This window comes from Pomacea canaliculata, linkage group LG4 (genome assembly GCF_003073045.1).
Source record: "Pomacea canaliculata isolate SZHN2017 linkage group LG4, ASM307304v1, whole genome shotgun sequence".
Classification (NCBI taxonomy): Eukaryota; Metazoa; Mollusca; class Gastropoda; order Architaenioglossa; family Ampullariidae; genus Pomacea; species Pomacea canaliculata.
This window is the reverse complement of record NC_037593.1, coordinates 20,397,388-20,637,495: the sequence shown is the minus strand read 5'-3', so window position 1 is coordinate 20,637,495 and position 240,108 is coordinate 20,397,388. Positions and strand designations below refer to the sequence as shown.

The window sequence follows — 240,108 nt, the reverse complement described above, 5'->3', positions numbered from 1 at the left end:
GCAGCCTTCAAAATAACAATCCTTATTTAACTTCAGTCTTACTCACATCCAGCATTCATCCCCATTTTTGCAGCTGATGTTACAGACAGCTGTCAAAGTTAATATTACAGACAGCTGTCAAAGTTAATGTCCCAGACAGCTGCAAAGGAAAGGAGGGATGGTCCTGGCGAAATCCCTTTACAGTATTTTCCTTCACGATTGTTCTCTTCTGGTCTTCCAGCCACATCTATTTTGGTTTTCCCCCCTAGAAACTGTAATCGAAGATTCGACCCAGTTGTTGAGAAATTTGAGTTCAACATTTGTTGCAAGCGTACAAAAAAAGACAAACCCAGAATAGCGTGAATAGTTAGGTCGCTTATTCACACTCGTTCGTGCAAAATTAGCGCGAGAATCCGCGAGGCTCGTGGTTCAAACGCGCTCACCCCCGCGGCTACGGGATGGATAAAATTTGCGGTCTTCCCTTTTTTTTTTTTTTTTAAAGCTCAAGTTCAATGCTACCAAAGTTGAAACAGCGCTGGACGAACACACCGGCTATATTTCGAGGTACAGATTGAATGAGAGCTCTTCTGTTCTGGAAACATCGATTTTCACTTCAACCTTCGTGATGCGCATGCTCGATCAATCCCGGGCGCTAGCTGGTAGCAGACGACACTTGGCTGAATACTAGCGCGCGCTCGAGTACGAGTCGTCTGCTGGCGCGCACGGCCTCGCTGTGCAACTTGGATGAAAGCTTGAAACACTCGCTGGGGCTGTAGAGTGGAAAGAGAGACTGGCCCTTTGAAAGGCTACAGACCGTCCCTGCTTTTTATATCTGAAGTTTCGGAATTGCTTAGACGGACAGATGATTATTTGTGGCACTTTTTTTTTTTGGTCCCAGCACGTCGCAAGGTGAAAGGTAAAAGTCTTTTTATTTGACATCTTCTCTGAAAATAGTCCCCTGTAAATATCTGTACAGTCGACAAAACCATAAATTATTGTACTAATTGTATTTTCTGTATTGTACTAATTGTATTATTGTACTAATTGTATTTTTCTGGTGTTTACTTGAATGATTAAGCGAATAAATTAGTGAGAAATAATCTCCGTTACATGAAGTTTTGATGACTGATATTGTCTGAAGTTTAGTTTCAAGAAAAATAATTCTCTCACAGTTTGACATTCGCTGACGATTGCCTATGTCCACGCACGCACGCACACAGATGTGAGTGAATGAAAACCCTTTGTTGAGAATAGCTATGCTCAAATTATGATTAACGGAAGGTAAACATGATCCTCTGGTCGGATCCTGCTCTTCATGAACTCTTATTACGGTTACATAATCGACTGAAGCTTCAGGGCTGCCAGAGAGCTGTATAATTTATTTTCTTTGCCTCTAGAGCCTCTAATCCACCCTTCTATACCCGCCCACCCGGCGGCTAGTCCCACTAGCTCTCTCGCTCATTATCGCTCCCGAGTGTCTACGTTTAGATGAACCAACGAAGGGTAACATTACAACATCGGCAACAAAATAATCACAATGCTTGTAACAATTGATAAAAGATAACATGTACAATTACTGTACACGCGAGCATGAGTGTTTGTGTGCGTGTGTGTTTAATTATTGGCTAAAAATACACTTTAGTAATTCTAGTGAATAAACTACTTCTAGAGTCTGCTGCTGCACGATACAGCTGTTTATGGGTATGATGAACGATTTGACTAATAGGCTTAAAGCAATTTTTGACTAATTATAATGACTAAAATAAACCACTAGCCATGCTTATATCTTTTGATATAATTCGAGAAATTTTGAAACTTAATTTACACATTTCCATATGTAATTACTAAAATATTCCAGTTCATTTCGTTTGCTTTACTTGAAAGCAAATGTTGCAAGCATTCATTTCTTTTATCAGTTTATAATATTGAATTCCGTTTGCTGTTATCTCAGACAAGCTTTTTTTTCAAATTACCCTGGTTAGGTGACATTTAGAAACCAAAGAAAACTTTCGATTGGTTTACGGTAAATAAGAAACTGTCTCTCTTAACGGCTATTGTTCTGCGAGAAGGTCACCGTAGGCCAAGCGAGCAGAAGATATACTGACGTCAGCGACGATAAACAGATTAAACGGATTCTGTCCGAGTCTCGCCGAGACAACACAAGCTGTTATTTTGTATAATTTTGATACCTATACTTTGTCCTCGAGCACAACACAACCCCCAGAGACTCTATTTCACATGAAATTATTTTCTTTTCTTGTCTTGCTGTGTGTTATCGACATTTTGACCACCTCAAGATTTACAAGACAGTTTAGACATCGCTGTTGTTCTTAGTGTTGTGGGGGCCATAATGATAGCCTTGTGAACAAGTCCCCTTAGTGCGGCTGTCTTAGTTGCCCATAATTTAGCCAATATTAATTACTAAAAAATAAATGTAATGGTCTGTTAGTCCAGACTCGACATGAGATACAGACTAAATCTCAGCTCAAGGCCCCGTCAACATTGCTATTTTCTCATTTTCGGGAAAGGGGACGTGGGTTCAGTTTTCAATTAAAATGCAAAATATACGTGCGGCCATTAATTTGCATGAATGCATTTTAAAGAGAGGCTAAACTGTTACTGAACGCTATCACCTACTAATTGCCGATACATTATTCCAGCTGTGTTCTTTCTTTCCTTCATTCATGTTATCCTTTTTTATTTCCGTTTTGATTTTGCTTTCATTCTTTCGGTGGTTAATATATTCACTTCTCTTCTGTCTATATTATCATTTCTTATTTATCTTTGTTTACCGTTCGAGATTGATCCGTCATATTTCCAAGCATTCGTTCACGTTAGAGATAGATCCATCCAATTTCCCATCATTCTCTTCTGACGAGAATTTTATGACATCAACAAAAAGTGGTGCACGAGACACCGGGTGTTGATAAAGGAACATACTACTATCATTTATTGCTTTTTTAATCGTAATTACAAGATTGATCGCCGTTGTACTGGTTCCTTCATTTATTTGTATTTTACTTGAAACACGTCCTCTTCAGATCTTCGCATCTCCTTTACAAATAGACGGTTACTTGAATGTTTACATCCAAGTAAAATATTGTTATGAAGCATTCTGCTTCTATTCAAGCTGTCTGTCAGATTATCTGAGGACTTATCTCTCTTTCAGTTCATCTATATCATCTTAGTGTTACTTACCAAATAAACTAATAATTGTCATTTTGCCCTGTTCCTTGATTAGAATCAGGAGACGAGCAATTCTCCTGGTGCAGTCCCTAAATAATAAAAATGATCAAAATTTCTGTCTTTTCATACATGTGTCTCAAAATAAACCCCTTTGTTGTCCTGGCTGATCACACTCCAATCAGACCACTTATCTTTTATACGACCATCGACGTTTGCCGGGAATAATGGCATGCAAAATGTCACGTCTGGTGCTTGATGCTGACTGGACACCGCACGTGCATTGCGTCCGGCCTGCTGTCTGTACACCACACAGCTGTTATGTTAGTCTGTATTGTAGTCTATGCATCACACAGCTGTTACCTTAGTCTGTATTGTAGTCTATACACCACACAGCTGTTACGTTAGTTCATCTTTATCTATACATCACATGGCCATTGTGTTAGTCTTGCAGTCTATACACCACACAGCTGTTACATTAGTCCGTCTTGATGTCTACACACCACACAGCTATTTCTTTGGTTCATCTTTGTCTATACACCATAAAACTGTTGCATTAGTCTGTCTTGCTGTTTACTCATCACAAAGACGCTACGTAAGTTTATTTTTCTGTCTATACACCACACAGCTGTTACGTTAGTTTGTCTTTGTCTATACACCACACAACTGTTACGTTAGCTCATCTAGCTGTCTATACATCATACAGCCTTTATGTTAGTCCGTCTTCCTGTCTGTACATAGCACATGCATTTCGTTAGCACATGTTTCACCTACGTTAACCAGCTTAAGTACAATGCTTTGCGTCCTGAACTATCCTTTCATGATCCTTGGATTACCTGACGAAGCCAAAGCCGCGTCCTCGGATATACAGCTGATGGTGTGCTGCTAATATATATGTGTGTCTTCACTTCTACTCACCATCACTTTCAACTAATACAGGTTTTCCTCACAAACAGTAAAGTCTTTCTGTCTTTGAGTAAGGAGCTCTTTGTAGAAGGAGATGAGATAAGATAAGATAAGACAAAATAAGATAAGATAAGACTTTATTTATCCCAGAGGGCAATACACCGACGTTGTAGTATATTTCACAGAATAAGCCCTTGCAGCATGTAGGAAGCATCCTTGGAAAATCATTCTGGGGAAAGTTGCTTCCCTTGTTGCTTATTGTACCCTTCAGCTGATTGGCTCCTGATAGGAAAATAATTTGACGTTTACATTTACATCATACACTGACTTTTCCCGACATGAACAAGAATCTTTTGAAGTCAAAGAGCTTCTAGGTCTCATTCTTTACAGATGGCCGTATTTTCCTAGACCCTAATTACACCCTCTCTCTGCTTTAGAAGTTCTCTTGCTTCAGCTGTTCCTCTCACGGCTAAACAAACAGGTCCTCCAACCACCCCAGTACTCTCCCTTAGGGCAAAAGAAAGTGCCCAAGGCCATCTTCCTGGTTGATTAAGAAATAAAGCAAACAGTATTGGCGGGGAATGGCGCTAGACAGGCAAGACTTTTTGGAACCCAAAGGGCCTGGAAATAAAGTTAAATATTTTGCAACATCGGGAAAATCGTTAGTCAGCGACGTCAGAGAGGGTGAGAGGAGAGGCGTTGCACAGATCCGAGTTAAATAGCCTTGTTACCCAGCAGAGGAGTTGTTGAAGGTGGGGAGGGTAGCCTTTTGTAACCGGGTAGGTTCAAAGGATGGAAGTCCAGAGTACCGCTAGTGAGCACACGGTCATGAAGCTGGAAGGGGAAGTGCTGTTCTGACGACATTGCTGTGATCAGTTGTTTCCCTGAAACTGTACTATTCTCGTTCATCGTCAGCAGACTTTAGGGTCCAGTGGCCTAGAGGCCATAATGAAAGGAAGTTGGCTCACATTGTCTCCCGCAGACCTTGCTAAGACTTCAGTGTGAGTATTTGACCCCATCAAGCCTCATGGTGATTACCAGACTTGAACTACTGGTGGAAAGCAGGAGCCATGACGTCATAGTGAACTTTTTTGAAAGTGAGATCATTGTGACGCCATAATCAAATTGTCAAAGTGATATCACTCTGACGTCATAATAAAATGAGGTCATTGTGACGTCTTTTCCATCGATGGCGAAGCGAGTTGTCTGTCCCTTGCCTGCGCAGCCATGAGGAAAGCATGGCGAACAAATAAGCACATTCCCTAAATTGTTCCGCGGATATAATTTGTTCGTAGTCTGTAGCTGGACACCAAAGGAATCGTTTTTGCGGTAATAAATGTGATATTGTTGTGTTTAGCGTGGGCACTTAGGGCCGTTCTACTGATAAGATTGCGGGAGAATAGGAAACTTCTATTTGTATTACCGTCAGACCATAACTGAATGCAAACCTTTAGAGTCCGCACTGTCAACATGCATTACAGTGACATCAATAAGAGAATTTAGACCTTCGCCAGTCTCTTCATGCCTCAGTACAGTACCAGCCATACAAAATGAATCCAACACTGACGAAATTACATCTACTCTGTCGCTAATAGAAATATGCTTGAAAGTTATGAAATGACAGATGGCGGAGTGTTTTTTTAGCGGAAGTAGTACTGCCATGACAACGAACCAGCTAAAGTCACAGTCTGTTTTAAAGTTTGACTGGCTGCTGTGTGGATGTTACAACCAGTTTCAAAGGTTGACCGAGTGTTCTAGTTTGCCAGGAGACTGGAGACTGTAAATACCTACACGTGTGTTTTCCCTGTTGATGACTGACTGTCCGGTGAGCTGGACTGCTCTGTGAAGCCGCCATCTGTATTCAGTTTCAATTACAGCTACGACAACAAGGCCTCACGTCCAGATAAGCATACAAATGCCGGGAATTAATTTGTATTTATACAACACAAAGCGAGGGTGTTCGAAAACCTCGTTAGCACCGATGTGGCGGTAGTCAGGACAACGCTGTGTATTCATGCGACGTTGATGAGAGGCTCACCGGTCCCAGTCTTCATTAGATACCAGTGTCCTTGTGACTAGCACCATCCCCGCCTCCGGTATGGATCCTCAAGCGAAACTAATTTGATGCTATATTTATGGCATACACATGTTCTAGCGACAAATTTGAGTTTTTTGTTGTTTTTGTTTATTTGTTTATATTTTACACATTTTTCAATACATTCAGTACGCAACTCAATTTGAATATTTGTTCTTTGACATGCTTTCAAGGGCTTATTCGCTCAATCACCTATTCAAACCTGCTTCATCGTTTAGTTATATTTCTCAGACGCCATGTATAACTATCAAGCTGCTCCATGTTTTTCTTCATACAGTTGTCTTCTAATTATCCACTTTTATTCCGGGAGATGAACGTTTTGTTTGGCACATAACAAAGAAGGAAAGGGTGGAAATCCAGAGGAAATTTCCCTCGGCGGCTTTCCTGAGCACTACGTGTTGTGATCTGCCATCACCAAGCAAGCAAGGCCAGGGAGGAGACGGAGGAAGGGGTGTAGAAGTCTGGCAAGAAAGGTTATGAGTGAGGGCGAGTGTGAAGAGGACGAGAACTGTTTGTTCTCTGGTAACCGTTGGCCCTGCCCCAGCCAGACATCCTGAAATTTGATGACTGAAGAAAATAGCCCACGTAGGCTGACCATGCTGAGCGAATGAAGGCGCACAACACAACACAAACATATTGCCTGGCGACTCTATGGCAAGAGCACTCCGCATCTAGGGTGTTCTTACTTCCTTATTTCATTTTTAAATAGAAAATTTACAGTTGTTTCAGGGTAGGTCGTTGACTTCTGAACACTTCTTTGTTATGTTACACACTCATCCATATAGAGCTGACTGGCGACTGTGCATGTATTAAGTCTACAGGGACTTAGAGCTGTCCCCCTAGTCCCCCCTTCCCCGAGAAAACCGTGGGCAGGGATGATTCCATCAAAGACTAAACATACACGCTACACAAGAGACAACAGTTACCTCAGTGTCGACGGTGATGCCTGGAAAGCTGACGTCACTCTGTTATACAACGTAAGACAACGGTTTGGAATGTCTTTGTCTTACGAGCCAAGAGCCCAGGATCCAGTCAGGAAGCTCGCCTTCTGCAAGCACAGAAGAAGTCGGTAAACGGCTTCAACGACTTCTGACGCCATTCATCAAAGATTACGGAGACAAACAAGAAACAGAGGGGCCGGGTATTGATTATTTGTAAACATGCGCACGCACACGAACATAGGTATACGCACAGGGTATGTCCGCACATCAAATAATAAGAACAAGAAGAAGAAACATGAAAAAGATGCGCATTTACAGAGCGCCTTTCTCCAGTACTAGCAGGGCTTAAAACAGTTTACATAGACACTATAAACAGGTGTTACATCCAGACACACGTGTGTGGTACCCGAGATACGAACCCATCATACATTAAATCCTTGTCTGAACGCTTGTGTGTGAGAGATTAAACATATATATATTATACAATCTTTATTCACATACCCATTGACTGCGAACGTACAATCTCTTCCCTCTTTCCCCCATCACACACACACTTACATGTCCATGTCATTAACCGCTTTGGGATTTGTTGATGTTGACGTGTCAGTGCAGAAAGGTCAGATAAGAAAACGGGAATTAACTGTTGTCAGACGGACAACTCGCTGGTCGTAACCCGTGCTGCTCATAAAACTAGTGCAATGCAGACAAATGTAATACGAGTACTGGGTTGCAGTCCCATGAAAAGCGACTGCTACAAACTATTTCAACTCAGCTATAAACTAAAATAACGGCTATTCCTTTTTCAGGTTTTCTGTGAACTGTTGGACCACGTGCCAGTACATTAGTGGCATTTGTTGTTTTGTTTGTGAGCCGAAACAGAGTTATATTAATTTATGTTTGTCTCTAGTGTTTTGTTGCTCCTGCTTGTAGGTATATTTTGGCGAAGCCCGATATTGTAGATGTTATGATAAAGAGCAGGAAACAATGTCTGTGACAGTCGGACTGATGTGAACAGCAGGGTAACGATGGACTGTGATCTTTATCTACTTTATCTTGTGATCTTCAAAGCTATTCTTTATTACATCGTATTATGTCACTAATTTATTTCTGTTTGCTGAACAAACAGCCTCATTAATGTCAGGGTGTCTGTTACTTGAACATTAGGTATTTTATGTAAAAAAGAGGGTTTGTTAGGCAATGTGGACGTTGCTTTGGTATCACAGATCATGAAGAGACGAGACAGAAGAAATAAATTGTGTTAATTGTGTTATTAACTAAAGAACACTTTTGGAACAAAACATAATAACAACAATCAAAAATCAATTTACTGTCTGTATGAGCCCAAAGAGTATAAATTATTTAATTTTTTTTTTAAATCTTAGAGGTTTATCGCATGTAACAGGGACTAAAATGGGTAGACGCTGAATATTGTTATGCTGTTTATTCCGATGATAATCCTATTTTAATAAATTATTACAAAATAGCATTTCCCTTATGCATCGAATAAGCTTCATTTGATCATTTTAGAGGTGAACAAATATGTTGTTTGTGAGGAATTCTGTTGCTATTTGTATACTGTGTTCCATCCCTCAAACCAAATGCTTACATGAGACACGATTTTGCTGAATTTATGAAAACCAGATGTTTTTGTTTCCAGCTGACACTTGCTTGTGGGGATGCTTGAAAATTTAAGCTTAATAATACGTTTTTATAATTACAGTTCAGTGTCAGGGCGGAAAATAATAATGAACAGAGTAAAATAAACTCATGCGTTACGTCACGCCCATCCATTACTGCAGTGACATGCAGCCATGAGAAATGCTGGTCCAGGAGCTGTTGTTACACATGGGGTTGCTACATGTCGGGTCAGTGTTGAGCTACAGGTGTCGAATAACAGTCGTTGTTCAGTATTACCATTGACGCAAACTCCAAACCTGAAGAATGAACGAACAGAAGTAAACACATGGCAGACGCACAGTGTTTCCTTGCTTCCCCTTCACACGGCCAAGATGCTCGGAGCGCTCGTTTTTAATTTCCAGAAGTCTTTTCAAGCTAGGGAAATGTTATTTTCGATCGCATTCTAAGCCTTGTTATCTTCAACTTCTCATCTTTTCTAGAAATCAAATCGAAGGGGTGAACGCTCGTGCAAGGTGGTCGCCAGTCTTTGCGTCAACTCAACAAGTCCGTTGGACAGTGGAATGGGAAGGGAGGAGAGAAGTAAAGGTACAGCAGAAACAGCGTTAACAAGATAGCAAGGGCAGATAATCCAACCTGCAGCTAGATTCCAAGGGCCGACAAACGGCTGACATCACTTGCTACACATGCGCGCCGGTCTATTTATAGCACACTTGCCTTATTCGATTTGTAGTGCGTGCGGATGTGCACGTTCGTTATGCACGCGCAAGCCTCCTAACGATACGACATGGCGCTAATGACTTCCCTCACGAGCATTTCCCAGAGTGCAGCCCTCGCGGACCTGGAGGCCTCGTGCCATGGGACAAGCCACACTGACTCATCTCTAGTCTGTAATCACGGGAGAGAGAGAAAACTGGAAGAGCAGACAGGTGTTAGACCAACTCAGACATTTTTCCTTTATTATGCAACGGTATAAGTGTTGTCCTGGTATGCTGTGTATTTGTGGATGATTCCTCTGTTATTCAATGTTCACAATAGCTATGAGTGGTTGTAATATTTTTCAGTACTGGTTAGATGTTCACTGATTTGTTAATTAATATGAGTGTAATAAAACCTACATTTTATTTTTTAAAAATGATTTCTTTTATCTTTCAGTTACTCTTGTGATATTTAGCAGAAAACAAGGACAGGACATGAACTGTCCTCTTCGACACTGCTGAAACCAAAATACGGTGAGAAATACAAAAACCACAGTCCGGGTACTTGGTTCCAAAATGCCAGCTTTTCCAACAGGCCATGCAAGTAAGCACAGCATGGGAGTAATGTGGTTAGATAATTGCCGCGGCGAATTTTCCTGTCGCCTAAATGGATTTCGTTTGTGTCAAGAATTGTGTCAGCTGTGATATCGACATCAGTTGTGTAAGACCGACACTTTCTGGGTGGCGCAAATGGTGAGAGGATTGTGTTCCTGATACCCGATACCAACTGTGTAAATACCCGATAACGGGGTTTGTGTGTGTGACTGCCCTCTACCCACTGTTTGAATACCGATACCAAGTGTGTCAGCACCCTATACAGCTGTGTAAATAACGATACCGACTGTGTAATTACCCATACCAGCTGTTTGAGTAGAGATACGGACTACGTAAATTCCGGATGCCAGCTGTTTGAATATGAATGTCAGTTACGTGAATACCAGTGCCAACGGTGAGCCAGCTGTGTGAATAAAGTTATCTCACATGCGAGGGTGAGTAGTGTGAGGCGAGGCGTCATCTGTCTTGATGGCGAGACTTGGCGACAGAGTGGTTCATCTGTCCAACCGTACTTGGTGCGCGGCGCGGAGGACCACCTACGCGGCTGTGACGTCATGTCCACCTTGCGCGCCCTGTCGGAGTCACGTAACGACGAGGATTTCTTCGGTAATGGATGGATCGCTCCTCGGACTCGCGTCCTCGGCAGGAAGATCTTAATGGATGGACGGCTGCGTCAGTGAAGTGAGTGGGATGTTCCAAACGCCGGCATAAATCACCGTTCCCTTCTGAGCTCCGAAAGAGCAGAAATGGAGTAGGCTTGACGGGAAAATCGCGTTAAGACCACTGCGGCCGGCCGTAGAAAAGTGAGGTGATGCTTTGCTCACGACGAGAAACCCGCTCTCCTGAAATTTTTTTGTAGGCGGTAGGAGGAGGGAAAGGAAGGACGCTTGTCTCCGACAAGCTGAAGAAGCAGAAAAGCTCGGCAGCTGTAGCGTCTAAAGACCGAACTCCGCTCACTCTGCCGGAATTTGATAAGAGCAGCAGAAAATGACAGCCTCTTCTCAGGTCTGCAAGGGGCCGGGCCGGAGGGGCAGTGGTGCGGCAGGCTCCAACCCTCGCCTGTCTCGCTCGGCCTCTCCACTCACCGACTCGCCCGCACGACACCACGACCAGCGCCAGCCACCCTCCCGCAGCCATCCGCTCCACAACGACGACGCCAACGAGAGCGACAACGACTGCAGCAACGGCGCGGCCCAGGATGGGTTGGTGCCTCCCGCTTCCTTGACATTCGACTCCTGCAAAACACCTGACCACACACTCGCCCCGCTGGGGGACGATGACCAGGTCTCTGCGGGCGAGGGCGGCGACACGGAGGATCCCGGCGGCAGCGATTCCGATGCATCCCCGCCGACCAGCCCCTCCAGAGCCGAGCGACGGCCGCTGAAAGTCGAGTTCTCCATCATGGAGGAAGGCGGTGTGGGGATGCGGCGCAAGAAGGTGGACGTGGAGTGGCAGGGGTCGCTGCAGTCGCAGGTAAGGCGCGACCTGGACAGTATCACCAAGAGCGGCTCGTCCACGGCCCGCTTTCGGCAGGCGCGCCTGTCGCTGCTGGGGAAACCGCTGAGCTACAAGGCTCACAAGCGGGACGTGAGGTACCGGAGGATGCAGGCCAGGATCTACAACTTCCTGGAGCGTCCCAAACTGTGGAAGGCTTGGATTTATCATTTCTTCGTGTGAGTATGTTTGTCATCTTAATGTTAATTGTCGAGGGTGTCGACCTGTGTGTTGTATCGTCGTGGTTGTGTGTGACGTGTCGTATTTTGTACCAAGGTGTCATGTGGTGTTAATTTGGTGTGAACTGTGTGGGTTAAGCCCTCGACAGTACATGTCAGCATGGTGCTTACATGATGTACGTCACGAATGACATGGGTAAGAGGTCGTTACCGTTCCATACGCCCAAGTGCACATGCTGTAGTCGCGTGCCTGCACGTGCATGGATTCCGTTTCCGAGGGCTTGTTCCTTATGTACGCACCATACACACCAGAGCTAGCCACTGGAAGCATGTGGCCTCCGGGACCAACTATCTTGAAATAATCCAGCATGTCTCCGCCGAGCATCTGGAATCTTTTAAAGCCCGCTTCACACTGTACGACTTCACTCCATGAAGCAGGCGGTCGGCGTTTCCTTTAGCACTTTCCTGCCACAGTGATAAGAGTTACAGTTACAGTTACAGGTTACAGTTTGTTACACACTTCATACCAGGTCTTTGCTGCTTGTTTCATCTATCAGTCGAGCTGTGAAACAATCTTCCTACAGACACCACTGCCCGGATTCTGATTTGTGTGAAAGCTTCATGGCAGTACACATTCATCTTACTGTCTCCTCGATGACACACCGCTCCGACAATCATAACTGATTCGATAACCAGTTGTATCTTTCGAATTTATGTTTAGTACATCTAACCACACAGTTATTAAAAATCGTTTTTATCTCGCGGCCATTATCGTAACCTGACCCCGTGCGAATGTAAAGCATTAGTGGCTGTTGAGAAACAGCAAAGATCCTTCACACTCTGGCACGTGTTCTTGTTATAACAGAATCCCTCTAATTCACGATGGTCGATATTTCAATCTTACCAGACGGCATCAGAACTACACAGTTTAAACAAACTGCGAAACTAGACGAGAGGACAGCGGCTAGCGAATCATAAAATATTTTTAAGACGATCTCAAAATAATAGCTTTCCTCGGCGATCAGACCTCGGGGAGATGGCTCTTTCCTGGACACCTAGACAAGTAAGAGGGTCCAGCAATCAAGAAAACATTACAGCTGTGTTCAGACTCCACTGCAGACTTTTTGCGACACAGTCGGAAATGGATTGTTTTCTGCACTCTTTTTTTTTCTCTCCGGCTCCCTGATGTTCACTCACTGCAGCCATCTTGTCGCGGTCAACAGACATCAGAAATATATTTTGAAATCTGTGATTGCAAACTTTCTGCTCCCTCTCTCTTCTTCCTCCCTGAGTCCTTTGATGTAGATGTACATTTTATCCTAAATTCAATCCACGTTTTTTTTTTCTCGTTTAGCATTGCTTTCAATGAAGAAAGAAAGCGAATCTTTACATTTCCTTTCATTTTTGACTAATTTCTGCCTCGTCTATTTACCTCCTAGTCTTGTCAGTGTGTCAACAAGGGAACGACTAGGACTTATTCATTAGTTTCCCTGGGCGACCGAAGTGTCTGACAAAAGCAATGACAAAGCGATTCCTGTGGTCTCCGGACAATCATGTGATCAGTTAATTGAGTCCCTAGCAGCTCCCCATGGGGTCGCGAGGTCAGCTGAATCTGAACTCGGCACAGAGTCGATTGGTGCACCTAAAGTGCGAGACCACACACAATAAAGTTAGTGACTATACATGACAAAGTGCCAAACTCATGAGAAATAAATTTGTTCCCAACCTAATTTCTCCCTGTTCCCATGATATTTATGGTAGTCTCTTACAAACCTCATCCTAAAGTAATTCCATGGTCTCTGATGAGATCGTCATCACTAACCGCTTTGGCAAGGCTTGATCCTATGTTCTGAATGGTTTTATGTTGTAAAAACTTTTATGTTGTGATTTATGATTTGCTTCTTTTACTCTGTTTTTATTCGTGATCTTGCGAACCAGACTGGTTGTGTCTCTCTTTCACTTGGAATCGATTATTGTATTCCATTTTGTTGCGATTACTGTGGGTCCGAAAACATTAAATAAAGAATCTTGATACCTCCAACCATCTGCTGCGTCTAGACAGACCCGGATGGAGGGTTGTCAGCTGTCTTATCTCTCTTGTCCTCTCCACCAACACAAAGGTTAAGGTCCTGAACTAAATTAAAAAGTGTAGTCCACTTTGTTTCGATTGCTGTCGTTAGCTTTGAGATGACTGGATTCAGGTTTACTGTGGTTCATGTGTCCCTCTCTGACTAGTGTCTTCAGTTTCTGTGGGGTTAACTGAATTTAATTTTGCACTTACCCAAAGTACTTTCACTGTAATGACAGGCACACTAACAATCCTTCCACTTATTAGTGATCAATCTATCTGAACATCATTCATAACGCATTTCCCTTGAGTAAACTTCAACGATGTTCATTAAGCTTTCATCGATCATCGACCTCTAACCTTTAAACCGTTCTAGTGGTGAACACTCCAGGTGTTTCATAAATTGTCAAGGCGCAGCGATATTATAGGCATTTAGTTTAAAAATATTGTTTCCTGCTCTCAGCTCTGGAGATCCTCACTGGAATAATCTCACAATAACAAAAACGAGTGGTGATTATTTTGAGTGATGATAATTGCCCTGTAGGATAACAAGCATGAGGAGACATGAGGCCTCATCCACGACCTGAGGCCAGACTACTCCAACATCCAGCTCCGTTACCCTGTATATGTGCTCCAGGGTTGTTTTTATACAGTAATTATTTTATACTAAACGTGTAGTGAAATCAGCTTTTCTGAGAAATGCAGGGATGTTTGGATATCTTGGGAAATGTCCTCTGAATGTCATGGTCATGTTTCTGGTATAAAGTGGTTCGGCGTGTAGGTTCCTGTAAATTCTCAACCTTTGTTTACTGGTTGACATTTAAGCCACATATGATGAATTTAATCCACAGAGTACATCACTGGAATTACCAACAGTTTAAATAACCTACAGTTGTCTTGGATTTTGATCCTACAAAACATTTACACCTCAGCTTTAACTGGCTTCACGACAAGATTATCAAAGTGATCAGTATATTTACCTGTTTTTTCGAAATAAATAGATAATAAATAATTTATTATAGAATATGTAACTAGGTTAAGGTTACACATATTTTTACTTGCGAAAATACTATAGTTTTACTACAGGGCCAGACAGTATTATTTTAGAACATCTAACAACCTGTACAACAGGGTCTATAGAATAATGTGCCAAGTAATGGACGAGTATGTACAAAATACACTGGAGATGGAGATTATTATATTTTGTACATCATTTTTCATATCAGAATGTTGAGGATGGTTACATTTTGTGAACAAATAAAATATTTAATTCATACATGTATCTGGTAGTTTTTTAGAGAAATAAAATGGAATAAAATTTAGTTTCGCCAAAATCCCTGATGGTGTGGAAAGTACATTTCAGCTTGCGAGTAGTTTCAGCAAAGACACTCCACACTCAACTTTTGCGAGGCCAGGACCTCTGCAGGTTTTCAACCTAATTGGAAAAGAATTAATCTGTCTTGTACCTGATACGCAGACGATAGAAAATCCCGACGATCAGTAAACAAAGGAAGGGTGGAAAAAGAAAGGACTGGAGACCACCCACGCACAGTGAAATGACAAGAGAAAAACACAGAGATCACCCACACACTCTGCCAGTCCACCGCCATTCTCGCGAGTCCACGAATGCATGCAACTATTTTATTCAATCATCTAATACAGTCGTGTTCAGGAAAAAAAGTGTCATTGACCTCTGAAAATTACGGCCGTGAAAAATGCATTTCCCTCTTCCTCCGTTTTTTTCCACATTTTAGTAATTGCCTTTGCTCTCTCTTTCTCTCTCGCGCACACACACAAGAACTCACGTGCGCGCCCACGCACACAGCAGCACGCGCAACTTCTTGTCTTTCTCTTCCATCTCCTCTTTGCTTCCTTTCTCTCTCAGCTGTGCAGCTGTACATGATGACTGCAGCTGTACATGAAAACTGTGGCTGGTGTAGTAGCCAAGGACGGAGAACTGGCGTCCTGATTACCGTGTGTAAAGTAGTCTCCCTTTGCCAGGGGTCTGTCTGAGCCTGTGTGTTCAAGAACTCTCTATTTACTTGGGACAAGCTGAGGGGCGTAATGACCTGATGACTTTCTGCTGTTATCTTATTGTTTGTGTCCTGACCCCACTTGCCCGTCTTGTCTGTTTTATGTGACTTCTGGACATACATAAATACATATTCCTGTATACAACACTTACATAAGCATTCCATCACACATCGAAAACACAGATCGGGAAGGGGCAGTTAGACATAGGAAGATGGACAAAGAGACAGCAGACGAATGTCAAAGATGGTAGACTTCTCGCAGGGAGACAGACCAGCGTCCGTCTATTGACTGCTCAGACACTGAACACTGTCCAGAACACTGACCGTAAACACACCGAGCAAGAAGTGTGCGAGATATCGACTGTCATCAGTCAGCTTCCATACACCGGTCATTTCCCTGCAAAACAAACTCTTGCAGTTGAGTACAGACCATATTATTACTTCGCCTTGTTCGTCTGCGGAAACGTTCTTCGGAGGACGTGTTGGTTCCCGACAGCAAGACGCACGCGGCCTCCTCCTCCTCCAAACTGCACGAGAGGGAGGTAATTTTCTGAAGTGTGATTCACATCAGCCTGTGCGACTGCAAATTAACTTTCCTGCTTCTTCACCAACGTGGGCTGTGGTGGAGGATGCCGGCCGCCTGCCCCGAGAATTACGTTTTGATTTCCAAAGACGTCACAGCTCGCAGTCCCCCACGTGTAACCGTCATTACGGGGTCGAGAGCGAGCTTGCGCAGCTGACGTAAGCAGTCGGTTGGTTGGGCGCGAGGTCGGTCACTGCTGAAATCGTCTTTTTTTTTTTTTGAAGGGACATGTGGCCAACGAAGACGACCTTTGTGACCTTATCTCCGACCTTCAGCCCCGGCTGGCGCTGTCGGCTGGCTCTGATAATTGCGCGTGTTGCCTGGCGTCCCGTTTATAGGCCGCCATTGCCTTGCTGAGTCCGCAGCCAAATGTGGGCGACTCGGGCTGCCTACTGACTGCCACAAAATTTAATTAACGCAAAGAACCCGGGGGGATAGATCAATGACATCTTCCTCCATTCGTCAACAAGTTCTGTCATCAGAAAAATTCACAGATATCTTTAGTCAGCGAGTGTATCAATAGTGTAGAGTTCATAGTAAATGACTTATTTCATAGTAAAAGACCTTAATTTGGAAAATAACCCATAGTTTCGAGGAAATCAACTGTTACTACATTATGGAAATGTTTCCTGTAGGCAAAGTGATGGTTACAAGCATCGTTATGATTTATGCATGCACTTTTTTGTTTCTGTGTGAGCCTCATAATAAAAATATTCCTCCGAGTATCGCCCGTCACTAACATTTTTTCCGTTCGTGCTAAAAACCAAAAAAATGAAATTCAACACAATTATTAAAGGTGACATGGTCCCGGGACTGGAAGCACGCACAAAGTGTTCTGGACAACAGCAGTTCAATCAGGCGAAACGAGAAGCTTGCGTGACGTACTCACCACAAGCCGTTGCACCTCGCGTGTCGTCACGTAACGGGTGTACGAAATGCACAATGAATAGCAACATCGGCAGTCCGCGGAATAAATTATTTAAATTAGCTCGTCTCCGCCTCGAAATGCTGCTCTAAGCATGTAGGTCTGGACATAGTTTTTTTTAAATAATTTTATTGTGCTGTTGTATATGTTTTTATTCTAAAGACTGTCATCATCCTCTGCTCACTACTGTGACAAGATGTTGCAGAAGTACATAACGCAAAACAGGAGAAAGACATGGAGGAAACCAGGAGGACTAATTTGTCCAAGAAGTTTTCAGCATTCCATGTGTTGTTTGAGTAAAGAAGATACGATGGTCAACTCGTTATGTGTTGTTTGAGTAAAGAAGATACGATCTTCAGCTTTGTGTTTGCCCTTACCCTGACGGGAGGCAGATCAATGCTGAGGAAGGAGGGGCTAACCTGTCCTAAAAATAGGTCGATGTCGGTGTGTCCGCGTGTGTGCAAGCTCGGGTCCTAGAATGTTCTCAGGACATCACCGCCACAGACATCAGGTCCTTGATTTCGACCTCGGTTAGCGCCAGCCCGCCAGACCTGTGCTTGCCTCGGACAAATGCTGACCACGAAAAGTCCTCAACTGTCGCGTCTGATGACGCACAAGCGTCAAAGATGGCGGTTTTGGTTTCCACCAATCAGATTCTAGCTTATTTTTGGAAAGTTTCAAAGCCACATCAAAATAACTGTCCCGTCTCCTTATTTATCATGTGTCAGAGTGTGACACCTTGTTTAATCATGTTCATAACGAGAAATAGTATATTCATAAGATAATCTATGTCTGAGGTAACATATATTGCAATTTCTCTGAGAAGAAGTTCGATTTTCTCTTGGGTTTTGGTACGTTCTCTCGTTTCTGTACGATACGATCAGTAACCATGGTAGAACTTAAGTGCATCGATAAATTTGTTATCTCCCTTCACCGCTGTTCCTAATGACTGACAGTTCTTTGTCCTTGTTTCCACCTTTATCTGCTCTTCTTACTTCTGTGGAACAAGAGTTACTTTTGTCTGCAATCTGAGATTCCTTTATGTGGAACCTGAGGTACCTTTGTACTGGTTCTTAATTGGCAATGGCAAATAAACATGCCAAACCTAAGAAACCCAAGAAATGTCATCACAAAAGTTTTAGCCAAGTTTGAAATGATAGCTGTAGAACCCTTAGATTTTTTAAAAACCCCTTTGTTTATTCATTCCCTCTTTTTTCGTTCTTTCTTTCTTTTGGTTAGTCGATGACGACTTGAAGGCGCCCTTATCAGATATTGAAAGCTTGTAGAATATCTAGTAAAGATATATTTCAAGGTGGTTGGTATGACATGTACTAGAAAGTGTTAGAACAGTTAATCACTATAAAAGTTGTTGTAACGGATACACCCAGCGTGACGTCACCATTTGCTGCACTCATAGCTCTTACTCTCTTTAACTCATATATCCGTCTCTCTCTCTCTTTCTCTGATTTATTTTTCTTCTTTGTTTTCATCTCCCCTTTTACCCTTTTTCCTACATGTTTGGTTTTCCTAGACCGATTTGTGAACAGCTTGTGTGATTGAACTATTTTCTGTCAACACCCTCGCTCTTTTTTCCTTTCTCTCTCTCAAACACACACACACTACTTAGACTTTTTTTTTAATTGAAGAACTAGATAACCAAAACTTGCATAGAAGTAAAAAAAAATCGTATTTTTAATGTTTTATAAAGCTATTTTCTGATTGTGTAATACTATGAAAAAACGAAAGATGTGCGCACGGCGGCTCGGGACTGAATGAAACTTTACACTTTTGTTCGATCCTTGATGCTAGTCTTCTCCCTTTCCTGTTTTCTTCTTAGACTTCTGGGATTAGCCATTGTTTAAAAGGCGCTAATGGAATGAAATCCGTGCACAGTTAAAACACACCTGCATGCATTTGCTTAGATTGGAAGCTGATGCTCGTGCAGCCTCAAATATTCATTGGAGACTAAGAGCTAGTCCGGCTGAACTGTAGTCTTCTGAATATGGAGCGGAAATTACCGTAAAGGGGAGATAATGGTGCCTACAATAAAATAGATGTATACCAATGAGCAAGTAATCCTTAAATAAAATGTAAGACAAATCAGTGGTTCAAAAATAACTTCACTTGCATGATATAAGTTTATAGGCATTTTAATAAATAAGGTTTGGTAAAATAATTAAATAAACCAAATAAGAATGGGTATCGACTGCTTTGTTATCGTTGCCATCTCTTTCAACGGGATTTTCTGAAATACCTTTTCTGATCATCTTTCTCTTTCCTCTTTATAAGTTTTTGAGTTAAGAAGCATACGGGTTTTTTTTTTATTAAATTATTGATGAAATGCGCCTCATAATTGTATTGGACATCTATGAACTAAAGCCATCCATGCAAAAGGTTTTTGTTCAGAGTAAGATCCACCTCCATTTGCGAAGTACAGGGTTCTTCAGAGAAGAGAGTATAACAGACGTGGGCGCTCTGCTAATAAGAGGTTAAAGGTTGATTTCTCTCCAAGTCCTGAGTTTGTGTGCCTCAGTTTTACAGAGATAGCAATGTAGATGTAAAAGATGTTGGCCTGCTGGGTGATGTCATGCTTGAGATGATTGCCAGCCTCCGACAGCCCTGTAGGCACAGTTCGATACACTATCGATCCCCCACACCGATCTTTGAGGCTGAACTATTGCTATCATCTCTGAGACCGAAATATTTTTATGATTCCAAAGATCTCCAAGACTAGACTATGGTTATGAACTTTTAAACTGAATGTTTGATATCTTTTATTCTGACATGACCTATGGTGAAGTCGAAACTTCTGCACAGAGTTGTCCCAAAGCTTGAAAACTTTCAGCATCTTTTATCTATAGTAAATGTGGAGATACTAGTTATTTGTTATATGTTTTTGTAAAACTAAACACTTTGAAACTGTAGAAACATTTCTAGGAAACCATATAAAAGTTAACAACCATCATGTTATAGTTGTTTAAATGATGACTCACTGGACGCTAGAAGTCACATAATAATAATAATAATAATAATAATAATAATAATAATAATAATAATAATAATAATAATAATAATAATAATAATAATAATAATAATAATAATAATAATAATAATAATAATAATAATAATAATGATGATAATAATGATGATGATGATGATGATGATGATGATGATGATGATGATGATGATGATGATGATGATAATAATAATAATAATAATGAAGAGCTCTTCTCAGTGTAGATGTGGACACAATACACTGCACACTAAAGACTACAAACAAACCAACAGTCAACCCTACAAGAAACACAAGCATCAGCAAACAGATAACACAAAGATGAAAAGTGCATGGATACAGAATTGATTAGTGGACACAACAGCTCTCTTGATTCTGCAAGATAATTCTTAAAGCGATGATAAGGCTAAACTTGAAGGCTTTAAATGCAGACAACGTGTGAAGAGAAAGGGAACCACAGAGGTGCCTGCGAAGGAGAAGGAGCCTGTGACAAAATGTCTCCCGTCAGAGAGGAGGGCAACACAAGCAGACCAAAGAGATTGACTTTGGTGGTAAGTCAGTAGCTCGGACAGGTATGTTGGGCAAGGCTGGGAAGACCATGTCATCACGAGGTGACAACTCTATAACAATATATGTTAACAACCTCGTGAAGTATCAATAACACTGCCCACAGGCGACTCAGTCTTAATCAGGTTGACATGCTCAACAGGAAGTCACAGCTGACATATTCATCAGCAACTCACAGGCTGATAAACTCGATCATGAAGTCACAGCCTGACATAACCCACCAGGCAGTCATAGTCACACCCAACCCACCAGGCAGTCATAGTCACACCCAACCCACCAGGCAGTCATAGTCACACCCAACCCACCAGGCAGTCATAGTCACACCCAACCCACCAGGCAGTCATAGTCACACCCAACCCACCAGGCAGTCATAGTCACACCCAACCCACCAGGCAGTCATAGTCACACCCAACCCACCAGGCAGTCATAGTCACACCCAACCCACCAGGCAGTCATCGTCACCCCCAGCCCCCCAGGAAGTCACTCAGTACAGTTCGTCCATCCTGAAGTCCCTCTTTGCTCTCTCTCTCAGATGCTTTTAGCGCGAGTCAAGGACGCTTCTTCATTTATAAGCGAACGAAAACGTTTTTCTGGGAAAACTCTATTTTCCACTGAAATTTTACTGACATTTTCGCAATATTTCGCTTGTTTCCTTACTTTTTATTTCAAGATGTCCACCGACAAGCGGACAAAATTTAGTTTTGAGAAATCAAAAATGCGAAGAGACATTCCAAATGCCACTTATCGCAAAATTACTTTTGTTCATTGCTTGATGTTCAGCTGAACATGCAAATTAAAGATTTGAATAATCAGCCCTGTACATTCCAGTCATGGCAAGGAACCTGAAGCTGATGGGTGCAGCAAGATTTAGGGCGGCAAACAGGAGTGCATTAGGGATGTAAATTGTGCAGCAAACAAGATGCACCATGGGTAACCAAATAATAAACCCCAATCATAAAAAAGCGGTGGTGAAATTATTACTATGATGTGTTTGATATTAAAGCACTCACGCTTACCCACCGTGCCCCACAATATTACAAGAATCCTTTAAACAGCTAGAAACGTGACCATTGGCAGGGAGTTAAACGAGTACTTCAGTCATGATCTGGATCCTCCAACATGAACCCAGTCATACTACAAGACTGGCCAAAACACATCTACACTGCTTCAATATTTTTACTCATAGTTGAATAAAACTGTCAGGAGACAATATAGAACATGTGAAATAATACAAACGAGAATAGAACAAATTACAATAGTAATTTTCTTGAAATTCTCGGAAAACTACAAACAGTTTGTGAATCCTAACTTGTATATGTCCAGCAACTCGCCGCACAGAAGAAATAGTCTACGATATTTCTTGTTGTGGGTAAAGAGATGTAGAGTGGGGTCAAGGCCATGGTGCTTCCCACACTATGCCAGGCTCTGTATCCCAGTCTGCAGCCAGAGTCCTTAGTGAGAAGAAAGACCTCTAACATCCATGACAGGACCAAGCTAATCTTTACCAAGCTGTCTCCTATTTCTGCTTCTCATACTTATTGATGTTCTAAAATTATTTACTCTTGTGTATAGGGTAGAGTCTTCTGGAATAAATGTTATTTGCTCATATGTCTCGGGCTTAGTTATTTGGCATAAATATATTATTGCAGGAATGGTGGTGTACCGTACCGATGTATTGGAAGTATAATTATTGTTTCCCCATGCGCTAGCGCGGATCAAGGTGTGGCTGGCCAGGTGTCGATGGCCAGGACCAACAGTCCAACACACTGCTTCCTTCCCAGAGAAACCTCGGCCCTGGCAGTGACATAGTGATACAACGAAAGCAAATAAGTTTCCCCTGAAGATCCCCACATCATCCTCCGTGGTTGTGTGAAAGAGTGTGACAGAGATTCCTCGGATGTTCTACTGCTCTACTGCACGTGTGCCGGAGAAAACACTTCACACGCTAACTGGCAAACAGGACAGACAGACAGACAGACAGAAGGATGAATTTCAGTTTAAAATCTCTACCGTACTTCTTTCTTCAATACAGATTCTTGTCTTTCTGCTATTTTAAAATTCTTACAAACTCTTTTCACGGTGACAGCGTTGATTAAACATGGCTGTCGGGTAGGGAATGATCACTGTTGACTTTCTGTAAAGGCTTGCTGGCGAATTCTCACGTTGGCTAATGCAGATTACAATTTATTTTTGTGTAAAGACCCTTCATCTTGTCGCCACCAACAGCTTTAATTTTTCTGCTACAGCGTTCAATCAAACATATCCAGATTCCAGTACATAGAAAACCCTTGTTCCGAGCTCGATCATTAGGACAGAGGGAGGCAAATACAAAAGACAAGATGCAATTGTCAGCGAGGAAGCATGTGGAGAACAGCTTTCTTGTCGTTGAGGTTGTGTTGGATGGAAGCTGTTCTGGACTAGAGCAAGCGCTGACACTATATCCGGGAACCTGAGATACCCTGCGGCTGGTCGTCAAGAGAGAGAGATTCTGTAAGATAAAAAAAAAATTTAGGGGTCGAACTCTCCTGAAGATGCTGGAATAAATCTTTCTTGAGTGAGCTGGAATTAACCCCTGGTACAAAATATACATCTTTACATTTACTGTAAAACTTTTCCCTCTTGTCTAAGCGTGTAACTAGTTGATGTGAACAGCATCCTAACTCAGAAGTGTGTGTGAAGTGATTGTAGAGAAGTGTAGAAAATAAAAATGTTTTAGTCAAATGATGTGTACGAGACAGGACTTACCTGGTCTACAGAGGGGAGGTGAAAGACCTGGAACAGAGCACAAAGCTCACCTGCTTCGTTTAAAATTAAATTTCTATATTTCCTTTTCTTTGCTTCCTTTAGACTTGCGTGATAGTCATTTGTTCTTCTCTTGAACACTTCCAAATTATCATCAGAGTGCGATGATGACCAAAATTCATTCATTGTGGTATGAAAGCAACTCTGATTTCTCAGACTTTACTTTGAAGGAGATCCATGGTCTTATCTCAGGCTTCTAGCAATGCAAAAATACAATTTATTTACGGTTGACTGAGTTTGGAACAGAGCATCAAGAGTCGTGAAAGCCCTCCCCCGAAGATGGACAGATAGATCGATGGATAGATAGAAAGATCAGGCACTCACTCTTTCCTGTGAATAACGAATTGAAAAGGCCCACTATACAGTAAACAGTGTACTAATACAACCCACTCCCAATGCCACCTACTCAGATTTTGGTTACAGCTCACAACGAAAGCAGATTCTAACTCCAATTTTTTTCTTAACCCGAATAAATAATGCAAGCGTGTCAGATTATATATATTATGTATAATATACGGGGGTAGGGAAGGGGAAGGGGGGGGGTTGATGTGTGACGTTTGAGACAAAAAGAGACAAGATAGTGAGTCCTGCTCACAACCAACTGAATATTTATTGGCGGGAACAGTTTGAAATATATAACAGCGAGTTTGTAATAAGGCCACAGTGCACCACGTAGACTAACATATGTTTATTTTTCTTCTCAAAGACTTCAGACCGAGTGAAAGACTGGCAGCATGGTATGTGTATGAGTGCTACATGCAGTACATCAACCAGCAGTACACACATTGTGTTGGTTGCCGCATGGCGGCGCTGTATTGTAAACACACGGCACGAGATGCATTCCTCCTGCAGCTCCTCCTGGTGTCTGCGGGAGGAACACCAAGCCAGGAACAGGCAGCCTGTCTAACGACCATCTCTTGATCCTCGATTGATGAAATTAGGACATTTGCCACCGAACTTGCACTTTGACGATCGATATGCCCCGGGAGGACGCCGCCCCTGGTAACGGGGTAGCCTGGCTACAGCTGCTGGACTCTACATCCTGGGTGCATGCTACAGATGGTCAGGTCCTTACCCTCCAACACCCTAACTTCTACCTCTGCTGGCCATGTCCTTGCAAATAAGTGACTAATCGCTCTGTATTTTTTTAACGGGTGAAGATTTCGCAAAAGAAAGAAAAAAATAGGGATTTGGCTATTAATAGAAGGTCTCTAGCACTCTGCGCTTGTTGATGCTGACTCTTGTAGAAGGTAGCTATATATATATCTTGTGCGCCGTCCAAACACTGAACTCAAAAGACAACTCTGCGCAGGACAGCAGGGAGAAATTGATTCTTGAGAGCAGTGGCTGCTCCAGCTTCTCTCCTCCGTCCTTCCTCCACACTGCTGGTGTGTGTGTGCAATGGTGTGTGCAACAGTCCATGCCTGGCTTGAGTGGGGTGTTAAAAAAAATATCAGTCTACCTATTTAGAAAGGTGAGTTGTTGCCCCCTGGGTGAAATCATTAATGACGGCGCTACAGCTTTTCTTGCATGTCTTCTACGTCCACCCGACTGTCAATCTCTCCCTCACTACTTGGGGTTTTCACCGTGCCCTCTAACCTTCCTTGCTATGTTAGCTCCTCTAACCTTTATTGCTATGTTAATTCATCTAATCCTCATTACCATGCTAGTTCATCTAATCCTCATTACCATGCTAGGTCACCTAACCCTCATTACCATGCTAGTATTTCGCCCCTCACAATTAATCACCTCCTCCACAATCAACGTTCAAATCCCAACTAGCTGCAGACGTTACTTTAACAAGTTAACATCATGTTAGCTCCTTGCACAGGCCAAGCAAATTACTTTAGCTCCAGACCAATTTGCAGCTAATGGCCGAAAAGCAATAACAGTTTTTTTGCAAAAAAAGAGAGGCTGTGGACTTTATTTTGGTCCATTTCTCTTTCGGGGAATAGCGTGCACTTCAACATTGTTTGCCACCTTCTACTTTCACTGAATCCAATTATTGCCTCGCAAAGCAGACACGTGGCTTAGAAACTGTTACCTTGCGGTCACGTCACGTGACCCTGTGAGTGCGCGCGGCGCCTCTTTTTTTTTTTTTTTCTCCGCGCCGTCTATTGGCTGACGACGTCATGTGACCCGTGTAATGGTATCAAAGTGTTTAATGGGCTTTCTCGTCCTCCATGACAGCAACTGTCACCACGGTGTGTCTGCAGGTGTCTCTCACTGTCAAGGAGTCTTTGTGCTGCGGGGTGTGCATCCCTCCCTCGCGGCAATCCACGATATTTAGTTTTGATTAATTTATTTATGATTTCTTGACCGTTTGAAAATAAAGTGTGTTTCGGATGCTGTTCGTCTAGTTTTCTGTCAGAAAAATATAAACATTATGCGTTTTATCATTTTAGACAAGAACTCTGGGACGGGTTTGTTGGCATGGATGAATGCGTTTATATGTTTAGATATCCCCAGTGATGTATAGCTTCATTTTACATACTAGAAACAACTTCTACCCCGGGTGTCTGTGTATTTCACGTTTGTGTACGTGTTCAGGGTAAGGAAAGGGTAGACTGAGAAGGGATATGTCAATGGTGTGTGCATCCAGACCTTATAATGGCAGGAAACTACCAGTCACCTGCTATGCCGGGTTACATGGGAAGTCGGACTTCATGTCGAGCCCAAGTTTTTCAACTTGCAAAACTCACCGATGGCTAGTGACCATGTGAGGTCTTGAAATGAGTCTTAAGTCAAAGGTCTCAAGTGGAAATTTGACTTTCAGACCAAACTTAGCAAAGTTGAATTACACTTGAGACTGACGATTTCAAACTTCACAGTCAACCCTGTTCTAGACTTTATTTTACAAATGGAATGTGAGGGAGGGGGGAGAGGGAGAGCTAAGCGAATGTCTGTGGAGGATAGACAGTGGAGTGAGGGAGACAACAGTGAATGATTGATCACGCCAGGAGCAGTTAACTCCAGTAAAAGGTTTGGTGGCGCCCTCTATTTCATCCATGAAAGGACTGCAAGTTGGGCGATATTTTTAAAATTCATTTTCCTGGGTGTGTTATGTGGAAATGGGTGTATGTTGTAGATATATGCTGGGTCTCCACTTTGTAGCGTGTTCTTGCCAGCTCGGTTTTACCACTGTACATGTAGCGAGAAGACAAGTCCTCCCAGCTGGTGGATTTTCTGTCTGCATACAAACAAAACAAAACATAATAAAGTACTGGGGTAAGAGATGGTGACAGGTTCGTTTCGCATCTGACTGATGTTGCTTGAGATTGTTTTTCTTACCCAACGAGCCGCCAGCCTCAGGTCTCTACTAACAGTCAGCTTGGTCACTCGTAATGCTTCTTCGCAGCCTCTTCCATTTTCTCTTTTTGATTTCTTACTTTTCCTCTTTGTGGACCCCCAACTCTCGTCCCTCCCCTTTGCTGCAACTGCTAAAACCTACGCTTGGTCATTGTACTTAATACAACCTGCTGCTAAATAACTAAATTATGATTGCATGCAAGGATATAGCACCATGCTACTTAATATAACCTGCACGATCAGTTCTTTCTCATGACCTGTGACATTATGTTGCACAGAAGGATCTTACAGTTCTTTATCCTCCACCTTCCGCTTTATCACCCGCCATCTCTCGCCTCCATGTAGGGGGCGCTGTGATCTCTGGTCCACGGAGCTGATTGGACGATTTAAAATATGTTTCTGGATGGCCAGGAAGCTCTTTGCCATTGTGCATGGATAAGCTTATGATCTGCAGAATTTTCCAGACCATGGATTCGTGCTATAGAGGTGCTGCTGTTCATGTAGAGAAATAAAGAATGAATCGACGAACTGAAAATCAAATTAAAGAAAATTAAGTCAGAGCGATTCAGCACATTTTAAACTACATTCGATAATAAAGTAACATGTTGTATAACATGAGATGAAGTGTCAACATGGTTGATGACACACGAAATACCAACACTTTATAACAGAAGAATTTCAGTAACACCTAATACTCGATGATTATAAATATTTTTCTACTTTTTTGGTCGATGGCTTTGTGTTTTGTTAGCATTCACAGAATAAACAAGGAGAATAAATGAGCACATCTGTCCGACTCTTTCTCGTTGTATGTACAACAGAGAGAAATCCTTTTGAGCAAGGATTGATGAGATTTCTTTGCCTATTTTAGAGACACCCATCAGTAGCTGAAAGTGTTAATGCTAAAAGATGTAATATGCCAAATTGCAACCATGTGAATAGGAAAACTAGTGACAAGTGTGGGGCAATGCTGATGGCTAAATCTTGACAAGTAAATAAAGAAAAATAGTTTTAAAAAACGCCGTGAGTGAAAGAAGAAGAAAATTTAACTTTCAAGAAAAATAAACTTGATTTTATTGAACGAATAATTTTTTTTTTGTTTCATCTTAAGATAACGCATTAGCTGTATGAAGTGAAGAGAGAAATAAAAAAGTGCAATCTGGGTAACAAAAATATGGCTGAGAGAAAAGTTGATTGTGACAAGCGACGGCAAAGTGACGGCTCAGCTGTTTTTGACTAGTTGTGGACACAAGGCAGCTGTTGGTGACAAGGACGGGTACAGCACAGCTGTGGGCGACAAGCCGTGTGTCCACAAAAAATACGAGTAGATGAGGCAGGAAGAGGTCAGCTGACGACAAAAAGATGACAGCTGTGTGGTCAGATGACAGCTGTGTGGTTAGATGACAGCTGTGTGGTCAGGTGACAGCTGTGTGGTCAGGTGACAGCTGTGTGGTCAGACAGCTGTGTGGTTAGAAGACTATCTCAGGAAACGATAATGAGCTAGGGTTGTCACTATTAGGGGAAAGGACTCACATGAGGGCGCTGTTGACTATCGGAAAGTCTATTTCCCATCAAAAAAAAACCCTCACCCGTTGATGTGAGTTGCGGTAGAGAGGTTACCGGCAGACCGACGTCTTCGACGATGTTGCTGATGTTGGTAATGGTTCTGCTCAATTAGCCCCCCGATGACAGACAGGTCGTCAATGATGGGGCTAATGGCGGCACTCTCACAAATAGAGACACGAACTGCATCACTTGGGAGTGATTGCTGACAATCAAAAGGGAGTCTTCATACAAGTTGTCGTGTCAGCTGTGATTACCTATTGTGGACAGACAAGATGGCGCAGACAGAGGGAATGGTAGACCAGAAAGAAAAAAATATTGAAGGTTATTTTAAACTTTTCTCGTTTGAAAAGATGTCGTCTTGCATTCTTAAGTACACTATGTCTTGCCCATGATGGCTCCAGCAAATACCGGAAGCTTCAGGGTGAGAAGCTGCTGCAAAACCATCGTAAGAACCAGAAAGATGTTGTGGGCTTCATCGAAGATAACTCAAATGGTCAGATGCAACAAAATAGTCAACAAACACGATCTATATGTCCATGCACTCTTGCCCTTAAAGTCTGGAACCTCAGCAGACACGCAGCTGTTGACCAACGAGTGTTGTCATGTCGGGTGAGAGTCTGGATTTGATAGAAGAGCTTCTAAAACTCCCTCAGATGTTTACACTCGACAAACACAAAAAAGTTTAACAATATTAACAAATACTGTAAACAAAAACGATGTAGTAAAATATATATTGACTGACACCTGATGATCGTGGACAGCATTCACTCTACATTGCCCAGCTATTAACTTTGAATGAGAAATAGTTGGTCGGCGGTTGTTCCACGAGTTTGGTGCCAGATTCACGACTGCACCATTGATGTCATTGTTCAGAATATTTTTTTCAGCGGACCATTACTGGATCCAGCTTTGACAATTGGTCATACAATAGTTTTTCATCCAAGATAATTGGTTCATCAACGAAATATTTTCCTTCTCCTGTTTGGTTGCTCGCGTTTGTTTCTAGCGTGGGATGTTGTTATTACTTCGCAATTCATCCTTTTAGTTCCATCTGTCAGAGCCCCAGTGATTTGAGCTTGCTGTTCCTCTTTTTGACTAGAATCCATGTCCAAAGAGTTCTCCCAGCCTCACCCCGCTCTCCTCCAGCCAACGAGTGGCCAGAGAGAATGAGGGAGTGCTGCAATTTCCTCCGCCCCGTTATACCGGGTATTGTTTGTGTTGGCAAATAATTATATGTGTATGAAGCAGAGCATATGGATCGCTAGAAACCAATAAAAATCGTTGTGATGAGAGTAAGCTTTAATTGCATGAACCCATCAAAGGGGTCTTCTGAACATGTAAGGGGCTCTCTGGGTGCACGGGTACAGCTGTCAGCAGTTCTTTAATTCAGGCATCGGGTGTTTGTAGCCTGCTCGCCTCTTAATAATACAACCAGGGGGAGCAAAACAAATCAGAGCAGGTAAACAAAAGGAAAACATAATTGCTAAAAAAATCAAACCATTGAAGGAAATAGAATATAAATTTATTGCTTGAAAGAAAAAGAGTTCAGGCGTATTGCTTGATTGAAGTAGAGTATGGATTATTGTGTGAGAATAATGTTGATCTTCTGTTTGAGGGATATGAAGGTCTTCAGACAGTTAACCTCGAGTGAATGTAAATATTTTTCATGACTGTGGGTTTCCTAATTGTATAAAGGGTTGATGAAATGATTGCTGTAAGGTAGTGCAGGCACTGATGGAGGACACAACAGAAGCTCCCACAAAACGAGTGTTTGTCATAAAAGAAATGGCGAGGACCAATAACACTCCTTACTGCCATCTGGTGGCGAGTGACAGAGATCATGTCATGTGACGTGAGTTGATGTCAGTCTACTGTCCACACGTGGACAGACAAGAAAATATTCTCCAAGAAAAACACTGAACACCGGTGAACAGCCATTGCAGTTCAAGCGCTTGTGGTAACAGTGGGGACTGGGGGGGGGGAGGGGTAGCCCAGACTAATCTCGACATCTAATTAGTCTCACATCAAAATCCGTCTCCCACGACCCATAAAAAATAGCTATTTTGAGAAAAACCTACTTAATCGCACGACAAAGCATGTCATCAATCAAACGAATGCTTTATCACTCACTCTCTCAGTTTACACGCACGCGCCGAAAAATCACGACTGGAGCGAGGAGGAGAGTAAAACTGGAGAGACAAAGATAGAGGAGGCGGGGAATAAACGGAGAGAGGAAGGGGATGGGGGATAGGAATGATGGGGGCGAGTAGGACAAGGGAAGACAACCCCTTGGTTTATTGTATAGCATACACCTTATTACAGTTTGTATACAGTCTAGGTGAGCATTGGGCTGACTATGACTCAAACTCTAAAACAGTTGTGATTATAACTATTAAAGCAATATAGGTAAGCAAAGTAGAGAAGATTCGACAAAAAGAGACAATTAAGAAAAATAATTAAGTTTTAATAATGTATTAATAAATAAGCTATCTCTTGTGAGTATGACAAGCATTTGCGGTGTATGGCACTAACCGTCACACCATAGGACTTCTACTCCAGTCCCTCCTGACACTGAATCCTAAAGTCCTTCCTCTAAATTAATCCTCCAATCCTTCCCGACACTCTTAATTAATCTTCTAGAACTTCTTCACACTCTCCCTGAATCCTTCAGGTCTTTTCTCTCACCTAATCCTGGTGTCCGTCCTTCCATTTCACTCTCCACTCCTTCCTCGCACCTTGACAAGAGCAAAAGAGAGGAGAAAGCAATGAAAGCTGTCAGTAGTAAATAGTTCATTAAAGTCTCAGTTTATCTTACAGGCATGGTGAAAGTGGAAGTGCTGTAGTTTCCTACAAGGTGAAAGATAAGTAAAGAACATGTGTGCTGTCTTCATGTCTTCTCTTTGTGCTCACCCTCGTCTAGAGAGAAGGTCCACGCGCTCAAGCCCTCGTCATCTTTCTCTGATGACTAACCTCGTTCTTGTTCTTCAATACCTCATTTCGTCTTTAATATTGTCTCTTTACACACCACGAATTATGAAACTTGAAAAAAAAGTATGCTTGCTATTGTGAAGATTTTAAGTTCATTCAAATCGCTTTTTATTAAGACTCACGAATTCCAACGAAGAGGACCTACTTAGAGCAGACCTACAACAAAACCAGAAAAAAACAATTTTGAGAAAGCAATTATTTCCCAGTTCGTAAAACTTTTACAAGCTTGGCGTTTACCCCGAGGGCAATTGCGTTCTAATTTTTCAGCCCCCGTGTAAGGAGATGGACTCTCGCAGTATGGCAGGCCATTCGTCTGGCGGGCCATTAGTACCCCCAGCTCTGTTTTTCTATCTCCTTCCCTTACTTTCCAATGCAGATGAAGTTCTCCCCTAACCGGTAGTTCTGGGCTAGACCCACGAGAGGAATGGGACGATGAAAAACGACTGTGGCACGGAGTGAAGTGGCTGGAAGATAAACCTCATTCGTCTGCAGGAAAGAGCGAATAAGAGACACAGAGTGTCGGGCGTCTTCTCTTCCTCTCGTCAGGAAATCTGTCTTCTAGAGTAGTTGCAACTCTCCTGTTAGACGAGTTTCAGTCATAATTTCTGTGGCATTCATGAGGCTGTTCATTGTTAGTGTTTACTTGACTAATAATTTCCATGGCATTTGTGAGGCTTTTCAAAGCTGTTTTCCTTCTCTTCGTTCTTTCTTGTCTCTTTCCTCCTTCCTTTGTTTTGTCCCTTGTTCACTTTTTCTGTTAGAAGCTGTTAGGCAGACCTCAAAAGAGTTATTCAACTACCAAAATTTTCTTCATCGGCATTCCCACTACTAAAATTTGCTTACAAGTTCCAGTGTTTTCCTTTTCCTGATTGTAGGTTGTATGTCTTCCTCTGTCTGCAATGTCCTTTTCTCCTCAACGATAACCTGGTCCCCTCCCTTGTTGTAAGAGCATTCTTCTCTGTTTCTACCCTCTTCTTTAGTTATCCCATGTAGTTCCCTTCCCTACCCTCCCTTTCCCTCCAAACCCCTAATTATTTATTTCTTCCCCAGTCGTGTGACTACTTCTTCTCTTGTATCCTCCCCCCTTCCTTCGTGCCAGTCATTTCTCAGTCTCCAGAGTCGTGATATCCGACTGCAGTGGACGACCTTTACAGTATTAAAAGTTTTTATCTGTTACCAGGGTACCCGGCTTTGGCTGGGTTGATTTCTACTGCTAACTCTCCCATCTGCGATCTTCTTGTCAACTTTCGATCCATCACTTCATTGGAGTGAAACTTATTCATGCGCGGCGCTGTACTGTGTCCTTTCTTTCTTGACAGGTTGACAGCAACGCTTGGAGTAAAGAAGAAAATACAAATTGCGGCAGTTCTTGTGGCTCTCTCATTCCCGCATCCCTCACTCTTTTTTGTCCTTCGATCGCTCACTTCCACTGCCTGTCTCTGTATTTGTCTCTCTCTCTCAATTCTATGTCGCAGTTTCTTGCGTGTGGTACTTTTCTGTTTACAGCCACCGGCAACATCGAACGCGAAAACATCAACACACTACGGGCAAGCATACACATATATGCGTCTGTAATATTCCTGAAAAATTTAGTGGGGATCAGACAAACGGCTACAGAGAGAGAGAATGCCTAACTGATAAGTTGTTTATAAGACATCTATTGTTATAGCAGGAGTCAAACAACCATGAGCCAAGACAGACGAGGGTGCCTGTAGAAACACGACAGTTTGTCCCACTGCCAGCGAAACCTCATGATTAGACTTGGCGCATTGTTTGAAACAAGCTCGCAGCCGGCGACCGATGTACATCCGTGACGTAGGAGGTGAAGAGACTGTCTCGAGGCTGTGTCGCTTTCTATTCCAGGAGAGTCCGAGATAACTAATCAGTCTCACTTCTGTGCCAAGAGCAAAAATTGCCTCAGGTATTTGAAAACATTATTAAGTCCTTTCTCTAGAAACCGGGGCTGGACCTAGATGAAATTGTGTGTGCTGGGTGCGTGTGTTTGTGCGTTCGTGTGTGTGTGTCTGTGTGTTTGTCGTTAATTGCCGCCAATAATTTCAATAATTAGTGAGCTCAATTAATTACTCACATACACTGGTACTTTAAAGCAAGATTGGGTGCTATGTATTCTGTGGGGTACGCGAGCAACCTCTCCTTTCTTCGACTGTAGGAGCGGTGACTAGACTTTCATCTTCACACACATCACACATCACACCAGTGGAGGGTGTGTGAGATGATTCCTCTTGTATTTGATTGATTGCTTTGTCTGGTGTAGTTTAGAAATGGAATAGCTATGTATCGGGTGTGCTAAATGGAAGGAGGCTAGTGGTGGCGATGTCTCCAGGCTATCAACACTATTTATCGCGAGAGTTGATGAAAGAAGCTTTCCGCGTGATCCCGGACACTCGGCGCATGCGCAGACATCACAAGGTTAGCACACGCGTTAGTCTATCTGACTGGATCCTATGTATAAACAAGACAACAAGAAAGAAAAATCTGCAGAAAAATTAGTCTAACAAGAAACAGATATCCATGGATGCTAAATGAAGTTTCTAGCGAGTCCCGAGAATGTAAACAGGTTTCCTCTAATCTTGTTTTAATTTCTCCCAGTCTACGGACTCGTTCTTTAATTTCCTTAAATTAAGGTTCCTATAAATCATTCTTTTCTAAACAAAAATGTGGTAAGTAATTCTTAATTGTTTCTTGTATTTAAGCGCATTGTGCTTGGATATACAAGCTGCCTTGCCGGGGTACAGCCTAATTAATTGCTGGCTCTCCCCACCCGTGTTTAGATGTAACTATTTCTGTTATTTAAGCTGGTATAGGATAATTGTTAAGATATTCTGTTGTTATTTATGTTTCGGTTTTGGATATGTTTATTTTTAAATTCTACAAGTATTAGTATGTCTAGCTATTTCCTATGTTTGGATATTTATTTTTACAAAGTAAGATCCGTCAGTGACCCTGGGTCCAAGAGTTGTCGGCACCAATGGCGGCCTGTCAGGTCAAAGGGTTTTGAGTTCTCTGGCTGGCAATAAACTCAGCTCCAGCATCTTTGCTGATTACGAACTTGTTGGTGGTTCTCGTAAATCTGGAACAGAAAACTTCCGCTCACTCTACAGCCTGCTAACTGCCAGACGATGACTGCGCACACGAGGAGCATGCAATGGGTGGGTAGAAGTCAGACAATTTATCGTCCATACTCACCTCTGGAGGTTCACTTTTCCACTGGGCCTACCAAACAGATTGACAAAGTCACGGCTGCTTTTAACCAGAGACCTTGTGACTGGTATTGTGTGGCGGCCATCCTGGAGGATGAAGGCCGCGCATTCACAGTCCGGACTGGTGTCACGTGACAGCAATGGACGCTGCACAGTCGAGAAGAAAGAATGGTATTTAGAAGCTTTGTCCAAGCGAAAAGTTTTAGCTGTTTGGTGTTGCCGACACTGTGTGCAGCTTATCAGTAGACAAAGAATGATTTTCCTGAGTCTTGGGACGAAAATGGAATCATCTGTGTAGGAGGCCATTATAGCTTCGCCGGAATTATGAACTCATGATTATTAGGTTACAATTTCTTGCCTGTGGCGACTGGCATGAAGGAGTTTTACTTGCTACAGCAGTGACATAGTGCAGGTTGTATTCCTTGAAATGAATCTCCATGCATGGTTTGTTTGTTCAACAATACAGCTCCCACAACAACCCCCAAAATAGACCAACAACAAAAGCAAGAGCGGAAGCTGAGAAGTCAAACATTTCTTTAATGTCAGGCTTCTGACAGAAGGGCTCGCCCCCAGTTTTGTTGTTGTTATTGACTAGTGGTTTGGGGATTTAAGTCAGCTACCCAGAGTCTGTTGGGTTTAGTTTTGTTCCCACCCACAGCAGTCTCTCTCTCTCTGTCTCACACTTTCTCTCTCTTAAACACATGCACTTACTCTTTCTTTTTCTCTCTCTCCCAGACCAGACATCTTTCGTCTTCCTCAGCCACATCTTGTCATCAGCTTGCTGTCTAATCTAGTGATTTAGCATTTCTTCCTTTTGACAAAGCACTTGTTTGTGCTTTTTTTCGCTTGAGTATGCCCATAGATGTTTGGGGTTTATTTTTTAATTTTTTTAAAAAATTTGTGTTGTTGCTAATGCAAACTTGAGAAATCCCATTTTCGAAGAGGTTTTCTTCAAATGTCACCCCTTTAGTATGCACTTAGAACATTTAAATAATAATTCTTTCGCTTGCTTTTAACGGATTTGGTTTAATCCAGCAGTTTGTAAAATTGAGAGCATCCGAAAGTTAACCTTTTTTGACTCGATCTTTAGCAGAGAGACAAGTTTAATGTTGCACTGTACACTCCACAGTTGTGCTCATCTAGCAGACAGCAGACGACAGACCAGGATGGAGGTCTCTGTCAGCTGTCTCATCTCTCATGCTCCCCTCACCCTCCATCTCAACGACCTGGTAGGTCAAAGGGACTAAACTCGAGTCCACAGTCTGAGCTTCCACGCGGCTTCAAGCTGGAGGGACGGACGGCCGGTCTGACGGACAGACGGATGTATAGGTCTAGTGACTGGGTGGAGCCCAGCTCGAGATACTTCTTCCCAAACTCTGTGTTAATACCTCTCTTCTGTTCTCGAGATACACGCTTACGAACATCGGCATGCGCAGAAAGAAGTCAAAATATTTCCCAGGTCCCCCCTTTGGCTCAGGCGTTCGTCTCGTAAAGGTTTCCACGTACAACCCTGACGTCAGAGTTGTTCCTGGAGATGTTTGTGGGCGGGTGGCTGGTGCACGACGGGTGTATTCGCCAGATTTCACAGCTTGTCTGTCACTTTTGATCCCCAAAGCGTAAAATTCAATTCCACATCGCAAAGCTGAGTAAGCATTTTTATTCGTTAGAGATTTCTCGAGCGAGCATGCACCCACGTTCCACGCTGACGGCTTGTGATGAGATTATCTCCCTTGGGAAGAGACTGTGTGAAATGTGTGTCCACAGCAAATCACACGCACCGCTGTTAACAACATGCATCAAAATAAACAAAGCACCGGAATAAACAACCTAATATAGACTAGTCCAAGTGAGGCGGTAAATTTTTCTACAAGGAATATTCTAGAAATATTTTTGCTGTCCTAGAATTTTTTTGTGGGAATGTTGTAACCCATGCTTTGTGTCGGGGTGCATGTGCACAGTGCGGGTAGACAGCAGCTGGGTTGGGCAGGCTTCCAGCTGCTCTGTACAGTCGAGAGAAGGAAGTGCCTCTAGAAACGAAGAGAAGATAGTAATCAAGAAATGGACGCCATGGTAAGAAAAAGTCTAAAAATTGATGAAATAGAGAGCGCGAAAAAGGGAGCCTCAATTAGGATATATCATGGCAAAAAAAAAAAGTTCCATACTTTGAAGGAATAAAAAAATCTACCCTTCTTTTTCCGCGTTAATGTCAAGATTTTTTTAAAAAAAGATGAATTTTCTTTCTTATGCTTAGGCTTTGTCAATCAAAGCGAATGGGGAGAAAAGGAAACCGAGAAAGTAAAAAGACAGGGAGGAGGAAAGATAAGGGAAAATAACCCGAAATAAGGGAGAGAATGACGTCAGCTAAGAAGGGTAGCCTCCCTTGACAACACTCTCCATGCCGACTGTGGCAGAAAGTGAGAAATGCCAGACTCATCTCCAGTCTCCTGGAAAATGGTTTGGGCGTCGTGGTGGAATGGTAGGACTCCTCCAGCTGAGGGCCGCGGTGAAGGAGGGTCTGGCGACGTCGACACCTGCTGATAGCAGAGCTTGGCCACTTGCCAGAGAGACACCCGACATGTGCGACACCCGCCCGACAGTGCTGTGCGCATGCGCCAGGGAGCACGTGATTGGAGCGAGAGCACCGAGGGACACGCGTCTACGAGGTGGTGGTTGTGGCTGTGGTGGAGGGAGGGGTAGTCGTCGGTCACTGAGGCAAACTGTCGCCATCCTGTCGATGCTACACATCTCAGTTTATTTACATGTATAAAATATTTCTGTAAGCAAACGAAAAATTTATATCCTGGGTTATGCTTGGTAAAGACAGTAAAGATTTACTGATTGATTGATTCTGTGACACGACAGCAAAGTCCCACGCACCCGTACACTTCACTCATACATGTACCCGTATGAGCATCACATTGCTGGCTGGTTATTGTCTCACATGGAGACTGCAGTGAATGATGTCGCATCCTTAGTCAAACCTACTGCGTAGGTTTTTCAACAATTATTTTACTGCTGGGCTACAGGACTGACCCATCTGTCAGCTTCCCACCCTGAAACCTGCACCCCTATCTCTAACACACACACACACCAGCACGGAGACAGGAGAAAGAGATGCGGAGAGGAGGATTAGTAGGAAGCAAAGACAAGTGACAAATAAAATCGAAAGAATTTAAGAGAAAAGATCGTGAAAAAAGATACTCGAGATGTTATTATCTCATACAAAACACCAACAATAAAATACACTGATGATGGTAGTGATGGCGGCAGTTGGGTCTGTGCCCCGAGCGTTCTGAATTTCTTGAGTTCGTCTTCCAGTGGTGGTTAGAACAGAAAAAGAGTTATCCTCCCACACCCCAAAAAAATCTCAAAAACAGAAAGAAACAAAGTCGCGGAAAGGATAAAAACATGCAGAAGGAGAAACATGGTATCAACTGGTTACGAGTGTAATTGTAAAAAACAAACCTTTGCGTGCGTCAGTGGGATTGATTTCACACCATCGAGAGTTCTCGCCCCTGATTTCACTTAGGACGCGCGGGTCATTAAGCCATCCTTCATCCCTCGCCCAAAGTTTCGATAAGGTCCAAGGCAAACGTCAGGCCATAGAAACCGTGTGGGATGATATTTCTCATCCTATCAAAAACCATCTGCAGGAGTTTGATAAATTGAACACTTCCTACACTCGCGTGCATCTGCCCGTCACGACAGACAGCGGCGCACGCAAACAAGTCCGGGACAGAGGAGGACACGAGACTGGGAGGGACTCATCTCTTCTCGACCCCGTTAGCACCATTGAGACAGACTTTGAAAGCACATTTCTTGAGCATCGAGATATAGAAATGAACTATCTTTTTTTTTTTCCTTACTTTGCTTTCGTGCTTCGTTTCTCTTTTTTGTTTTTTTTTTTTTTTTTTTTTTTTTTTTTTTTTTTTTTTGTGGCAAAAATTGAAGAAATGATATAATTATTTTCTGCTTTTTTTTAAAGACCTGTTCCACATCACTGATGCAGAAAACTTGGTTTTGTTTTGGTGAGGTGCTTAAGCCCTGCACCACCGTGGCACCGCCGTTCTCAGAGGGTGAGATCTGTTCACAGTGAGGCCAGATCCTTTCAAAGAAGGGCCAACTACTGTTCACAGTAGGGCCAGCTGCTATGTTCACAGAAAGGCCGATCCGTTCATAGAGAAACGGATCGGTTGACAAGAGTGACCATGTTTGCTGGCCCTTTCACACAAAAGCAGGTCTGTTCAGAAATGAAAATCTGTTCACAGTAAAGCAGGTCTGTTCAGAGAGAGCTCCGTTCACAAAGAGGCTAGATTGGTTGGACGTGTCAAGAGGGAAGACAAACCAAAAGTCCAATCAGGAAGGAGGACAGACAAAGGAAGGTGATCGACGAGTCGACCAAACAATGGACACAGCACTTGATCACGTGATCAGGGCCAGGAAGACAGGTCAACTAAAGGTGTTCACTTACAACTGCCATCAAAGCGAAGGCCAGAGGGCCGTCCACTGTCTCCACCAGAAGCTCAGGGACCTCGCGCAGTTCCAGGACTTCACTTTCATTGTGCAAATGTGTGCGCAGCCAGTCGTCGCCCTCAGTTTCTACTTTATAATTTGGATGTGGCTTTGTTTGTGTTTTTGTTTGGCAGTGTTGTTGTGAAGAAAATGTGGTTGAATGAAGGCCATGCCGTGCCGCTGCCGTTGAAAAGCAAGATGAGAAAGTCGTCAACGAACACTTTTGTAGTTTCTATCTTTGGCTTGAAAAACAGTAAAACACAAAACAACTCAACTTATTGAACTTCTCGACATTGCTGTCAAAACACAAATGAAATATTTATGAAGTACAGAGCATCTGAAGAATTTGAAGGAATCAAAATGCAATATAGACGATTTTTTAATGCTCAACATTTACCAAAACTTTAGAAGGTTATATTTCATTTCAACAGATACACAGATACACACACACACACATACGTACATATATCTGTATGAAAATTTTTGAAAATATATTTATATATGAGGAAGTAGAAATAGTAATAATATATTTTATAAATAAAGCGCATTTCCGTAACGAGGCAACCTCAGTGATGTCAGACTGTAAACAACTCCACAACAAAGAAACACAAGCAACAGCAAGCGAGTGACAACCGTGCAACCATGAAGTGTATGGACGAAGACGAACAAGTAAACAGTTCGCTGAATTATGAAAAACATTTCTTTACGAAAGATATTTTTGGGTTTCTACGCCGGACTTGTAAGGTTTGAACCTTGACATAGTTCAGAGAGCAAGGGCGCCAAGGAATTTGTGCAACCAGAGAAAGGGAAAGAGCATCTACCGAGTATGTCTCATCGGATACCCTTCTGTTATTTTTGTATATGTTTATGTAATTATATGCTTATATTACAATGCCCTGATTACTTATCCCGAACCATATACAACCTTCAGTTTACATGCATACGGAGTACCAGAGATCTTCTCAAAGATTATTTTTTTCCTGCATCAGTCTCGCGCTAATACGCCAAACATCTCGTGAAAATACGCGAAACTAGGAGTGATTATAGGGCCACTTCAGCAAGTTTATGACCGACCCCTTAGAGACTGCACAGGGAGGCAGAAAAAAATATTGCGAACTATAAAAATGCCCAGAGGTTAATTTCTTTGGCTTCACATGAAATGGCCAGGCATCAGGCCATGTCTGAAGCATGGAGAGAGAAACCTCGCATCTCTCGGGCATCTTCGCAACTGCTCACAACATGTCCATGTGTCTTGAATGCAATGATGTTGTATCCTCTCCCTTTAGTTTGAGGACGGATTCCTCAGTCGCTCACAGCAATGAAACAGAGGACAAAAACATTAATGAGAGAGACGATGTTTGACTACACGTACGAGGGACTCAGGCTCGTGGCAGGTGATTCTATGGAAGCAGCTAGAAATAGCAGCAATGGACGCTGATACATGTCTGTCGGCCTCTGGTGGCCGCACACACGGGTGGAGAAGAAGAAAAAGATAATTGTGTGATCGAACGGTGGCAATGAAGGTAGCGAGCACCAACGGAAATGAATTAATCGCCGTTGGATGAAGTCGACGTGAACGCGATCCGCGGCGCGAGTGAAGGAAGGACAACTGTTTCAGTGTCCACCACCGCGAGCCGCTACAACATGCAGACAGAAATCTTATTTCCCGTGTGGAATCAAACGATAATCCTCCTTTGTCTTCGCCATTTAGCTCAGCGAACACGGTTGTGTTCGGGTGCGAGTAAACAGTTAGGGGACTCGTCAGGGTGGTCCCACGAGGATCGGGTCCAGCCTGTGACGCACTGTTGGTGGCTGTGCGCACGGCCCTCGGGATAATTGACGATTGTAGCGCAGCCATGCTGCCTGTTGCCATGGATACTAATATAATGACCCGAAACGTTCGACAGCTTGTCGACATGGAAAATATGAAGACGGTCGTTGGCTGCGGGGAAGGAGTTTAGAAGCAGATCCTCACAACGGTTGGTGGGGAAGTGGGGAGGATGCCAGGCCAATGATGGAGGAACATCCAGCATCATGCTGCATGCTCAAGTGTGGCCGACTTCATATCCGCCCTCTGAATGGCGTTTATATGTCGGGGACGGGGCAGGGTTCGGGTGCAATACCATTCAGAATGGGAATTAATCCCATCGCTTGCTGTCGAGGTCCTGTAGAGCGAACCACCAGGGCTGCTGGCGGGACACATTATGTTCTCTCCATGTTTTGGTTGCAGTGTTCGAAATTATTTATCGGTCGCATGAAAGGACCAAAGAAATGTAGTTTATTTACTGGCCTCTGGCTGGCTCTGTTCCCTTTGTCGCTGAGTGAGGACTTGGTGGTCTCCGGAGACTTGTGGTCGACAGGGCACGTGACAGTCGCAGGCTGAATCTTTGCTTGTCAGCAGGGTTTGATGGATTTTCTTGTTTATTTCTAATTATATATCCACCACCTGTTTAAGAAGCTCACTTGTTATCCTAGGGTGCAACGGAAACACAATAATTGCTTTATCACCGTCGACAAAATTATTGAAAACACCGTGCAACAGCCTCTCCTTGTAATTCACTGACAATCGGTAACACGTGTGCAGACACGTGACAGTAATGGTAGTTACATCTCAGATTGTAGTATGTAGATAACAATAAGAGTAGATTATACATTAGATTGTAATATTTAGATAACAGTAAGAGTGTATTAACCGAGATTGTAGCATGAAGATGAAAACTCGTTATCCCTCAAATTACTTTTTGAGTAATTTTGTTTCCGTTGTAAAAGTTGTTATTTGGACTCCCCGGAACACACAGAAATGTTAGACAGTGGTTTTTTATTTGTGGGTTTGTAGACATAGCCTGTCCTCTAAATATGACACTGGTAAGATTTCAGATAAAGGATATAGCTGTCCTCTAAAAAGGACACTAGTAGATGACGGGTTATTAATATTAGGTTGTACCTGATACTGTAGCAGGCAGATAGCCCTTTATCCACCCCTCTTTCACGGGCATCTCTTTACTTCCATTTTTTGTTTGTTCATAATTAAGATGCTTCCACTGCGTAGTTCAACTGCCGCTCAGTGTGTCCACCACTTGCTTCAGGTTTCTCACAGACAAGGTTAACGGTAAACAACGCCGAGCTTCTCACGAGCGAGGTTCATGGTAAACAGACTCAGGCTTCTTTCACACAAAAAAATTCTTAGTAAGCAGCTTCAGACTCTTTACAAACAAGGTTCGTTGTAAACAAATGCAGGTTTCTTGTAAAAAAAAATTCGTTGTAAACTGTTTCAGCTTCTTACAACTAAGGTTTACTGTAAACAGATTCAGGATCCGCAAAACAAGATTCGCGGTAAACAAAGTTAGGATCTTCACATGGAGAATTTATTGTAAGCAGCTTCCGAGACTTCACAAACAAGACTAATGCTAAACATCTTCAGGTTGCTCAGAAACAAGGTTGAGAGTAAACCTGTCATCTGAGGACAGCCGGCGGCTTCCATTTTGTAGACTGTCTCCACGGACACCTGTCATCTCGCGGACACAGGGGAAGACGCGTCCACCCGACACTTGCTAATCCACTTTGTGCGGCATTTGCAGAAAGTATTTGAACATAATCTACTCCTGTCGTGCCACTTAAACAAACTACTTGAAGATGTTCTACTCTTCACGTATCATATAAACAAACTGTTTGGATCGTTACCTGTCGTGCCAGTGAAACTCCTTCAAATTCTTCTACCAGATTCAGACTCACCATGTTGTAGCCTGGGCAGTCGATTCCTGTTAATTCCTGTGAGAGATAGAGGTGTGTGTGTGTGTGAGAGAGAAAGAAGGATGTATGCGTGTGTGTGTGTGAGAGAGAGAGAAGGATGTGTGTGTGAGAGAGAGAGAAGGATGTGTGCGCGTGTGTGTGTGTGTGAGAGAGAGAGAAGGATGTGTGCGTGTGTGTGTGTGTGTGAGAGAGAGAGAGAGAAGGATGTGTGCGTGTGTGTGTGTGAGAGAGAGAGAGAAGGATGTGTGCGTGTGTGTGTGTGTGAGAGAGAGAAGGATGTATGCGTGTGTGTGTGTGAGAGAGAGAGGGATGTGTGTGTGTGTGAGAGAGAGAGATGTGTGTGCATGCTGCATTATTCATGTCCACACTTCCATCTCCATTCCCAGTGTTTCTCCGCCGTCCCACACCCGATGTCACAGCGCAGTCGTCAAATTACTTCCTTAATTCGATCGGAACTCACTTGCAGCTAAGTAACGGCTGTGAGACCTCAACTAACTGTCGCCCATCGTCGCCATCGTCACCAGGCCGCCGTTGATTAACACCTGTTAGGCTGACAGCCGGAGGGCATTAACCCTTAATACATACACACGATGGAGGCGCCTCGTGTCGGTCTTACAGCAACCTGGGGGAGACTTCAGGTTAACTAGGAATATCTTATAGCAGCCTGAGAAAAGCTTCAGGTTCACTGTGTCTGTCTTACAGCAACCCTTGTAAATGTTTTATACCAGGAGAGGGGGGCGAGTGAAAGAAACTTGGACCTGATAAGTCTTGATAATATTTGATAATATTTTATAAGACGATATTACTCGATAATACTCGATCATACTTGATAAGACGATGGAGGACGCATAGGAGTAGAAGAACGACGGAAATGAACTCTCCCAGACCCTCCTGCATCCCGCTGCATGGCACGTGACACCGGAAGGACTCCGGAGCGTTGGGGGAGGGAGAGGGAGGATACATCAGAGAGACTTTTTGCCAACAGCTGTGCGAACAGCCTTGTGTTTCCCATTATTCGGCAGCAGACGAGGCAAGCGGTGCAGTGTGCTGTGGTCCACATCTCTATTCCAGACTTCTTGTAGGGAGCGTGGCCACGTGGTCTACCTGTCGCCCTCACCTGTGCTTTACAGTAAACTGTGTCGTCCCACTCTCTGTGGCACCTGCAGGCAAAGCCGGGGATTCGTTGTCTGCTTATGTACATCATGTTGTTCTTCTCAACACGTCTGCAGCAGCCACTGATCATGGTGAAGATGAAAGTGAAGAAAAAGTTATGGCAGCTGCACTTTCAGTTGTCTATTTCTTAGGTTTTCGGTTTATAGGCAGAGGTCAAGAACCTGTCACTTATAAACAACACATTTAGAGGTCCAGGCCAACCTTGATGTGGTTTTCTCTTTATCGCGAAATTTCACTAGAAGCAGCAATCAACGAAGAATGTTCCAGACTCGCGAGTCCAATGGCGATGTGTGTTGTAGAGCTTGGCCTCATCCAACGATGTTTCCAGTTCCGTTGGCCTCTTCTGAGGTTGAACAGGTTCACATGAGTGCGAAACCACTTTGCTTTGCATAAGTACAAGATAATGTTACCTTAACTCTGAATAAATATTTTCACACCCACGTCCGTTGCCCAGATTCAAACTTGCAACCATGCGCAGAACAAAGTCAGCAACATGACGAACATCCGGGGTAGCGCCCTAATTAACGTCTGGCCCCGATTTTTCCTTTATTTTTTCCATTTATTACACTATACGCGCATACTCATGCATGTCTAATATAAAGGAATTTTTACCTTGATAAACCTTTCTCTGTGAAGAGAAATTTGTAAACCTGCATCTCTAATGGGGTAGATATTCATCCATATTTTGTGAAATACAAAATTTTACTCATCGAGTCATTTGGAAAAAAATGTGCTGCACACTTGTAGACCTGAAGACGAATTAAATATTGAAATAAGCTCGAAAGAGAAAGGTTTTATGAACGTTTTATTGATGCTGTTGCTCGTGAATAGTTTTGTCTAGCCTCTCTGTCTCGTCTTCAACTCTCAGAAGCCTCGTAGAATGGAAGACGAGCAGGAAGAATAAAAGTGAAAGTCTAGTCATATCGCCGCCCCGAGGCTTATCACGGAAACCACACGCATTTATACTCATTTATACTCGAAAAGTTCCTTTCTTTCTAAGAATGATTCTGGAACAAGGATGCTGGTAATGTGCTGACCTACTGGGAATAAACCTGTGAGTGAGTGAGTCAGCTCCCAGAGTGGAAACAACTGACGGAATACTACTGGAATTTCCAGCCAGTTTATCCTCACGATAAACTATCCCAGACGATGACTGTGTGTGTTGCTATGAAGGTTGTGAACTGCGACGACAGGCGTTGCTAAGCACTACTCACTCCGTGTCGGTACCTGGAGGTAGTGTCGCAGTCATCATGGCGGGCGGACACTACACCGAGGGCCATTTAACCCGAGATAGGTTTTGCTGGCGTGAAGCAGCTCCACACTCTAAATGTAAATGTTCTGCGCCAAATATCATTTACAACAGTTTTTCGATGGCTTTGTGCAAAGTGTTGAGGTTCTGATGTCTCGTGTCTGCTGGAGCTGGCGGTGATTGTATGGGGCTCCAGGGAGGGACAGGGACAGGCAGCATGGCGCCGTGTGCTTTCACGCTCGACGACCTCGGTGCTCGGACTCCTCACCTAAGTGTACATCATCTTGTCACGAATCATGCTTAATGAGCAGATCACATCTTCACAGAAAAGATTGTGTCCCACGAAACAAAGAGACTGCGGGAAGTTTTGTGACCATGTCTCGTGACGAGTGTATCACACATGGCGGCTCTCAGGTTGATGATGGACACTGGTGAACTCATCGAGCCTGGTGAGGTTATCATGAGGACTTTCATAAATGTTTGGAAGTTTTTACTCTTGTGGATTCCTCTCTTCATCAGTCGAAATTAATTGTGAGTTTTAACATCCTGGCTGCGCGAGACTTGAAATGGTCGTCACGGGGCTTCCGTTAGGAACTACGTCACGTGACCGGCAAGATGGCGTCATCCTGACAAAGCTCACCTTGCAGCAGGTGTCTGGAAACATGAGCGGCGGTGTGGACGGACATTACATCATCCGACTGAAACGTGACTGGTTGCTGTCCTATAATGTTTCCGTTACACCGCTGTCTTCTCTATCTCTCTTCTTTTGCCCTCTGCCTCCCTTCTTTCTCTCTTTCTCTTTTCCTTTCTGGTCCTCTCTCTTTGTATATTTACGTATTGATAAAAAAAACTAGGAAAGGCCACGAAACACGGCTGAGATATATATATATAGGCCATTACCTATAATAAGAAAAAAAAGACAATTTTAAAAGATTTGGGAAAGAATAATTTTCTTTTTAATTTTTATGGCAAGAAAAATCTTGAAACTGTCGAAACCAATCAGATATTGAAATCAAATGGGATGATGTGTAATTTCGAGGGAACAAATAATTCCACTGTCTCGTGGAACACGCTATTTCACCTTTGTCAGGAGGTGGACAGGAAGAAGAGGGAAGAGAGAAAGAAAGAAATGAGGGAAACAGGCACACATGCTAAACAGAGACATACATACAGACAAACAGAAACAGACGGATAAACAAACAGCTAAACACACATACATAGAAAAACACCCAGACAAAAACAGAGATAGACACAGAGACAAACAGCGACAGACATACAAAGAGTTACAGACAGGCATAGGCAAACACTCAGATAGACAGATAGACAGACAGACAGACAGACAAACAGACAGACAGACAGAGAAATACACACATGGGTAAACACACAAATGGAGACAGACACGAAAAGAAACAGAATGTAAAAACAGAGCTAGTCAGACAAATACACACGTAGAAAGACAGAATGAGAGAGAGAGAGATGGACAAAAGAGAAAGAGCTACAGAAACATATAATCATATCCATACACAGAGACAGACACACCGGCAAACAGAGAAATATTCATCAACCATAAGGAGACCATAAAGTTTTTACAGACAGAGTGTATTTGTTTTTAGAATGCATCGATTCATGTCTCCATTGAAGAGAGGGGTCAGTGTCTTTCAGGTCTCATCATGGCCTCTCTGACGTCAGAAATCTATAACGTTTATTTTCTCTCGATTAACGTTCGTGAGCGGTAAATAATAATAATGATAGCAATAATAATAATGTGACGCCTGTATCTGTAAATGATAGCGCTCGTCATTAGAAGAACCTGGGAGGAATTTTTTACATATTGAAAGCAGGGTGGTCAATCCTTAGTCCGAGGCGAGGAGAATCGTGAGGATATCGCTGACCCACTTAACGGTCGACAGCTCGCTGCCATCATTATCCAGTTGTCTGCTCCTCTCCCTCACCAACAGCTCTGACGTCACGAGCTGCTGGTGCTGCTGGCAGCCTTTCTGAAGAATTCTATCTGCCTGCACCCACCCATCCACCCCTTTATCTCCTCCAAGGATTTTGAGTTTCCTTTTGCAATTCCACACTGCAACTCCACACACACCCCAACCCCCACCCTCCCTGTCATACGGTAGCAGAGCGCTGACCTTTGACCTAGTAATTGTGACGTTTGGGACTTGCACCCACGTGCGCGGAATGGACCTGGTGGTGCGGCGATGACAAACCCACCGCTGAATTTCCTGAGGGATGTGAAGATTGCGGAGCACAGATGATATCGGGATAGCCTTTTATCGCATGATAGCAAGTGTTCATCGTGGCGAGCAGGCCCGTGATTTACCGCTGGCTTGTGTTTTAGTGGGGGGCCCCCCGTGGTGCTGCGCGGTGCTGCATGGTGCTGCATGCTGCAACCCTCCTTCAACAAGCCTTGACCATGCAATGCACTTGCTAGCATCCGCAAACAACTCACGAACCCAACAAATCAACCACAACAACTAACTGTCCAGGTGATGTCCAGCACCATCCACCTGCCTGTTAGAAGAACATCCTTGGCCTGTGTCCCTCAATCCACCCGTGAGTCACTCCTTCTGACGATACACGTAGCATGCTCTCGCCAAGTGTTTTCAGTGAAATCAGGTTTCTACAAAATATTATTCACCATTTAAATCGTTTACTTAATCACTTTGACATCAAACAACAACAACAAAAATCCTGGGGTTATCCGGGTACCACAGGAAACATTAATACAAGCAAAACAACTCGCGTGATGTGCTGACGGAGAAACTGTTTTCCCTCGGCTTCAGATAATAAAGAGAGTCTGTAAGGACTTTCCCAGACTGAAAGCAGAAAACCAGATTAAGTATATTTATAATTTCGCCTCTGTCTGGCTATTGCCGCTGTTCTTTTGTCTTTAATCGCGAAATAATATTTGCTTTGCCAGACGATGCGGACTGCCAGCCTCACAACAAGCCCTCGGCTCGGAGTGTGGGGCGAGAGATGTAAACAAGTGATGCTGGTCGTGTTGAGATTCACTTGACTATCAACTGCACTGTGTCAGGCAGGCGCTGGGGGGCATCTGGGGGCACCGGGCTCTAGAAGCTTCCACAGGCGCTGGAGTGGTGCACAACCGTCGTCTGGAGTCTGAAATATAATAACACTGCACAGCTCGGTGCTCTCCTCCAGATACCTTTTGCCTTGAACTACTTGCTGCACTCACACCAACTTACATTCTGCCAAAACAGGAATCTTGTTTATAATAGTTTGTCACACCTGCGCACGTGATGACTGCTTGTGCCAGGAGCGAACATCCATGGAAGTCTCGGTGTAAGGCCTTGATGGAAAGTTTGGTGCAGAAAAAAACTTGAAAATATTTGTTCACTATGAAGAAACCTACAAGAGAATTAATCGAATATAGAAGATGAATCGGAGTAGATACAGCACCACACCACACACAGCATCATACAATACTACACCACATACATCATCATACAGCACATCACACACGTCATCATACAGCATCGCCGTGAAATGATGAAAAGAACAAGAAAGATGTGGCAGCCCTCATTCCCATTTTCAATCTTCTCATTCTGTCAATCTTATTTTCTTTGTTTAATGCCCGAGTTCGCTTTGTGGCATCTTAAATGCACGGCGGTAGAAGTAATTCTAATTCTTTTCGCAATCCGAGCCCCTCCACGTCCAGGCTTAGTGGGGGCAGGCTTTTCATCTGAAGAAAGCTTCCATCGATTGGTGGCTTTCTTACGCATGCGCACGTTGACGGCCCTGGACGCCATGTTTTCTGTAGCTGACGACACCCGTCCGTGGACTTGTCGGACACGTCGGCACCGCGCACGTCAGCACCCACACCACAGCCTGCTGCAGCATCGAGCGGACTGAGACAGCAATCAACAAGTCTTTGGGGGTTTTGTTTGTTTGTTTTCTTGTTTGTTTGCTTGCTTGTTTGTTTGTTTGCTTGTTTGTTTGTTTGTTTGTTTGTTTTTGCTTGCTTTTTTGTTTGCTTGTTTGTTTGCTTGCTTGTTTGTTTGTTTGTTTGTTTGCTTGCTTATTTGTTTGTTTGCTTGTTTGTTTGCTTGTTTGTTTGCTTGCTTGTTTGTTTGTTTGTTTGCTTGCTTATTTGTTTGTTTGCTTGCTTTTTTGTTTGCTTGTTTGTTTGCTTGCTTGTTTGTTTGTTTGTTTGCTTGCTTATTTGTTTGTTTTCTTGTTTGCTTGCTTTTTTGTTTGTTTACTTGCTTGCTTGCTTGTTTGTTTGCTTCTTTGTTTGCTTGCTTGCTCGTTTGTTTGTTCGTTTGTTCGTTTGTTTGTTTGTTTGTTTGTTTGTTTGTTTATTTGTTTTAGCAAGAAAATAGCCAACCTCTCATTCCCACTGGTATATTTTTATGTGGGGTGTACAAGTCAGTATCTTAGTATTTGTGTCGCTAATCTTGAGTCAACAGCGGCACAGCATCATCATGCTGATGAACTCTCTGGTGTATGAGACTACTTGAATGGCGAATGTGTATATCTGTGTGTATGTGAATTCACCATGTGTCATTCTGTTTCTGTATCAGCACACAGAGCACACTATACTGTGTTGACATGTTCTCTGTACATGGCTGTTGTTACAGTTATTATCACAGGGGGAAATCATGAACAAAAATAATATGAAAGACTGTCTGGTTCTTGATTTGATACCCTTTCCCACCAACCGTCATACTGAATATATATTACAAATACAACTGAATGACATCACCAAAAGCCTACAAGTAGAAATGTTTATAGACATGGGCAGACAACTCAAACTGAGACTTGCGGCTTTGGGCTTTCTTCCCCACAAAACCTGACACCAAAGTTCAGATCTCGGTTCTTCTGGCACCACAGGGGGGAGGAGGTTTAGTAAATGAACAGCGACAGTCGCGGAAGTCTGAGATAATACGAAAAGTTGGAGTAAACATAATAGAAAGTAAACTTGGCTATGCGGGATAACTCTGTGTTACCGTAACGGTCTGTGGCTGTCAGAGAGAGACAGAACTAATACAAGTCTCAGACTGTGATTGTCTCAGTCGCTGCATCAGACTCGTGGCTATTCCAGACCTGGCACCGTCTGCAATACATGTTGCGCTCGTTGTGAGCAGACGTCTGCACCGAGGTCGTTGACGGACGACAAGGAGCTGGTGGTCACGTGACCCTGGCCAACAGAGCCCGCGTGCATGGCGTGTCGCTAGCGGTAGCTGGATGGTTAACGCCAACAGGCAGCGATATCCGGGTGCCTTGTACAATGTCACCACCACCCTGCTGTGCAGCTTGGTCCCACGAGGCGGTCGCCACAGATCGTCGCGCTGTCCAGCAAGACTGACAACGACAACACCGGGAACAGACGCAACGACCAAAAATGACGATAAAAATGGTGACGAAGACAACAACGAAGGCGACCTTTTTAGTGATGATGATGATGATGATGATGACGATGATGATGACAAAATTATGGGATTAAGAGGGAATAATCGGAATCTTACCTCTATTATGGTGACAGATTGCCAGGAGAATTGTTCTTGGGTTTTTGTTTTCTGTATTTACATGCTGCATGTATAAATAATGTGTGTTATGGATGTTTGACTGTGTGTCAAATAAAGGACAAAACACAAAAAGAGCGATGTCCTAAGGATGCTTTTAAAAATATGGAGGGTAACCCCTTTCTCGGGGTCTTAAGTGAGTTTCCTTATTTGTTTTACTATTATTTAGAGAACTAGACGCGCCTGCTAAAATCGACCCGAAAAATGTTCACCTTCCACAGGTTTACGATAGTCTTGCTAATTATAGCTTCCTTCTCACATGTCTGTGAGACTGAGACACACTTCTAGAAACATCTACAGCAATGCCCACATTTCACACAATAAGTATTAATGTCAGTCCTCCTCGTCCTGGACAGCTTCACGTGACGGCCTCACGACCCGGATGCGCTCCTCAAGACAAGCCGCCACGTGTGGCGTCACTGATACACGAGACATGATAGCAAGACAACAGACTCCACATTCCCCTCTTCCCCATGTGTGACGTAGTAATTGCTTGTGTTGGACACTTTGTGCAAGTTTGATGGACAAAGTCTCAGGCTGGGAGTTGTTTAACATCGTGGCTTCCTCCATGATTACCGTGCAGATAAAAGCCAGCTTTGCCACCGATGTTAGTGTCAGTGCCAGGCTCACAGCCATCTTAATATGACGTCACTGGGGGCTCCGGGTGTACCTGACACGTCACTGACGGGGAGAGTGGCCACGATTATTTTGTCATATAGTTGATGTTTCGTATGTTTGTGGTCTTTCATGTTCATCGCACCGCGTTCGCATGCACAGAGGAAAATGTATGATGATGATGATGGGGACGATGATGATGATTATGATTATGATTATTATTATTATTAAACCAATTGTTTATGTCGAAAGGGTGCAGAATATTCAGGTCACTTCATAACTCAATATTCTGCTGGAATTGAGAGAGAAACCTCGTTGACAAACCCGAAGAGCATCGTTATCACATGGAACAACAAAACAACCAAGAGAAAACATTCAAGGCCACTGCTCAGCAAAGCAAACGAACAAAATCTATTACCAAGAATATTTTTGGTGCCTACCACACAAACCTCCGTCCCTCGCTCGTACAGTGCCTCCCACCCACGCGCGTGACTGCTCGACATAAAAATAAAATAAATTGCACTTCACTTTAAAGGCTTTCAGGGTCATTGACCCCTAACAACCACTAATCAGTCCGAATCTTCATCTTCCAACGTCTAAATACAAACCACCAAAGCCATCAGCACTACAAAGCTGTCCTGTCGGTTGATGGTGTGCGTCACGCGATGTTGTTCCCGTCGTTGCATCTCACATCTGCATACCCGGGACATAAACGGGGCTGAGGGGACAGATATGCATTTCATTCTCCAAACAATGACTCTCGAGAGGGAGACAGAGATAGGGAACTCTGTCAAACTGACATTACAGTCATTATTACGATATCAGCTTCGTGTAATACACATCCTCGTGCATATACGTGCACGTACACACAGACTCACACGTACGTCACTGTGCGCGCGCACACATACACACACTGGAGGTCAGAGGTCGCTTTCTCGTGATTACGATGTCGTAACGCTCTTCAAGAAGCAAGCATGCATGCCGTAGCCAAGTGCACTGCAAGCGAACCGTGACGGGCTGCTGCTGACAAATCACTCAGCCTCACACTGCGCCTGTTCGCACGAAGTCGACAAGACAAAACCTCGAGACCCAAACCCACACGTGACTGTGGGCAACGGCGCAATAAACTTCAAAAAACTAATTGGCAGTGGCTGGGTGGATGGGGGTGGGATGGGGAGAGGGAGAAGTGGGGGAGAGGGCCAAAGTTGGATGCGAAATGAAAGCCAAGGCCGTGTCGTTGGCGTGTTTGCGGCTGGCGAAGTGACGTCAGCGCCCACTTGTGAGGCAATTTGAGGCCCTCGTCAAGATGGTCTGGCGCCACCACCGCTGCTTGAGGCTTGTCCCCCGGACCGCGTGCAAATCAGGGATTAGCGGCTGAAACACGTCGTCCTCCACAATGCAAATGATTTAAGAAAATGGCCCCCACATGTATCAACGAGCTTGAAGCCTGCACCAGTTCTTTTTTTGCTTCGGCTGCTGCTGCAAATCATGGTTGAACACGTGTCTAACTTGTTTCTTATCAGACAGTTTTATTCGGAAAACATCCGCCTTTCCAACAGGACACAGAGGTGGACAGGATGGCAGTCAAGGATCTCGACATTTGCAGGAGGGTTGTCATGATCAGCAAACTAGCACAGCTGACCTCCTTCAGCTACTCTTCTTCGGTACATGATGACAAGTCTTTGGAGTTATTTGTTTGTTTATTTGTTTGTTTGTGCTTGCTTTGCTTTGTTTGAGGGTTTTCAGCAACATGAGCATCGTGTTCGCGTGGTCTCTTATCTCCCTTCTGTGTCTCACGTGGAGTGTTATCTCCCATCTATGTTTCATATCGTCTCCCTCTCCTGTTTTCTTTTTTTCTTATCCAGCTTTCTCATTCTTTTCTAGCCTCAGAGAGAAATATATAGATAAGCTTAAGAACTTGTCTTACAGAACTAACTCACGCTTGACTCACGATCTCCCTGATATGTGATTAGTTCACACTCACACACACATACGGACACTTCACAACTTGGATCTCACATTTCGTTGCGCCTGCTGCCGTTAGTTCTCGTCTCTAGACACTCCCCACTTATGAACTGTTGATTAGCGTGACGTTTAGCACAAAGAGGTTGAAAGGCGACTCACCCAACCCTCCACAGTTGTAATTAAACTATTTTGTCTGCCTCAAACATCTGAGCAAATAGCTCGCGCGTGAAGATCTGACGTCACTGACTCACGGGATCCCCCAGGGCAGTTTGATGACGCCTGCGGCCTCCACCTCCTCTTTCTCTTCAAAAACATTTTTTGAGCCATTTTGTATTGCTGATGACTTTAACAGGCATGCGCAATAAGAGACTTCCACAAACTGCAGCCCTACATCCCCAGCCCTGTTGGTTGGAACTAAACATCTTGATTTCCACACGTGACAGTTTATAAAGAAACACCATATGCCTTATTTTGAAAACACATTGTGAAAAACAATTTAATTTTGTTGTTATTGATGATGATGTTTTCCTTTTTTTTTCACGCCAATATCGATCAAACAAACCAGTAATTACGAAAATGTCTTTTACCACCTTTTCTGCAGCAGTTTTTAAAATTGCTTCACATTTTTTTGGTTCATTTCTATGCCGCGATAATCATGCTGAGTCCCTGAGCCTTCTCTCAAACTGACAGACAGAGCATGTTGGCAGTTGATCCCGCTAACCTGTGGCCACCCGAGACGCCGGAAGTGACATGCGCTGATAAACTGGTGAGTGAGAGTAGAACCGTTCTCCTCCTCACGCGCATGTCGCCAGCCCTCCTCGTGGAACTGCTTCCAGACATGGACTTTCATCAAGATGATCAATACTTCAGCAGATCTCCATATTCCATGCAAATAAGATGCTGTGTGCATTTTGTTTTTGTTTTTGTTTTTTTTTAATCCCCTTTTCCGTCCCGTGCTTCACTCCATCCCTTTTGAACGCCAAGCTAATTTGATTAATTGCATTCCTTAGCGCTTCTAACAAGTAATAGACTCTAAGTCCCCTTAATGACCCAGCCCCCAGACCTGTTCTATTTTTTCTCCTTTACTTCAATCTCTCTCTCCCTCTCTCTTTCTCTTTGAACTCTCTTCCTCTTCTGTGAGGTTCCCCCCCCCCCCGTGCCTCATTCACCACCCCTCCACCACAACCACCGCCACTAACTCCCATCTCCTGACCTCCTCGCCCTTCTGTCAATGTTTGTTCGCATGTTACGGCGGCCTCGTGACGCGCAATATTCCCACCGTTACAGCGGAAACGTCATCGTCGCCATAAATGGGAGCCGATGACGTCATTTGAGTTTATTGGTAGCAGGCGCCCGAGGGATGTTGCGTCACAGATATGCGGGCGAATGCTGGGTGTGTGACGTGACTGAGATACACAGACGGTGAGGATCACTGACTGTTAGGTTGAGCCACTTAGGCGTGAGTAATGTGAGTGGAATCTTCGCAACAGTTCGTGTCGGCCAGAATGCAGAGAGGAGGAAAAAAAAAAACAGCGTCGGTGTTGCTCCTCCTTGAAAAGACCAGATAGGAAGCACGTCTGCCTCCATGGTGCATTCAAAATGTCAGCCAAACATTACTCCGTGGTGTATGTCAGGAGATTAGTCCTTGTCTACCAACACTTCTGCTCACCAAGTCCTCCTGTCGTCATTCATAAGACCCTGCAAGACCCTGTCACGGCCAAGAAAGACTCACCGGGGCAAGGCAGCTGTGCTTTTAGTTCTTTTCACGAAAAAAAAAACTCAAAGCCATTACTAATGTATACTTGGAAGATATTTGTTTCTTTAACCAGTAGGTTTTTTCCTAAGATGCAAAAATATATAAAAGTAAATATTTATAGGGGACAGTTATTTTTGGCGCTGTTAATTAATGATGTTTTCTTTCGCAAGCAGGTCCATTAGAGAAGCTGATAAAATACAGTAAATATCTTACTTTATCAGAGTGATCTTTCTTCATACGAGGAATTCTAATAAAGACAATACACATGTCAACGACGATAAATTTGAGATAAACTAACGATCCTCTTCAACTAATTCTTAAGTACAAGAAATGAAATTATTATTATTATTATTATTATTTTAATAAACTCAACGTAATTTACTTTTTACAAACCCTGTCCCTGAAGAGAAAGATTTTTTTTTTTTTTTTTTGTTGTAGTCACACTGTCACTTTTTTTCTTTTTATTTTGAAAGCATCATTTCTGTAACTGAATATTTTTATATTAAATCTTCAGTTAACAATACTGTTATCTAGCTGATAGGTATGACACCAAAGCCAATGTAAAAACGATGTAACTACATTACATTGGCAGATGATGCAGCTTCGAGAAAGTTTTCTTTTCTACATTTGGACTTCAGTCGGTTGGTGTGCACACAGCTTTCAAGTGTACCCAAGATTCCCCGCTTTTAAAAGTGCTCCTTTCTTTATTCTTTTATTTGGCTTTTTATTTGCTCAGTTTTTCTTTTCTTTAAATCATCAATAATTGCATTTTGCCATTCCGCAAGAAAGTGCGTCTGGAGTCTTTCTTCTTTACTGCCTTCCATTCTGAGGCGACAATCTCTATCAAGCTTCCCAATCTTTTTATCCAGGTCCCCGGCCTAGTCGGAACACAGCAATGTGAGTAGATTTTCTCTGCACTTTTGTCAATTCCTTTTTCATCCCAGCATTTGGCCTGGCTCATGCTGCTGGAGCATGGTCGTGCCCGCTGATCCAGCGGCGAGTTCGGGGGGAGAGAGATGCACCGCCGCACGGCGAGTACACTCCGCGGAGTGCCTTTGTGTGTGGTCATCCCCGCACATCAAAAGGACATCGTCACAGCTGAAAGGAAGGGCTTACACGGGAACAAACTAGTCTCACAGGAAATGACGTCAGAGCGAGAGAGAGAGAGAGCTACCCTCGGAGAGCCACACTAAACAGCCTGTTGCTTCTCGTTCCGCAAACAAGAAAGGCTGCGTGGAAAAAATGTTTAGGCCAGGGAGCCGCGAAAAATGCTTGGATCCTCGGGGCATGCAGGAAACCGCAGCGCGCATGCGCAAGAAAAGCGGGTGTGATGTCACCGCTGCGGCAACAGTTTGCTATTGAGAACTCGCGAGGTGTGATGTTACTGGAACACCATCCAGGCAGCGAGAACTCACGAGGGGGGACGTCACTGTAGCTGGGAGAACTCTCGAGGTGTGATGTCACTGCGGCATTAGCCTCGCTTTGAGAATTCCCGTGGTGTGATGTCACTGCGGTATTAGCCTCGCTTTGAGAGCTGGCAAGGGGCCGCTTTTACATGGGTTCTGGCGCTTGTCGAAGGAAGCAGTTTCGGGACGAGGGCGCTGGGCGTTGCTGTGGTCCGGAACTCCTGGACCTCGATGGCGGAGCTGCTGGCGAGGCTTTGAAGGCTTTGGCGGTTTGTTGCCGCCAGATACCGCGCACTTGGCCTCAATGCCAGACTAGGGGATCGTTACTAGCGGCCAAAGATTGCGGCAACCTTTCTTTCCCTCCAGCAGGGACTCGCTCTGCCGCTTGTGGGAGAAAAAGTGTAAACACGAGGAGTTGAAAGCCGCATCCTTCTGCTGGGCAAATCCGTGAAATATGTCGCCTCCAGTCGCCTCCAGTCGCACATAAATCGCCCTCAGACATCTTCGCTCGGGGCTGGCCACCGCGAGACCTTCACGCTTGACGAGATAGCACCTCGCCTGTTGATCATTCTAAACTAAGCGGTTTTAGAGGGGCCCGAGAGCTTTTTTCACACTATTTTCAGGCATTTTGGACATGGAATATGGAATGTTTGCTTTGGGTCTGGAACGTTCGTGCATTGGGAGGCAGGGGGAGAAAATCCCCTTTAAAAAAAAAAATGTAGGTATTACAAGGGACAGGAAATGGGTAGACTATATGTCAATACTCGTTCTCGTCAGGAAAAAATAGTATAAAGTAGTTTTATTATTAAGCGACTTTAATGAACTTTGCATATACAACATTAAATGTAATTACCATTATTAGGCAATTTTTAAATACATTTAATGTCTTTTAAAAAAAAATTGACCGCTTTTTCACCTCCTCGTGTTATAGTGCTTTGTCGTCACAAAATAAATAAATAATAAAATGGATTCATAAAAATGACGGGACTTTTTTTTTTCATTGCTTGTTGTTTTTCAAGCCTTTGTCAAAGTTCCTTTGTCAAAGTATTTCCATTATGTATGTTTTAGCTCTCGTGTAGCACCATTCCACAACCGGGTATCCTTCCTTCGTTTGTTGCTAGATGATCGCAGACTAAACACAATGTGTGTAATAATATTGACTTCCGGCCAAACACAAACAACACAAATATCATTGCGCTTGCTGGAGTCCATGTCTGCCAGACGACGAGAGAAGTTAAATGATGTAAATGCTGTTGACAGTTGCTGTAGCTGTCGCTCGATGGCCTTGTGAGTGAGGTGTGCTGTATCTCGCCCAGCATCTCAGCCCACCGACAATTAACATCTTCTCATTACCGGGCTGTTATCAGTCACATGCTGCGCTCCCCACACTCCCTAATACCCCGAGTGCAAACATTTGCACCTCCCTGCGCTCTGCAACTTCTCGGTGTCCAGCAACCAGCTGCAGTGTGCTTGAGGAGAAGGCTTTCGTCAAACTTTCTATTCAACATTTTTTTCATTTGGCCTTTTACATTTCCCCTCCTACTTTGTTTTCTTTTTTTAATTATAGTTTATTTTTGTACTTAGTAAGTTGTCGATAGTTGTCCAGTCAAGGTGTTACTCGAGATCCCAACAAGATGGACGACTGAGATGCTTAACAATTAGCTGACTGGCCACCCGCCTTTCTTCCAGAGACTCAGTAACCTAGATACTCGGCTAAACAAATCGTCATGGACATGAAGCTGAACTTAGATAGTGTCACGGGTATCTACCAGGACGTGTCTCGACAAAGTTTGTATTTTTTTTTTAAATGGTTTTATGGGGGCGGGGTGGGGTGAGAATGGGATGCACGTGGTTATCTCCTCCTGGCGCTTGCTGTGTATGTCTCTTCATCTTCCTCCTGTGGAAGTGCCTGAGGGTCCTGGCCCTCCTCCTGTTGCTTGTTCTGCTTGATGGGCAGTCGCCGCGTGTTATGTTTATCTCCCCTGAACTGTCAAACTCTTCAGTTTCACGGTAAACACCGGAGGGTTACTTCCCCCTAACGGCTCAGGTCTTGGATACACGAGCAGCTCAGTAACGGGTATCATTGACAGATCACGACCCTACAGTCTGCCCACATCCCGACACCCAGACATGGTCGGGAGTCACGTGACCACCTTGTAATCACCTCGACAGTTACTTCAGCTCACGTGGTTCTCTCGTCATTTCGAGATTCCACGAGAAAGCCATTTCTTCGTGCAATCGTGTCTCCTTGCAATAATCACGTCACCACGTGACTTCACCACGTGACTATGTCATTTCACGTTTTAAGGCTATACCTACAAATAATTTTCTACCTTCTAGCTTTTTCACACGTTTGTCAGGCTGCTCCCAGTGTCACCTTACTACCGCTGGCTGTTGAATCGCCAAGTCATCGGGTACGAGTGCAGATATTACCGGAAGCCGACAAAAACGGAATGTTTAGCCAGGATGATGTTATAGATAAACATGTGTAAGATGATAACTGTTATATTACAATGCAATATCCGCTGTTTCCATGCTCGCACTCTGTGTGTGTGTGTTGTCGCGTGCACTCGGCCGTGAAATGTGTCCGAGGCTCGACTCTCTGAACTGTGACAGAGTCGCCAGCGGACACGACAACCGCCAAAAGTGCATCGACGACTGAATCCACTGTCCAACAGCTCGGAGGCAGACGCCAAAGTAATTGCCAAGTGCGGAAATAACTGGGAATGATGAGCAGTGTGCTCGAGTGCTAGCCGATATTGGGGGCGCTGTCTGCAACATCCGTCAATGACAAGATAATCAAACAGCCGCAAGGCCGGCAACCCAGGCGTGCACGTGCCAGACCAGTGGACCACTCACCTGTAGCAACGGGAGTTTGGCCACCTGACACATTCCTCTGATGGATACACCCACTGTGGCTAAAGGTTACCGCTATGGAAACGATAGTAAAAACATTGCTTGAAAGCTTGAAAGTAAAAATAAAAACTTTATCTGTCCCGATTGGTCCAAGTAACTCTATATTTTATGGTCTCATCTTGAAATGGAGCTTTGTTATAACATCATTTTTTTAAAAAAAAACATGAGCTCTGTACTAGAAGCTACAAGGAACTCACGTTTGATGATGATAATAGTGGTTGGTAATATCTTGGAATGAAGACAGGATTGATTGACAGACATCGCCACGACCTGCATGACCCGTGACATCAGGTTGTCAATACAGGGGAGGACACTGCCATCCACTTGAAGGAGTTATTGTCAATATGCCAATGTTCAGAATAGCTTTGATGGTAATGTCCAGACATAATCTGACTTTAAGTCTTTGTCTTTGCCATCACATCACTTACCATTAGGGCGATGACTGTCGATGATTGTGATTGTAATGATGGCGGCTATAATTGTGACAGTTATATCTGACACGTTTTACCTCCACTTTGCTTTCTTTAGCACAGTATAACAGTCTGTTTGAAACTTCAGCAAAGAGTCTGATGGTGGGGGAAAATATTGGTTGTTACAGCTTACTGACATTTTTTTTGTTTTGTTTTGTTGAGGGGATTTTTTTATTTTGGTTACTTTTCTTCCTTCATACCTTCGTGTATCCTTTTCAGTTTTTGTCAATCCTTTAAGGGAACATTAGAAAAACCGATTAGTAACCTTTTCATTAACGCCTGGTGTTCACTCGCTCACTCAAGCAAGCACATATTCCTCATCTCATTCCTCCTTCTGTGGATCCTTACATTTCTAATCGTTTGCTTGTAAGCTAAAGTGTGTTTCGTGAGTAGCGCCACTTGTCTCTTCTTTGTTTCCTTTTGCTAAAAAGTTCGCCGGTCTTTTTGCTGCCACCAGCAGCCGAGAAATGACCCACCCTAACCCATACATGGACCCACACACACTCAAACACACACAAATACATGTACACACAGCTCGCACATTTATACACACACGTATGCACGCAGACATACACATACGCGCACACACACTAGCACGCAGGTAGACACTTGATATCTGCTTGTTCTTGTTGAAGTCACCGTTATTAACCTTGTTCCTGTGTGGAAAATTAGTTTTGCTTTCGGGGGAAGTCATCATTCTTATGCTATTGCCACAAACTTCACTCCTGTTCCCGTTTTCAGGCATTCTCCCTGCAGATTTTCCTGTCCTCAAGTTAGAGAGCGAGTGCTGAATCATTTTCTCCCTCTCTCTCTCTCTTAAACATGTTGATATATACACATGTATGTAAACAATCACACTCCCACAGCCACATACACATATGCACGCAAACATACACATATACACATTCTTCTTCCTTCCTCCACTCTCACTTCTCTCTCTCTGCCTACATCCCGTCTCCAAAGCTCGAACTGCTCTCTGAGGAGAAAAACTGGGTCATGTTGCACCAGATTATTCATGATGTCCCTTCAGTACATTGAAACGTGGCATCAGCTTGTGACAATGAAGTGATGGCGTGTGACTAACGCATACGAGCTTCAGTCCATCGAAACAGAGAGAACATCAAGTGATGTACCTGAACAGCTCGACAAAAACATTCTAGACAACAACAAATACACCGAGACAGCTGCATCAGACATTGCTGGTGATTGCAGTTGTGAACACTGTGCTGACAGCTACAACCGCCCAGCTTGACCTTTGGTCTCTGAAAACATGAGATCTCTGCCCGTCCTTCTCACCTTCTGCTTGTCTCACCTGTTTGGCCCTTGAAATGAGGTAGTGATGTCCATCACACACACACAGACACACAGAGACACACACAGACACACAGAGACATACATAGACACATACACATTCATGTGTTTGTCTGTTGACTCGTTTCTTTCTTCGTTTGTTCCTTCTGCCTCCCTTTTTCCTTCCATTTCTTGAAATCTTTTTTAGAGCAGAACTTACTGTTCTTCTTTTGATTTTTTTCTGCTGTCCTATCGTCGTCCATTTATCTTTGTATTTGTTGAGTATTTTTGTAAGGGAGGAGCTAATTGTATTCTTTACTTTTTTGTTTCTTTGTCTTTGTTTCCTTCTTTCCGGTTTTATTGTTAGTTTTATGTATGGTCTTTTTTCTTCTCTTTCCTTCTTGCTCTCTTTCGTCGAAATCTTCATTTCTGTTTTTTGCTGATGATGTAATACAGTTATCTTCTACTGCCACTGCCTTTTAACATCTACTATCCACAAGTAGCATGCTGACTACGATATTGGCTATGATACTGTTTTGTGTGTATATACTATATATACTACAGTCATGAGGCGCCATGTTATTGTACCAACTGTACTGATCACCTGAATGTTGAGGCCACGTGGGCTACATCAATAAACAAAAATTGTTCCTTCTCTCTCTCTCAATTCATTTCAAGGGAGGTATACAATCTCTGTCATTGTTAAGGTAAGTCATCAATAATGTATTTTATTCACCACTGCTAGCTACTGGACACCGTTACATATTTTATCTATGTCTATATGTTGCTCAGTCGCCGGCATCCAGCGGGAGGAAAACATTAGGCGACCTCCACAGGAGCCGCGGTGGCTCAGAGGGAATAATGCATGAAGTGACATTGTCCCGCCGCCGTCAGGTTGCGGTCGTCAGCAGCTGGTGCTTGCCGCACCTCGGTGCTGACGGCGACTTCCGGGGCCGCCAGTGTGCGTGTGCGCAGCCTTGCACGCTTGCATGCGCACGCAATCAGCGGCACCGCGAGTAGCGTACCCTGGCGTGCCAAGGGCAGCCACTCGCGAAATCCCTCCTACGCCCGCCGCATGTTTGTCGTCGTCAGGTCTTGTTGGCGTGCGGTCACGTGGCACAACTTTCCGCCTGGTCACCCTGGAGGCACCGCCACCAGCCCTGCCTGTCTGCCATTTTTAGTCTGGCCTCTTGGGACACCTGTGAGTGAGAGAGGGAGGGAGAGAGAGAGCGCGCTGTTACTGGGGGGTTAAAAACTGCCACAATGGCCAGGCCTGTCCAAAAGAATTATTCAACCACACTGCTTAAAAAAAATAGGAGTGAAAGGTAACACACTTCCAGTCTCTCGAGAGATTATTGTGTTTCGTTCACGTGGTCATGTCAGAAGTACTCCCCACGGAGTGCTGTGTCTGCCAATGAGGTCTTGTCGCAAGTACTCCCCACAGGCTGCCGTGTCTTCAACAGTTTTCACTGTCGTCGCAAACCACTCTCTTGTCTCTCGTGACCTGAAAAAAAAAAACCGACTGTATTGTTTGAATGTCTTCAAGAAATTGTCAACAACGCGCAGAGTCACTGATGCGTGCTCTTTCTTTCACCAAACTATTCCCGTCTGTATTCTAGCCCTTAAAAAACTGGCTTGGTGTTATTCTGACTGATGATTTTATTTCCTCTTTTTTATGTAAATTTGTTTATATTTTCTTTTTTTTTTCTAAGCCGAGTGGTTAGTGCTCCTCGTGAGAAGATTTTTGTTTGACCCGCTTGGTCAAAGAGTTGGTGATCGTCCAGGGAAGGTTTGAGGATTGGATTCTTTACTAAATTCCACCCTTCGTGTCCTTACACAGTAAACCACTTACAGTACACTATATCTAAAGCCAGCAGGCTATGTACCGTTTATCTTGACCTTACTGATAGTAGTACATTCTCAAGGCAAGTGTTTGAGCTGAATGTCATGTTTGACCCAGGTTCAGCGTCTTCAGAAGTCTGGCCTGCTAGCAGCCATCTTCAAATTTACACCAGCAACACGCATATTGATCGTCTTTCAGGGTTGAATGCAGGTCATTAGCTTCCAAAAAAGACCTTTATGAACTCCGAGAAAACAGAGATGCTCTGGTGAAATTGCTTTCACATTTCTGATTAGGTGAGACACAAATGAGACTTTTTGTCCAGTCACCCGAAAAAGCAATTAAAGCAAATCAGTTGTTAATTGCTGCGCAGCATCAAAGTAAACCGACACCGAGATCAGCAACAACAGAAGCAGAAAATGAACACGGAAATCTCAACTGTCAAGAACTTTCTTTAAAAAAAAAACCTGACAACGTGTTTTCTTAGCCGCCCTCCTGTTCTCGTGTGACGAGAAGAGAGATTAGGTGAGACGAGATCAGAGTGAAACTAATCGATAAACATTTTGCCGCCAACTACAGACTGAGCCACGACATGCTTCGTGCCGGTAATAAAGGCTGTCTTTCACGCCGCATATTTTCACATTTTTTCTCCATTATGATACCTCCTGCTTCTTTCTCACGTTGCTGAGTCGCGTGGCGTAATGCGCTCATAAAAAATCCCTGGAGGTCAATCTCTCTTTCTCTCTCTGCGCATGCGCGTGCGTGCGTGCGTGTGTGTTTTGAAGGATTCTACTGGATAGCCTTGTGCGAGCGTATTTAAGAATATTTATTACAAATCTTTCATTTTCATATTCATGCATACTTACTACAAGCTATGATTTCATGTTCAAGTAGACCTATCACAAGCCTTTGATTGCATTCTCATGCATATTATGTCTGAAGCTGTGAGTGTGGACGCCAGCGAAGACGACATTTTACACTCAGTGAATGGCGAACATGACAGCAGCAGGTGCACCTGTGTGACCTCTACACGATAGAGACGGATTCTCATTTCAACGATGCACTATTCCTTGTCCTGAAAATTGTTCGATTCCACCCTCTTGCCTTTTCTTGCCAGAAGAGAATGAAGTCCTAAGATGGCGGGTAGGACATTCGGTAACAAGAGGACACTCGAACAACAAGAAACAAAAAAAAACTTGCAACAAGTTCCCCAAATTTCCCGAAAGATCGATTTGCTGCTGTTCGATTTCTTCTGTCGCTTCTGGTGCTGGTGTTACACTTCTTTCTTTTCTTCCCCAAACGTTTGCAGATACTGCGAGTTGTAACTACTTCGCTGGCGCAACTCACGAGAACACTTTCAGTGTCAAGGAAAGGACCAATCAGGTCAGGTGCTTCATCAAATCGGCAGGACGGTCGTCTGGCGAGTCTCTGGGGCCAATGGCGGAGGCGGACTTCATCGTCGTCATTTGTCGTTAACGTTCTCTCGACACCTCGCATGATACATTCTCCTGACTGGCCAATTTTCGGTGTCTGCTCCTCAAATCCACTTGTCTTCAGGGACCTACTCATCTATTGAACGCTTTCTGTCTTGGCAGGTCCGAGAAATTTCCTGGCCATAAGGGACTGGAACCGAAATTGTTGTGATCTATACTTGCTGATTCCTTGCCAACACCACGACATCTTCGATGCACACATCTAACCACCGCTTTAGATATAGATTGATGGGTGGGTAGAAAGTCAGAGAGAGAGAGAGAGAAAGCCAATTCCAAGAAACGTTTTCCTGCTAATATTAAAACAACATTTATATAACTGTACCTTCATAACATATAACACAATGCCAAGCACGTAAAAAGATGAATGACACATGAGAGGCATAGTCATGGCTTCTGAAACTCTCATGTCACAATCCAGAACTCTTTAAAAGTCTTAAAATACCAACACAATTATGAAATGATAAGCTTACAAAGAAAAAGGTTGAATAATTTCATTCGTTAAGTCACTTATCTAACGGACAAGAGGCATTAGAATGGCGCACAACTAATATGGCGGACAACTAGACAGGATGGTGGACAATATGGCAGCAGGATGGCAAGCAGTTGACCAGCGTGGCGTGGCACTGACATGAAGGACAGGACAGTAGTCAGATGACAGAGAGACATGGCAATAAGACTACAGGCACCATGGCTGCCGAAGAAAACACTTTTTATCTTTGTCTCTTGCGACCTCTTAGAGTGCGCCTCGGGAAACAAAATGTCCACAAAAACTGCCACCATCCTCAGCTCACTCGCATTACTTGCCGTTAAACCGATCATAACTATCTTTGGCACATAAAAAAGTACACCGTGCAAAATGAGCGAACATTGAGCATCGTGTAATTTTGTCCCAGAATTCACTGGGAAGGAATTACAGAAATGGAGGCGTGCAGCAGGTGAGTGGTGGGAGGGGGTAGGGGGATCGAATTATGTCCTGGGTGGGGATGGGGGAGACGAATCATATGATCCCTCACGTGATCTCTCACCCGGCACAGATACTAATCTTGGGAAGCTGGGAGAGGAGAAGGGAAGGTGTTCTGTTTCGGTGGCGATAAACAATAGGTGAACGACTTTTCACATGCCATAACATGAAAGAGGAGTTCAGTGAAATAGTAACTGTCTCGCACAAGAGATACTCGGGTATCTTAGTACTCAGTCGCCTTCTGTTTTTGCTTTATATTTTTCTTCCGAGCGAAATGGTTTTTTTTAAATATTTTGCTTGTAAGAGGTGAATGGTTTTGCTTTGTATTTTTCGTCAAGGATATAATGTTTTTTTATGATTGTGAACGGGGTTGTTTTTGTTTTTTATTTTGTTTTTGGGGAAATGTTTTTGATTTTATTTTAATGAGAGTGGAGTTGAGTTTTTTAAAGCTCGGTAGGGGGTTGCTGATTTTGTTTCTGTTTGTTGGCTTGTCTGCTGTATGGCTCTCGGTTGTTTAGTTGCAAACATTCATACACAACTCTCAATCTAGGAGAAAACTTGTTCGTAGACATGAAAGACCGACATCGTCCTGAGCACTGAGATATGTTTGTGAGTCCGACACCGTGTGGGACAGAAGTCAGGGATCCCTGTCCGACATCATGAGTGAGTGGCGCAGACAGTCCACCAATCGGTCTGTGAGTTACTAGAGGAGTCCTACAAGTACAGCGGCTACAGCAACTACAGACCACTGTAAACACAACCACAACAACACTGGACTGTGGTTCACCGGACTGAGACTCACACAACCACAGCTGCTCGACTCTCCCTTCATTGTTGCTGTCGGCGATTTCGCCATCTGGCCATCTCTGTATGGTGAGGCTGAGAGGGTGGCTGGCCCTGTGGGTGATGGTTATTGATCAAATCCTTGCTGCACTCCGCCGGAAGTCCCCTGGCCCGCGAAGGAGGCCGTGCACAGTGGTGGCCGGACCTCTCAGACTGTGGTAACGCCGCGCCTGGACCCTCCTCCTCCTCCTCCTCTTGCTCTCTGCGCTAATCCAACCCCCAGCTGGACTTCACCAGCAGCTTTTCTTTATTTCCTTCCTTTTATTTTTGAGGCAAATCTGTAGAGGGAAGAAGGGTGAGTCTCTCAAATTTGCTTGCAGCTTGTCAGAGTTGTCTTTCCTATCTGAGCAGCACGGCGCTGGTAACGGCAACTTCAACGAGCAGGTCAACGTGTCTTCCTTCCATAACATTTGATGCTCAAAATTCTTCAGATCGACTACATCGACAACTTCCTCTCCCAAAGGCGAGATGCCTCATCGTCTGGGTCAAACTGAGCGATTTTGAAGGGACAGGTTCCAGTATGAAGAGCGAGGTCTGCTTTAGCTGTTTTTTTCCCCAAGAATTATTGGTCATTACACAGAGAGGTCGCCTGTGGTAATTTTAAGTGGGACAAGGAAATTTCACAATTAAAGTCTAGACTGAAATTGTCGATGTGTCCATGGAGAAAGACCACTTAAGTAATTAAAATGCCTTTGTCTCTAGGTTTAATACAGCCTGGTGGCCAAAGAGGACCAAACGTGAACAACGGGCTCCAGCGGACAGGTGCGAGTCGTCTGGACAGGTGGAAAACATTTGAGGACTTGTCAAACCTTGCTGGGGCACCTGGCAGTGAAGTGGTTACAACACTCGCTAGTAACAGCTTTCTTTCTTTACTGCAACCCCTCCACCCTAATTGCTAATTAGTGGTTCAGGCACAAGGGACGACGATTGTGGCAAAATGTTTCAGGAGAATATCAAATATAGAAAAACATTCACTCGATCGACGATGGGGCAGATTAGTGTCGCACGTGCACAAAGTGACAACGGATTCACCCAAACGTGTGCACGAGCTGGTCACGTGATATTCTGTAGAATGTCAAGAACCAGGACCTTTCCTGTTGATTTCATCAACGACCCCAATTTGAACCCCTAATTGGGGGTCACAATCCTGTCACCAACTGTTCTTCTAAACGCAACAATTGGAAGGAAGTGTAAAAGAAGGAGAAGCTGAATGAAGAACTCATTGCGATGCCGCAAAGAGGAGGTAGGACACGCCAGCTGGCTAGCCGAGACTGTCCTCGTGAGGAGCAGTTAGAACACGTCACTTGGCTAGCCGAGACCATTAATTTCACGCCTGGGTGACCGCAGCAGACGCGGGAAAGGGCAGATTATCTTCCTTGATCAGCGCTGGATTGATCCGCGCGCGAGTTACCCAAGTCCGCGGTCGATACCCGGCAGGCAAGTGACAAGAATTAAGTCCCAGGAACCGCTGTGACCTCTTCCACCCTGCGAGTGGGGTCAAAGGTCGCGTGACTCTGCTGGTTAGATGCCATTAACGTGAGGAAGAAAAGACGAGGCTGGCGTTTCTGTCGTCCTCTCAACCCTTTGGCAGGCGTCATAACTGCGAGCGTCCAGCCAGAAAACCCGTTTATGTCTAAGCTACATTCCATGATCTATGTCTGTCTGTCTTTCTTCTTCCTTCATTTTTTTTCTCTCTTTCTCAGTATGTGTACTTTGTAATGATCTCATGTGTACCAGCAAGATCGGAGTGGCACATAAAAAATTACATATATAATAATTATCTAATTACGACGCACGGTGTTCATTTTATGTTTACCTTATCCGGGTGGATTTTATTAACCAATAAAAATGACAAACAAGAAGAGAATGGATGGAATGTAAGGAGCACAACTTGACTTCCTGTGTCTAATATTAATAGACTGTAGGTTGCTGTCTACTTACCGACACGCCAGCCTCGTTTAATATTCTGAGGCTGTCGCATGGATGTTTTCTCTAGACGCCATTAGTCCAGAGCTGGATGCTGTCCTTCTTCCTGATGGTGAACCGGGATTGACCTGCTGCTGACCTCTGATCGAGGGCTGGAAGTAGGTGCGTGCGTGTAAACTTCAACTGTTAGTCTTATGTCACCAGATGCAATTTTTTTCTTTGTGACCTCAATATAAGTTTCTTCAAGTAAACAACGGATGGCAGCATCTCCGCCATTCAAGAGAGCTTTGAAAAAAGTCTTTTTTTATCACATTTCTGAGGTTTCGAAATGACCAGAGACATGCTACCTCCCTCTTAGCTTGCTTGACATGCGATCTGGACTGAAAGTCTCATATAGAGCCTTCTGGTGCCGGAGCAATGGAGCGTGAAGGTCTGTCGCTTGTGGAAACGAAAGCACGAGTGTATAAGATGTGCGTGGCGAGCGCGTGACGTGTGCGGGAAGATGCCCGACGCCGACAGAGTTACGTTTGAACGAGCTTGTACGTCATTCACAGACATTCTTGATGTCGTGTGCACACACAGCAGTTGACCCACGACACGTCACACAGTGACATGACACTACAAACAAAGAAAATAATATTGGACATGATGTTACATAGATAAGTATTATTCTTGTACTTGAATTTATATTATAGATGTTCCTTGTTCCAATGTTCCGGCAACACTTTCCCTCCATGAGCTATAAGCATCACGTAAACTGTCAACATAGCCACCATTCTAGTCACGTGATTTTCTAGCATAATGTTGACTTCATTTAGCTTTATGATGTCTGGAGTTCATGACTTCCGGTCGATACCAGCATGGCCGCTCCTCTCGCTGAACTCACTGCAGTAAATTACCGCCAAAGGTACTTCATGAAGAAATGTATGTCTGAGGGTCCCGGAGTGTGAGACGCACAATGCCGGCGACTCCCTGCGGCCCCAGCAGACAGCCATGAGAGACAAGGGCAGACAACTCCGCGGCCCTCCGTCCTGTCCAGGCTCGCCTTGTTTATTTGGCCAAAGCCACGAGCTGCAAACGTGAGAAAAAGTAGATTAATGTGTGGGTCAAACGTTATATCTCGACTCCAACGATTTACCATAAATTCTTGTACAAGGGAAGTGCACTTGGAGGGGCTGGGGTTTGGACCCTCCGAACGGTTGGCGAAAGACAGAGGAGCCGCACACATCCATCGTCATCATCTGACAGGCAGCTGAGGGACAACCGAGAGCTTCTGGTAAGCGACTGCCACGACCATCATCGCCTTCCTTCAGGGACTGACGTCGATGGCAAAGAGCCGTTAAGGAGAACTAGCTTACCTGCACTCGGGAGACAACCTCTCCTTAGAGACTGCAGGCGGTTGATAAACTTTGACGAAAGGAGACAGAGCAAACTTTATTTTTTGGCTTACTTTCCTGAGAAATGTGGCTGACGATGTTGAGGACGGGGGGCAATCTAAGACATGTCGTGACAGGAGCACACCCCTGTCCTTACCTCTCCTCTTCTGCCCGCAGAGAACTTTCTGTGCAGCTTTCTTTTTCTTCTTTTTGTTCCTTCCTACCTAATTTGTCGTTCTAGAAACAGAGAGGGAAGTTGTTTCCTTTTTCTTCTTTTTTTAATCGATGCTTGACCTTTCCTTCCTGCCGCTAGCTCTGGCTAAAGAAGAAGCGTACACAGCTCGCCCCGCAGGGGATGGATCTTACGCGACTTTCGAGATGGAAACCCTGAAAATTGAACTAGAAAAAAAATGGCTGTCGAGTGCAACCTTACTTTTTAAACTTTGCGCGCCAGCCCTCGTGCTAAGTCCAGAATCTTTGTGCCGAGGCTTCTCGGGTTGTCGTCACCCTGTGCCTTCCAGTGAAGCCGACATATGATCATTACATCTTTTTGAGAGAGAGGGAGGGGAGGGGAGGACCCCAGTCCTATAAAAATTCTTGTGATGTCTTTTTTTTTTTTTTGCTGTCGATGCAAGGTTTTGCTAAAAGCATTGTAAAACGCATTCGCCTTCCAAAATGGTTCTGATTTTCCTGTCCAAGACAACAGCTGCCTGGCAAAAAGTATCACGTGATCAGTAATGTTTCACTCTGAGGACAGCATTTCCTGCATCTCCGGTGTCTAAAGCCCCTATCACACTGCAGCCTGCAGGCCGTGTGTGGCGAAGCTTCCAAAGCATGCTTCGGGGTTATCTGTGTCAGATGGAGGTTTCAATTCTCGCTCTCGTTTATACCCAATGATTTCCGTCCAGCTGAAGAGTCTTCCACCTACATCGCCATAAACACGACTGGTGGCACATAAACAAGGGGTGCAGCCTGCAGGCAGTCACGTGTCTGAGGTCCCTCACTGGGCGGAGGTTCAAGTGCATGCTTCGAACGCGATGACTTCTCCAAGTTTCTCTTCTGGCCTCTGTCATTTAATAATCGAAAAAGCGAATTGCTCGTTTCAAATGATTTGACGAGAAAATTTGACCATTCAAGTGCTTGATTTATTTATTCAATAGTTCTAGTTCGTTTCAGAAAATTTTTTTTTAAAGTCAAATAGCAAACTATGCGTCCTGGCAAGAGATTTATAATTCAAACCTGAAATATTTGGCTTTTCGAAAAACAACGAATTTTTCCGGCTTTTTTTTTTTTTGGAGAGGGGAGTCAAAACCACCAAGTGCATTTGCTATACAAGTAATCTAGAGTCAGTTGGTGAGTCGGGCGAGTTGTTTTGTAAGCGCGTTGTTTTGAAGATGCAGATATGTGTGTGTGTGTGTGTGTGTGTGTGTGTGTGCATGTGATAATAATTTCTTCATTCAGATGTTGGAAGGCCATCTGACCCACCTCAATATCAAATACTGCTGGCTACATCCATATCAAAATTGTGTTCATGAAACATATTTCTATCATATTGAGGGTCGAAAGTATAATAAAACAAGATGCTTGCCTTCTACACTGTGCTTGCATGTGGAGCCATGTCTGTTTGTCTGTCTGTCTGTCTGTTTGCCTGTCTCTGTTTATCTGTTTGCCTGCGCGCGTCCAAATCCAGTCAACCAATGCCTTCTTCCTGTTATTTTTATAATTTCACCATGTCTTTAATACTTACTTGTTTGTGTACCTTATGATATATAATTCATAATTTCGAAGCATTAATGTTGCTTATTTGTAAAGCCTTATGATACACATTTATACCTCATTATCTCAAAGCGTCAGGGCGGCTTGTTTGTAAACCCTTATATAATTTAATTCATCATCTTGTTTGTAAACCCCTATGTGCATAATTAAATTCGTCTTCTTAACGTGTCACTACTGTCTAAAGACCCGGATGTAGGTATGGAGTGTTAAGATCATTACATCCATAAGCAGGCTGACGTTGGAAGAAAAAAAAAACCAGACTTTATTTTCCCTGTTACCAAACTCATCGAACCATCGAGAACAAACAGCTCTGCTCCTTTAATTATGCCACTTCCGGTTTTTTCCCGCAGGTTTTTCGTGGTCCTGGGCTGCCTGACCTTGGGAGTGCTGTCTTCCATTTCTGATTTTGAAAGTCTGCTGAGTGCCTATACCGTGTACATGGTAAACCTTCATTTAAAGCTTTATTGATGAGATGATGACAGAATGTGATGTTGGCTTGGTAGCTGCAGCATGGTTCTCTCTATGTTTACTTGCAGATGTCAAAACTAGCAATGAGTAATTGAACTTTAATTGTTCTGAAATGATCAGTGGCTAAAAGATTTATATCTTTAAAAACTAAAATGTTACCCAAGTCCTTCCCATGGACTGTTGTCTATCAAACACTTGTGGCAACATGTAGGACTGCACTGAGTTCCTGGTCTTGGTGGGTAACTATTGTGTCCTGTTGTTGTTGCAGTAGGTCCTGATGTCAGTATGAGTAATGAACGTGTGTTGCATTTTGCTGCAGGAGTTCGTGATGTTGGTGTGCTTGACACTAGAGTTCATTGTGAGCTTTGTTTCCAGAAATCGTGATCTTGGTGTGGGTCCCATTGAAGTTCATTGTCACTTTGTTGCAGGAAATCGTGATCTTGGTGTGGGTGACCCTAGAGTTCATCGTGCGGCTGTGGTCTGCAGGCTGCCGGTCCCGTTACCAAGGGCTGGCTGGACGCTTTAAGTTCCTGCAGCGCCCCCTGTGTATCATTGGTGAGTGCAGTGCAGGGAAGGATGGTATATACTGGCATGTTCACACCTGGAGAAAGACTGTTGTACTGAGCCAGCAACTGTTTGTTGCTATTCCCTCGCTAACACAAAACTGGACCCAAAACTTCTGGTGCCACAACCTTTTCTCTCAACAGAAATTATGTTTCACAACCTGTGCACTAAGGGTGCAGCCATTCTGTGACTGTTTACCTGCAAACTGAAAGCATTTATCTTTCTGTAGTCAACTGTCTAATGACAGAGTAAACTTCTTGTAGTTTCTTTAGCAGTTAATGGACTTTTTGTGTTTCCTACACAAATATTTCAGTATCTTTAGTTAATTCAGACCCATGCTATCTATACGTTATGTACTTGTACTGGATTTGAGAATAAAGAAAAGTATGTAAACATGGTAGATAAGAAATAATTTAAACATTAAGCTTATTTCCGGTACGTATTCCTCTTCCATAAACATAACAAACAAAATGCAGATCAAATCAGGAAATTGGAAATAACCATTAGATGTTATCAAATGCAATACTTCTAATGATTTATAAGCCCTCTAGCCGTTGCCAGTAAGTAGTTTTTAAGACGATTCTGGCGAGGGCTTTACACGCTGAGGTCGATGCCTCTCTCTCTCTCGCTCGCTCCTCATGTTAACATGCGCAGCATTTCAAATCTTGTTGTTGCTCCCTGCTATCAGCTTTTGAAGCTTTTAAACTCCTTATGTGGCTGGTTCGCTTATGACAGAATTTTCGAGCACCAAATTTAAGCTCGAAAGATGCTTTTACTTAAATTCTACCAAATTTCAGTTTCCATGTATGCATGCGTTTGTGTGTTTGTGTACAAGTTTGTACATGTGTATTTGCTTGTGTGTGTGTGTGTGTGTGTGTGTGTGTGTGTGTGTGTGTGTGTGTGTGTGTGTGTGTGTGTGTGTGTTCGTGTTCATTGAGATTGTAAATATTTACGTCTATGTTTATGTAAAATTTCTGCTTAAAAGTTACCGACGTAATTAGAGATACACTTTTAACTTCCACTCACAATGATATCAACTCGACTAACATTTGCCTCAATTCTTCTTCCTCAAATCCTCTTCATTGGAAAATATTGAATAATGGAATCTGAACACTAGGAATATGTCTTCTTTCTTTACATCTTTCTTATGTTTCGTCCTTGTTTAAAACTTAAATACTAGCCTCTATGCTGATTAATATGTGGCTTGTTACGTAGTGTCTAAACTGCTGCCATAAAATCAGAAACAACAGATATAACATGTAGTAGACATGTTTTGACGAGACTTGGCACTGCTGGTGTCTGTCCTGCAGACATGGTGCTCATCATGGCTGGCGTCACGACGCTGGTAGTAGGAAGCACGCAGGAGCACTTCGCGACCTCCGTCATCAGTGGCCTCCGCTTCTTCCAGATCCTGCGGATGGTGCGCATGGACAGACGGGGAGGCACGTGGAAGCTTCTCGGCTCCGTGGTCTGGGCTCACAGTCAAGTACGTATATAGAAGCGCGGACCCATCACGCGATCTACACAGCCTCCAATACACGTGACTGTGTCTCTACCGGCAGTTAGTTACACATCACATCAAACATTACCACAACTACAGATTTTATTTTATAAATATAAACCCAAGATTCATTTCTGACAATGGACTGAACACTTCTGGCAATAGGTGAGAAAATGGCGAGGTTTGGACCGAGAGTTCAGCTGATGGTGTCTCGAGTATGACGGCACGTGGTCGGTCCAAACACGCCAGCAGCACGTGCAACTCAAGCACGTAAACAGCGATCATCAAGGAACAACCTCCTGTCCAGACTGTCTGTAGTGATGGCGGCCTGGAGATGTTTCCTGCGGCAATGTGGGTGAGGTTAGCAGGGAGAAAGCGACTTAGCGCGGAGGACGCTGGGAAAGCGATCCTTCCAGCCCTGTTGATGGCGCCAGCATCCGGGCATCTGACGTAGCTAGGGTTTGTGTGCGGTGCTGAGACATGCCGACATGCCCGTGGACCAGCATGCCAGAGCCGGCCAACTCTCAAGGCCTTTCTGTTGTCCTAGATGAAACGGTATTTATGTAAATGTTTGCGCGTGCTGGCATCATTCGGTGCTTTATTGCCTCCATCCAGAAACATGATGATCCAAAATGGCTGAAGGTGAGGCTGGAGTTATGTTCGATGAACGTGACATGCCTGTAGCCATCTTCCCTTGCCCTGTAAGTGATCTCCACCTAAATGGTGCATTTACTTTCAGGAAAGTAAACTATTACTATCTTCTTGAAAATAGTTTATCTTTAAAAAGAATGTAGGAGCTGTTCTACTAAGTACAACCTCTTGAGAAGAGGACATTGTAGCCATCAATGTAATTACTTTCTGAGATTCCAGTCGTCGAGATGTTGTGTACCTTCCTCACCGGCGCATCAAGAGATGCAGAAAGCCATTCTTTTATCGCCCAGTGGGTGTAATGGTAAACAAAGTAAGAAAATAAGAAGACAAAATATTTTGTCATTGGTACCTGCCGCTTAGTCTCTCTACAAATGTCCTTTACAGCTCTGAGCTCATCTTGTTTGTTGTTTGTTTATATTATATATATATATAGAATTGTCACTTGGCTTATTTTTTTATTTGCTAATATTTTCATGTAGACATCTTTAAACGCTGCATCTTGCAAGCAACTTCATTTATTATTTTTATTTCGAACTTTTACTTTGTAAGTAGAGCATCTTCCCATGTTCAAATTGCTACTATGACAAATAAAGTTAGTCATTGTCAGTGTCATTGTTATCAAGAATAGTAGCATCACGTGACCACAGTGTAGCTATAAGTCCTCTACAGTTTTCTCACATGCACTATGATTATGTTTGTTGGCGAGCAGGAGCTGATAACCACGGTGTACATCGGGATGCTGGCCCTCGTCTTCTCCTCCTACTTCGTCTACCTCGCCGAGAAGGATGCCCCCGGCCCCACTCGCGAGGGGGAGAAGGCCGGCAGCCCACCCAAGTTCAGCAACTTCGCTGACTCCATATGGTGGGGAGTGGTATGCATCCTCATCTTGTGACTTTAGCACGCGCGGTGTGGACTGTGTGCTCGAGACCCCACCTCTAATTATTCTTTTAGTCCTCAGTGTATCTTTGAACCTTGAATTCAATTTTAAACGGGTATTTACAACTGAGGTGAATGTTGCCTATGCTCACAAACTTTATGTAGGATATATATATACTCAAAATCTTAAGCGGGTACTTTTCGGATGAGTTCTGTCTTGGAGGTTACATAGTCATGTTTCAAAAAATATATATATAAACCGTTGACAGGATAATCTCTGTCTGACAATTTTATGTTGTTTTTCATTCCCTTTTAACTTGTTGCTGTCAACACAACAGTCTCCTGTTTTCACCTTTCATGTGTGTCACCCAGGTCACGCTGTGCACGGTGGGATATGGCGATGTGGTGCCGACGACTTGGGGTGGAAAGGTCATCGCTTCATTCTCCGCCGTCCTGGGGATTTCTTTCTTCGCTCTTCCGGCAGTAAGTGACCCACAAGTTCGACTCGACTTCTTCATAAATATCTGAGCAGAGAAGGTCGTCTTCTTGCTTTTAGTAGCGATGTCTGAAGGAAATGACATTTGGTTGAAAGGTTTTTTTGTGAGTTAAGTAAGACGGAAAAGCATCTTTCTTCCTCCTCGTTGCCCGTAGAAACCTCGCTGGCAGTTGGTTTAGCGGCAATACAAGCCGTTAGCGTATTACGTAATCATATTCACAACTCAGCTCCATCCTCTCATCGGCGAACCACTCCCCTGAGGATCTATTTCAAGTAAACCTCTCTGTTTCTTTGCTCCCTACTTTTATCTTTTTCACATTTCCTTTTTTATTCTGCATTTCTTTCTTCCTGTTTTTTCCTTTTCCTCATATTACTTTCTTCCTACTCTTTGATGTCGTTTTTGAAGCTAGAGACTGTTTCCATTATTATTATAAATGCTAAGTTCAAAATGAATTGAAATTAGTTTTGCTATTCAAAGAATTGGTGCACCTATGGTCTTGCTAAAGCCGTTAATGTAGTCTCTCCTATGGTTAGAACCAAAAGTGTCATTAACAAACAATTATCGTTGTCAAATTATTCCTGCGCATGATGGGAAGGACAGAACGGTTCAATAAAGGATCCATCGAGAAGTTTCAGGAGATCGACAAACTGGAAATAAGAATCACTAAATATTCCCCAGAGTGTTGAGAGGCTTGTTTTCCAAACATCTGTGCACTGGAGACCACGTGACATGAAGTAGCTCATGTCACATCGCCCTGTGAAGATCATCTACATCCCCCACATCCGCCATGTCGTAAAACAAAGTCCTAAATGTCAGCTATTCATCCAACAGGACTGGTGTTTATGATCAGCCTGCTCTCATGCTAACCCTGAGGCCATCAAGCAATTGTAGGACAGTCTTCATCGTTACCGTGCCAAGGACCAAACAACATCAGTCGATGAGAGAGGTGATGTCGTGAGGAGACTGACCTTTGACCAACATCATTGCTGCAACCCCATCATTGGTTGGACTTGAATATGAGCTGAGGTCCTCATTATATCTGATAATCGCTGTGGGAAGAGCGACCCAGTAATTGATACTTGATAATAATCATTAACAGACATCGTGCTGAGTACAACTCACCACAACCACTCCAACAATGGACAAAAAAGAAAGAAAAGAAAGAGAGGATGGTGGCCAACGGAGCAAGGGGGTAGGGGAATAAATCGCTTGTTGCGAAGCTGAGAACAGACTTTTCAATACAAAATGTTGATATTGTTGTTGGCAAATACCCATCAGTGACAAGGTTCTTGACTTTTGATCGCCTGTCGCAGTAAATCCAGTTCCACCTCCACAAAGTTCTGCAGAAGTTTGCCACTTTGGTAATTCGGGAAGCCGTAGGTGTGCACCTATAAGACAGATTTGTTGGGAGGTCTGGGTAGACACGAGTGGGGATACAGCCGTACCCAGCAGTTGAGCAGCTTCTCCATTAGTTGTCGACTGGAGCTTTCATGCCAGCCAAGATTAAACTTTCTTCTCGTCACCGGCGCTGGAAGCTTCTCAAGAGTGCGGCGTCTGAGAGACGGTCCGTTAGCTGCAAACTGAAGCCAGGTTATTTTCTAATCATCCTGTGAAAAAAAACACCTCTACTCCTACACGAAAACACTGAATGTTAACTTCTACATGGTGGCAGAGCAGTCAGAAAATTAAGCAGAGTGAGCAGCGCTCATGCTCCTCGTTTGACCAACAATTACGGATCCGCGCCCCACACATTCACACTTGCCATAACTCTTGTGGTAACAATCGGTATTAACGGATTCAGGCGGAACAGGTAGACAATAATAAAACATACAAAGTGTCATTAACCTAGAAGTTGTAAGTGTGGTGAACAGTAAGTGGCTTGCCGTGTCTAGGACACAACGTATAGAAGAGAAAGCGTATCTCTACCCTTTCCCCTGAGAACTAGGTACCCGAATGTTGAATCAGTTCAGAAAGTTTTCTAGTCACAGGCCGACATTCAAAATGGAAGATATTAACTTCCAAGAGTTATGAGTTATAAACGGATTGGTGTGCACAGAATTGTTTGTTGATTATGTTTATACATTGTATTAAGATTGGCAAATGATTCTGGGTAACCATGAGCTGTGGGGGTGGTGCTGTATGGACTCCATTATTGAAATCTGTGGGTACTGTTTGTATGGATGAAGTTGTTGCTATCTGTGGGTACTGTATGGGACCTTCCTGCCGCAGGGTATCCTGGGTTCGGGTTTCGCCCTGAAGGTGCAGCAGCAGCAGCGGCAGAAGCACCTGAACCGCCGCCGCGTGCCTGCCGCCGAGCTCATCCAGTGTCTGTGGCGCTGCTACGCGGCGGACGAGCACTCAGTGTCTGTGGCGACCTGGAAGCCCCACCTCGTGCCCTGCCCCAGCCCCACGGCGTGAGTAGCACGTGACGTCACGCTTGTACTTGTTGCATCAAGGTTTCCAGGCTGTGATGTCACAGCGAGGTCGTTGGTGGATAGATAGCCGTGTAGCCGCTCCCTCACTTTACATTTGAGAACTACTTTTTTTTCTTTTTCTCTGTTCTCTTTGTCTTCTCTCTCTTTCTCTTCTCTCTTATCTCTCTTTCTTTCTCTTTCTCTCTGTCTGCTTACTTTTTAACAATACATGTGACGTGCTGGTAGCGTCGACAATAATTTCAAAATATCTGATGGATGGTAAGCTGTACAGATGAGTGTTTATGTGAGTGAAGGAAGGAAGGAGTGGGTGGGTATTTGTGTGTGTGTGTCAATATACCGTGTAAGTTTATTTAGTATATTTCTCTAAATATCTGGTCATAAATTTAATAAAGTATGTAAATATTGTTTCATTATGTCCACGTGATCTCATGATGGTTCTCCAGGGACCGCCCGTGGAAGAACAACACGTCGTTTGTCAGTCGCTTCTCCACCAGGCGGCGTGACCGCTCCAGCACCAACAACAACTCGAAGACAGACAGCAATGCCCAGTCACCCATGTCAGTCCGACACAGTGCCAGGCGGTCGGCGATCTCCACATCTGAGGAGGAAGTGCCCAATGTCTTAGATAGGTACTTTTATCAACCTTCTGTCAGGCGCGGGGGCGGGGGATGCCGAGTATATCACATGGATGCTTGTATCCACCTTCCTCCATTGGGGGACAGGAATGGGGCTTTGCTCATCTTCCTAACCTGCTCCTCGTCCGTTTCTAGATCGTTATTTCGATCATAAGCCGTTTTCCCCTCAGTGTCGGCAGAATGAACTGATGAGGACAATAAAGGTAACAGTCGAGACACGCGAGCCTCCCTTACCGCCCTCGTCTAGCTGATAATAGCAGGAGATAATAACAACAGATTTAAACAGCATACAATGACAAGAGATGACAGCAACAGATAATAACAACACTCTTTTTATCTTTTAATGAAAGCAGGCACAAAAATGTACAGACGATCATATTGTCAACCATCGATTTCCCATCAAACATTTTGATGATTTACATTCGCCCAAGCCAAGCTTGTCGGTTTTTAAATTATTGACTGTTGTAAAAGTTATTTTACCTCCGAATAATCACTAGCCCTTGTTAATGGCTGAATAAAGTGAATGATATTTGATGTATCATGAGAGGGGGGAGGTCCACTCACGGATACCACTGATGGTCAACAAGAGGTCAGTCCACCAAACGGTCCACATCTCGGTTTGCAGAACCGGTGTAACTTGCAGAATGAATTGAAAATGCAATAAAATGACTGAGGGATGCGACTGACCATGGGATGCTCACGGTCTAAAGAAGGGAATTATCTTTATCAATCATTTACCCTGAAAATGGCTTAAAATGAAGAAAAATACCATTTAGCCAGTTCACCAAACTCTTGACATGACAAAATGTTTCCTGAAATAACCGACAATTTCTAACCTCAACAGTTAGCGTTTGTGTAGGTTTTTGGCATGTCTGCACACGATTTGTTCACAAGTTTTCAATCTGCACAGCTATGCTAACTTGTGTGTCAAGTATTTTTCTTACTGCCATTGTCGTATTCATGTTTGTGACAAGCTACGTAGATTAAGTTTGTTCTTGTTGTTCCATTGGAGGAAGACTGTTTTTGCTGTGTATATTGTTCTTTGTCAACATTTCTAGACTCTTCTTGGGCTCGTACACAGATTGTGTGGTCAGTTAACGAAGAAAAATATTTTGTAGTTTGAAAACAGTCATCTCCCTCCTTTGTTCCGGGAGAAAAATGTCCAGACCTGTAGTCTCCACCAAGCGGCATAAACCGAGTCGCAATGTTGGTCCTCTGGATGTCAATGACCCGACACTTTGATAATTGTGTCCCGACATCCTTCTGTAAATTGTTGATAACATCCGGGCATTAAATTACAGCTTCTCTGGCAAATGTGAAGGTTAGCTTGCAGACTAACCAGACTAGTTACTCGGCCATCCCTAGGAGCGGCCCATTAATTATTTCATGACCGAGGAGAGGTTTGGCCATGGTCCACGTTTTACTGCTCTTCATCCTCTGACATCCCTTGGTGTGGGGCGAGTCGTGGTGTTGCTTTGTTCACACTGAAAGCTAAATTTGTGATTTTTATCTGCACTAAAGCTTGGCTTTCTTATCACAGAAAAAGTATTTTGAGTTCATTTGCAGCAAGAGAGAGAGAATCTGTTGCTGCAGTCCACTGTAGAATCGTCCATGATGCACACTATGCATGTTGAACTTGTCATGAGATGACTGTGCATGTTGCTGATCGTGTTGAATACTTGTATCTGCGTGTGTCTGTCTGTTTGGAATTGTGACCGCCCTTCACTCACCCGCCATCAACCCAGACACCAACACTAACACTCGGTCATTCTGTTTGTTTGTTTGTTTCTGTCACGCTCTGATCTGCCTGCTCTTCGCCCCTAGTCTCGTGAACAAAACGTGGTAAGTAGCGCATGCGTACTGCCACAGAAAATGGACTTAGGTGTTTTGATGGGTCGGTGGCTCCTGACGATGGGTAGATCCACCCTGCACGTGCTTCTCTCTGTCTTAGCTGCATGCTGCTCCTCCAGTCCTCACCACCTTCACTGTCGTTGTCATAGCATCAGCCGAGTCGATTATTTTTGTTTACTGCCCTGTTATCATTGTTATTGTTTCTCCACCAACAGGCTCTTTATCTTAAAAGCATTCACATTTCAACCACTATAGTGATCTTGTTTATATTTGTCTCCCCTCTCCGACTTCGCATGTTTGTAAACTTTAACGCTAACTTAAAATAGTTTTTATTTCGGCTTTTTTAGTTAAAATCTTTAAATGTGGGAGTGTGATAGATAGAATGTTCTTTTATTCCAAACATTCCGTTTTGCTAGGTATTCAAACTTTGAAGTATGAATTTTTTTAAATCCACGGACACACAAACATCAAACACGTTGGTGCGTTGTTGTGTTCACTGATTGGAGAGTGTATATAAATTTGAGAAGTTTACTTAAATTGGATAGACATCTTCATCCTGCATGTTTATCGTACAACAAATTTTGTTCACTCTTAGCGAAGACTAAAAACAGTTTCAACACCAGGATGCACAGACTTCCAGATATGAACGTGTGTTGGTGACGAAATAGAGAAATTGAATGAATCAGCCAGTCATCATTGGGGATGAATCATCTAGACATGGAAATGACTGATGATGAACCAAGTAGACAGTGTTGGCAGTTGTCAGGACTACATCACCTGACCCTGTGATTACACATCAGGGCGAATCCAGTCGAGCTGCAGGTGGAACGAGTTAAATTATTCAGTTTCCGTGAAGACACTCATTGATTGCAGTCTGTGACTGTCATGTCATGTCTGTGACTGTCTTGTCATGTCAGTGTCTCCATGGCAGTGTTTAGCTCCATGGACTGACAGCATTTCCAGCTTCCACTGCCGCCACTTGACACTGCCTTCTGGCTTTTTGTCCACAAAGCCTCTGAGTTAACCTCCTTGACACATTCACTGTCAGGGCATTCTGTCTCCAGAAAGCAAAAGGAAAAAAATCCTTTCTTCCTCTTTTTCGGTCATCGTTTGGCCATGGACCTCTAATGGAATCCATTTAGAAATCAGTTAGAAATCAGGTTTTTGATGGAAGTGTTAAATGGCTAGTAGAAATGCGGTATTACAGAATGCAGAAACAATAAGAAACCACGTGACGAAGATGTTAAACTTCACAGGGGGCAGGGGGAGGTGGTTGATGTTTGAGCAGGTTTTTGTATACTTATGTAGCATTTCAAGATTTATATCCACAGATAATTCGCTCATTCGGGCCAAAAGTCAAGGAAAAAAATCTCGGCTGTGTCAGTTTTAATAACTTAAATACTTTACCTTCGTGATATTCTTAACCTCGATCCTTGCTTCCAACCGTGCATTGATGTTATAGGAGTTCCTTCCCTCCATTCCCTTCCTTCCCCTCCCAATCCCTAGTCATCGCCTCTCTCCTGTATGAGATCATTGTATTTTGGTTTGTCACTAGGCCAGACCTGTCAATGTCGGTGTTTCACACCTGCATTAGGTGTCACTTCCTGTTGTCCCTGTAGCTTCAATATCGTCTTATTTTAAAAATATTGTCTTTAACAGATTTTGTTGTGGTATCACTTAGAGAATATGATAGTTTGGCTGCCAAAGTCCTGTAGCGGATTAGTATATATGGCAATAGCCCCAGTTTTATTCCCCAAACATGGCAAGAATTATATAATATTGCCTGCGACTTGTTTCTGTCGCTCGCATGAAGCTCGGCCCTAGGATCAGATGGTAACTGAACTGTCCACACCAGACACAGCTTGTGACAAGATATTTTCACTAGCCAGACTTAGCTCGTCCTTCTCGCCAACAGCCAGAAAGTATGAGCATGAACCTCTTCCCTTCCTTGTAGTCAAACACTGTAGACATCACTTGTGGGTTATCGTAGTTTGTTATGGCCATGTCTTTAAAACACAGTTCCTCCGTCCTCGCTAATGGGAGACTACTCAGAAGTTCTTTAATACTGACGATCGCATTTTTAAAATCAAAATGCTTGTGAATACTGACCTACAGAAGAGATAGCTCGTGGTCTGATGCACTGCCTGAGACACAGTCCAGACCCTCGTGGTGGGCTGTGGAGACTAGTCATTGGGGTTTGTCCGTTTGACCAGTTGGCCGCCTTGGACTGTCTCACTGTTAGCCGCCATTTCCACGTGCAGTCAGCGCCTAGTGACAGTCCGTGCACCCGGCCCCACACCCTGAGGGTAGCCATGACACCTGCCTTACTGTGCCGGTGACATTCAAAACAGCTCATAAAGGGGATCTGGAAAAACTACAACAACACTTAACTTTGATATGTTTCTAGAATATTGAGTCAGCATTGTATTCAAGACACTCGAAAATCCTTCGACATTTAAAAATCAGTCATTTATGTTTTTAAAATGATCGTTGTCAAGCTGACACCAAGTATGTCCACGGTGAAGGTTTGTACAGAGCATGCGAAGCTCTCGGCGTGTAAGACAAGAAGGCATATCTGCTTTGTCTTAAATTTTTAAACATGCTCTGCAGGCAACAACACTTCTTCGCTGTCAGTAAACACTCCATTCATTTGAAACTGCTTTTGCCGTTAATTCTGAAATGCAGAACAACATTTTTTCTCTTATATTTGTGGCATTCGTTTTCCCTCTATACGCAGGAGTCACCTCAGTCTCGCTACTGGCTTTGTGGAACCTCGACAAATGGAGTTACTTCCGGTAAAGAAAGAAAACTCAGCTGGATCCATTTGCAAAGATTCCGAAGGTATTTGAATTAATGATCCTGTTCAATAGGAGCAGGGAGAAAACCGGTATGGGGGCGGGAGAGAGAGAGAGAAAGAGAGCGAAGTGGGGAGAGAAACAGAAAGAGATGAGGTAGAAAAGAGAAATCTGGCCGGTGAATTATAGCTCAATCAGAAAAGAAAGCGAAACAGCAGCCAGTAGATTATTCTTTGGATTTAAGTTGCGAACACGCAAAACATTGAGACCCAAGGAGACCTTACAGGAAGTGATGTCATCAGACTGTCATGGCGGTACGAAAGAGCTGGCTGCTGGATTGCTTTTATTCCACACGTCACGTGGTACAAACCCAACACTTTTTTCCAGAAGAGCCTGAATTGTCTCCCCGCATCACACAGCTGACGGAGCAGGACAAGCGAGCCATTCGCGCACTACGCAAGATCCGCTACTTCGTGGCCAGGCGGAAGTTCCGCGAAGCACTCAGGCCCTATGACGTCAAGGACGTGATTGAACAGTACTCCGCTGGTCACATCGACATGCTCGCCAGGATCAAGAACCTCCAAGGACGGTTCGTAACTGAGCACCACTGCTGATCCCCTTCTCTCTTCTTTCTTTCTCTCTGTCCGAGGGCCTGCATGTGTGTGCGTGCGCACGCGCGTGTGTGAGTAAAGTATATTATAGTACAGTCGGACCTCGACAAGTCGAACTCAAAGGGACCCGAAAAAAAATTCAACTTACGGAGTTTTCGAGTTCGGGAAAATGGCGTAATAGGCCGGGAACTAACAATTAATTCGATATAGGGAGGTTTTCGACTTCAGGGAGGTCGACTTATCGAGGTCCGACTGTACTTTTGTTCTTCCATACAACTTCTACTGATCACTGCGCACTGCTCTTTTATTTCAATTTTTCTCCTTTCTCAACTTCGAATGAACGAACCTTTGTCAGATTTCTTCTTTCTTTAATCCTTCTTGGGTCCAACAGAAAAAAAATTAGAATAAAAAAAAAATCCCCGCCCACGCGCCCTTTACTTTGTCTCACACCGAGGCTCATTTTTAAGCGGATGTAGAATAGTCATCCAAAGGAAGCTTTTCTTGTTTTTTTGTTCTGAAAACAAGATATAGTCCATCAAAGTTTCTACCTAAATATTTGATGTGTGCATGACAAAGAAATGGCGGAGATACATGGACACACATCTATGGTCATGTCTTCTCCGAATAATTCTCTCCTCGTATCCCCACAGTCTGTACTGAGGGTATGACTTTCATCTACTATTCCAGGGTTGTTTTCTTCTTCGAGAACGATCTTCTAATCTACTCATTCGTCTATTCATTCATTTCACTTGTCTGATTACTCAGTCTGTAAATAGCATTCATGATGTCTGAGTTCACCAGCTCGCCGTGTGTAGTGTCGGTGGCTCAGGTTATCTCTCTCTCATTTCGGTTCAAGGAAAGTCTCGGTGCCAGACACATCCTTTCAGTTACGCTTTCACGCAAGAGAGTCGGTAATAATGGTTTGGTGGAAGCTTCTAGAAGTAATACAATCCACGCTGGCAGCTGTTTTTGGGGGAGACTGTTTGGATCAGATTTAAAGTAGACGTCTGCCTCTCTGTTGGAGAGCGCGGTACTCCCCGAAACCATGAGAGATAACATCCGGTGGAGAGGCCATCTGTTCGAGTTCGGGTATCGATCATTGTGTCCTTTAGCAAGCTGCAAGGAGGGTTTTACTGCCAATATGGCGCTTGCCAAGCAGGTGTCAGTCGGAAATCTGTTCTTCTATTTCTGTTTGTAGCCTCCCGCTCTTTTGTAGTCTGGTGATATTAGAACTATTCCTCCCGGTCTACTGCAGACATGGGGGAAGGACTAATATTGTCTAGTTTATTCCAAAACTTCATTTCATTGATCTTGAAGTTTCGCTATATATGGAATTTTAATTTGTGTTTTAAAGTATTGACAAATAATTTTAAGGACTTCATAGATGTGAGAGACATGGAAGCGTTAAAAAAAAATTAAGTATTTCTTATTTCTAAACCTGACCAAATGGCTCGACAGTCAGAGAAACAGAAAATGTAACTTAATCACTTGTTCTGAAATAGAATGAAATTTTATACACACGAAATTTTTCATTTTGGTGTCAAATTTCGCACACCTGGAGACTAACCAGGTGTCGAGCCGTCAGGTGCAATAAGAAACCACATCTTTCTCTTTGGAATCATTTGTTATCTCTTTTTTTCAGCCTGGACCAGATTCTTGGGAGACAGGGAAGCAAGAGCAAGGATGTGTACGACTCCAAGATCAGTCTTGCCTCCAGAGTGGTCAAGGTAGAGCGGCAGGTGAGTGTTGACAGGCCTGAAAAGGTGACACTGATGACGTCAGCCTTGGTCATGTCAGCCTTCTCCATTCTCCTTTGCTCCATTTATTCCTTCCTGACTTTTCTATTACCGAGATTACCGATTGCTGTCAGTTGCTGCTTATGTATGGCCACGTGTGAAATACGTACACTGTATTTATAATTAGTTTCTTTAGGAATATAATGTTTTCATAGATTATTCTGAATTATTATTCGTAGAAGAACAAGAGTCTTCGTTTCAGTATCAACTGCTCCATTGTTTCAGGTGGAGGACATTGAGTCTAAGGTTGACCTCCTGATCGACATGTACAAGGAAGACCGCAAGATCCTCCTCCAGCATCTCCAACTCCAGTACGGAACGCAGTCCCCGGGGCCGCCGCCCTCCCAGGTCAAGCCACGCCCCATCCTGGTTGACAAGCAGTTCACCAGTGAGCCGGCCACGCCCACCGGCGTGGGTCAGAACCCCAACCGCCCCATGCACCGCAACCTGTCGGACCTCAGTCAGAGGATCAAGAAGCGGGTGACGTACCGGTGCCTGTCCCTCCACGACCCGCCCAAGAAAAACCCGCCCACGAACTTGAAATCGTCCGGAAGTGTCTCCGCGCATGGCAGCAGCCCCCTGGCGGCCGCGGTTCGTAGCAACGAGGGTGGTGGGCGTGGTGATGGCGAGGGACATGAGTTGGAGGGCGTGGCTCTGAACCCTTCGCATCCTTCTTCATCCCACACTCTGCTGCCTCCCTCTCCCAGAGCCGCCCATCCTTTGTTTTCCTCGGCGGACTGCGGGGGGTCGTCCGGGGGTCAGAGTGAGGAAGCCCTCATCGACTTCACCAGCGCCCCCGACGAGTATCAAAGTGACACGTACCGTTTCGACGATCCTCACCTTCTCTACCCTTCGCCACACGCGTCACCAGTTCTGCCTCCAGTCAGTGCGCATCAGGTCTTCGCGCACGCGCAAGCGCCGCTTCCGGTTGTGACGTCGCACCTGACCTATTCCGTGCTTAGTACTCTCAGTGAACAGAAGAGCATAGAGTCGGACACAAACATTCCTTTCCTTGACGGACCTCTTTCTGAAGACTCTCGCGGCTCCAGGGCGCCGGATGACGTCACCGGAAATGGTGGTGGTGATGACTGTGATGATGACGAGAGTGGTGGTGCTGTCGGAGTCTGCTCCACTACCTGCTCCAAAACGGATCCCTCGGGAATACCTACTTTGGAAAGTCTCACTGATTTTCATGTCGACTGCGACTCAACAAGACTGACATACTCATGATTCTCTCTCTCTCTATCATGTTCCCTGCATCGTTCTTTTCTCCTCACACATGCACGCGCACAAACACACAAACACACAAACACACACACACTGCCGATAGCAGTGGACGTTTCTGTTTACAAACAATGGAATCCTTTGTGCTTCTTTGATCTTCTTGGCAATGGTCTGTTGAAGTTAAGTACAAAGCTTCGCAGGAAGTTCCTACCAATGTTGACAATTCAGCTTTTGCTCGGATATCAAATGTTTGTTGATGTTTGCATTGTTGACATAAGCGACAAACTGTCGTCAAATGTCATGTTTGTTACACGCGTTAATACAGGAGAACAGGGAGGTTTGTCCAGACCATATCTACTTGTATATTTGTTGGGTTTTGTCTTACCAGACAGTCTCAGCCGCAAAGAAAAGGGAGATTTTATTTCCAGGTGTCGTGTGGAGAAGACTTGTTGTTTAGAGATACAGCGATGTCTTACACTTAGTCGACATCGGCCATGGATATTCGCAAAGATATTTGTAGACATTTGTAATGAAGCATTAGCCAAAGAAAAGAATTATGCACATTATTATGCCAACATGACACCTGTTGGTCAAAGAGGAGGCAATGTAATTAATCCTACATGCTGGTCAGTAACTATGTCGGCATCTTCTGTGACAAGTTCGTGTTCTTCAGGTCGCCTGGGCTTCCTTCCCCGCCCATCTTATCAAGGGAGAGTAGTCTTTGCTGCTTGGTTGGTTAGTTGATTACCTGGTTACCTGGCAGGCTGGTTGGCTGGATGGTTGGTTGGAAAGTTCTTCCAGCTTGAGGAAAGTTCGGACTATGGGAGAGAGGGAAGAGGAGGAAACCGATATTCCCGTAGAAAACCCTTGACAGCCGGCTCTATGAGCAAACGTCACATACAGAGTGTCCCGAGAGGAAATATGAACCCAGGGCATCTGAAATGGTGACAAGCGAGTGTTTGAACCACCACCTGACCAGGCTCCATCTTGACCCTGCCATCGTCGTCCTTAGCAACACAGGTGGGCGGGAGGGGAGAAGGGCGGTAGGATTGAAGACACTGATTTCCGATGTCATAATTTTTGTTGACTACAGAATCAGGATACATTTTGTGTTTTTTTCGGGTGAATTATTTTTCTTCTTTTTAGTGCGTGGGGGGTAGAGCAAGTGTGCCTGTGCAGGACTGTTATCTTTTAGCACTCCAGGAAATAATTATGTCTCAGTACATCCCTCTGATATACGTATATTGTTATACCAAAGTTCACATTTTGTTGAAACATAACCGCGTCTTCCTGAGCCTCTGTCGAAAATACATGACAGTGACAAGCATGCACACGACTCTGTCAGCTGACAGTGTATAGGACTCTGTCATATGACAGTGTATAGGTCTCTGTCAAATGGCCATCCACACTTAGAACAGCATCCCCCACATGTACATTCCGTGCCTACGAGGGGGGAGGTGAGGAGGAGGAGGGACGAATCATCAGTAAAGGAGACATGTGGGCAATGGCCACACTCAGCTAATTAGCAGGCTGACATAATGAGGCCCACATCACACAACATGTTGTAACAAAGAGGCTTGTGTCTGCCTTTCTACAATCTTGTCCTAACACTCGTCAGTTTTCAGTAGAAAGTCTTTATACCATACAATCATTGGTCTAGTCGCCATCACTGACCTGCAGTCCATAGCCACCTTCATGGCAATCACATGACCCTCCTACCGCAACAAGCCCAGGTTCAAATCCTCTAGTGCTCTCTCTTGCCAGCCGCCTCATACACTGCGTAAAACAAACCTTACTAAACTGTTCATATATTACAATGCACGCTTTTTCATTTCATGAGTGCAGGCACGCACGCACACCTGCATACACACTTTAAAATTAAAAAACATTTGCTGATGAGGGGCAAAAGAAGCTTTCTAGAAACATCACATTACTCGGGGCAGCCTGGCACGCGACGCCATCGGTCTTACCTGCTGGACCTAATTTTAACTGATGCAAAAAAATAAATAAATAAAAAATAAATAAAAACTTAAATATCCCTCTCATCTGGTTCATTAAAGTAAGTTCATTAACGGCACACAACTGCACGCCCCACTCCCCTCGATTTAATCTGCTCAGCTCCACTCCCCTGTGTTCAATGAGATCGCACCGGAACCTCTGTTCAAGCATCTTAACATGGCGGAAGAACTTTGGTTAAGTCTCCTTTTTCATCGCTGGTGGAAGAAGAAAAATAATACTGTAACAGTTTGCATAGCATCCTGAGTATGACACTTTAGCATGTTTGTACACATGTTCACTACGGTACGAACACGCGTGAGTGTGTGGGTGTGTTGGTGTGTGTGGATGTGTGTGTGGGTGGGTGTTGCATCCACGACTGATAACCATTTGCAGGACAAGAGGAAGATAAAAGAAAATCCTCAGAATTCTGTTTCGCGCGCAGCACGCGATATCTAAAACAAATTTCACTGTTTCTATCTGAAACTAAAACAACCAGAATGAACACCACAGCTTCGATTTGCTGTCATCAGCACCTCGACTCCTCCGATTTAATGGGGCATGCCTTTCGTACGAGTGATCGATCTTGCCGCCAGGGGGAGTCAGTGGTGGACTGGCAGGCAGTGAGTTGCGCTCAGTGACAGGGCCACTCTAGGTGTCAACTCTCACAGCCCAGCCTCAGGAGAGCTTCCAATGAACACGAGGAAAATCTCGAAATAAATCGTTAAACTTTCTGCACTTCTCATCCTTTTCAGTCTCAGCAGACGTTCGTACCTGCACGAGCTGACGACTTTGTCTCAAGAATGGAACTCACTTTTTCATATCTCTATTCAAATTATAATTATTAAAATTAAGGGAAGGATTTTGGCATATTTCACTTCGTGTTCCTCACAACAATATCGTCCAGATATAGCCTTAGTTGCTGTTTTAAACTCAAATAACTAACTGAAAGCAGTGATCTGATTGCCACGGATTTTATCCAATGAGAGGCTTTTCTTGTTTAAACAAGAAGTTTAATTATGTTAAAAAATAAGTATAACTGTTTACATCGATGCCGTCTAACCTTTGTCAGTATTTCCCTAATAGAAATCGAAAACCCATTCAGTCCTGTGTATCCAGGGCAATGCAGGAGGACCGGCAGGCGGCTGTCTGGAACCCTGTCGAGGACAAACCAACATCAACAGACCCGGTGGCATACGTGCTCTTGTCATCTCGCTGCTCACCCGAGTGAAGTCCTCGCCTCTGGGAAGCTGACCCCCGACAAACCTCGTTGCACGGCCTTGTACACCTGCAACCAATTTATTATTGTCCCTTTAGGGTTCTGGGACTGGAGGCGCCTCCATCGCCGCACTCCATTGCTCGCTTTGATTGCTTTTCCCTGTCTAAATTTCTCCCGTGATGATGGCCGGTTACTGTCCCGATCACGGACGAGTTCGTGGTCCTGATAGTCCTGCCTGATCACAATAATTGAGAAATCTTATTAAATTTTTGCTTAATAATTTTCTTGAGTTAAAAATTGAGAGATTGAGCCATGTGGTGGTCTAAACAACTACATCTCTCATGGACTTCCGTACAGCCATCTTCGAAAGGCAATAGCTTTGCTAAATATCTGGCTTCACTAAGTCGCCGTTCTCTCTACCCCATGGACTGGAGGGACACAGCAACAATTTTGTGTGTTCTTTTAGTTCTCTTATTGCCTGCACCAGAGATGAAAGTTCTTGTGCAATATAGTGTCACCAAGCAGCTCGAAACATGTCCTCCTAACCTCATGTAATTTTCAACTGTCCTCTGACCTCCTCCCCTGTCATGTCTTCAAACAGACTGCAGCTGTGTCATTAGAACATGGTGTTTAGTCTCTTTTGTTATCCTAGTCAGGGTAATTGATTGTGGAAATTATCAACAACTGGAACATTTGAAACTTGAATGTGCGTTTACAGGAAAAAGAGAGACAGAGACAGAGCAGAACTGTAACTGTGGGTCGTCATCTAGAAACTTATCTTCGGTTCCGACTAAGAACTCAAACTCTTCACTCAATCCTCTTTTCTAATCTTTTCCTAAGCATCCATTCACTGCGCTCATCATATGTGCTGATAGCTTACATTAATAGTGGTTGGTCATGTGAACATTGGAAGAAGGTGAATATTGTAAACATGTTTTGATTGATAAGCTATGTTTCAACCAGACAACGCCACTTGTCAATATGGTCGTTGACATGGCTAGTCAAGAGGATTGTGATAATCTGGTATTATTCCTTTCTTGTTAAACATTGTTTTATATATGATTAATATTTACAACGTACAATAAATGCATTTAGTTAACAACAGATTTTTTTCGTATTGTGCCTGGTCATTGTCTATATTTCGCCTTCGTTTGGTTTATTAATACAAACATGAAAATATATTTTCATTAAAATAAATTGTACATATCGTGACTAATCTTATCCGGGGTGGACATCACAACGCAAGAAAGTAAGAGACACGTGTCGTGAGGAACAAGGCAACACCTCCCCTCCGGTCTTCTCCCCCATCCCATTCACAAAAACCATCTCATTCTGGGTCACGTGGGGAGGTGAGAATACCGCACAGGTAAATATTTTAGGTAACGGGTTGTGTCAAGTTCAAGGAGATCAGCTGTGTGCAGTTTACTGACATGTTTATCACATCATACGTGCCATCCACATGACAGGGTATAAAAAATATTAAATAAGAGAAGCAATGGTCCAAAAACGCTCGGTGACGATGAGTCGGCTTCTCTCCTGCCTCGCCTGACAGACGCCATGCAGGGCCTCGGTCGGCAACCCCATCCCAGCTGTCACCGCGTCAAACGTTAGTAGCAGAGAGGAAAGGTTGCCATCCTCATCACTTGACAACAACAGGCATTTCTCTCTCTCTCACACACACACACAGATAACTGTACTCCTGCACCCAGTGACGCATTTCCTCCACATGATTAGACTTTTTTAATTTTCCTCTTTATAATAGGACATGTTCGTTTTTTGGCATCGGCAGTGGCAGCTGGTCTGTGAGGGAAAATACCTCTACCCTTACCCCACCCACCCCATCTCGCTCGTGTTCTGAGCAGACCCTGGCACCCCTCTGGCTCCTGGCCATTTCCCGCCCTCTGACCCCAGTTTCTCTTCATTTCTTGGTGTTGACGGCGCTGTCAGTCCCACGGTTCCTCCATAGAAAGCGATGATTCTGTCATCATCAATATTTTGTCTCTCTCTTCACACCAATGTCCATTGTGACACGTTTTCCTGCTGTGACAGGTTCTGAATTGCAATGTCAGTTATATTTGGTTTTTTTTTTAATGACAGCTGTGTCATTTGTGTCAGTCTTTCCCTGTAATGACAGCTGTGTCAGTTATATTTACCTTTTCCTGTAATGACAGCTGTGTCAGTTATATTTACTTTTTCCTGAAGTGACAGCATTGTCAGTAGTGTCGAACTTCCCCTGCAGTGCGAGAAGAGTCAACTGCAGAATCAACATTTCCCTACAGTCTGCTTTTCCCTGTAATAATAGTCTTTTTGTTGTTGTTGTTGTTGTTGTTGTTGTTGTTGTTTTTGTTTTGTTTTTAGTAAAACCCGAGTCGAGAATGATGTCGTATAACTAATAAAAGCAAGATGGACAGAGAACAAAAGTATAGCCCCACTAACACCCAGCCACCCATTAAGGAGAGTCACGTCACTGTCGCCATCAGAGGGACAAAAACATCCACTCCCCCATCTTCGACACACCCCCCCGCCATCAGCAACTGCGGCACAAATCATAAACACTCGAGCATCTCCTCCTAAAAATAAGTGTGCGTGTGTGGAGAGGGGGGGGATCCAATAATCCTCACATCGCTGGACACGCTCGCCTAATAAAGCCTTTTCACGACCCGTTGAAGCCAGGTTTTTACAAGGTTCTGTCAGCCACACACCCCTTCAGCTCACCACCCACTTATCGTCATCATCACACATATTTCCACCTCCACTTTTTCTCTCTCTCTCTCTACTTGCTATTCCCAAACCTCTCGCAAACGAAGCACGTTATTTTCAGGGGTACAATCAGTTGAGTTATTCATCTTTCACACTATTTGCTGCCCTCACAGTAGACACAGACGAATGAAGGATAAAAAAAAAAAAAGTTTCAGATGAATAGATGCTAAAGAAAGTAGACTTCTCTCGCCAAAAGAAGACCCCTAGCCCTGCAATCGGATATTATTTCTTCTTGTTCCTTTCCATTTCTTGCCTCCTTCCTTGCGATGGCAGGGGGTTGTTCATGTCGTCGGGAGGTGCTGTCGATGGGGTTAAAACCATTATAAATAAACGCTGTCTCAGACGGCGGCAGCACCATGTCAGACCGTCTTTCCGTACCGTCTGCGTCTTTTAACTTCTCAGGTCAGTGAGGATGGACAATTTGTGTTGACAGCCTCATAAATGATAAATCGGGGTGATGGGGTGGGGTTGCCGGCTCCTTTGTTATTGTACTGCGCCTACATTTACTTCATCAGACTGCCTCCCGTAGTGTCTACTTTTATCTACATACGTATCCTACCCTTCTCTCTCTCTTTGTCTTTCTCACTCTTGGTAACTAATGTTTTCTTGTTAGTTCTCAGTAATTTTGTCCGTCAAATCTCAAACCAAGCTAGACCATGGAGTGGAGTCCTTCCCACCTAAAATAAAAAATAATAAACGCAAAAAACCTGTAATTCTAGTGTTCTCTACAGACCGCAAGACCCCCAACCTTGAGGGTTTAGTCATACATCATCGACTGCTAGAAACATGTAATAACAGAAAGAAAGCTGTTGTCAATAAATGAAGTGGCTGTCGCCCTTGACTAGGCAGGCTCTTCCACCATTTGTGTGTGTTGTGGAACGCCATCCAGTATGCTAGGGGGACAACAGTTTCCTTCCAACATTTTGTTTTATTTATGAGACCTCAGACACGCACATTTCACGTCAACTTTGTGTTGCACAGCCATGGGGCCTAGCGAGGTCTGGCGGAATGGTTTCCGACCAGAACAAGTGGAGAAATAGGAGATGGGGGCAGACGCCTAAAAAAGCATTCAGCATGACTATAAACCACGCATCCTTTGACTGCGGTCATACTGAAATCAGATGGGTTGCATCGGTCATGCAGAAATCGGAAGGAATAAAATGAAAACTAGAACGAAAAAAATGTATAATGGAGGGGGTTATGGAGATGATAAAACTGTGATGTCGGTATAGCCTCAAGCCCAAGGAAGAAAATGAAGGAGGGAGAACAAATATCAGAATGTCATCCAGAACGTAGCAGGTACCAGAAGGTTTACTCTAGTAAATAACAACGGTGTTTATTATGGCGGAAGGATCAAAGACAAAGTTGTGATTCTGAGGATAGTGATTTCATTGCTGAATAGAAGTCTCCAAATACAGACGAGGCCACAATGTGCACTTTCTGTTTTAGCCATGGTTTGATACAATAATAATGTCAGTCTAGTGCTGAATCTGGCAGGAATTCAGCAACGGTACTTAGTAAAGTACATAATAAAACACAGAGAAACATGCAGCTTGTGTGCTCTCGAAATACAACCTCCATCTTCCACCACGACGACGGCACACGTTGTGCTGCTCTCGTGCCGCTGGAGGGAAAGAGACTTCCACGATCGCCAAGGTCCTTCTTAATTGTCAAATAGCAGGGAAAAGTGGTTTTGGCAAATTCTTTCAAACGTATCCATACCTATCAGCCATGTATTATATGATTCTTTATTTTTTCCGCTAATCATGCCAAAAGACTTTTCTCTTCTATTTCACATTCTTTTTTACCAAAACGCATAATTCTGATTTCATAAGGACTTTCATTTCAGATAAGAGAAATATATATATATGGTAGTCAAGGTTGCTGGCAAGGACCTGTGCATAGGGTGTTAAATGAGTCAGAACACAATGTGTCTTGTTAACCGGACATTGAATATGTGACAAGTTTTCAAATGACCTCCAGGTAAACAATTTGTCAGACATAGTCACATACATCCCATATTAAATGACCAGATAAGAAGGCCATACACTAGGTGAATTCTAAAAAGAGAAATATTGACTGTGGCAACAGTAGTGACTTTCATTACTTTGTTTACTTATCACACATACTCGGATCTAAGATGCCAAGGCCAATTAAAGCGTTCTACTTTTTTTTCAGACAGCGAAATTATTATTTTTTTTATTAAATTCGCGTAGCTGTCCCAAAAGTCTTTGTAAATCTCTTAATCAGGCATTCTGCGAACTGTGAAAATATATTTTAACATTATAATAATGTATCGAAAATATCCGTAAAATGATTTATTCATTAAAAACATTTTCATTTGCATACTTAATTCCTGCAGGCAGAGAATAATGCTTCTCTTTGGGTACGTGCGTTCCCGACACCACAGGTGGTCTTTCATGGGCGTTTGAGCTTATTGCATATACATACTGATTTAATGTATTATTTTTCTTTGAGACTATCAAGTTACCATCACAATCATTTAGAGTCAGACCTGACCAGAGGGAGGTGCAGGGAGGGGTGGTGTAGCCAGAATCGCTGTCACTGCATTTAAACAGCAAGAGAAGGGACATGGCGGTGAACTGTAAAGGGAAAATACTCTACGTTTCTTGAAATTATGAGAGATGGGGATTCCCGCCCTTATATAACATGATCGTGCAAAAATTCGCTGGAATTTTTATTTATTATGAAATGTTGAAAATAAACATTTTACACTCATCCCATAAATGAAAGATCACATACTACCATTCTTGCATAAATAACTATATGTCTTTATTAAATGCTTCTCTCTATTGTCGTTTCTAAAGAAAACTTTTTAATAGCTCAGAAACCCGGATGACAATCCAATGTGTCAAGATGGCGAAAGGTAAGGGGTGGAAATATGCTAGCTGTTGTTTATTACCATTAGAGAAAACAATCTTCCACCCCTCTTCAAATTTGTAATGCTTTAATGACCTGCTTCAATTTAAATCCTTATGGATTTATTTATGTCTTTTCATTTAAATGCATAATTTCATTTATATATGAAAATGGGACAGTAAGCTGTAAGCAAAGCCGACCGGCAAGTGGCGAAGTGCCACGTGTGAAATACGCCGATTGTACCTTTTAAAAGTACATATCCGTAACTATAACTTGAAAAAAAAATACTTTCTGCTTTATGATAATAATCAGAAGACATATGGATACCAGATTTTGCATTAACGGAAAAGATGCACATATCTTTGGTTTTGGGAGGCGTCGTGCTGGCTAAAATCACTGAAAACTTAGCACTGTTGCACGCAGACTCAATAATTACTTAATGCATTGTACATTTTTACGTTTTTTTTTTAAATAAAAACTGCATAATAATTGCCGAAATAAAGGTTAATAACTTTTGATGACTTTTGTTTATATATTTTGATAGAAGATATGTGCATCCTTTGATGTTATTGCCCATCGGTCAACTACATTAATACTTATAAACTGATAGATGATTGTCTTTTGTGCAGTTTGCTCAGTTTTGGTACTGATGACGGTTGCTGTGGTTGGTAAAGCTTTAACACCCTCAACTTTCCTTACAACGGTTGACAAAGAACGACTGCGTGCAGTCTTTCAGGATGCAGCACCTTATCAAGATCTGCAGAGTGCTCATTATTCTCTTCAGGGTATCAAACTAATGGGTGGAACCCTTCCTGGAGTTCAGGTGCGTTGCCTTTAGAAACCCTTTAAAAGTTGTACTGTGTTCAGAATTCAAGAAATGAGATTGAACAGCCTCGTATGAGAAAGTGCTATGCATTCCAGTTTCCTATTGAGTTATTTCATGTGAATCATCAAAATATCTATGGCGGACAGCAATCTTCCAATCACTGTTACTGAAAGGGCAGTTAGGTGCTGCCACAACAATCATAATGATTAATTTCGTTGGGTGATGATTCTTGGACACTGAAGAAACAAAGAAGTGTGGGTTTACCCCACCCTTTCTACCTTAAATTTATACACTGAAGTAAAAGCACTTTTGACTTGATGATTGCAGACGACTGAGTCTTTGCTCTCCCAGTATAAAAAAAAATGTTGTAAGTGATACAATGTCAGAAAGATAGCGCCTTGGATCATCTAGCTATTCTGTAAAAATATTTTAAAAAGCAAATAGTAAATAGATTTTATTTAATATCCACTTGCAGAACAGAATGTGCAAAGAGTTCAATAACACACTAAAGACTAATTTTCAGTTTATTGCAACATCTTGACGTTCACAATATGGTCATTATAATAAACCTAGTTACTAATTTTAAGGACTAATTAGTGCAAGTTGATCAAAACCTGGATTAGGTTATTTAAAATAAGGTTAATTGACAGTTTGCTGAGTATCACTGTATGCCCTATATATATATATCGTGAAAATAGGGCAAGCTTAGGCTAGCTAATGTAAACTTATTGCGATTAAGATAGATTCACCTTTACCATTATAACAAACTAGTCAGAACCTCTGTAAACTACAAGCAACGTCAAGGCTATTTTCTCTTCAGTAAGGTTCACTGAAGATAGTGGAACTGATAAATATACCAATCCAAGAAAAAAAATGTCATTGGCAAAGCCACATCTATTTGTTGATGAGCATGACAGGGTGAAGGGCATCATGGATTATATGCTGACATACAGTATCATGTACATCCTTTGTGACAGTGATGACGTCAAAAATAGATGGGTATGTGCTGATTACCACCTTTAACTGTTCAAATGGACTTGCTATCCAGTGGCACTTCCATTGTTCAAAACAATTACCACACAAGAGCCAAACTAAGAGTGTTATGTAGACAAGCTCTATAGTTTTGCTTTCAACCTCACATTTTAAGGTGCTTTTGCATAGTATAAGTGGCTTGCTCATAAGTGCTCGTGTAGTAACTGCCGTGGAAGTGCAGATAGTGTTCCAGGAGAAAGAACACTAAATTCATTAGATGGATACAGGCTACTTGATCCAAGATTCAGGGGGTAAGAAAGTATACATAAGAATTGGAAAATCAAATACTACTACTATACCAGCATAAACTGAAGCACACATGTACATCATATTCAAAACATTGATTTGCTGTTTAGTTTCTTTACGGGCACTTCTCACCCTCCAGTTTTGTTCTCATCCCCAATATCTAGAGCTGGATGGGTAAGACAGCAACATCTGTGACCCTAACCTGTATACTTTTATGGGCTAGATACCTGTAGTTAGCAAAGACTGTGTGTAGTACTCAGTGCTGTGTGTCCTGCCTCCCCGACCTGGCTCTAATCCATTCTTTCCCACCAGGAGCAAAGAATACAGCCTGTAAACTCTATAAAAAGCCTCTTACACTAACAGAGTTCGTGTAAAATTAATTTCAAATATTCACTTGTCTTTCTTTGACAGTGACAGATTTTTTTTCTGTGTAGAAGAGATAGGTGATCAGACAGGTACCAATCTTACCTGTGCCTTGAGGTTTTTTGGTTTTGTTTTGTTGTTGTTGTTTTTTTTTAACTGGTCATGTGTTAAATCCTTGAATCAAGTTTTCTTTTAAAGGAAAAAACATGTGCATGTTGGCTTTCCTAAATCCCTGTTGCTTGTGCTTTTTGCCTTAGATGTTTAACTATTGGAAGGCATCAGTTAAACTTTTTATTACACATACAGGAAACTTACAGTTACACATTTCAACGACAGACATGTCCAGTGTCAAGCTATTAATGCCATTTCAAAGATTTGTAACTGAATGGGAGCCTCACTTACTTCAAAATTTATGTTTATGAATAAAAAATTTATACTATTAGAATAATGATGTCCAAAGCTTTGTCAACATTCCTAGTTGCTGAAATGCTAAAAATAACTTAATTAGATAGCTTGTATTCATCTCAATAATTGATTATTCAACATATTCAATAATTGTACCCATAAGTTCTTAATATACAGAACCAGAAGTGCTAACTGATAACTCTGTTTATGCTTAATAATAATAAATGCAAAATTTGTTAAGCGCATACTCACACTCCTAAGGAGCATGCTGTTAGTGCTTAAGAACAAAACATGGACAGCATACGAGGGACAGGAAAACAAACAAATAATATATAAACTATGAAAGAATAAACAACCGTACTAAACGAAGAATAAAATCAAATACAGAAAACACAAAGAGGAACCAAATAAGAGTTTCGAGTAACATGATGTTGCAAAAGGAAGGGTGTGCTAAAGGACTAGCATTATGGGAAAGGTTGTTAGGAGTAATATTTACGGAAGAGGTGTGTTTTCAGTGCACGTTTAAAGTATTCAATAGTGGGTAGGTGGCGGATATTGAAAGGGAGAGAGTTCCATTGTTTCGCTGCACAATAACCAAAAATCCTGTGGCCATATGTTGTTGTAAGGCAGGTAAACATATGGCAAGTAAAGAAAGAACGGAGATAAAAATAAAAGTAAAAGACACCTTAAACCAAAAGGGCAGATACTTGCAGATTCATTGTATTTTTAGTCGGTGCAACCCAGTTGGCGTATATAAAAAGGAAGCTATAATATTTAATATTTAATACGCTGGTGCGCAGTGCGGACGTGCGACCAGTATCGTAAACATTGGGTATCTCTTCCGTTTGTTACGTTTACTTCGTTGGTTTCAAGAAAAGTATTCTTTTTTTTTTTTTTTTTGAATCTTAAGAACTCTATTGAGAAGGGTGGAGTGAATGACGAAACTGTTGCCTAGCTGCAAGTAGCATCCGCCTTTGATGTCAGTCCCCCGTATGTTTGAACTTTCGACCTTGCCCACAGCCAATCAGTATGCACTTCCGCAGCTGTCAAATAGCCCGGTAGTTCACAGCAAAGGTCAGTGTGAAAGAAACGTCGCGAGCGAGGTCTAGTAAGAGAGCGTTGGAGGATGGCGTTCATTAAAAAACTCGTTCAAAAGACTTGTTCAAACACTGCGAATGTATCGTCTTGCATGCAAACGTGGTCGTGCAGGTATGGTCTCCTATAATGCAGATTATTAGACTTCAGCCACAGTTAGCTCTTGCCTAAAAAATCAGCTGCGGCGGACACTTGGTATGTCCACGTGGTTTCCACGTGCATTTCATGCACACAATTTTCGTCGATTTATGCGATCTTCCAGCAAATGGAAAGAAAGAATGAACATGCTTTACAACCGATAATGAAATTGCTCGTTTTGTATTAATATAATACTTGATCTCTTCCTTTTGATGTAATAGTTTTGCTGCATGTCAGTCTTTGATTTCCATTCCAGAAAACACGAGTTAGCCACGGCTCTCATGTCCTGCTATAATTTTTTTCTTTCTTTTTTTTACAGGATACTTGCAAATTTCTTCAGTCTAAAATTGACGATAGCAGCATTGCCTCCATTTATCATGCTTCTGAGGCGTCCAAGGCACTTGGAGGTTGCAAGGTGAGTGCTTTTACTTCATGAAGCTCTATCATTGGTACACCAGATTTTTTCGAGTCACCTTATCAGACCTGTCAGTAGTTTTTTTAAATGGAAAATATTTGCACTAATAAGCTTGTATCTAAGGTTGTTTTTTTTTTCGAATTGACGTTGCAGTTCGATGTTCCCAATGCACAACAGCTCCTCAGTGGCTCAATATCAGCTACATCACCTGTGCAAGATATTGCCTTTGCTTTTTTTGCCATGAGGAATCTTGGCCTGACAGGTAACAGTAATTCCTATCACGTTTGTAGTGTCTTGTTTAGCAAAGTAGTACACCTTACCAGATTTTTTTATGCTTGCTCTGGTTGGTGGATGGAATCTTTCTGATTTGCCATCCAAGTGTAAAGGTTAAAAGGGTATTAAAATTGTGACTTGCCAGCACATCCTAGCATGGAAATTTTAGATTTTTAAAATTGTAATGTCATTCCACCATTCATACGGTTAATTTAGGATTGGTACATCTTTGTCACTGGGTACAGTTCCCTTAAAGTGTTTTCCCCCTCATGCTTGGATTCATCAAAGTCACTTGCTAAGTTAACTGCAGTTTCATAGTTCCTGAAATATTCTGTAATTTATCTTCTGAGAGTTTGCTATTCCAAGATCAGGTGTAGACTTTGCAATTATGTAAAGCTTATCTATTTTCTTCAGCAAGATGCTTTTTTTTCTACTTTGGTTTTATGCAGCATACAAAAAGAAAGTTTACTAGCCAGTCACTAAGTGCATTTCTTGTTATCAAGGACATCAGTATTTCATTGAATAGTATCTGGATCAACGACTAAATTTGCAGGCAGATCTTGTGCTTTTTATCATTCAGACAAATAATTACAGAGGTTGAAAATAAAGACTCTCTGGTAAGATATCACATAATAGGGTTCTGACAGGGATGTACCAAAGAGCATTTGAATTTTCTCACATTCCTGCAAAAGACTGATTGCAAAACCCTAACCCTGATAAGGATTTCCATTTTTTAAAAAAAGTCAACCTGCTCAAACTTTCCAGGCTGTGTTTATTTTGTGGTGGCAGGTCACATTTGGTTTGCTGATAACATTTATGTTTAGTTACTAGTATAGTGGCTGAGTTGCCAATACTAGATGGCATAGTGAGCTGGCTTGTGCACAGTTCCTCTATGACTGTCTTTTGTGGCGAGTGGGAGCTGAATGCCTCTCATGAGGTTTGAGGTGTGGTCCCTTTCCACGGTGTTGGACACTAACCTTGTCCCCCGAGGCTCTCGTCGGGTGTGGACTGTCTTCTGCATATTCCATAGACTTCCCATAGCCATTTATTGGCCATGGTGGGGAGACAAACCATGCAGAAGACAGCTTAAAAGTTTTCTAAAGATAAATATTGGACTGTATGATTTTGTCTGATTGATTGTGGTATAATCCAATTTTTGTTTGAATGGTGGCAGTTGATGACAAAGCTGTGAGCTCTGCATTGCTGGAGGCTTTAAAAACAGACGACTCTCCACTCAGGTAAATTAGTTTTAGGTGTTATTATTTATTACTACTAAGAACAAATGCCTTTAAATAAATTGGATGTTTATTAATTTAAAATAAGCATTGGTCAATATTTGATCACTTACACAAATTTTCTGCTATATGTGATGCAACATTTTATTCCTATCCGCTTGGTGTCTTTACTAAAGAAAATCATTACTGTTTCATTATGTATGTTGCTTGTCACAGTCATGGATATTCCTTCATGGTGGCAGCAGAGCTAAAGGGAGACATCACCAAGTTTTTTGATAATATAGAGGATGTCATAGCACAGGCTGATGAAGTGGATGACATTTATGTACAGGTAAGAACAGGGCTATACATGTTGGTCCTTAAAATGCATGGGTCTTTGATTCCTGTAGAGAATTGGATGCCTGTCAGACATGTGAAAGAGCTAACTAGAATAGCTAACATTATGTGAACCAATGTGAGTTTACATATATATATTTAACTCTTTACCGTTCTGATTTTTTTTCTCTTTTAGTCTGTAAACATTTTTGTGGCTGTGAATAATCAGGGAAATTTCAAAGTTGTGTTTATTTTTTATTTTTTTTCCAGTTTGAAGGTGGACTTTATGTAACAGCTTTGGTGGTTGATGGTGCTTACAAACTTGCTGAGAAGGCCAAGAAAGCCCCAACTATTGCTGAGGTACATGTGATTCTGTCATTGTGATTCAAATGTTACTTTCATTCTTTGTCTAAAGAAAGTATTTCACACTTAAATACAGGGTTGCTTGGAAAGAAACATGTTTGGTTTGCTTAATAAATAGGTGTATGATAATTACTATATTTGATCTTATCTCTGCCTAAAAAAGGGTAGCATCCATAGCTTGTAATTTCTTTTTTATTGACATTGCAGGACAAAGTTGCAAAGCTGGCCAACTACTTTTTGAGTCGTAAACATGTGCACCAGTTGCGTGCAGCTTACCAGTTTGTTTCTGTGATCAAGACCCTGACTGCCAACAAGGTTAGCACCCTTAATGTAAAAGATATCTACGAGATGTGCTTTTCTATGCATCGTTTCATCATTGGCCAGAAATATGCATTTTGCATGAGCTAGATCAAAGGATGTTGGCTATGATTGATGAAGCTAGTGATAGTTGTTAGGAAAAGATATTTTATGGTGCATATATCTTTCAACACTTGGTGGCTGGATGTGTTTGCTGTAAGCAATCACGTCTGGCTGCCTTTGTGGCGAGTGGGAGCTGAATGCCTCTCATGAGGCTTGAGGTGTGGTCCCTTTCCACGGTGTTGGACACTAACTCTGTCCCCCGAGGCTCTCGTCGGGTGTGGACTGGCTTCTGCATATTCCATAGACTTCCCATAGCCATTTACTGGCTGTTGTGGGGAGACAAACCATGCAGATGACATGACCTTTTCCTAAAGGTATTGAACCTTTCATTTGGCACTATATTTTATAAAGGAGAGGACTACTTCAGCTTAGCATGGAATACATTTTAACTTTTTTTTACACAATATATTCCTTTTGTAAGTTTTTCTTTTTAAATGGTTTTTACTTTGTATTCTTTATCTATGTGAGAAGCTTTTATTACTGCATTTAAGAGATTTCGTGTCTGCTTTCATTTGCTTTACAGTTCCACATTCCTGTTGCTGTTTCTCTGGCTAGCTCCGTGGCTGTGTCACAAAGTGAGCCAGTTGTAAAGGTGTGACACTTTTTATTTCATTTCAGGGTGTAGATCTGTAAAATAGGGCTTACTGTCTAAAAGGCAGTTTGATATCATTAAAGGATTGGTGCTAATAAAACTTTGCTAATAAGTTGTTGCACCCCTTTGAAGAACTCTTCTTACATGAATCACTATGAGTTCACATGTAATGAAATATATCTAAAAACGGTTTTTAAAAATTTTTGTGTGTTCATCAATGACACAGACTATCAAGGTGCATCCGTTATGATGTGAATAAACATCTTCCGCTTTAACCAATTTGTTGACTCTACAAATACAGTGGTTGATGAGATTTTTAACACATTTTGCTTACATGGTCATATTCGTCTAAAGGTTCAAAGAGCTAGTACACCTTTAAATGAATATGTGTTTGTAATCTATTTTTCATCCTGGTTTGTTTTGCTGATAAGCATGAGGTGGTTGTGTGTTTTAGATCAGAGTGACTGACCTGATGGGTGGGAACCTGGGGCCAGTGACAGTAACAGCAGACAGTGCACGCCACCTAGGTGATGAGGCGATCATCATCAGTAAAAAGCAGTTCACTCCATCATCTTCAGATGTGTGAGTAGTCTGATTGTTTGGGTTTTTTTTTTTTTTTTACAAATTAACATCTACAATGTTTTTTAGACCTGCTTTGTCTGATATTTGGAATAGGGGTTATTTAAAGTAATACCCGTCAGCCATAACTCTATACTTACACATAAACGCGTATTTTGTTTCAGATCACTTTATGAGCTTAACTTTATGGAAGCAAAACCAGCAAGAGGATTCTACCGTTTGACTGTTAGTTTAACCCCTAAAAAGCCTGACAGTCGCCTGATCGGAACATCTGGAGCTGAGGTATTATTCCACTATTATCTTTGTAGTTAATTCAGTTGGTAGAAAATTTCTTCCCCTCTTATCAGGGGAGAGGAGTAATGGAAAGGGATTCTAAAATACTTGGTGAAAGCCCATGATAGCCAGCATTGTTATGTATACAAATGACAGAAATGCACTAGTGATTGCCTCATTATTTACTGAATTTTGGACAATAAACATGTAACTGCTGTTGAAAACCAATACTTGGTAGCTAAACGTGTTTGCTGTAAGCAATCACGTCTGGCTGCCTTTGTGGCGAGTGGGAGCTGAATGCCTCTCACGAGGCTTGAGGTGTGGTCCCTTTCCACGGTGTTGGACACTAACTCTGTCCCCCGAGGCTCTCGTCGGGTGTGGACTGGCCTCTGCATATTCCATAGACTTCCCATAGCCATTTACTGGCTGTTGTGGGGAGACAAACCATGCAGAGGATAGAAACTCATAGCAGGAGTTTTGTCGTTTAAAAATACTGTGACCTTAAGTAGTTGCCACTTGAGGTGGATTTTACACTAGTTTTGTAAGCAGATGTGGGTTAACAAGGTTTTATTGTTTAAAACGCATGACAAATTACTTTCTAGATCTGTTTCTTGCACAAGATTTAGTCTTTTTTGTGATTGCAGGTCGAGGTGAAGGTGACCACGAAAGTTTCCATTGAGAGTGTTGAAATTGGTGTGGCTGATAAAGATCAGACAGCAGCTGCCCGCACTACAAAGTGAGTAGACATTTTAACCTTGTTCTGTCTAAAACTAAGGAAGCAACTCAAGCATTAGTTATGTTGTGCGGTAACAGGTAGGAATTGGCTCATTAATTCCTTGTTACGCTTAAATTATTTTTTTTATTATTAGGCTTGTGCATCCCAACAAAGCTCAGGTACCATTGGAGGCAGACTATCACCAGAAAATCCTGATGCGCTTTGTTCTCAAGGACAAGCTTTCTAACCAGCTCATGGCTGCCCATCAGGTGGGGTTTGTGCACAAGACTGCTTGTTTCACTCTTGTTGCAAGTTAAATTCAGTCTTTTTAAACACTAAATGGATATTGCCTGCGACCACCTCTAACTATAGTGACTAATACATTAATTCTACTTAAAATACTTATGTTATTTGGGGACAAACCATACTATGGCAGGTTGCTTGCTTTTGTGAACTATACATTTAGCAAGCTTTGTTTCATATATGGTTGTTTTGTGCTTTTCAGACATTTGTGCGTCTGACAAACGTGAAGACAAAACAAGAGATCATCTTTGTCAGCGAGGCAGATGCAGCTCTTTTGAATAAGTTTGACCTGGTATGTAGCAACTGTTAATGTTGCATGCATGTAAGGCATCTAGTCTGCCTGTAAACAATTCATTTCTTTGGCAGTTTTATTTCATCGCAACATACCTTTGATTTCTACAGTTTTTTGTCACTGCACAAGACTTTGGCTGATATTCCTTGCTGTTACAGGATGTTGGCGCGAGTGCCAAAGATTTTGGTTATCAATCTGGCCGATACAGCCTTGAGCTTATTGTCGGGGATGCAATCATTGAAAATCCTTTTTCCTGGAATCTTGTGAGTTTCTATTTAAAGAACACTTTATATAATTATTGTAATTACTAATCGCTGAAACTAAGCTTGCGATTGTACAGAATTTAAAAGCCTAAAAATATTACGTTAAGTTTGCGGACGTCTGATGTCTTAAAATCATTCCATGCTTAGGAGCTCCACAGCTTGCGTATATTTTGTGTGTTTATTGGAGAGATTGAATTTGGCGAATGGGTGGTGCATACAATCTTGTGATCATTTGTTCGATGAAAGCAAGCTTCTCAGTGTGCTGAATTTAACACTCACAGGCAGATGTTGACTTGACCTTTCCTGAAAGTGCTGCTCCGGCCTCCAGCGTTCAGAATCAGTACACGAAGAAGCCTGAGATTCAGGTACTGTTCCCTTTGTCATTTGTCATCTTTTGGGATGGGATTTCGTCCTCCATTCAGTTATTCCACCTGTAAATCTGATACATGGGTTGCCCAACACTTGGTAGTTGAATGTGGTTGCTGTTGGCATCCACATTTGGCTGCCTTTGTGGCGAGTGGGAGCTGAATGCCTCTCATGAGGCTTGAGGTGTGGTCCCTTTCCACAGTGTTGGACACTAACTCTGTCCCCCGAGGCTCTCGTCGGGTGTGGACTGGCCTCTGCATATTCCATAGACTTCCCATAGCCATATACTGGCTGTTGTGGGAAGACAAACCATGCAGATGACATAAATGTTTTACATTGTGCTTTGTTACCTTAAGGTCATACTCTTTGTCATCAGCTGCTGTTTATTTCCAGCACATGTTCCGCGAACCTGAGAAAAGACCACCTGCACCTGTTTCTATGACTTTCACTGCCTTGGCACTGCTGCCTCTTGTTATATTGCTCCTTTTGGTAAGTCCCTTTTTTTTTAACATTACTATTTTTTCACTTTTGTTTTTGTCAGCGGTACTGCTGTCTTTAAAATGTATACTTGTTTTTAAAGCATTTGTTTTCACCAAAGTAGCAGAACTTGGTGGCATGAAAAATGTATGTATTTTTTTAATTTTTTTTTTCCAGTGGCTGAAGATTGGTGTTAATGTCTCAAACTTCCCAATGACAGTGAGTGCCATTGGATTTCATGCGTGCCTTGCAGGTGAGCCATTGTACTTCACTGGTAGAGCAAGTTGCAATTTTCAGTATATGGCATTGCTCAAGTTAGTAAAAAAGTGAACTTGGCTTAGAATTTGCATATACATCATTCCATGTACACTTCCTGTAGCAGCTTGAAATTAAAAGTTTTGACAGTTTTCATCTTGCATCTTTAAGTGACTAGCCTATAATTTTTGTTAAAGATGATCGCTGCTATTGTATTCTGTGCATGTGTACATCATCCAACACTTGGTGGCTAAATGTGTTTGCTGTAAGCAACCACGTCTGGCTGCCTTTGTGGCAAGTAGGAGCTGAATGCCTCTCACGGGGCTTGAGGTGTGGTCCTTTTCCACAGTGTTGGACACTAACTCTGTCCCCCGAAGCTCTCGTCGGGTGTGGACTGGCTTCTGCATATTCCATAGACTTCCCATAGTCATTTATTGGCTGTTGTGGGAAGACAAACCATGCAGATGACATTTTAAACTCTTGTATCTTACCTATTTCTCTCTTTTTTTTTTTTTGGTTATGGATCCATTTCTCTAAGGTGCATCTATGCTCTTTTTTTAAGATTAGTGTATTTACAGTTATCTCAAATATTTTTTTGCAGCAATATTTGGTCTATATTACTGCTACTGGACTCAACTAACCATGTTCCAAACACTTAGGTGGTTGGGAGTGTTGGCTGTTCCTACATTTCTCTTTGGCAACAGACTTCTCAGCAGCATAGCATCCAAAAGGTAAAGTTAACAGGTTGTTTTTCTGTCTGTGTGAAGCCGACACTTCCATGGTCACTGGGGGGATACCTATTGCCCAGCTGCCCTTCCATGGTGTTGGACATAAAATTACTGAAATGTGCAGCGTTCTTGGTATCTGTCCAATTATAGCTGCATGTTTCATTGACATCTCAAACTTTTGAAATTGCATTTGTGAAGGTTTTGTTGATACCTAGTGTCTTGAAACAATTTTTTTCTTCTGTATTTTTCAGGAAATCTGCATAGTCCTGTCCATAAGGATGGCTTCAACAGTTATAGAGAATGAATGTGTGTGTTGTGCTAATAAAAACTTTTGTTGGATTAAATGAGGGCTTTGCCCACAAGACTGTTATATTAAACTTTTGTTTTCAACTACCAATTCTCTTTGTTATTGACATGCACATTTGTAAACAGACCAAGTCTTTTATTGGCAGTATCAACATCAGTCATGCACAAGTCACAATAAATTCCATGAAACAAGAAATGTGGCAATGTTGTATCTGGAATGTCAAAAAGGATGTGCACCAAAAGGTGCTACTATTAAGAGCAAAACAGTTTGAACCCACGAGAAACAATGAGCAAAAAAAAAAAATGGTTGCAACCTTCAGGGATTTAGAAGCAGTTACATTTGACCACAAAATAAATTCCAAATTAAAGAGAAACCAAAACTTCAGAATTGCATCCCAGAATGTTAGAATTCTTTAAAGAAGCTGTGGTTTCATTTGAAAAGGAAGCTGCATGCTAGGCAGTCAATAGACAAGCAGGTACCTGTGTTGCATCGGCCAAGATGATGAGTAGCAAGTCTTTTGCTACCATTGAAAAATGCTTCCATAATCTGAGACATTGAATAAAAAGAAGTTATAAGGTGCATAATGTAAAATAAAATGCTGGCTATCTAACAAACTGGTTTGCTTTGTCATGATCTGAATTTAATTAGGTGTTTTATTTTCGTATGTTTATGTAAGGGGCTGCTCTTGCACTGCAATATTTTTACGGTCCGTACATGCAAACAAGATTTCACTTGCAATAGTTCTCATACAGCAAGGAAATTGGCTTGCAAGGTGATGGGTAGTTAGCAATATAGCAGACATTAATGATACTTTCAGTCACCACTGACTTAGCCATTACTTGAAGCACAAAGAAAAAAAAAAGAACATGGGGTGAGGGCTTGGTTGTAAACATGGGTAAGATTCTTCCAGACTGCATTTTCAGGCTACAATTTTGAGGTTCTCTGAGAATTGTGATTGGCTACAGCAATGTAGGTCATACCTTGCAAAATATAGAACCACCATCTATCCTTGCAAGCCATGCTAAAAGTGTGGAGGGCCTTCGTGCATAGCAAGCAATGTGAGAACCCTTCTTTATGGCATTTTACATCATTGGGTTTCTTAGTTCCAACTTATGTTAATTGATAGTTTTGTTTAATTAGATTTTGCTATCAATTCTTGGTGCACAAAAGTTACTCAAAGCACATTTTCTGAAGTTGTATCAACTAAAAGGTGCTTCAAATAACCTTGGCATGAGTACTGTGTAACTTGCAAGTTTGCTTAAGTTTCATTATTTGCAAGGAAATAACTGACACCCTTCTTGCATCTCAGGAATTACCACTGCTAGCTCAAAGGCCTTACTTTTACCAGCACAAAAGGATGGAGAGGGACGTGACAATGCTTGTTGAGGCTGATAAAATGGAACCAGAGCATCCAGCAGCATGTTCCTCACCTTCCCTCAGTTAAAACCATTCTTTCCCATCCTAACCAGTCTTTAACTCATCTGCACCAGGTTACACACCTGTTACATGCTGTCCAGTTACATAAGAAGCATTTACACCTTCAGTCTTGTTTTGAAAAGACTTTCAATTTATGAGACTTTTTGTCTCGAGAAAACTACTGCTATTATAAAATAGTTGTTTCACACAAGCAAGAATGCAAGACAGCCATGTAATTTTGGTTCTATATTAAGCATTGGATTCAACAAGCTAAATAATGCCCAGATGTTATGACTATGATTTTTTTTTTTAACCACAGTCAAATCTCTTTAAAGGTCTGTCATTACATCAGGTGCCCACAACGGCAAATCACAGCAACTATTAGAATTGAATACAAAGCTTTCTTAGTACCACTTACTGACTAGCTGAAATTGCACACGTGACCTTTCCTTTGCACTGAACCAGTTGCCCACACTTTATAGATATTTTAAAGACAAAGTTTAATTGCACAATGCTGGTCTGAAGTGTCTGTAATAAGCAAAACATTGCTGAAGGTGTCATGTCTCTCACATCCTGCCTTTCCAATCTTGGAGCAAGCAGATTTGAGGGGAAGGAGTACACAAACCAGCAGGTATGTATTAATACAAGTAGACTTAAGCAACAGGGAGGGCATGCATGTAGGTGGAAGCATAAAATCCTATTCTACACAGTGGAAATGTACACAAAGCAAATCACAGATTACAAATAATTCTGTGCATGGCTTAGCCTCCCATACAACCTCTTACATTGTCACACAGGAGAAACAAGGAGAAAATTATATATATATATCTCTGAAGTGCACAATCCCATATTGTTTCAAGTCTCATAGGCCTTGTAGGAAGCTTGACATTTTGGTCCAGTCTATGCCAGTATGTTAGCTTGATGCCCTTCACAGTGGGACATTGTCTTTTGGAGGGATGCTGCTGGGGTCTGCCTTATCATCAGGAGTACCTGCTTCACTACTGGGGCTTTCTGCAGCATCTTCGAAGGCTGCATCAATGTCATCGATTGACTTGCTACCTGTCACTTTGGACTGCAACAAACAGAAAAAAACGCAAGGACATCCTCTGCGATAAACATGTGGAGCAAGTCAAATGCTGAGCGCATAAGCATATGTGACAAACATCACTCAATTTTGGTCAAATAATTCACTAATTTTAAACAATAGCCAAAGTTGTTCAAGTCTGTGGTTTAAGACAACATCCATACTGCAAGGATTGCTCTATTGTTTTTTTTGTTTTTAAAGGATGCATTACAAGCAAGAACTCATGAAAATGTTAAGCAATAAGAATGTATTAGTCTGGTAATAGCTGTATGGTTACTGTTCCTACCACTTTGTGCACAGCTTTTCAGACTTTAGGTAGATGGAATTTTCAATGGTTAATGCAATATTTTAATGTCAAAATCTAAATGGTTAGCATAACTAAGCAAAAATGGCTACATGCCACAGTCACAAGTAACACAACTGCACTATGACAAACAACACAACTCTACAGTGACAAGCAACTACACTACTGGTGACCAAAAAGATGTATGGTATAGCAGTCTTCAAGTCTTAGCTTCATGCAAGATGGCTTGATCGACATCATTCATGCATACATTGAGAAAATAATCACAAAATAAAGACTAGCTAACATTTCTTTCACACCATCATTGTAACTCATCCCAATAATCTGTTATAATAATCAAGAGTGGACCCAGCATTTCTTTTCTTGTACATTCCTGAAATAATCTCTAGAAACTGTGACGACATCAGGTTCCTGTATCAGACTGTTTAGTGATTTCAGGAATAAGATTTGAAACATTTGGGGCAAACCTTTAAATTCATTGTCCTAAAACTTGATAATGACCCTTTCCACTGCATTGAAGGCCTACTATCTCTTGATAAACCTGAAAGGCCTTTCGCATCTTTTTAAAAGGAACAGTTGGCAAAACTGATAATTAAAGTGTAATGCTTACAAAAGAAATTCCAAAACATCTGCTTTGAAAACATGTTCTGACTCCATAATTGTTACAGAAAGCTCTCTAGTTTTAAAGATTATAAATACTATACAAACTTTTTAATAAGCACTTCGAGCCAGGATGGCCATTTTTTCATGACTGCTTCATGCATTACATGATATGAAGAACCTTGATCATCATTCTTTATGCAATATTTTAAAATGCAACATCATAAGAAAAGATGCAAAACAGCAACAGCATATAAGCTGAAAGTGGAATTTACATCAACATTTATCTAAACTGCATTAGGAGTACTGTGTAAATATTCTGATGGTGCATTATGAGTGGTTGTTTGTATCTATGAGTAGGTATCATGATCTGCATGCATACAGTGCCTGAGCCACTACTACACTTACACTCACCAGTCTATCCTTCAAACTTTCTATTGATCGTGAGGTCTAAGCAGCAAGAATGGAAAAGCAGTTATTATACATCAAGTCACAAGTATTTACTATCAATGTCCTTTGGACGATTGTTGACCTACATCATCTTCTGTTACTAAAACCATTTTTATAGTTCTCAACTATGTCATCTCAATTATTTTGAATCAGCACAATGTAACGTGCTGCTAAACAAGAATCTGCAACCTCTATTATTAACACATAAACTCATCTCAAAATAATGATTACAGAATATGTTGCAACTCTTAACTAGTTCAAATAAAATTGCTGACCAGAATCTGCTGTTCTAACCAAAAGTTTACAATTCTTCAGGCAATGGGAGGCAACTAAAGGCAAAACTTATTTTTCAGACTACAAAGTTGTAAGTACAGTTCAAAAAAAAAATTTTGGAACGAGTAACCACACCCAAAAACATGGTGGAGAGAGAAGAATCCTGCTATGTTTGAATAATCTGTAGCAAGTTCAGATCCGTTTAAATTCCATTGCCAATGGAACTCCACACCTTTCCATTGACAAGACAAATAGCTCATTTAGCAATAGAAATAGATTCACCACAATCACACAAACGCCACTAACATATGTAAACACCTGTCAAGTCTTACCTTCACACTTGCATATGCAGTCTCTACACGCTCTTCCATGGACTTGAATGTTTGGGAATTCCTACAAAATAATTGATTCAATATGTTTTTTTGATTACTGTAATTATCTACAGTCGTCAATAAAGGTGAATTTACCTAATCTGGTGATGCAGTAGTACCGATATCTGTACAAGCAAGTTAATGAATGCATAAAATCAGGCTGTTTAGCAGTGTTTGTTTATTAAAAGGCAATGCTGATGTATTTTCACAGGTACTTTTTTTTTTTAATTTAAAATCACTTGTGTCACCAATTTATTGGTCTGCAGACAAGATGATGGGTTTCTTTAGCTGCTCTTCTGTTCCTAAAAGCCAAACTGTCAGCATCCAGCAAGAAAGAATGGATTCAGTGGCAGAGGAAGGTGACCTACTTTTAAGGCAAATTATCCAATACAGCCTACTTAACCTGCAACAACTAAACCAATGATTACTTACTTGATATCACCAATCTTCTTGCTGACAACTGCACCAACAGTGGAGAGAGCAGATGAAGTTTTTTCTGATGCAGTTTTCACAACTGCACTGGTCTTCTGGAAGCTGCAACAAAGAATCAGCCAGTCTACAGACTGAGACCCATTTCAACCATCTGCCTGGCTTTAGCATACAGGTAATGACAGAGTATAGATCATTTCTTAATGCTCTCAAGAATTATACAAAGCAAGAAACAATTCAATCAAAATAATATTTGAGAAAAAAGTTGATAAGCTTGACTGCTATGTACTGTAAAAAGCTGTAAGCATTGTAAGAAATGTTACAAATGCTCTTTCACTAAACTGTTCTTGTAAATATACAAAACGAACATTCAACTGAAGGAAGTAAATATATTCAAAAACTAAGTAAACATTTTCATAAAAATAGTGTTTTTTCCCCTTTCAGTTACCATTGTCAAGAAATTCTTAGCAAAATACTGCAGTTGTTAACATAACCATATTTTAAGACAAGCTCTTGCTTCATTTGCTCAGCATTATGGCAGGATTATTGCATCACAACACGAAAATGGATTTTATTACTGTCTTTGCATTTACAGCAGCAACTTTGCCTTCTAATATTATTATCATAAAGAAGCGAAAACAAAAACAGCATACTAAACAGGTGTAGGTGTCTTAAAATTCCACAAACTTTGCTTTTCCTGCAAGTAGTTTTTTAACCAGGTGTTATTGCCAAAATTTAAGACTATAGGCACAGGCTGTACCATACTTTCCAAGGAGGCCCATTACATTTTAAGTTTTAAGCCTTTATAATTAACTAGTTAACTAACAACTATCATCAGCAATAAATGAACAATTTAGGTAATAGACTCATGACACACATAACACAGAAGTCTAAGCTCTTGGCTCATTAAGGATCATCTGGACATTCTAACAGCACTGTTGATAGTAATCAAACATGCACATGGAGCTGGTCAATGGCCATCTCATAGCCAGAGTAACCACTGCTATAAATTAGCATGACCACTATCAAGAGACATCAAGAAAATGTGTTAGATCATTCTCTGGCTCCTTGACAAACACTTTACCTGAAGAAGTCTTATTCATGTCCTTAAAGCATTTTGGCAAATTGCCAAAAAAGGTACAATAAATATGCACATAAAATATCTCCTTGTAGTTATAAGTATGCAAAGCTTGTGCGTGATTATTAAGTGAGGGTAGCAACTGTAAACAAGACAAGATTTTCCTTGCAAAGTAAAACATTAATTTTAAATACCAATGTCAACAAAAGTGATAAAAATATTAGACAAAAAGGCAGGAACCTCGTAATTTAAATAAAACCACAAGTTCCATTTGAACATAACTCTAAAAATAACAGACTTGAAAAATATTTATCACTAGGATACCAAGTAATAAGGTTTATCATTAATGTTCTGCTAACTGCAAAGTAACAAAATCAATGCAGGAATCAATGGGAAAACTAGGGTCTAATCTAAGGTCGAACTGTATTATAACAGTTAATAATTTTAACAGGATGAAGACAAGCCATTCAAGTGACAGCCACCTCTACAGTACACAACTTCCTACAACAGGGCTACTAAAATGGGTGTTTCAAATTACTATCATGATAAAACTTTAAAAACATTCAACACGAAAAGACAGCAGGTGATTCTGAAACAGTGAAACCGAAAAATAATAGGAAAATATGATTCAACACCTCAATACAATGTGCATAGTTTATATTTATCGGATCGGTGCTTTTCAAGAAGAGATGTTTGTACAGATGTTGATTTTGATACCTTCAATATATATACCGTCAGTATTCCAAATATACTGAGAATGGGATACATTGAATCACACAGGAAGAAGCATCTGGCTGCCTGATTATTCATGTGTTCCATCATCTGCAATGCATCCCTCTCAGTTGTTGGCAAATAAGGAAACAACTCTCCTACCAGCTCTACTGTAGGAGCAAATCTGAATGGACCATACCTCTAGTCTCCACTAAAGTATTATCTAGAACCATGTAATAATACTTTCAACTGATGCATCACAGAACACATTTTACAGCTAAAGAATAAAGTGGTTGCTAGCTTTAAGAACTTTTCTTGTCTTTAAGCAGTTATTATAAATTCTTTATCACAGGCCCACTTTTTCACAGATCAATAAAATCAACATTATGGAAACAATACTCACGGCCTTTCGCATTCTAAAATTTTACTGAAACTGTAAGACCATGTTAACTTTGCAATACCTGACATCTTTAGACCCATAAACATTAAAAAAAATACCTTGCAAAAGTATTCCCTCTCACTCCCAAAACAGAAAAATATAATGTTGGCACTTATTTCAATAGCTCAGCCTACATGAGTTCAGAGATAAAAATTATTAAAACAGCTACTGTACATCCACTCTTTGTGACACAAAACAAGACATCCAGGGTGCAGTTAATGATATACATCAATGTTCCAGATTTTTCCATATGTTAGACAGCTAGATAGCAAGCACTAATGTCAAGAGATACACAGTATAATATGTGCATCTGGACACCAGTTAAACACTGCAGGAAACACCATGCAATAAAGGAAGCAATAGGGAAAAAAACAGCCAAAAGGAATACTTCAAGAGTGCAAGACGAAGTGCACAACCTTTCTGCGGAAGAAGCATGCGGAAAGTAGTTTTAGCCAAGACAATCTTCTGATATTTAAGGCCTAGTCCAAACTTTCACAACAATGTACTTACGCCGAAGTGTGAGTGAGTTTTTCATTCCACTCATGAAGGGTCTCATTGGTCTTTTGGTACCTGAAACAAATCATCAGCTCAAGCTTCCCACTAGACAACAAGTCAGGTCTTTCCCACACACTTCATGGCTCCTTTATAGGATCTGCTGTTACTTGGAAGCTTGGATTACATCATGTGTGCCCTACAGGTCAGGCATCCTAAAAGCCAAGGATTTCAGTGCGGTCATTTTATATTTGATATTCTAATATTCTGAATTATGCCAAGCTTAGCAAATCTACTTCTTTGAAAAGGTTGTTAAATGTCTGCTGCACCTTTTGTGTAATTTCTTTTTGTTTTCGACCTTATGCTTCAAGTTAACAATATTTTTTCATGTGAAATTTTAATCTTACTAACGCAGTTCCATCTGGCACTGGAAAAGCTTCCAACTTGACACATATGGCTGTGAGTCTTACAAGCAGATTTCAAGCTTATCCCTGACCTCTAACCTCCCTCCCCACACACAAATACTGGATTTAAAGATCACAGTAGACATATTCAGTACAAGTTCTGAGAAAGTACATGGAAGCCACTTATAAACAGCTCTGATTACATCAGCGACAAACTTGAAACACTTGACTTTTACTACCTGACTCCTGTGTGCAAAGATTTACTAGTTTTTTCTTTTTTTAAATTTTCCCAATACAGTCATGGTGTCAGTCAAAGACACACAGGAAAAGATCAACAATCTGACCAAAACTGCATTTTAAAAAAAAAGGACTTAAATTAAACATAGGCAAAACAAATGAAATGAAACAGAATGCCAAGTCAACAGAAACCATCACAACTAATAAGAAGTAGAGAAAGTACAAGAATTTAAATACTCTGGTAGTCTAGTAACAACAGACAAAGATAAAGAAAAGGATGTAAAGAACAGACTCATTAAGCCTTTGTCATGCTAAAAGAAATTCGGAAGTCCAAAGTTCTAAGGAGGAACACAAAATTAAGAATCTTCAGAAGCAATGTCCTTTCGGTCTTACTCTATAGAAGTGAATGCTGGAAGTTATCAGCAAAAGTCAGGCAGACACTAGAGACCTTTCAAACCAAATGTCTAAGGAAATTTTCAAGATATTCTTGACTAATATAATTACTAAAAAGAGAAATCCTTACAATTGTCCTTGCACAAATATGACAACCATAATCCATAAAAGAATGGGTAGCTATTTTGCACAATCTTACGCATAAAAGGGAGGGGGTGGGTAGGCAAGTTAGAGTACCGATACACAAGGCTGGATGTGTGCACAACTACCAGTTTGTTGCCCATTAGGCACAGCGTACTTTCTTTCAGTTAACCCAGTGTTGAGCAGATACCACTAAACAATCCAACTATTAAACAAGCTAAATCTAATCAGATTTAAGTCCCCAGTAATCATTTAACACATCAAAATATCATGTCTCATTAACAAAGTCACTTCTGAACACTAATCCTAACATTCACATTGTCTTCAGTTGCTGAACATACAAATCTTTCACCAGTGAGGTCCTGGCCTGAGCATCCAGCAAACAATGTGCCGGATACATAACCCATAATCCATAATATTTTCTGGTTACCAATAAGTTGAAGTGTATGATCCTTGGGCACACCGACATACACATACACTTTCTAGTTTTAAGGTGCTAGTAGAGGTCAACAGAGAGCACAGCAAAGAAAACTAGGTCCCACACAGCAGAAGCAGTAGTTGGTGAACAGGGTTACTGATAGTGGAAAGCTCCTTTGGCAGCTATTCTCTGGGATACATAAGAAAACGAGGTTCCCCTTGAGAGGAAGTCAACTTCTAAACAAGGCTGCCACCAATGAAGTACTCCAAAAGTAGTTTGTCATTGGAAGACAGCAATGGCTGAAGCCACAACAGGTGTAGTGGCTGGAGCAAACTTTGTAGCTATAAGCCCTGACACGCAGGACACAGGGACCAAGTGTCAACATATTGGACACACCACAAAGGGGTCATATAAAAGCTGGTCATGTGTAACCTTTAACTTGTAAATTACTTTTAAATAAGTCTTTTTTTAATTATTATTTTGGTGCTCCAAATGCATCTGACTCTCATCCCTAACAATAATCAAGCAAGGTAATAACTATTTACACAAAAAGAAAGATGTACATTCATTATCAAAATTATCAAAAGATTTTACATTACTATATTTAAAATTACCAAAATATTATACATGTATGAAAAGACTTTATCTTGACTAGGCAAGGTAATACTGTTGATTAGGTGTCTGCAGCATAACAGTATTTCTCATTTGACAATTGGATCTCTGAATGCCTGACAATACAATTTTCACTCTATTTGGGAGAATACGGTGGTTAATACAATCATTTGAACAGCCAGCACCCTACCATATTTACTTCACCTGCAAGGTCGAGCAGAATAATAGTATCGTTATGCTTGATACTAAGATTACCAGGAACACAACAGGCTGGTCTACTGCGAACCAACCCACACCCGTTCCTCCAGTTTCATAGTCATCAATCTATCCAACATAAAATAGAGATGATCCACACTTTCCCTCATCAAGCAAAGATCATCTGTTCATTGAATAAAGCTCTGGAGGAAACAATTATACCCCTGAAAGAAGTGCCAAGCACTTCAGGCAATGCCATATGGGCATGAAACTTATCTGAAAGCCTACTCCCTACCCTTTTCAGTAGAAAGACCTTGAAGTGGGTTTGTCACAAATGCCATCTCCCATAAAATCAAGAACAGGATCACTGGCCATGCAAAGTCATGCAACACCATCTGCAGCAGACTAGTGGCACCCAAAGACAAGACTGACAAGCTGGATACTGTCTATCATATCAAATGCTACATCTGTCAAGCATATGTAGGAAGAAATGAAAAATTGATTCCCAGATGATTAAACCATCCAGAATAACAAAACCTTTCTTCAATAGAGACCAAGGGCAATGCCAAGTGCCAGCAGCCTACAACAGTCAGTCAAATGCCAAAAGTTCCTCTCCAGGTGGAGTCCACCAAGTATGCCATTCCCTCAGCTTCAAGTTGCTGAAGCCATGCAGATACATGCTAAAAGTTCCAGTGAGTGCTACTTTCTTCTTGAGTGTAAAGGTTCAGTTTTCTTTTTACTAACAATCATCTCACTAAACAACAAGTAGAGTATGAGAATTGTTTACCCATTGCCAAATGAACCACCATTTAGTGAATACATTTCCTTCTTTATTGAAAAAATCAGTATATCGATCACTTATTGCATTGAATCAACGTCTTCTCAATTCGGATGCCAGTGCTCTAACCACTCGGCTATCCGCTTCCCTGTTCATGACAGCTAATTGATTAAAAGCAGTCACGTGATTTGTGTGGTACGGACATAATAAAAAAATCTAATTTATAGAAATTATGTTAGGCACCAGCTAATAATGAATCACCTTTAATGATTCAGGTGATAGGGTTATTTGAGTTTGTTTTTTGCTTTTTGTATCAGTTACAATTAGGCCCAGCTCTTACAAGTTACAATCTACATGACAAAATTTGAAGCTCTGCTCAGTTTTGGTGTGGCACATTCATGAATAAGGCATTAGCTGCTGACTCCCTATATCAGATTCACTGTCATATCTGTAATTGCATAACAAGACTAACAAAAGTAACATTGAAAAGCAATCTGTACACTCAATTTTTTTCAAGTATTCCTTTTTTAGAATGGATGCTGAATTTCTTTTACGATGAAAACTGAAGTATTCTGTCTATGTTGGAATTTCAAAATCACATCATTGTCCAAAACATCTTCTTCACTGCACTGGCTTATTGAGCCGACAGCATGAAGTATGCAGGGCATAAACCCCCAGACGTATATTCAGCCATAAAAAATCAAATGAAAAATTAAAAATTTGAACTGCTGTATTATTATTTTCATAGAAAATACAAAAAATTGTGTAGGTAACTGGAGCAAGTGACAAAACTCTGTTACTAGAAAATTGTTTCAGTAACTGACAAAAGAATACATACGTGCTGGAGTCCTTGATTTGCTGAATTCCTGACTGCAGATCCTGTTTAAATTCTTTAAATGGTGTAATTCCCAAATTGCGTTTCAACTCTGTTGCTCGTCTTACTTTGCTCCCCAGCACCTGGCGCAGCATATTTATCTCCCCTTCCACCTAAGCACAATGAAATCAGGGTCATTCTCCACTACTTCACTTGCACATTGATTTTTTTTTTTAAACCCATTCTGTATTTTCTTCTTATTGCTTGCAATGTCCACATATAAATGACATTTTATTTTAAACCTACACAACCTACAGCTATATCAAATAATGTCTTATGATTATTTGAGTAACTTTTAATTCTTCAACGATGTTAATATACATGCTTTAAGTATACTAGCAACTGCTTTATTTTCTCTTCACATCTTCAGGTTTAAGTAATTACTGCTAGGACTGCAGCATCTTCGTAACACTACTGTGATATTATTATTATTCCACCAGGAAAATCATGTCTGTTTTTATCTCAACCTTATGCATCTAATCCAGTTCACGCTTAAAAAACATTAATGCTAAGTTTGTGTTGCACACTCCACTACCTCTAACACTGCTAATAATATTCCAGGAATTTCAGCATGCATTTATCATTGTATTAAACTGAAAGCATCAAGCACAAGCACACAAATACCCACACATTCTCGCACACAGCCAAAGAGGTTTTTTTTTCTTGGGCTGTCTTTCAGTCAATTCTTTTTCTCCAGCCCTCAACTGCCTTTACCTTCTCTAGCTCATCTTGCCATTCCCTGATTTGGAGCTCTCGCTCAGCAGAGTCCCCAGCTGCTGCCTTGTCCTGGTACGAGGGTGAGGAAGGAGATGACGCATTGTCATACAAGTGTTCCTCTGCAAACCAGCAGATCCACAAATTGCAGTCAAACAAAATAGTGTATCATCAGAAGCACAGTGGGGGAGAAAAACATTCAAACTTGAAAGTATAGACAACACACTTTCTCTCTACACTACAATTCTGCTGGCCTCCAGTCTCCATGTCTGCCAACTGCAAATTCTCCAGTAATCAGTAAAATCAACAGGCTACTATGGCTATAACACAATCATGAATGCATCATAAAAAATTGACTGCCTTCTATAAATAAGATAACCTAAACCAAACATCTATGGTCAGACAGAATCACAGCAAGAAGAAATTTATAAACTTACTAACAAATTTTACTTTAGTACTACCTCTGCGACATGTGAAAGTACAGACCCTGCAGCCTCTGTGTTATGTTACACTGTATTTCTGAGAGAAGTTACATGCTATCTTATGATATGATATATTGATTACATGATCCTAAAAATTAACTCCCCCCTTGGTATAATGACTAGAATGAAGCTGCACACCCACACACAAGAATAAATAACCAAATAAAACCTATAAAAGATGCAGGTAAGCATGCAAATATAAAACATCACATAAAAACAAAGCAATGCACCTTTATCAAGCATGATGAACCTTTGATTTCAGTAGCTGTCTATATACATGTGCAAATGTTCCCTAAATAACATCTATCTTGCACTGTGAAGTTCGGGTAACTACATCTGGATCAATACAAGCACATATGTGGACTGATCAGCCCTCATTTATGTGAAACAACAGTAACCATGTACATAAAAGCTACACTTATGCGCACACGTGAGGGTGACTGTACTACACAAGATGACGTGACAACTGTTATTACATGATGCAACACCCCTAGCCAAATTACTGCTTTCCACTTCTGTCTTTGCCACACAGTCCATTTTTTATATCACGGTTAATTTTGAAATCACCTTAAAGTGATCGACTTAGAAATGCCTGCAATAAACTAGCTTCATGAATATGTGATGAAACTTTGAGACTATGACATCTATCTTGATACACTGCTGCAGATGTTCACGCAAGCTGTGCACCCAAAGAATGAATCTTTTTGTATGTTAAGAGATGTGGCTTTCACCCTCCTGCTTCTGCCCTACTTCTTGGACTGGGTCATTACCTTTGCATAAAACTCATAATACTTTACATCAAAACCCTACACAAAATCTCTTATCCCATACAAAACTGAATCCGATTTGTATTCTGATTTCTGTGTTACCTGAAGGCTGTTCATCCTCATCTGACAATGAAGTTGTGGGCACAAGCTGAAGGTACTGCTTGTGGTTGGCTGAGGTAATCAGGTTAGAAAGGTCAACAGGTCTATGGTCCGAGCTTTCACTTTCTTTGCTTCTGTTAATGTCCGACATTCTACACTCAAACCTTCACTTTCTGGTGATACACAATCTCTTAACTTTTTACCTGAGGCTATAAGATCATAGCTGCATGGTGCTGTCAGGCGTTGTTGAACAAATAGTGGTAAAGAACTCCATTTTCACTAAAACTGATTTTACCATTGTCCTTAGAGTACTAGTAATTGTAATAAGGGTCTTGCAGTGAGCTGTCAAATCAGCAAATCGATCAGGTCAATATAAAAATTAAAAGTTGCCGAAAGACATCAGTCATTAGACTTCACCTGTACTCATATGTTTCGTTATTTTTCTGTCCGTTGTACACGTCATACGACCAAAATGTTTGTAATTACTGGGACAATTAAGTCAGCTATCGATCCACAAATGACTTCCGATAAAGGTTCAAATGTTACACTCTTAGGAGACAGGGTGACTTGGCGGGTGGCCTTTCATAAAGATGCCAACACAGCAGCAGTCGCTCTCAAACTGCGCCAGTATGTGTCACCGCCGTACACATCATTCCCGACGTGTGGTGAGCCAGGGGATCGGTTATTTTGATAATTCACTCCCCTGGACACAAACGTCACACAAGCGTACGTACGCCTGCCCGATGCAAAAGCAGGCCACGTGCGCACGCAGACGGATTGCGAACACAGTTTTGCGCGTCTTGTCGTATGGTTTCGTCTAATCCAACACTGCCAACGTGTCGCTTTTCCTTCAGACTACGAGGTGCAAGCTTCTCTATTTGCCCAACGCTTTTTTTTTTTTTTTTTAACTACACGGGGCCAGGTGAATGACGTCACGGTGATCGGGCTCGCCTACCTGGGAAGCAGGCAGCTTTTCCACGATCAGCCGTCGCGCCTTCTCTTAGCTCAGCAAGTCACACGCCCACCCGCTCTTTGGTCTACCCGATCAAGATAATCCATGACTCAGCGCGACGTGACAGTCTGACCAGACGACAGCAGCTCGTCCCGACGCCAGTGAAAGTCTGGCCAGGAAAAAAAATACTGCGTATGTCTCCCGCCGCCTGCTGCAATGCTTCCTCCTGGCCCTGGATTATATATGTGAATGTTATCCTGATGTCTTAGATGGCCTTTGTTGTCTCTTAACACTGCACTCAGAGAAAACACAAATCCACATGCCGATACCTCCAACCGACTGCCAGATCGGGTACCTGGGTCACGCTAACTGTTAAGAAGGAGACATCAGAGCTGGGCCCCTCCTTCCGTTACAAGCGAAGGAGCAGCTTGAGGCGGTGACACGCGACGACGGTCTCCGATTCAACTTTATAGTTTGTTTTTTGCAAGCCATTCGTGTGGAACAACACGGTTGTTTTTTGGTTTTTTTTTTCACGCACTGCCAATGATCACTGCTTTCCCAGCTTGCCTCCACGTTTAATGGACGCCGTCTCCTTGAACTTGCCTATCGATCGCCTCTTGCAGAACATTTTCTGGCATTAATGTCTGCATGCGTGAAAGCGGAGATATTTATTTTCCTTCCTAGCTACCAAGCATACTGAGATGTGAGGAATAGTTCTGCGCTGAAGGCTATCACATTCTTAGCCAATTTGAAAGTCACAGCAACATCAATCTACACTTCAGTTACCTATTGTCCCATCATCAACACCAGACAAAGAAATACTCTTTTATGCAATAAAAAGGATAGGAGAAGTAGATAAAATAAATGTCCAAAACTGGGTTTTGAAACACATCACCAGAGTAGGCAAAATTAAAGAGTCAGCATGGGGTTTAAAACTCTGTTGTTGAAATGCAAGAAGAAAGGGTAGGAGAAAAATGTGTGGTAGTTTATAAATCACAGCTTGTTTAAAGAGACTTTGTTCTCTCAAACACTGATGTACATAATGCATAAATTATTCTGTGTACATATTAATGACAGGTTGGAGACTTCACTTGGGAGGAAATACAAAACAAAATAATCAAAATAGAAGGGTCAAAATGAAATCATCTTTTCTTCAGGCTAGATATTTCCTTCGTATGGGGTTTAGCAACAAAGGTGCAGTCTTTGTGATCATATTGTAGTCTCATTTCTTGAGGAAAATGTGGGCTACTATTAATTCCATCACCTGGCTTCTATTTTAGCATTGCACACAAAATTTCTCACAACATGGCAACACCAGATTGTAACAGAGGGGGGGGGGGGGGAATTGGTGTTTTACGCCGTGTCAGCAACTAAGGCTATATTACGGCAAGCAGCCAGCCATGTAAACAGATGCCACGTGCAGAGAAAGATCAGCGTGCTCGAGACGAGAAATGAACTCAGGACAGCCAACCTTCACTGTATTGGTGACAGGCGCTAACCATTGCGCCACCGGACCGCTTCAGATTGTAACAGATCTCTTAGGACTAGAGCAACTATATAAGACTTTATGTGTATAACAGGTATTATATTAGCATTTATTGTATCTAGACATTCCATATTAAGCTGTATGCAGAGATACAATATTAAAAGTTATCTGTATACAGAGATATCATATTAATCTGTGCTTAATTAAACAAGAAGCCAATCCATACAAAGGTGGTCTACGAAACAATTAGACCTGAATAGAGGAGAAAATGTTATGTTCTAAAGGATCACAAAAGGCAATTAAGGACAAGGCTAACAAAAGCCCTGCACCCACTCAAAAATATGGACAATTTGCAGCATCTGTGTTTGACAGATTATTGACAAACTGATGACTTTGGATAACACAAAGATAACTATATGCCACCAAAAGTTTCAAATCCAGAAATCTGCTCGCAGAATAACAAGTTTCAACTGTTCACATCATAACAAAAGAATGGCTTCAGTACTTGATTTTTTTTTTTTTTCTTAAAGCCTGCACAGCTAACCCTGGAATGCTAGAAGGTTATAGTATGTGGACATGTCATCTGCAGCTAATGATCAAGCTTAATTACTTATGGAAGCAGCTGTGACTCGCACACATGTAGCTACCGGTTATAGCTTGTGGGAGTGTTCCTGAAAGCCATCAAAGGTTTATGAGATTTTGACCTGAAAAACAAGCCCAGCAGTAAACTTGCTGCTCATATTTAAGTTACTTATTGATGGAATTAAAATCAGGTTGCATTGGCACACAACTATAGAAAGAAAATAACTTAAAAAGAATACCCCAAATTCAAATCCTATTAGTGAATCAATCCAATAAAACTTACGAATTTGCTTGACTAGTAAAAGATTATAATAAAATGAAAATCAAGAAACCTAATAGATCAGGGGTGCCCAACCTATGGCTTGCAAAGGTGCTTCATCCAGCCTGTTCATTTTAACCAGACACAACATAATTTCATTTTAACATCATGATTCTGGAGAAACAGCCATGTTCTGTCCTGCAAGATTTTTTATCATGTCCAGTGCGGCCCTTGGGCAAGAAAAAGTTGGGCATCACTGTAATAGATGAATTGTTGTAGACTAGGAAGCCTTGAGAAAATAAATAAAGAAAATAAATGGTGAAAATCATTAATAACTACATAATGCCAAAAACAAAAAAATCTTATTAATTTAGCACCTTATAACTAAATAGCTTTCATATTATCACAACCATCAAATACCTATGATATGAAATATCTGCTCTGCCTACTGTTCTTAAAAAAGCATGAGCCATAAACACAAGTCACATGTTTCCCATGACTCATATAATCAGGGTCAATGTCAGTATATCCTTACCCACTGCTAAATGAAACCACTTTGAATAAATAACAGACAGGCCTTTATCTGGAATGATAGGTTAACTGACACTGAAGTTCGTTGATCAGATCATGGAAAAAATCTAAAAAGCAAGCCAATTAAATGAAAACTAAGCAAATGCATACTAATTTTCTGTAAGTAATGAACGTATTTGTTTGGTTTCATTCTGTTGCCAGCCATTGCCATTAACTATCATAAGGAATATTGTCATTTCAGATAAATGTATTTTAAACTCATTTTAATCAATCCCATTTAGAATACTAAAAATTAATAGCACTTTCATACTGCTAGTGCAATACTCAAAATGCAAGTTTTAGCTATCTTGATATGCAGATGCAAGCATGCTTATAACTTGCTGGTTAAGCGAGCTGCAATCTATGCTTGGTATAACTGATATGTTGTTTTTTTAATTATTTTTAAAAGTTAATTATTATAGTTATACTTGATACCATTATTATTATAAACTCTCCAACTCTAGAAAAAATAACTTTAATATTATATAAGTACTATAAGGATACAAAGATAAAAACAACTGAATGTTTGGAAAAAATCAGACAATCTCCTTATACACATTAAGAACTTCTGGCACCTGACAGTTAGTAAATTTACAAATCTGTTATTCCCTAATGGAAACTGGTAACAGTTTAAAATAATTAAAAGTGATAATTTTTTTCACTTTAAATAAACTTCTGAAATAATGCAAAATAAGATTCAAGTGTGTGTGCTTGTGTTCACACAAATGATGTGTGCAAGCACACATCTTTACAGGAAACCAAGGAACTTGAGTTTAAAGCCAAGGTAGTATAGTGGTGTGGTAATGGTTGGGGTAGTTTGGGGTTACCAGGGAAAGGTACCAACTTGAGAGGTAGCCAACTTTGGGCTCCGCTGGGATATTGTAGTAGAGCTCAAATTTTGAGATAGGAAAAGTTTGATTAGAAAATAAGGACCTCAGATGAACCTGGGACTTTACTTTGTTGTCATATTTAGTGACCTGTACACTTGCATAGGATAGGCTGGATAGGATCTGGCGAAGCAACTCAATCAGCTTCAGTACCAAGCACAGGCTGTACAAGTCCCTCGTAGTGTCAATCCTACTCTACGGCTGCGAGACTTGGACGCTGCTTGCCGCAACGGAAAAGAAGCTCCAGGCCTTTGAGAACAAGTGCTTGAGAAAGCTGCTCCGCATCTCGTACCGCGAACACAAGACCAACGCATACGTACGGAGCACCGTAACCTCCCTCGTGGGCCCACATGAGCCCCTTCTGGCAACAGTGAAGCGGCGCAAGCTCGCCTGGTTCGGTCACGTCACCCGCCACAACACCCTGTCCAAGACGATCCTACAAGGAACCCTCGAAGGGAGCCGTCGTCGTGGTCGTCCGAGGAAAAGCTGGGTCACCAACATTAAAGAATGGACCGAACGCGAGATGCCAGACCTGCTCTCATCTGCTCAAGACAGGACCGGGTGGAAAATTCTGTCTGTTGCTGCTGCCGGACGGTCCCCCCTACGCCCGGACCGGGCATGGGACTGACCTGACCTGACCTGACACTTGCATATCTCTACTGGGTTCCCTTTGACAAGACTGTGTGTTGGTGTGTGTTTATGTACTTGAAAGGGGATTAGATAATAACTCCTCACAGACAAGCAGACTTTATACACAAGCAGATAAATAAAATTTTCATTAAAGGTTTCTGATCTGACTAAACAAAATGTTCTGAGCAACGCAATACATGTAATACGAACAGCTGCTACCTCGTGATCGTCATTCCGCATATATTTTAAACTGCAGGTTAAATATGACTCAAAACATATAATTAAGACAATTAAAATCATTCTCAGCGAGCAAGTAAAGACAAATAACTAAAGAGTTTAATGATGTTCGTCAAAGATCACGACGATATTTCGCAGTGAGCGGAAGTGCTACTAAAGTCTACAGAAAATATGTAAAGTCAGCTTTTCTAGGTAAAAACAATAACAAGACAAATACAGAAATACAAACTAGGCGAAAACAGAGAAAGTTACTAACACTCTTACCTTGATCGTTTCCAAAATCAACGGGTTCGTTTGTCGGTGTTGACATTTTCACTAGCGTACGTTATGCTGTCTGCAAAACACTGTAAGAGATGTGACGGTGTATGCTAGAAACGTCATCAAATCATGTGAATACGCAAATTAATATTTTGCATTATAATTATCATCAAATATTTCAGAAACTCTAACTTATATAAAATAAACTAATGCATCGATACGTTTTACAAACTGCTTTTACAAGTTTTCTTTATTTACACTGACCCAGCAACCACTACTCTGGACTAAATCAAATAAAAAATCTTAAATTATTAGTCCATTAAATACCGTCACATATTACATACTCAAACTAAATTCTATTTTTTTTTTTATTTTCTAATCAAGTTTCTTTGCGGCGCATCTGTTTCCTGCTGATCTGTTGTATAACCGGCACAAATTTTCAAGATGGCGATGAGCAAGAAAGGAAACGTAAGTTGATCTAGTATTAAATAAACTGAGTGACTGTAAAAGTTGAGACAGACAGGAGTGGAAGAAATAATTTCCAGTGTGGTGTGACTGTTACCTTTAACTGTTACTTTATGCCTTTCCATTAACTCGCTCCAAACTAAAGAAAATTAGATGCGAAAGCCTATTCCGCATGTTGACATTTTTAGCAGTCCTGGTTACTGTTTTGATTTTAGAATCAGTATTAATGACATCATTGCTCGTTTCAGTGGACTTTCTAAATAATAATGCATCTTAGTTCAAAAAGCTGCCTAAACAGTCATGTATGGTGTGACCTTTTCTTTGTAACCCCACGACATCTGCCTTTACAGTCTTACAACAGACTTTAACCGCTGATCAGAAGAAGTTATTTAAACGAAGGTTTTTTTTTTTGTTTCGTTTTGTTTTAACTAAAATCAACGTAAGCTGAAAGTATAGGTTTCGTTCTTTTATACACATAGCCTCGTTTATTGCTGCACTTTTAAGTGGAAATGACCCGAAACAGCTGCCACAGGACTTTAAATGTTTATATTATGGAATAATGCCTCTTTTTTTTTTCAGGTGCGACTTCCTCCAGAAGTCAATCGTATACTTTATGTAAAGAACCTTCCTTATAAAATTACAGCAGAAGAGATGTATGACATTTTTGGAAAATATGGTGCCATCAGACAAATTCGAGTGTGAGTTCTTAATTTCAGGTTATGTTTATATGTGTGTGTTTGCTAAATGCTAGTGCTAAACATTTTAGACCAGTGGTGCCCAACCTTTTTACCCCGAGGGCCGCACTGGACATGATCTAAAATCTTGCAGGCCAGAACATGGCGGTTTTGCCAGAATCATGACATTAAAAATGAAATCATGTTGTGTCTGGTTAAAATGAGCAGGCCAGATAAGACACCTATGCAAGCCATAGATTGGGCACCCCTGTTTTAGAGAATCTTGCAGTTAGAGGAATGTAAACTTCATTCTTGTGTTGTGACAAAGTGTAATTTCTAGAAGCATTAGCTGTGTATATTAAGCTTCATTTAATGATATATGTATGTTACATATTACATTAAAATTGAACATTCAATTAAAACATTAATTTGTTAAATTTCTTCAAAAATAATGCATCAGAGTTTAAACATACTTTTCAATGTGTAGGCCTTTACACCTTAAACAAAAAGGATTAAACACATCGTTGTGTTTCTGTGTGCTGCTTTGTTAATATTAGAGGCTAGCATAATATCTTAAACTACAAGGAATGACTTTCAGCTGATAGTTTTGGTCAATTCACTTTGTTTTCAGTGGAAACACACCTGAGACAAAGGGCACAGCCTTTGTGGTATATGAGGACATCTTTGATGCCAAGAATGCCTGTGACCACCTGTCAGGCTTCAATGTGTGCAACCGATACCTTGTCGTTCTTTACTATCAGTCAAACAGGGTATGTGTAGCATTGTATACAAATTATCTTCATTTACTTGCAGTTTTGAGTTAGAAGATTATATATTTGTCCTTCTCTGTTTTTTGTAGGTACAGGTAGATGAAGATTTTGTTGTGGCATTACTTGTGTTCTTTGTTTCTTCTTTGAATGTGGAAGATGGCTTTTAAAAATCATGTCTCTGGTGCTAATAACAATTACTTTTTAAATTAGTATATTCCAGTCCCCTTCATCACTATCATTTTGCTAAATAGGCTTTCAAGAAAGTGGACACAGAAAAGAAGAAACAAGACCTGGACCAGATGAAAAGCAAGTATGGGCTCAGTACACCAGAAAAGAAGTAAGGGTGACAACTGTTGCTTAAAGGCGATTATTTGAGGCACATTTTGGAATAGCAGCTGTAGTAAAAAACCTGGAGGATTCACAGCTAAAACGTAGTTTGTTACAATAATGAAGTGTATGTGACATGTTTAGATTTAGTTATGTTCAGTGCATAATGAATGCTACATGAAAACATGCTACCTGCAGTTGATGACGTATTGAAACACTTTTGTATTTTAGACTAAAAGTTATCCTTTTTTTTTTTTTTTGTAACCTTGACAAGTGAATAAGCCTCAAAGACAGCAGCAGTAAATATATTGTTCTACTTGGTGCCGACTAATTGTAACCTTCACAGTTAATCATGTCATCATATGACGTGTGTGTGAGCGCGCGTGTGCCTGCATCATCATAGCTATCATTGTTCACTTAATGTATAAAATTTCAGCAGTGAGGGTGTGATGTGGACATGAGATTATCTGGTTGATAGCCTTTTTGTTTGCGAAACCATGTTTTAGCAAGAAAGAGTACATCTGCATCAGTGTTGTCATTAAAACTAGTAATGTTTTACATCTGTGTTTTTGGTTCTAGTTGCTGTCTTTAAAAATAATACATGAACGTAAGTACACAATTATAGCACCTTGTGTTGTTTTACAAACGGTGATCAAGGACAGATGTTGCAGTGTTCCTGGATTTTAGTCAAAACGGGAATACTGGCCCCAGGGAACAGGGCACATAGAGGATAGTTAATCTTATTTCTTGCTACCCACGTCAACATAAGTTGCAGTACAATACTCACTCGTCGATCAATCAGTTTACCACGCGGCTCACAGCCCCCACCCCTGCTGTTCTCCGAACACAAAACTCCACGTGTGATGTAATGTATAGAAATAACAGATTTATTGAACACAAAACATACAATAAAAAGATTTGTCTAGGGGGAGTCCCAGTGCTATCTGTGCTAAGCGTACTTCCACTATTCCAGTGCTGTTATCTCTCACTAAATTCACTCTCATGCGCATCAACTTAGCTCTGATGTTAAAGCTGTTCACGATGGTGGGTTGTTGGAGACCAATACTTAAGCCGACAGTCACAGCTTTCTGATGACTTTCTCTCGAAAATGTTTCTCCGTCGTTTCCCGCTCGATCTGCCAGCCACGTCAGGAGCCTCCTCCCTCCCGAGTCTTGCCCTCTTGAATTAGTAAAGTATATGTCTGCTGCATTACTGTCATAAAATCTTGCAGTACCTTCCCCACCCTTTAAAGGCAACTAAAAAACCACCTCAGATGATAGTAAAACGAATTAGGTGTTAAGCTGATTGGCTGAGAACACATCATCCAACACAAAGCTTTCATAAACATACAAAGGTACAAACTCTGGAAAAAGTGCATAAAATTTATTTAAAGCAAAGGTAACAAGAAGACAAAGCTTTGTGTGCCACTAGACAATTTAAAAAGAAATGTTAAACTCTGGTTCTACTGATCTCTTGGCCCTCTAGTAAGCCCACAAGGAAACTACATAACAGACTTAACCTAAACAAAAAATATTTCCTCTCAAAAGTCAGAATTAGCACAAGAATCATTTGCAAAACTTAAAAGGTTGATTGTGCATGTGCATAAATCAAAGCTTAATATGCACAGATTTATGCAAGAAAAAGCAATCAGCAGGAATTATTGTATACATAATTTTAAGTAATAACAAATCTTGACAGTATCATAGACACTGCTTTGTTAACATGTTCTGTTTCATAAGGCGCTTAAATTGTACAGCAGTTTCATTGTATCACAGATAGTCAACATTTAATTTGGAATCAAATGAGTTTTAAGCTATTTTATTAAGTTGATTATTGTAAAGTACAGACTGCTGCATTAAGGTTACATCGAGATGCCTAAAATATGTTTCAATTTCAAGATGCAATATATATTTATACACTACATATGCACAAGATATCTGGTCCTCAAGACCAGATACAAATTAATGTGCTTTAAATGAGAAAAAAAAACAACAACCAAGCTTTTAAATTGTAAATATTAAAAACTACACTAAAACATTTCCAAAAAAGACCAAATATATATAATTTTGAAGACCTAGGGAAAACTAGGAACATATCACAGTCTTTGCTTTTCTCAACTAGGCACATGGATGACAGGAGAAAGATTGTTAGTGTTAACATTCTTCGCTATGTTAATGAGATCGACCGCAGCTACAAGAAGTGATTTTATGTACCACAAGATGGCGTTGCCGGCCGTTTTAGTGGTAACAGAGGGTGACGTCGCAGTCACCGTGAAAATTATGTCTTGGACTGCAATCCTCACAGATGTACAAATAAAAACGATGCCACATAAACAACAAGCGGAATTAAACGTTGCACTGGATGCTGCCACATTCAAGCTTTAATGACTAACAAAGTCGCCATCAGTCGGACGGCGTCTAGGACACTACATTGACAAGTGATGAACGAGCACCTCAGTAAGAGACAGGTTCAGAAAAATAAATAAGCTAGGTCAGAATCATGGGTCAAAGGCGAAATGACCCTAAAAGGCAACAGCAAAGTAGATTAAACTGTCAGCAGCAGTGTCGGTGCTAATGACGTTCAGAAAAGCTGGGCAGGTGAACAGCTCGGTATCCCCACAGACAGGTAAATAAAAAAAACAAACTAGGACACAAGGGCGATCCTCTGACAGATTTAATTCCTGCAAGCCAGGTTCAGAGGACACCGGTGCCAGCAGGGATGATGGAGGACTATTACCGCCATAGACCGTTATATCATGATTTCGCGTTTTGCCATGGTGTCGTACTTTCTGACAAACCACATCTGATTCGTTTTCTCTCCCACAAACACAAGGCTTTGGTATCTTGTTTCCAGTCTGACAGTGCGATCACAAGCGCCTGTAAACTACCGACACAACCCATGAATGTCGTTTTACTAGCAACTGAGATCGAACTTGTCATGAAATAGAAATATCAAGAGCACGATATAGTAATTCATGTGCAGATTAAATTAATGAGCCGGATATAAAACAAACAATTTTCTCACCTTTTTAACATTTTACACATAAACATGTAAATAAATAAATATGAAAGTAAATAGAAGTCGAAGCTACGTAAAAGGCATGTAGCTCATGAGGCAGCAGATGCTTGTCTAAAGTTTATAGCTTTGTACTCTCTATTAACCCTTTTTCCGCCAGTTTATTTGCACAACCTTATTTCGGGCACTATAATCGTAAGGGGACATTAACTTCTCACGACGACGGGAAAACATTTAATGCAAGCGCCACAACATGTTTATCTGCACTTTCACATCAGCTATTTCCCGCTTATTAACAAATACAAAGGTTACACAAAACAGGAAAACCAACTTGACAAAGAAGGCAAACGTGTTAATAACATACCTGAGGCTGGACGGAATTTTATGAAACTTATGTTTGCAAACGATATGAACAGTCTGGATTTGTTAATGCCCCTTTCAAACCCTCTCCATTCCCCGTGGCTACGTTGAAACCGTGATAATTCTGGGTAGGGTACTTTGAACTGAGACCGTTTATCCTATTTTGCCAAAGGCTCATCACCATGCGAAAACATGCATGGGTCGTGCATCACTACATAAAAGATAAAAGATGATACTTTAAAAGTGACAGGTAAAGGAACGAGAAGAAGACTCAAGAAGACTGTCAACCACAAGAAGAAATCCAGCAATATTCAAGACTACAAAGAAGCCCGCATGATGAAGGAATACAGAGCGGAAATTACGTCACAGACTAAACGCTTTTCCGTCTATCGAAACAGAATTAGAGGACCCTCGATTTATAAATCTACGAAAAAAATCAGTCATTAGCCATCATAAAAATGAGCGCTTCCTCGGCAAATAGTTTTCATATGTAAATTCCTCCTTTAATAATGCGATATGCTGGAAAGTTGTGAAATTAAATTCGAGAAAGGAGAAAGTGCACATTTGAGTGAAGCACGTGGTTCTCAGCATGTGAAGGCGCTCATGTGTCATCGTTTACTTTCTCTCGAACTTACAGGACTTTCTTCTTGGGTTATAAGTTTTGTTTGTCCTCTGATTCTCCAGTTTTTGTTGGGAAGGTAGGGAGGGATGATTCATTTTAAATTCATTTAAATCTGTTGCCAACTTTTCTTTTTCCGCCGAAAGTGTTTGTTTGAAGAAAAGCCGCAACCATGGCTTCCGTTCTGACCTGTCTTCATCGCCTGGACAAAGCAGTACCAGATGCGCGGTTCAGGGCGACATAGTTATTAATGTCGTTCATGAGTTCTTCCGAAATGGCGTTGCCAGGGGTCAAGGTCAGGTCCTGCAGGGTGGTGTTCCGCTTCAGCATCTCCATGATGGCCTTGGCACCGTCCTCGCCGATGCCGGCGTTCTGCAGCTTCAGCGAGGTCAGGGTGTGGTTCTTGAACAGACCCCGCGCCAAGTGTTTCACGCCCACGTCGCCGATGCGGTTTCCGTCCAGTGCGAGAGACTTAAGGCAGCGGTTCTTGGCGATCCCCTCACCGATGCGCGCCCAGCCTCCCTCGGCCGTGACCCCCTCGTTGGAGCTCAGCCGCAGGGCCTCGACGTACACGTTGCCTCCCAACAGCTCGCCAATCCGCTCGGCACCTTCGTCGCCGATGCCCGTGCCCGCCAAGTCAAGATCACGCAGGATGTACCTGCTGGGCAGGCTGCTCTGGGCGAGGGAGGAGGCGGTGCTGTCGAGGCTGACGCTGTCGGCGGAAGGCTCGGAGGCTTTCGTCATTCGCTGCGTCCTCGCCTCGCGGTGCAGGCCCTGCAGACCAGCGACCAACTGACCCACGCCGACATCTCCAAGCCGGTTACCGTGCAGCCTGCGGAGGTACACGACAGTCACTTACTAAATCTCCGTAATAAAAACACTTCCCACTGTGTGTGTGGAAAAGATAATATATACAGACTTTTATGAACAAATATATAAATGCGTATTTAATTTATAACTATTAAAATTAAAAAAGTCATGGTTTTGCCTTACAGAAGCTATACATTATTAAAAGCTTTATGTGAAACCACTTGAATCGCGATTCTCAACAAACAACCAGAACTATTTTCTTACAGCAGCAGTTTTACTGATGGCTTGGCCTTCAGGACATGAAGAAGATGCGGAACACTTTCCTCTGTGAGAGAATTGAGGCTGAGGTTTAACATCTGTCAAATAAAACAATGGCAGTTATAGTTGGAAGAGAAGAATACTTCAGCAGGCGGAGAATATTATACATATAAAGGAAAAATCAATTTAAATCAGTATACACTCGAATTCATTACCTTATATAAATAAATGATTATCATGCCGTCAGCAGGTTTTATCGGTTTACCATCTAGTAAAAGCAAAACGGTAAATGAGATTTAATAAAAGCAGACACGCCAGCTACCAGTCAGCTACCCGTGATGCAGCAACCACTGACCTCCACCTCCGAAAGCGAAGCAGCAATCGCCTCCGTCACCTTTTGAAGGTCTTCGTCATTAAGGCCGGTGTTGCGAAGGTTCACCGTGTTCACCTTCTCCGCAACCTCCAGGTGACTGGCCAGCTCTTGCACCTGTAGGACACAGGTACACACATCGTCATGACGAATGCCACAGCGAAGGTTATGCTCGCTCTGTGAGTCAAGAACTGAAACGGGTACCTATATCATCCTATATCATCCAGGTGAAGCCTAACATCGGGTAAAAAGGAATGAACATTATTTATTACCTTAATATTTGTGCTGTCCCCAGTTTCCTCTTCCCTCCACCCACCCCTTACAAAACGACATTAAACCTGCTGGTTTCTGCACACCTTGCTGACGTCACTCATCACTATGCCGCCAGGTACAGACATTTGAGGACATGTCAATTAGATGAGAGACGATGAGATAAGCAAGGTCAGTCCCTATCATATGATGAGATGAGACATCAACAAAATTTTCTCTCTATTTCCAAGTTAATAAATTTATTAGTCGTCAGATGTTTACAACCGAATACGTTTCTGTAAACAAGCCGAGCCCTGAACAGTCAGCCTCGTACCTGTGTCTTTGTCAAAGAGACATTAGGGAGTTCCACGGTATCTTCGCCAACCAGGCGCTCTCGCCAACTGTTCTCTGGTGACGTGGCTTCCGGTCTGTCATCTGTCATTTCAAGAGATTCTTCGCGGGAGGTTTCTCGTTCAGCGCGAATACCAGGTCGGTCTCCTGTTGAGTAGCAACAAAAACATGTATTGTGTACTCTTCTTCGCTTTCACTGTGCTCTGTTATTTTCCAAGACATACAGTCCAGCCCAGTCATCTGCGTGCACGCCATAAATGGACAACCACGTGTTTTTGTTGTGTACTTGTCTTGGACTGTCATGAACCCTTGCACTGGGTGGCTTGAGTTGTGCTCACTACCACTGCTCCGTGTCTGCTGATGTACTTGCTATTTGAACCGTTGCAAACTCCGTCTCACTGTGATGCCAGACCTTGTTTACTGATATGTTTGGTCTGTGTTGGAATGTGTGCTATGAACACTTTGAACCTCTATTTGGATGTTATCTTCTGTACAGTGAAGAAATTTGATACATAAATCTCCCTTGTTATTCCTTATTATGCCTTATTCACTTTACCAGTGCAGCAGATTTTTTTTCCGACACCAGGCATCGCCCCACACACACACACAAATAAATAAAATACAGAAATAAAGAAGAAAAGCAAAAACATAAAAAGGACTGAGACGATCATGTACTATATCGATACTTATTTACCTTATTTATGTTACAAAAATTTTCCGATATCTGCAGAAGTGATGTAAAATTAAAAAAAAAAACAACAACAACATTGGTAACAATGAATAACAAAGCAAAGTTCTCTACGTGGAGAAAAGAATCAGACGCTTTCATACCATTTATCACGAATTCGTCGTCACTGTCGCTAGTCTGCTGCTTCCCTCCGCGACCTCAAAACGAAAATTATCATTTTAAAAAGGAACTACGAAACGAGTCAGTGTATGAGTGTTGAACTATGAAAGTTTCTTTCATGATTTAAAACACAAAGACATGAAATAAAGTGAAAAACAGAAGTTGCCACACACAGTTTTGCATTATCTATAACTAGAAATAATATACACTCGGGATTGCTATGACAAAAAACTCAAAACAGATATGCCCCAACGTTTGCTTTTGCCTTTATCAACTTATTTTTTTATGGCAAACGCTTTTGCAAATACTAGTCGTGATACACACCTTGCTCAGACTTCCAAATTTCTTCATCAAGAGACGAAAAGGAGGAAGGCTGCTGCTCCATCATGGCTGAGGGAGGACGCAGCCTGTGTTCTGCTTCATCGTCCATCTTCAACTCGGCTTCTTCTGGTAGGACGTGTGCTGGGCCATCACCTTCTATACCTGGGAGGGAACGAATGAAGAGTGACAGACCGATGAACAAAATGACATACAAGGCACTGAACATTGTAGTTTTTATCTACGAGCAGGAGAGAGTTCTTGACCCAACGATGTTATAAAAGTCGGGAAACGCCTCATTAACAAGACTGAAATCTCTTGCATCGGTCACGGCATTCAGTGACCCCAGATGTCAGAACTGAGGTGAACCCTTTCGTCATTCGTCGCCCATTCGTCACCCTACCTACATCTATATCGTCACCTCTGCTATAACAAATTAAAATATTCTAAAGTTCTATTGACTTTTAAGCGCCTTTGAACCTCCATGTTAACTCGAGTTAACCTTTCTACAACCGGAAGTACTTACCCTCCTCCACGGCGTCATCAGTCAAGCGACTTCTGCTGTTGACCACTCCATCGCTAGTCAGCAGAGGCATTCTGACATGAGCTGCTCGCTCTGGTGAAGTCTGTGTTTTAGCAGTGTCGTTGTGGCCGCTGACCCGACTGCTGCTTCTACCGGATGGTGATTCGCCGTCGCTGCTGCTGCTGTCTGATATCTCTGATAAAGGAAAGAGAAATAAGTCGTAAGAGGACATACCACTACTTCTTCAAGGTTCCAAGGTTTAAACCTTACTTCTGCTTATCAAGATTCCAAGGTTTAAATTTTACTTCAATTTGTGAGTTTTAAAGAAAAGAATAAGGCAATGGAGGTTAATGGTGACCCAAGCAGATGCGTCACTATAATACAAAACAACTCTTTCTTTATTCTTTTTACTTCAAGAATAACAACTTCGTCAGAAAATCGTTGCCCTGTTTTACCTGGCAATTTAAACTGTTTGCTGCCAAACGATACAGTTTTTGAAATCTTTATAGCCGTCGTTTCAATCAAAACTCAGCTAAAAATATTTTCTAATTGTACTTTGTTTTGATACATGAAGAACCATTGGGTCACCAGTGGACACAGCGAGGAAAAGACCACAAAAAGACAGGCAAACAAAAAAGCGATAACAATGGAGTGGGTGGGTGTAAGAACATCAGAGACAAGCACGCTCAAATTCCTACCTTCTTTAGCTTTATCCAGCTTTGGAGACCATAGCAGGGGAGCTGCGTATACCTCCGCGCTGATTTTAGTTTCTTTGCCTTCTACCTGAGGTGCCAACTTCTTGTCTTCAGCCTGACTCTCCGCTGCCGTCTGCTTCATTTCTTCAGGAGGCGTTTTGCTAGATTTGTCGACGATTCCCTCGTTGTCACTCTCGCTGTCACCGTCACTGTCACTGTCACTGTCGCTGCTGCTGCCGCTGCTGCTGCTGTCACTAGTGGCATTGCTTCTCGAAGAACGGCCAGACTCCACTGTTCGCGAGGACGCCGGTGCTGTGCTTGGCTGATCCTCTGATTCCAGGTAGTTTACAGGAGTCGCCCGCTTGCCTTTGGGAGATTTCTCTTCTCCTGACATTTTCTTTGCCGAGGCAGGACTATCGAGCTCTTTGGGTGGGGAGACAACTGACTTGTCGAGTTCTTTATGCTGGCCCTGTGTCGCCATCTTTTCTCTGGCTGCATGCTTCTGGGAGTGGTCCGTGTCTGACTCGGACGCCAGGCTAAAGCTCTTGGCAAACGAGGAGCTGGTGGGAGTGGAGCGAGCACTAGACACGCCCTCCTCCTGTCGCCTCTCTTCCCGCCTATTTTCAACGTTCCGGATCTCCTCCTCTCTCTGCGCTTGCTGTCTCCGCCACGCCTCCACTCGTTCTCGCTCTTCCACCCTCCTCCTCTCCTCCCGCTGCCGCTGACCTTCCAGGATCTCCGCTTCGCGGAGCTGCTGAGCCTTCAGCCTCGCTTCCTCCTTGCTCTGTTCGTCCGCTGACGTCACGCTGTCCGGTCTCCGCTGGGCAGCCTCCTCTCGGCGACGCTCCTCGGTTTTTCTCTCTGCCTCCCTCTGCGCTTCTGCTCTTTTCTCCTCCTCCCTCTGCCTCCTCTCCTCTTCGCGTTTCCGTTCTTCGGATTTCTCCCGCTGACGTCGCTCTTCTTCTGCCTTTCTGAGCTCTTCTATCTCTCGCTTCCTCTGCTGCTGACTTTCTTCCGCTTCTTTCTGTCGGCGTTTTTCTCTGTTTTCCTTCTCGGCGGCTGCCTTTTCACTCGCCACTTCCTCGTCGCTGAAAGGCTGCATGCTGACTACAACCGTTTTTTTCTGCTCTTCTTTTTCTCGCTCATCGGAGCTGTCAGCGGATGATGATGACGATGACGACGATGACTTTGAGCGCGATGACTTTTTTGGTGGTTTTACTTCTTCTGCATCGACAGCTGGAAAATCATGGTAAACACTCAGGTAAACAACACTTTATGAAAACGTGCTGAACAAATGACAAGCTCATGTGTGCAAGGTATAAAAGCTGAGAAGAATCTGTATGATAAACCTACAATGGAAGGTCATCCTGCCTTCTAGCAATTGGTCTTTAGTCAATTCCAGAGCACTTTAGGCGGCATATAAGCCTTATTAACCTTTTGTTATTGTCTGTAGTTTAAGGAGCACCACAGATTCCTACCATAGGTCAACTTTTACCCAAATGTTTTCTTATCCAGATCCCGCCTAGGCTGCACATTTTATCGTGAATTTAAACATTGACATCATACACTTTCTCACTATGTATCCATGGAAACATGTGCATGGCACTGCTTTATTTTCCGCAGCTTACCTTCCATGGAAAGAACAGTCGTTTTCTTATCGCCGTTTTCGTCTTCATCAGAGGAGAAATCATCGATCTAGAACACGACAAATGACAGGACAGTCACTTTCAAGAAGTGTGGTTGTTCAATCGCCTTGTTTACAACATCTTACCGTTTGGTGGGGAATAGCTAACAGAAACAGGCACAAGACTAGTCGATGGATTTGTTGGCGCCTATTATATTTTGTTGTTTATCACTATTATATCGACTTTTCTTGCTCGCATCTGAACATTAGTGGAAAATTAGATACAGCTTAGGGACTGTCTACAAATGAAAAAAAGAATATTTGTAAAGTAGTGATCCTTTTGACAGTAATAAGTATTTGCAGTGGTTATTTTCACATTCCCTGATCTGTGGATCTTTTAGTTTAGCTCCTTTTTTTTTCTCTTTTTTTTCTTTTTTTTTTTTTAATCAAATTCAACGTTTGATTAAATGCAGCACATACAGAGACAAAATATTCACGCAGCTGTAGTCTTTCAAAAGCGCCCAAGGGGTGAATTATAAGGCTACCTTTCTGCCTGTCCCGTTGACATCCATCCGCCCAGCAGATCGGTCAGCAGCTCTCCTAAAAGTACCCCGGCTAGTTGGCGACTCGCGAGATTTCAGCTCAGTCGTTGGCGACTCGCGAGACTTTGGTTTACTCATTGGCGACTCGCGAGACTTTGGTTTACTCATTGGCGACTCGCGAGACTTTGGTTTACTCGTTGGTGACTCGCGAGATTTCAGCTCAGTCGTTGGCGACTCGCGAGACTTTGGTTTACTCGTTGGCGACTCGGGAGACTTTGGTTTACTCGTTGGCGACTCGGGAGACTTTGGTTTACTCGTTGGCGACTCGCGAGATTTCGGTTCAGTCGGGGAATGGCCCTTCTTAGCCTTGTATCTCTCTTCTTCCCTTTCGGACCAAGCTGAGGACGCGGACTCTGTCTCGCTCTCTGATTTAGCTGACTCGTCATCCTTCCCTCGGCTTCCATCATCTTTTCTACCTGTATGCCAAAAAAAAAAAAAAAAATGCAATCACAGACAACATTCAGGTAGATAATGTTAGACTTTATTATTTTTTAGGACACGACCGGGAACTGACCATTTCCAGAAGTCCTTTCAGCATCAACCGGATCTTCGTGATAAGTACGCCTAGGAATTATAGAGGCAGGAATACTTTCAAGTAAACAATGTGTATGGCTACTGCTTTTTTGTTGTTGGTGGTGCTGCTTAGGTATAAGGGTGCTTGTTGGTTGGTGGAATGAAGCAATCGAGTTAGTGTTATATTTCTATACACACCAGTCATTCCCGCTAATGAAGGCGTGGAAAGAAAGTGAGAGTGCTTCTGACTTTTAGAACTACGTTTGAATTAGCCTTTTGCTGTTTTAAGAACTATAAAACGTGGCACAAGATTTCCATCTGGCCTCTGTGGTCTCATACCGGTTAAAAAGCCTGAAAACAGACTCAGGGTTGCTCGAGACATTTGTATCACCTTACCGTAAGGCTTTCTTTCAGACATCTCTCCTCTTGTCTGTTGTTCTCGTGTAGATATCTTTAATATTGTTGTTTAGATATCTTTACTATTGTTAAAGACCACAAAGCCCAGATGAGAATGTATTGAAAGCATCTGCTTACCGTTCCTATTGTTTGTGTGAATGGCATGACTAGAACCTCCGAGTATCTTGTAATGTATACTGTATACTGTACTCTAAATATTTTGTCTTCTAATACTGAACTGACGAGCTGCGAGTGCCTGTGCCAGAAACAATAAAATCTTGTTCGTTCTCTTTCTCTCTCATCACATCCTTCCTCTCTCCCAGCACACCTGTCCTCCCTCGCTGTAATAGATAACACGTATATATATTATTACTCGCCTGTTGTATACACACGGCGGGACACACACTCTCTCTCATGTATATGCACATACACACAAACAGAGAAAAAATTCAATACTTGCAGTATTGATAATGTATTGATTGACACTGAAGTAACAAGGGAATCTATACAAGATGGCATGTACATAATAAAGCTCGTGCCACAAACATGTGTGTCACTCTGAGATTGCTAGACTACACCAGTGCAATATACATTTAACATTTCTAAAGTGCATTTTAAATAATTTAGTTGAATGAACAAATGATTTCCTTCAATTAAAAAGTGGACCTGAAAAGTTCATAAGAAATAACATTCGAAATGGTGTGCACATGCCATCACAAGTATAGAGCATTAGCTTTCACGGTCGGCGCTAACATCAAAAGCAAATCTTGACCAACAGTTAACCAAGCCAAAGAAGCTACACTTCATCTATGAACGGAAAGAACAAGATTGATATTTAAGAAAAACTGTGTTCAAGATCTCGTACAAAGCCATTGCAAGCCTGAACCGATTACAGTTGCCTGAGAATATGGAGCGGCAATCCGACAGTTAGATATTTTGATCTTAAGTATATTATTACCAATGAAATGCTTTCTTAATTCAGGAAGACACTGCCAAGCTCTTCACCTACTCCGTTAGGATATTGCCGAATAATCCCTAATGCTAAAAAAGCCGAGCGTGCAGAAAAACAACAGTGAGCAAGCATCCATGCTCAGCTGACTTCAGTTGGAGTTAATCTGCCTTCAGTCATCAACTGACTTCTGCCTCTAGAGCAGTGGTTCTCAAAGTGTGGTCCGCGGGCATAAGTCAGGTGGTCCGCGGCTGACAGTCGTCATATGTCAGCAAAGTGATGTTTAAAGTGATGCATTCCTCGAGAGATGTTTAGGCCTTGGTGGTCCGCCATATTTTTTTACTAACGACTTGGTGGTCCGCCATAGCTTTTACTTAAGTAAAGTGGTCCGCGGTCCGAAAAACTTTGAGAACCACTGCTGTAGAGGACCTTCCATGTTCTCATCGTCACAGAGTTGCCTGAGTTCCTTATCTGTCTTCAGTGTCATCAGCGGTTAGACTGAACTTGTCAGATACTTGGTAACTCACTGCGGCAGAGGATACCCAGGGTATGTCACGCACACTTTATCATCTCCTGCACTAGGTAGGAGAGGAAGTGTCGCTCTTCGGCCCGCTGTCAAGGTCATTAGCATGGCTTCCCAGGTCAGGTTCACTGTCAAGGTCGTTAGCATGGCTTCCCAGGTCAGGTTCACTGTCAAGGTCGTTAGCATGGCTTCCCAGGTCAGGTTCACTGTCAAGGTCGTTAGCATGGCTTCCCAGGTCAGGTTGGCTGTCAAGGTCGTTAGCATGGCTTCCCAGGTCAGGTTCACTGTCAAGGTCGTTAGCATGGCTTCCCAGGTCAGGTTCACTGTCAAGGTCGTTAGCATGGGTTCCTAGGTCAGGTTGGCTGTCAAGGTCGTTAGCATGGGTTCCTAGGTCAGGTTCACTGTCAAGGTCGTTAGCATTGGTTCCCAGGTCAGGTTCGCTGTCAAGGTCGTTAGCATTTGTTCCTGGATCATGCTCGCTGTCAAGGTCACTAGCATGACTTCCTAGGTCAGGCTGCGCGATGTGCTCTGCTCTACTCTCTAAGATGAGTGTTTCTGGACCGTCGTCCTCAAAGTACATTGATTCAGCTAGAGGTGATATTTCATTATTCTCTATAGTTAGTTTGTTTTCAACATCAATTGAAACATCTTCTTTTACCTCTATTTCAACATTTTTTGGCATATGTGATTTAGTCCCATCACTGTGCAGTACGTGAACCACATCTTTAAATGTCTTTTGAAGTTTATTCATTTTATTTGAACAGCTTTCCATTTCTTTTGTTTGATTTTCGGATAAATCATTAACTACAATTTTGATTCTTTCCCCATTTATGTTCGACCTCTCAATTTCATCTACTTTTGAAACCTCATAACTTTTGGATTCCTCTGAGCCCAAGAAACACTTGTGTGAAACTCTCGTCGTACTCTCGTTGTCATCGTCTGGTATGTACTGATCCGATGACTCAGGACCAGCCAGGACGGAGCTGGTAGCGGAGTCCTGTAGACTGATCATCGTCTTAACCATTGCTTGATTAAAAGGCGATCCAATTTTGCGAAGCATCCGACTCCTTACAAAGGGCGAAAAACGACCCCCTGGCACAGTTTCCTTATTTTGAACAACTTCCTGTGGGTCTACACCAGCAGGCGCATCTACATCATTTACAAAGCCACCATCGTGCTCGACAAAAGAAGGCAAAACTACATCATCCACAACACTACCGTCTTCCTCCAAAACAGAAGGCATATCCTCACCATCCACAACATCACCATTTCCCTCTAAAAAGTCAGGCATATCTATACCATCAACAACAGCATCATCTTCCCCCAAAAGCTTGTCAGAGCTCTGCGGACCTCCACACGTGGTTGTTGTAGAGATCGGGTATCGATAGCTCCTGGAAGGTTCCCCAATGCTAGACGAGCTGTCATGATCTTCATCATTGTTGTCGTCCTTGTCTACATTTTCGATGTCACGAGACTGCGCTGTGTCGCTGTCTATTTGTCTCACTTCCTTCGTTTCAACCGCGCTTGCTGTTGGAACATGGTTATAAACCTCTTCCTCCTTGATTACTTCAGCCCCCGTAGACACAGTTACTCCCTCTTCACTTACTTTGACATAACCGTCTCTGCTGTTCGCGGTGTCGGACGCCCCATGGCCACAATCAGTGACCTTTGCCCTGCTCTCTTCATCTGCGTCTTCACATCGCCAATTATCTTTCTCGTCGTCGGGCCCTACTTTGCAACTTGCCAGTTGTGCTAAATCGTCCTCACTCACCCACCGTTCACAGACATGCAAGTCTCTGGTGATACTCGGCACAGCTAAGCTGTAGGGTGGTCCTCTCTGGGGACTGAAAGGCGTCCAGTCACCATGGTCACGGCCTCTATTGACAAACAATAAGCTTGGCGTGAAATGGCCGTCATGCTCTTCCCTCTCCGGCAACTCCGGACCCTCGTCTGAACAATCGATTGTGATGACAGGGGTCAGTCTGCTTTGCTCGGAATTCAAAACTTCAAATACAGGTTCGGTCTCTCTTGACTGAAAACTTTTTTCATCCGGTTCACTTCCTGCGCTGTCAGATTTATGTCCGGCGTCGTCAGGCTCCCTCCCTTTGTCGTTAGGTTCACTTCCTGCATCGACAGGTTCCCTTCCTGCCCCATCATATCCACTTCCTTCCCCAAGAGGTTCACCTCCTGCTCCATCAGGCTCATTTCCTTCCTCAACAGGTTCGATCCCTGCACCATCAGAATCATGGCAGGAGTTGGCAAGCCTGGTCAACCGCGGCAGCATCTCGTCTTCATCGACGTTCTCGACATCATCCATCATCTGATTGTGCTTGGCGTCTGCTCGGAATGGCGACTCTGAGTGAAGCTGACTGTTATCGTCTGTAATTTCATGGCTGATGACAACCAAGACAGTCTCTTCCTTCTCGATCTCCTCGTCATCGTGACATGCCTCATCAACTGGGGATGTCACTATACTTTCGTGAACTGACTGGTCAGATTCGTCTCCGGGTCCTGACTCGTCACCTCCATGTCGTTTGACCTCCGGTCCATCGTGATCTACGGTGCTGACCTCCTGCTTCCCACAGGTGTTCTCAGAACCTGGAAAATCTGGTCTGGACATGGCAGGATAATGCTGGGCTGTGTCTGAATGTCCGTCTTCGACTAGCAGGCTTCCGTTGAAGTCGTCTTTCAGGGGAGGAGGATCGTCAGCAGATTTCTCCATGTCGATGCTGTCAGGTTTGCTGACGTCTACAAAGTCGTTCAACTTTCCTTTTGGGCGTTTCTTCACAGACGAATTTCGCACTTTTCCCGGTTTGAGTTTTCTGTAACTTTCTGACTGGCCTCCGCCCAGACTGTTGTGAGATTCGTCATTGTCTTGTGCTGCTGACGATGAAGACGATGAGGACGATGAATACTCTACCGAGATGTCATGATTTGTGCTAAATCCCCTAGAAGACGACGACGATGATGACGACGATGATGATGATGATGACGACGATGATGATAATGACGACGACGAAGACGACGACGTCTCAAAGGCATTGTTTCTTTCTCGTGCTGAGTGTGAAGAGGACTGAGAATGATCATCAGGGAAGGAAACTGTTTTAATTTTTTTAAGGGAGGATTTCCCTGGAGCCTGTTTAGACTTTAGTCCCATCTCTTGTTTTCCTTCACTAGCTTCCCCTCCAACATGTGATGTGTGCTCACTTTCACAATCACCTCCATGAGTTGGCCATCTTTTCTCATCTTGATTAGACCACTTGGCTTCTTGGTCTTCTTTGTCGCTAGATGTCCTGGGCAGACAAGTTTTGTTTTTTCTTGGGTTCTTGTCTGAGACAGGATCAACAACTGTTTCAAATTCATTCCGAGGGGAGGCAAGTTCAGATTCAATATCAGACACGTCTTCAACAGTGTCTTGTTCTTCTTTCACTGGTGCAACTGTCTTAACTGTTATCAGCTCGGCCTTTTCATTATCTGCTTTTACGTAATTTTTGTCTTTCTTGGATAATGAGTTACCCTTCCTACCTTCATTTATTGAAGTAGACGAAGAAGAGGAAACTTTATCAGGCCCAGAAAATTGTACTTTGGATTTTTTATGATTCTTTACAGATGAAGAATACGAATCGACAGAGGAAAAAGATGACAGTTCGGTTTTGACATTGCACTGAAGGAGTGGACCATTTGTTTCCATATTGGCACACCCTTTCCTACTCTTGCTATGAGATGCTTCATAAGTCCTCTCTGGCTGAAGCCTGGCTCCTGCTTCTTCACACAGGCCATTGCCCGCTACTTGCAACTGCTTGTCCCTTCCTTTCTGGTTATTCTGTGAACGAGAAGACGCACTCTCTGGAAAAAGAAAACAATCACCAATATAGCAACCAGTATGAGCACCTTGGAGATTAACATTAGCATGAATATATGCTGCTCATCTCATTACAAATGATATTTTTTCATCACTTACAAATCCAAAAAAGGAGGTTTTTTAAGATTTAAAAAAACTCACAGACTTATTTTCGATGTATACTTAGATCCCAGATATTGGACCTATGTTAATTTTTCCCTAGTACCCTGCCTGATTAAGCTAAATTAAGAAATATTTATATAAAAAATAATTATTGAACATGAAATTGAAACATGTCCATCTTCTAACATGTTGTCATCTCTGTGTATTAATGTCTTTTAAACATTTTATTATGTTGCTGTTTTTTGATACCTATCAGCATTTGGTTTATCAGTATTATTTGGTCAGAATCAGAAGTTGGAATGGTCAGTTAGCTTATGAAGAGCTATTTTATGATGGCTGACTTTGGCACTCAAAACATATCCGGTGTTAACTCAGTAAAGTATTGTTTGCAAAACTTATCTTTTACTGTTGAATCATATTATTATAATTATTCATCAATATGATTTTTTCAGAGAGTCATTGGCTTGTAACATCAGACTATTAAATTTGAGGCAATACAAATAGCAAACTAATCCTGCTTTAAACAAACGAGAAAAAAATCTGATTTTATGATGAAACGTTCAAGTCCAGTTGAACTAAGATGTCAATATTGGAAAAACAAGCAGCCTGGAAAAAAAAATAATGAAAAAGACATTGTGAATGAAATATTCTTTCAGAAAAAAAGGAACTAACCTGGCTGAAGCACCAACGTGTGAATGACTCAGCCATCAAATGTGTTGGTGACTGCAGTGTCAAGACAGCGACGTGAAGGCAAAACTCATCGCAGTGTGAGGTACTCGTGATAACAAACACCAGGTGACTTCAAGACTCAAGCGTGATAACTAAGACGCGTAGCAGTGAAAAGACAGCAAGCTGATGCATGCAAATCAAATCACCACAAATTAAGTGTAAGGAGTATATCAAACACCACATGAGCACACCAATATACATGAGTCTCAAGGAGATGTAGGGTCTATATTTCAAAAATGTTAAAAAAGGTTGGTATCATTCTTACAGACAAAAATATAGTCCAGAAAGAAATGTATATTTGATTTTCAACAGGGTGGCTGGTAGAAACAAAACAATACTAATAACAAAATGAAACCACACCAGATTTTATTGAGTTTTAAGAATAAACCAGAAATCGCAAAACCCCATAAAATTTATGTCTGTGTTATCAGGTGTCTGCTATCTATTGTACATAGTACACATACATATTTAGCGCCTATTTGTGGTAAGCTGCACATGAACCACATAATTTCAGCACCCTGAGCAAAATTATGTCCATGATGGTACGGTGTTTTATTCTTGCACTTTTCTTGCATGATCTCCGTCAAGTGCCATGTTCTGCACTTCCATGTGGCAACAGAGGGAAAAAGGAAGAGGAAGTATGAGAAAAAGCAAGGCTGGGTGGGTGCAAAAGTGAGAAAGTCAGCAAGTAAACATGCAAATGTGTGCCTTAATGTTTGCATCTTTGTCCAAGTGTGAATATCTAGCCCTGTGCATTGTTTATGAGTAAGAATGAGAGAAATAACAGGTCAATACAGTGAAAGGCATCAATAAGCCTGCAGCATTATTTTCAACAGGTGTCTTTTCATGGATTTCATGCAATATAGATGACATCATCAAGAAATTCCTAGAACTGAAAAATGCTAAAAATCCTGTTCTCTAAATGTCATTATCGCTCTCCTTAAACACAGAAAGGAAAAACTGCATTAAGACACTTCATGCAAAATTAACAACATATCAGTAGAAACAACAAAAACATGTAGTGTGCAAATTTGATGTAAGGATAGAGATATACATATGTTTACGAACCGATAGTAAGGAAAAAAGATACATTTATGAACCCATAGTGATCGATAAAGAAATGTTTATGAATTGATGGTGATGGATAAAGTCGAAGAACATGGATGATGAGCATATATACGTTACAAAAGAGAGCAAATAATGATTATGAAATGAAAGATAAATTCATTATACGATTAACAAAATTAGAGATTAGAATGAGCAACTATTTCAACAACAACTAAAATAAAATCCTCAATATTTAAAAGTGCAATTTTCTTGTGACATTAACTTATTCTTTATGATGAAAGTGTCTCTTGAACAAAAGCTTTGTCTCATATATAAGCTGTCCTCTGCCAGCTATCTCATTATTCTACCTTCATGCCAACTGAAAAAAATTAGCTGGTTGAAATATAAGCTATTTCTTTTGTAGAACTTTTTCTTCTTATTACGAAATCAGCACATAGGTTTCATTCCATATCAATAGGTAACCAGATGCATACCACATGAGACAGAAAGACAAGAAGGGGAGGAAATGTTTTTTACACTGAGCTAGCTACTAAAGCTGCATCACAGCCAAGCAGCCCGCCCTGTAAACTGGTGCCATGTGCAGACAGTGTGCCCGAACCCATCACAGGTAGTCATCACTGTATTGGTGACAGGGTCTAAACCATTATGACACCAAACTGCATAAGATAAACATACACAGTACACAGGAGGAAAAAGGTAGAACACATTACCCACAAAAAGTGTTCCTTTCAGAAGAAACATACGCACATGGTTACAAATATATCCTGCCTAAATCAACCAAGCTTTATCAGTATCCGCTGAGAGCAACACCATTTAGGTGCAGCTACACTTCCCCAGACATAACTGTCTAAAGAATGTTCAATCAATTTATTTGTGCTTATTACATCATAGGACTGGCAAGGTTTTCCTGCAAAGAAAGACTGCTTTCAAATATATAATTATGGTCATTTTCTTGACAATCAGTATACAGGTCAAGGAACTGAGCTAAAATGAACTGAATCAGTGCTAGTCACAAATCATTCTTCTTATGTTTCCTTTATGAGTGTGCTTTTGAATATGATTACTATCATCTATTCCAGAATATCTCTTTTATTAGTATTCTTAAAAACCAATTGAATGTGGCGCTTGCAATGGTATTATTTATTTTTATCAACTAATATTCTTCATTACACACTAGATTACTGCAAAGTGTGAGGTATTATGTTGTATAACTGGTTGATGATTACAAAATTAAAAGCACTGCTAATTCTCAAGTGTTAGGGACAGAAATGTCACTTGTTGTGATCAAAATGTAATCTCTATTTTTTTTTTTAAATGACTTGTTCATATAGTCTGTGAATGGCACTGTTAGTCAAACAAGGCACATAAGAAATTTCTTCCATTACAATGACATCCTTTAGCAAATAAATTTAGCTAGTAACAATAAAATACAAAGTGTTTACCATAAAAAGAACCATAATTTAAAAATTTCCTTCAGTTATAGCCTAAATCTTCATGTCCTTGTTTCTGGCCACAGTTTTAAATTACCATTAAGCTACATGATCAAAGGCTTTATATTTACTGCCATGTTGACCGGTCAGAGAGTGTTTTAAATCAGAAACTAGAGAACGTGTACTCTAAAAGTATTAAAAGCATTGCTGTCTCAAAAATTGTACACTATTATTTCTAAGGGCTGTTTGCTACTGAATTTTCAAGAAGATACTATACTTTAGATGATCTCAGCAGTATGTCAGTAACTACATGTAAAGATGCGTGGTTTTGTTATTGTTGGTATGTACAATTTCCCTCTTCTATTGCCTGATAGGTAAAGGCCCTGTTATATTCAAATATGGCCTAAGAAAAGAGAGAAGAAGTGAGAATAAGGATGTTATTATTATTAGTTGCAAATATTATGAACTACTTGTATAGAAGAATGCTCCTATAGTGGTTAGTTAACCATTTCAAATGCACCAATGTATGTTTCCTATTTGTAGACAACAACTTAAAGCAAGAAACATTTTTCAGATCATTATACATAGGTGCTCTGCCAAATGGCCCTAGATGCTAACTCCAGGCAGACAGCTCTAACTTTAACAAACACACTGAAAAATATTTTTGAATTCTACTCGTTAAATGAGTCAGTCTTAGCAGGCTTTTAAAAACACAATGAGACCATGCAGTCATTGTCTGTGCAGACTTATCGCATGAGAAAGCAATATGAAATTATACAAATAAATTTTTTTTTAAATTTGTAACTCCGCAGTACAATTTCCTTTCTACCTGAACTTTTTCCTCATTAATTAATTAATTAATGTTCTGATAAACCTAGAATTACCTGCAAACTATTATAGAAGCAATTATAAAGTTTGTGAAATTGTGCTTTACAATGTGGAGCATGCTAGAAGCTTGACTCCTTTCTGTGTGTAACAGCTGCATGAAAGAATCTTCTATGCTCTCTAAAAGCTGCACAAATGTGGTTATCTCCCTGCACAGATTTTCCTTGAAAATCTCTAGAGACAGATGTAACATGTGATAGTCAGGGGCTGTCAAGCTTTCAATACGCTATCCAATTAGATGACAGCTGCTTCTCTTCAAAGCAAGATAATCACAAAGTTACAAGCGGTGAAAAGTGGCTCTCCAAGTGGCCGTGAGGCCCCTATGCTACTCTAGTAGCTTGTGGTTGATTTAGACATGATATATATCTCCTCTACCTGTGAACAGAGCAAACTTCACGAGAGTTACAAAATACAGAAAGCAAAAAGAACTACGAGAAAACATTTCTTTGTCAAAGATTCCATAAGGAAAAAGTATAGCTGATCTATCCCATTTGAGTGTTTCACTCTGAAATAAAAACAAGCAAAAAAGGTAAAGATATACCTAAAATGGTGATTTAGACACAAACAAAAAAAGTTTATTTTATAAAATGTTTATTGATGACACCAGTCAAGTGATTCTATTTTCTTAACCCCTGGAGGCATCTGGGTTGTATAATACCTATTTTCTAACATCTACCTGTATTTGTACTCTCTTGAGTTTTTATTTTCTTTATTTTTAAATCTCGATGTGTCCAAAGAGCACATTATATGTACATCACTGAATGGTTCTTACTAGGTTTATTCAAGCAGAAACTATAGTGATTTTCATTTGATGAGCTCATTTGTCACAAGCGCTACTGTAAAGATACTCAACTACTGCGATGCACTCAGGCACAATGGACACATTGACATTTAGAAATAAAGAAAAAGAAAAACTCAACAGATGACTTGAGATGACAAAGCTTCTGGTTTATTCACATTCTTTGTTTAGGCTCGATGAGACTAACAGCGAATCACTTCGCAAGAGGCCAAGTGTTGGTCTTGGCAGACAGACAGCAATCCACCTATACACATCCATGGTGGTACCCACTGCACTAGCTAATACTAGAGATGTCATTACAAAGAGTACAATAATAAACATTTAATCTGCTCATGACCAGACAGTGATGAAAAACAGCAAGTGTCATGCAGTCTGTTTCGTGATGGTGATGCAAAACAGCTGGCATATTTTCAAATGTTGTGAGTAGAGCTAAATTACTGGATTAGTTAAAAATAGACTTTTTAAAATGCAACATATATTAAGCTGTAAACTGACATAATTGATTATTCATGCTTTGGCAGGACTAAGCAATTGATTCAAACATTAATAAAATAATAATTATTAATTAACAATTGTTAATAATAATACACTAATTTTGTTTTTCCTTTATAAAGGAGAAAAAAATTGTTGTCTCGTTTGTAGATCAAAATGTGTCTATTTAATGCTAAAATCATTCACATCGACTTACTCTTTTTTAAAAACAGTCTTACAATTATTATTAGATAACAGGCTTCATTTAAAATCTAGACAGACAGGAAATTCTCAGCATAAAGAATTCATTTAAGTCAATTTAGGAAAACAACCAGAATTTTGAGGTATCTGAGGTAATTCCATCATACCATGCACACATACACATGTACACAATGTATGAATGTACTGATCGATATGTATCAATATGTTAACATGCACTGTACATCGTGCACTTTTTGGAAATGAGATGCTTAAATGACTAAAACAGATCAGTGTAAATATGACTGCCACACATCTCTCTGAAAATTATTTGACCTTTTGTGGACTTTTTGATGTACTTTTGTTTTCAAATATGCTTCTTTTAAATAAAATAGTTTTAACAGTATGTAGCTCAAAGATATATTCTAAAATTCTTTTTAAAATTCAAAAGGTTCTATAACTGTGAAAGCACTTGGTTGTAGAGAAGCAAATGTCAATGCAGATTCCACCTACCTGGAGTTTTCTCAGATTCACTTTCAGAGCTGGATCGGCTGCTTGACAATGGAGAGGACCCAGAGGTCTCAAAGTCATCATCATAGTTATCTGAAATTTTTCATAGTTTTCTATGTAAAACTCTAGACATGCTTGCAGAAAACATATAACAGCACAGGCATAAGCTAAATAGAATTCTGGCAAATTAAATGGAGAAAACATTTTTTTTTAAATTTTCAGACTTAATGGATGGATTCAAGGGAGCTTGTTAGAAATTTCCATCTGTAGCATGAATTTCAAGCACAACAGTTATTTTTTTGGAAAGTCACATCAGTAAAGGGATAGAGTGTAAGACGCAGTTAATGGGGCAGCCACACATCCCACGGATATTTTTAATTTTACCTTTTAAAATAATTGAACTTTTTCTGATTGTATTTGCTGGTGATGCTCATTCAGTAAAAAAGCAAAATTAGGTCTTTTATAGAATAGCTTGCAAACGGGAAGAACGCATTAAAGACATCACACACATATTGTAATAATTCCCACCTTTATCAACCTTGTCAGCATTTTTATCATACTGTTCATTATCATCCTCTTTTTCAACAGCAATTCTCACTGGCTTCTCATCTGGAAGTCAACAAGCACAACATGGATTATGCAAATGAAATTATGTTGCTCAAACCTTATAATCAGTAATGTCATTTCAAGCATAAAAAAGTAAACACTGACAAAAAATAAATATGAAATTAAACATTTAATTAAATATTTTAGTCTTCATAAAAAACAGCATGTCAGTCATATGCAATAAAGTTTTATTTTAAAGCTAATCTTCCATAGCAATGCATTCTGAGGAGAAAAGAGAAATTTTTTTCATTGAGAGAAGAAGTTTATAAAACACACTTAAGACTAAACAACTTAGAACAATAATGGCAGAAGTCAACAATAGATGTCAAACTGTTATTATGGAATAGTAAGGTAATTGAGTAAAAAGGATGTGCCACACAGGTTTGTTGTTTTTACCTGGATTATCATGTGGGCTTTCAGATCTGTTAACTGCAGCCTTTGATTTATCAGATTTATCTTTTGTGCTGGAAACAACAATGACCTCCTCTGCATGACTCTCTGGAGGGCGTTTTTTCTGCTTGCATGGTGCTTTGTTTTGTATCATCACTCCCTTGGCCACTTGACATCTACAAGCAACCTTTTACACTTAGATTAAGCAATTTTTCTGACAGATTAACAATAATCTAAGTCAGATTCAGAAGGCATATTTTTAGCAAAAGCTTATGAATATAGCCACAACATAAACAGTAAGTTAAAACTTGTGTTGTGATGATGCTACTCATAATATTTGTATGTATACAATGGCAGCAGCAAAATGTTCCTTAATTTACAAATTAAGTGATCATCTATGGAAAATAGAATGTGCTAATAACAAAATCGTTGCTTAGATGCAGACCTGATCAAAGTAAAAGAGTACCGCAAGCAGACAGGGTTATGATACTCACTTATAACAAGGCACTGCTCCATCAACACAAATTATGCTGAAATGCCCCTGCTTGCCACCTATCTTGGCCCCAGGGGAATGGCGATCCTCACAACAAGTGCTGACACGACTATCAACATGTCCATCCACATACAGTGTTAGGCTGAAAGGATAGCCTCGATGTCGGTAGGAAATGAAGCTAAATTCACCTTTAGAAAAAAAAACATAAAAAATGAAGGACTTTACTATAAGAAAAAAAAAATGACAAAAAAAGAAATAACAACACACAATGCTTGTTCTAAAAAAAAAAAGAGAGAGAGAGAATTCCGCAACATTTAGTTACAGCAGTTTCTAAGTTGACTGTGACAACAATCTTGCTGCTACATATGCCCCATATGAAACTGTCAGGGTGGGATGACATTTGTTACTAGTACTTCGATCAAGACATCATGCTGCCAGTGACCATGTAGTTTTGAAATTTTTTTCAGCATGTGACGTCTTTATATGAAACCCGACAGATCCATAGAGATTCTATGATAAATGTAACATGCCACAGATTTTATACTCTTCACAAAGCAAGTAACAGCTGCAAAGTCTCCTTGTAACAAATACAATGTCTACAAAACAAAGATAAAACAAACTCTTTGACTCCAGGGCAGAACAAAGTCATCATCTCAATGCAAATAAAAAAAAAATAAGCAGGGGAGCTCACTTCCAGGAACAAGTCTTTCCTTGAACACTGTTAAAGTGTTCCCTCCACAGTGCTGCTGCTCCACCTGTATCTCCTGTGTTGGGTCCATCTGCTCTCTGGCCAAATGCAAATCCCACCCATGATACTTCATAGTTATTTTGCACATTGACTCTTGCTGTCCCTCATGCATTTTGGCACCCTCAGGACGGTGGAGGCGGGAAATGTGACCCTGCATAACAAAAGGAAAACAACCATTTTGCTCTCAATGCTCTACCAACAAAAATGTTTGCTAAAATTTAAAAGACAAAATTAGAATGTTTGTTAGCCTATAGCCAGTGGGTGAGCAATGTTATCTAAAGCTATCAAAGAAAAAACACAATTTCTAAAGATCTCTGCTTAAAGATGATCTTCAGAGGTACATAATATAGATGTCAACCTTAGAACATAAAGAGTACATTCCTTATGTGCAAACACTGTAAACAAAATATATTTATAGTCACCAAACCATAAACAACAAAATCTTGAGAAAAACTTCTCCCCATGATTGAAATATCTAGATATAATTAAATGCATTGATTCCCAACTGTGCACAAAGGTATTGCTAATACATACATCAGTTGTAACTGGTCTTTGAGGTGATGTGCTCTTTGCATATCTTGCACTTCTTAGAGAGCGCCCGCTCAGTGGAAATCTAGGAGGCAGTGGCACTCGTGGCATCAAGTAAGGGGAGCTAAGTCCACGCCCCTGCTCCATTTGAGACATCATCATGGCATACTTCCTCAGAGCTGCTGTGTCCAGCTGAAGGCAATGGATTTCAGTCAGATGTCAGTATATATCAGAAGTAACTATAATATTACTTGATCTAAGACTACATAGCAAACCAAGCATACTTCTGCACCATAGCACTGTATTCCTTTTGAGGGAAGTCCCTACCATGCAATAAATAATCTTTCAATCAAAATTGGATGTGCTAAATTGATTGCTTTCATTAGACACCGTTCAGCCATGCTAGACCACCATAAAATAAAGAGTCTAAAAGCACATGTTTTAAGATTTTTAAAAGTTTATGTTATGATTATGAAAAAGTATGTGAAATCTTTGGTCTATCTTCAGAAAAAACAACAGTTGTCCCTCTCTACAAGTAATGCTACATTCAAAATGACAACGCTATCAATATTTTATGCTAATTTTAAAACAGCCTCTCTCAGATAGAGCTCTTATTTAGCCAAGAAAACTCACAGCCAATACACAACTTACTGAGTACAAATGGCGTGTGTCAATATGATCGTTACTTCCTAATTCACGGTGTGATGTGATAGGCTGGCCCTCGTCATCAAGATAGAGTACCTGAAAAAAGGACAAATAACTTGAAAGTATAAGGACAACGTGTTAACTCTGGGAAAACACTTTAATAAAAAAAACTGTGAGGACTTAGTTGCTCAGCTGGTGAAGTGATTTGCCAAAAAAACATCAAAAATACTATTCCTGTCAGCATATGCTGAAGATAAGAAAAATTGTTAGATCCATAAGTCAATTTTGCCTACATTTCAGTTGAATTTTTTGTGGTGATAGTCTGTTAAACGAAAAAACAGCGATAATGTAAACTAGGATGCAATATGATAGGCAGTCTTAATCTCAAATGAAATGCTGTTGGCCTGCTATGACTTCTAGGAAAATTGGTGGTGGTATAAATCTATAATTCTATGATCTTAAATTGGTCACACAAACACATTTACAGCAAGTAGAAAAAACTCTGAAATAGCATTATAGTGGTGATTAAGACTAAACATGTTTCAAAAGTTGGCAGCAATCCGGATTAGAATCTAAAAAACTACATGATTCTTACAACAATATGCCCAAAAGACATAAAGACAAAAACTGAAGGCTAAGCTGCAAACAAAGACTGCCACAATGCTCAAGTGAACAAAGAAGTAATTTGCTTTCAGCAGACTAATAAGAAGACTATTATGAAGACATATCTACTCATCAGCGGAAGTGCTGTAGATGGATGAAGAAACAAAAACAACTAATGTAACTTACATCGCCATCATCTTCTGTAGATGTTTGAGAAAACCTGGAGTCAGGCCGGGCACCTGGGGCACTGTATGGGCGGTACTTGGAATTAGGACTCCTCCCACGGGGCTTAGAAGTTGGGCTGGAATATGGGCGGCCTGCTTTTAGGGTTAACAATGGCAGTATTTCCTCATCGCCCTTTCTGCCACGAGATGCCTACAGGAAGATACAGGGACAAGCAGATGTGTATTAGGACAGATATGTGACATACTAGTAGCAGTTGATTGCATAGCATTCTGACAATGAGGTGTAAAATTAACCATAATTAAAATAATCTCTTGACGTTACACTGACATTGTATAATACTAGAGTCTATACTGCAAGGTATGCTGGATGAAATGAGAAACCTGAGCAAAAAATGGAAAATCTGCTTTGAACGCATGAAAGAGTGGATCCATTAATTGTTTCTCATGCTACATCACCCCAACCCATGACCACAACCCAACCCACCCAATCCCCAGACAATTGATTAAACATAAAAAAATTGTGAAGCAATATAATTCATGCAATCTTCGACTGTAAATCTTTTACTGTTATTTATTCACATCTAATATAAGCTTAATATTGTTGTTATTATGTCTGTTAGTGGCATTTTTGGGTGCACTGACCATAGCTGTTAACACTAAGTAGAGGAACAAAGAACTTGCAATCCTAAAATACAGGATCATGCCTACCCGAACTCTCTGGACCAGTTGTATCTTGGCTATCTCCTCTAACTTCTTCTTTATCTCTGCCTGTCGAGTCCGTTCAAGATCCAGTGTTTTATGGACTATCGCCTGTGCCAACATGTCCTTGACATATTTCTTGTGCTCCTTGCGACTCATATTGAGTCTGTATGTTGCTTCTGATACGATGACACCATTCCTTGACACCTGTATGTCAAAAGATACATTACATAAGTATAGACAAAAACAAGTAAATAATTATGTTTCTAAAGTACCAGCAAAATAAAAGGGAGAAAGCAAGAGATTTTTATGTCTGTACAACCCATTTAAAGTGTGTCTATATCAATCACTATAGCTTAAGAATAATAAATGGATGTGACTATAAACATGTGCAAAACACTAGCAAATTAGATAAACGGAAGAATAATGGAAAAATCTGCTCAATTACTATAGCTGTGCAGTAGGTTTTTTTTTCCCTGAGCCCATGTATAGTAGTTTTTTTTTCCCTAAAGCTGAGCAGTATGTCTTGGTGCACCACTTTTTTAATCATCTTTTTCTTTACCTTAACTCCTTGCTCTCTGATAAATTTTAACACCCTTCCCCTCCCCGACATTTTTCACCTTCAGTAGTGAGATTTCTCTTTAAATAGGTGTATTCAATCCAAATCTAGCTATACGTGCATACTATGCTATGTGAACTAATGCTTCACGACTATATTCAGTCCAAAGAGACGTACTAGACAAAAGGAGTGACAGAGCATTTAGTCTCAGGGTTCGAAGAAGCTGATGCATACAGTGATCAGCTCCACTTACCAGTCCCGACTTGACAAGATGACGCCGCTTACGAGTATTGGCAAAAAAGCCTGCCAGGTGTGTGTCTGTGAGGCTGTTGTATGTAGCAAGAGGCCTAAGATAACATAGTTTAACATCAATATTCAAGTTCTTTATGTAGCTATATAATGGCTGCAGGAATTTCCTGAACTTATATATATATCATTACTATATGAAGTTAAAACAAAAAAATTCATGCAAACAGCAATTTAATTCTAAAATTTTCTATTAAAATGATCTCAACACGGCCATAAACGATTTTTCTGAAATATGCATGCAGGCTGATAATTCATCATGACATTCAACAAATATTTTAAATTCGAGCAAGCAGGACACCCATTAACTCACCCATGATCAAAGTGACTCATTTTTCAAGCTTGACAAAGTACAATTCCTCGCAAATATTAGAAATGAAAGAAAAAAACAGATTATGAATTTTACGATGAACAGCACACATCCAACATGGTTATCTGCAGATCGCAACACATATTTTGGTTGCTTCCACCCAAACAAAAGTCGTCGTCCAGGTGAGTCACGTGACTAGCTGTTACAGTAGTGCCCCTACCCCCCCCCCTGCACTTGTATTACTGGACTGCTGGCAGAAGATTTTTTTTTTTTTTAAACGAGGCAGTTGTGTATAAAGCTTCCGGTTAATTCACATTTCAGATTAACTACTAAAACGAGGCATGTTTGTACAAAGTTTCCGGTTTACTCACATTCTTTGTTTAGGCTCGCCGAGGCAACAGCGGATCACTTCGCAAGAGCCTAAAGCGTTGGTCTTGGCAGACAGACAGCAGTCCACCTATACACATTAATAGGCACACATACACAAGGAAGAATTAAAAAAATTATGATTTCTTTTTGCCAATGCTGAAGCTAATACACTATTGTAAAGAATAGTTGTAAAACTGCACTTTCCCGCATAAAAATAAAACCCATTTTGATAAGGTATTTGATTATTCTTATTTGGTCTAAAGTCCAGAAGTGAATGACTGATCTCTGCTAGTCGACCTGCAGCAGTCGCGGTAACACTGTTAGTACGAAGATGCCGGCCTCCATAGATCACAGAAAGCAGGCAAAGAGCCTGGGAGACAGTGCTGTCGTAAAGGGCTATCTTATTGCATACAACGTTAGTCAGATGCTTGGGTGAGTGTAAAATGGTCGATACTTAGATGATTGATTGTGCTGGGAGATTTGTTTCTTCTGTACTGTACAGTTCACGATGTCACAACAAGCAGAGGAGCCGCTTTTAATTTGTTAGTTGGGTAAATAAATTGTGTTAGATGTTAGTATTTAGTGCTGTCAACGATTCTTGTCTTACTACCATAGTTCTCTATTTCGAAAAATTATAAAAACCAAGACAGTTGTTCCAAGGACAGAAAAGCAACTAGGTTTTTCATATTCCCTTCTCTCGCCCCTCTCCCCCGACACAGGCACCAATTTAAAACACCGAAATATACTTTGAGGACAAGGACACTGAGGGTTTAAAATAAAAGATTTGGTCACAATGTTATGTCTTACCATCGTTGGTTTATTGCGATGTGTTAAATTTTTCTGTACAGAGGTAGTTTAATGTACTCACTGGGTTGAAGTGTATATATAGCTTTCAAGACATCTTCTATTTGTTATTGAGGTATCTGTTTAATTTCTTTTTGTGTCCAGATGGATTATTCTGATGTTCATGATTGTTTGTCATATCTACCGTGAGGGTAACGTGACACTGCTTTATAAAGAAGTGGAACAAGTTTTGCTGATTTTTCAAACCGCTGCAGTGCTTGAGGTATCCATTAATCCTTTAGACATGCCCTTTTAGACTGTTAGCACTTGTAAATTTAAAGCATGTTAACTAAAAGAGATTAATGATTGGGCGGTGTCTTTGCGCCCCATGAATATAATATTTCTAAGCCATTTTTTATAATGTCATGACCAAAATAAATTGCATGCAATGTCTTACTTCACATCCCTATAACTTTTCCTCCTACTTGATACAATTACAACCCAATCTCTCCTTAATTTTATTTTTTCCTTGAATAGCCCATCAGCTTATTTGGAAATATAAATCATGGTCATAGGTCAGCTTTAGGATAGTCATCAAAGTGGCCTTGTCTTAGATTGTTCACAGTTCTCTGGGGCTGGTCAAGTCCAACCCAATCCTGACAACCTTCCAGGTGTTTTCACGAGTGTTTCTACTGTGGGGAGTAGTGTGGAGTGTGCCACAGGTAAGTATCCTGCTTTAACACTGAATGAAGGTTCTTTCCCCCAGTATTCAAACTTAAAGTGATGTCTTTATTAGGGCAACCTGTTTCTGAACACTGGAGTTGTAGCTGCTAAACTGCAGAGATTTCTTGAGCAAAAACAAAACAAAACTAAATGAAAAAAAGTTTGCAATGACTATTGAACATCATAAAAAAATCTTTTATTATTTATATAAATCATTTATTAAGGCTATTTCTATAGTTGATTTTTCATACTTGTTTGTGTGGAAAAGAAATACAGTTTGCATATGTCATAGAAAAGTATTCTTATTGTAGGCAAGTTGAATGCTGCAAATTCTGACAGCTTCTAAGACTTATTAAATATTTATTATGCCCTTATTTATGTGTATGATCTAATTCATTTTGCTGTTGTTATGGTCAGGTGCAAACAGAAGTGTATGTATTCTACTTCCTGATTGCATGGACTATCACAGAGATCATACGCTACTCTTTCTACTTTTTTAGTCTACTGGGTGGTGTCCCTTACACTCTTAAATGGTGCAGGTTTGTATGCTTAGACAATTTTTACAGTTATTTTGGGGGTATTTTCTTATTCAGCTTGTTATGGTAATGTTATGGTGATAATATTGTACATATGCATGCAGGTCCATTCTTAGCCCTCGCAGGGCCCAAGGCATAGGGCATGCTCAGGGCCCTTGACTCCATGATTTTAACTGGAATCTAATTACCATATTAATCAAAAGCACTAGGCCCTAGGCAGATACCTTGTCTGCCTGTCCCTAAACACAGCCCTGCATGCATGTTTGCTAGAAGATGAAATTGATGGTTACAGCAAGGATGTGAAATAAATGTCTTTGCCCATCGTCAAAGTGCTGTATATACATACACACTTGCATACACTGAAGTTCAGAAGCATATAGCTTTAGAGGTAGACATCGGATGCAGCAGCATTGGTCATATGTTTTAATGTTATATCTGTCATGTTGCAGATACACATTGTTCATTGCTTTGTATCCTGTTGGGGTTATGGTAAGATTCTTATGAGTTCTATGGATGTTAGATGTTTGTTATTTCTTTTTTCAGCTCTAGATGCTCATGCCTTTGCATTTATTTTAGAGAAAAAAACAGGAGACAGTTCCACTATTACATGTACAGCTTTGATGCAGATTCTTTTTTCCAAAAACAATAATTTATAATATGTATAAATGACTCATCTGTGTTTTTTAAATTTTGTTTTTATCTAGCTGGTATCTTTCACATCATCCTTCATCATTTGAATTTTTTTCTCTAAAATAAGTGATTTTTGTATTTGCATAATTATCTTTGCTTTTACCACAATGTATATGGAATAAGATGTATTTTTTACGTGCAGGGGGAGGTAATGACGATCTACTCGGCTTTGCCTTATGTAAAAGCATCTGGTCTGTATTCTCTGTTTCTTCCAAACCCAGCAAATATGTCCTTCAACTACTTTTACTACCTTTGGTTCATCTTGTTCTCATATATACCAGGTAAGTTTGGGACAATAATTGGTTGTTTTGTAATCTTGCATATGACAGAAAGGGTTATGTTGAATTTAATTCTGCAGTAACAGTAAGGTAAGATTAGTAAGATTCATTATTGCTAGGGGCAGTAAATATTTTACTTTCCTGTGTTCTAACCACTTTTAATGCAGTCTCTGAAATATGTCAAAAGAACCATTTTGGTTTAAAATTTTGTGGATATCGAATCAATCACTCCTAACTCTGGTGAAGTAGATAACCTATACTTTGCATACTACATGTGCCTGCAGTGAGAGGTTAGTAAATTGGAACCATGAGAATATACAGTGTTGTAGGATCAACATAAATTCCTGCTCTAGCCTTTAATTTATGCCTACTCTTTTTGAAAACTTCATGGCTTTTCAAGTGAGTAATCAACCTGTATATTGTCTAACCATAAAAAAACAAACTAGTATTTAATTTCCACAACTTTTAGACAAGCACCATGCTTGAAAAGAATAGATTAGAAAAAGGTCTTACATCTCCTACTTAAAAGATATGAGTAGTTTATATAAGGGTAAGATTAGTTTTCTTTTCTTGACAATGAAATGTTTGGTAAGTCCCAGAGTTCACTTGAAAATAACTCTTAAGACATGTTTGAGTTTAAAAATGTAGGAATAGCATTGGATTTTTTAGCATTTATGCCCTGGGAAATGCCTCAAAGAAATCCATGTACGCTTTAAATGAACTAGGTATTTAGATGCACTCAGTCTTGAAATCCATGAGAGGGAGTTGAACTTTGCTGTTCTTTCTAGTTTTTCCCCAGTTGTATGGACACATGTTGAGCCAGCGTCGAAAAGTCATCTGTGGTGGTCAGCATGCTAAACAGGAGTAACAGGCTCATCATCTTATTCACAATCATGTACGGACAAACCACTGTGTCCCAGGAGGGAGGAAAAAGAGCAGTCCCTCTGCTTCCAGTGGTGTTTGAAGCCAAGGAACAACATGAAAAAAATGACCCATTTACTGCCATTTTTGGAATGACTGCCCAAAAACCTGTGTTGGAATAGGCTGCACATCTGCAGCATAACCTGTGCTGGGCTGATATTATCCAAAAAAATGTAGCTGATCAAGTTCATCAGATGCCAGATAGTAAGCAACACACTGCCAGATGGTATTCAATGCTTGCAGGTATCAGTTATACAGTATATTTAAATTAAGTGGCATACGGACCAGACTAATGTCAAATGGAGATGATATAATAAAAGTTGTTTTAAAAAATCCATAACTTGTTAGCAAGTTAATATTTGAATATATACTGTGAGTGAAATTGATGTTCAGAATTATTCTTTTTTTATGTTGAACTTAAATCATACCTAAACACTTGCTGTAAAACAAACAAAAAAATTGTCATCAAAACATTGTTAGCAAGCTACATTTATCCTTAGTTTTCAAATGCCAAAACTTGTTTGTCATGAATTTTCTGATTAAGCATATAAAATGTTGAGCCTAATGTAGACAGACAAGGGGCTGCCCAAACCCGGGTCTGCTGGCGAGGTGTTGTTGCAGCCCTATGCTCCTCAAAGGGGCAACAAGGAATAAACTAATGTAGACAGACAATGGGGCATCAGGTATCAGTGAAGCATGATACTTCATTGGCATCAACATTACCTTTCACTATCAGACATCTTCATTCTATAACTAAAATTGTTTTAGTTCACATTCTTAAAAGTTCAGCACATTTGAAGTCTTGATGAGAATGAATAGCATGTGACTTGGGTATGATTGTGTGTTGAAATACTGAAAAGTTCCGTTTCCCAGCAAGATTGCTACCTAGCATTTCAAATGTTTAAGTCCATCAGGCAGTAGTATTTTTATGTGTGTTATTTTTCTGTCGTTTTTTGAAGAAGGCATAGTTATTATTGTCTGACAAATGTTTGCTTTAGTGTATATTTGTTGATGAGCCAGCAAATGAAGAAAGGCATAAAAAATTATTTTTAAACACAAAAAGAACTTGACACACAATTCCTTAAAAATTCATCTTCCTGTTCTAACACATGATGTATCGATTCTTTATTAATCAAAATAATGAGGAAGAGATGTTTAAGAGGCAGGTAAAATATGTCCTGCATCAACCCAAAACAATTTTTTTTAAAGTAGTTTTTCTTTTAATGGGCTACAATTACAGATAAAGACATTCAATTTATATTAACCGTCAGACCACAGAAATAAAACAACTTTAACCAGTACTATGTTAGGCCAATCAAACAAAACTTTATCGAATAATAAAGGAATAGGTGCCTTTAACTACCCCTTTATTTTTAACTCTTTGGTCAACTTTAAATAAATGTAAATTTTAAAAAAGTGTGAACTTTCAATAAAACAGACAAATTTTTTTGAGATTTACTCAAAAGTAACATGCTACCGCATAACAGAAAAAACATCATGCCAGTATGTCTATAATACAAGATCAACAAGTGAACAATGGTAGCTGATGACATTATATGCTTCTTTGTTGCCCATCTTAACTGCTTAAAGTGCAAGATTTTATTGCACTCTTGATATCTCCTTATATTCTTGATTTTTATGTTAATTTGATTGGCTCTATGGTGGGCCTATTCTCATGTAAGTGCATCACTTATATTTTTATTATTAAATACTTGTACCTGGGTTCATGTTCCTGGTTGTGTCACTTAGGGTACATTTTGAAAGCACATTGCTTGTCCTCTCTGAACAAAATATTCAGGACTGTAAACTTCATGAATCTGCAGAAGTGTGCAACATTTGTACTTGCGGACTATAAGGATCATATATAACTATGATACATTTCTGCGCATATCTTTCACACACCTAATTTTTAAAAAAGGTCGTTTCCCACTCTAAACTTTCAATTTCAGCACCTGATCAGAGAAGAGTCCATACTTTTTGAAGCACAACACTTCATAATAAATGAACATCCTTCAGTTAATCCTCTTGCCTTTAAAAGACAAAAACAAAATGTTCTAATTTTGGAAAAAATTTTGCATGCAATTCTGGTTCCCATAGTGTTCACAAACACTACATGCATTCATGAAAATGGCTGCTATATACAAATATATTGTTTCTGCCCACATAAAAACTATTTACCTATGATATGTCATAAATACCCCCTTTACATCAATACCTTGAAGTCTCAATATATAGTCTTACTCAGCATAACTCTTCGTTTTCTATCTTTACCACTTCTATTCGAATAATGGCATTTCTAACAAGCTGGCACTCAATGTTGTTTACCATCTACATGTTCAAGTTAGTATTGCCATGTATAATGGTTGCATCTAGAGAGTGTTTAGGACCTTGACAAAAGGAAGGTTAAACCATTGTGAATTATTAAACTTTAGAATCTATGGATAATTGCTGATATATAAATATGAATATGCAAAATGTCATTCATACAAGATGAGAATGGAAAGTACAGGAGCACCAGAGTTCTACCCAATCCAACCCCCACCTCCAAAATAAAAAATCTGCATTTTTAAAGCTTCTGGATAAGAAAGGTTTCATGCCATGTCAACTTCTCAGCACACTACTGATGGAAGCCACAATTTCAGCAGCGGGAAAACATGGAACATGGGGATTATGAATGAAGATAATGTGCGCAAACAGCAGGAAAGACTCGAGTTAAAGTGTAAGTTGCCGGCAACAAGCAATATGATGCAGGGAACATAGGAATGTGTATGATACTGAGATCAGAAGAAGACAGGTGTAGTCCTGTAAAGATGCCATGAGATCCATTGGAAGCTCATGGCCTGCCACAAAGTATTCATCCTCCTTTCAGAGCTTGCATGCAGATAAATATGAGCTGGCTGGATTGCAAGAGGGAACAACCCCATGAAAATTCATAACTGGAAAATAAATGTGTTGCCAGTGTTTATAAATAAACCTTTCATCTACGGAAAAGCTTAAAATCAAAAGTTAATACTGCTTTTTCATGGCAACCACATGACATCTACATGGAAAGGCCGTCTAAAAGAATATACAACTCAACTGTCTTTTTTACAGGTACCAGTGTTTGCACATCATAGAAAAGTAGTGTTTTGTGGTACTTGTGTCATGTTTCAGTAACCGACAGATGCATTACACATTCACAGCACCAGCAACCAAACTTAGTGGCTGTATTTACATTCAAGATGTTACACATCTAATTTTATGGAAACTTCCACTTCAACCATCAAATCAGTAAATAAATACATTTTATGATGAAAGCACACCAACCTTCAAATTTTAATTCATCGGCTATAATTATGGCTGACAGTCATGCTGATATGCAGGAATTACAAGCACTTTTCAGAAATCAAACTATGTAGGAGGGCAATTCAATTATAATTTCAGTTCAGTCTTCGTGGAAATAAATGGTTCCTAACTCAATCTATCACAATGGCACTTCCATGTAAACCTAAAGGAAATAAGGTATTTTCAAAAAAATATGGTGTCCTGTAGGCAGTGTGTTTAGTCCTTGTTATTCCTCGAGGAGCATAGGGCCGCAACACCACCTCACCAGTGGATCTGGTTTTGGACTGCACCCCTCAGTTGGGCCCATGTGGTTTCAATGTCTTTTGCCTCGCTCTCTACTGTTCTTTTTCAAGTCTGCTTTGGTCTCCCAACTCTCCTCTTCCCATGAGAATTCCAGTCAAGTACCTGCCTGGCAATGGTGTCAGCTGATTTGCGCAGGGTGTGTCCTATCCAGCCCTATTTGTGCTTTTTTGATGTCTTGGCCAGTGGCATTCTGGTTGTTTCTTTTCCACAGGCTGCTGTTGGAGATCTTTTCAGGCTATCTCATTCCAAGAATATGGCATAGGCATCAGTTGATAAATGTCTGGAGCTTGTTGTTGATGGTGTTTGTTACTCTCCAGGTTTCAGAACCATACAGTGGGACAGCTTTCACATTGGTGTTGAAGATGCGGGTCCTCCTGTAAAGATAATGCTTGGGAGATACAGATGAGGTGTAGGCTATTGAAAGCATACCTGGCTTTGTTGATGCAGCTTTTGATGTCATCACTGGCTCCACCATTTTTGTTGACAATGTTCCGCAGATCCACAAAGTGATCTGTTCTCTTCTTGAAGTTGGATTGGAAGTTCCTGCTTGTTAATTCTCATCACTTCGGTTTTCTTTCTGTCGACCTTTAAGCCCACCTTTTCTGCTAGCTTAATCAGTTAGGCAGTGGAATAATAGTCACAAACTAACTAAAAAAGAATAAATATAACTCATGATAATAAAAAAAAAAAAAAAACGTTTTACTGAGATGAGTGGTGAAAATTTTCATTACCCATCCAATTTGCGCTTATTTTGCTATGATCTTTATATATAAAAGAAAGGGTCATCTAGAAACACTCAAATCTGTAAGGAATGTAACTCCCCTCAAAAAAAATAGTTTCAAGATCTGATTTTGTCCCTTTTGTCAGAAAAATTCTTACGTGCAACCTCCTTTTGTCTAACCTGCTTTAGAGGTTTAGTGGGGGGCGGGGGGGAGTGATCTCTGAATTTTTCCTTTCTTCTGTAAGACTATTTCTGATTTTAGTGCCTGTTGCTTTCCTACATTTGGCGCTGATGTTTTCATCCTTATGTTGGACTTTTTCATCACCTGTGACCTTTTTCATTTGCAACTTTTGTTGAGTGGTGATTTTCATGACCTACCACTATTAACTGCCAAGCTTTTTTGACAACTGTGACAGAGAGCACCTGACAATGCACTGAAAAAAACCTGCTGATCTATTTTGATCTTGCTGACCTCAATTGGATTTTATTCAACATGTCAAAATATCAAGACTAAGGATCTACATTTTCCTGCATCCACCATCCTCATCTCTTCTTTGCCACCATCTTAGCAATAATGAAACATCGTTTTTAACAGTACTTCCCGAAAGTGAAGTCAGCATGTCTTAAATGGGAAGTGGGGAGGGGAATTGATGTTTTACACCAAGCCAGCAACTAAGGCTATATCACAGCATGTAAACAGATGCCACATGCACAGAAACAGTATGCCCAAGACAAAAGCTGCACTCAGGACAGATAATCTTCACAGGTGCTAACAGTTGCACCGCAGGACCACCCTTGAATGGGCAGGGAAGTGTGATATGCAAGTACACTCACATTATGATTGCCAAACATGGGGTACACATTTATACACAACACTGACTGTTTAAGCAATGAGATTTATAAAATATAAATATGAACTGTTATTTTGATGATCTAAAAAAAGTACATCAATTGTGTCAAAATGGGACAGTTAAGGTGGGAATTAAAACCAAACACCACCAAACTTGAAATATATATTAGCAATTTATTCTAAGGCAATTTATCAAGATACATACAGTACCTAGCTCTCTCAACTTCTTTGAGATGAAAAAAAAAATGGATCTGTGATGAGATTGAAAGTTAATACTTCTTTCATAAAGAGCTGTTACAACATTTAATTAAAAGAATGTTGGTAAATCTTCAGCGAGGGGGAAGTCTACTTTTAAAATAAACTGTTTCATGTTGATGGGTAATATACTTTCAAATCATTTGATACTTTCAAGTTTCCAGAAAGTACTTTACAAAAGTACTGGCTGTGAGGTGTACACTAATCTTTGCTCTGCATTTGTTCAATCTGTCATGCCATTACAGAAAAAGCAGAAAGCAAAATCATGACCCACTTCACAACAAACAGTTCACTCAAATAATTTGGCTTTGAACACCAAGTCACTTTCAAATGTATTTTCCTGTGATGTAGTCAGCAGTGAGAAGATTCCTATGCATTTAATGGTGCCATAAGGAAACTGTAATATATTTTCATAATATAAGCATTTTGTACAATAAATATGGCCCTCTATAACCATTGTTCATGAAGACACTATTCTTTCAACTAGACTTTGTGGACAATGTTAACATCCACAAAACAAAGACAGATATATGAATACACCAGTTACAGCAGTTGCTGCTGGTTATAAATATCAATCACATGACCAGACTGTCAAGTTTCTAACATTTCCTTTGGCCTGGTGAGTAATGGTGGAAGTACCCAGGCCAGATTAAAATAAACTTGAGAAGCAACAGCAAGGAGAGACTGAAACGCAAACCTAGAAAAATGGGGACTAACAACTAATAACAAGAGTCTTTCGCTGAGCAGGTCACAAAATCCATGGTTCCCAAACACTCTCACTATTCATGCTATGGTAAATCTCTGATGTACTAACGCTGATGCTCAAAGTTGCAACAAAGTGACAGATGTCCCCCTATTACAGAAGTTTTATTTCAGGGGCAAACAAAGAAAAGGTAGCAATCACTATCACATGAGTGTCCATTTTGAACATCATAAGCTTTAGATCAGATCACAAGCTTTTCAGGAAAATACAGAATTACAGTCTAAAAAATTTACAATTTCTCAGGTCCTTTAATCCACAGCCAGACTTCCCATTGTTTCTAGACAGATTTTGTGCATAGACATAAAAAAAATTAATGAAATCTCCTCACATTTTCAAACAGCATTCAAGCACATGCACACAACACAAATGAAATAAATCTTTTTTCAAATAGTGACACACTAATTGCTAAATGTGAACATCTCCAGGTCAAACCCTTGCATGCATTGAACAGAAATGCACCACTCTACAGACATAATAACAAGCGATTCACCCACTTGCTGGAAAAGTTCAAACAAAAATGAATAACCACTGTTTATTCCAATAATTTACAGATATATATATATACTTTTTCCTTATGAAAAGAGACTTTAAAAGTTTACTCACTTGCCATTTTTGAAATCTAAAAACATCCTTAATAAAATGGCAGTTAATGATTTAGTTATACTGTTAAGCTAACATATTTTGTATGCTGTTGTTGAAAATTGCAGGTGGCTTACTGTGCTCTCCTATTAAGAGAGAGCAAAGCAAAAGGAATTTGTAAAAAAACCAAAACTGATCACAAACAGCATGCTTGCCTCTGGACTGTAAAAATGTGGCTGGTTCTCTGTAAACAATTGTGTTTAAAGCACGACCCAAGCAAGATCAGCAAAAATAAGGATGACATACTGCAGCATACTGAGCAGCTGAAAACCCATCTGCCGTAGTCAAGTCATCTGCCATGGTCAAAGTCAAGTCAAAAGGGGAAGAAACTTTTTTTTTCTGAAGGGACTGAATTTATGTACAACACCCCCACTGTAACCAGGAACTGCATCTTAAAAACTCCCTTAAACAACTTTTTAGGGGGATGTATTCCTAATGGTATTGATGTAAAATTACAAGCAGCTGTTTAATTTCCCATGGTGCGGTTAGCTGAATGCACAGATACTGATCACGATTGTTCATTAATCTCTTTCTTCTTTCCATTTTTCACTTTGGTAACCTCAGACCTTACATCAGCACCCTTCACCAGCTCTACAAGACTAGACACTAAGCACATCAAGGTTCTTGTCTACACTTTCTCAGACTGTCTTGTGTTTAAAAAATACATAAGATCTTCTATGAAGAGACCAGCTTGATAGATATCCTAAGATGGATGATGACAAACCACAAACCCACATGAGAGATGCTCTTCATACCTTGCATCCAAAAATGACACCATCTTTTTAGTCCATCTTAAGATTAACATAAATATATCGAACAAACTTCAGCGAGGCAAAAAATGAGACAGTGCCCAACATCAGAAAAAAGACATAACAGGTCAGAAGGGTGTATCCGAAGAATTCAATTGTTTGCAGCATGCCAGACATGTTAGATCGTTTGAAGTAGTAAAACATGGCATACAGGAAAACAAACAATCCAGTCGAACTGCAAAATAAAAAAAAAAAAACAGGAGAAAAAAATTAGTTTCATGTTGTAGAACTTTTTCAGTATAAAATGAGTGACCTATGGGTGTGTGTGTACACACAAGCACATGCAAAAAAGATGAATTCCTCAAAAGTCTTATTAAAAGACTGTACTGCAAGAGCAGCTGTCTGGAAGATGCATAATAAGAGTAGAATCTTAAATGATGTTCTCTTTTCACCACTCTCCCTACAATTTCCCGCACTTATCCCCATTCTTACCCCTCCCCACTCTATACACATAGCAATGTAGACAGATAAGTACATACCCTGCACTGAAGATAGAACGCCACCACCAGCGGTAGTCTTCTGCGGACAGCTGAAAGTAGGTCAAAGCCACAGAAATGCAAGCTGTGACACTGAGCAAGATGCCATAAACAATGAAGAGGATGCCAAAGAGTGTGTACTGTTCCCGCCCCCATAGAGTGGCAAAGATGTAGTACAACTCCACTGAAATGGCACTGTAAACATATAACAAAAATATATATATCACCAAAGACAAAATCCAGGATCATTGAACAAAAAGAATCAAAAGATATAGATACATACTAACATAATACTGATCATGCCACATAATAATAAGAAGAGGAAGTGCAGGCAGACAATGGGCAGGAACATTTTAACAGAAAAACACAAATAAGCAGAGAGCTGACCCTCTAATCCCTTTCACATCAGCAATTATAAGGTAGAAAGTCTCAAAAAAGTCTCTCAAAAGGGTGAAAGACCTTTTCTTTTGACAGGGATCAAATCTATTGTTCAAAAAAGATCAAAGATTCAAGTCAAGATAACACCATTACACACCTGAAGGGCAAAAATCCTCCCACAACACAATGGGCCAAGGTTGAGCGGTACAAAGGAACGGATGGGATTTCTCTTGCAATATTTTTTGTACGGCAGGGTGCATCAAATCCTTGAGCCCAATTCTTTCCAAAGATGCCACCAATAACTGTCAATGGGTATCCAACTGCAATAATCACCAATTTATGACTCCATAGATGAAAAGATTCAGTTGACAGATATTTTAGTTTTTACACAACATTTTTATGAACAAGCAAGAACATGCCAAGTTAGTAGGACTTTAATGAGTGAAAAAAAAGAGAAGGTATTGCAACTTTTATGGTAAGAATAGCCTGGCTTGCAGTTGCTTTCCTCAAAATAAAATATCTACTCTTAAGAATGCTAAACAGCAATGTTTTTTTCACTTGATACTAAGTCTGGGGAAGGGGGAGACAACAATGCTGCTCCCATAAAACCAATGAAAACTTTTCATATAGAAAGAATCTAGTGTTTTATATATTTGGTTCTAAAGAGACTCACTAAAGACCCAGAGGGCCATTAGCAGAACAACAGTTGTCCATGGCAGTGCTTGTGTGGCCCCATATGCCCATGCTACAGAGTTGATCACTGACCAGACCAAGAAGAATGGGCCTAGGAAGGAAGTAAAATATTCATATCATACAACTCATACACTAATCACAACTAAAAAACTAAATAGATCACACAGGCATTCATGTCTGTTTTACTCATTATAATGCCCATGAACTTGCGAATGGTCTGTTTGCTCTTGTTAAAAAAAAAAGGGGGGAGGGGGAGGCATTTTTATCCATGGCAGAAGACAACTAACAAAACTTTGCCCCACTTTCCTCAAGCATTCTTAGGAAATGTGTGCACATACTATTCATTTATTTCTTTTCCCATGCCATATGTATCAACAAAACAATCTGTTTCCTCTCTCTTTTAATCCTCATACAAGTTCATTAACTTACATCTGCCTTCATTCACAATTTTTATTCATTAAATTATGACACCAGTGATTAGCGAGTTTCCAACATTTTATGCATGACCTACCTTGTGCTACTTTTACCTTACCTTCCATCTCCAAAAAGTAATAAATGCATTAAACATGAGGATTTTAATTTGTTTAAGAACTGTAATCGTATTGATTTGCATAATCCAGAATAATATGTTGCCCACTTCATTCCATGGACATCTCTGTGAACTCTTCTGAATGAGAAAACTGTGAAATTGGAAATCTCCATACAAAACTTTGGCACAACCTCTCCTTAAAACAAATCTGAGCCTTTTTACAGAGACTATTTAGTCATCCGGTTATTTTATTTATTTTAAGAATGGCACAGAAAGAAAAGCACTGCTTTCAAGCTAGAAGCTAACCAGCAAAAAGAGCAGAGGTCAGGTTGATATTCCAAACCCAGCTCTCTCCTCCCATCTTTCTGTACATGTTGGCTGCTACATAGCCACTAATACCTGCAACATACATATGATATGTAATATGTGATCTGCTAGACACACTACTCCCACTCAGAGATGGTAAAATCACATAAATGTGTGAGTGTTTGTGTGAGAGAGAGAGAGTTTGAGAGGCTCAATCCCTAATAAGCTGTAAGCAAAATTTAAAATAAAAATCATTTATGTTTAAAAAAAAACCAAATGATTCTAAACTTCACAATGGATACACAGGCAATAAGTCCAAGCTCCTTTGACAGAAACAAGCCATGTCAGAGTCCTGTTGTTCTGTCTTCTTGCCTATTAGAAGCTCTAATGAGAGATACTTACATGATGTGAAAGCATAAAGGACAATGGCAGCAGCATTGATAGCACCATGCCGGTGAACATTAAACATCCCCAAAAGGGCCATCATGAGAATTCCAGTGGCCAGGGCCAAAAACTGGGATCCCACACCTGAGACAGAAAAAAGCAATAAAAAAAAACAAACTAGTAAAAATCTGATAAAATAAATTTCATCATTTTTAAATTTTAAGAATGGAATAGTTTAGATCAGTGGTTCTCAAAGTTTTTCGGACCGCGGACCACTTTACTTAAGTAAAAGCTATGGCGGACCACCAAGGCCTAAGTAAAAAATATTGCGGACCACCAAGTCCTAAAAATCACTCTGTACTATGAATTTCAAATTTAAATTCCCGCATTTGTTTCATTTTAATTCAAAACTAAATGTCCTTGTAAAAGTAATATAGTAATAAGTTGACATAAAACTACGTATACCTCGTTCTTGTAATTAAAATGTTTATAGGAGGAATGCATCACTTTAAACATCACTTTGCTGATATGACGACTGTCAGCCGCGGACCACCTGACTTATGCCCGCGGACCACTAGTGGTCCACGGACCACACTTTGAGAACCACTGGTTTAGATGATGACATGCAATGATGCGAAGATGGCTGAAAGTGCTACAGAATAGAGCCATGTTGTGATGCGACCCTACTTATGCTCATGCCCTCTGGACAAAAGGTGAAATATCAAAAATCAACTTTCCTGTTATTATATATCATTTAATTCAAGGGGAGGAAATTAGTGACAAACCTGATAGTATAAAACACAGGTTCATGCATTACAATTTTACAACATCAAAACAACATTTATTTTGAACACATTAAAAAAAACAAAGTTGTATCTCCACCACACAAAAAGGAACACAATCAGGAAAACAAATGCAACAGTACCAAGGATGGCACAAAATATGCTCTTTGCTGGTGGGAACCTGAAGACATCTGTCTGAATTATTTTCCAACCATTGTCGTCTTGGTCCAGCTCATCACTCTCATCATCCTCACCCAGGTTATAGCGTGCAAAGTCACTCTTGAGCACTCGTGTCTATGCAAAATCAAATGCATAAGCTATCCATCACAAGATGACCTTTCACCAAAAAGTCTTAACACTAAAACCAGCTCTAGTGGATTTATCTACATTTGCTACATGGTGTGACAACAGCAGACTTTTTGTTATGCAATTATGGTGAGAGCAGTGGGTAATGTTAGCCTAGAAAGACACCACACATACAATATAAATATATATATATATCTCTTCAAATCTTGTACAGCACCTCTTGCCCATTCTGCATATGAATTGTCTCCTTCTTAAAGAAAATCTGGTGAAGGCAAGTAAACATATCAGATATAACAAGCTAATTTCAACCTCTACTATTTTATGACAAGAACAAGTCAGCATCAGGGTCAGTAATGTTTTTACTCACCAAAATAATGACAACAAAGCCAATCAGAAGGAATACAAGAACCATGGAGTTGATGATGGACAGCCAGTGTATCTGCACACATCAAGAAGCCAAAACAAGTTATGCAAAGCAATTCCTATCAATCTCAACTCTTTACTATAACTGAGAAAAAAACTGACAGCAAGGATGATGACTGCAAATATGTTGATGATAAACTTTGTTGCACTCCTGAAACATGGCAGCCATTTTCTTTATTAAAGATCAAGACAACAAACTTGATCACCCCACCTATCTCAAACGCATTAATTGATCAGTACAGTCACCCACTTGGGTGTCAAAAATTGCACCATCCTATGAAGAATGATGCGATATTTAGCTTTAGCTATGGTGTCAGCAGTCTTGCTCTCTCCATACGATCCTTGAGCAAGCTCTCACCCCAAGATAAAGACGGTCGCATGTGGTAGGGCCGCTACTTAAGCCAATGAAACATCTACTTCACAATTCAAAGGTAAGATAATTTGACTTCCTGATCTTATTTTCCCAGTTGAGGCAATAACTAAACAACGCTTATGTGCTACCTTAAAGACAAACATATGTGCATAACAATATAAATTGTTTATAATTAAAGACAAAAATTAACAGAATCTATGAATAAACTACCGTGTTAGAACCCTAAACATGCCTAAAAAGAGAGGGGGGGGGGCGTTTCAAGGGACATAACCTACAAGGGAAGTAACAAATTTTAACCAACAGAGGAATAAAATACAACAGAAGCGAAAATAAAAGATAACTATGTAAAACTGGAAGCATTTGATATTTTTAAACCAAAGGTTTTACATCACTGTACTCTCTTTCTTTGTTTTCACCACAAAGTCCAAATCTACTAACATTAATATTGTTGAAATGTTTCAATCTATCCACTGCAAACTACTGCCATTTTGTCAAAGTTGGCATAAGATAATCAGTCTCCAGCATAACAAATACAAATTCTTCTTCCTTAGGTCAAGGAAGAAGATAATTTTATTCTCCTAAAATAAAAATAACTGTCAAGTACCTCTAATGTCTTTGGGAAAAAATAGTTCTCTCGCATTCTTTTCCCTCTGTCTTCATACTTGAGCCTAAAAGCACACAGAAAAAAAGAAAATCTTTTCTATTTAACCATTATAAATAAGATCCAGGTCTTTGTTGTTTGTCAGCTTGCAAAAGGTATAAGAGAGGATGTCAACACACAATCTGTGTTTAAGTTAAGCATTATGAATTTCATAATTTTGACTATGTGAGTCTATTTTGTATAGACAAATTTAAAAGGAACCAAATAGAAAATACAGATTCACGGATAAAATAAATCTGGCCTACACTTGGCAAATAATATTGGTGAAAAGAAGTATAAACTCACTCATTAGGAAACCAATGGACACTATAGGTAAAAGTAACCTCAAAAGGTGTTGTCACTCCGTCCAGATTGATTGGAGCCTGCTCTTTGGTACTGACATTGGCATAGATGATCTGAAATAATATTGGGACGAGATTGTTTGAGTCTGTATTATACAGTCTATAATACTTCAAAATGTTGAACTACTTACTCTTTAATTCACTGATCACACGAACACTTTCATCTTGTATAAACTCAGCTCAGCTGACATTGGCAACTGTTCTGTCTGGAGCAAGAACTAAATCAACATCATTTACTTACATCCTGGTGGATTATGCAGAACTAATTTTTATCCTGTTACTCTACTCACATGATCGCCATTATATTCAATGTTGAAACTTAAATGTGCCCAAAGAAAGACTTTATGGTTGTGGGGCAAAAATCCTCCTTCCTCCAGATGCCCAATGAAGCCTCGAACCGGAATGTCATCTGGATAAAAAAATAACTTTATTTAGCAAATTTTATTTGATACGTATTCTAGGTTTTCTTTTGGGTCTATGAAGAGAAAGAAGTCTAGGATTAATGCATTATTGATATTTATATTGACTGGTTTCAGTCATATCTCTCAGATGGGACTCAGTTATAGTAGATGGCTGTATCTCCATGTCTCTATTCGCAAAGAAGTCCCCCAAGATTCTGTACTTGGTCCCAACCGTTTCATCATGTATGCTAAGCCTCTTGCTTCTCTGATTCAAACTCACTCTGTATCCGATCAGTCCTTTGCCGACAACACTCTACAGGCAAATAAATAGTCCAGCACAATGCCAATGATGTCATAAAAGTACAGGTCAGTACAATAACACTAAAAGTACCACAAATCCAATCAGAAATGCGGAAAGCAGTCTCCCTCAAGTCTGTTAGGCTAAGGTTACATGATGTCTGCTGACATGTCTCTTGATAAGCATGTTTCTCACATCTGTAGTGCTGGCTACTATGAACTACAGAAGATCAGCCCCATTCGCCATATTCTATCTTAACCACCAAAATTCTCATCTGTTCATTTGTTCTGTCTATACCAGACTACTGCAACTTTCTTCTTGCTGGCAGTAAGCAGTAGCTCATCCAAAAGCTTCAGAAAGTCCAGAACTCAACTGCTCGTCTTGTTTTCTGGACTCACAAATCTGAACATGTCACACTTCTTCATGCTCTTCATTGGCTACCAATTAAAGTTAGAATAGACTACAAGCTCTCAACTACTTTACTGAAATCTTCTGTCCACACTCCTGCTCGAAACCTTCGCTCATCAGATTCCTGCATTCTATCCTCCCTCCCACAAAGACAGTCACATACGGACAACAGATGTTCTTCCTCTATGAACTCTCTTCCACATCACATTCACCACTCTGACTCAAAGACTACTTTCAAACGTTCTCTGAATCTGTTCATAAAGTACTACCCATGAATTACTATCCTGAACTCCTTTTGCAACTTTTCCATCTCTACACTATTTACAGTCCCTATATCCCTTTATCCATTGCATTATGTTCTACTCTAGAACTTCATATTTATGTTATTAAAGTGTATCTAGTACGTATCTAACCGTCCATTATATGTTACCTAATGTTCGTTTATTATTACTGGTCAGTGCAGAGAGTGTATGCTGCACGATACAAGCATATTATTATTCAAGATATCAGCTTGTGCATCTTAACTTCAAATTAGCAACCCATCTCGACTGACGTATTCAGTGTTATCACAAAGTGCTGACAAGGAAGAGGGTGTCTAAAATATTGCACATAAGAAAATTAAACAGATGAACAAAGCAAATGACTAAAGAAAAATATTTTATACATTTAAATTATTTCAGTGCTTAGTGGAAAGTGGAAAGAGAAAATTGCTGAAAAGTGAGAAAGCAGATGAAAAGGCTTCCTCCTCTTGAGTAATGATACCTTAATAAAACATGAGTCACCCTCAAGCGATTGAGATTCACTAAGTCTCTCTGGATCATAATGCTAGCTATGTTCAAAAAGGAAAGAATAGTTAATAAATAGTACTTTACTCACCAATAACAAATTCGAAATAGTACAGATCTTCGATTGCAGTACGAAGTAGCTCCAGGTCTTTTTCTGAGTATTTCACTTTGCAAAGCTCATCTTTAGCAACTTCCTCTGCATAGCAATATTATACCTTGTTATCATATCAATAAAAAAAATTATCGCAGCAGCAAATCTTTCTCTGCAGAACACGTCTAAAAATGAATGGCATCTTTTAATCTATACTCAATTTAATCAAGCTGCAGAAAGCCATACAGGCTGAAATATTTTATCTGTAGCTTCAAGCAGATTACTAAATAGTACAATTTTAATTTTTGTGAGAAAAAGGAACAAGGAAAAAAAATTATTACATGCTAAAACATTTTTGGGGGGTGGGGTGGGGGTGCTCTTCCATAAATTTTGAATCAACAAACTTTTTCTTTAAGTATATCAGTCATCAAAGCATATAGTGTCTGAAATTAATCTCACTTCTGAAAGTTATGTTGTATAGAGATACTGCCATACGATCTCCATCCAGGACTTCTCCCAATGTCAAACTTTTGTGCTCCACCTGAGAAACACGCTAAATTTTGTGAGTATTCCATGCAAACTTTCTCACTTTCCATCAACACAGCACTTTCAATTTTACACTTAGTGGACACACCTTTTCACTCTCTTTGAGCTATTATTATTAGTTCCAAGTCATCTTGTAGACTAGGTTTTCTTTTTACATGGACAATAAACTTACAAGTGAGTCATGGACAAGGTTCTTCAGACATCCAAATCATATGCTATATTCAGAAGCAAGGTCAGCTCATGTGACTACAAAAACTGTTAGAGCTTTTGGGCCTGAACAGAACAAACTGGATTTTACAGATCTGGATCTGAGGTATTTCCTTCATCGTCTGCCTGGAGCTACATTCTGGAGTACTAAAGTGGGTCTTTATTTATGTTTATATTCTCATTGCCACAGTATTAATAAGTACACTCACAAATCTTCAAAAGAAATGAAAATTAGATTTGAAACTGCATTGCGGGAATGCTGATGGGTAGCAATGCATGAATGTACACAAATACATTGCAAAAAAAATGGCAAAATGGTGATGTAAAATGGTGATGTAAGGAGTACATATATTGCATGTGCTACTTAGAAAAAGATAGTAAGAAATATGGTAAATACTTGCATGTATGGCTCAGAACATAAAGTACTACATAACTGAGCAGTATCATTTATGATAAACTAGCATACCTAGCACTGAAAAAAATTAAAAACCCATCTCACCTTATCAGGACGACAAACAGGTAGCTGGTAATAGTGATAAGTTTCATGTGGGTTAAAGTATGGTCCTACTTTGTTAACATACACCAGCACCTGGAACATCCAGAGCAACAGGTATACATTTATTTTTACATACATCTAGGGTGGTGCAAAGCGATAAATAGCAACAATAATCTTTCCCAAAAATTAAAAAAACACACTCCGCTGCAAGTAAATAACAATTATTGCAAATGTAACCTCAAATGAATGTTTCACCATCAGATGGCACACAACTAAATGGGAAAAGAAATTCAACAAGAATTTTGGCACTATTCCATCAATAGCCAATTTTACTTGCACAAGAAATTTCATACTGGCTGGCTAATTCACTTAATAAGAAAGCGATTTCCTCTAATGATGATTTCGCACTCTATGAGGCCTGAAAGGAAAAGTGACAATAAATGGAGAGAGGAAACTGGCGTGAATTATTAAAAAAAACAAACCCACTGACTGCTAGGCCTGGGAAAGGATGTAAAATCCACTGTAGTATTTATAAGCAACCTTTCTACTAATATAGTACTGGACTCTCCCAGAAGCATCATGCTTGATTGTTTTTTCACAAAATAGATTGATTTCATTCTCATCATAATAAATACTTGGACTGGAAAAGTATCTTGAAAAATCTCTTTTCTTTTCATAATACAATCATCATATTAGTACATTTCATACTATAATATTTTATTTCACACATTAACTGGCGTATTCTTAGTGTAAATACTAAATTTGCACTTTTTTTTTTTAACTAAGGGAGTGAACCTCTTGTCTAAACTAGGTAGTGCCTGTGCACCTGATTATCCCCCTTAAAATCGCACTATTCTTCCAGGTTTGAACACAAAAAAAAAAACTGGGTGGCAGCTTTCTGTGCTCTCAAAAGATATGTTTCATACCATTTACATTTAAGAACAAATGTGTTCATTGCTAGGCATGAAAACTCTTATAATTCCCATTCATATCTTCTTTATTTTTTAGGAGTGAGTGTAATTTGCTTGTATGGATATAGAGAAAGTGCGTATGTGTGTGTGAGAGAGAATATATGTACATATAAGGAGCATAAAGGTCCAAGAATAAAATGAACAATTCAGTCTATATTCTAAAGATGCAGATACCATGTCTAGCAGAGTGTAAAAAAAAAATTACAGCAAACGAAAAAAATTATACCACCGATTACTAGACGATGACTGAAAATTTAGCTGCGCGGAAGAAAATCTGAGACTTAATTAGTTCGAGATGTTTATGAATAACAGATCACTGCTACTACTGATAATTTAATCGATATTCTTGTTATAAAATACATACAGATGTACACAAATCAAGTATCAGATCTACAAGTTTTTATTTGGAGTCGCGGAACTGAACACGGTTAGGGTTATGATACTAATCGATAACGAAAGCATACTTTCTGTAATGTACCAAATATATCTGTCCGATAATAAATAAACAACACAAAACATCTGGCTGATGAATCGTATGCAATTCAACCTCGTTTACCTTGTCTCCTTCTTTGTAATTAGCGCAAGAAACAAGAGAGAAAGAGAGTGCCAACACAACTGTTTTCCAGGTCGCCATCTTGTCAGTTAGTTCTTAAGAGATTTCTCGAGAAATATATTATTATCGTTATTTTATTATTAAATCTTTAATAATTTATCACATTTATACCAATTATACTTGACTTACAACAATATTTAATAAAACGAGAAAAAAGTGGAAAGGTTAAAGGGCACATGCTAATCCGACATATTCGTGCGCTTCTTCTACATCACACAGGCGTTGGGGGTGTGACCAAAACGCGCAAGCATGCAATAAAAGACCTTCGGCCACGTCTGTGAGTTACTTTTTCAAACGGAAGGTGCTATTAAAACAGTAGACTACACTTTTAAACAGAACTGCATGCAAGACGCATTGCGAACTATTTTCTTGGCCGCATTGATCTAAGTTATTTACATGCACGATGCGACCGACTAATCCTCTTAGGATATGGGCTTTATCTTAGCGAGGTTACAGATCGGCGCTGGACAGTTGCAACCGCTGCCAAAATGAACGCATCAGACATTCCGCCGTTTTAGCATGACTCCACGGCAGAGTTTTCGCTTTTTCTTACCACTCTGCATCTGTCTAGGCTAAGAGTAGCCCACCTAAGCGATAATCCACCCCGAACATATTGTGTCTTTGTTGCTTGGCTGTGTTCGGCGCTCTGCTCTCATTTTCGGAGGAGGGAGTCAAGACTCCGTCTGCGAAAATGGATCTTCACACAGCCCTTGAGACTTTTGCTGAGGTTTGGGTGGCTGCTAATACCCAGACGGCTGTCAACTCGGAGCCTGGGGTAAGTTTTGCGACTTGTTGAAGTTCGAATGGATTTGCGTTTGGCGCGCCCCTTGAAACGAGAGCGAATCTGCATCACTTTCGATGCTTGACTGGTATCGAATTTCATCTGCCTTTTGTGTTAGGATGTGCTGTGCTACATATGCGATCTCGTTGTTTGTCAGCCTAGAAACTTGTATTAGCCACTTTTCTGGTCACGTTTCTGACTTCTTGCTGCATTTGCATCTATATTCTATTATGTGGCACGTTAAAAGACACGATCATATTATTGAGGCTGGCATTGTAGCACAGGAAATCCTGAGTACTTGATGGCTGTATATGTACACTGTCAGTTTATTCTCAAGTTTGGCGGCCTACTTGGACCTGTGGGCGTGTTATGCTTAAGGCTTTGTCGAGCTCGCAAACGTCATTTGGTAAGTGTTGGCAGTTAACAAAGACTAATTATCAGTCACAGCGCTGCTTACAGAAAATGATCGCAGTAGGGATGCTAGGACGTGTGTGCTCGGCGCGTTCACACTCATGTCGCTAGATCAATCGCTTTTATGGATTTACAGTCGGGTAATGCATACGCGCGACAGCTGCCGCTCTTTAAGGCCTGTCGCTTTTTAAAGTAGAATGCTTGTTTTGCAAACTGTTTACCTATATTTCGTTAATATCTTGCAACACATCTACAGCTATTTTTTTTTTTTTCAACTTTTAGTGTGTATACAGTGTTTTAGGGTTAAATTTGGGTTTATTTTTAATAATAGAATGTGTTATGTAGAGAAGTTCTTACATATTATCTGTTTTCTAGTTATATTTAAAAATAGGTTGTGTAAATTCTAAATATACAGCAGAGCTGTCATTTAGTGCACGCATTTTTATTCTTATTGAAAGGATGCTGTTTTTTGTTTTATATGTTACCAAGAAAAATTTCTGGTATTAGTGCATTTTTAACAAAATCAGTTTTCCACTCTTAAGACATAATTACCATTTATAAAAACTGTTTGAATTTTTTTTTTCTTTTTTGAGATTTGTATTGAAAATTGTTATTAATTTTAGTTATTATTTCGTTAAACCTATCTGTAAAAATACAAATCATTTGTATGCAAGAAGTCTTCAGGAAATGTTTCAGAAAATGTTCCTTTTTATGGAGAGTTTTCTTATAGACACTAGTCTGCTCATGTTTGTAAAGTATAAGTGATGCTAATTCTAGTGATGTGATATATTTAATCAATAGTAACTGTTTAAACAAGCTCTCATTACAGATTTTTTCTGTTGTTTCTGTTAAGGAAATTAATTGATCTATTGATGATGGGGCAAAATATGAAAAAAAACATTTCAGCAGTTGCCTTTTTGTTTTTACTGTTAATTGTAAGTGAATACAGTGACCAGCTAGATATCTATGAATATTGATGATTTTTATGAGATGAACATATTCCTCTTTTATGGCTTATGCAGTTTAAGACATTGTCATTCCTTATTTCTTATAATATTCATGTTAAAGCTTAAATACCATTGATAATTATACTTTCAGAATATTTGTAAGCTCCTTAACTGCATGACTTGCACCATGGGTGGTAGTTGGGTGTGTCTTATAAGTTGGTGAACACTTTTTTAATTGTTTCCATGACATACAACAAAGTTGCTGCTGTTCAAACTATTGTGCTTGGCTAGGATGAAATGTCAACCATGACCTCTTTGGTGTTAGTATATTTCAATATTTTATTGTTGTACTTGGATTATGTTAACACGATTCTTCCTCATTTGAGGCTTACACTGTAAACATTGCTTTCACACTATGTGCTGTTGAATAAATAGGTTAACATCTTCATTTTTAATATAAATCAATCAATGCATCAGTATGACTTATAACAACACGTTACATAGTTACCTTTCCCCCTCTATCTTGGAGTGTAGTCATGAAACTAATCATATATGTTAGTTGACATTTATATTTGAATAGCTTATGGATAAACTTCTGCTTGGTACTATTATAAAAGAGTAGACTGTGCATTTTTTCCATGTGCATGCGCATATGCATCTTGTCCATGGTAAGTAGCTTTTAGCTAAACCCTGGTACAATATAAAAATTATTATTAAGTATTATTATTTATATTCTAAGTTGAATTGAATGAACAAGAAATTATGTTAACTTTTCTAAAGAACTTGCTTTAGTTGATAGCAAATGAAACTTATAGCTTAATCTCTTAAGGAGACAATTATAAGCTTATTTAAAATGCTTCCTTATATTTGCTTTGTGCTTCCATTAGTCATAAATATCAGGTTAAATTGATGATAAAATGTAATGGAAATGGTGCTGTTTGTATAAATTATTTAAATTTGTTTTTTTATTCCTTAATCTTGACACAACTAGCATTGACTAGACAAGAAAGACTTGTTGGTATTGGGCGTGAAACAGCCTGTTTTTGATAGCTGTCCTAACGGAAAGACGGTTGAAGAGGGGTTTTGGGGTCAGCAGTGCACAGAAATCAGAGGTAACGGACAGGTAGTGACAGGAGGGAAGGTATCAGATGCCTTCTTTTAACTCACATTTGCACGTATTATACACAAAGAACTGGAGGACGAGGAAGACTGTTGATTTCTTCTCGCTTCACTGGTCTTTTGCAAATGGGTGTGACAGACCGATAAAGACGCGATCGTTTCGACTGCGCTTCAGGTGAAACCGAAGGTAGTGCGCGGCCTCGGCGAAAGTGGGGTGGGCGGGGAGCAGTGAGCACTAAAGAGATGGGATGGGGGAGAATAGGAGGGCTTTGAAATGCCGCCCTTAGTGTTTTTACCAGAGGCAATACTTTGGCTTGATTGAGATTCCGATGCAGTTATCGCACGAAGGTATCTAAGCCATACAGAGAAAGGTGGCAGGCAGACAAAATATGAAATGATGTATAAGATTGCTTTCAGCATAAATGTTTCACCAATAATTATGATGATGACATTTTCTCCTGAAGGTTATCTTGTAAATAATTTTGTTGTTTGCCTACCTGCCATAATAACCGCTAGTGAATGTTTTTTTAAAGGGTAATTTAGAATGGTCCATCTGACCAGTAAAATTATTCCTGCATGGTAAGCCATGCACAACTACTTAAACCCATTTACTAGCTCGGTCTGGTGAACAAAGAGATCATTTTCAAAATATCACCAACAAGTTTGGGTTTGATATCTTCTATAGAAACAGCACTTTCAAGTTTTCTAGAAACTGATTCTTTTCATGGTATTTCTGAACCTCCTAAGTGGCACCTTTAATTAATATTCTTGTGATTTTTCATAAATATGGCAGATATCTGAATCTACCTTGGAAAAGCACAGTTACTTTTTATTTTAAAATTGTCTGTCAGTCTCCATCTTGTCCATTGAAATAAAAAAATATTACACTTCTGATCCAAAATCTAAATGCTCTGCCACTCAACTTTCATGTACATGATGTCAGTAGAAAGAAAAAAAGGCAGGGCTAGTTTAATGAAGATAACCCTGCTGTACAAAATATGGCAGAACAGTTGGGATCTGTTGTACATAGTATTGCAGAACAGTGGGACTTCACAATGGCCAAAAAAAGGATGACACTGCACAGTAACTGCAAAATGTGTTAGAAAACTAGAGAATTCATTGTGGTAATAAAACTAAGATGATAATGGCAACGCAACTAACAATAGTTATAGTCATTAAAGAAAAAGGAGATGAGAAATAAAGGCAGGTACGGTAATTTTAAGTCAGCCTGACATTTGAGACCATTTTTGTTGGTTGCTGCATTTGAAAAAATGGTAAAGAAGTTAGATTATCCATCCTATTTTGATCCACAACCCTGTGTTTCATGCAGAAAAAAAACAAGGCTGTAATGTTTGGCATGAATTTTCATTCAACTAACACGTCTCTTGAATGATATTAAATTGCTCTTATGCACTTAAAAATCTTGCCTGCTGAGCATCTAAAGCATGACATAACAACATTGATAGGTCGTTCGTTACTAGAACATAGCCCTGCTTAACCAGAAAAAGAAGGCGACTAACAAGGGCCCTGTCGCTAATGAAATCAGGAGAGGAAGAAAAGAAGGGCTGTGAGGTTTTAGTCACTTCAGCCCCAAGTACATTCTTTTGTGCGGGACCCGGCAGCGCAGAGACGGCGCGCTAGTGCAAGCATTGATAATTTCCTTTGCAACCTCGAGGGTCCCTCTCTCCTCTCTCCCTTCCCCTAATCCCCTCATCTCCCTTAGGGATTAGCAGGCTGCGAGACAGGTAAAGCGAAGGGTACAAGCCCGGGCTTTCACCTGCCTTCAAAGCAAACGATTTTTCAGTTTGGTCGACATGCCTTATAGTAGCGCAGCTTAGCCCAGCTTATACGAAGGAGAGCATGGCAGTTCTGTGGGGCTAGACCAGGTGATGTTGCCGGCCTCTCCCCGAAAATAGACCATAATTGTCACCGTGCGCAAGTCGATGGCCCAGGCATTGCCATGTCGTGGCAACAGACGTGTTAAAACTGTTAAGATGATGGGAGCTCACCAGTTAAGGGGGGCTCGTGCGGCCTAAGTATGCGGTCCTAACGCTTGTGATCTTTTGCGAAATCCTCTCACAAAGAGGCCTTACCCCCCTCTCCCATCCTCACACCCTCCCCCTCCGTTCCCCCTCCGATGCTGTAACACTCCATGCTCATGAAGTACGGCGAACCTTTTGTAGTGTCACAGGTGATGACAACTTCAGACACTCTCAGGTAGACTCTTGTTTTTAACAATCGGGTGTAGGCTTGATGTACCCGCGACTTTCCCAGCGTTGAAGTGAAGGTGATAGTGCACGGTGTAATAGAGAAGTAAACATCGTCAGTCGTCCTGCTGCGCGGTTAGCTCCCAGGATTAGGTTCATCTTGTCAATGAACAGGGTGGACGCCCTCTGCAGAATACTTCACCACCTGCACAGCAGCAGAAAGGTAATGCTAGATCCCTACTTTCGGTCAGCCTAATTAGGTGTCTTTACCTTTCAATTAATCAGTTAATTTTGTGATTAGCATTTCTGGGTACTTATGCCTGTTAGGCCCAGCAGCTGGAAGGTATCCCTCTACCAAAAGATCTTTAACCCACTGAATGACCGTCTCTTTCAATGCAAATGCACATACTTGTTGAGAGCAGAGATTATGAGGCTATAGTAAAAGTGTTGGTGTAGATGATGTAGTTATTTTAAGCCATCATTTTTTCTTTCTTTTGTGGACCTTTTCCCTTTCTTACTACTGTTTGTCTTTCAAGCAAGGAACAGGTTGTTGTTTAGCGCTCAAGAAAAGGTCCTATAAGTGCCTGTTGCATGTAAAGCAAGATGTACAAGAAAGACTGCTAGCCTCGAGCATGACATGCTTTAAACCCTTATGAATTATGTGACTAGACATGGATACATCAACAAACTATGTGTACGGTATATTTCTTTACAGATATGGGTGATGGAATAAGAGATTGTATGTTTAAACACCATAATCACCTGTCAACATAATTTTAACTGCATTTTTGTGAATGTATTTCTTTTGCAGGCACATTATGATTAGTTCAGTGGTGTTTAGAAAATGATATAGGAGACCTTTGTGAGCCAGAAGATTTTGTCACCAGTGAGATTAGATGGCTACCAGTTTGTAAATCAAATAACAACGAAATAACTTTTTCATGAAGTGATATATGAAACAATAAATAAGAGGATTACAGATAACCTATTTTTCAGATGACTTCAAAACTGGAGCTTTTATTTTGAAGGACTGTGAGCCAGATGTGATATTACTTTTTTTTTAACTGTTGTGATCTAAGAAGCTATCTTTGACTGTTGTGGTAAAGAATGAGACCTCGGTGTGCTTGCTAAATTGGGGAAAAAAAATGTTGCTGGTTATAGATGGTGGCTCATAAAATAAGAGTATGACTTTAATGATGATATGTTTATGGGCCAGCATTAATGGCAAGCTAAAAGGAAATCACTGAAACATCTCTGCCTCCCTCACAATACTCATTAGAATGCTTCATAAACTGCTAGGTCAGTATGATGGTTGTGGAAGACAGCTGGTCTTTAGCAAAGATACTTCCATCTCATTGCACTTTTCAACGAAGGTTTAGGTCCTAGAGGAATGTCTAGTTTCATGTCTTCATTATATTACAGGGATGTTAAGTACATAGATTACAAAAGTCATTACATTGTCGACAAACGGTATATTTTAGACAAAGTTTGAAAAACTTGCACTGGATCTCATATAGTAAATATTTGGTGTTCAGTTTTCAGCTGTTGCAGTGAGGTGATGCTAATCCTAGGATAGAGGTGGACATATCATTAAGGTTCATCTTCTCTAAATATTTTATAAAGGTCTTTTTATTCTTTTCTTTTTGTTGTTATTACATGTTTTGATTACTAGTTGATACTAATGAGTGCACTTAAGAAAGGCTGTTTCGTATCTGCATGGCTTACATGACATGACAAGCCATGCTGCCTGAACATTATGTCACACCAGGACCTTTCTTATTGGACTTCCACCTATGAGTCATGCAGTTTTCAAGGAGAGATTGCTTTCCATTAAAATGAAAGCAATATACAAAAATGAATGAATGTGAAAAACAGGTCATTTTTTGCTTGCAAGTGTGTTTGTAAAATCTTGGATAATAGTTCTTTTAAATTTAAAAGTGATCAAAATAGTTATTAAATAGTTGAAATGTTAAAAAGTGGGTTCAGTAACATAAGTGGAAGTGTTTTTTTATTTTGATTTCAGGCCCTAAAGCAGACATCTCTTGATGACTTGCCAACCATGCTACCCAAAGAACAGCTAACAGAGACCAACACCGTCAGTCAAACAAGTGACAACAGCAGCAAAAACTCAGGTAGTGAGGGAGGAGACAGAGGACTGCGGGATGACACACCTGTAGCCTCTCCTCTGCATGGATCCCCACTGTCATCAAGTGTCATGTTGGCAGCTCCACAGGCTGCATCACCCAAGAGTGTAACAGCCACTAAGAGCCCCAGTCCCAAAAAACCTGACTCTTCACAAGCTCAGCCAGGTGAGCTCAGTTTAAATTTGTTTGTGTGCGTGCGCATGCACAAGCATGTATGCTTGGTTGTAAAAAAATAATTAAAATTGTGATGGTGTGTGCATGTATCCTACCAGGTATTTGGAAATATGATTATTTTATTAAGAAATAGTACAGAGAAGTTCAGTAGTCATAAAGTTAGTGCAATCAGCTTTAAAGCAGGAAAAGTCAGTTTCCAAGCATTCTAGGATTTGTAACTAGAAAATTCTGTGCCCACCCAGCATTGTGTGGGTTACCTAGTTTGTTAGGCATGGAAGTGAATCACTTTCAAGAATGGTGTTCCTATTACCACTTGACCATAAGGAGTTCATTTTCACTTTTACATTTAGGAATGCTTGATATCCCAGTAAATATTGCGGCCAAGATTTCCAGATATCCTTTCTCATACCTCATGGCCAAATATGAGGCTATAATCTTTAGATAAATATTCTTGATGACCTCAAAATATAAAAGATTCTATTTACCCTTTACTCTCAGAATCTTGCTCATGCTAAAGTGGTTTTAGTTCTTTATCTAAATAGATGTGTTAATTATTTGATTTTGAACTGCTTTTGAACAATCAATACATTAGTCATTAATACTGAATTAACAACAATAATTGAGACTGAAATGCCTTGAAACAAGGCCTTGGCTTATCGTAATAAAATATCGTAAACATATGTTGCTATGATCAATAGTTTATTGAGCACTTTTGCCACAAGTTAGTGAAAGTCACGAGACAGGTACAGCAGGCAAGCAGATCTACCAGCTGATACCTTGTGTCAGTTGGTATTGAGAGATCTCATCAGTACACAGATCAAAAGTGATGTATATTTTCATTTTGCATGGCATCAATCTGTTTTCCTCAATTTTTGTTAAACTAAGACCTCTTGCCTAATTAATAGTTGCAATATTTAAGAAACAGCTTCCCATTTCCTTGTTAGAGAGAGGAGTTCTGTACTTATGTGCTATTACATAAGCATTTTTGACAAGACTTGAGTGAATTTTCAATTCAGCTTTTCCTTGAAACATTTATTAGGTAAATGAAAAAATTCAGTACTTGTTCATTTTCTTCATACATTTAATAACCAGCGACAGTTACAGTGACAGAAATGCAACACACAGCAATCTTTCTTTTCTCTTCGCAAATCATTTGCACAATGAAATGGTCTATACACTGACTATATAATCACCAGCTCATCATGCTTGTTGTGTAAGGCCACAGAATGTGTGGACATAAATGTAGACAAAAAATGAACTGAGCAATTGCCCAGAGATATTATCTTCCTTTGTGAAATTTAACAAAACCGTTAGATGTGTTCTTTATTTTTTCATGACTTTTGATATCTTGGCATTTTTTCCATCCAAAAAAAAGTTGGAAATTTGCTTCAGAAATAATGAAAAACATTCATGTTTCATAAATGAGAAATATTGCTTTCTAGTTTTTATTGATCTCTATTTTCCAGTCATTTGCTCTGACTGTTGCTGTCTTCTCTGTCTGTTTTTGCACCATTCAGCATTTTTATTGGCAAACCATATTATAGCAGTATGAGATCATATATAACCAGTATAGTACTGTCAGCATAAATGTATAAGTAAGCATTATGCGAGATCTTTTTGAAGACTTTGCGCCCTCCCCCACCCCACATACTGTCTCCTCATACAGTATTTCTTTTACAAGGAGCTAGTGCATGTTGAAAGCAGTCACACAATTCATTCTAAGTGTCTGCAGTCTAAGGCTATGTTGGGAGGATTGAAGACAGTGACCCAAGCTTTCTGTGCACACAAGCAAGTAGGGAGCTAAGCTCTTCCATTTCCAGGAGATCTTTCCCTCATACCTGCTTCCATCTTCTCTGGATTAACTCTGAGCTGCCTTGCTTAAACCCCAACCTGGTCAAAAAGGTTAGACTCCCCCCCCCCTCCTCTCCATCTTACAACCTCTCTTCTTCTCCTCCCACCCTCCTCTTCTGTTTTGTTTTTAGCCTCCTCCATTTCTGTCATGGCTGCTTTTGCCATAATCAGTTGGTTTTAGCAGGATGTTGATGGTTGTCAGAGCAACTGTTCTTGTTGTGATGTCTTTGATTTTGCTTTTGTCAGCCACTTCATCTCTCAGGGCATTTTCAGAAACTCATGAATATGAAAATGCTAAACGCTTTTAGGGGAGGGCAGATAGGATAGGATAATAATTAGAGAGTATATAATGGCTTGGCCAAGACCAATCATGCCAGTTTCCTGAGGTTGTCATGACACACATTGTAGTGTAAGCTTTATTAGGAAAATGTAATTTTGGCAAGAATTCTTTAGCTGATATTATCTTGCTATAAATGTTACACATATCATTTTATGGGAGCATTTTTGTTGTTAACTTAACTCCTAAGAGCTATAATCGCCCTTACAGTCATGGTTGAGGCAGTGTATGTGACAGTTACTGGCAATATCTGCCTGCACAGTGGCAGAGCATCGTTGCAATGTTGAGATGCTCTGCTTTCTTTGGTTAAAAACAGAGAAGGACTTCACCTTTCTGTTTTTTTAAAAGTCATTTTCATACCATTGTTCACTGAGTTAACAGATTTGCTTCAATAACAAAACACAAGAACTTTTTAAAAGTATTTTTGTGGCTCGTTTGGCGAAATAGTGACTTCTATTTTAACAAAACCAAAATTTCTTCTGTTGTCATAGGTGAGAGTTTTGCTATCAAACGTTCATATCCAGGTTTGTTTTTGTTTTTTTCAGAACGCTTGTTTCTTTCCTTCTTTAACTACATTCTAGTCTTTCCTGTCCTCTTCCACAATATGCAGGTCTTACTGGCTTTCATTTGTATGTATGAGGAACAAATACTTTAAGTAACACTAGGGAAGCTGAAACAGAATCTACTTCACGGCACCCCCGTCTCACACAATCCCACAATCTAAAGGCTCCAAACCCCACCCAGCCACCCTTCGTCCACCCTTTTCCCTGAAAAAGGAGAAAATACATTGTGGAGAAGTGGATGGTAGTGAAAAGACTTTAGAGAACCTCTCCCTTTTGGCAAAAAAAAAAAAAAAAAAAAAAATAGAGGAAAGCATTGATATTTAATCACAGCCCCAGCTACTCAGCCCCCAGTACTCTCCTCCTTGCTTGCTGCTATTTGAAAAGAATTAATCCAGCAACTTGCAGGAAAATCCCCCGCGCACGTAATTATCTCGACTTTGTTCGTTCCCATCAATATCAGCTTTCCGCCATGCTGCCGAAGAGATAGGGCTTGGAATTTATTCTGGACAGCGGTAACTTCTTGCCATTATTCTGGCATAAAGGCCCGCGCGTCTTGTTTGACATGGGCTGCGCCAGCCCGGATTCTAAATTGGGATTTAAGTGTGGGGCACAATCGCTAGCGGGGGATTAATTCCGCCAGGATTAGGCGAGCCTCGCATAAATGTGTTTGCTTATCTCCCCGACTGCCCGTGTGTACCTTTAATCTTTCCCCGGGTTTTAAAAGCTCCTTTTTTCCCCCCCAACCAGTCGCTTCAGTCTTTAATGCCTAAGCCGAGCGTCTTTGAGTTCGGGCAGCAGGCAAGTCGGGCAACGGGGGCCTGCGACAGACAGAATACCGGTCGTAGACATGCGCACGGAAGCCGTCAAAGTCAGCAGAGGTAGATTAGCAGCTCCGCTTTTCTCTCCTTCCATTGTAAATATAACTCTAAGCTCCCCTTCCCCACCCCACACCCTGTCCTACCCCTTACCTTGGCCCAAGGCAGGAATCGACATTTTAACGTCTGTGCGGAACGGAGTGTATCGGGTTGTCGGCTTTCTCTCGTGGAATAGGAAACAACCTCCAGGATTTAGATCACAGGCTTGTGGGAGGGTGGGTAGAGGGGATGGGGAGGGGGGAAATTGCCGATAAGCCTGCAGTTTGAATGAAGCCATTTCGGCCCCCCGATAGAAATCCCATTTTTATCATAGATTGATTTGCATGCAACTGCACCGAGTCCCTTGATTTTTCCCCTAGCTAAGGACGTGGTGAACTAGGCTCCAAATCCCCCATTTAACATTCAAATTACGCCCAGCCTCGGCGAAAATCATGCATAGCCGCTTTCTTCACGGCTCAAGTAATCGGTAATCCTGCCTGATTAGATTTAACCAAATCAACTCTTCCTTTTGCAGAGCACATCAGACGGGTGGGTGGGGGTGTCTGGGGAAGAGACTGCAGTTGATTGCGCAGGAGGGTGAGCGTGTCAAAAGTTTTCTGATGGTTGAAGTTTGGCCAAGGCAAGGGTGGACAGCGCTAGCACCCTCCTCCCCCTACCCCTTTTTGGAGTCGATCCTACTCTTTCTTCTTCCCCTTCCCACAACTCTGCGACTGGGATATAGGGCAGGAATTGGGGGGTAGGGGCTGTGATGTTGCCTTTCGGAGCGCAGTACCTGTGTGATCAACTGTGCATTGGCGGGTGGAGGATGGGGTACGGGTACAGTTATCACGTTTTTGTGGAAAACGGGAGGGTATGAAGAATTCCATTATTTGTTAGCATCCAGTTTTATTTCTGTATCTGAAGTGTAAAAAAAAAAATAACAAATAAATAAAATAACTTATGTAAGATATGTCTAGACCTCACATAGAAATTCCACAGATTTTTCTTGACCTAGCTGGATAATGTGTTCAGCAAACAGAGTTTAGATTACACTTACTAATCTTATTCTTTTTTATGTCGTATAATGAAGGCTTAGTAAGAAAAAAAAAATGTTTAAAATTGCTGCTTCACTCCAGTGCTTTTTGTTAAAAGAGTTCCCAGTCACTTAATCCCGAGACACTTCATCCCCAACGCTTCATCCTTAAAATGAAATTTTAACTATAAAAATTATGAAGCCGGCGAAAAATTTATTTGAAATTCAAATAATTATCTTCATATAAACATCACAATAAGTTTTACAATTAAAATAAATATTGAAATACATTAATAATATTTAAATCACGCTATTAACTTCAACGTCATTTGAACCTCTACAACATTAGTTAAAGTATTTTAATTGTAAAACTTATTGTGATGTTTATAGGAAAATAATTATTTGAATTGCAATTAAATTTTTCGCTGGCTTCATACTTTTTATAGTTAAAATTTCATTTTAAGGGTGAAGCGTTGGGGATGAAGTGTCTGGGGATGAAGTGTCTGGACACCTGTTAAAAGTATGCTATTGTGTGTAGGTGGAAGTGGGTGGGTGGAGGAAATGTAGAGAGGTCTTCAAGTTTGTTTTGTTTTTTTATTACGTACACTGAGCTCGCTTCCGTGGATGGAAAAATGTGTTTTAATTGCAAACAACGATAATAGTAATGATAATAATAAAAAAAACTGCTCGTACGCACCTCCCCACAAACATAAGCGCATGCACCAACACAGACAAACGCACGCGCTTTCTTTTTCCCGCAAGGTGACGATGCATGAGCGTTTGGGCGTGTGTGTGAGATCCCTTGGTATGGCCGCAGCTTTTCCTCAGCATTACAACCGTTTGGCTCCATGTTAGGTAAGTATCCCATGAAAAAAGATGAAGACCGTTGTCAGAAGTTTGCAAATAAAGCTACTTCACATTGTCCATTTGCTTGCCAAACGACGCACGGTTGAGGTGGAAGCTACTCGTTATATAGATTTTGTCTGCCTGGCTCGAGGTGAGGCAGTGCTTGCTTCACGCATGCAACGGGGTGTAAGTGGTGTGATTGTAACTGCCGACAGTTAGGTACCTGCTGATGTGACGAGTGCGTAAGATCGATGACGTGCAAACCTCGGTGAAAATTCAAAATTGTTGACTAACAGTAGCACGATGCAGTATGACGGATGAGGTAAATGGGAGAGGCGGACGAAGTACCCAGTGGCAGATTTGAACCCCAAACATCAACCCATTCTCTTGTGTTCTGCTGCTGCTTCTGGAGATGTCAGAATCATCATTCGTCATTGGATTCATATACAAAACCGCCGCACATCATCCTTAGGTCGGCTGTCAGATTCATCGTTGTTTACTGTGGAATACACCAGCACATCTTGAGGTGTCTTAATCTCTATGCCTCGGTGTGACCCCTGACAGCAAATCTTACATGGTAGTGAAACCAGAAAAAAAAACTGTGAGTGCCGGTTAGGATTTAAAATATTGTGGCACGTGCTTTCCACGCAGCACCTTCCGATCGAGGTGTAGTTTTGTCTGCTATCATATGACTTGACAAAATGTCCGTTTCTCAGTCTCAGAGTTGCATTTGTACAGTTTTTTAATATATGATAACTGAATGGAATAAACGCTGACCTATTCAGTGCTTTGTGACCTTTCCTATTTGTATGCGCAATCTAAGATGTGACCGCCAGTCTTGATTAGTAAGTGGGAGAGGAAATGCTCGGCCTTTACATATTTATCTGTTCATCTGACCGATTGAACTTCTCTAGAAAAACAGAATCTTTGTTCAAGTTACGTGGACTCTCACGAGGTTCTGTTGATCGGCAGAGGCTCATCGGGCAGTTGTTGGCCGTTATTTTCTTTTGCAGTTGACAGATGTTGTACGACTGATATATCTATTTTCTTATTATACAAATGTAGATATTGAGTTTCTGCTCTTAAGAAGTTTGAGAGATCCAGTTCTGGATGTTTAGTCGTCATGCTCAGCTTCTTTCATTGACGAAGGCCGTTTGACATCTGACAATTCAAGCCATTAGCACGAGCCTGTTTCAGAGTGGCTGTGCTGAACTTATTGTTTCATTTCCCCCGTGTGTGTGTTGGGAATATATGTGGGTGTTTGTTGAGGGTATGTGGGTGCTTGTTGAGGGTATGTTGGTGTGTGTTGAGGGTATATGTGGGTGTGTGTTGAGGAAGCGGGAGATGAAAGTAAAGAGCTGGACAGATCCCACACATTCATCGTTGAAATCATCAGACACCGCATCGTTTCCCGTCAGTCTTGATGACATCAGTGTTCATCAAGAGTCAGACCGGCCGCCATCACGCCGCACTCGTTCAAAACACGGTCCGAGGCCACACAGATCAAGGATACTTTGTCGCACCCGTTCTGTTTATTGACGGGGGGACACGGTTGAGTGCGCTCGGTGCTGTGCGCCTTGGCGCAGACGCGCCCGCTTGCTATTGACTGGCGGCGAGAGCAGCAGCAGCAGCTTTCCGACGCACGTCAGTGGCGTGTGAAAAGATGCGCCATTGATGGCGGGGAAGAGGGTGGTGAGCAAAGGATGACTTCGGCTGACTTCCTACATGAAGTCTTATGTGCTCTAATTTGTATGGAGCGGCGTGGAGTAGACATTAAAAACAAGCTGAAGTACAAGTGTTTGTGTTCGATATGTGGGTTATTATTCTAACCTCATTTCTACTCTGTATTGGATAGGTATTGGGACTGCACGTTTCTTACAGAAGTTGCGAATGCCATCAATGTTGTTGATGAGCATAGTGTTATCCGAGTAATAGTAGTTGTAGTGAAACAAAGGAACGCCCGTTTGTAAGTGGTAGAAAATTTGAGAGGCAATTTCAGCGTTAATAATCCGTGTATATGTGGTAGGAAATTTGAGATGTTTCTCTTTTGAAGAGGGTTACTTACCGCCATTATATAACCGGAGAAATATGAGGAAATTTCGACCAATTTTGGTAAAATGCTTACATAACAGTTCTGGTGAAAACTGCTCAGCGTGGTCAAAGTAGTGTCTGTTTGTCTGGTTAAGAACGGCCTCTAGCTTATGCAAGCATGCTTTTGTGGGAATCTGTGATTTTACAACAAGTTTGCGGAAATATAATGAGTCAGTATATAGTCGTGGCAGTCTTGCAGCATTCGATCCTTGCTCATAGACAACCTGTTGTTTTTTTCCTTTTTATTAACAAAAAATACATTTTATTTTATGCAAGAGTCATACATTTTACATCCATTTCCAACGAATGGTTAACGAAGTTCCATGAATAGTGAAGATTGAAATCTGCTTTCTCTCCTTGCACAGAAATAATGGACACGCACGTAGATGTAGCCACCCAAGAAAAGGTACAAAAGCCCCAAACAGTACTCATAATAACAGATTTTACATTTATTACTAAACGAAATATTTTTTAATTTTCATGCAGCGTTCATCGCATTCCATATCGTTGTTTAAATTTCAGATGGCTTAAGACTGAATCCGGGTCATTTGAAGACATTGCTAGGCTTACTTGACAGTCTCTTATCAGTCGCTTTTCTGTTTCCTTCCAAAAATTCCAGAGGTGGAACTGCGAACAATTTGAAGCTCATCCAACTAACGTCTGTGTACTTACCCAAGAACCATAGATTAGTTGTGTTTGTGTGTGTGTGTGGTACTCACAGTGGCGTAGGTAGATACTCCGCTTTGTAAAAATTTTTTGAGGGATGTGGTGGTAATGGGAGAGAAATCATGCTGACAGGGAACGACGTTCACATTCTTGCCTCCTCAGCTTCTTTTTTGAGGGTTTTTGCATTTTTTTTCTTTTTTGTTTTTTTCTTTTTTTTTTTTCTTTTTGTCAATTCGTTTGTCACTTCCACGTAGTATGGAGCGTCGGGCAGGGCAACAAATGGCAGGTCAGTGGGCAAGAAGACTGTTATGGTGAACATCTCTGAATTTTCTTAACTCAGAGCCAGAGGTCTGGCATAATGTTTGGCTTAGGTCTCTCCTCTTTTTTTCTCCATCTCAGAGAGAAAGACGGCGGATGTGCAATGACGCTGGTGGATCGGGAGGGACTATTTTGTATACGACCGTCATTGCGACCGTGTCTAGCAGGACAGGTGCTTGTCACACATTCATCATTGTGAGTGGGGTGGGGTAGGGGTGGAGGATGAAAGAAGGCGTACGCCAGGTCGGGAGCAGAGTGGTACAAACTAAGCTCCGGCTGCTCGGCATCTCCGCCATCATGGAGAAATACATGTAAGTCCTTTTCCCCCGCTCACCTCTAGTGACCCGTGTCCTGACCTCGCCTCGCATGGCTTCCTGCAAGGATTCTGCGTGCACTAAACTACAAGCTGCGTTGGCGGCGGTCTGTAATCTCGGACAGACAATACAGTCTAGATACTCCACGCAACAGGCAGTGTGGGATTAAGTCAGAGTGTTAAACGGAGAGGTTGTCAAAGCTTCGTGGGGACCAACCAGGCTGATCGAGTGGCAGGGCGTCGTCGTAGGAGCTGGTTGGGGGGATACGGGAAGGGGGTCGTGAGGTGTCAGCCGAGTGTGGACGTTAGTGTGTTTAGAGAAAAGAGTTAAAGGAGGATAATACTAAGACGGAAAAAGTAGTTGGGAGCGGTTGGGGTTCGCAAACCGTCGATTTTCTCTAATGGCCTGGGCTGACACGATTTCGCACCTAAAACCACGGGAGCGAATGCGGAGGCATGCTGCGAACGAAAATGGGCCGGACGCCATAGCAGGGTGATCTTAGGCACTGTGGCCAGCCAGGCAAGGCGTCGCCAGCCCATTAACACGGATCCCATCGCGCAGCCCCGTAGCGACTGAACTACCTGCTGTCCCCGCCTGTGTCCTGGCGTGATCCGGCATGCATTGCGGCCACCACGGGTCAGCCAGTCCGCGGTCTCAGCTCGGCCGGGAGGAGGTGACAACTGCTTCATCTGTTCCTTTGTTTCGTTTTTTAAGCCCGGCCTTAGTTTTGATAGCAAGAGGTCGATGGTGTGATATTGTAGCGACACACTGATATACTCTCCATCTCTCTTTCTCTGGCGGGATGTCCATGTTCTGGATGCCTGCATCTCTCTAACGGCCTGGTTACATCGAGGGGAAGAAACTTGCGGTCTGCGAGGTCTGACTTTTTTTTTTTTTTTTTTGACTTTAGAGGTGATGCAGAGCTGTGTCGGGCAATGAACTGTGACATCAGTGCCATGGGTCACTACACTTTTTTTTACAGTTGAGGTTGCAACTGTTTTGCTGTATTTCTTGTGGTCCAGGTCGCCGGAATATGGCGCTTTTGAAGATCGAAACAGCTGTGGACTGAAAAGAGAGACAAGAATTGTGCACCTTTGCATTGGGAGAGATTTTTGGTGTAGATGATGATGGTGGTGGGGGCGGTATGGGTAGGTAGGGAGCGCCTCTACAGGCGAACAGAACGTAGATGTGCCAGCAGGTTCCGCTGCATTTGTATCTGGGCTTGCCGTCAGGGTCTCCGTAAATTATTAAGATCAGATTTCAGACACAAGAATTTATATATATATATCAAGGACTCAGGATTTATGGGGCTGTCACCTTTTTTGCATTCCTGCTCCCGCCCTCAGTGACGGATTTAAAATGAAGTTCGTGTGGTGTGACCTAACTTGCGACTGCACTCTTTGATCGCTTTTGTGGATTCCCCATCCCACCTACTCCCCGTCGCTGCAAAGGTAATCGTATGTAGTCGCCGTGAAGTCGCAGGAAGTGATTGTCGGCATCTACACCCCCTTGGCCAAGTCAGCCCCTGCCTTGATGTGGGTGTGTGTGCTGGTCCTTAGACACGTCATAATGTCACAAGAGACGAGAGTTTAGCGAGATTTTTTAAATATAAAATTCAGTCCATTTTCTTTACTTTTAAATGGGTGTGGGTTATTTTGTTGTGACAGCGTAAAATGATTAGTGGTGTTATGTTGTTTATCGAGGGATAGTGCTAAGTGGCGTTTTTTTTTTAAATTTATTTTGTATTTTTCAGGGGGAAAACCCACTTCTTAATGCGTATTTTAACTCCGATGTTTTACATTTATTTATTTGAAGTCCTGCGGGTCTGCCTCGAGCGGTTTTCCAGTCAAATCAAAAATCAACAGGCTGTTTAGAGAAAGCGTGTAATCTGTTTCTATTTTGTCCGCATGCACGCGCGCGAATACACACACACGCGCATACGGCCGATTGCTTTTCGCAAGCGACTGACCCCTGGGATGTCTAATTGAGCGTGTGTGCTTTCCTTTGAAAACTGATGAGAACAGTGCGATACGCGAGATAAGGGTCGGCGATAGACCAATCCCCACACACACTTTAGGTACTTGTCCAAATCCAGATAGACTCACTCGAGTGCCAACTGTGTGGAGACCGGAATACGAGCGCTCCGAAATAGCAACGCTTTGAATGGCCTTCTTATGATGCACCCTCGCCCCCACACGGTTATGCCGACAGTCTTGCAAAACATAATTAAAGCGATATTGCCATGATTTTCACGCAGCGGGCGGCCGGCGAGGGTTTAAAGGCGCCATACCGCCAGACTTCTCCAAATCTTAAATAGTAGGATGCTTAAAGAGCGGCATGCGCGTCAAGGTTGAGAGTAGCGGGGTAGGAGGTGACGGGTGAGCTGGGGGGATGCAGGTTCGATAAGTCCAGACGAGCAGGGGATGCTGGTTGGAATAAAAGAAAATGGTATTTTTTAAACGCTGCAGGTGTTTTGTGTTTGATGACGTTGATAAGAGCAACAACTCAAAAAGCGCAAAATTGAAATTTGCGCCTTACCCCTTCCCCTCTAGCCCCGTGCCTCCATTTGTGATAAAGAAATGCATCAGTGCAACGAGTCCCCCACCCGTTGCACTGAGGGTTCGGGTGGGTTATACGGTAAAAACGGTTTTTTCAACTTTTGGTCCTTTGTTGTGACCGGGTACGGCGTACACACCGGCTTCAAAACTTACCAAAATAATTTATCTGACGGGTGACTGTGTTTGTAATGTCACAAGTGTTTAGTGTTTAACTACTCAGTGTCTTTATGCGAGCGTGTGCGCGCTATATGATGCATGATGTGTGTGTTTGTGTGTGCGTTTATGCGGGCGTGTGGAAGAGTGCGATAAAAATGGTGAAGTGCAGAGTGTGAAGTGTGAGAGGCAAATATGATTAACTTCTAAATCTTACCCCGCTCTACTTTAGCGAACTCTAATGGTCCGTGCCTGGAATTTTAATTCTCGCCAGTCGGACGAGCTAGCGACGCTGAGATTCATTATTAATTGTGTCAGCACGCGGGCAGCGAGGGCTTTGTTCCACGTCTCCGGCCCTGTAAACCAGTGGACTCTCGTGCTCTTAATCTCAGCCTGGCTGTTAGCTTAACCGCCAATAACCTTTACTTCCTAGATACTTTTTGACACAATGATCCAATACATTTTCTATCATTTACATCCTTGTACTAGAGCTTTAACTGATCATCCGGGACCTCGATGAAGATATCGTTGGGTGCCTGGTTCCTTTCTTTGTTTTAATGAGAAAGTATTGTTGGCATTACATTTCTAATGATGATGTACATATATTGTTACACTGCGGAGAATGGACGTTTAGGGAGGGGGAGGGTTAGTTGTGTGATAGAATCGGTGCACACTTGCGGAGGAGGGTGAGATTCGTCATGGTGCCTGGATACTGAGGACACGGTTTGAGCTAAAGGAAGTCGGGCTGCGAAGAATGAAAGTGGCCTGCACGATTGACATCTAAGCACTAGATGGTATTTTTAACACATAATCGGTAAGCCATTACAAGACCAGGAGACTGGAGGTACGTCAGTGACTGTGGGAACATTCTGTAGCCGCGACTGTTGTGTTTGGGAACCTGGAAGTGAGTCAATGGCTACGCGATACAGGGGCCACTTGTTGCAGATGGCGATCAAGAGATCCTTACCAAGAGCCTGAACGAGGCTGACCAAGGATATACTTACTCGTGGGAGTGTAAGCCTAATTAAGGTCCGCAGACAGGGCTACCCACATGGTAACGTGAGGGGAGTGAGTGGGGCGAGGGGGCTGAAGCGTGAGTGGCAATTGTTTAGTGAGGTTCCCATGATTAATGCACTTGAGGGTGTGTAGTGCTGGGATGGGATAAGCCCTGCACAATGTCTTCTGAAAGGAGCTCTTAAAGGGGAGAGTAAGAGGAAGGAATGACAAGTTGTGTACAGTACAACATCGCAGTGGTTGATTAGGCGTTGAAACATCGTCGACCTCAGTACAGTGTTCGTCTTCCTGATGAATAATAATACAGCGCACTTATGTAGCGCCTTTCCCACAGAACCAAAGACAGGCTCGGAATATATACACAGGCGCCTGGACACGCGCCCTTCTAGGGTAGGCATCAAATTTATCTGCACACCACACAGTGTACAGAGAGAATAGAGAAAACCGTAATAAACGCAGAGAAAGCCATCGATGGTCAGCCCTGTTATCACATCCTGAGAGAGGTATGTCGGAGTTGCGATTCGAACCCACGACATCCGATTCTCACTGTCGCTTTAGCCGCTGCGACGCCAACCGCCCCAAACATAAATGCTTGATGGCTTGTAGATATGAAACACGACCTTCTGTCTAGTTCTCTTTTTCCTTTCTTCTCACCCACCTCATTTTCATTCCTATTTTGGCTATCTCAGCTGATAGTGACTGGATAAACAAGAAAACTGAATGCATAAAACTTCAGTCGCTTCTGCGGGAGACCCGAAAAAGTTAAGTGTCCCCAAGATGTCTGTCAAAAGGAATAGAAGGAAGTCGCATGGGTTTTTTAAAGAATTATTCTTGAAGGTAAGATAAAGTCACACCGACTTGTAAAATTCTAAGAACTGTAAAACAAAGTGAGTCCATTTTATATTCTTCTCAACATGCCTCAGATGTCAGTAAGCTAACCCTGATACTCAGTATTTCCGGCTGCTTTCATTTTCTGTGCTTGACAACAGATGGAGCTAAACTTTATACAAAACTACCGCTCTTTACAAAAATCACCATTCTTTACAAAAGTTTCCATTCTTTACAAAGCCCTAGATAGGAAAAAGTGTAAGCTATCACTTAAGTTGTAAAAAAAAAAAAAAGCCGAAAACTTACCAGTTATTAGTAACTTTAAAAAACGGCTCGTCTTTGTTTTGATTATGTAAAGTAAACCAGTAAATCTTTCTAAATCACTAATTAAAAGGTCGAGAAACAAATTATTCATTTATGTACTTTATTTATTTGTTGATATTTGAAAACAAAAACATTGAGTTCACTTTTTCCATTGGTACTTCAGTTAAATGTGTGTGAGAGGGAGTCTGTGGTGAAAGCTGTAGAATCTGTGCACGTGCATATTGCTCTCACTGTTCTTCGTGTGCGTGTGAATCTCAGCACACGTACATGGTGTGTGTGTGTGTTCACGCGCGTTTTTAAAGCCATATTGGGTTCGTGGGAGAGAACTCAGCTCATGAACTCTCACTTTTTTTATTTCCCCTGAGATAGTACTTCAGCGTGGCACACGCCGCACTTTTAGCAATTTAGTTCTGGCTTTCAGGGTATGTGAGAGTAGCTAACCCCTCGTTGTGGGGCTCATAAAGCTGACAGAATAAATAAGGGGCACAATGTGTACACACCGCTTCTTATTTCGGCCTTGGATTCTTTCTGGGGTGTCAAGCAGGATGTTAAAAGCACGAAGGGCCTTGCGTGAATGAGTGTAATTCCTGTAGAGGTGGCTCTTCCTCGTTAGCCCAGATTTCATAAGCAGCACATTAGTGACCAGGCTCCTCTGGGCGGCGTGCCATTGTATTCACTTTAATACTATTCAAATTGCTGAAGAAAATGCTCATACAATTTCAAACGAATTCTCGCTCTTAAAAAAACAAAATATGCACCATCTGCCATCGTAGTGGAAGTTTTTTTTTAAATAACAGATATGGCGAATGGGCACAATATTTTTGTGGAAAAGAGCATTTATCACGGTTTTGCGAAAAGATATTCACAGAAAAAATATTTTTGGATGGTGGAAAAAGTGTGTACGTGTCACGGTGTTGTGAAAAAGCAAGTATGTACATGTCACGCTGCTGTTAACTCGCTTCTTAACGCGTCCGAGCCGCGCCCCTATTGCCGGAAGCGAGCAGCGCACTGCGGAAGCTGCTTGAGAGCATCCTTCATGTCTGGGCCACACAGGGCCAGCGCGCGGCGGGCATTATGCAAAGTGCGCAGGTCAGGGTATGCGCAGGTTGACGTCACTGGCGCCGTGACCCCGGATCAGAGGGATTGGGGGTGGAGGGTGCTCTCCTGGCGCCATCGGTGCCCTGCCAGGACAGGCCACGTAATGTGTGACATCACAGGTGTGGCGCAGAGTTCACCAACACCTCGACTCCCGCCTGACGATTGACAGACATGGCTGTGAAGGATGTGGGAAAAGTAGATTGCCCAAGACCGCCATGGTGGTCAGTTACAGTTTGTTTTGTGTGTTTTTGTTGTTTGTTTTCTTTTTTTTTCCTCGTTTAGAAGGTGCACGAGCAGGTGTCTATGAGCATGCTTGCGAGGTAGGCGACCAGACTATCCAGTGGGTTGCCCTCAGTTTTCTCGAAGAAAGTACAAGGCTTCCTCTTTGCAGGGCGCTGCATTTCCTTCACAACAAAAACAAATGAGAAACAATTAAATAAAAAAAAGTAAAAACCCTGTGGAAGCCGGAAGTGAGGTCAGCACGAGGTGTCCTGCCGGAGGGAAGGAGAGAGGGCAGATCTCAGAAACGACTGCATCAGCGATTACTCGACACTTTGCGCCCATCCTTCGTTTTTCCGGAAACGTTCAGTAGAAGCTCGTGAGTTGTGGGAATGGCTTTGAAATGGGCCGTTAAGTCTTAACCGGACAAATATGGACGAACTTTTGGCAGAAGTTTTTATGTAATCGTCGTTACAAAGCTCCATCCTAAAGGGCCTTTATTATCTGTTATGTTGAATATACAGACAAAAGCGGTTTGCTCGAAGTTTGTATTCTTCCTCTGTGTGTGTGTTGGGAGGGGGGCGTGGTTGTGGTGGTGGAGTCTGGAGCGGGGAGGGATGAACTGGGCGCGTTGGAGGAGGATCGTTGGCTGCGTAACAGGATTGCCTTAGGCGAAAAGGAATTTTATGTATATTATTATTTTCTTCAGAGAAGAGAGATTTATTTAAATTGATAAAAACAGACAGCCTTGCGTGAAATTTTTTCCGTAAATGTTGGGTTGCCCAAGAGTTCATCGAGTGCTGGTAGTCCCCGATTCGTTTATATTGATAAATATATGAAGATAGGAACTCTTGCATACGGCAGCATGATACTATGCTTAGATGGGTCGCCTGCGTCTTTGATTGTGTGTGTGGGCACGCGCCCGCACCAGTGATGCAGGAGTCGATAAAAAGGTAGGTGAGTGAGTAGGCGAGTTGAATGTGTGTACATAGGTATGTAGTTTTTTTATGTTCGTACGTGTCTTTTTCTAGCGACAGGAATTCTGGTCCACGTGGCTCAGACGGATTTAGCAGTTTAGTTTTGTTTTGTTTTTATTGTAAGCGTTGGCCGAGCTCTAAAGAGGAATGCGGGTCCTGACGAGGACAAAACATTGATTAGGAAGGAGGCAGGTATTAAGACATGAAAGGTCTACTAATTGTTCTCAGTAATGTGAAGGCGGAGGAGGTGTTGGAAAGTACATAACCCTGCAGCCACACGGCGCCCAGAACAATAGCAAACGCAAAATAACAACAAAAACTAACGGCAAAAAAATCACTTTAAACCGATTTTGCATTTTAAAGCGTGGTGAAAGGAAGGAGTGGCCACAGCAAGGCGGAGTTGGCGGGAGTTGCAGTGGTTGGGGCAGTTGGAGGGTGTCGGTGGAAGGGGGCGGGGACTGGAGAACGGAATAAGATTGAGAGGTTGCTAAGTCTTGAGCGGGTGCACCAGACAGTGTGAGGAGAGCGCAGCATTAGAAGCCAGGGGTGGAAGCTAAACCCTAAGCCGCTCTCCGGAAAATGGAGGTCTCGCGTTGGGCCAGGGCCGATTATCCACGGGGTCTGGCGCGAATCCCTTTCCCAGAGTGCCCTCACGTAGCCGACCGGGGCCTAATCCGCCCGACATGATTCCACAGCACAGCCATGCTTATCTCTCCTGTCAGCCTGCTTTGAGATGAGTGGAGACTTAAGGGAGGAGTGGAGATGGTCGGCTGGTGCTGGTGGTGGCGGCGGGAGGGTTTGGCGGGTACAGTGGTAGGTACGACCTGTAGTTCAAAGCCGGAGAGAACAAGTAAGGACTGTTTCTGTTAGAAAACGTGTTTGTGCGGGTGTGGGTGGGAGTGGGAAAGAAGGTAGTGGGAGGGGGAGGTCTTTATCCAAGTCAGTGGAGAAAAGATGTGAGGAATAGATCGGCAGACAGAAGAAGGTGGTGTTGATTTCTTAAGAAAGGTGAAGACTTTCTCTTCCGTTTTGGGGGAGGATTTGCATGTCATTATGTAGGCACGTAAGCAGAATTAATGGTGGGTAAGTCGAATAAAGGATAAGTTATCTGTGCTGCAGAACGTTTTGCGCGATGTTGATGTATTGCAGTACTTTTCATTCAGAGAATACTCCGGAACAGGAGGTGGGGCTGACTTGACAAGGCGGCGACAAGGCGAGCATTGCCTTCATTTTGAATTCTCTGTCCTCGACAATACCCTTTTCCCCTTAACCCCGAAGCCTCGCCTGGGTATTGTCTTTTTTTTTATCCTTTGTCTTCGTTCCTCCCCGCTCCTTCCCTCATTACCCTGATCTCCGCATCTGTCTTATCTGCCCCTTACCATGGTGGGCGCCCAGTGGCGGAGGGGGCTGTCAGGACGCGTAATCCCGCCCAGCGATTTCATTTTAGTCCTCTATCCCACTTTAAGCAGCTTGCGCCGCTAATCCCGCCATCTGTCTTATTTTCCTCCCATTTCCCTGACAAAGAAGATTACCTGTAGAGCCGCCCTAGCTTTTGTTACCCCCAGGCTAATCGCCGGAACCTGCGTTTTCATAAAACCTGCAGATTCACGCGAACCGTGCGGACTGGCGTGCACGCTGGCACTCCACGCGCTGACCCGACCTCCCCCTTCTCTCTCTGTCTCTCCGGGGAAGGGGACGTGGCAGCGAGAAGGAATCGTCCAGAGATCCGTTAAGGAGAAAAGTTTCATTGAAGTGTACTAATAGGGTTCTGTAAGAAAGTTTAGGTCGCCGAACAGGTTTGGCCTAAGCTGTCTGGTTTAAGTCAAGAGAAAGACAGGAGCGCCGAACACCGCTTGTCGCTAGCTAACAGCTAACTACACTGTTAATATCTTACAAGGGATTTAGCCGACTGCAGCCAACTGCGCCCGACCCCAGGTCTTTGTTCACGAGGTCACGAGTATCTCAGCACTAAGAGCTGATATATAGAGCTGACAGTAACGCCGACAACAAGTTCTTACAGAAAAAAAAGTGTGTTTCTGATGAAGGCAAGGATGATGTCAACGACGAGAACTAGACGGCAGTCAATTAAACGACAGTTTCTGGAGTCTCGTGGACTTGCTGAGTCTGGGCTTGTACAAAAATCACAGACCTGGGTAAATCTGACTGCAGTTGGATAGACGGCCTTTGCACATTTTTTCCCACTTGCCTTACTTCTAGTAATGAAAGACCTGTCATGTCAAAGCAGACGCGTTCTCCTGGAATAAATAACCACTCTAGTATCGCTTGCTGATCTCATGGAGCGCTGCAACAACATTTGGAAAAGCAGTTCAATTCCTTAACGCACTTCAATCACTAGAACCTAGATATTTCACCAATCACACTTTAACCACAAGAACCTAAATATTCCGCTAATCGCACTTTAGCCCAAGAATCTAGAACTTCTACCAGTCGCACCTTAGCTCAGATATTCCACCAACTGCTTTAGTGTTCGCGTGCAGAACATTAATATCAAACATTTTTAATATTGGGATGAAGGAGAGATGTTCATGACTGTGTTTAGAGATTTAGAATCGTAGTTGCCACAGGTTCGACCGCATACCAGGCTGTGTCGTGTGGTGAAACCGAACCATCCACTTCCGGTGTCGCACCGCTCTTCACTTCCGGCGCGAGGCCTGCGTCATGGGTGGGTGTCTGGCTGTCAGTGCACATCCTTTAAGCCAACGTTTTTGGCGAAGCATTGACCGACAAAAGGGGGACGAGCGGCAATCATCACAGTTCCCAGCAAGCATCTTCTGTGTTTGTCAGTGATTAGCTTAAAGGCCTTTCTTAATTGGGCAAATGTCGAGCGTTAGGTTAGGTACAACACAGAGCTGTGTGTGAAGATCACAGGAGACCAATGGTTTGGAGGCAAACGTTCGTTCGGGACGTTCGTTAGAGCTTTGGTCATCGTTTTGTTTTGAGTCCACACTTGTTTGCAAATACATTTCCTAATGCAATGGTTCTTTGGGACAATCGGGTTTGACACTTCGACACTGCCCGCTAAAGAACAGGCTTTTTGACAACACCTGCTTGACCGCACATAGACTATTGGGGACATGACTTTGTGTGGAAAAGTGACAAATACCGGTCATGTAAAACATTCGCCAAATCTAGTGACACATAGTGACACATATTCCACAACATTTCCAGTTCAGAACCCGCCAAAGATGGGTCTACTCCGCTCTCGCTTCGGTTCCGTCCGGTCCGCTGCTTGTCGTAGGAAGAAATCTCGTTGTGGCTCGGCGTGTTGACAGTTTTCACAGCAATTCTTTTTATTCGCTTTATTTTTAATACTACCTCCACCCCTTCCACGAGTGTCGATGCCTGGCTTGGATATTCTGGCTAAGCTGCCAAGCTCTCTGGCGTGTTCCGTTGGCACCGGAAGTGCCTGACACCAGGCCTCGCCTACTGCCACTCGCCAGATTAACCCAATTCTAGTGTGGATTAAAGAGCTTGAACTTGCCCACACACTGAAACGGAATGAAGAAAACAAGCGAAATAATTATGGAATGGGTGGCACGAGTCTATACGCATCTGCCGGCAAAGTGGACTTAACATTCAGGGGCCGTAGTTATGGAGCGCGAGGGTAAGTCGCTGTCCTCGGGGCAAAGTAAGGAACACAAGGATAAGCTTCTTACCTCAGACTCTCAGATGTAGCTTTACCCCTGGGTCTGTAGTCAGTCATAAAGGTGTGGCAGAAGATAGCCTAGGATAATGTAATATAAGCCAGTGTTTGCTGGGTATGTACCCAGCTTTGCAACTTCAGAGGCAAGTCACTTTGCCCCAGGGTAACGCGACCTCGCTTTATATTTACGGCCCCTGCGGGAGAACAGACATGACGAGCACATGTATGAATAGATATCTAAAGGAATGCTTATGCAGTCTCACTTGCTTTCTTTTTGCCCATTAAGAAAGAGATGGAGGTTAAGAGAAGATAATGTCTTTATGTTGAAACTAGTTTAAGGCTTTTCCTAACCGGACGCATTGCCATTTCCACATTCTCACATATCTACATTGGATGTTGGTTTCTACCAATCACATATACATTTGCTGAAGTGTGTAGGCTTTAACGGGTAAGCGCAGTGTAATAAATGTACTGAATTAATAACAACGAAGAGGTGACGGGTTAGACGAGAAGGTGTTACTTTTAGAAGAAATGTGTGGATTCCTTGGCTGTTCATTTGAGAGAAAAAAATGTTACCTGATTCAGTAGAAGTTTCTACCTGTCTCCAGAGTCGTGTGTATGTTCTTGGATGTGAGCCCCTCTTTCCCCTTCATGCCAACTCTAGGTGTAGTCGTGCTCGCGAGATACAAATTAGCCAGTTTAATGGCGCTTTATAGGTACAGTGAGCTGGTCTGTGTAGGTACTGAACATGTTGCTCACTAACAGTTTCTAGGTGATGACTCATTTCACGAGACAGGGTTGTTGGTTCTGTAATGTTTATGACCTCCGTTAAACGTGGTGCTCTTCCCACAATGATTGTCAGAGCTGTTTGGTACAGTGCACCTGTACATGTGCGTGTGTGTGTGTTTGCGTATCTCTGTATTGTTTGTTTGTGTGTGTGAGCGCCCATATGCGCACGTGTGTTTTATTGTGAATAAAATGTTGCGCTTGAAGTGAGAAGGTGGAGATAAACAGGTGCTTCATGCCTTCCACAAAAGTTCTTTCTTTGATGAGCGTAGGCTTTGGTGACCTGGAATTTTATTATCATGACAGTCAGTAAGAACACATTATCATTGTCTTCGTCCGCCTTTTTTTTCCCCTCCCTCCTTCCGTCATTCCTTTCTCATTCTCGTCATCGCTGTCACAAGCAGCTTCAACAGCCAGTCGCACGTTGTACCCGATCGTGTTACAGCTGACGTCAGGCGCCCAGTGCTCTGTGTTATCAAGATTATCGATAGCATTGGGAGCATTCATCGACAGCTTCAGAAGCAGCTCTCGGTAAGACTAGTCGAGTTGTCCTGACGAAGCGACTGTCAGTGACAGTTGATCTTTTACGAAGTGTTCATGGGAAACTGGTCCTCCTGGTGACGTCACGGCATCACAGCACAGCACGGTTGACTGACCGTCCATGACGACCGACAACAAACGTACTTGTGCAAACAGTTTTACCTTTTTTTATATTATATATTATAAATGTTTTTAATAATAATTGGGGGTCTTGATGTGACTAAAATTTTTTCTCAAATGACTTCAGTGGAGCACGCGACGCTTTTCTATGTGTACAGGCTATTTCGTGAAAATTGTGAAGGAGAAAGTCTAACATGTAGGATTGAACAAACGATCTTTCTAGAACAGACCTGGGCAAAGGCCGGCCCGCGGGCCGCATCCGCCAGTATATATACTATACATACAGTATTGGGTAAAACTGAGTTAACTATATTAGTCCGGCCCTCTAAAACCATCCCAATTTCTCATGCGGCCCCTTGGGAAAATTAATTGCCCACCCCTGGTATAGAAGAACAGGTTGTAGAGATAGTATGGTGTAGACAGGTTGAGTCAGAAGTCACATGAGTAGACAGGGTGAGTCAAAAGTTTAATTGTGTGTATTAGGATCCATTGGTTGGAAGGTCCTGGTCATTCAGAAGTCGATAGACAGTCGTGACTATTTAGACATAATGTGGCGGAGTAGTGTTCCTCGTTCAGAGGTAAAGTGGTTCGATGGTCCTAGCCATGCACCAGTAGTACAGTGGTTGGGTATCTGTGAGTGGCAGTCAGGTGCATGGCTGAAGACCTGAAGTGATGCTAGAAGCAGCAGCATGGCGGCTTTTCCTCCGAGGAGAGGGAGGAGAAAGATGTTTCGTTTCCTCACACAAGGGGATGTGTCGGTCGAGCGAGGACCGTGTAAAGCCCAGCGCTGCAGTTTTCGGCGATGTTAGATTATCGCTCGCAAATGACGCCTTTTGAAGTCATCCTTGTCGACTTATCGCTAACGACTTTCCCCTTCTTGAAATAAATTTCACGAGGAAAATGGCGATTCGCTATATGACGCCTGAAAATAGAAAGAAAAAATGAGATGCGTTACACCATTCCCGCTCCTCATTCTGTCTCGTGCACTTGAAAATGAACAAGACTCCCTTCCCTTTTCCCCCCGCTCTGCAAACCGCCAAAAGCGATATCACAAAAGCATACTCAGGCTGGTTCATGTGGTGCGTTGTGTAGACTTTGTTCATCCATACTGCAGGGTTGGAGAGTTTCACAGCCGCCATCCAGCACTTCTTTTTAAGACTAAGGTACAGACCTGGATAGTCCTAACCTTTGATCGTTTGGGAATGAGATACTAATAGATCATGCTTTTTCGGGTGAGCTTTTTTGTGATAGTGGTGCCCATTTCCTTTTCCTCTCGCTGCCTTTGTTTCTCCAACCTTCGACAGAGTGAAGTATCCCTTAATATCCCCAACAGCTGCGCGACACGGGTTTCGAACCCACGTGCTTTCCAATTGGGACGTCAGTGTTCTAACCAGTCGGCTGGCCACCGCTAGACTATTGGCCAACAAGAAACACTAACCAGTATGCGTTGTAGTCAAAGACACAAGCACGTGCAATATATCTTAGTAATGCGTGTGTAGTACAGGACAGCATTGCTTCATCACATCCGCACAGACAGAGAATTAAAGATATATTAAAGGGAAAGTTTTCATTTTGCCAAACTCCTTTAAAATCAGCGTATTGTTGGCATCAACAAACAAGTATTGTAAAGAACTCACTCACACGAACACTCTTTCACCCACTGAGATGTCCCGGACTGAAGGGAGATTTCTCTCGGACCGAATGAAGCGCTCTAGTTGCAGGCCAAGACGAATGATGAGGTTTTATCTGGCGAGAGACAAGGAGTGTTGTTAAGGAGCGAAGCGGGAAGGAAAGGTGAGCCATTCTCACTCACTTCGGCTCCCATGTACACTGGACACACATTCACCGGGCCTTTTAGCATGGGTGTGGTAAAAGACAAGACGTTTCCCTGGATACCGCACACCAGGGTGAAGGTTAGAAGCCCGAGGTCCACGAGTGTCCAGCAGGTGGCCGGTAACGAGAAGCTTCAAGCATGAAGTAGTGACACCCAAGGCTCTGGTGATGGTGGGAGGACGGAGAGACGGACACACTTTATGTGTGACTTTTTGTGGGTATGGGTGGGAGGATTCTCGCCGCTAGACTACCTCTGGACGTCCTTGTATCGTCCGGAAGCACGAGTTATTGCGCGCGCATTCCATTTCCAGGGGAAGGTGGACTTGGTGCCAGTGAAAGGTCGTTCAGAACAAACACATTTTTTTTTCTGGAGAAATGTTGTTAAGGTTGCTTTTATTACCAAGCGCTAGCGTAGCTCCATTGTAAAGGAGGAGGATTTTCTGCCTGTGCGACCTCGGCTTTTTCGCTTAGAGGTAAAATGTTCACTTTTGCTGCAGGATTCTTCACAGATCCTATGGTCTGCCAGCTTAATCCTTAATCTTAAATTTGTGCGAAGAATAGATAAAACCCACTTGTACCCATAAATCTGGTGCGACTTCCTTACATGCATAAAAGAGCGAGAGAGGCTAGACGAGAGCCGAGCGAGACAGATGCACTGGAAGAAGAGGTGAGGACGGAGAGGGTGAAAGAAGAAAATTTCACTCGTTCGACAAAGCGGCGACAATTTTTTTCAATAATTCAACAATTTATTTACCACAAGACTGAATGTAAGTACAGAGATCAGACAATAAAAATGAACTAACTGGACCAGCTAAGGTCAGTTTCTTCCTTTCTCAGTTTCTCCCCTGCCTAGCACTCGCCTACCTTATATATTGTCGTTAAATCAGGACCTGCGACATATCTCACAAACCTAATATTCTTAAATGAGTTACGGGGAGTGCTGAAATGAAATGTCATTCATCCCAGCCTGAGCTCTAGTTTCGAGATTCTTCACAGGTTGCTAGTGGTATATACTGAGGAAATCCAGGGATGACCTTTTCTGTATCTCTGTGAACGAGTCAACACATTCTATTAATTTGCACCACTTTGACCCCTAACATTAGCTCCTTCTCTGTCTGTGTGCCTGCCTACCTGCGTGCGGGTAATGAATAATTAAACAATGCATTGTAGTCAGGCGTCTGATCTCCTCAGTGCTCGGCCTTCACTGTGTGTGACATGTGACCGAGGGTCTGGTGAGTCTGAGTTGTGTCGACAGTTATCTTTGATCACCTTAATCTGGTCACATTGTAGAGGTCTTAGTGGTTTTACCATTAATAAAAGTTGTTTAGACCCACTCGCACTTAAATTGTCTCCAGTCATTTGTAAAGGCCATTTAAAAAAATATTGTTTGTTTATTCTAATGGCTGCATACCTTTCCATCCTGAAAACCACCTCACAGATAAAGTGAACTTTCTCTGGCTCCCTGGCTGAAACATTGGTCACAAGATTGATGGGGTTTACAAGATGGTTTAAGAGAGGGTGACCCACCTGGAAGGATACACGTAAGGATATATGTGGGATAAATGGTGGGATAAATGCAAAGCTGTGGCAGATTTTGGTTCCCACTAACTCTACTACCAGTCACACTGTCCTGGAGTGTATAACTACAAACTATTCGTCGCTTTGATTCCCCAGAACTAAAATCGCATTTGTACTCTGTTAGAGAAGTTTTGTATGGAGTCAAGCTGCGGAAAGCATTTTGATAGCTCGTTTAACGAAATCACTTAGAAGTCAGTTTCCAGTCCTTTTTTTTTTTTTTTTTTTGTCGGAAGTCGTTTACACGCGTTCGCACGGAGCGATCCGTAAGTGTTACACTTTATGTAAGGCAGTGGGCCAGGAATAATAATCTTATAAGATCAAAGACTTAATCAGTTTTTACGTGCAGTCGCTTATTTTTGAAAGGAAGAGAAAATGATAGCCGCGTGTTTAACTTCCCGCTATCTATCCATCTGTTCTCAGAAGTGGAAATTAAGGTATCTTATCTCAAAAGACAAAACTAACTGGAAGCGGTTAATGCCCGTGGACTATCACAGTTAATCGCTGTGCTCTCCCTGCGCTCAAATTAAATCACCAGGCCATTTTACCTTTCTAGGAGAAATCAAAGCCAGGGAAAAGTTTATCATTTATGCCAGTTTTCTTGCGAGCCGGCGTATCTGATGATAAAACAGTTAAAAGGGCTTTATTTCAGTTACACGTTGATGGAGTTATGGGCGCCCTAATCTCCGCTTCAGGGGCGGCAGCCAGTGTTCGAGATTTTGAACAGGGCAGCAGTTGTCAAGGTAACTGGTGCTGTGGTTCGAGCCTCATGAGGTGCACAGGGTGGTGCGACAGTACCTGCAGATTTTTCTGGGGTTTTTTTCTGCTCCTCCTCATACTACCACATTGACTAAGTGAGACTGATGGCAGGATGTCGACTGGAATTATTGTACGATGCCTTGTTAGCAGTTAAAGTTTCGATATTGATAACCTGCATCTTGTACCCAGCTGTGTTGTGGAAAGACAGGTTCGCTCATTCGTCATAGCAAAGTTTGGTGGAAGCTCTGGGCATCTGATGGTAAATAAAATGGTGGTGGAGGGTTTTATTTCCGTCTTACAAAATTCTTACTTTGTGTTTAATTATTCTTTAAGCTTATTCTTTTTTAGCTCTCATACAAACACTTTTTAAATATACAGTCAGGACTTATTATCCTGAAATCACTAACTGTTGGCTGTTATCTGCATATGTGAAACACCTAGAAGGAAAGTGACGAGGGAAGAGAAATGGGAGAGGCGGAGAGATGCAAGGAATATGATGTGGCACAAACCTCGCTCTGTACGTTGGGGGACAGCACTCACGTCGTCAGTAACGCTTGCTTCTCTCCCCTTGCTGCACTGTCTCGCAATGCTGGTGGCTGCGATTGCCGGCAGGTGGCTCTAGCCAGGAGGTGCGTCAGGATGTGGAGGGTGGTGAGGGGATTGCAAGGGATTTTTTAAATCTCCGGCTGAGTGGATTTTTCGCAGTCTACGCTTGACGTTACGTAGGAAGCAGCTTAACGGAAAGGCCCGCTTAAAACACTGGGAAGGGGACGGTGAGATACGGCCTTTAAAAGAAGAAGAAAAAAAAGGAGCTGGAAGAAAGGACGGATCGAATGGAGGGAGTAGCGAGCCAGAGGTGCGCTAGACGACGACGAAAATCGGTTCATGCCACCTAAGTGCTTTTTATTGGCAGCGATGAGAAAAGTTCATACGTGGCGTTGTGATACGACGACAGGACTAGCCACGGTGGCAGCTGGAGTGGCGACGGAGGGGTGGATTAAGAAGCGGATGGTGTTTGGGGGAAGGAGGGGGAGCTGCTAGCTATACCTGAGTGCTGTCAAAGAGGATCCTTTATCTGCTTTGCTTATTAGACTTACGCCAAGCTGCAAAAACTGACTCGACTTCAGTAAGGGCCTAAGAGAAAGCACTCGCCAACCACGGCATTTCCCTCCCTTCCCATCCACCACCCAGCTTCCCTACCGTAGGCACCATCTTTACTGATTCCGGAAAGGGATTTTTTTTTTTTAATTTGGTGTGTGTGCATGCGCGCGGTCCCTGTTCTCCTCCCCCACCCTCCATTTCACTCTTGTTCACTCTTAAACCCGTTATTTAAACCTCTTACTTTTTCCTCTCTAAATGAGATTTGTCTGCTTTTCTTAACTTTCTATGTTTGTACACCAGTTGGACTTGTTGGACTTGCATGTGTGCATATTTATATGTGTGTGCGCATGTCTGAGAGCAAGACCACATAATTGGAAACAACAAACACTATAGATGTACTTGATTGAACTAGCCTAGTTAGTGTTTCCAACTGCCTTACCAGTGATCCTTTCTTTCTCTCTCTCATTTACTGCTGGTTTGTCTGTTGTACTCGATAGTTTGTCCGGTTTTGTGCACAAAATATGGGAAAGAAATGGCTTAGGGGACAGACGAGCGATCAGGACATGGGTAAGATAGTATAAACATTTCTCTAATTCTTTCTCTCTGCGTAGCTCCTCTTTTTTCTTCTTCTTCCCTTTAGTTGCAATTACAACAGAAAGAAATGGTAGCTCTAAAGGTGTGAGCATTAATTCTGTTCTCTGTTAGCCATTTCTCTGCAGCGTCAGGCATCGGCAAATGGCGCGAGTTTGCAAAATGGGTCCAGCTCATTTTTTTTCTTTTTTCTTTTTTATTTTACATTAACACGCGTTCGCAGATCTTCGGGACGATAGCACCCTTTCATCGGCTAAGCCAGTATAATTACCAACCTTGCTTTTAAGCTTGAAACTCACAACGGGGAGTATGTGAGTAGGGGGCGGGGGACTCCTATCCAGGCTGGCAGTTTTATTTTCACCTCTCCTCCGCGGAAGAGCGGCGGCGAATTAACCTTGAAAGGCGGTCTGTCGCTGAACGGGGTAAGGTCGTAAACAGCTCGCGCTGTCCGTCCACCCGTGACTGGTGTCAACCTGCAAATGAGACCATAAGCCAAGAGGAGGTGATGTCATCCTATTCAGGACCCAACACTTCTATGCAAACGGAGTTATTTACAAAGACTTATTCCGAGTCGTCGTTGATTGGTCGTTTGAAAATGCCTATATTGTGCATGACGTAGCGGTTGTACTCTTTTACGGAAAATTTATTTTTGCTTTTTGACGAAATCTGACTTTGACCCTACCCTGAAAACGAAATCAGCACAATTGTGCTTATCGTTACTAGGTTGCGGGAAATGGATTGGGTTGTTTTTTTTTTTCTTCTTTTTTGTGGTGAAGGGGTGACAAGGACCCTGTATGGGATGAATTCATCCCTTTGCGATCCCTACGACGGCTTGATGCATGCAGTTGGGGAGAAATGGGGGCGAGGTGTTAGAGGTCCTACCTGCCCTCCAGCGCCTCAGCAGCTGGTGGTTGTGCTTTCCTTTCCCCTCCCTCCAATTTTTTTTTTTTTTTTTTTAAGAAGACGTAAATCCGGTTGTCTCAAGAAGCGGGTGTCGTGCTGTCAGTGAACGAAAAGACGGGGTAGATAAATCCGGGTTTACGCGCAGACAAGTCCTGCCTCGACCGCCTTGGGTATTGTTTACGAACGTCGGCCGCTTCGGAGCGTTGCAGTTAAGCGTCGCAGAGGTCTTTCCACGTGACTTCCGTCTGTTGCTACGAATTATGGAAATGAAACTGCTTTTCTTTACCTTATCGGGCGTATCGGCGGCGTCAGTCTTAATTTGTTTGGTATGTTAATTTTAAAATGTGTTAAAATTTAAATTTGGTCCATTTATGTAGGCGATAAATGTCGTGTCGTATGTGACATTTGATTAATTACATGAAAATGCTAAGAGGTTTTAAGTTTGTATGGGGACTTTTTTTATGGTTCGTGATAAAAATGCATCGGGTGTGCTCGATGAAAGGATAGACTGATATAACAGGGGGCAAGACGAGAATAATTTGATACTCTGGGCAAGACGAGGATAGAGAGACATGACAGTGGGCAAAATCTAGGATAGAGTGGCATAACAGTGGGCAAAGTGATATTGTGACACGATAGTTGGCAAGTCGATAAAGCTTGTTAATGAACAGAAACATGTGTTCGATAGGTAGGTAGCAATAGAGACACTCGAGTCGAATAAGCAGGAGCCCCACACATACACATGGGAAAGCTGGTGTGTCTAGAATAGCTCGCAGACCTTTCTTCACAAATGTCGCTTGGTCTGCGCTTAAAGATTAGAGGATTAGTTCCAGTCATTTGGCAGGGGGGTTCCATTCCCGGGGCTGGTGTTGGAGAGTCATCGATTATTGGGGCCGGTCAATCCGCGTGGACAATGAGCAGGGGTTACTGGAGCCGCATGACCGGATCTCTGGTCACTCTTTCTCCAGCGCAGGTCTGCGACCCCAACAGGGAGCTGCACCCGAGGCCTTCGAGGTGGGTTTGCAGTAATCTTCTGGGCCGTCAAAGTGTGTTTGTGACCTGCTGTTACATCCCTGGCGATTTGTGTTCATTAATGTGTCATGTGAATATTCATATTCTTCAGCTGGACCGTTGTTTGGTTGATTTGATAGAAAAGTCTTTCCCCTGTGGAGATGATTTCGCAATATGAAAAGTTATGCACTTTATTACTACAGAAGAGTCGCAAGTAGCGTACCGGAAGTTAGCTTTCTTGGTTTCTCGTACGTGCTCTTTATTTCTCTCCCTTGTTTACTACATACGATGTGGTGGTTACAGATTTACGACCGAGTGACCACGGAAGTCGAGAGTGTTGTGTGTTGAGCTTGTTCCCGGTGTCCGTCGTAAGTAGATGTGGTGGAAGACACGTGTCCCATGTCGGAGCTTCCTGGACTCTTAAGACTGTCAAGAGGCGCAAACGTCTCTGTCTTTAAATCGCCAACCCAGCTCGTCACCTTCCCCCCAAAGTCCAGATGCATTCCCACAGATGTCATGTTGGGCGGTAGGCTGGTAGAGCTGAAGGACACAAAAAGGAGAGATGACTTGTTTGCATCGCCTACAAACAATCAGATCAGTTTTTTCCCCACCACCTTCATATACACACACTTTACCATTTCTTATCCGTGTTTTCTTGTTTTAGGTGCTATCATTTTTATCTTTTTTGGTTTCCAGCAAGACTTGAAACAAATGGAACGTCCGTTAAGTCGGAGCAAGACATTGTTTTCCTTTCATTCCAGAAACAGACTCTGTAGGAGGGTGTCTTTTTCAGCCAGTGGCCCCCTTATTCCGATGTCCATCTTGGCACCGGTCTTCTGTTCTTCACGCTGTCTGCTGTGTATGGTGGTGTTGGCGATTATCTCACATAAAAGGACAGCAAATAGCAAGGCACTAACACGGTCCGTAGCTGCGTGAAATGCGTATGTTCCTAGATAACACTTGCCTCTCAACTGGCGGTTGCGACAGATTCCATCGCTTGGCAAGTACTTTGCCTCTTCCGGCGCGAGCAAGTAGGAGTATCCGGTAGCTTACGACTGGCCCGCTGCATAGAGCGTTGAATTAAGCTTATCGTAATCACTCACACGTCTGCTCCACCTCCAGCTGCACGCGCCTTGCCGTTATGGACGACGTGGCTGGTTGGTTGCTTTATCATTAATTGCCTTTACTTTCTGTGATGATTTGTTTGTGTGTGTATGTGTCGACTTTTCTTTCATCTGGACAGGTACCTAGAGTCCTCGTCTGGTAGTCATCTGAACTCCAGGTTATAAACTTACTGAGGCGTTCACGTGGCATTGACACGAGAAAAACAAGACATGAAAAGGATTGCATTTGTCCTGGATGTGGTTCTTCTCGCCTCTTGGCCTAGATTGTATGGACGTTCCCGTCTCCTTTCTGTACACAAACCGTTCGTCCGTTTCATAGGATATACCAATCGTACGAGTACTTTAGGATAAGAGACAAGAGGAGATACGTGGTGACAAGACCTGCAGCATAATTAACGAGGTCCCAGGATGGTAAGAACTGTGGCGGGACTTGAACTCCGCTCCCCCCGGAGCTTGTGTCGCGTTAATTAGGGGCAGGTAATGCAGAAAGTAAAACTCTGTGTGTATGTGTGTTTCGTAAAGTGATTTTCACTTACTTCGCTCCCTCCAACACTCGTCTGCATGTGACCACGGTGAAGATTTTGCATTGGTGTCGTTTACGTGAGGAAGTCGCACTGGTTGCCGGCTTTGATCCGCTTCAGAAGTATGCATATCCCGATGCGCGTGATCTTTTTCCTCTGTTGAGAACAGCAGCGACGGGCTTGCTTGTAGTGCAAGCGTGTTTCCTCGAGACACGATCCCAGCAGAAGACGGCCTCAAGTGTGAAACAGTTAAGCCCTGTTTAAAGTTTATCGCCAGTGACTCTGCAGAACGTGCCTTTGTCTACTGGAAGGTCGCTGGATTCGGTTGCTTCAGACGTTGGGAATAATGTCCTGTTGTTACTTGTTTGTCGCTGGCCTGCCATGAAACTTAAACCTCACTCAATACCAAATCGCTCGGCGCAAGCAAGTGTAGGAATATGTAAGCGTTGCATTAAATGGGCTGGGGAGGACAGGCGATGGGGGATCGGTACCTACTCTAGTTACTCTTCCTTACGCATTAATTTCCTAGTGAGTTTTTTTTTTTTTTTTTTTTTTTTTTTGCTACACACAAAGGCTTGTCACATTAAAGACAAACAATTTTTTTTAATGAGGTTTGGTATGTATTTGTTTTATGGTCGTTAGTACTGTGCTCTGAATGAAGCACTCTGCATATCTCGTGCGACGTGAAGATGTCCAGATAGAGATCACGTGATCGTTATGACCCTTTTGCTTCACGAGTCAGAATGTTGGCACGTCCAGATGTAATGGGAGGCTCTGCTTGCTTTCATTGACTCTAAGCACGCTGTGAGAGACAGTTTGTGCTATTTTATTTTTATCTTGATAAATGTTGTCCTTTCCTGCATTCTTCAGTCTCCCACGCTCAGCGCTTTCCCTCTCTTACACACACACACGCACGCACGCTTGCACGCATGACCATTTCAGTCTAAAGTCAGTGATCATTTTTTTTTATAACTTTTGATAGGTTGGTTGTGAGCTTTCTATCATCGTGTCCACCTAATCATCTGTCTGTGCTTTCCAGCTGGTCTTTGAGTCTTGGTTTCCTCACATTATTTGACATGACATCAGCATCTTAACATCAGCAGTGCGAGCCTCGTTGTATCTACCTTTCCCTACCTGCGCTGTCGTTGTGGCAGTGGCACCACAGCCACTGCCCTGCCCCTGTCAGTCACGCACAGTTCTGTCGCTTTGTCCTGATGCATCGTTGCCCTGGCAACAGGGAGCGCCGTGGGGTGACGTGATTATCAGGCAAAGCCTGGGCGGTTAGCAGCATAGTGAGCATAGTCGTGAAGGTGTGCGAGAACTTTCTACCTTTGAACCTGCGGGTGCCAATTCCATCCGTTCTGACATTAACGCACACGTGGTTCCTTCCTGGCTGCGTCCCTTCTCCACCCCACAACCCCCAATTCGTGCAGGTTACAGTGCAGGTCATTGGTTTTCAGAATATCCATTTTCTTCGGCCGATAGAAGAGAACGGGAGAAGATACATCTCTGGTTTTCGCTTTATTCAATCATATTTTAAATGTTCGTATGTTTGTATCTGAAGTTTGTGTGTCTTAATGGCGGGTAAACTGGTTTGGTAAAGTTTGGACAACCGCGTTTTATTCTAGAAACTTCTTAAAAAGTTTAAAACAAATTCTCCTGAATGGCGTGTGAGTGCATTACGCGAGAATATCCGCGGTGTGCGCGTGCGCGTCTGAGTGCGTGTCCAGGCGCTGGAGAGAGATGTCGCCGCCCCCTCCTCCTGCAACAACCACCCCACCTCCATCCGTCCCTGCACCGCGCAGACCCGGCACGTCTTACCGCGCCAGAGTGCTTGAACAGCCCGAAACTGCCCATACACCAGGTCTAATCCTCTCATTCTTGCCCTTGTTTCAAATTCCTAGGATCAGTGCGCCCCTCAAACGTCAGAATTTCAAATCAGTATTCGCAAGCCAGCTAAAAGAAGGGCTCCCATCCCTACCCACTCCCTCGCTCTGTCTTCCACGTCCCTTCCTACTTCCCCCCTTCTCTCTCTCCCCTCTCATTCTCTCTTTCTCGCTCGCTCACTCAGGCCCGGTTTCAGACAGACTTTCCTTTGATAGGTAGGGCGATCAAGAGCCCTAGTGGCCCGGTATCTTGTGCAAATATTTGTTTTCCAATGGTTTAGAGAAGTTTTTGGAACTTGCGAAATGAGAAATAAATCCTGGGTCTTAAGACCGGATAAGTCTTTGCAAATTCAGAAGCGGCGTCGGATAAAATGTAATAATTGCGGCATTAGAGAGCGAGCGGACTGTACGGCTCATTACAGGCCGACTCAAGGGGGATTATCATGGCAATTTGAAATAAGGGAGATAACCGCTTCATGATCCAATCCTATTAACCGCCAAAGAGTTTCTCTGTCAATCAGTGTTTTCTGCGGATGTTTTTCCTCCCCTGTTTTCTTCCCAGTCTCTTTTTATGACTTTTCTCTACGTCTCCACCCATCTTAGGTCTGATGCAGACTTAATACAATTCAGAACAGTTGTGAGCTGTGTACAGTTCTGTATCATTCATTTAGTACTGATTTTGCTTTCTTTCCAAACCCTTCAGTACCTCATTCTTTTTCTGTCTCACTCTGTGTGTGTGTGTTGGGAAAGGAATGTCAGTGAAAGAGAGTTTAAAAAAAAAAGAAAGTTAATTATGATCTTGGAACTGCAGGTAGGAAAGAAACTACAGGAAGTGTGACTGTATTCGAGGACATGAAAAATACCAAAATAATTTTTTTTTCCAAAAAACTTTGTTATTTTGTTTTGTGGTAAATCTGTAGGACTGCATGTTGTGCAATCATCACCTCTTAAAACGTATTTCCACATCGATAAACTGCCACTGAGTATCCCATCTATCAACACCAGTGCCAAGTACTGTGCTTCAGAAATATTAGTCTTGCACACTTCGTGTGCCTGCATACTAGACACTGTCCTGTCAGCTAGCAGAGAAAGAGAGAAAAAGAGAAAAAAAAAGTGTCATATCAGTGTGAGTCTTTCAGGAGCTTGCTCTGGAGACAGGAGAGACAGGGAGGGTATTGAAAATCCCCTTCCCCCCTGCAGAGCCTCTTACCACCCCCTGACTTTTGCTGGCTGTTCCCTCCACCCACTCCCTCCCTGTCAGTAAGACGCGTGCAGGTGAAATGAGCTTAGGGGATGAGCTGGTCCCTAATCCTAAACTGCCCTGGCAACAGGGCCTTTTAATCGCATCTGGCTCTCCCAGCTGCCATATATTTATAAACTGGAAACGGCTTACAAGTCACCCTTTCTTTCCCAACTGTGCCTTTAGTTATTATCCGACAATGCCCTTATCGGCCTAAATGTTCTTATACTAGTGTGAACTGGCATCTCTCTCTTTCTCACTGTCTGGTCTGTCCCCCCCCCCTCTCTCTTTCTCACTCACATATATACATGCTGGTATGTTTGTCTGTTTTCACTGACAGTAAAAGATGGAAAAAAGTCTTGAAGCAAACACAAGTTGTACTTCTGCATTATTCAGGCAGACAAGCAGGGATTTGAAAGTCGTTCAAATTCCATCCTTTTTTTAATTCTTTTTTCTCCTCCTCCCACCAGCCACCACTATTCTTGAAGTCTTAACTTTTTTTTTTGTTTAAACCAAAGAACTGCAGGAGCTGTTTGTGGGCTTAACTAGGTTGGCATTGCCAGGATAAGTACTATCAGCTAAAAACAAATGATGAAAAATGGCATGCTATTGTGATTCTTAAAAGTAAGTTCGTCCTCTTGGGTTTTTGTTTTTATTTGGGTCTTTTTTTCCTTTTTATTTTCTTAATGCTTCTTTCTTTGTATAGTTTTCTCTTTTTTTTCACCCATCTTTGACCCATCATTTTATTTTTTCCATTTTCTTGCACATTTTCCTCCCCAAATTGATTGTAATCTTGTAAAAAAAAATTGCACATCACATGTTTTAAAAAGTGCTTTCTTATGGCTTAAAACATCATTAGCCTACCATTTCATCAGAGACTAACTTCACAAACTTTTTTGCACCTTAAGCTTTTACTGTTGACATATAAGTATACTGTGGATGGAGGTGGCATAAATAAAGTATCTCTTTGGCATATAGATATTTCAGAATGCTAATGTGTCGCAGCTTCTGCTCATCCATACTTATAATGCTGCCATATCTAACTTAAATTTATTTAGAAACCTCCCTGTTCTTACTGTACAGAAATGATTCTATCAAATATTTGTGTGATGTAGAGACATAAATTTTATATACAGCTTAACATCTGTATTTGGTCATCAGCAAAATACAAATTAAATAAGTTTTTCATAGTCCACTGCAGTTAGTAAGAACACACTGTACAATATAGAAATAAACAAATTAAAGAATGCACATAAGAAAATAATAATAATAATAAATGAAGCCCTTTTGAAAGTGATGATGTACATCAGGTAGTTCACCTGCCTCCAGCATTCTTGCTAATGCACAGAGCTGTTTATTCACATAATTTATTTATTTTTCTATATGTTTATTGGATATAAGGCGAAATGTAGATGTGTGTGTGCGCACGTGTACTTTTTTTTTTTTTTTTTGACGTACAAATGTCATGACCTTCAATACCTCCAATTTGAACCAGACTGTGCCTTTAACAGTAGCATGGAGAGCTATTATATATCAGACTGCAGACACATTAGCAAATGGAAGTTGTCGCTTTGGCAAACAAGGTCCTCAGTACATTTGCTAGAACAAAGAGACATTATATTGATTGATTTTAACAGTTTCTCGTGTCAGTTTTTAACTCTGTAAACAAATAAAGCTTAGCATTTTAATACATCTGTTTCAGCTGTGATTCAATAAGCCATTAATACTGATTTTTGATTAAAGAAGACTGGAAAATACATACTGACTCCTTTGTAAACAGTACTGCAGTTTCCCCTCCATGTCATAGATACCTCAAAGTGGGAAAAGTTCCAGAATGTCAGAACTGTCTTTAAGCCAAACTTCATATAGGTTAATGACTCACTTGTTTAAATGGTAATGTATGTTTTTCAATGATGCCATATGGTCTGTAAGCTTACTCTTTACTGTGTTTTTAATTTCAGGTAATAGGTCACTTCCTATTCACTGCATAATAGAACAAATGAATGGAGCCGTCAACTTTGAAAATGCTTCTAGCTCCCCTTGTGATGTCTGTGCTGTTGAGTTGGACAGCTACGCAATCCTGCCAGCGACCACACCCCTGCGTGACCTCGTGCGGACAGCCCTTGTCAAGCTTGGCTACACAGCAGTGGACGCAATGAATGCTAAAGGTGCAATGCTTATCTCTTTTGAGAGCAAAATTACACTTGCAGTTCTGCAGTGATGATAATCTTTTGCGTATGTGAGATTATTTTTACATAAAGTAATAAATTAGGAAAGGCATCAAAAGTCCTAGAATTTTATGTGCATTTTCTGAAGTATAAAATAAAATTAACATGAAGGTGAAAAGAACTCTATTTTTTTGTTTTGTTCTGTTTTTCATTTGTCTCCTCATGCAGGTAGGTTAGTAATCATATACACAGAAGCATGCATACCTATATGTTCATGCCACACTTATGCTAACGTATATAATTGCACGGGAGTGAATGTATGTGTTAAGAAGAAGTACTGAAATTTACTTAATGTACACATAAATTAAAAAAAATTTCTTATATTCTTAAGTAAGGAACAAATAATTGTAATTAAGAGTAGTTTAAGCAGATAGAATTGGATATCAGCAGAATTCTGAGAAAAAGTTTCTTTATAATGCCCTACATGTTTCCCATTTCTCTTGCTAGGTGCAATACAGCTAAAAAACTGGAAGCCACTAGCGTTTGACATCATTACAGATAACAAATTATCAACAGTTGATGACATCCTTGGTGAATTGACCAACTCTGCAACACTTCGAATCCGACTGTCAAGGTAGGGATTTTGTGCTGCCTGAGCTTCTGTTTACTGCACACAGTGTTCTTGCTTTTTTGACTATTAATATTATTATTATTCATTTCATTTTTGTTCAGCATGGTTCAGGGGGCGGGGTAGGTCTTCAGTGACCATGTTCGATTGAAAACTTCTGTTCAGTTGTTTAACTGAAATAATCTGTGTACTTGTTGGCCATAAAATATAAAATAGTAAGTTTTGGTATTTTATTGAAATATTCATCAATCATACATTGGTCTTACATTCTTAGTGGAACTTTTAAGTCTTTTAGTTTGTGGCATTTTCACTTGCATATCCATATCTGCCTGCATGGTCATTCATTTTTATTTTTTGTCTTTTCTTGAATGTTTACCATAGTGAACATTTTCTGTAAAAGGCTAGAGACTGGTTTACTTCAACAGGTGCTAACATGAAACAAATGTTGAGGAATGAGTCATACACAAATCTCATTCCAACACGTTTAGATTTGCACATCTGCAGTAACACATGCTTGCATGTGTTCATGCATGTGCATGCACTCAGCCAACTCCACCCTGTCCTGACATGTCAATGTAGAATGCTTGTGTTGTCAGCCTCTTTCTGTGCATGGTGATGTTTACAGGCTTTTATCTCAAGAACAGAAGTCCTGGGGTGGGGACAGAGAGTCAAGATTCACCCAGATTTCAGGAATGCACATGGATTTTAATTTTTTTTTTAATTTAAATGTGACAGAATGTAAAAGATTGCAAATTCAGCATATTTCAAACCTCCTTAGAGAACTTTTTCCACATTTCCTTTATCAACGAATTCATTTTCTGCATGCACGCATGTTTGCTACATGCTTTGACCCAGTCTGTTACATTGCCATCATTAGCCACTTTTGCTGTTCTATATTCTAAACCTGTTCCCCTGGTTATCTGCTCTGTTTGAAATTCTATACTCTCACAGGGCTAAATGAACTAAGTTTCTTTGGACGTGTTTATATTTGCTTATTTGTACAGAACACAATATTTTAAGAATTTTGTTTTGCTGTGTTTGAAACATCCTCCTTGAAGACGCTGTAAAGTGTTATTATGCAGAGAAATCAGCTTTGTAAGCATATGGGAGTTAAAAGAAATGCTGTTGAAGAGTTTGAAGATGTAGGTTTCTTTGCTTTGCATATTTACAATTTAATAAAATTTGACTTGCATCTTGGAGGTAAAACACATGACTAAATGTGATCTACACAATTCAAACACATTTCATCTGAACACATTTTAAGATTTTGAGCAAGTAGAATACTTAGACATGATGATGATAATGTCCTCAAGAGCCATGCAGTTTGAAAGTGAATCAACAATTCAGCACTGTTGGGATTAAACAAGCAAATAAAAGCATTTAACATAACATGTCATTCTTTATACATGTATTTTCAGTTAAGTTAAGAGTGGACCATAAGGGCCCTTGTTATGATTATTCAGAATGTACAGGTTACCGTGGTTCACCTAACATGGCCTAAGGAATACATGGAATGTCCCCTGTCTGAAATATGGTTCAAAAATGAAATAAAAAGATCTTCCATGTAAAATTAAAAATAAAATCTTGACTATAAAGCTGCAGACTTTCTTCCCTTTCCAGATGACTACAGACTGGAATGTTGTGTACAGTCTCTGGAAGTCAGTCTCTTTTTAAATCCCACATGTGCTACATAGCCCAGAATGTACGTTATGAACTTTTTACCGTCGGGGAATAGGTCCGAGCGGTTGGTCGTGGTGAACGACTCGTGATGTAGTCTTTTGCTCGTTGCAGTCAGCCCAAGCTGAGCTCGGCAGAGGAGATGAAAGAAAAGTTGTTGCAGTTGCTTCTGACACAGTCGCACTCACTACTTATTGAGTCAGGGTGTCCCATTGAGAAGGTCAGTATAAACAGAAGGTTGGTCTTATTGGAATTTTAAATAATGGACTTCATTGTTTTAATAAGTGAAATGTGTGCTTAACTGTCTTTATACACACTTATGTATGTATGGACCCATTCCCAACACATGCATTTGCTGAGGAGAAGCAGAATTATTTCTTGTCCTAATCATAAACTTAAGAGATTAATAGAGACAGCCTCTTATGCATGAAACCCAAAAGTGAAAGTAATAGGTACTTAAATGTTTGCTTATATGTAACTTTTAAACTTAGATGCCAGTTACCAACTTTCTGCAGACTTAGCAGACCAAGTGACGTATCTTGGGAAAGCAGCATCCTCTGCTAACAGTGCTGCTGATGTATATATCCTTAAATATAGTATTTACACTTCCTTGATTTTGCTCTGAGAATGAAGATAAATGAAGTACATTATTGCCCCACTCAGTATTATTTGTGCGACATAAACAGAATCGCTTTAACAGTATATTAGCTGATATCTTGCTCAAAGTTCTTTCACTTATAAAATATAAATAAATGGGAAATGAATTAATGCCAAGTTGTTTTTTTATGATCACCATCCCTCTTCCTCACCAGAGACCTGAAACTTACAAAATGACTTAAATGTATATGTGCAAAATTTATCAGCTGTTACTTTGAATGTCATTGCAGTATGCATACTCCATCCTTGCTTGAAAGTTTCTTAATTATCTCTTACAATTGTTCGTTCATTTTCTTAGAGTTGTTGAAGGTCAAATGTGCTATAAAAACCCAGTTTAGATGTATATTTTCTTGTGCTTTTCCTTTACAACAAAGAGGAAGTATTGCTGACATTGTCAATTAGTCACTTGTTCTTTTCATTTCAGAAGCTCTTGATGTCAATCTCAAAAGGAGAAGCTTCAGCTAATGTTTCAGAAGACTTGAGAGCAGCATTTGACTCGTGGTACAACAGTCAGATAAAAAAGAATAAGAAATCTACTGGTGGCAACCCTGCCTCTCTTCATAATTCACCAGAGGAAGTCAAAAACAGCAACAGAATGGATAAGACTTCATCCACAAAAATTGACGATGATGCTCAGTCTCTATCCCCAGTCATGGATTCGAAACCTACCACTCAGGTTACAAGCTCTTCGTCGTTGCCTTCTCCAACATCATCATCTTCTAACCCATTTTCACTCCAGTTGTCAGCAAATAGCTCTGGGCAGTCTGTACAACAACAGCAGCAGCAGCAGCAGCCTGTTTCCCAGCCTCATCTGCAGGGTGGCTCTATTCTGACTCCAAATAAAACACGAATACGCACATCATTTGACCCTGAACATGAAATACCTCGTTTGCAGAAGTGGTTTCATGACAATCAGCATCCCACCAGAGAACAGATGGTACGCTACATGAATGAACTGAACAGCCTGGAATCACGCAAGGGTCGAAGACCTCTTGACCTCACAAACATCATTTACTGGTTTAAAAATGCACGGGCTGCACAGCGACGTGCCAACAAGGTCTTAGATGATTCTTTTGAAAATGAGGAAGGTACGGAAATTAACAATTCTTCCATGACAACTGGCAGTTCTCAGCCAGAATCTCCAGCAGTCCCATATCTGCCCAACAAAAATGCTGTCTATGTCATCCCTTTTCCGTATCATTCCCCCCATACACCTCACACACACCATTTACTGGGCAACTCTGCTGACTCACTGCCAGAATCCTATGATGAGCCTTGTGATTTGTCTTTGAAGAAGCCAAAAAAGGACCCATCCCCTCACAGTCAGATAGACTCTAGATCTGTAGCAAGTAGGAACAAAGATGGAGGACTATCAGAGAATTGTGGTGAAAATGACCCAAACACCAGAAGTGGTTCTGTGACACCAAGTTCAAAGATCCTTGCCAGAAGAAGCGTTTACATGTCAAAACTTAATGGCCTGGAAGAGGACTTGGATGTCAAGAATCTCTCACCGTGTAATGGCATGACTGTTTTTCCAGAGAACCTGTCATCCAAAAAGATGGGCAGTCAGACATCCAAGGAATCAAGGACCAATGGCCATCATGACGACAGGAAGCTCCTTCAAAAGCACTATGCTGATGTGAAAGACAACCCAGACAGAAATGACAAGAATCACCTCCCTGATATCGTGAAAGAAGAGCAGATGTCTGATGACGGTGATGATGATTCGGTGAACACAGATGACAGTATGGGGAGCCGTCTGCGGATCCAAGATGATGACGATGATGTTGACTATGTTCGTGGCAGAGGAGACTTTCCAGTGGACATCGGTGTTGCAGGGTTAGGCTCATCTGCTGTGTCCTCCACTGCCAACATGGCAGCTCTCTCGCTTGCACAGATGTCTCAGCCTCTGCATATCCCCCAGCTGCCCCATCAGCTTGCCATGTACTACCAGATGGCCCCCCGCTTTTACCCCCCTCCACCATCCCACCACAGCCAGCCTTCTGTCGCAGCAACAGCTGCAATGGTGGCTGCACTGAACAGTTCTGCTCGTCTGCCTGGTGTTGGTCCTAATAATGCTGCTATATCTAACAGCACTAATGGAGGGCATCACACTAACCCTAACCACAGCATTCCTATTCAGCCAGCTCCTCATCCTCCCATATCAGCACCACATCCTCACAGCAGATCATCGGAACCACGAAAACGGCGCACGCGTGTTTTTATTGACCCCTTGACAGAAATCCCCAAACTTGAGAAATGGTTCATGGAAGACACGCATCCCTCAGCTTACATGATTGACAAATACACTGAAGCTTTGAATGCTGCAGAATATCGCCAGAAATTCCCAAAACTTGAACCCAAAAATGTACAGCTTTGGTTCAAAAACCATCGTGCAAAAGTTAAACGGATGCGCGTAGGTCTTGGCCTAGAGGACTCCTACTGTGACAGTCCTCCCTCTCATGGCATGCAGAATTCCCCAGTCACTGCGGAAGTGAAGGACGATGATGATGACTCTGCCTCTGAGCACTTGCAAAGAGTGAAATCAGAGAACAAATCACCAGGAAATGTGATGGACAATAGCAATGAGGATGAGGACATGTTGGAGGAAGACGCACAGTAAATGGTATTTGCGGGACAGTCACTTTGCTTTTGGCTGCTTTTTCATGGAAACATCACTGTGTATATAAGAGTAAAGCTATTTTCAGTTAAATAGACTACGTTGCATTGTTCATTGTAAGGGCTGAAGACTTCTATCATATACTAGCTGCTAATTTGAAAAGATTATCATTGAGGTAAACATTAATTTTGCACTAGCATTTTCTGTTTTACAATATCTGCACAAAAATAGTCATATTGTGACGGCGCAATTCAGTCGTATCAAGGATTCTCAATGATTATCTATGTCATTAATGCCCAGCACAAACAGGAAGAAACTTTTATGAATGAAACTGTGGAAATATCTAGTCATATTTTTCAGGGAGATGTGATAGTGAAGATCATTTTGTCATAGGCAGAGATAAGACACATGCATATATATTTTTCTTACTGAGGGGTTTTTGGGGGTTTGTTTTACATTTTTGTGGGGATTTTGTGATTTGTTGTAAAGCATAATTGATTAGTATCAACAATTTGAAACATTGATACCATGCATTGTGATGGAAGTAAAAGTTCTTTGTTGTCTTGATGGGGTTTTTTAAGGAGTATGTAAGGGATTTTTCTGTCCACAAAATTGTGGTGTTGAATCCAATATAAATCATATGTTGCTCTTTTTTTCAAAATTTACAAGTTTTGGAGTCCAGACCAGTTCTTTTTTCAAAATGTAGGAATCCAGCAATATTTTTTTTCACAGGACAATCACCATAATTTCGCTGGTGATTTGAAAATTTGTTGAGGGTGCATGCATGTGGAGGATTTTGCTTTATTTTCATATGCATTGTCTTGACTATTGTGCAATTTAAGGTATAACAGGGCAACACAAATTGTAATTAATGGCAACCACATTTATTTTGCATAAGATTTCTGCATTTTAATTTGCTTACTTTAAATTGTCAGTTTTCTTGCTACTGGAAAGAGAAGTCATGTGATTCTTCTTATAAACATCCCATTTTGGAGTTGATTTCAGGCCTTAGCCGTATGTGGGTACAACGCCTAACCGTTGGTGTTTCTGTTAGTATTATGATAACTGTTTTGTTTCTAGCAGAAATGAGATATTTTGAACAAATCATCGTTCAAAGAACATCCATTTCTGTATGTCGGCTATCATATCAGTTTCAGATTCAAAATACTCTTGTATCTCGTCTCTAGAAGTAGACATGTGTTTTGCAATTCATCCACTTGCAAAGTATTGATGCTGGAAGCAGTTTTATGGAATACAAACATTGCAAGGGCTGTAACTGTATCCATAGATCCATGTTACTTGTGATTCACTGACATGAATGTTTATCTTTTGCGGATTAATGTTCAGTGGTGCAGGATTTGAGCATATTTGAGAAGTATGGCATTCTTCCTTTTCTGCAGCTGTTTCCATTACTTCCACATACTCAGCACAAAAGAGATGTGCATGCATGGATGCCCTTTGTGTGTGTGTGTGTTTGTTCACATGTTTGCATGTGAGGAGGCCAAACCTGCATGCCTGCTGGCAGGTAGTCAAGTTTGTATGGAGAAGAGAGGGAAATAAACAGGCCTTCTGTGTTTGAAATATAAGCATAAGTAGCTGAAATTGTGAGTTATTATGAGCATGAGTGGCTGTGAGTAGTTGTGAGCATAAGTTGTGAGTGCAAGCGGCTGTGAGTAGTTGTGAGTGTGAGTGGACATGAGTAGTTGTGAGTGTGAGTATAGATGTGTCGTGAGGAAGAAAAAAATTATTGTTATTCTTACATTTTCATTTTTATCTTTTTATTTATTTTGGGGGGAAGAATAGGGTGGTAGATTTGCTTCATGCTCTTGTGTTTTATTCAGAACACATTTATATTCATTTCGACATGGCTGACCTCCACTTCAGAAGCTCACATGCATGCATACCAACATGCGCACACACACACATATATGCACATGCAGGTACAAACAGAGAAAAATTCATCTAAATTCTACACCTGATTAATGAAATGTCAAAAAATATGTATTTTAGCAGGCATTAACTTGACTAAAACACAATTATAAGCAGATAGCATAATCATTACAACTGAATATCTCTGACACTTGGCATCTTTTTGCATCATCATCTTGAGCAGTCTGAGAAGATTTCTCTTTTTAATTCCTCAAGGAGAAAGTTTTTCATTTACATAATGCTTGCAAATTTGCATAATTTATTATCCTGGCAGTATGTATAGATGGTAGTACATAAGAATCATAATTATTTTCCTAACAATAATTTTTTATAAACCAAGAGCATATACAATTAAAACCAAATTCAAAACAATGAAGTGTTGATTTTCATGTAACAGATCTGTTCACTTTTACCCGATTCCGGTAATTATTTATTAGTTACTCTGAAATATTTCTTTTGAAATATTATCAGTGAACATATCTTGTCTAGCAATTATTCATGTTTTGTCATAAAATATAGTTAGTAGTTGTAGCAGTAATGTATGGAATTGATGTAATAGGTATGAGAAGAGATGTGAAAAGTATATGTTTTGGAATCAGTTTTTCTGGTGTAAGTGGAGGATTCCTGTCTGTTACAAAAGGTTCTGTCTGTAGCTTTTGACTGATTCAGATATGTGTAGAAGGATACAGTAATTATGGGTGTGTTTCTGTGTTGCATACAGGCTGGAATTTGAAAACTAATTGCAGCTATCAAAGATTCATGAACATGTTTTGTCACATAAGTGTAACTTTATTAACTGAGCTTCTTGCACTGTTTGTTAGCATATTGTGGTGGCAATATTGAGAAACTGCATTCTGATACGAGATTTTTTTAAATATGTTTTACCAAGTGGAGGGGCATGTATAAAAGATTGAAGTTGTGTGTGTGTAAGAGAGAGATTTCTCACTTTGCTGATGGGGAGCATATGAATGAGAAATAGGATGCTTTGGCAATTGAGAAATGAGTGTATTTGACATTCTTTTATTCAAACTGGAATACAAGGTAAAATTCCACAATAATACATCAAAGCCCATTTAAAATTATACCATCACTGACACTTGCAGCTAAATGTCATACTTGCCAGTTTTTTTGATCTGCCAAAATAATTATACTCGCTGTAGTAGAAACAGTTTATAAATATTAGTCAAATGTGCAAAACCCTCTTTACTCTTGGGTTCATATTGAATCTTTTTTATTGTTACTGTGCAGCTGCAATATCTGATAATATTTACCAAGTCACCACTACTGTGTAAATACTCAAAAGTTAATTCTGTGACTGTTATGTATGTCATTTAGTTTAGATTACGATGACATGTTAGCTTAGATGATGATAATCAAAATATTCTTTGTTTTCTCCTATTTCTCCCCATCTCAATTCCTCCCCATTTTCCTCATCTTACATGACAAAAATTTTGTTTCTGAATTTTGCAGAAAGATTTTTTTTAACATACACTTTTTCTTTTCTTTTGTCTTTTATCAGCATTGCTGCTGTAACGTTGCTTTGCACAATCTTGCTATTACTACAACCACCAAAATGTGATGAAAAGTTTTTGAATAAGGATGTTTAATAATTTTGTATTTTTGAACTTGGTGACTGAATATTTGCACACCGCCATACTGTTACCAGTCAGCTGGCTTATGTCTCTCATTCCTGTTGTCTCTTTAAGGCTGGCTGTCTCAAATGATGACTCCAGTCTGTTTTTCAAGATGCATCTTTTCTAAGGACAAATATTTTTTTGCATAGCATTAATCACACAGTCCTGTTAAGCTTTCTCTTTTGTTTCTAAGACTGTCCATGAAACCATTTAGCTTATGCTTATATAAAAATTGTTTGATAATATGATCTCGCTATATGGGCTTTACAGAATTAACCACTTACTTTAGAAACCAGAAACCATTGCTTCCTAAACACAGGCACACTTTTACCATTTCTTGGTGCCTGATACTTCTTAATAATCTTGATATTTTGAGTAGGTTTACTTGAGTGAAACACACAGAGCTCTCTACTCTTCCCCACCCCACTTCTTCTCTCTGTGTTAATCACCACTGATTGCCATGTCATAAAGCTAAAATCTGACACAAAAAAGCTCAGATATCATATTATTTCTTTGATGTGAGGATTAAATCAAAAGAATTGTCATTTCTTGTAGTGCTGATGTTCACTGAAGCACATGGGTATGCTCTGAGGTGTGAAGGGGTTAATAACAGATTAGAACATAATTCTTTATACAAAATAAACTCTACAAAGAAGCTACTTATAAGTTGTATGATGTATGAATGGAATAGCATAAGCATTAAAAAGCAGACTATTTGTGTTTGATCTTTAAAACTCTATGTCCTTGTTCTTGAAAAGGACTAGAGTGCTGTAAACTTTCATGTGGAGCAGAGATTTGAGCTGGAGGCAACCCCTTCCGCATAAGTTTTTCCATGAGTCATGTGTCATTTGTGTCATGCAGCTTTGGTGTTTTTGTTTGTTTGTTTGTTTTTGCAATGGTTTTACTGTGAGTTAAATCCAGGAAATGTATCCTAATTAAGGGCATTCATAAATCCTTTCATTTTTGTTTTCTTGGCTTTTCAATGTTAAGGTGCAACTTTCAATCATAATACCATATACATGGGCCCCATTTTTGTGATCAAGGCAAATGTTTGTAGTTTTCTGGGTTTCTTTTAAACAAAGACCATACACAAAAGTATGTACCTGTTGTCTTAATGAATGAACATACAAGATAATTGGAATTACTATAGCTTATTCGTTTTAGCCACATGCATGTTCACATGATTTGTAGTTTATTTGAATGTTACATTTGCTTTCTTTGTTGAAAATATTTTATGGTGATTTTTCATGAGAATGAAAATCAAATTAAAAGCACAGATTAAACAGCACATGACACAAATATTATTTTAAGCCTATAAACGTTTAACTTCATAATTAAAGACAACTTTTGACATAATTTTTTGAAACCACATGCTAATGCTATTGTCAATTTCCAATAAAATGAATAATAAATCATTATAAGCCAACAAATATGACATAAAAAAAGTATTGTGAAAGAGCTAATATTTCAATATCTTGGATTCAGAATTTGCATTGAGTTTTAGGAGTACACTAAGGATTTAATGACTTTTAAGTTCAGTAAACATGTTTCCATTGCCCTAGTACAATCCATTAAATAAGACAGCTCTTTTCTATATGAAAGTTGTGGGACTCTACAATCAGCACATGGAAATGTGTATATAAAAAAAAACAAGTCATTCAAAAATTTCTTTAATAATTTTGTAAACACAATTTACTTGCAAAAAGATATCTTTGAATATCTGTGCTGCAGCTAGATAAATAATAGGAAAATTAAGGACTTTAATTAGGTTCTTATTTATATTTTCATAGGCTCTGTTCCCTTTTCTTTCATTGATGTGAATTATGCATGTGCAGGCACACAAACTGTACTGAATTTTAATATGTTTATTGGGGACACTGCAGAACTTGTAATTAAACAGCATATATCCATGATCCTAATTCATAATTTGTGTCATTACTCACCAATCCAGCACCCTGCCTGCTCAACTGGTGTCAGCTTGTGAACTGTGCTGTTACAATATTCTGGGGAAAAACAGCCGTAGTTTTGTGAACATGTATGTATGAACTTGGGTAAATGCATTTATATGAGAGTATTAAAATGTTCACCTTTTTTTGTACTGTCAATGGTACCTCAGATTTCGGGAGCTATCGTGTCTCCTTCCAACCCCAGAGTTTCCTTTCCTCACATAGCCCTAGGTTTAAGTAATATGCAATAAATATACAGGAGTACTTCTTGCATTTTTGTTTAATTTGTGTCTACATGCATGTGTGCATATGTGTGACTCAGAAGTGACCAAGACTTTGTGTTTGAACTGTAGTGTTGTGGGCTTATATCAGCGCATTTTCAAATGAGCCTTACGGTCTAGTGCCTTTTAAATATTTTTTTTTTTAGAAAATTATCAACCAACAATAGTTTTGACTCAACTATGATTTTTCTGTATAGTTATAAAGAACAATTCTTTTGTTTGCTGATGTGAGTATAGCATATATATATTGTATTGTGCTAGATGTTACCACTATGTTGAAATTCTAACTAACAGATTAGTTTCAGACTTTTAATAATTAAAAAGGGTTGGTGTCTTTGTTGATTGAGCTAAAGCTTTAAAAACAACTTTAATTCTGCGTTAAAACAATGTACTGAGGTTTCAAAAGGCCATACATCACAAAACTAACTGTTTAAGTTAAAGCAGCTGTAGTTCGTGCGGTTCCATGTGTGAATACACGGTCAATTTGTAGTGAATCAAAGTGGCAGCGCTTGTAATTTGGCCATTTGTTCATTTTCCTTCTCGTCTTTGGATTAACTGCCCTTAATAACCGGCTGATCCTACGTGCGTGCACCAAAAGCTACTTACCTATCGTCTGATGCTGGTTCTAGCTCATCCTGTCATATACTGTGTTCCCACAAATCCCAAATTATTTACCTAGGGGGCCATCCATTCATTTCTTTGTGACAATAGCTTGATGCTTGGATGATGACTCAGGTGACAATGCCCGGTGCGATCACGCGGCCCATCATCCTCTGTCGTCTGCAGCAGTCGTAACGGTCATTAAATGTCTAAACTGCTGCAGGATTCCTGTATCCATACAGTAATCAGTAATTTCCAAGCTGATTGAAAAAATTTCAGTGGTCTCATCATTTGTCAACATTTTGCTTGATCACCGTGACCTCTAGCGCTGTTTGTTGTAACAAGAAGTGGCAGCATCAATATTTGTAATACTTTCTATTATAATGAATACTCTAAAAAAAAAAATAATAAGAATAAGAATGATGCATTTCAGAAGTTCTAAACACAGTGAAACCCGGTGGAAATGTACAAAATTGTGCCTCGTGTGAACCGTATTTCATCAAATATAATCTTTCTCCGATATCATTTTTCTGTCATCCAAGGAAAGTTGTATCTAAGTATAAAATACTGGCACAGTACATGTATTTGAAAATCAGAACATACCACCAAGCTTTAGTGCATGTATGAAAAGGGAATGAAAGAAAATAGGTTTTTGTTTTGTTTTAGGGAGAAGTGGGCGGCATTCGCGAACATGAAGTCGGAGAGAGAAAGAGCACGTGGACAGTAACCTGGATCACCCAGGGTCCCCTCATTGCCCAGACCCGTGATGGATTTCCGATTAATCGGACAGACCCCCTATCTGACTGACCCTGGAACGAAATAGTTTATCCATTTCGACCAAAGTTGTAGAGAAAAAAGAAATGGTTGCCGGGTACAGAAGTTCTGTCACATACATAGATGGCTTACTGCAAATCCATTCATTTTTGAAAGCAAAATCAGTTTTCAGGTCTGTGGTTGCGTGTGATTCGGAGTGTCTTGTTACTATCAGACGCAGACCTACATCTGTCGCCATTATTTAACGAAAATTCGTGATCATCGTACGTGGAGACGAGAAAAAAGGATTAGGTAGATGAAGGCTGAGCTCAACAATAACAAATGAAAAAGGTAATGAGTAGTACGCACTCAGTGTACGTAGAAAGAAAAAAACATTGCGCACTAAAGTATGACAAGAAGCTAAGCGTATGTTTGCTGATCTTAAATTCTCATTAGGCACCCGACATTATTTGTACTTCGCTGTCTGCAAAATGTATGTGGCTTTCACTCAAAACCTGGAAGACGGCAAAACTTATTAAAGAAGAAATCGAAGAAATCCTGCTCTCTCGACCCGATTCCCACTCACCTCCTGCTCAAGTGCAAGGACTCAATAATTCCAGTCATCACTCACATTATCAATCACTCCCTGTTGACTGGTGTTGTTACCCCACCCCACCCCGCACACACACACATGCTGTCATCACTCCACCTCTTTTAAAGAAACACAAACTCGACACTAATAACCTCAGACTTTATCGCCCTGTTTCCAATTTCCCTCTTCTGTCTAAAGTACTTGAAAAGGTTATGCTCATCCTAAACCATGTCTCCAGCCACAATGGTCTTGAACCATTTCAGTCAGCCTGTCGTGAAGTCGTTCGACTCTTCTATTCATTGTGTACATACAACCACTTGGTTCCACCATCAGCCACTTAAGACTTATGTATGATACACAGCTGCTAGCTCCAGGTGTGCACCACCACACAGTAGACTATGAAAGTACATGTCTACCAACACAATGAAAATGAATGACCACAAATTGAGATTTTTCCAAAAGCATCTGAAAATAAACTGAAATGTGTGCCATCCTCTACCACCTTTACTTTTTCTGAGACTAATGTTTCTCTCTCTCTCTCTCCAGACCCTCCGGATTCTCGGTGTTATCGTAGACACATCATTATCTCTTGAATCTCACATCAATGCAGCCTGTAAGTAGGCTTCGCAGGATCAGTCACGTCTGACCCTTCCTGTCAATTTCTGTCACCAGAAAGCTCATGTCTGCTTTTGTGTTGTCCCGGCTGGATTACTACAACTCTCTATTTAACATAGTCGATCTCCCTCACCACTCACTGGACAAACTTCAAAGGGCTGAGAATTATGTCTATACCCCTTCTCCGCCAGCTTCACTGGCTGCCAGTCCCAGCTCGCCTTGATTACAAGATCATCACACTGTGCTACCCTTGTCTTTATGGCAATCAGTTTCTTCGGTCTGCTTCTGTTGCCCTCCTCTCTGTTACACGCATCAGACGGGAGAAATTCGGCAGATGCTCCTTTTACTTCTCGGGCGCCGGTGTTTGGAGTTCTGCTCTC

The 240,108-nt window shown here is 41.3% G+C and overlaps 9 protein-coding genes and 6 non-coding genes across 32 annotated transcripts; 10 read left to right on the top strand and 5 right to left on the bottom strand.

Annotated features, from left to right (window-relative positions):
- The first annotated feature begins 436 nt into the window (after positions 1-436).
- On the top strand, positions 437-91,897 carry LOC112562771 (potassium voltage-gated channel subfamily KQT member 5-like). Of its 3 annotated transcripts, none has more exons than XM_025236246.1 (13): positions 437-895; positions 9,895-11,725; positions 72,026-72,116; positions 72,572-72,698; positions 74,018-74,193; positions 75,569-75,730; positions 76,108-76,218; positions 78,462-78,646; positions 79,111-79,296; positions 83,891-83,994; positions 84,339-84,537; positions 86,202-86,298; positions 86,581-91,897. In XM_025236246.1, the coding sequence occupies exons 2-13, from the start codon at positions 11,040-11,042 to the stop codon at positions 87,583-87,585; spliced, it is 3,129 nt and encodes a 1,042-aa protein (XP_025092031.1). In that variant the 5' UTR covers positions 437-895; positions 9,895-11,039; the 3' UTR covers positions 87,586-91,897. The 3 variants fall into 3 exon arrangements, with proteins under 3 accessions (XP_025092031.1, XP_025092029.1, XP_025092030.1); XM_025236244.1 differs by having other exon boundaries at positions 439-895; positions 79,111-79,292; positions 83,887-83,994; positions 84,336-84,537; XM_025236245.1 differs by having other exon boundaries at positions 439-895; positions 84,336-84,537.
- A 4,450-nt stretch (positions 91,898-96,347) lies between these two features.
- On the top strand, positions 96,348-108,795 carry LOC112563241 (dolichyl-diphosphooligosaccharide--protein glycosyltransferase subunit 2-like). Its single transcript, XM_025237065.1, has 20 exons — positions 96,348-96,440; positions 97,063-97,256; positions 100,858-100,953; positions 101,107-101,215; positions 102,401-102,464; positions 102,678-102,792; positions 103,047-103,136; positions 103,347-103,454; positions 104,083-104,151; positions 104,606-104,733; positions 104,895-105,012; positions 105,648-105,739; positions 105,873-105,987; positions 106,224-106,313; positions 106,472-106,576; positions 106,858-106,941; positions 107,336-107,431; positions 107,597-107,672; positions 108,276-108,405; positions 108,654-108,795. The coding sequence occupies exons 1-20, from the start codon at positions 96,410-96,412 to the stop codon at positions 108,664-108,666; spliced, it is 1,923 nt and encodes a 640-aa protein (XP_025092850.1). The 5' UTR covers positions 96,348-96,409; the 3' UTR covers positions 108,667-108,795.
- LOC112563436 lies at positions 102,074-102,313 on the top strand. Its single transcript, XR_003099056.1, has one exon. It is a non-coding gene; the product is annotated as a small nucleolar RNA SNORA73 family (small nucleolar RNA).
- On the top strand, positions 103,624-103,860 carry LOC112563440. The gene has a single exon (XR_003099060.1). It is a non-coding gene; the product is annotated as a small nucleolar RNA SNORA73 family (small nucleolar RNA).
- On the top strand, positions 105,228-105,464 carry LOC112563438. The gene has a single exon (XR_003099058.1). It is a non-coding gene; the product is annotated as a small nucleolar RNA SNORA73 family (small nucleolar RNA).
- On the top strand, positions 107,032-107,268 carry LOC112563437. Its single transcript, XR_003099057.1, has one exon. It is a non-coding gene; the product is annotated as a small nucleolar RNA SNORA73 family (small nucleolar RNA).
- On the top strand, positions 107,911-108,147 carry LOC112563439. The gene has a single exon (XR_003099059.1). It is a non-coding gene; the product is annotated as a small nucleolar RNA SNORA73 family (small nucleolar RNA).
- A 620-nt stretch (positions 108,796-109,415) lies between the features above and the next one.
- Positions 109,416-128,495, bottom strand: LOC112563242 (tumor protein D54-like). 6 transcript variants are annotated; one of them, XM_025237072.1, is made up of 8 exons: positions 128,338-128,495; positions 121,123-121,244; positions 120,373-120,521; positions 116,375-116,434; positions 113,640-113,741; positions 113,169-113,229; positions 112,528-112,563; positions 109,416-111,200 (listed from the first exon to the last, which is right to left on the bottom strand). In XM_025237072.1, exons 1-8 carry the CDS (start codon positions 128,381-128,383, stop codon positions 111,054-111,056), a joined length of 723 nt encoding a protein of 240 aa, XP_025092857.1. In that variant the 5' UTR covers positions 128,384-128,495; the 3' UTR covers positions 109,416-111,053. The 6 variants fall into 6 exon arrangements, with proteins under 6 accessions (XP_025092857.1, XP_025092851.1, XP_025092852.1 ...); XM_025237066.1 differs by lacking the exon at positions 128,338-128,495 and adding an exon at positions 122,474-123,886; XM_025237067.1 differs by lacking the exon at positions 128,338-128,495 and adding an exon at positions 122,474-123,885 and having other exon boundaries at positions 109,416-111,197.
- Positions 128,496-128,699: 204 nt separating this feature from the next.
- On the top strand, positions 128,700-131,131 carry LOC112563244 (splicing factor 3B subunit 6-like protein). The gene is made up of 4 exons (XM_025237073.1): positions 128,700-128,799; positions 129,376-129,494; positions 130,102-130,240; positions 130,492-131,131. Exons 1-4 carry the CDS (start codon positions 128,776-128,778, stop codon positions 130,579-130,581), a joined length of 372 nt encoding a protein of 123 aa, XP_025092858.1. The 5' UTR covers positions 128,700-128,775; the 3' UTR covers positions 130,582-131,131.
- An 803-nt stretch (positions 131,132-131,934) lies between these two features.
- On the bottom strand, positions 131,935-159,927 carry LOC112563239 (glutamate-rich protein 3-like). Of its 3 annotated transcripts, none has more exons than XM_025237061.1 (21): positions 159,719-159,927; positions 159,353-159,446; positions 158,550-158,747; positions 157,843-158,031; positions 157,060-157,149; positions 156,415-156,600; positions 155,824-156,031; positions 155,134-155,320; positions 154,646-154,815; positions 154,172-154,252; positions 153,647-153,736; positions 141,152-141,624; positions 140,611-140,677; positions 138,986-140,218; positions 138,291-138,482; positions 137,771-137,929; positions 137,431-137,484; positions 136,583-136,746; positions 135,985-136,116; positions 135,636-135,727; positions 131,935-135,393 (listed from the first exon to the last, which is right to left on the bottom strand). In XM_025237061.1, exons 1-21 carry the CDS (start codon positions 159,736-159,738, stop codon positions 134,757-134,759), a joined length of 4,716 nt encoding a protein of 1,571 aa, XP_025092846.1. In that variant the 5' UTR covers positions 159,739-159,927; the 3' UTR covers positions 131,935-134,756. The 3 variants fall into 3 exon arrangements, with proteins under 3 accessions (XP_025092846.1, XP_025092847.1, XP_025092848.1); XM_025237062.1 differs by having other exon boundaries at positions 137,771-137,923; XM_025237063.1 differs by lacking the exon at positions 137,431-137,484.
- Positions 143,343-152,167, bottom strand: LOC112563240 (serine-rich adhesin for platelets-like). The gene is made up of 2 exons (XM_025237064.1): positions 148,226-152,167; positions 143,343-147,435 (listed from the first exon to the last, which is right to left on the bottom strand). Exon 2 carries the CDS (start codon positions 147,278-147,280, stop codon positions 143,645-143,647), a length of 3,636 nt encoding a protein of 1,211 aa, XP_025092849.1. The 5' UTR covers positions 147,281-147,435; positions 148,226-152,167; the 3' UTR covers positions 143,343-143,644.
- Positions 159,928-160,324: 397 nt separating the features above from the next.
- Positions 160,325-166,565, top strand: LOC112562355 (very-long-chain (3R)-3-hydroxyacyl-CoA dehydratase 2-like). Its single transcript, XM_025235584.1, has 7 exons — positions 160,325-160,516; positions 161,033-161,150; positions 161,482-161,589; positions 162,008-162,129; positions 162,576-162,615; positions 162,959-163,097; positions 163,883-166,565. The coding sequence occupies exons 1-7, from the start codon at positions 160,416-160,418 to the stop codon at positions 163,960-163,962; spliced, it is 708 nt and encodes a 235-aa protein (XP_025091369.1). The 5' UTR covers positions 160,325-160,415; the 3' UTR covers positions 163,963-166,565.
- Positions 166,566-168,396: 1,831 nt separating this feature from the next.
- Positions 168,397-182,203, bottom strand: LOC112562352 (transmembrane 9 superfamily member 1-like). Its single transcript, XM_025235582.1, has 15 exons — positions 182,091-182,203; positions 180,567-180,656; positions 179,774-179,855; positions 179,315-179,419; positions 177,622-177,740; positions 177,276-177,385; positions 176,934-176,997; positions 175,901-175,972; positions 175,371-175,521; positions 174,464-174,589; positions 174,062-174,154; positions 173,207-173,317; positions 172,691-172,853; positions 172,159-172,350; positions 168,397-171,854 (listed from the first exon to the last, which is right to left on the bottom strand). The coding sequence occupies exons 1-15, from the start codon at positions 182,166-182,168 to the stop codon at positions 171,653-171,655; spliced, it is 1,758 nt and encodes a 585-aa protein (XP_025091367.1). The 5' UTR covers positions 182,169-182,203; the 3' UTR covers positions 168,397-171,652.
- LOC112563398 lies at positions 176,210-176,331 on the bottom strand. Its single transcript, XR_003099031.1, has one exon. It is a non-coding gene; the product is annotated as a U4atac minor spliceosomal RNA (small nuclear RNA).
- A 130-nt stretch (positions 182,204-182,333) lies between the features above and the next one.
- LOC112562349 lies at positions 182,334-237,154 on the top strand. Of its 9 annotated transcripts, none has more exons than XM_025235577.1 (6): positions 182,334-182,424; positions 189,636-189,921; positions 225,590-225,796; positions 226,304-226,430; positions 228,216-228,321; positions 229,183-237,154. In XM_025235577.1, the coding sequence occupies exons 2-6, from the start codon at positions 189,672-189,674 to the stop codon at positions 231,379-231,381; spliced, it is 2,889 nt and encodes a 962-aa protein (XP_025091362.1). In that variant the 5' UTR covers positions 182,334-182,424; positions 189,636-189,671; the 3' UTR covers positions 231,382-237,154. The 9 variants fall into 9 exon arrangements, with proteins under 9 accessions (XP_025091362.1, XP_025091358.1, XP_025091357.1 ...); XM_025235573.1 differs by lacking the exon at positions 182,334-182,424 and adding an exon at positions 182,444-182,922; XM_025235572.1 differs by lacking the exon at positions 182,334-182,424 and adding an exon at positions 182,957-183,334 and having other exon boundaries at positions 229,186-237,154.
- Positions 237,155-240,108: the final 2,954 nt, after the last annotated feature.

Bases quoted from the DNA above. Each gene is read 5' to 3' on its own strand.
- LOC112562771 (XM_025236244.1), top strand. From the start codon at position 11,040: ATGACAGCCTCTTCTCAGGTCTGCAAGGGGCCGGGCCGGAGGGGCAGT. The intron at 11,726-72,025 runs GTGAGTATGTTT...TTTTTCCCGCAG, and splicing joins TGGATTTATCATTTCTTCGT to GTTTTTCGTGGTCCTGGGCT. The intron at 76,219-78,461 runs GTAAGTGACCCA...TTCCTGCCGCAG, and splicing joins CTTTCTTCGCTCTTCCGGCA to GGTATCCTGGGTTCGGGTTT.
- LOC112563241 (XM_025237065.1), top strand. From the start codon at position 96,410: ATGACAATCCAATGTGTCAAGATGGCGAAAG. The intron at 104,152-104,605 runs GTGTGACACTTT...TGTGTGTTTTAG, and splicing joins AAAGTGAGCCAGTTGTAAAG to ATCAGAGTGACTGACCTGAT. The intron at 104,734-104,894 runs GTGAGTAGTCTG...ATTTTGTTTCAG, and splicing joins ACTCCATCATCTTCAGATGT to ATCACTTTATGAGCTTAACT.
- LOC112563242 (XM_025237066.1), bottom strand. From the start codon at position 122,621: ATGTCGGACATTAACAGAAGCAAAGAAAGTGAAAGCTCGGACCATAGA. The intron at 120,522-121,122 runs GTAAAGGCAGTT...CATTGTGCTTAG, and splicing joins GGCAAGATGAGCTAGAGAAG to GTGGAAGGGGAGATAAATAT. The intron at 113,742-116,374 runs GTAAGTACATTG...TCTTTGTTGCAG, and splicing joins AAACTCACTCACACTTCGGC to CTTCCAGAAGACCAGTGCAG.
- LOC112563244 (XM_025237073.1), top strand. From the start codon at position 128,776: ATGGCGATGAGCAAGAAAGGAAAC. The intron at 129,495-130,101 runs GTGAGTTCTTAA...CTTTGTTTTCAG, and splicing joins GCCATCAGACAAATTCGAGT to TGGAAACACACCTGAGACAA. The intron at 130,241-130,491 runs GTATGTGTAGCA...TTTGCTAAATAG, and splicing joins TTTACTATCAGTCAAACAGG to GCTTTCAAGAAAGTGGACAC.
- LOC112563240 (XM_025237064.1), bottom strand. From the start codon at position 147,280: ATGGAAACAAATGGTCCACTCCTTCAGTGCAATGTCAAAACCGAACTG.
- LOC112563239 (XM_025237061.1), bottom strand. From the start codon at position 159,738: ATGAGTCACTTTGATCATGG. The intron at 140,678-141,151 runs GTAGCCTTATAA...GTCGTGTTCTAG, and splicing joins TCAACGGGACAGGCAGAAAG to ATCGATGATTTCTCCTCTGA. The intron at 136,747-137,430 runs GTATGAAAGCGT...GCTACTCAACAG, and splicing joins CGACGAATTCGTGATAAATG to GAGACCGACCTGGTATTCGC.
- LOC112562355 (XM_025235584.1), top strand. From the start codon at position 160,416: ATGCCGGCCTCCATAGATCACAGAAAGCAGGCAAAGAGCCTGGGAGAC. The intron at 161,151-161,481 runs GTATCCATTAAT...GCCTTGTCTTAG, and splicing joins AAACCGCTGCAGTGCTTGAG to ATTGTTCACAGTTCTCTGGG. The intron at 163,098-163,882 runs GTAAGTTTGGGA...TGTTCTTTCTAG, and splicing joins CTTGTTCTCATATATACCAG to TTTTTCCCCAGTTGTATGGA.
- LOC112562352 (XM_025235582.1), bottom strand. From the start codon at position 182,168: ATGGCGACCTGGAAAACAGTTGTGTTGGCACTCTCTTTCTCTCTTGTT. The intron at 177,386-177,621 runs GTGAGTAGAGTA...ATATTATTTCAG, and splicing joins TTGAATATAATGGCGATCAT to ATCATCTATGCCAATGTCAG. The intron at 175,973-176,933 runs GTACTTGACAGT...TGATGTGTGCAG, and splicing joins TTTTCCCAAAGACATTAGAG to ATACACTGGCTGTCCATCAT.
- LOC112562349 (XM_025235571.1), top strand. From the start codon at position 183,230: ATGGCTGTATATGTACACTGTCAGTTTATTCTCAAGTTTGGCGGCCTA. The intron at 226,431-228,215 runs GTAGGGATTTTG...TGCTCGTTGCAG, and splicing joins CTTCGAATCCGACTGTCAAG to TCAGCCCAAGCTGAGCTCGG. The intron at 228,322-229,182 runs GTCAGTATAAAC...TTTTCATTTCAG, and splicing joins CAGGGTGTCCCATTGAGAAG to AAGCTCTTGATGTCAATCTC.